At 38.6% G+C, this 269,918-nt stretch overlaps 11 protein-coding genes, 2 long non-coding RNA genes and 1 other non-coding gene across 16 annotated transcripts; 8 read left to right on the top strand and 6 right to left on the bottom strand.

Annotated features, from left to right (window-relative positions):
- Positions 1-319: 319 nt before the first annotated feature.
- Positions 320-23,544, top strand: LOC134674905 (uncharacterized). Its single transcript, XM_063533062.1, has 13 exons — positions 320-602; positions 2,536-2,672; positions 3,643-3,733; positions 4,267-4,424; positions 5,832-6,222; positions 6,752-6,909; positions 7,961-8,184; positions 8,249-8,415; positions 9,768-9,903; positions 10,437-10,486; positions 12,673-12,793; positions 20,757-20,927; positions 21,470-23,544. Exons 1-13 carry the CDS (start codon positions 568-570, stop codon positions 21,509-21,511), a joined length of 1,881 nt encoding a protein of 626 aa, XP_063389132.1. The 5' UTR covers positions 320-567; the 3' UTR covers positions 21,512-23,544.
- LOC134674482 (uncharacterized) lies at positions 23,539-41,611 on the bottom strand. The gene is made up of 4 exons (XM_063532581.1): positions 41,452-41,611; positions 28,357-28,542; positions 27,719-27,890; positions 23,539-26,518 (listed from the first exon to the last, which is right to left on the bottom strand). The coding sequence occupies exons 1-4, from the start codon at positions 41,457-41,459 to the stop codon at positions 26,312-26,314; spliced, it is 573 nt and encodes a 190-aa protein (XP_063388651.1). The 5' UTR covers positions 41,460-41,611; the 3' UTR covers positions 23,539-26,311.
- A 20,816-nt stretch (positions 41,612-62,427) lies between these two features.
- Positions 62,428-87,762, bottom strand: LOC134674493 (TBC1 domain family member 22B). Its single transcript, XM_063532593.1, has 5 exons — positions 87,095-87,762; positions 75,678-75,890; positions 73,908-74,174; positions 71,972-72,182; positions 62,428-71,105 (listed from the first exon to the last, which is right to left on the bottom strand). The coding sequence occupies exons 1-5, from the start codon at positions 87,638-87,640 to the stop codon at positions 70,912-70,914; spliced, it is 1,431 nt and encodes a 476-aa protein (XP_063388663.1). The 5' UTR covers positions 87,641-87,762; the 3' UTR covers positions 62,428-70,911.
- Positions 75,473-75,891, top strand: LOC134674505 (uncharacterized). The gene is made up of 2 exons (XR_010099622.1): positions 75,473-75,558; positions 75,823-75,891. It is a non-coding gene; the product is annotated as an uncharacterized LOC134674505 (long non-coding RNA).
- Positions 87,763-87,909: 147 nt separating the features above from the next.
- On the top strand, positions 87,910-101,957 carry LOC134674904 (SANT and BTB domain regulator of class switch recombination). The gene is made up of 17 exons (XM_063533061.1): positions 87,910-88,591; positions 88,671-88,765; positions 88,839-88,986; positions 89,062-89,152; positions 89,592-89,751; positions 90,493-90,606; positions 91,184-91,290; positions 92,003-92,167; positions 92,769-92,870; positions 94,110-94,251; positions 94,853-94,984; positions 95,652-95,799; positions 96,174-96,305; positions 98,905-99,017; positions 100,696-100,835; positions 101,297-101,457; positions 101,860-101,957. Exons 1-17 carry the CDS (start codon positions 88,186-88,188, stop codon positions 101,955-101,957), a joined length of 2,454 nt encoding a protein of 817 aa, XP_063389131.1. The 5' UTR covers positions 87,910-88,185.
- Positions 89,493-89,564, top strand: Trnae-cuc (transfer RNA glutamic acid (anticodon CUC)). The gene has a single exon. It is a non-coding gene; the product is annotated as a tRNA-Glu (tRNA).
- Positions 101,958-104,755: 2,798 nt separating the features above from the next.
- Positions 104,756-109,924, bottom strand: LOC134674480 (large ribosomal subunit protein eL6). The gene is made up of 6 exons (XM_063532578.1): positions 109,856-109,924; positions 109,333-109,486; positions 108,783-108,934; positions 107,761-107,932; positions 107,121-107,306; positions 104,756-104,939 (listed from the first exon to the last, which is right to left on the bottom strand). The coding sequence occupies exons 2-6, from the start codon at positions 109,477-109,479 to the stop codon at positions 104,778-104,780; spliced, it is 819 nt and encodes a 272-aa protein (XP_063388648.1). The 5' UTR covers positions 109,480-109,486; positions 109,856-109,924; the 3' UTR covers positions 104,756-104,777.
- Positions 109,925-110,120: 196 nt separating this feature from the next.
- LOC134674489 (two pore channel protein 1-like) lies at positions 110,121-138,529 on the top strand. Its single transcript, XM_063532589.1, has 18 exons — positions 110,121-110,284; positions 116,013-116,152; positions 116,427-116,591; positions 116,996-117,121; positions 117,560-117,740; positions 124,654-124,786; positions 125,407-125,506; positions 125,683-125,863; positions 126,296-126,384; positions 126,973-127,096; positions 127,527-127,667; positions 129,032-129,200; positions 130,058-130,228; positions 131,218-131,413; positions 132,314-132,419; positions 132,519-132,625; positions 133,721-133,829; positions 135,064-138,529. Exons 1-18 carry the CDS (start codon positions 110,182-110,184, stop codon positions 135,168-135,170), a joined length of 2,448 nt encoding a protein of 815 aa, XP_063388659.1. The 5' UTR covers positions 110,121-110,181; the 3' UTR covers positions 135,171-138,529.
- Positions 138,530-140,625: 2,096 nt separating this feature from the next.
- Positions 140,626-172,457, bottom strand: LOC134674472 (mevalonate kinase). Its single transcript, XM_063532559.1, has 9 exons — positions 172,356-172,457; positions 162,758-162,852; positions 158,912-159,195; positions 154,016-154,318; positions 153,052-153,274; positions 150,443-150,672; positions 149,029-149,094; positions 148,730-148,857; positions 140,626-148,177 (listed from the first exon to the last, which is right to left on the bottom strand). The coding sequence occupies exons 3-9, from the start codon at positions 159,047-159,049 to the stop codon at positions 148,045-148,047; spliced, it is 1,221 nt and encodes a 406-aa protein (XP_063388629.1). The 5' UTR covers positions 159,050-159,195; positions 162,758-162,852; positions 172,356-172,457; the 3' UTR covers positions 140,626-148,044.
- An 8,040-nt stretch (positions 172,458-180,497) lies between these two features.
- LOC134674615 (uncharacterized) lies at positions 180,498-188,317 on the top strand. 3 transcript variants are annotated; one of them, XR_010099640.1, is made up of 3 exons: positions 180,498-180,660; positions 182,688-182,878; positions 185,974-188,317. It is a non-coding gene; the product is annotated as an uncharacterized LOC134674615 (long non-coding RNA). The 3 variants fall into 3 exon arrangements; XR_010099641.1 differs by having other exon boundaries at positions 185,349-188,317; XR_010099642.1 differs by having other exon boundaries at positions 180,498-180,895.
- A 40,246-nt stretch (positions 188,318-228,563) lies between these two features.
- LOC134674468 (dolichyl pyrophosphate Man9GlcNAc2 alpha-1,3-glucosyltransferase) lies at positions 228,564-230,329 on the bottom strand. The gene has a single exon (XM_063532553.1). The coding sequence runs from the start codon at positions 230,229-230,231 to the stop codon at positions 228,630-228,632; it is 1,602 nt and encodes a 533-aa protein (XP_063388623.1). The 5' UTR covers positions 230,232-230,329; the 3' UTR covers positions 228,564-228,629.
- A 587-nt stretch (positions 230,330-230,916) lies between these two features.
- On the top strand, positions 230,917-237,798 carry LOC134674309 (protein adenylyltransferase SelO-like). The gene is made up of 12 exons (XM_063532335.1): positions 230,917-231,153; positions 231,489-231,652; positions 232,664-232,744; positions 233,050-233,213; positions 233,838-234,010; positions 235,411-235,510; positions 236,066-236,226; positions 236,306-236,427; positions 236,507-236,636; positions 236,889-237,015; positions 237,199-237,332; positions 237,653-237,798. Exons 1-12 carry the CDS (start codon positions 231,010-231,012, stop codon positions 237,773-237,775), a joined length of 1,623 nt encoding a protein of 540 aa, XP_063388405.1. The 5' UTR covers positions 230,917-231,009; the 3' UTR covers positions 237,776-237,798.
- Positions 237,799-238,107: 309 nt separating this feature from the next.
- On the top strand, positions 238,108-265,629 carry LOC134674491 (protein adenylyltransferase SelO-like). The gene is made up of 12 exons (XM_063532591.1): positions 238,108-238,479; positions 239,192-239,355; positions 240,941-241,021; positions 241,396-241,559; positions 245,015-245,190; positions 245,564-245,663; positions 246,958-247,118; positions 248,849-248,970; positions 249,133-249,262; positions 263,617-263,743; positions 264,505-264,617; positions 264,791-265,629. Exons 1-12 carry the CDS (start codon positions 238,288-238,290, stop codon positions 264,911-264,913), a joined length of 1,653 nt encoding a protein of 550 aa, XP_063388661.1. The 5' UTR covers positions 238,108-238,287; the 3' UTR covers positions 264,914-265,629.
- LOC134674466 (cytochrome P450 6B2-like) lies at positions 257,495-262,531 on the bottom strand. The gene is made up of 2 exons (XM_063532546.1): positions 260,452-262,531; positions 257,495-258,955 (listed from the first exon to the last, which is right to left on the bottom strand). Exons 1-2 carry the CDS (start codon positions 261,950-261,952, stop codon positions 258,771-258,773), a joined length of 1,686 nt encoding a protein of 561 aa, XP_063388616.1. The 5' UTR covers positions 261,953-262,531; the 3' UTR covers positions 257,495-258,770.
- Positions 265,630-269,918: the final 4,289 nt, after the last annotated feature.

The raw sequence follows: 269,918 nt of genomic DNA, 5'->3' as shown, positions 1-269,918 counted from the left end.
GCCTCCGTGAGGGATAAAACATACGCAATGCGCCACTATGATTGGTCGACTTTATTTATTGCCCACCATAATCCATACTAAATTTACTGTGGGGAGCAAAAAATATGCGAGACTGTGACAAGGACAAACAATAATAGCGCTTTCGCTGCTACTCCTACTGAAAAATACATAAGACTATCCCGTTCTGTCAGGTATCCCCCACCACTCGTGCCCAATCCAGTTTAATTTCTATTGTTTATGGACAATAACGAGTTCCTGGCTGTCAGTGTCAGTTGCCAAGTAACCGTTATAACGTCGTTACTTTCGTCACATCACTACTTTGACAACAACCATTTTCGTGGGATTCACCGAGAAACAAAATTTATAAAATAATTTCTATCGCTTTTTGTGATAAGAGGGTACATAAACTACTGTGAGAATATTTGCCGACCTCATGTGGATTATTCGCGTTGCGAGAAGCGGCAGGAACCGTGTGATTTCTTATTTTTTTTGCTGATTTAAGAAACTTGAGCAGTTTAAGTTTTAAGTTCGTTAGTTTAATAGTAATTAAAAAGTTAAAACTATAGGATGGATGAAGAGGATACGAAACAATGTCCCAATTGGTAAGTACAACGCCATTAGAGCGTGTTGTGTAAATTGTCCTATTTATACTACCATGCGCTCTCACCGTTTATTTTTAGCCGATGTAGAGCATTACAGCTGTTGTAACTGCTCGGGTTGTTTATCTTACGGAAAGAATAACCGGAAAGAAATTTAACACATTCTTTATCTAACACGCAATATACAGGATTCTTTATTACTTATTTGAATAATATTTTCAACTTCACAACAAAACTTTGATTTTAAGTATTCATTATAAAAAATCCTATATAAACTACTAAATGGTCGAATATCGTAAGGTTTTATTAATTTTCTCCTAAAGTATTATTTTGTCTTAATGATACTTAGTACACAAAAACCATGCCACTTTTGCAAAGGGTAGACAGAGAAACTAGGATTTCTTAATATGATCCTCACAAACTCACAATCTCGCCAGTCTTCGCATCCCGCTTGATACTTTGTCAGATGATAGTTTAGATGCTATCATGAATTAACCCTTTAGTCCGTAGCGGCAACATTAAGCATCTCTACTATGAGAATTACGGTTCGAAATTGAATGACTAGAAATAATGTCAAATGGTTAAAGGGTTACAAAAATTCATTGGATACTGAATTGCAATTATAAAGCTTTTAATCAGGAATAGGTAAAGCAAATTGTATTGCCACTTATATACCTTATCTTTGACCTTGTATGAGCTCATTGAATAATCTATGCAAAGATACTTTGTTTCAAACAGGAAGTTATTGAATAAAGAATGAAGTTATTGTTGGTATTGTTTATTGAGAAAGAGGCCTGTGTCAAACAATGAGGCACATATAGTCTGGTAATGATCAAGTTTGAGAACAGAAATAGGTACTTTTATTTGTTTTTTTTTACCATTTTGAGCATCCATTCAGAACATATCTACATTCACTAAGAAATCGTAAATGTCCTATTCTGTTAAAAAGAAAAGCAAACATATGCACACAAATCATTACACCAGGGTGACAGGTGCGACAATTGTAAAACATCCCTGTTGCTGACGTCACAGGCATCCGTGGGCTACGGTTACCGCTTGCCATCGGGCGGGCCGTATTCCTGTTTGCCACCATCATTGAATTATTAAAAAAAACTTTATTATATCGGAAAAAAAAACAGATATTTCCCTTGCTAAGTTTATGACAATTGTCACAAGAAACACTACAATTGTAACGAAATTCCGACATATAACTCATTTCCTGTCAAGATTACCGACAATTCTACAAATATGTCGACTAGAAAAAATTATTCTTGTTTCACAACATAATTGTAATACATACAATTGTAGCAAACTGCCTGTCATGTTTGTAAGTTTTTCTATAGAAAATATTTTATAATATTGTAATATGTCACCTGTCGCTTGACAATTGTCGCTCGACATATGTCACTGACAATTGTAGCCGTGGTGAAATTGGAGCCTGGAGGCCCGCCGAACGCGCCGCCGGACGCTCGCCACTGCGGCCGTACGGCAAGCTGAAAAAGTGCCACTTTTCCAGCTGATTGTACACTAAGAACTGACTCTAATCAGTTGTGACTCACTCCGCGATTTCGTCGCGTCGCTACAAGTACATGCGGCCCACACCAATTTTGGTGTCTAGCAGTAGTAGTTGCCGCTCGCCACTATGGAACGGCGCGAGCTCCGCCACCTTGCGGTCATATCTGTCGTAATAGACGCGTTTTATTAGAACTGTCAAAACGTTTTGTTTATATGGAATTTATATGAAACATTACATCGTGACGTCACGGTCAACTCACCTTCTTTTTATATTTCTATCCGATTTATTAAATAGAACTTATGTTTGAAAATAACTCCTACCTGTGTTTTTCTAATAATTATCCGGTGCTTTATTTCATGCATGGTATAAAATAATTTATTTTAAATACAGTATAATACCCAATTGCATGGCATGTTACAGCAAGCGCGAGATCCCCTCGATCAACTTCACGACGCACTCTGTGCACTGCGCGCGCAACCTCCGCAACTGCCCCGTCTGCAAGGAGCCGGTGCCCGTGGCACAACTGCAGGAGCACCACGACGCGCTGCACAAAGAAGGTAGGAAGAGGTGTACTGTACCTCTCTGACCTTCACGACGCACTCTGTGCACTGCAGGAGCACCATGACGCGCTGCACAAAAAAGGTAGGAAGAGGTGTACTGTACCTCTCTGACCTTCACGACGCACTCTGTGCACTGCAACCTCCGCAACTGCCCCGTCTGCAAGGAGCCGGTGCTCGGTGCCGGTGACGCGTAGAGGTACCTATCATCTCAGCCATAAGACGTCCACTGCTGAACATAGGCCTCCCCCTTGGACATCCATACGTACCGGTTGGAAGCGACCCGCATGCAGCGTCTTCTGGCGACCTTAATAATAAGGTCGTCTGTCCATCTTGTGGGTGGACGTCCTACGCTGCGCTTGCTAGTCCGTGGTCTCCACTCGAGCACTTTTCGACCCCATCGGCCATCTTCTCTGCGTGCAATGTGGCCTGCCCATTGCCACTTCAGCTTGCTAATCCGGTGGGCTATGTCGATTACTTTAGTTCCCCTACCTATAGGTGACCAGGTCGTAACTAAATAAAGGCCATAGTCAAGACTTAAGCTAAAGGTTAAGACGGAAACCCGAGGGTTACAGAATGCGCTGAGCATGCACGCTCGACGCTATCACCGACGGCCATACATTTGGTTCACTATTCTGTGATTTGGTTAAAACAAATATGCAAAATGTAGGTGTATGTATATAGGTGGTCGGCGTTAGAAGCGTGGATATGGTGGATATGGTATGGTGGTGGATATGGTGGAAGCGTTCGTTTCCTGGCCGAGGCGTAAGGTATTTGAAAACTTGAAATTTGCACCATCAAGCTTTCTGTAAGGGCTTTTTTGATTTTCTGGTGAACTTTAACTCGACTATGCTTCCTTTCCCCTAAATGGCCTAAATGCCTGACTCATATTTGGTGCTTTCAGTAATTATAAGTTTGCTAGTTAATAAAACGACGAGGTGTTAAATATAAATGTTTTGTTTCTGAACAGTGCCGTGTAAGAAGTGTGGCGAGAGCGTCTGCGGGACGGACCTCGAGGACCACATCAGGGATTCCTGTGCACAGACCATCAAGCCATGCAGGTTAGTCTTTTACGCGTTCTTTCTCATTCTCAAGTCTTCTAATATGGGCCGTGCATCTTTGTTTTGCTCGACTTGGCGGGGGCACTGCCGTGCCTCCAGATAGACAGATTGGGTTAAAACGTATGCCAAATAGGAAAACTGCATGTCCCCGCCGCTAACACTGCGTTCTTAGAGGGCCTTACCATCAGGAACACATTATATACCTATAGGATAAGTAGCAGTGTTATATTGACTGTGGGCTTCTGTGACTCCCACATTTTAAGCTGCTTTTGTCCCCATTCCGCATTGGGCTAGCGTGGGGACTGGGGACTATAGCCGAAGCCCTCTTGCGCATGAGAGGAGGCCTGTGCCCAGCAGTGAGACGTACATAGGCTATTATTTATTTTATTTTTTAGATTTGAGCGAGATGACATTTCCCTCCCTTACCTATTTATAAATCCAATACAGTCTAGCTTGTATAATCAATTAATCATATCATCATATTTAATCATAATCATATTACAACGTCGTCCCTGCGTGTTCTGTTTCCCCAGATATTGCGAGTTAGAGCTCCCACGCCACGCTCTACCGCCACACGAGACGTACTGCGGGGCGCGCAGCGAGCAATGCCCCGAGTGCAAGGAGTACGTCATGATCAAGTACCGGCAGCTGCATTTGGACTCCAACCACGGCTTTATCCGGCTCTCTGACGGTAACTATAACAAGGGTTTCCAGATATTGCGAGTTAGAACTCCCACTATAGATTAGTATAGTAGGGTAGTCCTACCTCTGATGTTGAGACCTCGGGGAGATCTGTCGAAGGTTCGAGAAGTTTTGCCCTCTACAGAGCAATTCCGTTGCATTCCAGCACCATATTATGGCTCCTCTACATGATGGGCCAGCGCCGGCCACTCCAAGGGACGCAGCCATGCGGTAGAATGACATATCGTAGAAATAGCAATATCACTTGCTCCCTCTAACGCATAAATGCGCCCCTTGGAGTGGCCGGCGCTGGCCCATCGTGTAGAGGAGCCATTAGAGGCTGTTGCAAACTCGGCACGGTAGGACCATTAACCATTTAGTATCCTCATACTTCAAGAAAAGGGCCGCGGAGCCGAAGCCAACACGTACTGATGTAGTGCATAATTATTTTCCATCGTATTTTCACGGAAACGTACTAACTTGTCTTGCTATTCCAGTCATACTCGGTACAAAAGTACTGAGGTGGACTGAAGTAGCATAACAAATATAGTATGAATAATCTCAGGTGATTTTTTTCGGGCTCGGACCCTAATCTGTTAAACAAAAGATATTGTTTCCTTTATGCAGTGGTTACAATGCTTACTGCTAATAGCCCCGACGTAAGTAACGGGAACAAACCCATTTAAAAAGCAAATTTACTATTCTAATTATATGGTTCAAATTCTTGAATCAGCCCATTCGGAGATAACACGTTTTTGTTATCTCAAAAAACAAGACCACCCTAATTGTTCTCTGAACAAGCTGTCATATGAATTTGAACCTTAATACTATCACGATAGTCGCTTTTTAAACGACATGGTTGCTTTGGCACGAGCTGTAGACCGCTCTTAAAAGAAACAAAAGTTTAACGGATTAGCACCTAGCAGCAAATAATTCATACTATACGAACGTTTCCGAGAAAATACGATGGAAAACAATTATGTACTACATCTGTAACTAGAGCCGCTTCCAATTTTTAGAATTGTTTTTCAAGTGTCAGGGATACCTTTACATTTATATTAATTTACGTGTCAAGGGGCTTATCGACCAGATTTTTATAAACCACAGTAGGTATTTATTTCTCAATACAGGGTGGCTAAAAAATAACTCCATTTCCGATGGCAGGGAGGTTTTGGGATTATACTGAGCAACTTTTACTATGGGACCAACCTCGAAATAGCGAAAAAAATTTACCCTCCCAGAGAAAATGGACTAGCCTAAAAGTATGAAACAGCCAAATTTTTTTTCGTGATTTCGGGGTTGGTCCCATAGTAAAAGTTGCTCAGTATAATCCCAAAACCTCCCTGGCAACGGGAATGCACTTATTTTTTAGCCATACTGTAAATCCTTCATTTAATTTATACATTGTTCATTTCAGATCCTGTGCCAATAGAAATCAAAGCAAAACCAAAACCTATCACCAACGGCTTTGCCAACCCGTCCACCAGCCGCCAAAACGAACCCAACAGAGCCAGACCTCAAACTGAGATACCTCAGACCACTAGATCCGACCTTAAAAATAAACCTCAGACTGAGATACGATTTAAAAGCCAAGATAATAGTAGTGTTATGAATGGGGTTAATGGCGGTAGGAATATAGAACAGAGAGCTAGCGATAATTCTAGAAATGAAAGAGCTGTAGATAGGGTATGTAATGTGGGGACAAGTGGGGACAGGAGTGGGAGTGGGAGGGTCACGGTGAAGAGGACCAACGATCAGCCGCAGATCAACACGAGTGTGGAACCCAGAGAAAAGGTGCATAAGCAGTTGTGAGTAATAATTACTTTTTAACTATTTCTATATTTAATTTACACAATTATAAAATAATGAATATTATACGATTTATACCGGGTGTGGCCTATGAGCAAATAATTAAAACATAGATTGTAACACCCCCTCCTCAAACGGTGACACTTTTGTTCAACAACTTTTAAAAATTATGAAGTATTTAGACTCCCTATTTTTCATACAAAATAAATATTACCTTCAATGGACGCCATCGCCACGCCATATCATTGTGATTGACGTCGCTTGTCACGCCTTAAACTTAACAAAATTCGCAATACATTGCGTCTTAGAATAAACTTTAATGTGTATTAAAAATCAAACCACATGTTATTTTTAAAAGTTGCTGAACAAATGTCGGTCAGTATGAGGAGTACAGCCTACGGTTAAATTTTTTGCTCGTATTACAGGCCACACCCGGTATAATACCTTTAAATGAGCATTTCTAGTATATTTATATATATATTTCGAGGAGTTACAGGCGAATTACCCTATCACATTTTCCGCGCACAGAGCAACTCGCGGCGCCGTCAAGAAGCGGCCCGCGCCGCCGCCGCCGCCGCCGCCCCCGGCGGGCCCCAGGCGCGACCTCCCGTTTTGGAGCGCTCAAAAGCGAGCACAGGACGAAGAGCGAAAGCGACAGGAACAAAATGCTTACAACCTTTCTGTCGGTAAGTCTAAAACTCTTGGTAAACACGCAGCAGAAGCTGCTAAGCGGGACAGGCGTCTGGCTTCGTGGCCTCACTTATTGGAGCGCTCTAAAGGCCCGTGCACACCGGCTGCGTGTGCGTGACGTGCACGTGTGCGTGCGGTGTTGTAGTGTACAGGTCCTTATGAGAGACGGCACGCCGCTTGCGTGACGTGTGCGTGTGCGGCTCCAACATTTTAGCGCACGCGCACGTGCACGTCACGCACACGCAAGCCGGTGTGGCTCGGCCTTTAAACGAATTGAAATTATCTTCATTATATTATTGTTGCCCTGGTAGCCTAGCGGTAAAAGCGTGTGACTTCCAATCTGGAGGTCGCGGGTTCGAACCCCGGCTCGTACCAATGAGTTTTCGGAACTTATATACGAAATATTTGATATTTACCAGTCGCTTTTCGGTGAAGGAAAACATCGTGAGGAAACCGGACTAATCCCAATAATAGTTTACCCTCTGGGTTGGAAGGTCACATGGCAGTCGCTTAAAAACGTAGTGCAGTAAAAAACGAGTGCCTACGCCAATTCTTGGGATTAGTTGTCAAGTGCACCTCAGGCTCCCAAGAGCCGTGGCAAAATGCCGGTGCGAGGAAGAAGAAGATATTATTGTGTTGCCCTGATTTAATGAACCATCCAACTTTTTTTTGTAATTACGTTCTGCTTTATTAACCATAAATTACAATAAAACCGGCCAAGTGCGAGTCAGACTCGCGCACGAAGGGTTCCGTACCATTACACAAAACGCTACGTATGGGAGCCCCACTTAAGTAATAACTTTATCTTATTTTTAGTATTTGTTGTTATAGCGGCAACAGAAATACATCATTTATGAAAATTTCAACTGCCTAGCTATCACGGTTCATGAGATACGGCCTGGTGACAGACAGACGGACTGCGGAGTCTTAGTAATAGGATCCCGTTTTTACCCTTTGGGTACGGATCCCTAAAAAAGCTCAACATTTTGGTTCATAACTTTTTAGTATTTAATTATAGAACTAAAACATTTTTTGTTTATCTTCTAGGCCTCCCACCCGTCCTCTCACCAGCAGCCAAACTCGACAAGCTCCGCAAAATGGACGCCCTCCACAACCGAGAGTTAGAAGAGGACTACAGTAACAAGCTGCGAGGCCGAGTATGGCAACCCACGGAGCCTGACGGACATAGACTGGGCGGAGAGACAGACGAACAGATCGACGATCTAAGCCACCTGCGGCCTATGACTGCGCAGCAGTTCATGGACAGGTTAGTACACAAACTATCAAGTATGGCGACCTATATCCGTATAGTGGTAAGAATTTGAGCTTCGCAAGATGGACGCCCTCCACAACCGAGAGTTAGAAGACTACAGTCACAAGCTGCAAGGCCGAGTATGGCAACCCACGGAGCCTGACGGACATAGACTGGGCGGAGAGACAGACGGGCAGATCGACGATCTAAGCCACCTGCGGCCTATGACTGCGCAGCAATTCATGGACAGGTTAGTACACAAATTATGAAGTATGGCACCTATATCTCTATAGTGTTAAGAATTTGAGCTTCGCAAAATGGACGCCCTCCACAACCGAGAGCTAGAAGAGGACTACAGTCACAAGCTGCGAGGCCGAGTATGGCAACCCACACGGCCTGAAGGAAATACGGCTCGACCACGATATTACGCGACTGGCGACGGCGGCAGCGACAACCATAGGTGGGAACGAAGGGTCAGATCTCTGTGTTTCTGTTCAACCTATTCCTATCGCTGCCGCCGTCGCAAGTGGCTCAATGTCGTGGCCGAGCCGATTGACTAGGCGAACGTGACAGAGTAGGCCAAGATGGACAGATCGACGATCTAAGCCACCTGCGACCCAGCTATGACTGCGCAACAATTCATGGAAAGGTTAGTAAGAATGAAACTACCTATTATCAGAGCTCGGAAACCGTTCTCATTTGTCAAACCGGTTTCGTTCATTCGCCCGGGAACAAAAAGGATTTCGTTTCCGTTTGCGGTTACCGGTTAAAGAACTGTTCTTTTAAGATAACGGTTTATGCCATTTACGTTCTCATTTTGTTCTCGAAGAACGAAATTAACTGGTTAAATTGAAAATATCGAAGCGAGATAGAACGAGTAAGTATTGCTATCTCTTTCACGTATGACACCGAGTTTAACCGAGAGTCTCCGAATGCCAAGAGTAACCGGTATTATATCTTTCCCTGCGAACCATAAAGTTCCGTTCCCTCTTCTTACCGGTTAGGAGAGAGAACGTAATTTGTTAGTTCGCGTTCCATCAATAAACCGGTTTTTTAATGAACGAAATAATATAACGGTTTTGGAACGATATTAACAGGTATTTCAATACCGGTTCCGAGCCCTGCCTATTATTAAGAACTCTACAAGCTTTGCTAAATGAACGCGCTCCACAACCGAGAGCTAGAAGGCGACTGCGGTCACAAGTTGCGAGGCCGAGTATGGCAGTCTACCGAGGCCGGTGGTATAAATTATATCTGGAAGTAACACGCATTTTGCGTGGTATAAAGGTTAACATTCTTTATCTACAAAGGGTCTCCCCAAATATATCGACGCGGTATCGGCAAAAGCCGATAGAAAAAACCTTTATATCTGAGCAATAAGAGCGAAAAAGGCGTCGGCGCGTCGGCAGGCGTCGGTGGATGCGAGCCGACCCGAAAGACGACTTTTTCGCTCTTATTGCGCAGATATAAAGGTTTTTTCTATAGCCTTTTGCCGATTCCGCGTTGATATATTTGAGGAGACCCTTATTGTTAAATTTCTCTCTACTTGTCGGATTAGATTTGTGTAATGTATCATATTTACTGTTGTTTTTTTACATTTAGGTTCCAAGAGCTCCAACTAGGCCCAGAGCGGCGCCGAGCCACTCGCGGGGCGCCGGGGGGCTCCGGCGCGGCGTGCGGGGACCGCTTCAGCGAGATCAAGTCCTCGTTGAGGGAGCTGCGACGAGGGCTCAACGAGGTATTACGATTCATTGAGGCGCCGTAGGATCAGTAATGTTTTAGAAAAATCGTACCGCTTTTTAGATGACAGCGGTACGATTTTTCAAAAACTTTGATAACAGAACCCAGGTATGCCTTAACTAGCCTCCGCACAGTAACAAAAACAGCTTTAAGTAACAGAAATATTTTATTTATTACCTACATATACATATTCAATTTACCTAGTCTAGTAATTATTTAGTGAAATACATATTACCATTCACTTATGCAGCACACAAATGAACATTGTGTATATTATAATACCATTAAATAGCTACAGATGTGCATAAATTTTCCATCGTTTTTTTCACGGAAACGTCCGAACGTGTTATGCTATTTCAGTCAGTCTCGGTACAAGAAGTACCGGGAATACCGGGATTGACTAAAGTAGCATGACAAATACGAATGTTTCCGAGAAAAAACGATGGAAATCAATTATGCACTACATCTGTACAACTGACCACCGAGGTCAAGATCAGTATAAAACATGTTTATAATTGTTTTTTTCTTCAGGTAACAGCACCATACAACTCTGCACCGAATGCTACCAACAATACTAACATGTAAGTACAATAGTATGATATGCTACCTTTGAGCCAGGGCTCGGAAACCGTTCTCATTTGTCAAACTGGTTTCGTTCATTCGCCCGGGAACGAAATGGATTTCATTTTCGTTTGCGGTTACCGGTTACAAAACCGTTCTTTTGAGATAACGGTTTATGCCATATACGTTCTCATTTCGTTCTCGAGGAACGAAATTAACCGGTTAAATTGAAAATATCGAAGCGAGATAGAACGAGTAAGTATTGCTATCTCTTTCACGTATGACAACGAGTTTAACCGAGAGTCTCCGAAAGCCAAGAGTAACCGGTATTATATCGTTCCCTGCGATCCCTAAACTTCCGTTCCCTCTTCTTAACGGTTAGGAGAGAGGACGTAATTTGTTAGTTCGCGTTCCATCAATTAACCGGTTTTTTAATGAACGAAATAATATAACGGCTTTGGACCGATATTAACAGGTATTTCAATACCGGTTCCGAGCCCTGCTTCGAGCAACACCGGCTTCCGACATGTCGGAAGGGAGGGGCCCAAGCGATATCTTACCGTACAAATCTGTCTGCCATTTTTTACGGGGGGAAAGGTGCATACAGTCGTCACAGTCGCACTTCTCACACACTTACATACAAAATCCATACAACAAAAAACCGAGCAATTAATTAGGCATTTTTTCTGCTGTGTAAACTCGTGCGACTAGATTTGGTCTAGTTTAAAATCCGAGCGCAACTAGTTTTATTACCCGCGCTAGATCAGTTGATCTTGTACCTAGGCAGAGGGGAAATAGTGCGAATGCCGCCTCCCTTCCGTGTTGCGCGAAGTATGTTACAGTTACATACATATCAAGGGTTCTTGAAATTCGAAAGTAGAAGTTACAAGTCATGGCATTGTGTAATGTAGATTAAGAAATTGATATGACGAAACTGTCCTGTAACATAGGGTTTCCTAGCTCACGGTCGGGCACAGGGTCGTGATTCACTGTATTGTAAAATTTATTTTAAACAATAAACTTGACGGCCTCCTAACCTGGTCGGTAGTGACCCTGCCTATGAAGCAAGAGGTCCCGGGTTCGAATCCTGGTAAGGGCATTTATTTGTGTGTTTATCACAAATATTTGTTCCTGAGTTATGGATATGTATATATGTAAGTACTTATAGGAGTATACAGGATTTTAAAAGGTCGGCAACGCGCATGTAACACCTCTGGAGTTGCAGGCGTCCATAGGCTACAGTGACTGTTTACCATCAGGCGGGCCGTATGCTTGTTTGCCACCAATGTGGTATAAAAAAAGTGTTTATACATAATTATAGACTTGTAGGAGGTGATTAGGTAGGCCATACTGGACAACTTTTTCAATGGGACCAACTCCGAAATCACAAACATTTTTTGGCCGTTTCGTAGACTTTGGTCGAGTGGATGTCGACGTTTTCTATGGGAAGGCCAAATTTTTTTTGGGAATTCGCGGTTGGTCCCATAGTAAAAGTTGTTCAGTACGACCTACCTAATCACCTCGCACAATATGGCTAAAGATCGGTTTTCCTAGGATAGCGGTGCCGTCATATAGCGGCCGTCTCCATACTAAATAATACGGCTAAATATGGATGTCGTCGTATTTGTATGGAGACGGCCGCTATATGACGGCACCGCTATCCTAGGAAACTAGAGCATAACGGTCCAAAAATGACCCTGTATATGTATATCGTCGTCTATTACCCACAACACAAGCCTTATTGAGCTTACAGTGGGACTAGATTGATTCGTGTAAAATAGTTTTATAATAATAAAAAAAAAACAGTTTTTTCATGGTGTAACCACAGAATAAAATAATACTAGGTAAGAAGGTTCACTCTCTAACAAAACGCTTCCATTGCGAGAGATATAAGCACAATCGCTTGCATGCAGGAGTCCGTTCCGTAGCGATGCGCGGCAACTACTACTGCTAGACACCGAATTTGGTGTGGGCCGCATGTACTTTATAGCGACGCGACGAAATCGCGGAGTGAGCCACGCCTTAACAAAAACACAAAAACACTGTAAAGTAGTAAGCTGCACTAACATGCTTTACATCTGGTGGTCCATTACGATACCCTGTGCTATAGCACATTACGTAACTACGTCGAAATTTTAAACGGCCATATGTACCTATTGTAAAACGTTGTACCACATACATGCGAAATATAACTATTATCTATCAGAGACAGCAACCGCCTGTGCCCGCCGAGCCCGCCAGCCGGCGCCGGCGACGCCGGTGAGCTGCGGCTGCCGTGCGAGTTCTGCGGCCTCCCTATACTAGCCGACGACTTAGTATTACACCAGGTAACCATTTTAAAATTCTATACAGAACAATTTACTATCAAAACGTACTTTTTACAGTACATATGGTCCAATTTTTCCGTTCCAGTGCGTAAAATAGCACTTTTCGTGACCATATGTACTGTAAAACGTTGTACGATACACGTGCGAATAGGTTATTCGACACGAGTTGCTCTTTTCCGCACTTGTATCGTATAAAATCGACACGAGTTCTTCTTTTCCGCACTTGTATCGTAAATAACTATTTTTAGATAGTTAAGCTGTTTGTACTTCCTCTTTTTAGGGTTCCGTACCCAAAGGGTAAAACGGGACCCTATTACTAAGACTTCGCTGTCCGTCCGTCTGTCCGTCTGTCACCAGGCTGTATCTAGACCGTGATAGCTAGACAGTTGAAATTTTCACAGATGATGTATTTCTGTTGCCGCTATAACAACAAATACTAAAAACAGAATAAAATAAAGATTTAAATGGGGCTCCCATACAACAAACGTGATTTTTGACCAAAGTTAAGCAACGTCGGGAGTGGTCAGTACTTGGATGGGTGACCGTTTTTTTTTGCTTTTTTTGTTTTTTTTTTTGCATTATGGTATGGAACCCTTCGTGCGCGAGTCCGACTCGCACTTGCCCGGTTTTTTTGCATGTCTATCATACTTTAATATCTATAATAATCTATAAATTGAAAAACAAATGTCAATTAGTTGAGTTTGTTAGTAAGTAAAAGCGTATAAAATCAGTACGGATATGATGGTCGTATTTGTCTACGTGACAGCGTGATAAAACGGTGTCGGTCCCTTTCTATCCCACAGAGTTAAAAAGTGACAGTTGTTTTATCACGTGGATAAATGTGGATAAAGCGATCCATAATAGGCTTGCTGATCATCAGATTTTATAAAATATTATATTCTGTATTCCAAAAGTTATACTTACTGCCATATTTAAAACAATCTCCAAACCGTAGGGCCAAGATGGTCGGCTCTTTATCATTTATCACCATGCCTGTCACGTTCTAACAAATATGTAAGTGCGAAAGTGACGCATGACATGACAGGTGATAAATGCGACCATAATACCGCTGCGCTGCTGATTTAAATGGTCGTCAAAAAAAAACCTCATTTAAATTAAATATCAAACGCAATTCAACCGTTAATGTTATCAGACACGTCTGGTGTTTATATTATCATTTAATTCATTCATTCATTCATTTATCTGAAGGCTAGTGTTACCGAATAGGTATAATGGGACGTTTCAAAGGAAATATTTATGTAAACACGTGTAAAGTAAACAACTAAATTTACATAATCGGAACAGTATAAATAATAGATCGGATTGTTTAAGGGCACTATTTACGGCCGAGGCGACAGCGAGACGGTTGTCTTTTTTTCAAAGATTGTGAAGTGAAAATATAAAAAGTTTTGTGTTCCAAGAAGTCCATAGTAGCAAAACACCTAGAGACTCTTATGGACTAGAAAAACCAAATAAGAATACTTATCTCGTCATTTTGTTCGTAAAATAAAAATTGTTTGAGGCTTGTTGGTCGAAAAAAAAAGCCAGTAGCACCAACCACAAGTGACGGACTGATCGGCAAGCAGTAAACTATGAAGATTGCTATAAAAAACATAAGTGGCTAAACAAATCAACTAGGACTTAGAATCGTCCCAGCTGTGAGATACAAGAATAAGTACTGGCCGTATGTGATGTACTAGCGCGATATAAAATATTAGCCAGAAAATAAACCAGTGCTGAAGACCCTGTGGTGTTTCTTCTGCCAGAAGTCCGGAATTGTGCCGATCGCATCGGCCTTCATAGCCATCAGGGGGCCAACCGCGAAAATCGACGCATCGCACGTAAAAATACCTCGTTTCGGCTCAGGATCGCTGTAACATTGCGATAATCGTCTGCTATAGACGAAAAGGTCGACGATGACCATCAGTAATTAAGTGTGTATACTAAGTGAATATCTGTGAAACCATGAAAGGCATCACGATCTGCGTTTTGTATTTGACGTTCCTTGGTCTATTGAAAGCACAAGACGTCGAGGAGTATATGAAAATACGAGCAAAATTAGTCGACATGGACTCCCAACTGACGGTCGGAATGAAACTGCGTCTCTCAGACAAGGAGGACCTCGTCAACGAACAACTAATGTTCTTAAAAAATGTAGATATAGACAGTGTACCGTTTTATAAACACTATTTCCAGTACCGAAATACTATGAGGGACTCGAGATTGTATCAAATTATCCGACTTATGCCGAAGGGAGCCGCGTTGCACTTACATGGCTCGCTAATGCTAGATCCTGACGACTTGATAAAGTTAACTTACGAGGAACACTTGTACATGTGTTCAAGTTGCAACCATTTGCGATTTCAATTCTCCCCAACCACCCCCAAGCAACCCTGCCCGGTCGCATGGAAACTCGTCGAAGAATTGAGAATGAAAAATACAAAAGTTTCAGAATTTGATAGAATATTAAAAGAGCGGTTAACTTTAGGACCGGAGGATGGTTTGAATCTCGAATCTAACGAAAATGAAGCGTGGAAGCAATTCGGAAATACTATGGCTGCGATCCATTCTTTAATAGAGTACCGGCCTGTGCGCGAGAAATACATTTATAAGTCATTGCAGAACCTATTTGATGACAACGTCATGTATGCAGAACTTAGATTAAATCTGCATTCTTTGTATGAATTAAACGGTACATTTCACGACAGAATGTACATGGCGTCGCTGCATGATAACGTAGTGAAGAAATTCAAGGAGGAATACCCTAACTTTGCCGGTTTGAAGATTATACTATCTCCTAGTAGAAAACTTAGTTCCGAAGGTATACAATACGAATTAGACGAAGCTCGCGCAGTGAAACTGAAGCTGCCTAATCTTATTGCGGGTTTTGATCTCGTCGGCCACGAAGACAAAGGTCGAACTTTAAAGGAGTTTGCGCCAGCTCTGTTACAAGAGGATAAAGGGATAGATTACTATTTTCACGCCGGCGAGACTAACCAGCACGGTACGCCGACGGATGAGAATTTATTCGACGCCATATTGTTGGGAACGAAAAGGATTGGCCACGCGAATTCTCTGATCAAGCATCCCGTGCTTATTAAGACCGTCCATCGTAAAGACATAGCTGTAGAGGTCAACGTGATATCGAACTCGGTGTTATCGCTGGTCAAGGATATCCGCAGTCACCCGCTAGTGACATATTTGTCGCTGGGACTCCCCGTCGTGTTATCGAGTGACGACCCCGGCGTGTGGGGCGCGCGGCCTCTGACCGACGACTTCTACGTTGCGTTCGCGGCCATCACCAGCAGAAACCACGACCTGCGGGTGCTGAAGCAACTAGCTATCAACTCTATAAGATACAGCGCCTTAGATGATAAGGGAAAGACGAATTTGTTTAGAACTTTCGAGAAGAGGTGGTTAGAGTTTTTAACCGCTGTTATCCAGGAATATGACATGGCGTGAATTTGGTTGAATGTGTTGTTGTATTTTAGTTTACCTGATAATGTGTAAATAAGTTTGCCCGTATTGTATTTACACATTGTATAACATTCTTTCGTAATAATAATAAGTATTATAATAAAAGTTTTTTTAGGCCAATAAGTATTTTTCGATCAGGACAAGCTATGAATATGTAAGTAATTTGAACCATTTACAGTGTAATGCGTTTGTGTACATTATAAATTGATCGCACCTACAATACATACACTCAAGCGAGGCATACACCATCAAGAACTTGCATGCAATTTACGTTACATTGCCGACTACTGAGGGAAACTGAATTCAAAAGTTTGATCAGATGCCGCAATGTAATTAAAATTGCATGCAAGTTCTTGCCAGTCTAAAGGAGTAATCCATGAAATTGTCTACCATTGACCCGTACAGACGCGAATGTTCTAAAGATTTGCAGGTATAAGAGTTTCCTTTTCTTTGACAAATCAGCAAAAATATGCAAAAATAATCGACTGCTTTAAATGCCGAAAAAAAAGTTGCAACACAGGAAATAGTAGGTCTGTACGGGACAGTCCATGGAATGCTCCTAAATGTCGCTTTGCTTAGATCAATTGAACAGTCAACTGTAAAAATATGGGTGTAGCCAACTTTAAAAAAATATGTCCCGTAGCTCTTAATTTACTGACATAAGAGCTATGGGACATATTTTTAAGATGATTTGTGCACCCATTATCACAATAGGTAAACTTCCATTTATATATAGATATGGTACAGATTCAAATTGTAGAATAAAGTTAAATAAAAATAAAATAATAATAATATGACCTCGGTCTTTTTAAAGCTAGAGTGAATAGGCTATTACTGAACCGGTGAGCTCCATCTTAGGCTCTGTCTTCACTTTCCATCAGGTGTGACTAGAGCCAATCGCCGATCAGTTTAAATTAAAAAAAAAAAAATAGATTAGCTCATCAAGTTGACATCATAAAGGTTGTTATTGACTGGTGAAGTAAACATGGTGAAGAAATGATGTTTGGCGTAAACAGATCACGGCGATGAATAGAAACGCGTAAACCTGATGTTTTATAAACAGTGACCCATTCTTACGTAACGAATTAAATACAGTCGCCAGCAGATATATAGGAGCGGCCGAAATGCTCACAGATATCTGATCACGCTTCTTTTGTCAATGTGTGTGATGTTATGCATAGTGTTGCCAAATGTCTACAAAGCATTAGACAGCTCACAGATTAAAAAAAAAAGGCTTACGTTCTTGAACGCACCTTTATACCAAACGTCAAGTAGTAAGGTAATGATTTAAGGGTTAAATTAACGCAATTTTTTTAATTTATAAATATTTGTTTTAAGGCGAAAAGTCGGAAAGCTTGGAAAAATCCAGAAGTTGATAATTTTAGTATGTGATTTTGAACGGTGTTTTCGGGGTTTGTAATTATTTTATATTTAACAACTAGGTATATCACAAGTAGTATACCTTTCTAATGGTAGTAAAAAATGTCATATTAGCTATTCCTGAAAATTACATATTTACATACTTAAATATGATTTAGCCAATTCAACTTCTAACACTGATTTCGCAGTGAAAATCGAAGTTAGGTATATTATTTTTTTACTATTTTTCCTAGAACCTGCAAACAATTATGTGATACACATATTAATTTCGGGCAAAAGGAAAAAATCATGCATTTAAGGGTTAGAGTACGCGTTCAGATATTATTTAGCACCTTGCCGCTCCGTTATATCTGATGGCGACCGTACCTTATCTATTAATAGATTCTTTTCATGTACAGTCAGCAATACTATTCGATTAGCACCGCATACTAATTTCTATGCAGGGGATCACTTTTCTCTGCGGCTGACTGTACTCAGCAATTAAATACTGAGTCATTTAGTAAAAACAAAATATGCAATTATAAACATACATGGGTTTTAGGAGGCAAAATCAAATGAGATGCTAGACATGGATTTTAGGAGGCAAAATCAAATGAGATGCTAGACATGGATTTTAGGGAGCAAAATCGAATGAGAAGCTAGGGAGTTCCTATAGTGTAGTAAATAAAGGTAGTGGACCCCGCAGTAATTCCACAGCCAGAAAAAGCTTTACAGTATGATAAAGTATCAATAAATAAAAACCGGGCAAGTGCGAGTCGGACTCGCGCACGAAGGGTTCCGTACCATAATGCAAAAAAAAAACAAAAAAAAGCAAATAAAAAACGGTCACCCATCCAAGTACTGACCTCTCCCGACGTTGCTTAGCTTTGGTCAAAAATGACGTTTGTTGTATGGGAGCCCCATTTAAATCTTTATTTTATTCTGTTTTTAGTATTTGTTGTTATAGCGGCAACAGAAATACATCATCTGTGAAAATTTCAACTGTCTAGCTATCACGGTTCGTGAGATACAGCCTGGTGACAGACGGACGGACGGACGGACAGCGAAGTCTTAGTAATAGGGTCCCGTTTTACCCTTTGGGTACGGAACCCTAAAAAGTATTGTATAAATTTCCAAAGAATAATAATAATAGTATTTAAGTAAATACCTAAAGTCTTAAATCGTTAATATCTTTTTACGGAAAATTGCTCCGTTTAAACTTTCTTCTCCGGACATGTTCGTGTAACGTATTGCAACAATATATGAAATATCAAAAAAAAAATCCCCGCAGAAATACCAATATTAACAAAATATAATTTTTTGGCGTGGCTTGGACCGGAAAATTGCTCAGTCTAATTTTTTCACTGGAATGCCATTTTATTGCCGATTTATACATACAAATAGAAAATCTAAAAAATTTGCCATGTAACTATACTTTTTTTCAGAAATTGCCTTTTTACTCGCTGTGGAAAATTTCTCTATCCATTTTATTTATTGAATTAAGTTCACAGTTTTCTTTCCATTCAACTATAAAAACATCCAAAAAAATAACGAGCGCATTCAAAAGTAAACATATCGGGAGCAGTGTATAGAGAGCGGGGTGTACAAGGGATGACAGTTCTTTTGGATATTTTGGATTTAAGTATATACGTGACTACTTAGTATATATTTAAAAAGAAATCAGGCTAAGAAATTTTCCACTCAGTTTTTTATAGTTCTAAAATACATAAACTTGGGTATGAATTTTTTTTGGTTTTTCTTACCCACTACGCCAAATTATATTCTAAGATCATATAAGAAGGAAAAAATGGCAGAGCAATTTTCCGATGAAAATGAGCGCCAAAAAAGGAATTATCGTAAAAAAAATATTCTCATGTTTGACAAAACTTTTAGATTTTTTTCTAATATCACATACAAATAACTTATTTGGTAAAATAATTTTGGACGGAGGAATTACTCGGTTCAATATATAAACAGATTTGTATTTTTACGTATAAATACCTAACTTAGGAGTGGTTTTTTTTTGGATATTTATATGTTAGTTTCGGCTCATACTATACAATAATCAAGCAAAATTTCATCGACTGAGAAATTAATGCATGGGTGTCCATACAACAACTTGCTTCGTTTACTACACTACTATACCTATCGATAAACTCAATAATCGATAGTTTCGATGCTTGGAGCACCATTTTTATAAAAGCACTGTGATATTCAAGGAGTCATTTCATAGCCTCCTAAGGTGCAGCCATGCAAGATAAATCCAAAATTTGCCAGTGAAATTTGAAACTATGGCGTAGGAAATAAACGTGATTATTTGTTTGAAAATTTGACTAAACAAAATAAATGCAGCTCGGTGCTTCAAACTTAATAAGTTCTACATTTTACTTTCATCCCACATCCGATATCGAATTGGGCAATGTAAAAAGGCTCTTAGGAAGATAATAGGATATTATACTGTATTTAAAATAAATTATCTTACACCATGCATGATGCATGAAATAAAGCACCAGATAATTATTAGAAAAACACAGCAAGGAGTCAGTTTTAAACACAAGTTCTATTTTAATAAATCGAATAGAAATATCGACAGGTGACAAGCAAAAATCAGTAATTACTAAAAAAAATTAAACAAAAATCGACCTTCTTTTAATACTAATATGGTTGACTATGGCTGTGAACTTGTGGTGGTACTTAGTGACTTTTGCTTGTCACCCAACGATATAAAAAGTCACTCCGTAATGTTTCATATAAATTCCATATTTACAAATCGTTTTGTCAGTTCTATAAAAGTAACTGATTTGACTAGTTAGTAGACAGAATAATTAATAGTACTACCGTACAGAAAGGAAACTACCTACAAAAACGAAGTTTGACAGCTGTTCAGGGTCGAATCATGCTGTTCCTTTCTAATATATGGCACTATCCCTTTCGGCTATTTAGGGTTGTCAAAAATCAAGTGATTATCTTATCTGTGGTCGTGCACGAAAAGGGAAGTCAGGTGGTGCCAACCCTAATAATTGCTCGGAGCAATGCTGTGCCGAGCGAAGCCGAGTTTGACCGAAGTCGGGAGTTTCGCACCCCTGCTAGTAGGAAAATACCCTATTATAGTGGTACATGTTTGCAGACTGGGTGCCGGCCCGACTTGACCCGGTACCGGCCGAGGAAGTCCTCCCGCCCCCGCTCCCCGCGCGCGCCGCCGCCGCGCCCGCGCCCCGCGGACGAGGCGGACGACCCCGTCATACCGTGCCAGTTCTGCACCCAGTCGCTGCCTGTGTACCTTATTAGTGAACATCAGGTAAGATGTGTACCAACCTTGGCAACCTTATTAGTGAACATCAGGTAAGATGTATACCGGGTGTGGCCTGTAATAAGAGCAAAAAATTTACCTGTAGGCTGTATTCCTCATATTGATCAACATTTGTTCAGCGAATTTTAAAAATAACTTGTAGTTTGATTTTTAATACACTTTAAAAGTTATTCAAAGACGCAATATATTGCGAATTTTGTTATGTTTAAGGCTTGACAAGCAACGTCAATCACAATGATATGGAGTGGCGATGGCGTCCATTGCAGATAATATTTATATTGTATGAAAAATAGGGAGTCTAAATACTTAACAATTTTTAAAAGTTGTTGAACAAAAGTGTCACCGTTTGAGGAATACAACTATGTTTTAATTATTTGCTCGTGTTACAGGCCACACCCGGTATATATTGTCGACCTTATTCGTGAACATCAGGTAAGATGTCTGCCTTATTTAGAGAGCATCAGGTAACCTGTCTACTTGTAATACTTGTCCTGAAATATATGTATTTAGTCGCTTTATATCTTTTACAGGAGCGGTGTCGTCGAGATGCGAACGTGTTATACCCGGACTGAGACAAATATTGACATTTAATTAACTATACTATATTGTGGCTTTCCATCAAAGAAGCACATGGTCCAATGTCTGTGCGTTTCACTCTTTCACTAAGCAAAATGTGAGACGTAAGACATATTGGACGAAGAAATTGGACAGTTGGAATACCGCCCTAAGGAACGTTTCCAATGGAAAAGGGTCCTTATGCAAATGGAGCATATAGCGGATGGTGCTGGGCCTAACATACGGCGTTGCATGAATAAGAGATGGATTCATGCAACGCCGTGGTTGACCTTTTTATGCTCTGAGCACACTCAACTAAAAGAAATCCTTCTCTAATGGAAAGCCACTAATGACTATTGCATGACAATTATTTTTAAACTCTTCCACGACAGTGTTCTAGCTTCAATTATTAACCGAGTGCTGAGATGCATAAAATAGTCGCTGACGTAGATGGCGCTGTAAATTATACGTAAAAAGGTTGTCTACAAGGTCAACGTTTATCAATGGATTTATCAGAATGTGTATAATGTGGTGGTACTGGTGCTCGACGCGGTCCCAGTACATGTCATCTTGAAACTTAAGTCATTGTCAATAGAGGTGACAACAGGGTGTCATATATTGGGCATTAGCATGTCGACCACTACCTTATAGTCCTCCTTAGGTAACTTTGCACCGAATTAAACAGAACATAGTGAGGGAGTGTCAATTTTTCATAATGTCATTGTCATTAACGATGACATTGGCACACTTTGTCAGTGCAAATGCCATACAGAGTTAGGGCTGATTTAGACGATGCGAGAACTCGCATACGAGTTTCATACCATTGCGGGTTTTTATCGGCCGGTTGAATTAGACGTAACCAACAGTCTGCAATGTAACTAAAATCGCATGCGAGTTCGCGCGCCGTCTAAATCAACTAATATTTTGGTCCTACTATTCAGTGCGATCTTCTTCTGACATATTTGCAGCTAGGTACAATGTTTTGGCACTATTATATGCGTCTTAGTATTATTTATATTTTTAGACATAATTATTTCTATTTTGTTTACTTATAAAACCAACAAGTTAATTCAAATCTTTATAATACATAATGCTTATGAATTGTACGACGTCAAAATTGGCGAATCCTTCAAAATATTTATATTTCATTGTTATACTCTATAAATACGATCAAATACAATAAAACCGTTCATGAGACTTAGTAATTGCAAAATTAACTTAAATCTATTAAATTCGCTCTAAAATACGCCAGTAAAGTAATTAAAAAATATATCTTAAATCTTTGGTATCGTCTTGGGTCGTCCCATTCGTTTTTCGTCAAGTTCTTAAATTAGTCCTATTCTGCTTTCGTCACTCATTCTACATTGAAAGCCTCCGACGATGGTGACGAATGTAGAATGGGTGACGAAAGCAGAATAGGACTAACTTAGGAACTTGGCGAAAAACGAATGGAACGACCCAAGACGATACCAAATCTTTGTCTCAAATATCAATCCTTGCCATTTATACGTTAAACTTTTTAGTTGTTACTGATATCTTTGTTATTTCAAACTGTGTCCTCATTTGAGCAGCCACTGTAAATGCGTCGTCTGCATTTATTCGCGTAGCTGACGAGGCAAACTCATTCTCGAAATGCCTCGATTCTTTACGAGTATAAAGCATTTCTCAGTGAGGCATTTGCGACGCAAGTAACTGTTTACTGCTCAAATACAGACATAGTTTTAGTATAATTAAAAAAAAAAACAATCACAGACACGGTCATTGTGATTGGTCAAATGACCATTTATTTTTCGTAGGCTATGAATATTTAGTATTTAGTAAACAAAGTGCCAAGCGTAAAACGCATTTTAGAATATATATTATGATAACTATAGGCTATTGGAAAATATATTTAGATAAGTATGTATAACAACTATTTTACGATAGATAATATATGAATTGACTGTTTTCTGTTAGATCTTTGTAATAAATATAATCTGTGTTGCTATTATTCTAATTGATCATTTCTAGTGTTGCTATTATATTCCAAAATAAAAAAATCTAATTGTTTTTCCATGTTTTATTTTTTATAAATTAACAATATTTTAAAGCATGTACACATTTTGTTGCTAATTGCTATCAATGTTTTTTTAATTACAACACCAGTTGTGGTTTAACGCTTTGCCTGCCACACCTTAATTATAGTGGCGGTCAAAAGGTTAAAATTATACATATTAATAAAATGGACGAAATTGACCATTTTGCACGGTATAGCTTAGATAATAAGGTTGATATTTCAATAATATTTGTTTCATGTAGTTTTTTAGTTGTGGTTATAACTGTAACCAAAGAGAATTTAGTATAGAGATTGTCAAAGTCTGTCATCTTTTCATACCTTAGGCCTATACTCGAGTAGATCGCGACACTTTTTGACATTTAACAAGTTTAACACATATCAGTGAAAGAACAAGGATCAAAGTCAAATGGCGTTCTAAAAGTTTTGGCAGGCGGGCGAAAGATGGCAGTAAAGTTACTGAGCTGTGGCTATAAAAACCGGGCAAGTGCGAGTCGGACTCGCGCACGAAGGGTTCCGTACCATAATGCAAAAAAAAAACAAAAAAAAGCAAAAAGAAAACGGTCACCCATCCAAGTACTGACCCCTCCCGACGTTGCTTAACTTTGGTCAAAAATCACGTTTGCTGTATGGGAGCCCCATTTAAATCTTTATTTTATTCTGTTTTCAGTATTTGTTGTTATAGCGGCAACAGAAATACATCATGTGTGAAAATTTCAACTGTCTAGCTATCACGGTTCGTGAGATACAGCCTGGTGACAGACAGACGGACAGACGGACGGACGGACGGACGGACAGCGAAGTCTTAGTAATAGGGTCCCGTTTTACCCTTTGGGTACGGAACCCTAAAAATGACTTTGACAATCCGCTTCTATATCAAATTCTCTTTGCTATAACATTCTGAAACTGTATTCGGTGGGGTTTAAAAGAACACATGTTATAGTCTTACCACATGATTCATAAAACTTTACGGGCCTGATTTGGTTAAATTATGTTTTATCACTTTCTTACAAATACATAAGTCAATGTGACAGATAAAGAACGATTATTAGCTAATTGAGGTTTGTAGCGCGTTTATGAATAAGGGGCTTGGTTGCTCATGTACAGCCATCTAAGCAATCAGAGATATCGGAGCGGTTATCTTGGGGGTCATTCTTAAAAAATAAGTCTGTGGTGTAATTGCCTCGACCCATACAAAATGTATGAAAAGAATCGTCGCAATTAGACGCAACCGCAGACATACTCTAAGAGAATGACCCTTGGCCGCTCTGATGTATCTGATGGCGACTGTCCCTGTTGTGCCCTATTTTATAAAGCTACAATTTAGACTCTGACCACGTTAACTTTACACAAACTTGGCAGTAAAATATGTATTCGTTACTACAGGTACCTAGCACTTACAAGTGTTTACACTTGTTAAATGGTACCATTGATGCATGTTTCAAGAGCTTGACCAAGTAAAAGAGGCCTTTTGTATAAATACAATTGGCTTATACAGGGTGTTTAGTACATCGTTTGCCAAATTAAAACGGCAAATAGGTTGAGTCATTTGCTATCTTCCCAGGCCTAGTTATTTTTAATTTTGCGCACATTTATTTTTCAGTTCTATGGCAGTTTTTCGTAAATTTCAAATTTTTACTTGAGCAGTAGTAAAAAATACATGGCCAGTTTTTCTTTTTCAAGACATGAGAAGATAGCAAATGACTCAACCTATCTGCCGTTTTAATTTGGCAAACGATGTACCAAACACCCTGTATATCGGCTATTTATCGCTACTAATAGTCGTATCCATATGACATTATTATTTGTCGTTCAACTTTTTAATTTGGTATCGATTACAAATTTCGTTCGGCTTAGTACTGATACAATTATTTTCATACAGAAGATAATTCAGGAAAAAACAAATCCTTCCCTAAGCCTTAGTTTTCGGTTGAATATTAAAACTAAAATACTTAAAATTAATTTTTTATACAATAAAACAAGTCTTTGATAACTGACACCCAACACAAAACAAGATTCTTCAGCAGCGACGCGAGATTAGTCGCGAGAAAATTCATATAGTCAACGAGATACAGATGTAGTGCATAATTATTTTCCATCGTATTTTTACGGAAACGTACGAACGTGTCTTGCCATTTCAATCAGTCTCGGCACAAAAAGTACTGAGTCAGGCGTGGCTCACTCCGCGATTTCGTCGCTTTGCTACAGGTAGCTAAATCTCCATCCGTTCGCCCCAATTTTGGGGGTTTGCCATAAGCCGCGCGTGGCGCTGTCGCCACCTAGCGGCCATATCTGTGCTGATCGTGACAGACGCATTTTGTTAGAGAGTGAGTCTTCTGTACCTTAGTACTATTATTTATTCTGTGACTGGGTTGACTGAAGTAGGTACTTACGTATTATGACAAATACGAACCGTTCCGAGAAAATACGATGGAGAACAATTATGCACTATCTGTACGCACTCTTATCGTCGATTATATGATGTTTGGGCATTTTAACTTGCACTTTAAAGCGCGACTTAAGTCATGTTTCAGTAACGTCTAACCGTTACATTCCTGACAAAATGTATGGGATTTGACATTAACCGTCAGTTTTGTAACGATTGCTAAAGGTCCTTAAAGGTGCACAATTAAGTGAAAATGCCCGTTTCCGTCCTCTACAATTCCTAGATGGTTAACCCGTTAACCAATATTTTTTTCAAAGCAATAATTTAAAAATTAAATTCATTTTGAACAAACTATAAGTACCTAGACAGTATGACATTTTAAAAGCAGCACAAGAAATATTCCTCCGGACACCGTGGCACTGTGATCTGCAGCTTGGGACAGTTGGAGATCTTCTCGCAGCGGCAGTTCGATCGGAACTTGCGTTTGGCGGAGCGGTCCACCAAGTTGGTGGGCGCGGAGTAGCTTGGCTTCTCGAAGTAGCTCAGTTTTGAGTAGAACTTTGGTGGGGATTTTTTTAGCTGAAACTGAAAATATAATTGGTCAAACCAATTTGCCAGTCAGTAAGAACCAGGAAAACTATGCTCATCCTTTTCTTTTGGGTGCTAGTATTGTACTCTAATAAGACAAAGATATATGATTGTCTCTGTCTAAATGAGACAGTAGTTTGACAAACTATAATTATAATGAAATCGTTTAGATCCCGACATCCGCCATAAATCCGCATCCGCGGATGTGAGGCTTTAAATATCCGCATCCGCATTCGCGAATGTCAAACAATCTGCATCCGCAACATCGCTGATTTCCACCATATGTGCCTTAGGGAGGCGCCCCTAGCGATATCTACTGTAAGAGTGTTACACTTCTTAAACGGGTACCGGAATTCCAAGTCATATTGGCCAATTTATAGCAAATTGAAGCTTGTAACTAGTTTAAATAACGCCAAAAGAGTATACAATCATATTAAGGTTACATAATTAAATACCTGCGAAGTTACGAATACTAAATAGCATATTATAATTGGTTACTAATAAGTGATTAGTTGGTTACTAATAACAGTAATAACCTCATCAATCATGTATGTAGTGGTGCGTTACTTTTACATGTTTACGCCTCATCTTTTTGTTATACTGCCGGACATAATAGTCGTAACGCAGCAATTGGAAAACAGAAAACGGCTTTTAACCTTAAGTAGACACTGGGGCAGTGTGGAAATATACATCGCCATTAGGTAGATCAGTCAATATAAAGCGCAGCGAATGTTTTTTGAACTTAAATGGTTGGTTTTATAGTAAAACTTGCTTAGTGAGGCACTTACATATTCACCTCGCAAAATATGGCTAAGGATTGAAAAAAGTTTAGTCGTTAATTGACATATATGTACCTATAGATATTAATAGTTGACCGAGCGAAAGTGTAGGTCTTCGTTTCAGCTTAGGCGAATCGCCTACAGGTCGCATTACTCAACCGATTCTCGTGAAATTTGCTGAGCAGGCCGCGTAGCCAAGATGCCGATCGCTTACGCTCCGTAGCGATCGAAACGCAACTGTCGCTGTCGCACTAATATGGAAGAGTGATAGAGAGACATAATGGTTTTCGTTGTCGAAGCGATAGCGATTGTAACCTTGGCTAGGCCGGCAGGTTCGATTATTAGGTACATAGCTTTTTTTTGTCGATTAAATTTTTTTTTCTAAATGACGTAGCCATGGGGGTTTGCCACTAGTTACCTTAGGTGTACTCGTAGTTTTAGGCAGGTATCTCTCCGTAACCGTAGTGGCCTCGTTGGTTTCCGTGGACTCTTCCAACGTGGACTCTTCCGTGGAATCCGTGGCCTGCTCATCTTGACTCGTGTCAGCCGACGTGTCCAGGTACTCCTGCTTGCTGCTGTCTTCTTCTGTCCTGTCAAAATTAAAGTATACATCAGAAATCTGTAGGTTCTTTATAATTCGAGTAAATATCTTCTTTTTCTTTCATACTCTGATGCGAATTCCGGTTCTTTTTCTTTACCAATAAGTTTCTTAGAACTTTGTACAAAATATCATTTTAACTGGACTAATTTCGATGAGGCCTAGTTTCTCCTCTAAATTATCTATATTAGGATCAGGTAGCGGCTCTTCTGGCTGCGGCAGGCTCTTTATGCAGGTTATTGCTGTTGTTACTAAGATAAAAACAATTAGACTAGCTCTAACCTATAATCCGAGGTTTCTTGGCTGCTCAAAGGCAGGTTCTCTATATGTGAAGAGGCATAGGAGGGCGCTGGGACCAGCTCTTCGGGCGGAGGCAGCGGCTCTTCGGTCCGTGGCAGGTTCTTTATGAAGGTTATGCTGTTTGTTACTAAAATAAAAACAACGAGACTAGCTCTAACCTGTAATCCGAGGTTTCTTGGCTGCTCAAAGGCAGGTTCTCTATATGTGAAGAGGCATAGGAGGGCGCTGGGACCAGCTCTTCGGGCGGAGGCAGCGGCTCTTCGGTCCGTGGCAGGCTCTTTATGAAGGTTATGCTGTTGTCCTGCGGCGCGGCTGCCGCGGCGGCGATCAACAGGATTACTAGTCTGAAATATAAATGTAGATACAATTACAATATAGGTAGGTAGTAGGTACATAGGTTGTAGGTATTAAAACTGGAACTTAAAGTTGATATGGGGTTGGTTCTTTGCTCCGAAATCATGATTTTTTCCCCCGAAATCGTGACTTGATATGCCGCATTGTACGAAATATAAATTTTTTCGCGATCTCAGATTTTGATATGGCTGTTCAGTATATAATGTAAATATTTTTCAGTATGGCCTATCTAATCACCTTGCAAAATGATGGCTATTGTATTGGGACCTAGGCTGATTTTGATTTAGGTACATTAGTTGTATTGTTTACCTTTCTCGTCAAATTTAGAGTCAGGAAATAAAGAAAACACAACAAGTAAAGTTAAATTTAGGAATCCTATGGGATTTTTATTTGAGATACCTACCGCTAATTGGCTTAGCAGGGCAGTATAAACTATTGTTTACTCGTCTTCCACCAATCAATTCTAAAATAGCAGTTACAATTACAAATGATCGGTTACAAATTCATCGAATCTATTTTCGGTGTCTTAATAGTGCTGCCGTAAATTCCTAGTAACAATTTAAGGCAGACTAATCTTATAGCTATTAAGTTTTTACAAGAATGTTGCTAATAATAAATTGTTATTAACTCAAATGACTTTCCGTTACCCATATTGTAAACAACCGGTAATATTAATTAATGTTATGGTTAATTAAAGTTGAACTGGGCTGTGATAAAATGCGGTTTGGTGTTTCACTGCGACATTAGACGCACGTTTACCTTATACATATGTGCTGTTGTTATTTAATTTAAATAATAGCTAATATTAAATATATTACTTATATAAACTGAACAGGCACCTGCCGCGATAGCAGCTAGAGGACGCTGGTTCGATTCCAGCCTGGGACACTGTAGGCCTTGGTCACTACTTACTTAGTAATGTACTCTTTGAAATAAAAAGAAAAAAAAAATTCTGAAAATAATTTAATTTGTTCTAATACTTCTAATGTAATACTATCCATAATGTAATATTTCCGATGTAATACTATCTACTTGTTTGTTACTTATGCCTTTTTTTGACATTTAGATTTTATTCTAGAAATTCTAGACTAGTATTTTTTTATACAATTTTTTTTTAATGTTTGACGATCCTTTTGTGAAATTCTTAGTGTTAAATTTGACATGTATAATAATCCAATTTTATTATGGAATAATATTAACATCAATAAATTGCTCTGATAATTAGATTAAGATTAATTACGATTCATAAGAGCTTGTTGCTAGGCCTACATGAATAAAGTATATTTTGATTTGATTTGATTTAATAGTAAGTTATATAATATTGTTTAGAATATTTTTAGAGTATGCCAGTTGTAGAATCGCAAACTTCATAGGTATAGGGTGTCGTGTTTGGAGGAGGAGAGCAGAAAGGATTCCACGTTTCCATGCCGTTTTGTTGTCTACATAAATAGTGTTTAGTTTTTTTTTGTATATGGTACCTAAAGTCTATTTTTTTATTCGGTAGACTAAAATGACATTTCATAATATGAACATAAAATGTCATTTCATACTAACTTTTTGTAATATCGATCTTGTCTCCTTAATCAAATTGTAAGAAAATATAACGTGTAACAATAACCTAATGATTGATGATTGCTAATGGTCATGCATGACCTTCTTACATTTAATCATATCGTACGCCCAACACCCTCACGGCCAGCTTACGTAGGCAGCGCACTCGCACACTCCCATTTTCTGAAACCCTATAAGGTAAACGTACTAGTGCTCGACATGCTAATGCCCAATAGATGACACCTTGCTGTCACCTCTATTGACAATGACTTAAGTTTCCAGATGTACTGGGACCGCGTCGAGTACCAGTACGTTTACCTTATATATAGTTAGGTATACCGTTCAAGGGTGGAATCACATCTATCAGTATGAAGCCTCTCGCTCGTTAGTATGAAGATGAGTACGCATTTGAAAGCTGAAAGCATGCTGAAATGCGGCTCGAGCTAATAAATATGATTCTACCTTAACTGAGGGAGGCGGTTGGTAAGGATGGTATTACGGACAGCTACGGTCTGGTTGAAGGCTTGGCTGCTTTCTATTATGATAAGTAAAATTGTAATAAGTATATAAACTAGATTTAGTCCCACAGTTACCGTTAGTTATACTATTTATTTGCCAACCGCCTGAGAAAAGTGGCAGACCTAGAAGTTCACGCGTGGCACAGTGGCTTTTACTACTTACTTGATTTAATTATGCAAAAATGTTAATATAATTTGGAGCGAAATTCCTAAGTGAGATCATAAAGCTATAAACTACTCCAATATAAGGTAAATGCCACTAAAACGGTACCAGGAAAACAGCAGCACGTGCGTGTTGGAATAATATTACTTATCTACCTATAGAGAATATTTCATTGGCTAATATAACACAGTAGACACTTATTTATACCTAACTGCAACAATATAATATGGTCAAAATTAATACCAGGGGGAGCACAGCCAAGATCACAATCATTCCATTCATTCAATCCGATGTACCTGGTAATGTTTATTGCAAATAAAAGATTCTTATTCTTATTAATAAAAAAACCTCAATCGAAACTTCAATAATGTAGTATGGAAATAGTTACGTAAAATTATACATATTTTCTTTTCGTTTGGCGTTTGTAGGATTGTCATCTTGGCTTGGCCCCCAGTTCTGTCGTAAAATCGATCATCAACGTTAAACGTAAGAAGTGCGACTTTGTACTTCTAATTACAAACTTTGTAATTAGAAGTACAAAGTCGCACTTCTTTATTAACAATAGGTAGTCTCAGATTCCCCATCATGCTATGCTTAGGGAGCAGAGTGAAACTATCAATCTGCGTGTTGTTCTTGACGCATCTACAAAAAGTCAAAAACTATGTCGAAAAGTCTTTAACTGACATTCACAATGTTGGACCTGAAGTATAAGATGATTTGCTGTCAGTTTTATGTAGATTGAGGCAACATAAATATGTATACTCTGGCATTTGCCTGTAGAAAAACGCGCGAATTTGTTTTGGAGATCGAGGTTCGTGTATGCATTTTTCAATTATGCCTCTTTTTTCTACTGTCAAAGCTTGCCAGAGTATTGTTACAACGGAAATGTATTGGCAGATTCAAGTACAGAAAAGGTAGATGAATAATATTAATATCTCTTTCGTCGTTTAGTGTTTAAGAAATAGTCTTGGCTGCATATCATACATACCTACTTAAATGATATAGCTCGCATGGCTGATATATTACCAGTTCCTTTATTTACTTTGGTTTGGTCGGGAATCAAATTTCCATAAGATCCCATATCTCAATAAAAACCATATATTTATATGTATAATAGACGACGAAATATGCAAAATTATTATTTTTAATTTAAATAAATTAACGAATATTATAGTACAATGACCGGTCGTCTGTTGGTTTATCGAGCTTCATGGCTGACAGTATAGATTGATAAACGGTGACATTTATTACATAACCTGCGATTTTGAGGTTATTAGCATTGCCTGTGAAAAACCAGCTCTATTAAAAATAATAAATATAGGTAATTAGTTACCTATCCACCAAACTTTTGCCGCTTGATACCTGTATGGCATGGTTAAAACTATACCAATAAATAAGTCTATCAAGTTTTATATGGAATATATATCCTCAGCAGCTCGAACAAGGGTACTTTGCTTCTTAAAAACAGTGAGCAAAATCACAGTTATTTGTATAACAAGAGATCAAAGTTTGATATTTCTTCGAGTGCTTATTTTGAGTCCCGTGCAAGCGAAAGATTCTATAATAGATTCACGAGCGTGAAGCGAGTGAATCTAATTTAGAATCTTGAGCGTAGTAAGGGATTCAAAAGCGCACGAGATGTAAATAACTTTGATCTCGTGTAGTACACAAAAATTTTCACCCTAAGCAGTGAGAACATACCTAGAGGGACAGAGATAATAGAACCCAAGTATATCAAACTTGTATTATATGTACTCCGCATGTTGAAATGACATTTGACTATAAAGGTCACTTGAATGACATTTTGTCTCACTCAGTGAGCAAAATGCAATTTTGCTCACTCATTTGGTCTCGCTCAGTGAGCAAAATGCGATTTTGCTCACTGAGTGAGACAAAATGACTCAGTGAGCAAAATCGCATTCTGCTCACTGTTTTTAAGAAGCAAAGTACCCTTGTTCGAGCTGCTGAGGAGAAAATGTAATTAATTTAAAAGCTACCTTTTCAAAATAAATGTTTTCTATTATAGGTAGGTAGTATCGCTTGAGTCTGTGGGTTCAAATAATTGCACAGTGTGGTAAAAATGTCGGCAAACATAGCAGACCCTGACCGTCTTCCAGTGTCCACACGTTTGTTTAAGTTATACAACACACACGAAATCGTACAAAGGATTCATAGCAATTACATAACACAGCTAGTACGTACATATTGTAAATATGAGATCACGACAGTTATGATAAATCCTGTCTTTCTTTACGTCTATAATTCGTTTTTTTAGCATTAGAAATTAGGTAAACAATCTTGATTTGTGTTTTAATTGAAAAATTCATTTTAAAAATAAGTTACGGCAAATATGTAACAATTATGAATCTAATACGATCATTTATATTCTTCTGCTTTCATAAGTAATAAATTTTGAATTTTAAAAAGCATTTTTCAATTAAAAGACATGTCAAGATCGCTTACCTTCTTGTAAGTTCTTTCTAATGCTAAAAAAACGAACTATAGCTCTGAACTGGGGACCTATTTGACTCGAGCAAATGACACAAAATATAAGTACCTAAGTCTATTTATATGATTAATATTAGCTCAAGTTCTAACAAGACTAGTTTAAAAACGAGTTGAATTTGTCTGTAGGCAGGAACAGTCGACGTCAAAGATATGTTTACATTTTTCGCCTTATTACAAACGAATAAGGTGCAAAAGTGTAAATATGTCTTTGACGTCGACTGTACAGCCAGCTAAACTATTTGCTTAGCATTCTTGCGTACAAATACATACCGGGTGTGGCCTGTAATATGAGCAAAAAATTTAACTGTAGGCTGTACTCTTCATACTGACCAACATTTGTTCAGCGACTTTTAAAAATAAATTGTGGTTTAATTTTTAATACACTTTAAAGTTTATTCTAAGACGCAATGTATTGCAAATTTTGTTATGTTTAAGGCGTGACAAGCAACGTCAATCAATCACAATGATATGGCGTGGCGATGGCGTCCATTGAAGATAATATTTATTTTGTATGAAAAATAAGGGGTCTAAATACTTCATAATTTTTAAAAGTTGTTGAAATACAAATTACCTAGTGAAGTTTCAGTATAATATTTATCCATCATTCTCCGAAAGCCTGAAGGTCTAAACAATTGTCACAACTCTAAAAAATATTAACATGGTTGAGGCAATCAGAAGTACCTATAGTCCGTTTTTTTTAGCATTAGAAAGAACTTCGCAGAAGTTCGCTTGTGTTTCTAAATCTGGCACTTTTAGCGGTAACAATTTGAAGTAAATTATATGTATTGACCATGCTACATTAGATAATTCAATAATTATTAACAATTAACGAGCCTGATAGAAACTGCACGCTTGCTTCTGCGGAGTTCTTTCTAATGCTAAAAAAAATAACCGTAAACATATTTCCTGAGAACATCCGTTAGACGCACAGTAACACCGATAAGCTAGCTCATTAAAACTAACAAATCTTAAACATTAGTATTGTTTGATAGTCGGAGGGTCACACTAATGTTTACATGCAGGCATGCAGCAGCCTTGTAAAGTCGAGTTCACAAATATATTTACAAGCCAACGTTCCAAAAATATTTACACAACCTTATTGTCAGCGTCTCAGAGGCGTCAGTTGAGTATAATGTCAACAATTGTCCAAAGTAGGTAATTGAGACAAGTTAACTTTAGAACAATGGAAACGCATTTGCCGACAATTTACGTTATTAACGTAAAGTGAATGACCTTTTTCATTAAGCAGCTTAAAAATGATAAAGTCCTGGCCACTGTGAAGCCGAAACAAGAAACAGTGCTTTAATAGAGCACGATTTCAGTGAGACATGAAACAGTGCTTCAATCGAGCACGATCTCAGTGCTTCTCTACCTGTAGGCTGTAGGTCCGGTACCTTGAGATGTGTTGGAGTGAGGCCCATAATATATGGGCAACGTGGAGGCTCACAATTCACAATAAATAAATTAATTTTATAGGACATTCTTACACAGATTGACTAAGTCCCACAGTAAGCTCAAGAAGGCTTGTGTTGTGAGTACTCAGACAACGATATATATAATATACAAATACTTAAATACATAGAAAACACCCATGACTCAGGAACAAATATCTGTATCATCATACAAATAAATGCCCTTACTGGGATTCGAACCCAGGACCATCGGCTTCGCAGGCAGGATCACTACCCACTAGGCCAGACCGATCGTCAAATAAAACAAAATACAATGCATAAATAAAACAAAATACAGGTTACAGCAAGGGACTTTTTCTTCCAAGATGCTATCCTATGATATCCAATATTGCGCTACAATAATATGTCGACTCTATAATTCAGTTTATAGTTACTCAGATTTAATTTTGGAGGCTAAAAGTTACCACTACCTTTGATGTTATTAAATTTCTAATTTGAAAAAAAAACGTGGTGTAGAGCAGGAACGTATTACTTTCTGCATACTTCACCTACCTACAGACTACCTAAATGACCTAAATATTTAAATTTTAGTTTTGTTAAGCCCCTAGACACAGGCTCACTAGGCTCAGCCTAGTTTGGGGCTAACCAGACACCTCCTCTTCCTATTCTTACTTTTAAAGCATGATAAATGAAAATGTTATTAAAATCTACAACCACATAGTGGAAAACATGTCGAAAAGACCTAAGCGGTTTATATGCTCAGATATGGAGTCGACTGGCGAGTTTGTTACGAATTTATATTACATATTTACGAAGAACTCGTAATTCGTAAATAAATTATTCTTGCACAGATATGGGCATGGCTATTTCCGCTCTCCACTCTTTGTGACACAAACATTTTGCAATTCATCGTTAATATTATATATGCGAAAGTAAGGACCGATTTTATTAATATTTTACAAAGTATTAGACCCTTAAGACCAACAGACTGAATTCAATACTAAGAATTTCTCAAAAAGATCGTCAAAAAAAAAAAAATTTGTAAATTGATCGTCAAAAACAGAATGTTTGAAGAATAAAATCTGAATGCCAAAAAACATAACAAAAGAAGTTACATGACCTACATTGAAATTAAATCCCATGCAGGCAAGGTCGCGGTTTTTATCAAGTCTAACCATAACTTTCTTCGGAACCTGATCTGCAAATACCGTAATCCAGTATCAATTGCGTGTGATGGCCAAAAATGCAAGTATAATAATTACTTAAGCGCATATATATAATGCGTTACACAAGCATTGCATGTGCATTACACACGCACTTCCTCTCTGTTACTTATGCACGAATCATTCATCATCATCATCATTTCAGCCTATATACGTCCCACTGCTGAGCACAGGCCTCCTCTCATGCGCGAGAGGGCTTGGGCTTTAGTCCCCACGCCAGCCCAATGCGGATTGGGGACTTCACATACCCCTTTGAATTTCTTCGCAGATGTATGCAGGTTTCCTCACGATGTTTTCCTTCACCGAAAAGCTAGTGGTAAAAATATCAAATGATATTTCGTACATAAGTTCCGAAAAAGTCATCACGAGCCAGGATTTGAACCCGCGACCTCCGGATTGAAAGTCAGACGTCATATCCACTCGGCCACCACTGCTTTTATGCACGAATATCAATGAATATTTTATTACAGTACATATGGTGTTACTTTGTCGCCCTAGTGCAGTAACTAGCACTATACCCATGTACTGTAAAATGTGAAACGTTGTACAATACTCATGCGAAAAGGTAACTCGCAACTCGTGTCGATTTAAAGCACTCCCTTCGGTCGTGTTTCAATTTATAGCCACTCTTTGCGAATTTCCTACCTTTCGCACGTGTATCATAATGTACTATTATTACACAAATAATTAACTGAAGAAATATTATATCGACCCAATCGACCCAACAAAAAAACCGGGCAAGTGCGAGTCGGACTCGCGCACGAAGGGTTCCGTACCATAATGCAAAAAAAAAAACGGAAAAATATGCAAAAAAAACGGTCACCCATCCAAGTACTGACCACGCCCGACGTTGCTTAACTTTGGTCAAAAATCACGTTTGTTGTATGGGAGCCCCATTTAGGTAATCTTTATTTTATTTTGTTTTTAGTATTTGTCGTTATAGCGGCAACAGAAATACATCTGTGAAAATTTCAACTGTCACTACTATCACGGTTCGTGAGATACAGCCTGTTGACAGACGGACGGACGGACGGACAGACGGACGGACGGACAGCGAAGTCTTAGTAATAGGGTCCCGTTTTACCCTTTGGGTACAAAACTCTAAAAAACATTATCCGCGTGTGTGGGTGGGCCATAAGGGGTCTAGTCAAGTTGACAATCGTTTGCAGAAAACGAAACGAAACGCTATCATTTACATACATTATTTTTGTTTATCCTATGTATCACAACAATGCTTAATGTACCTATCCACAAATGTAATGTCGGTACAAACCCGATACGGTTTCACGGCGTTTGTTATTAAGATACAATAAATAAAATATGTTTATCAAGCGTTTTATTTCTCTACGAACGACGTTATTTTGGCTAGGCCCCCAGGTCCTGGGCCGGCAGAAAAGTGATACCGGAATTTAAATATATTATTAGAATTAAATGGCTGAGATGATGATGATGATTAGAATTAAAAAGATATAGCACCAGATTTAAGAAGCCTGCACAATACGAGGACGGGACGGTAGGACATTACGATGTCACGGTGATGATGTTGGGTGATAATTTTAATTGTATGTGTATTGTATTGCACATTGTGGACAAGTCGTTGAACTCGAGTTCTACACAACTGGGTCATAAGTTGTAAACGGAAGTATTTGTTTTCCTGTTGGAATGAAGCTATACAAACTAGCTGTTAAAGTGTTGTGGATTATTAAGTAGGATTCAATGTCTAGACCTCTGAGGGGCTACCGCGAAAACCGAAATTCGCAAATTGCGGGGATTTTTCTCTGTCACTCTAATTACGCCGTCATTGGAGTAAAAGAGAAAGATCCCCGCAATTTGCGAACATCGATTTTCGCGGTTATAGCCAGTACCATGAGTCACTGACAGTCTCAAAACTGACATATACTCGTACGCGTTACGTAGACGTTAGTCTACGTAATTTACTTTACTGATCTTGCTCGCACTTAATATGTGAGTACGAGCGAGTTGCATAAAAAAATAAGTTACGTCAGGGGTGCGAAACTCCTCGCTTCGGGCGAACTCGTCTCCGTCCGTTCAGCCATAGGCATACATTTGACGTGACCCGCCCCCGCAAAAATCGGCAGACTTTTTGGTACAGAAAATGACAAGGCGTCTCCAGTTACTAAATACTCAAAGCCCTGAACTTTATGAAGGCAGTTGCTTTATTAAAAAACTAGTGCATATGTTCGATCTAATAAAATAACATATACCTAGATATAATTATATGTATATATTGTATATTCGTCTTATATAAATTAACTGGGTGCATGATCAAGGTTAGTGGGCGTTTAAGTGCAATTATCATATTATGTAAAGTAGGTAACACATTTGTTGCCCGAGGCGCATCGTACATGAGCTGATATTTTTCAGAGAGACAAAGCTCATAAATCCCTTAACCCTTTTGTTTTGTCGTATCCCTCTATGGCCATTTTATAAATTCAGATTTACAATAATTTCAACCATAATATTACCATCCCTCCTAATTTATTTAATTTTTTATGAATGCTAAGTTTGATTTCAACTTAAGCACAACCTAAAATTAAATCTACCTACACAACAAGAACTATAATTATACTTAAAACAAGTAAAACAAAATAAAACTTGGGTGACCTAGCCTCTCTTTCATGGGTATTTTCTTTAAAAACGTAGTTATTTAATTCTCTTTAACAAATTAAATATATTGTAATGAAAGTTGGAGAATTTATAAATTAACTATATATTAGGTAGGCGCCTAACTAATTAATTAATGTAATGAGTCACTGTCACTACCGTGTGAACGTGACTTGTGTACAGTCGCCATCAGATATATCGGAGCGGCCAAGGTGTTCACAATATCTGAACACGCATTCTAACGCTTTGACAATAGAGGCGTGTTCAGATATTTGTGAACCTCGACCGCTCCGATATATCTGATGGCAAGTATATCTGGTGAGTTAGTCAAACAGGTACAACACAGTGAACTAACTGTGTTGTACCTATCAGAGACGCAATCGACACGGTTTTTTGACTGGTCATGACTTCGCTAACATGGTGTGACATGTGACAGCAATTGTCATGTTGGTTAGGTCCGCTGCGTTAGACTACGATAGGCGTTTGTCAAAAACCGATTGTCATCTTGACCGCGGCCCCTGCAGTGTCAAGGAAATTACTTGAAATTGTATGCCAAATGTAATTAACGGCACATTATTAATTAACTTCGTCGCTAATGAACAAGCGGATGTGAAAAACTTTAAGATAAACTAACGACTTTCCGTTCATGCGAAACTGTGCGATGGTTAGTATTTTTTTATAGGAAATTTTGACATAGCGGTGTTTTAGACAAGTATAATTAATTAAAAATAAAATACAGAACTAAAGAACTTTGTCATTGTAAAATTTAAACAAGTAGGTACACAATATATTTATGTTTTAGTTTCTCTTGCATGTAATTTTAGTTTTAAGTTTATCATGAATAAAATACTTGGTTCTGATTCTGATGTTAAAAGTAAATAGGTAAATTAAACCGTTTTAAATTTCGAGAGTAGGAGGTCCCCCTGGCTCGAATCCCGATAAGGACATTTATTTATGTGTTTATTATGAATATTTGTTTCTAAGTATGTATGTATTTATCTATGTAAGTATATCATCATCATCGGCTGGTATCCAGCATAGTGAGTAAATACAACCTTTGCTTATGTAATTTGCGCCTAGGTCGATCTGTGAAAAAATTGCCCCCAAAATATTTATTTTAATTAATTAATTTAAGAATAGGGCCTAAACTCAAACTTGTGTATGTAGGTTAAATTTACTCCGATGTTTTGTCATATTTGTAGACAATCGTAAGTGTAGAAAAACCGTGCATTGTATGTACACAATAGCAGTTACATGCAGGAAATATTGTTCTTAACTTTGCTAAGTGGATAGTTAACATTGAATCGCGAGCTGTCACGATATATTTTTGACTAAATTACTCATAAAGGCTCTTTTTTAGGGTTCCGTACCCAAAGGGTAAAACGGGACCCTATTACTAAGACTCCGCTATCCGTCAGTCCGTCCGTCTGTCTACGCAACGTTCAAGATTCCACTTTTCAAATGGAATAAAATCAAGTATGAAGTGTTTTGCTTGCTCGATTGAATAGCAATATTGGCATAAAGGGTTGAATAGCAACTTTTCCCCCATGTAAAACAAATAACTACCTATTCAAAACTCAACGAAGAAAATTCTACGAAAAATCTCTCGTCTAAGTCTAAGATGCAGGTAATTGAGGTAAGTATAATATAGGTATGGTAGATCTAGGGAATGCAAATCGGTTATTTTCGGTTATTTTTTGTATGGAAATAATCGGTTATTAACCGAAACCGCCGTTATTTCCATACAAAAAATAACCGATTTGCATTCCCTAGGTAGATCCCTGATGCATTGCATACTCATACCCACATAGAAAATACCGTAATAAGTAAGCTTTAAATTATATATAAATCATTGCATTTATTCGTAAAGCTAAGTTAACAAATCTTATCATGTCAAACATCGGCTGCTGAGACACATATCATACTCGTAAACATTAAAAAAATAAAGTCAAGCAATCCACATTTTCGGTGTCATACCTCCTACAGGGGGCCGATTTTTGAATTTCGATCGTTCGATTTCGTCACTCGAAAATCGATGGAAAACGGCGAAATGCTAATTTTTGAGATACGAGCGATAAAAATTTGGAATCTAGTGGTATTGAACACTCGATTTCAATTCTATTCGTAGAATTTAAATGCCTAGTAGTGGAGATATTAATTAACGAAATACACGAAATCGAATGGTCGAATTTCAAAAATCGGCCCCCAGTATGTATTTGTGTTAAATAAAGCTCTTAAGATTCTATTAACAAAGTATACATATTTATTTAAACTTTATCCTCACAGGTAGGTAATTACTGCGAGAAAAGTTATTTTTTTGAAGATTGTGGATGAACACAGATAACAAGAATTTCCGCCTCGGACTATTATGGTTTGTTATTGTTGGTAGGTATTTGATTATAGCATTCGTGTGAACTAAAGATTAAAATGTAAAATATAATTTTAAGTAGTGTTATTTCTTTTGCTGCAGTCTCCAATTTTTATTAAAAAAAATCCTTCTTTTAACGTTTTGATAAAACCCCCCTAAGAGGTCGCTATTTGGTCCCTTCTGCGCTACGGTACAAAGTAAATACACTAGGCCCAGTATTAAGGGAACAAGTAGGATCAGGGGGCCTAGCTTAACCATCAACGAATCAAAGGGTCGATACAGACGGACTGCAACCCGACTGCAATTTGTATGGGAAAAAAATTGAAAATTAGAAACGTTTCTATGGACTATAACGAAAACAAAAAACATAATGTCACACAACATCCACATTAAAAAAGAATTTAAAGGTCCATCGTTCCATCACTATTAAAATTAAAAAAAAAAAAACTTATACTATAGGTTTTTTTTTCCCGCCAAACAACCATGAAGTTGCCTCCGTAAACAATAAACAATAAAAAGAAATGCACTAACCGGTACATGTCTCTGCGTCGTGTCTCGCACAGCGGCTCACGCGGGGAGCATCCACTATTTATAATCTACGCAATTTAAAAATAAAACGAAACTTTTTAAATCGACGGACGCGTTTTTTCGCGGGCAACGGTAAAGGTACTGTGGCTGAATGGCGCGAGTGCGAGTGGGGAGTCTCCGGAGTCTCCCGCAAGGCGATTAGTTTTCATTATCTGCGATAATCGAAGTTTAGAAAAACATCGGCCGGTGGTGTGTTGCGTAATAGGTGTCCGTGTTTGGATGTAAACGAAACGAAAAAAACCTGGCTAAGTGCGAGTCTTAACTTAGTCGCGCAAGAAGGTTTCCGTACCATTATATTTTTTAAGAGGATTGGTAACGTATTTATTGTGATATTATTATAAGTATTTACCTATTATGTATAATGTCTATTTTTTTTATGAAATAGTAGGCAAACGAGCCGACGGATCACCTGATGGTAAGCGATTACCGCCGCCCATGGACACCCGCAACACCAGAAGGGTTGAAAGCGCGTTGCCGGCCTTTAAAACAAAAACAAAAAAAAATACAAATAATATCCGTTCTCTATGCTCTTGATCTTGACTCCTTTGAATGTCATACAGTCTGGTCTAGTTTGTCTAGTTTTTATACCAAAACAAAATATTTTTCCAGTAATGACTCATTCGGAACTACGTTGTTTATAATAGTTCCTTATTAGGTTAGGTTATAGAAATTAAGAGCCATAAATAAAATAAGATATAAATTATATTAAAATTATTTTAAAAGGGGTACCTCACGTATTATTAAGTAACAATAACTCTACTAGCGGAAGCAGTTATAAAGTTGACCCATAATTTTTTTATTAAGCTATGAGCTTCATCACATATGTTCCTTGAGTAATTCTAAGCATTTCAAGCCTGGGAGGCAATAACAAATGTGCGTCAACTCGGATTTGTAATGGATTCAAACTTTCAACCCCTTTTTAACCCTGTTAGGGGATAAATTTTACAAAACGCTGAAATTACTTTTCCTGTCTTTTAATAATATCCCCAAATACATAGATTCAAGTCCCGCGTTCGAAATTTTTTTTGATATTCATACAAACTTTCGACCTCTTTTTCACCACCTTAGGGGATGAATTTTCAAAAACACTGAAATTCGTTTTCTTGTATTTTAATAATATATCTTTTTACTAAGTTTCAAATTCCTATCTTAAAATAAAACTTGAACCCCATACAAACTTTCATCTCCTTTTTAATCCCCTTAGGGGTTGAATTTCTCAAAATTGCTTCTTATCTCTTGTACAATTTATAAATTTAATCTAGAGTGCAAATTTCAACTTTCTATCTTTTGTAGTTTCGGCTCTGCGTTGATGAATCAGTCAGTCAGTCAGGACACTTGCATTGTACCCCACCCTCCCCGACTAGACGCACGCTTCTTTTTGCCTCCCAGGCTAGAAATGCTTAGAATTACTCAAATATCAGATGTGATGAAGCTCATAGCTTAATAAAAAAATTTTGGGTCATGTATGGCAGCGATACATAACTGATTCCAGTATACCTTTTTCGATCCAATTTACGTGGATCCTCTTCACGGAGCCGTTTATTCGTTTGAATCTCACGGGAGTTTTATAATTAAGATAAAAATAACAAACAAGATAATAAAATATACAAAACAAACCGCTCCCTGTGCTGATTGCAGCTGGATTACTATGTTTTTGATATAGGAGTCCAACGAGAGACGAATCATGGTAAGCGATTTCAACTTGAACTTCAACTACAACATTTATTCAACAAATAGGCCACAAGCGCACATTTACACGTCAATAATTACCTATATTTAATTTACATAGAAGCTAAAATAATAAAAATACATCAATAATTTTAATAAAATACTGCAACTACCAATTCAAACTGACGTAACTTTTTACCGTCGCCCATAGACACCCGCAACACCAGTGGGGTTGTAAGTGCGTTGCTGTTATTTAAGATGGGAGTACGCTCTTGTAAAGGTAAAGACATATCCTTATGTCTATCCTTTGCACCGGGTAGTCCGGGTACGACGTGACGCGAAGCGGGATTCTTCCCCTCTGCGAATGAAATAACGAACACTTTTCTGAAAACCGCATCAAAATCGGTTCAGCCAAACGCGAGATAATCGCGGATAAACACACGCAAACATACGGGTTAAACTGAGAACCTCCTTATTTTTTGATGGCGGTCAAAAATATCGTTGCCCATATGAACGACGTTTTATTTTTATACACCGGGTACATTTATTATCCGACGTTTTAGCGTTATCACTTTCCTCTAGGAAAACCATTAAAGGGACGGGTTCTTGATAAACGCCTCGTTAAATGAACATGTTCTAGTTGCTCTTTTTTATATCCGTAACTTTGTTTTGCTATTTAACAATATTTAACACTAGCGACCCGCCCCGGCTTCGCACGGGTTAACAAATTATACACCTAAACCTTCCTCAAGAATCACTCTGTTGATTAGTGAAAACCGCATGAAAATTCGTCCAGTAGTTTTTGAGTTTATCGCGAACATACAAACAAACATACAAACAGACAGACGCGGCGGGGGACTTTGTTTTATAAGGTGTAGTCACAGAATAAATAATAGTACTAGGTACAGAAGACCCACTCTCTAACAAAACGCGTCTGTCACGATCAGCACAGATGTGGTCGCTAGGTGGCGACAGCGCCACGCGCGGCTTATGGCAAACCCCAAAATTGGGGTCAAACGGATGGACTTTTAGCTACCTGTAGCAAAGCGACGAAATCGCGGAGTGAGTCACGCCTGGTGTAGTGATATTAACATTAAGGTAATGGTAATTTAAAAAAAATGTGCTATTGAAACTACAGTTTTATTTAGGGTTTTAACGACTCCGTCCGGTGTTTTTACAATATAACGTCAAACTCAACGTTTCATTAATAAAATCTTGCCCTTACATTCATTGGTGGCTGTGAGAAATGAAATGATATAAGAAGTAAATGAATGGGCGACCTTGCGTATGTCAATGCATGCGTCGGCGCAAGTATGGTGGATATGTGGTTTTAATTGTTCCCAGGCTCATTGTGATTAGTTAGGAGCAAATATTATCATCATAAATACCTGGGCTAGTCTCTTACAGTTACTGTAGCACAGCCATTCTCAAAGTGGGCTCTGCGGGCCCCTGCGGCCCCGCAAAGGCTCTGTTGGGGCTCCGCGAGAATACTTGTAATAATAAGAAATAATCGGCCAAGAGCATGTCGGGCCATAGTCAGTGTAGGGTTTCGTAGTTGCCATTCTGTCAAAATAGGCCAAACGGGGGCTATTAGTTAGTATCATAACTATCATAAGGGAGTACCTTTGCAGTGCTTTGCACTTACGTCTTTTTACAAACGTAAGCAAATGAATTTTAAACATCATGGGGGCCTTTTTTGGCGGGTAGGTAAATGAGAAAGTAGAAAAATAAAGTTTTTCAAACTATATATCGTGTTATATATCAAATGAAAGGGCTCATTTTGAGAATTTCTAATGTTTTTTAAATAATTTTATACCAAATAAATATCCCTCCATTCCTCCATTTTATTATAATTTTAAAATAAATATCCCCCCATTCCCTCCCCTTTATCCCTGAAACTACTGGGTTTGAAAAAAATACACAAAATAGTTCTTTACCTATAGATGACAGGAAAACCTATAAGAAATGTTCAGTCAAGCGTGAGTCGGACTTAATGTACGGAACTCTTGGAACCCGAGTCCGACTCGCACTTGGCCGGTTTTTTTTCTTTCAGAGCGCATATTTCCGAAAATATTAACTACTTATATCAAATCTTGTTTTAGGAGACCCTAATTAGGTGACTAAGTACGAAACCCTAAAAAACCAGCTCTTCTATAGGTATATCTGGTCCACAGAGACGAAAGATTTTTTTTTTATTTGGGGCGTTTGCCGAATGCACCCGGAGCGCTTTTTCTCACTGTATTAATTACAGAGGGCCCGGAGTCTATCTTGCGGGCAAGATACTGTCGCGCCACTCTTGTGCTAGGCCTACTGGGCCAAGTTAACCACAGATTGGACCCCAAAGAATGGATCTCGGGGCAGGGGCGGACCAAAACGGAGATGGCGATGGCGGGATGACCCAGACACATTTGTGAAAAGTGTGCGGAGTGTGTTGTGTTGTATACGACTTATTTTCAATTTCTTTTGTACATTTACCAGATTAAAAAAAAATGACACAAGAAAAACCCTACATCGATCTTAATTGCGACATCGTCATCTCATCCAATAATGTCCGGCATCTTAGAATGAAGCTCTTATATTTTATTATTGCATGTTTCTTAGGTATTCTTCTATCTTCTAGAATTTCAATACCTACTACCATTAATGAATGTTACAAATTACAGTTACTTTTCATAACATTTGTCGTATTAATGGAGGTAGGTAACTGTATTTAACGTACAATAAATAAATAAAAAAACCCTTAAAGAAATGCTAGTTAATAAATTATGTATTTATATTTCACTTAAAGTAACATAAAATACAGATTGGCATGTAGCTCAGGCTTATGGCTTATAGCCAGGAACGGACCAGCATAGTCGAACGGACACTTACCTACAGTTTTTGGCTTTTATCTCGTATATCTAGGAATGAGTAGAATTCTAATTGATAGTGTATAAATAACAGAACATCTTGTGTAAATTTTAAATTCGATTTTGAACAGCGCGCCAAGGGGAGGTTTTGGAAACCGAAATTCCTATACAAAATAAGGCTTAGTAACGCAAACGCGAACGTTACGTCACGCTATGGAATGAAATTTAACTAGGGGTACTAAGCTGTAGGTAACTTTAATTAATGAAAATAGTATTAAGGATGCCTGCTGCGACCGGTTCATGGGTGTCTATTGTTGCGCCTGTGAACGGGTTCCAGCAGGCGTTCTACATGACATTAAAGCTCTCCAAGGGGCCTCTACGTGTTGGATCTATATCCCCACGCAAGCCTATCAAAAGACCGGGATTTATAGGCCCGTGAAATCCAAAAGGAGACACATAATATAAGTATTCCGACTGTATTGCAAGGAGCAAAATGCATCATGGGAGGAGTGTCATGCATCATATCATACCGTGAAAATTATCATTTTTGCTACGTAGTTGCGTTGTCGCATTCGTATTTCCGTTTTGTATTATACTTACAGAAGTAATTAGCGCTTACTATGTAAAATACTAAAAAGGTATCTAGATTACCAGCCAGATAATTAGATGCCCAGTAAAAATAATCTTGTAAAACCAAATTAGTACAAGGTACTTCTCACATAAACGTCTGAAATGTGACTCATTTTAATAAGTATGTAGGTACCATAACGAAACTGGGAACGTATGCGAGAATAAAATACGAGTGCGATCGGATCTTCTACGAGCGTACTCATACGCATACTCGTAAACGTTGCGAAAACTTTATTTAATATTGAACCTTATCATATGTAAATAAGAGTGTTTTTGCTATGTTGTTGTTAACATTATTCAGATAGTCCAAGATTAAAACGTCGTAAAAACTGAGGACAATAATACGCTGTCGCTAACGTTGGTTTCTAGGGTTCCGAAGCCGACGCCAAAATCTACCAATATTTATTTTTATTTATTTAAACCTTATTGCACCATAACAAAATGTACAAATGGCGGACTTAATGCCTTGAGGCATTCTCTACCAGTCAACCATTGGATTTATCAGAAAACTTGTACTTAGTGCAGGATTGTAGACAACGAGAAGAATTATGAATCACAAATCAAGTTATTCTAATTATAAATTTTTAATTTAGTATTGCGTTTATTTTGTTAGTAGTAGTAGCAGCCCACAATCTCTCTGGCAGTTAATGCTTTTTGCCATTAAGTCCGCCTTTTGTGCCTATTAATTTTGGGTCTCAATGGTTTTAAAGTATCTTAATTACTTAGAGGATCTAGAATTATTCGACTTTCTGAACCAAATTATTAGTTCTAAGCAAAAGTAATTTAATTTACCTTGAAATTACTGTGACACGCGAAAGAAAGGATATTTTAAGAATAAGAAGGAACTACAATAAGCTTATGTGACTAGCTTCTGCCTGCGACTTTTTCTGCGTGAAATGATGCTGATGATTAATTGAAACTGTCCTTCCCCGCGCCTCAAACTATCTTCATACCTATATAATTTCATCTAAAATCGGTTCAGTGGTTTATGAGTGAATAAATAACAGACAGACAAAGTCACTCGATTTTGAATGATTTTAAGTGTTTCTTCGGGATGCCACGAGACTCTCCGTACCCGAGATCGATTCGCACTTGACGGACTTATTTTTAGTTTTCATAGTAGAATAATGGTTCTGATACGTCGCTTGGTAAAATTAAAAACAGCACAATTACCTTGTAATTAAAATGGTATTGGGTCGTTTTTAGGGTTCCGTACCCAAAGGGTAAAACGGGACCCTATTACTAAGACTTCGCTGTCCGTCCGTCAGTCCGTCTGTCTGTCACCAGGCTGTATCTCACGAACCGTGATAGCTAGACAGTTGAAATTTTCACAGATGATGTATTTCTGTTGCCGCTATAACAACAAATACTAAAAACAGAATAAAATAAAGATTTAAGTGGGGCTCCCATACAGCAAACATGATTTTTGACCAAAGTTAAGCAACGTCGGGCGTGGTCAGTACTTGGATGGGTGATTGGGTGACCGTTTTCTTTTTGCATCTTTTTCCGTTTTTTTTTGCTTTATGGTACGGAACCCTTCATGCGCGAGTCCGACTCGCACTTGCCCGGTTTTTCTGTGTAGCATCTCTGTTATTTTTCGTTTAATTTTCGTTGACTGGCCGAAGGCAGTGCCTGCGGCCATAAAAAGGGCCGCTTGGAAGGGATAATTATTTGAGTTATAGCCTTTTGTGGCGGTTTTAGTTTTACGATCCGCAATGCGCTTGGCCTTTAGGTTTACTGCACTAGTTATTTTGCTGTTTTCCATGTGTGTCGACATGGCTGGAGTTGGTGTTAAACATTTACCTACATGTGAATTGGAGAGCGGGAAAAACGATGAAAGTCCATATTATGACATTAAGGGCCGATACAAACGGACTGTAACCCGACTGCAATTTGTATGGGAACTGCACGCCGACTGCACGCCAACTGCAACGTTGGTCCGTAAAAGTTGCAGTCAGGTTGTATGTTTTTTTCCTACAAGCCACCAGAAGCCACCACCACAAGGTCCACAAGTTAAATTTGTATACGTCTTTTAACTTTTACCCCCCCATTTTAATTTACCGTTACCAAAAAAGAAATGATTCGACACAGTAACTCAGTGGAGAGCCGCGACCCGTCCTTGTGAGTTCACGGCGCTCGGCAACCAGTCCTACAGCACAGTTAAAACATTTTTATAAGTCTTTTAACTTTTACCCCCCTATTTAATTATTACCATACCAAAAAGAAATGATTCGACACAGTAACTCAGCGGAGAGCCACGAGCCATCTTTGTGAGGTCATGGGGCTCGGCAACCAGTCCTACAGCACAGTTTAAAAACATTTTTATACGTCTTTTAACTTTTACCCCCCTATTTTAATTCTTACCCTACCAAAAAAGAAATGATTCTACACAGTATCTTAGTGGCCGTTCTTGCGACCAGGTCAGTACATCAACCAGTTCTACGAGATAATTTAAAGGTTTATAAGTCTTATAACTTTTAGCCTAGGGGGAAAAAATTTAATATTTTTATGATACTGCTACATAATAGTGATATATTTTCATAATAATTGCGAAAACGTCACTAGTGCTTAACATATTTTTATTTTTGATTTTGATTATAATATGTAGGTATACTCGTAAGTACCTATAGATAGATACATACTTACAGTAGTATTTAACTGTAAAATTATTCTCTAATTGGATAAGTCAGTCCATTAGAGAATAACTTTACGGTTCGCGTTCGTAACAAATAAGACGTAGGTTAATTCTTAAAAACAAAGTAAAGATACTTAAACAACTGCGCATATCCTTTAACTGTTACGAATTCGTTATAAAGATCGATAAAATTGAGATGCACATCCACATGCACTTCCGATGATTGCTCACGCGCAGATTATTTAAGCAGGCTAGACATAAAAGAAGTCCGTAAATAGTTAAGGACGCAGCTATAAGTTAGAGCGAGAAAGAGATATTTTGAAGTATGTTCGGTCGGGCCAAAAAAACATTTATCACAAACTCCGGAACTTCGCCGATAAAAACCCTAATTATGCTGGTGTAATGATCTGATAAAACATAACCAGCTGATAGGTCACACGTGCTGTGTAGGTTGTTTTATACCGGGTGTGGCCTGTAACACGAGCAAATAATTAAAAAATAGATTGTACTCCTCAAACGGTGACACTTTTGTTCAACAACTTTTAAATATTATGAAGTATTTAGACTTCCTATTTTTCATACAAAATAAATATCATCTTCAATGGACGCCATCTCCACGCCATATCATTGTGATTGACGTTGCTTGTCACGCCTTAAACATAACAAAATTCGCAATACATTGCGTCTTAGAACAAACTTTAAAGTTTATTAAAAATCAAACCACAAGTTATTTTTAAAAGCCGCTGATCAAATGTTGGTCGGTATGAGGAGTACAGCCTACAGTTTAATTTTTTGCTCATGTTACAGGCCACACCCGGTATACATATATGTAATAAACTGAATATAAGCGGTATTAGGTACCTAATCAATATACCTAATCAAACTGTTTTAGTTCTGTTTTTAAGCAACATAAGCCTTGATAAGTTTGAAGGGGGCTTTAATTTAAACCCAATAGCCATGACTGTTAGAGGCACACTCAGAATACTATGGAGCAATCCAGAAATCGGCAAAAAGGTCGGAAAAGAATACCTATATCTCCTAAATACGCACCAACGTATACTCGTGTTATCATCAAAAAAAAGTACTCTCGTAGGTTTTTCAAAAAAAAAAAGTAAAATATATAGTAGTGTACCTAAGGATGGTATTCCACTAGTCCAATTTCATTGTCCAATGCGTATTTGCGTCTCACATTTTGATTAGGGAGCTAGTCAGACACAATGCACATCACATTGGACCAAGAAAATGGACAGGACATATCTATATTCGTGATATCAAGTAATATAATATGTACAGTGGCGGGTTTCCCATAAGGCACAGTAGGCCCGGGCCTAGGGCGGCAAAATATTAGGGGCGGCAAATTGTGACAAAAAAATTCGCTGATGATAACAAAAAATAACTCAAAATTAGGCCAGGCAACGAATTCTCAAAAAAAGGTACCTATAGAGGGAAATGCATGAAACACAATTTTAATTTGACTTCGTACCTAACTTTATTTGGACTATCTAGGAGGTGAACATATCAAAAGTCCCCTGCCGTAGTCCTTGAGCCGGGGGAAGAAAGGGGTTTGAAGGTCACATTTTTCGGTTTTTCGCTTATACATATCTCGAAAACTATGCGTTCTAACGACATGCTCATTATACAAATGAAAGCGGGTAAAATTTGCTACAAGCTACAAGTTTTTTGATATCTTGAGGGCCCCCTCGAGGGTTTTTAGGGTTCCGTACCTCAAAAGGAAAAAAACAGAACCATTATAGGATCACTCGTGCGTCTGGCTGTCCGTCTGCCACAGCCTATTTTCTCCGAAACTACTGGACCAATTAAGTTGAAATTTGGCACACATATGTATGTTTGTGACCCAAAGATGGACGTGTAACGTAAATAAATGAATTTTAAATATGGAGGCCATTTTTGGGGGGTAAATGAGAAAATTAAAAATGAAAGTTTTTCAAACTATATCGTGTTACATATCAAATCAAGGAGCTCATTGTAAGAATCTCAAATATATATTTTTTTCATAATTTTAGGATAAATAGTTAAGCAGTTATTCAAGAAAATAGGCAAAAAATGACCATTCCCCTCCTAATTTGTCTTTTAAACTTCTCTGGAATTCGCTGGAGGCCAAAAGAAGGGAAAAAAAATATATGAGTGTTTATAGGTATAGCAAAATAATGTTTTTCTTGTTTCTTTTTTAGATTTTTTGAATGTTTTTGTAGGTACATTAAAAGTCAATGCTATTGGTAAAACTGTCACTTAACCTATGTTCCCATGATCATATCACAAGGACGTATAGTTTCTGAGATATACCTAATAAGCGGAAAACCGAAAAATGTGACCTTCAAACCAAACTCCCCTACCCCCGCTCAAGGGGAATTTTGATATGTTCACCTCCTAAAGAGTCCAAATAAAGTTACTAAGTTAAAAATGTGTCCCAAGCATTTCCCTCTATACTTTTTCGTTGCCTGACCTAAATGTAGTCAATATGATGGGTGATGCTGAGAAAGGGGCGGCTACAAGGCCTGGGGCCTAGGGCGGCAAAGACTGCAAATCCGCCACTGAATATGTACCTACCCCTAACACCCTAACAGTCACAGATATTAAAAAATCTGAAAAATAAAATGTTAAACATCAGATTTAGGCACTTTCTAAAATATCTGCAATAAAACATCTTCTCTTCTCTTCTTTCCGTAGATCCGCTCTGTCTTTTGTTGCCCTTCGCTAGGCAGCTGGCAAAACCACAAAAGCAAACTGCCATACGATGAGCCGCAACTGACTACGAGCTTTCTTCTCTTCTCTTCTCTCTTGAGTATATCTTCTTTTTCAGAAATTCGTTCAATGATGAATCAACGAGAGTATAAAATATATTATAATAAATAAAGATTATGGGAAAATCTACCAAATTATAAACTAATTACCAAGAAGCAGATAATGTAATATTTTACGTATTTACAGTGGACTGAAAATTCAAAAAAAAAATTAAACCCTGGAAATACCTCTTATATATTAATTAAATGTAATAAAATGGATGCCTAATAATTAACCCCGACTTTTCCTTACCCTATTCCTTTCCAAAAGTTGATTAATACATATTTAATTAGAAATGAAATAAAAATATTTTGAATCACAATTTAGCACACACCCAGTCATATTTAGGGTCGGTTGCACCAAACTGTTCGTATCGTTAAAGAGTTCGCTAAATTTTTATGTATGGAAAATTTCATAGGAAAGCGCCGGGGCGCGCCGGCTGACGTTGATCAGTCTGTCAAATGTGGTTGGTACAACTGGCCCTTAAAAGTTAATAATATACCCAAAATAAATTCACCCATTAGAGTTAGACCAAGCGAGCCTGTTAGCGATTTTGATTGCCCAGAATGTGCAAGTGTTATTTTTAACGTCTAACTTCTATGAAATTATGACGTTTAAATAACACGCGCACAAGGGTTATCAAAATCGCTGCCATCTTAGCTTGGCCTTACTCTAACCCCATTTGGGTGAATTAAATTAAATAGAAGTAAATAACTTACCCTATTCCTTTTTCCTTGATCCTCCATTGTTGGCAGCGGCGGGAATGGTGTCCGGTGCCGCAGCCCGACGGATTATATAGAGGGTTATCTATAAGGAAAGCCGCGTTATTATAATGGCTAAATAATACCCTAATTAGGTGCGCTGCCAATGTCATTTGCCACTGAAATGAAGTTATACTGTTAAATGTAAGGGGCAGCGGGCACTGGCGGGCAACCCTTGGCACTGGCAACTGTGAAAGGATCAGCCGGCCTAGCCAAGGTGTCGATTCTACAACAAAACGCTTTTTGGCTCTCTATCACTCTTCCATATTAGTGCGACAGTGACAGGTTGCGTTACGATCGCTACGGAGCGTAAGTGATAGGCGTGTTTGCTACGCGGCCAGAGGCCTTAATTTCGTTATCTGAGTCTCTAACGCTCGAATATGCAAGTATGATAGAGAGGCAGATATCGAAATTTCGTTTTTCTAGTTAGGCCACCAGACCGGTTACCAGTAACATCCCTCTGTATTATGCACAATGCACGGCAAGTAGGTATTATATATCAAGTGACTCTGTGGGCCGTAGACTTCAGAAATCGCGTTAGCTAAAGTTCGTTTTTTTTTTGCATTGGAATGAACTTTGCAGAAGTAAGCTTGTGGTTCCAAATCCGGCACTTTTAGCGGTAATAATTTGAAGTAAATTATATGTATTGACCATGGTACATTAGATAATTCAATAATTATTAACAATTAAAGAGCTTGATAAAAACTGCACGCTTGCTTCTGTGGAGTTCTTTCTAATGCTAAAAAAACGAACGATAGCACTAGCACATTTTAAAATTATTCCCAAGAATGTAACTCTCAGTGTGCGCCGCTCTTAAAAACTAGCTTAATCACCCTGCCAATCAAAAATGATTTTTATTGTTTAAGTTTAAAGTCCTTATCATAAAAAAACAATAAGTTTTACGTCAGGTTAGGGATGTGACTCAATGTTGACCACATCGCCCGTTTACTTTCCAGAAAATGAACAACCATTTTGCTAAAGAAATAGGTACCTACTTAAATTACGAATTGTGGAAAGATACTATACTTGCTCAAGCAGATCTAACAAGTAGAGAAAGGCGGCAAATAGAAAATCTCATAGAAAATTTGAATTTCGTGCCTTTTTCTACTGACAAGATTTCCTTGATCATCTATGTGTCGGCGGCCGATCGTAAGATCATCAGGCAGATCGTAATGCTCCTGTGTAATGTTTTAACGATTGTCACATTAATCCAATATATAGGTAGGATAGGTTTGTTAGGTTTTGCTTCAGATGCCCAAAGGGCAAACTGCCCAGAAATAGGAGCCCCGCGTAGCCTGGGAATTTCACTATATGCTTGATCTTACGATCGGCCACCGACATATATATGACAATGCTTACTAGACGGTATCGGGTTTGAACTCTGGCACTTTAAGTAAGGTAAAGGTAACCGTACTAGTGCTCGACATGCTAAATATTGACTTAACTTTCAAGATGACATGTACTGGGACCGCGTCGAGCACCACTACCACCACCTTATCGGGTTCGAACTGAGGCACTAAAAGTAGTAGGTACAGTCGCCATCAGATATATCGGAGCGGTCAAGGTGCTCACAAATATCTGAACACGCCTCTATTGTTAAGGCGTTAGAGTGCGTGTTCAGATATTCTGAACACCTTGGCCGCTCCGATATATTTGAAGGCGACTGTACCTATTTGGCAGGTAATCCAACCTAACCACAGAATAAGTAATAGTATTATCATACAGAACGGACACGCACCGCCCCGCCCCGACTCGGATTACCTCGCCCCGCGACTGAGTTCTGACGGACTCCTGACGTACGCTCAGTTCGGCTAGCGACGCCGCGACACGATGACGCAACGTTCAAAATGCCGGTGTATTGTGCGATGTACGGGTAGTACGGATACCTACTTATTGTAGAAATGAATAATAATATACCTAGTTTTCCAAAGAGACGAAATATGTATCAGTAAATAAGGCTATACTTTTGCGTAAAAATAATAATATCATATGAATTAAAACCCGTTTGTGAATGTTAAGCCAACATTTAATATTTAAAGTACCTAAGGTAACTAGACCTTCTACACAGATATTCCTCGTAAATGTTTTATTTTTAGTTTAACACTCTTTTCACAAAAAAGAACTTGTTGGTCGCGGGACATTCGCGTTTGATTTTTAATTTAATTTTAAGAATTTAAGAAATAATTATGTATGTTATATAAAATAATCAATAGGCATCAACAATAAGGTACATTTAATAATGGCGTGTTGAAAGTCCAAGTACGTGCAGGACTATAAACTGACAAAGCCAATTCAACAATTGGAGCGAAATAAAACATAAACCTATATTTTGTTTTTTTACGTATTTCGGTCGAATTATGCAACGCAGCGGGCCGCTCGTCGTGTCCTTCGGCCGGCCTCGGCAAACGTCGGCTTCGCCTTCCCCGCGCGCCGCACGAGTCAGCCCTAAGCCACTTACTCACACAATGACGCGTGTACAGACGTGCCGTGCACACATATAAACGCAAATGATTTTCGATGTATGGCGTGTCCGCCCTGTGACCTAACCTATTTGTGTAGTGCCCATTGAATCAACGTAAGTAGGTAGTATTCGACCCTGAATCGCTGTCAAACTTCGGTTTTAGGTAGTAGGTACTATTATTTATTTTGTGTCATGGGTACCTACAATTGTTCGTTAACCCGCTCGCCCGCTCCGTGCAACCGCGCCAGTTAGCGAATGATTATAAAAATAAAATTAATACAAAGTCGCAAACCAAAATAAAAAGCTTTGTTCATCACTATTGGCCGTTATCGGCGGAAGCCACGCAGGAAGGCCCGGCTGCCGCAGCCCTGATAACTGCAACACTACACTACTACACCAAAACAACGAGGCTATCCCGAGCCCTGGGTGCCTAGCCAACGTGCCAATCGTTCGCGCCATAGTGAAGGATACGGTCATCTCTCTCTATCACTTTTCCATATTAGTGCGACAGTGACAGTTGCGTTTCGTTCGTTATGAAGCGTAAACGATTGGCATCATGGCTAAGCACCCTGATCGCGTAGCCAACATGCCAATCGCTAATAGGTAGCGATCGAACGCAACTGTCTGCACTGTCCCACTAATCCGCAGGAGTAATAGAGAGACAAAGCGTTTCGTTGTCGTAGCGATAGCGATTGTCACCTTGGCTAAGCCGGCTGGTATGGCAAAAAACTTATGGTGATCGGATCACAATCTGGATATGCTCATGCTTGCGGCAGATTACATTGCTCCTGTCCTTTCCCAAATTATAAATTACTCATTTTCATCCGGTACCTTCCCGTCTATATGGAAACACGCCCATGTAGTCCCACTTCCCAAAACTTCTAATCCAATCTCTTATTCCCACTATCGGCCCATTTCCATCCTTCCAGTTTTATCCAAAATAAGTGAACACATCGTAAATCGTCGCCTTTCATCACATCTCAACAGACATAGTATGGTCAATCCTCTCCAATCTGGTTTCCGCCCCGGGCATAGCACTGTCACGGCATTGGTTAAGGTAACCGATGACGTCCGTCTTAATATCGAGGGTGGGAAGCTCACTCTCCTTGTGCTCCTGGACTTTAGTAGTGCCTTCAATAATGTAGATTTTGATATTCTCCTAGGCATACTTAATACGCTTAACCTTTCTCAATCTGCTCTCGATTGGTTTCGAAGCTACCTCTTTGGTAGGCGCCAGCGAGTAAGGGTCGACGACAAGGTCTCCGGGTGGTGTGACCTTACCGCTGGTGTCCCCCAGGGTGGTGTGCTCTCTCCTTTGCTTTTTTCCATCTTTATTGACGGCATTACTAAATCTTTAAGGTCTAATTACCATCTGTACGCAGACGATCTGCAGATTTACGCGGCGGCTAACATTGACGAACTTCCTTCTCTTTTCAATAAGATTAATTGCGACCTAAGAGCTATTTGCAACTGGGCTTTGAATTTCGGGTTACAAGTGAACGCTAAAAAATCACAAGCAATTGTAATTGGCAGTCCTCATTTTATCTCCAAACTAGCGGATATGGTGTTACCCGATGTTATCTATGACGGGACTTTGATTCCACTTTCCTCTACTGTCAAGAACTTGGGTGTCATCCTAGACCAGACACTCTCATGGACGCCGCATATATCGGAGGTCAGTAGGAAGCTATTTGCTTCGCTGCACTCTCTAAGGCGACTGCAAAACTTTCTTCCTCTTACTACTAAAATCTGTCTTGCTCGCTCTCTCTTACTGCCACTCCTTGATTATGGGGACATTGCTTTTGTGGACCTAAGGGAGGAACTGCTTGACAAGCTAGAGCGCTTGCAAAATGTCTGTATTAGATATATATTTGGGTTGCGTAAGTACGATCGCGTGTCTGCCTTCCGCTCGCAGCTTGGCTGGCTTCCGATACGACGTCGTAGGGATGTGCATGTTCTGTCATTACTCTTTAACGTGTTATTTAATCCCGCATCCCCTACGTATCTATCAGAAAGATTTAGTTTTTTGGCTACTGTTAGCGATCACCGTCTGCGATCTAGTGCCAATCTGACTCTAGCCATTCCACCGAAAAAGTCGCGTGCGTACTGTAGGTCTTTCACTGCCTACTCAGTTAAGCTGTGGAACGATCTACCAGTGGACGTAAGGAAATCGCAATCTGTTGCCTCACTCAAGGAGAAGTTGAAAAAGTTGTGGTTATTAGACTCCTGATGTAGTTAGAACTGAATACTTTATATGTATATATGTATATATATTTATATATAGTTTATATGTTTATGTATACATATATGTATATGTGTATTTTATGTAAGTATATGTCTAAGTATATATATGTATAGGTATGTTATAGTTTATGCGTATTTATACTATATTTATTAATATGTACCTAGTACTGGTTTTTTTTTTCTTTTTCTTTAAGTACTTATTCGCTCTCGTCGTCCTTTATGTGTATCCAAAATTCTCATAGTGCTATTTGTCCATATTAAATTGTCTTTCACCTGTTAGTATCTGATCCTTTCGCATTTTCTCAAAGGTTAGCTGGAAGAGATCCCTTTTAGGGATAAGTTCGCCTTTGTACATAACATTTTTATTTTTGTTTTGTTTTTGTCCATTTTATGTAAACCTGTTTATGTGCAATAAAGTGACATACATACATACATACAATCTTTTTGGTGAAGGAAAACATCGTGAGGAAACCGGACTAATCCAAATAACACCTAGTTTCCCCTCTGGGTTGGAAGGTCAGATGGCAGCCGCTCTCGTAAAAATAGGCCAAATATCATCACATGATTTCTGGACGACCCCAATGATAAATGGCCTATGATATATGTTTTATATTATTTTATTGTACAACAAAATCTTATGAGTTTATTTTAAATTAACATCGAATAAGGAAGGGGTAAACAAAATACCAATACAGTGAATATTGTCGGTCCAGCATGAATTTAACGAAGGTCTGCGGTTTTCCGTCCCGATAGTGGACACCCATTGTCCCGGTTTAGCAAAAAACAGGAAAACCGGGGGTTGTGTTGTTTTAATTCCGTTGCGCAATAATCCATTAATAGAACAAATTATTTTTTTTCATGATCATACATTAATTATTTTAATTATAATTACAATTTTAGTTGGATATCTAATTTTATGCGGACACTGTTTAATGAGCAATATGAGCCAAGCCCGATTTAAACGATGCGAGAACTCGCATGCGAGTTTCATTACATTGCGGGTTTTGATCGGTCGGTTGAATTCGACCTAACCAACAGTCCGCAATGTAACTAAAATAACATGCGATTTCGCGCGCCGTCTAAATCAGCCCTATTCTTATTACCAAACTAATGGCTAGTTAAGGGATAGTGGACGATTCGCTTCCCCATAAACATTACACAATGTAGTGTAGGCCCCATTTTTGCGTCTTTGGATATTATTGATATTAAGATTATAGGAAATATTTATACACAATTTTCGGAGTCGGAAAGGGGCTACTTTCGTACCCCACTTGGTATGTTTGAAAGAAAAAATATTAAAATCTTTGTACTGCCGACTTTATGAGGTCATAAAAACTCATTCCACTACTTTAAGAAGCGACTACATGCATTTTGATAATCAGTAGACCAATGCTGATTCCTACGAAAGTTGCTAAAGTCAGACCGTAAAAAGTCTGCAGCGATTTTGATAGCCCACGCAGTGCAAGTGTAATTATTAAACGTCTAACTTCTATGAAATTATGACGTATACAATAAGACTTACACTGCGTGGGACGTGGGCTATCAAATCCGCTGCAGACTTTATTTGGTGCGACTATATTCATCAACTTGGTCACTATCTATCTATCTATACATATAATAAAGCTGTAGAGGGTCGAAAGTCTGTACATGGAAGATATTTGAAAAAAAGTTGGCTGGGGATACTTAAAATCGATAACAGAACACGTTCCAACAGTTTTTAGAATTTTTGTCTGTTTGTCTGTTTGTCTGTTTATCTGTTTGTCTGTTTATTTGAACGCGCATCACGTGAAAACGGCTGAACGGATTTTGATGCAAACTTTACTAATCTGTCTAGAAAATCTCCGGCCAGGTTACAGGCTATAAAAATTCAACCCTTAAAAGGGGGGGTAGCCACAACACTCGCTTGATTTAAGTTTGCCCCTGAATCTTATGGCGCTACTTAGGAAGGAGGGGCAAACTTTTTTCAAATATGTGCTACCACTATTGAGTACCCTGGTAAACTAACAGGTGGCGCTGAATTTAATACTTAATGACATGAATAGCCACCGAGGAAGGTTTTTGCCAAATTAACTCTAAATTTAGATGAGGGGGTACGGACATCAACAAATTTAATTGAATAATTATGTCGATTTAATAATATACAACAAAATTAAACGACAGTAAATTAATTACCCCTCATTGCACAGTGCCATCTTTTTCACGACTACCCGAAAAAAAGAGAGAGAGAGTGAATTGTGTTTTCAGCGTTCGTGTTTGTATATAGGTATATATTTATTTATCTGAGTTTCTTTATTATACCTTAACTTCTGAATGCCTTAACCTTAGCCCGACGTACGTGACACTCTGTACGCTTACCAAAGCCGTAGCCATAGTCAAACCTTCGGACCAGTGCCGGATTAACCAATAAGCAAAAAAAGCACGTGCTTAGGGCATAGGCGTACCCAGCATTTTTTAAAGGGTGGGGCGGAAGTAGGGTTAAGTAGGGGGGAAAATTTTCGCGCTCGCTTCGCTCGCGTTTTTAATAACTTTCTAGGGTATGATAAAGGTGACATTCGGGTGGCGACTGCAGCAGCATTACTCTGTTGCAACGTTACTGCTGCGGTACTGTCAATTTTCGTCATAAAATGATGTGACTGATTTCCATATTAAAAGTAAAAATGTACAATTAATTGTCTATCATATTGTGTTTTTATATCGAAAAATTTTCGCGCTCGCTTCGCTCGCGTTTTCAGTCACTTTCTAAGATATGCTAAAGGTGACATTCGGGTGGCGATTACAGCAGCATTACTCTGTTACAACGTTACTCTGCTGCAGCACTGTTAATTTTCGTGATAAAATGATGTGACTGATTTCCATACTAAAAGTAAAAATGTACAATTGTCTATCAAATTGCGTTTTTATATCGAAAAATATTCCCGCTCGCTTCGCTCGCGTTTTCAGTTACATTCTCACATAAGATATAATAAAGGTGACATTCGGGTGGCAAATGCCCAATGCATTAGGTACTCTGTTGCAACATTACTGCTGCGGCACTGTCAATTTTCGTGATAAAATGATGTGACTGATTTCCATTCACAGCTGTAATGTTGCAATGAACTTCACTCAATTTACCAAAAAAATATGTAATCTTAATGACCCTAGGGAGAGGAGGCACCATGGTCTAGAAATGCTTAGGGCATCAAAATATCTTAATCCGGCACTGCTTCGGACTTAACCCGACGTACGTGTCACGCTGTACGCGTTCCAAAGCGTCGGGAGTAGCCCGACGTAAGTGGCGCGCTGTACGCGTTCCAAAGCCGGGCGCCTACGGCACCCTCATACTAAAAGTGTCGAGCGTAGACCGACGTACGTGACACGCTGTACGCATTCCAAAGCCGGGCGCCTCCGGCGCCCTCATACTCAGAGCGTCCGGCGTAACGTACGCGTTTCAAAGCTGGGCGTCTTTGGCGCCCTCATACTAAAAGAGTCGGGCGTAAACCGACGTACGTGACACGCTGTACGTTCGCCAAAGTTGGACGCCGAAGGCACGCTCATACTCAAAGCGTCGGGCGTAACCCGATGTACGTGACACGCTGTACGCTTGCTAAAGTTGGGAGCCGAAGGCACCCTCATACTCAAAGCGTCGGGCTAAGCCCGACGCACGTGGCGCGCTGAATGCGTTCCAAAGCCGGGGTCCTTAGGCGCCCTCATACTAAAAGAGTCGGGAATTGCCCGACGTATGTGGCGCACTGCACGCGGTCCAAAGCTAGGCGACTTCGACTTTCTCATACTAAAAGAGCCGGGCGTAGTTGGACTACTACAAATCGCGCTCTAAAAAGTATGAAACAATAAGATTCATTAAAATTATTTTAAGAAATTATCATGCAGGAAATTATAAAAAATGTTATAATTTTATGAATAAAAAAATACAGCGTAATGTAATTTACAATTTTTTATATATTTAGCAGCTCAGTGTCAGTAACACAAACCGAATTCCACGCGGGCGGAGCCTCGGGCACAGCTAGTGATAAATAAAGTAGACACCTATTTATAAATAAATAAGAGATAATTGCAATTACCATGAATACATTTCGTCGTAGCTCTCTTTGAAAAATTGCTTTAGCTTTGTGTACGTTTGTTTACCTATGTGTATTTAGTATTGACCTTTTTTTACTCCCCAAAAACAGACTGCGAACTAATTACTCGTCAGCTAATAAACCATCTCACAGAATAATAGTGACCTACTTTGATTCCCAGACCCAGGACAGACACGAAGGTCCCATGTTGACCTCAATCTCTTTTCACCACTTAAAAACTTCTACCAACATTTCTCGATCGATCAATCACAAAGAGAACTCAAAAAGCAGCACTTTATACTTTCACATTGGTTTAAAAACCCGATTTGTTCATAATAAAGCTAATACCGGGATTCGCGAGATCGAGGTCACTTCCGACTGTCAATGTCAAGTTCTGGGTCAAGGTCGGGTACCGCGCAAGTCAGGATCGAGGGTTGCCACTGTTGTCAGTGCTATCACGAAAAAAAAGACGCCTGTAGAGATTTAATAGCAGAATTTTGCTATTTTTTTTTGTAGGCGCTGTGAAATTGAGAGTAATTTTGTGGTTTGTCGCCAAGGCTCGAAACTGGTTTTTTCTCCATACAAAAAATACCGGTATTATTACGTTCTTTGGTTTATTATTTCATTTTTGATGTGTCAATCTAAGAATACGAAGTCGTTAACTAAATACATGATTCAGTCCTACGGAAAGAGCATAACATTATTTAAAATATTAGGCTATTTTGGGATAAAAAACCGGTTTCGAGCCCTGTTGGTCTGTTGCTAAGTGACACGGGCATGGCGAACCTTAAAAAGGAAAACAATGAAAGACTCATGATACAGTAACGCTATAATTATCATTTAAAGTAACATTGTTAAAATAAAATAATACATAAACCGTCACAAAAAATATAAACAAAACGCTTAACGCGCCGATCAAAATATTTTGTCTTTTACTAGTAGGTTACCCCACTGGGACCAGTAGGGTCATTGTGCTAGTTTTCGTCCGGTGTCAGTTTCCGTCCACTTGACGAAATTTGAGTATAAACCTTCATTGCTGCACAAATTTGGACTTATTGCATCCTTAATATCTAAACAATTTACCTATCCACATAAAAAATATATTTCGCAAGTGGCAAATTATAAATCAAATGTGTTATTTACCAATCCGTCAAGTGGACGGAAACTGACACCGGACGGAAAACTGACGCAATTACCCTATATAAACCTGTCATCTTCAATGTGTGCTTAATAGGTGGTTTATATATTTGATGGCCTACCTTGAGTACCTTGTTATACATATTATTATAATAATAATTTGTGTTCATAATGAACCTCTTGGTCCTGATCGAACTTTATTCATCTTGCATTTTTTTTGAGAAATATTTTTTTCTGCTCTATCATGCACATTGCACAATCGGGGTTTCTGGCCACCAGAAATATGTGAAAGGTTAAGCACAAACCAAACTAAAATACAAACCAAAGATAATACATAGCATTGTAGATATATTTATAGCCTGTCAAACAACCTTGTCAGTAGAAAAAGGCGCGAAATTCAAATTATCCATGGGACTATAACCCTCGCGCCTCCATTTTTTTCTACTGACGGTAATGGCTTGACAGAATATATTTAGATTAGAGGCAACCACAAACAAAAATAGTTGTCTGTGATTCCTGATATGACAACAAAGTAAAAACGCTCGTTCATTTTCCTGTTATAGTTTTTTTTTAGCATTAGAAATAAGGTAAACAATCTTGATGTGTCTTTTAATTCAAAAACACATTTTAAAAATAAGTTACGGCAAATATGTAACAATTATTAATCTAATGCGATCATTTATATTCTTCTGCTTTCATAAGTATAGTAACTGATTTTTAAAAAGCGTTTTTCAATTAAAAGACATGTCAAGATCGCTTACAACGCTTACCTTCTTCAAGTTCTTTCTAATGCTAAAAAACGAACTATAGTCGCTAAAATAAAACATCGATATGAAATATAGTGAAATATTATATTTTACAACCACATCTCTAACTATTCCTTACAAAACGTCGATTATAAAATGCATTTCCAACCGAGATCATGGCGCATTTACAAGGATACAGAAAGCTTAACACGAACATCGAAATTTATCTAACTACAGGGTGGCTAAAAATAACTACGTTTCCGTTGCCAGGGTAGTTTTGGGATTATACTGAACGATTTTTACTATGGGACCAACTCCGTAATCGCGAAAAAAAAGTTTGGCTGTTTCATACATTTTGACTGCTCCATTTTCTATGGGAGGGTATTTTTTTTTCGCGATTTCGGGTATGGTTGCATAGTAAAAGTTGGTTAGTATAATCCCAAAACCTCCCTGGCAACGGGAATGCATGGTTATTTTTTAGCCACCGTGTATATCGCCCCAATAAGAGCGATTTAGAGGCAGATACTGAAATTTCGATTTTCAATGTTCGCGGTAGGCTCTCCAAACTGGGCCATTTAATTTACATTATACTACATATGTGTAAATGCGCCATTTGCACACACCAAGGAGCAGAGTTTTCGCGTGATTTTGATAATTTTACAATTGAGCAAAAACCACATGGACACAGCTTTTTGCAGCAAGAGTCGAAATTCGAAAGCTTTTGTCCAACCATTGACGTATATCTCAGGACGGGCCTTACGGGCACTAAAAATGGTACTAGTTCAGCGGTATCACTCACGAAATCGAGCCAATCGTGCAGTCTAACGCAACTAGTTGCGACCAATCGCGTGCGTGATGCGAACTCATCAACCAATCGCGTTGTAGCGGTGTCACACTGTACTGGCCCCATTCGAGCCTCATTCTTATAGCCCGTAAGGCCAGTCCTGAGATATACGTCAATGTGTCCAACTCTATAACAATATTCGAGAGACATGGACGCAAACACGTTACGAATTTCGTGTACTGTAGCCCTCTGACTATTGTGGACGAAAATCGTCCTAGCGCGGCCATAATTCAACTAATTAGAATTAGCTATAGAAACACACACAAATGGCCGTTTTCCGTTTTGGTCTCGTTTATACTAAAAAAAATGGCTTTTCATATTTCGTGCCAAGACAAAAATAAACGGTAATTTGTGCTAGTATTTCTTAAAGTTGAAGTCTCTATTTGAGTTGGCAGTAAGTTTAAGCCTCAACATTGACTCAATTTTGTGACGATCCATACAATTCTATGTAAAAAAAAACGTTTAAAAACTGGCGATAAATGACATACTGAATTGAAATAGAGTGAGACCAAGAAAAGTCTGCAGAGATTTTGATAGCCCACTGAGCCCAGGTCCACGCAGTGCAAGTGTTATTTTAAACGTCAAACTTCTATGAAATAATGACGTGGGCTATCAAAATCGCTGCAAACTTTTTTTGGTTTAACTCTAATACAAATTTATATCATTTTTCAGTATGCAATTCATTTTCTTCAGATGAAGTTAAAAAAGTATCCATTTAATAATTTGTCCCGCGTTGCAGGCACTACCCTTCATCACTAGGTACTATATACGGCGGTGTTCGGTCTGTGTAGACCTTAGAGCATTTAATAACCGGAGGCGCCTTTAAAAGCTTACCACTCTGCCGAAAACCTTGCACAATTGTACAAACTTTTGTATGGACTGACATGACTGACATAAATCATGTAGCAATACAATACATTTAACGTCCCCTCCCCCGCAAAAATCGGCAGACTTTCGTACAAAAAATGACAGCCAAGGCGTCTCCAGCCTAAATGCTCTAAGGTGTAGACCTGCACGCCGCATTGCCTCCGGCGTGGCACGGTTCCACCTAATGAGTTGATTCGCGCGGAAATCCTATTGATGTTCAAATATGGCGAAGAATCTCCCATACAAGCTACAAAATAATTAGCCAGCTCAAATAGAGACGCACACTAATGGGTCCTCGGTTACCATCCTACAAGCTGCCTCCTTTACTATCTAAATCGATATAATCACTTATGTTAGGCCATCCACATACATACATTTTTTGTCACGTCTGTTTTCCTACCGCCATAAAAATGTTATGAAAATTGGTAACAGAAGAGGAGAAAAACACATTTTTTTTATTCCCAGCTGTGACCACCAAGTTGTTCCCACTAGTGAATTCTTTTCTTACTTTTATTTTGGGAATAATTCAATTGGCGACAACTGGGAATAAGACCATATTTCTCTGATATTGATAACCGAAATATCGTAATTCTGAAGACATACATTTTTTTTATAAAAAGAAAAGACGTGGAGATATTTTTTAAATATTTTTCATTATCATTATAAAGTATACTCTAGATTTTTACTCTCGCCGTCCTTTTCTAAACTTATTGGATCGAAGAGGACGACGAGAGTCCAACAGATTCCTCGCTATATAAAAGTATTACATTGCCATTGGAATTTAGTCTTTATGACAACGGTATATGATATACAGTACAAGTACACCAAGAGCGCCAGGTGGTAAAATACTGCTTCAAGTTTAAATAAAATATGATTTAACTTTGAACTAGAACAAAATTAACGATTAGAAACTAGAAATGGGTCTGTAAAAATGTACAATCAGCATCAGATATATCAGAGCGGCCGAGGGTATCTGAACACGCACTCTAACCACTCAACCGTCCGGCCCGCGAGACTGTATTCTTGTCAACCGTTTTTTAGCAACGCACGCCCCGCGCAGCGCATTCACATTTTTCTACAAAAATTATAACTACACTGCCATCTAAATTTTTTTAGAGCTAACTATTTAGTTAGGCTACGTTGTCGCATCAAGAGAATTAGTAAATAATGCCGAAATATTCCGTTAGATGTCTCTGAAATCAATTCTTTCTTCCACCCCTTTGGATAGTAAGGTTCCCGCGGACGGTTAAGAGCATATTTTTTTCGGATACTATGCTATCGTCGGACGGTCAAGTGGATAACGCCCCGACAATAGAATAGAATAGAAAAATATTTATTCAGGCAACACATCATTCCATTACAAAATGCATAACAAAAAATAACATAAAATGTGAAAAAACAGTATACAAAACACAAAGAGACATATTAAAGATAAAGATGTGAGGCTGAAATGGTCTCCACTCAGTAATGCAGTAAATAGAGGCGTGTTCAGATATTTTTAAGCACCTTGGCCGCTCCGATTTACCTGATGGCGACTGTACAATCGATTTACGAAACCGGTTACCAGTTTACCAGTTAAGGTGCAGTGCGTTCAGCCAGCAATTTTTGAAATTCATAGCTCTTTTTAGGGTTCCGTACCCAAAGGGTCCCTATAACTAAGATTCAACTGTCCGTCTGTCTGTCTGTCACGAGGCTGTATCTCATGAACCGTGATAGCTAGCTACAGTTGATATTTTCACAGATTTCGACAAATACTAAAAACGGAACCGAGGGTTCCGTACTTTTTAGTACTTGTTTGGTTTTTTAGATCGTACTAGTAATAGGGTTGCCAAAACATATGAATATTGGCAATCTTGAGGCCTTACTCTAGTAACTTCATCGATTCGAAACCGGAATATACAACTATCGCTAGAAAAAAAAGTCACGTACATTTATATGAATCATATTCTTCGTATTAATTAATTAAATTTTAAAACTAACATTTTAATAAATTTTATTTAACCGGTTTTTGATATACCTACAAGAACCGGTTATCCAGTATATTAATATAATGATCAATTTATCAAAAAACTCTTCATCAGTATTTTAACACCTTAACGCTTACCCTGCAATCCAGTTGATTCGTTTATCATTCCATACTGGACCTTATCACAATACAACAAGGTATCTTTTCATATGTGACAGTGTAAACTAGGGCTCCTGATATCCGTGATACACGCCGATCCGTAGCTACGGGTTCTTAAGCCCGGCGGTACTAAGATCACGAATTTCACGAACACGGCAAGGTACGTACCTCGTACCTGCGTTCGCGTCCGGATTCACGTGACACGCCGTGACACGCCATGATACGTAGCCCGTACCTGCGTGAGCTTCGGGCTCGGTTCCGTTGAATACTTATCGCACGTCTCGTAGGTTCGACACGCCCGGGAGAAAAATAAATAAGGACTAAGTATGTATTATTGAATTGAGTTACCACTTAGTATATAATATATCTATTTTAAAGTTGAGCAAATTATTTTAATAAACCTTTTGTACCCCATACAGTGTTGTTGTATTATTTTAGCAACCCTTTTATTAAAGTAGCTATTCATTGTAATTAATGCTTGGTTCTTTTAATTTATTACTGATTAATATTTAAAAGGCCGTACTATTGGAAATAAATTTTATTTCAAAAGTAATGAAACGGAATTAGAGCTATGAATAAAAAACTCACGATACATTTTTATTCGTAGCTCTTAGAGACCGCATCGTATCTATCTTCACTCAACGTCGCGGGCGGACCGAACCGGCGTGTTCTTATGATACGTGAAGCCGTGATCACGCCTACACGGATCTACACGGATTCACGTACCCTAATTTCACGTAACCGAATGTCACGTGCGGAACGGACCAGAAAACCGTTGCCGTGATTCACGAAACCGGGCGCACGGCTACGGGTTCACGAATCACGGACACGACCGCGAGCCCTAGTGTAAACCTATCTAACCACATTATGTATAGGTATGTGCAATGTTAATATTAACAATATCGGTGTATTTATGTACAGTCAGAAACAAAAGTACATACGCAGACAAAATTTTAGTACTTCCTTGAAAAGATAACATGATTTTGTACCGATTATAAGCCCTTTGCCTGTGTAGTTATTTTTGCTGCTTGTGTGTGGGTATTTCTATTTGGTTATGATTTACAAACATTTGAAAAGTCTTTTATTTGACAACATGCAACTTTATAAATATTTACATACTTTAAAGCTATATTATTTTAACTGGTTTCTATGACATATATAATCGTTCTTGGCGTTCGCGATAACTAAAGTTTGAGAGTAGATATAGCCGGTCAGACAAGTTTGTCAGTAGAAAAAGGCTCGAAATTCAAATTTTCTATGGGACGATAACTCTTCGCGCCTACATTTTTTTAATTTTCCGCTCTTTCCTACTGACGGAAATGGCTTGACAGAGTATACATATTAATGATCTATGAATATTTTATAGGGTCCATTGCTCTGTTCTAAATATTTAGGTGCAGTGATGAGCTCAGGGCCAGCAGAGTATCTGAAAATTCTTAGTGCTTTTAGATTATGTTATGGTTGCCAAAAAATATGGATAGCAACCTTGAGGCGTAACCTAACACTTTTATCGATTTAGAACTTACTGCACCTTAAGGTAAGGAGCAGGGGGCCTACCGCGGACCACGTTCGATGTGTTGCGTCCCTGTCACACTTACGTACGAATTTACAAGTGCGACAGAGAGGCAACATGTCGAACATGGCTCGCGGCAGGCCCTGAGCCCGCAAGAAAATTGTTGTATGAAGCAGTTCATTCTGTGTGGTCCTATCACAATCCAAAATTTATAGTATGATAAAATGAGTCGCTTAACTTCTAACTCGGATAACTCCATCTATCAGATTGCTATTTAGGTATTAACCCGTGGAGCGCTCTAGTATCACACGTGTGATACTAACTACTGACTCAATTTTGGTCGTAGCGATTACTAAGTCATACTGATCAGCCGTGTGTTACTACAGAATACAGATCAATATGAGTCAAATTGCTTTGCATCAATATGTTGTATGATGGGCGAACGACGGGTTAAGAAAAGGTAATAGGGTATAGTTCGTTTTTTTTAGCATTAGAAAGAACTTGCAAGAAGGTAAGCGATTTTGACAAGTCTTTTAATTGAAAAACGCTTTTTAAAATTCAAAAACTATTACTGATGAAAGCAGAAGAATATAAATGATCGTATTAGATTCATAATTGTTACATATTTGCCGTAACTTATTTTTAAAATGTGTTTTTCAATTAAAAGACACATCAAGATTGTTTACCTAATTTCTAATGCTAAAAAAAACGAACTATAGATATTTGCTGATAGCGTCGAGTGGAGTGGAGAAGCGCTGGTGGCCTAGCGGTAACAGCGTGCGACTTTCAATCCGGAGGTCGCGGGTTCAAACCCCGGCTCGTCCCAATGAATTTTTCGGAACTTATGTAAGAAATATCATTTGATATTTACCAGTCGCTTTCCGGTGAAGGAAAACATCGTGAGGAAACCGGACTAATCCCAATGCCTAGTTTCCCCTCTGGGTTGGAAGGTCAGATGGCAGTCGCTTTCGTAAAAACTAGTGCCTACGTCAATTCTTGGGATTAGTTGTCAAGGGGACACCAGGCTCCCATGAGCCGTGACAAAATGCCGGGATAACGCAAGGAAGAAAAGAGTGTCGAGTGGATTTATCAGAGTTTGGAGTTAAGCGACACAAATGTCGCAACGCAAACTGAGCTCAACCGACAACGACGCCCCGTCACCTGTCCGACTTGCCCGCGTTGAGGTGGTTCGGGGCGTCGGCGAAGGCGAACTTGAGCCTGTACGAGACAGATCAATATGAGTCAAATTGCTTTGCATCAATTTGTTGTATGATGATGGTTCCGGTTATTTCTTCATACAATAAATACCGGTATTATTACGTTCTATTTCGTTATTTGGTTTATTATTTCATTTTTAATGGGGCAATCTAATGATACGAAGCTGATTTACATGATTCAGTCCCACGCAAAGACAAAGGCCGTAAAATAAATAAAAGTATTGGACTATTTTGGGATTTAAAAAAACCGGTTCCGAGCCTTGATTAAGAAAAGGTAATAGGGTAGATATTTGCTGATAGCGTCGAGTGGATTTATCAGAGTTTGAAGTGACACAAATATTGCAACGCAAACTGAGCTCAACCGACAACGACGCCCCGTCACCTGTCCGACTTGCCCGCGTTGAGGTGGTTCGGGGCGTCGGCGAAGGCGAACTTGAGCCTGTACGACACAGATCAATATGGGTCAAAATGCTTTGCATCAATTTGTTGTATGATGGTGGTTCGGCGGATTAAAAACAAGGCTCGGAACCGGTTATTTCTTCATACAATAAATACCGGTATTATTACGTTCTATTTCGTTATTTGGTTTATTATTTCATTTTTAATGGGGCAATCTAATGATACGAAGCTGGCACCTAAATACATGATTCAGTCCCACGTAAAGACAAAGGCCGTAAAATAAATAAAAGTATTTGGGATTGGGATTGGGATTTAAAAAAACCGGTTCCGAGCCTTGGTTAAGAAAAGTTAATAGGGTAGATATTTGCTGATAGCGTCGAGTGGATTTATCAGTTTGAAGTGACACAAATATTGCAACGCAAACTGAGCTCAACCGACAACGACGCCCCGTCACCTGTCCGACTTGCCCGCGTTGAGGTGGTTCGGGGCGTCGGCGAAGGCGAACTTGAGCCGGTAGGCCTCCGCCACCAGCACGCTGATGTTGGAGTCCGTCCAGTTCTGCGTGGGCACGTTCTGCAGAAGGATCATGAGCCCCTGGAAGTCCCGCTCGAGCATCAGCCGCTCGCGCCAGTGGAGGAGGAAGGCTGGAAGAGGAAAGTGAATGTTTACCCCCTTATTTATTAAACTTTACGGGCCTGATTTAGTTAAATTATATTTTATCCCTTTCTTACAAATATATAAGTCAAAATAATACAAGGACAAACGATTATTAGGTAAAATATTTATACGACAACAGTTTCACTCACTTGAATTTTTAGTCGCTATTGGCGACATGTTTCGGGCCCTTCGGGGGTCCTTCCTCAGGCTCGAGTGCTCGCAGCGACTGCAACTCGTGCACTCAACATGTCGCCAATCGTCATCATCATCATAATCTCAGCCATAAGACGTCCACTGCTGAACATAGGCCTCCCCCTTATGGGGGGTGAATGCCATAATCGCCACGCTTGGCAGGCGGGTTGGCGATCGCAGTCGAGTACACCGAATTTGAGGGACGCTGCTGCCCGTCCACCGGTGGTCTTGGACGTGGTTTAAGGACATACCCGGGTCCTGTCTGTATGTCGCCAATAGCGACTAAAAATTCAAGTGAGTGAAACCGTTGTCGTATAAACATTTTAAAATATGTCTCACGAAAGTTTAATATCGATTATTAGGTAATTGAGGAGGTAGTCTGAAGTGAACCTACCTGCGCACACGTACAGCTGGAAGGTAGCAAGTAGCAAAGCCGTCTGACTCAGCTAAGTACGTGTCCCACAGCCGAATGGTGCAGGGGAGAGGTATCTCCCTGGTGAGGAGGTTAGAGGTAGTCTGATGTGAACCTACCTGCACAGACATACAGCTGGAAGGTAGCAAAGCCGTCTGACTCGGCTAAGTACGTGTCCCACAGCCGAATGGTGCAGGGGTGCGGTATCTCCCTGGTGAAGAGGTTAGAGGTAGTCTGAAGTGAACCTACCTGCACAGACATACAGCTGGAAGGTAGCAAAGCCGTCTGACTCAGCTAAGTACGTATCCCACAGCCGAATGGTGCAGGGGAGAGGTATCTCCCTGGTGAGGAGGTTGTTCATCCAGCGGAAGGAGAACTGCAGGTAGTCGACGCCGTGGTTCTGGAGGTGCGTGTGGAGGGGGAGGTCGATGCGGCGGATCAGGTCTTTCAGCTGGTTCACCTGGAAACAAAGAATTAATTGTTTTTAGGGTTCCGTACCACAAAAGGAAAAAACGGAACCCTTATAGGATCACTCGTGCGTCTGTCTGTCCGTCTGTCACAGCCTATTTTCTCGGAAACTACTGGACCAATTAAGTTGAAATTTGGTACACGTATGTAAATTAGTCCCAAAGATGGACATATTTTTTTATAATTTTAAAATACATAGGTACGAAGTTATTTTAGAAAATAGCCAAAAAATTACCATTCCCAGCCTTTATCTCCGAAACTACTGGGTCTAAAATTTTGAAAAAAATACTCAAAATAGTTCTTCACCTATAGATGACAGGAAAATCTATTAGCAATGTGCAGTCAAGCGTGAGTCGGACTTATGTACGGAACCCTAGAAACGCGAGTCCTACTCGCACTTGGCCGGTTTTTATTAGACTTAAGGGCCTATCCATAAACATCTAAGACAAACTACTTTCATCTCTTTTCTGCCCTACCTATGTATTGTCTACCCCTTTGCCTATGTATTACGATTGTTATGATTTTTATAACTACATTAAATGGTTTGTAGATCTAAGGGGTCATCCATTAATTACATCACACGTTTAGGGGGAGGGAGGGGGTCAAGAAAATGTGACATATTGTGACATGGGGGAGGAGGGAGACACAAAGTTTGTGACGTCACTTTAACTTCATCAGTAACCGAAAATTTATTTAATTTATTTTATGCGCTGTACATTTAAATAACAAGTTTTTAAAACGATAATCGTTATTATTCGTTTACTTTTCTTTCCTAAGCAGTTTTGGGTTATAAAATTACTAATATTTATATTGTCAAAAATATTTTGATAAAATATTAATAATACTTAGGTACTTACTTAATTCGATTTGGCGATTTCGTAGAAAAAATGTGACGTCACACTAGGGGGGAGGGGTTTGCCAAATGTGACCAAGTGTGACAAGGAGGGGGGGGAGGGGTCAAGAAACCTAGAAATTCGTGTGACGTAATTAATGGATGACCCCTAAGTAATCTTAAGTTTAACAACCCGATGATTTTGGGTTTTCTCTGTCATTTATGTATGTTTGGTAGAAAGTAATTTTTAGTGGTTTGCTAATGGCTCCTCTACACGATGGGCCAGCGCCGGCCACTCCAAGGGACGCTGCCATGCGGTAGAATGAGATAGCAATATCACTTGCTCCCTCTAACGCATAAATGCGTCCCTTGGATTGGCCGGCGCTGGCCCTTCGTGTAGAGGAGCAATAAGATTTTAGAGTTAAGTAACCGTAAGTTAAATACCCGTATTTATTTCACCATGGTTGAAAAAAATACGGTCTAATGTTGGCTTCGATTCCGCTTGGTCATTTCAAAATGTCCGGGACACATCGTTCCGTGTACGGAAAAGATATTTAAAATACTATTATTTATAAACTTGGATCTTTTTCGTTGAAATTATGTTTTCCTGTTCGTTATGTTCATTTGAACATATTTAATGAGGTCATCTAAAGATTTATTTAATTTTTCCTCCTGTATATCATTCCCTGTCGTTAGGCAGCTGCAATATTAAGAATAAGAGAACATTTTCATGTGTAGTATATAGATGGTCAAGCAAATCCTGTCAGTAGAAAAAGGCGCGAAATTCAAATTTTCTATGAGACGATATCCCTTCGCACCTACATTTTTCAAATTTTCCGTCTTTGTCTACTGACAAGATTTGCTTGACCAACTTTAACTACTAACCTTATATTGGATCCCAAGCTGCGCGAATATATAATTATCCTGTATACTGTCCAGAAACTTCGACAGGCACCAAAACGAATCAGCTTCAATGACATCCCGCTGCGCTTCCTCCAGCTTATCCAGAGGATAGTTATCCAGCTCCTCGCCAGGTATGGCCTCCTGGAGGAACACCATGAAGAAAGGCGTCACCAGGTCGTTGATGCCCTGCACGTAACCCGAGGCGGGGTGCCGGATCGCCCAGATGTAGAGGATGCGTTCGAACATCACCTGGAAATAGAGTTATGTCACAGAATAAGTAATAGTATTATCATTCTGAACGGCCACGCACCGCTCTGGCGACTGGCCGCGACATGAATCTGGCGGACTTCTGGCGTCTTCTCAGTAAAGCGACTTGCCCACGCTTACACAATGACGCGTGTAAGTGTCGCACACACATATAAACGCAAATAATTTATTATGTATGGCGTGTCCGCCCTGCCTGTGGTTATGTTTTACACATTTACCTAGAACAAAATTAAACCAAGAAAAGTCTGCAGAGAATTTGACACCACACGCAGTGCAGGTGTTATGTAAACGTCAAACTTCTGTGAAATTATGACGTATACTGCGCGCGCTGGTAAAATCTCTGCAGACTTTTCTTGGTCTATTATTATAAAAATAAAAAACCCGACTGCTTAAAAAATACCTACGTATAGCCATAAATATTGTAACATTGTTTCTAGACCAATTAAGACCAATTAGTATTACATACTTAGTATCACTTAACACTTTACATGGCGGTCCTGCCAATGTGACTTTTGTAGAAAACTTACGGATATAATTAGCCTTACCTGAACTGGTGCTGTTGGAAGAGTGCGACCGACCAATGGACTCCGTGGTATATCAATGTGTATCTGCCCGTAAGTATTGTCGTCTTACATGGCGACCCTGCCAATGCAACTATTTTAGAACACTTTAGAAATGAACTTACCTGTAACTGTATGTTGTTGAAAGAGTGCGACCAATGGACTCATCCGCGGTATATCGATGTAAGTATATCTGCCTATAAGTATTGTCGTCTCTCTCTGCATCGTAGTTCTGTCACTCCTGTCTCACGAGATGCTTGTAATCAGCTAAGCAAAGTCTCGGTCTGACGCTTGGTGTTGGCGGTATTATTCTTACACTTTAATGCAATAAATAGTCCAGCATCACATGGCAACCCTGCCAATGTTTTTAAGACAATTTAGAGTAGAAAGTAACTTACTTGTACAGTATGTTGTTGAAAGAGTGCAACCAGCGGGCTCATCCGCGGTACATCGATGTGTATCTGCCTGTAAGTATCGTCGTCTCTCTCTGCATCGTAGTACTGTCTCACTAGATGTTTGTAGTCCGCTCGCTTGCGCTCTAAAGTGTCGGTCCGACGCTCGGTCTTGGCATTATTATCTTACACTTTAACGCAATCGTCCAGCATCACATGGCGACCCTGCCAATGTTTTTAAAACAATTTAGAGTAGAAATGTAACTTACTTGTACAGTATGTTGTTGAAAGAGTGCAACCAGCGGGCTCATCCGCGGTATATCGATGTGTATCTGCCTGTAAGTATCGTCGTCTCTCTCTGCATCGTAGTACTGTCTCACTAGGTGCTTGTAGTCCGCCCGCTTGCGCTCTAAAGTCTCGGTGCGACGCTCGGTGTAGGCGGTATTATTCTTACACTTTAACGCAATAGTCCAGCATCACATGGCGACCCTGCCAATGTTTTTAAGACAATTTAGAGTAGAAATGTAACTTACTTGTACAGTATGTTGTTGAAAGAGTGCAACCAGCGGGCTCATCCGCGGTATATCGATGTGTATCTGCCTGTAAGTATCGTCGTCTCTCTCTGCATCGTAGTACTGTCTCACTAGGTGCTTGTAGTCTGCTCGCTTGCGCTCTAAGGTCTCGGTGCGACGCTCGGTGTTGGCGGGAAGGTAGCCGGCTAGCAGGCGCCATGTGTTTGCACGAGCCTGCAGCAATGAAACTATTTTTACACACTGTTATTTATCTTCACTGCGTATATATAGGTCGTAGCTTTGTAACAGAACCCGGCGGCTAATCCTATTGTCTATTGTTAAGTAAAACCGCACGTGCTACTTACCTGCAAAAAAGGGTCATACTTATTCTATTTTGGCACTTGAGCGCGGGCTTGTTCAACGGTCAAAAAACCAGTGTAGGTGCGCTCTCCGATAACGCGCCTTTGTTACGCATCTCGATGACACATTTTCAATAGACTGGTTCTGTAGAGTTCGACTCGCCGGCACTCAGTAACCGAAGTACGCAGGTTTTTATACAGGTGGTTGTGGCACGTGGCACGAGCGGTTTTACTTAACAATAGACAATAGGATTAGGCGCCGGGTTCTGTTACAAAGCTACGAACTATACCTATATCTCTTTGTATCTATGGTCCTTCAAATCTTGTAACTTAAATTTGAATCACTTCCCGGTGTCTGATTGAGCTGAAATTTCGCATACTTCCATATTTCTGATGACAATGCAATAATATGCTAACATGGAGCTGATCTGATGATGCAGGCGGAAGGTACCCAAAGGAACTCTTTTTACTCAAAGGAAGTTTAGGCTCATTTGAAAGGTCTCGAGAAGCACTTGATAGACATGCAAAGGAGAGATACGTCGGCAATAAAAGTGTGTATCAAAAAATATTTTTGACGGTTACTTGTTACAATTTAACTTATAACTACAAGCATGGATTCGGCAATAATAGGTTCACACATTATTAATGGAATTCATTCATAAAGTAGCCATGGACTTTTACAGCTGATTAAACATACTTACATACATACAAAAACAAACTTAGCACATTCACCGCTAAGCTACATTCGTATGTAGCGAACATGCGTCATAGAGGCAAAACGACGTGTTGTGATTAGCGATGAATGGGTTAAATAGACACATAGAAAACATCGAACATTTAGAAACACAAACGAACATAGGAAGAGGCGAGATTAACTCTAATTTTGTACTAACATCTGACTATGTTAACTGCAAATTCGTAAGCCTTACTACCAAGACATAAGTTCAGCTAAGAGTTAAAGTAACTAAAACTAAAAACATTAAGTAACATTAGTTTTAGGCGTGAAACCTCCGTGAAACTAATAAACAACATTATAAATATGAATATGGAACTGATTTCACACTCGGACCGCTAATTTCACGCCGATTTAGGATTCAATAGTATTTTTACGACGGCGAACTATGCCGTGGAAATTTAATAAAAAATAAAATAAAAATAAAAAAGCCCTTTATTCATTGTAAAAAGTTTACATAGAAAAAAATTAAAATAAAACTAAGACTTATATAATATGTGTTTTACTAATGAATCCCTAGTGGGTAAAGGCCTCCTCCAATGCTGCCCATTTGTCCCTGTCTTGTGCTGTCGCCATCCAGTCTGTGCCGGCTGTTCTTTTTAGGTCTTCATCCCAACGCATTTGTGGTCTGCCCCGGCCTCTTTTGCCAAGTGGACCTCTCCATTTGGTGACTATTAATGTCCATCTCTTATCTGTAAGTCTTGCTGTATGGCCTGCCCACTTCCACTTTAGTCTTTTTGCATAGCTCAAGGCATCTGTTGCTCCTGTTTTTTCTCTTATTTTTGAGTGTCTTATTTTTTCTATTTTTCTTATATTGAGCATGCTTCTTTCTAGCGCCCGTTGACATGTAATGATTTTTCTTTGAGCTTTTGCCGTGAATTTCCAAGTTTGGCCTCCGTATGTCATACATGGCAAGACACTTGAATTTAGGACTTTAGTTTTAATGGCTACTGGCATGTTACTTTTAAATATACCTTTTAGGCTCCAGTACTTGTTCCATGTTTGTTGTATTCGCCTTTCTATTTCCGTTTCATTATTGTCTTTATTGAAGCTAATGTTCTTTCCTAGGTAGGTATATTTTTCTACATATTCCAGGGTGTTTCCATTTATACTTAGTGGTCTTTTCCAGCTATTTGTCCTTGCCTTTGTCTTACTTAGGTTCATTTCTAGTCCTACCTTGATACTCTCAATGTGTAGGGATTCCGTTATGTGATGTAGTTGCGTACATGACTCCGCTATCAACACTAGGTCATCTGCAAATCTTAAATGATTTAAGTAAGTACCTTGTACGTATATTCCTAATTTACTCCATTTTAGCTTACTGAAGATGGTTTCTAGAATGGCGATGAATATCTTAGGAGACAGTGGGTCTCCTTGCCTTACTCCCCTTTCTATGGGAAATTTACGATAAGATAATTTTTAAGAAAAAAAAACCGACTTCTATGGGGGCCGGTGAAAGATTATTGTAGATGGTACACTATGTAGAAAAGGAGGTAAAACCACCCACTTTTCTACTAGCATTTCGCTTCTGTAAGGGTCATAGTTCTAGCCTAACCTAACCCACTTCTCTGATAGCAGTTCGGTTATGTGAGGATCGCAGTTGGAACCTAATCAAACCCACTTTTCAAGTAGCATTTCGTTTCTGCAAAGGCTCGCAGTTCTAACCTAACCTAACCCTTGTTCGGTTCTGTGAGGATCGCAGTTCAAACCTAACCTAACCCACTTAACGGCGCATGCGGTGCGGTGTACGGGGGTTTAAGCGGGAGGGGCTAGTAAGATTGGCATCATCATACTTTATACCTACGTTTTGTGGTAGGTAATCATAGTGGTTTATTTAGTTAAGGTATGATAGTGGTTTTCCGGGTCCGAGTCCGGGATGGTCCGGGTCAAGATCCGGGTCAAGCTCCGGGTCCGAGTCCGGGTCCGAGACCGGATCCGAGTCTGGGTCCGAGTCCGGGTCCGAATCCGGGTTCGGGTCCAAAAAGGATCCGGATATGAGTCCGGTTCTGGTTCCGAGTCCGGGTCCCAGTCCAAGTCAAAATCGAAATTCGTAATCACCAAACGTGTCACTATGCGTCGTTGAAGAGTTCTGTTCTGGTCATCATTAGCAGTTCCACTTCATCAAATGCGACAGTTTTAGATAAGATAAGATAAGATAAGATGTTTATTTGTATAGTCATGTACATGGGATGTTATTACAGTTATACAGGAAGCTTCCATGACACCCTGTCAGGGCACACAAATTTTCTTATATCTAGCTTAATACTAAAGTACATTACAGGCCATGCATGCTATTATTATGTCTAATATTTTGAATTAATGTATAATTAATAATTAGTCAGGGCGAATTTCGTATTAAGTTGAATGTCAATGTTAGTTTGATTACAATTTTTGGTATAAGTAGTGCGGCTAGCTTTCATCATTTAAAAAGTTATCCACTGAGTAATAGCATTTTTGTATTAGGAAGGTTTTTAGTTTTTTGTGAAACAGTTTGTCATTTGGTTCCAATTTGATCTCATCGGGTATTTTGTTTACTACTTGGATACATACGAAATGGGGCCCGTTTCTATAGATGGCTAATTTAGAGCTTGGTGTTTTTAATTTGTTTCTATACTGGCTTCTAGTTTTGTATGTATCCAATTTAGCTTCAAATAGATCGGGGTTTTTCCTAGCAAAGATAGCGGCCTCCATTATGTATATTCCCGGAAGTGTAAGTAGCTCATATTGTTTGAAAAAAGGACGGCAACTGTTTGGGATCCGTATATTTGCCAGGATTCGTACACATTTTTTCTGTAGGACAAAGAGTTCGTGAGCGTCAGTGCTGGCTCCCCATAAGACCACACCATATCGGAGACTAGAATATATGTACGCGTAGTAGACGGATAGTGCAGACTCAAAATCTGCATTTAACTTTATCACGTTAAGCGCGTAGATAAACTTTGTTAGTTTTGTCTTCGCGCCTTGTACGTGGGCCTTCCAGTCTACTCCGGAATCAATGAAAACTCCTAGTAGTTTAAATTCTGTGACTTCCTCTATCTGGGCGCTATTTATGTGTAGGTTCATCTCTAAAGGTTTTTTCTGCTTGGGTTTAAATTGTATAATTTTCGTTTTCTTTATGTTTACTTCAAGGTTGTGGCATTCTAACCATGTTCTAACTGTGTTGAAGATAGAAATAAGTTGGGAGTTACATTCTGTGGTATTTGTAGCGCTGAATAAAAGGGAGACGTCGTCGGCAAACATTACACAGGTCACATTGGGATCTAGGATTTTCGGCAGATCATTTATATATGTCAGAAATAGGGTACATGCTAAAATACTTCCCTGTGGCAAAGAACAAGTGGTACGGCGTCTTTGTGAGGCAACTTCAGTCACTTCTCGGGCTTCGTGATTATAGTAGTCTATGTGTACATATTGTTCACGATTTGTAAGGTAGGATTTGAACCACCTGTGTGTCGTACCGCGTATTCCCATTTCGTATAACTTTGAGAGGAGTATTTCGTGGGACACTTTGTCGTATGCTTTGGTCATATCGAGAAGTAACCCAATGCTGTATTTCTTATCATCGATATGCTCTAAAATTTTTCTAATGTATTTGAATATTGCTAACGTTGTTGAGTGATGTTTTCTGAATCCGTGCTGATTTTTGTCAAATATTTTATATTTTTCGAGGAAGCTATACACACGATTGGCCATTGCTTTTTCGAAGATTTTTGAAATAGCCGGGAGTAATGCGATAGGACGGTATTGATTCGGATTTGTTGCCTTGCCACATGGTTTTAAAATTGGTTTAATTTTAGAAATTTTCAGCTGGTCTGGGAATATGCCGTTATCGAACGATTGATTTATTAGTTGTGTTAAGGGTGAAGCTAGTTCATTTGCGCACAGTTTTAATAACGCCGGCGGTAATTCGTCTGTCCCGAAGCTCTTTTTGTTCTTAAGCTGTTTAATTAATTTCAGTGTTTCGCATTCGGTAATTGGACTTAAAAATATGGAGTTAGTGACAAAGGTGAGGGCAGGACGGCCGACTAGCGGCTGCGCGGGCGCATCTATGCAACCCGCGCTTGCGTTGTCAAGCGGCGGTGATGACTCACCTACCGATGCAAAGTGCTCGTTAAAAGCATCGGCTACTAGTTGGGGCGATTCTAAGATTTTATCGTCAATTTTTAAAGACATGTTTTTGTATCGTCGTTCGTTGTTCTTTCGCGTGATGTTATTTATTATGCTCCACATGGTTTTGGTTTTGTTATTCGTTTTTCTAATTTGTTTTGCGTAATTTATTTTATTGGATTTTCTTATACATCTTTTCAGCATTTTTTCATATTTTTTATAGAAATCGTGGATAATCTCGTTTCTTGTCATGTTAACGAAGATTTTAAGCTGTCTTTTATGTTTGCAAGATATTTTTAACCCTTTGGTTAGCCAAGTTTTAGTTTTTGACGATGTGTATAGTCTGATTCTTTTTTTAGGTATATGTGAGTTTAAGATATTCTGCAGTTTATCACTAAATGACTGATAATTTTCATTAATGTTGTTTTTATCTAATATTATGGTACCCCAATCGATGTCTGACAATGCTTGCCTAAAAGAAAACATATTTTTGTCACTAAATATCCTACCTTCCTTATGCCAGGGTTTTTGTATGGTCTGCAAGGTGTGGCTTTGGACTATGAATGTAACGCCTTTGTGATCCGATATGCCATGGTCCTTTATTTCTAGAACATATTCTTTCTGGTTTGTGTATACGAGATCGATACATGAGTTGGAACCGTTAACCTGCCTAGTTGAGTTTTTAACGATTTGAACTAGATTGTGACATAACATAGTATCATTGAGTTTCCTAGAGGTGCCAGAGAGTCTTAACATATTGATATTAAAATCACCTACGATAACAATTCGTTTTTTTTGCTCTTTGAGTTGTAATTTACATAGTAATTTATTCAAGCCATCAAAGAAACTGTCTATATCGCGATCGGGTCGGTAGATATTTATCAGTATCATATTTTCACTTGGTATTTCTACCCCACAACACTCAAAAACACATTCAATTGACAGTTCCGCAATGTCCTTTTTTTCTACAAAATGTATACCTTTTTGTAGCAGAATGGCCACACCGCCTCCTTGATGTTGTTTACGGTAGTATGCCGCTGCGAACTCGTAGCCGTCGATTTTTACTAGGTTAATCTGATTTTCGGATATCCATGTTTCTGAGATGCATAGTGCTGGGAATTTGGTATTTAATAAAAATGTTTCAAAAGTTGGTATTTTATTTTTGAGACTTTGTACATTCTGCACGAAGATTTTAAAATCATTCCCGAAAGGGCTGGTTTGAACATGCATTGTCATGATCTGGCATTTGTTGTTTGTTTATGTTTATTATATCTTTTTGAACTTCTTGTATCGGAACTATTTCGGTGTGAGCTGTAGCGGTCTCTGACATCTCCGTGTATCGTTTCCCGTTGATTATTAATATATTGTTTTTGATTACGGCATGGTGCCCTTCTCGCCGAGCGTTATGGAGCTTTTCTTGAAGTTTTTTCCTAGTTTGTAACGCTTCTTGTTCCAGGAACTCTGTTATGGATAAGCCGGTTGCCCTAAACAAGTGTTTATTCTCGAGTAGAAATTTCGTCACTTTTTTGCTTAGGAGTTCTATAACTATTGGTCTTTTATTACCTTTCCTGCCTATTCTAGTAAGATCTTCGACATAATTGATAAGGTTCACGTCCATTATTTCCTGGAAAACGTTAATTACACGGTCATAAAGTTCGTTTTCTGTTTCCCAGTAGTTGTAGGTGAGCCCATGTAGCACAATTTTTTTGCAGTTGTTGCCTGATCCGTTGATATTGACAGGGTGTGACTTTACAGGTTGCTTCGATTGAGTCATGGCTTCTTTTAAGTCGTGGATTTCCTTCTGTAGTTTTCTATTTTCGGTTTCAAGTATTGATATAGTATGATTAATTTTTTCTAAGTTGGTTTTTTGGTTGTTTTGTTCCGATTGTAATAGATTTATTTTAAGTAGAGTGTCGTTTTTTAGATTAGTTATTGCCCCATTTACTTGTAAGGTGATAAACGACTTTAAGTCTGTGGTTATTGACTGTTTGCTTTCATGAAGCTTTTCGTGGAGCTTTCTGTCTAAGAGTTCCTCGAATTGCTGCAAAATATTGTTTGGTAGCATGGGTGTTGTTTGTTGTTGAGGTCCGCTAGGTGTAAATAGGGTGTTGTTTTGAGTGATATTCAGAGTGTCACCGGGTACGCTTAAGTTTTCATCCATTAGGCTATCTATATTTAAGTTATCGATAGACATGTTAGTGTCGTTTATTTCGGCGTGATCTGTTTTTCGCACGGGTGTGTTGTCGTTTCGCCGACGGCGGGTTATGTTCGAGCAATCTGGACAGTGCCATATCCGATTAATTTCATAATTCCTTGTCATAAATTGTGCTGTTGTAAGGTTTAAACACTGGTAATGGTACTCCGCTTTGCATGCCACGCATCTTAGAATCTCATTCGGGACGAGAGCGCGATCACATGCTTTGCAATTCATTTTTATATTGGTCAGTATTGTACCTAGCTTAGGCAAGCGCAGTGAATGACTCACTCGGTAACAGCTGGTGCGGCGCACAGTAGGTAGTGGCGATGCAGTAGCGATCTGACCCGAGGATGCACGAAGAGATAGGGTCACTGAACTTCTATCACTAACCGACCGCAAGATCGAGCCGTTAGGCTCGTTTTTTAATAGAAGCTATAAACTTAACACTGTCATATCTTTGTAAGTTCGCACACTATTTTAAAGCGGTTTTCACTATTGTATAGCTGGTTCTTCCTTGATCACTTTGGTGTATAGCACTACTACATTTGCGCACTTTAACTATTTTTTTTTATTATTATATCGCGGTGACGATTTGTATACGTGTAAATGTAAATGCTTGATTTTATGATGAAAATACAAAAAACATTATACATATACCTTTAATATTTGAAGAGTTCCCTCGATTCCTTATGGATCCCATCATCAGAACTCGAGCTTGACAAAAATGTGGCTTATAAACTTAACTTGCTTAACAAACATAACGAAGAGGAAAAATCGTCAAACGAGAACTATGCGTCGTTGAAGAGTTCTGTTCTGATCATCATCAGCAGTTCCACATCATCAAATGCGACAGTTTTTAAAGAAAATGCTTGATTTTCTGATGTAAGTACACAAATCTCTATGCGCATGCCTTTCAGATTTGAGGAGTTCCCTCGATTCCTCATGGATCCCATCATCAGAACTCGAGCTTGACAAAAATGTGGCTTAAAAACTTAACTTGCTTAACAAACATAACGAAGAGGACAAAACGCCAAACGTGTACTATTCGTCGTTGAAGAGTTCCGTTCTGATCATCATCAGCAGTTCCACTTCATCAAATGTCACTTTTTTGGATGTATATGCTTGATTTGTTGATAAAAACCCAAAAATCACTATATGTATGCCTTTAAAATTTGAGGAGTTCCCTCGATTCCTCATGGATCCCATCATCAGAACTGGGTTTTGACAAAAACGGGACCAATCTGTATGCATATACATACAACCAAAAAAAATTTTTCTAAATCGGTCCAGTAATGACGGAGATATGGAGTAACAAACATAAAAAAAAAAACATACAACCGAATTGATAACCTCCTCCTTTGAGATTTGGAAGTCGGTTAAAAACAGGACATTTCAAAGATGTATAGCACCATCTAATTTTGTAATGTATCATTTTATAAATTTTGTAATATATAATTTTATAAATTTTGTAGTATAATTTTATAAAAACGTTTTTAATTCTAGGTTATTTCAAATATGACAGCATTATATCACTCTGGTAGGAATAGGTAATGTGATAAAAACCATGAGTTTATTATTACTTATTGGTCTCATCAAATGAATTCTTGAAATTTGTAGGTACCTATTGTATTTTGTGTTTTTGAGTGACAGTATACATACAAATAATATATAATTTTTTTTTTTTATTCATTAAATATATACAGCAAACTTTTCACTATATCTAATTATACATTTTAATAGAAACCAGCGTTTAAAGACATAGTGTGCAGTAACAGCCCAAAAAGACCGGGGCCTGTGCTAGGGCTAGTTACAATATATGTGACACAAGTTTAGAGAGCGATCGGATTTATAATAATAACCGATTGTCAACGTTAAATAATGCATACTCTAGGTATTATTATGGCAAATACATTTTTTTTAAAAACATGCTCATAAAATTTATCTTTTATACAGCTGTGTACTTCGCAAACAAACATCTTCATTTATGTAAACTGAAGTGACAACAAGTGTTTTATCGTATCAATTAACTGGTTTGATTAAGCAACCACTCCCCCCACTCATTAATAATTAATTGATTAATTATGTAGCAATGACTGGACAAATGGTAAGGTTGTATTGGTTTACTTTAGAATACACAACATTCTAAAGTATGCGGGGTTTACCTAAATAAACCTTCGTTTAATTTAAAATACCAATAAATATTATTACGTGTATTAGCTGTACAGTAAGCAGCAGAAGTTGCTAGGCGGGCGAGGTGTTCAAATTCATCTTGACATGACTTTATTTTTAAGAGAATAAGAGTTTGTTAGCAATTTCTGCTGCTGACTGTACATACCAAAACATTCATGAACGCTTATCATAATAATGTTAGATGATTATCTTGGAAGGCAGTTTTTAAGCAATTATAATACTGATAACAATTTAGCCAAAATGAGTTTGAAAATAATACAGTATAGAGTTATCTGGCGTGGCAGCTTCTGATATTCTGATAGTATTTCTTTTTATTTTCACTGTTATAATAAAATAAATATTATTTAACAATCTTACACAAAACAGGCTAGTCCCATAGTAAACACACAAGCTTATGCTGTGAGTAAATAAGTAGATAGATATGCAACAACATAATAGAGGATAGCCCAGACCAGGCGTGGCTCACTCCGCAATTTCATCGCCTTGCTACAGGTAGCTAAAAGTATATCTGTTCCACCCCAATTTTGGAGAAAGCTATAAGCCGCGCGTGGCTCCGTCGCCACCTAGCGGCCATATCTGTGCTGATCGTAACAGACGCGTTTTGTTAGAGAGTGTGTCTTCTGTACCTAGTACTATTATTTATTCTGTGCCCAGACACCAAAATTTGCCAAGAGAAATGCAATTTAAAATAGAATGGAATGGGACCCTTTTATAAGGCATCTGGGTGCTTAGCCAACATGCAATTGTTATCGCTCCATCCATAGGGAACGAAACGCAACTGTCACTGTCACACTAGTGGGGCAGAGTGATAGAGAGTGATGACAATGATACACTGCGGAGCGTTAACAATTGACACATTGGCTACACGCCTTGGGCAGCTAGAGCTAAACACTACACAACATAGAAATCTAACACTTAAACCTATTTAATTCTGAAAGGACCATGTCGAAAACGAATCACATGTAGGAAAGTCTATTAACCATAAAAAAAGCATAAAAAAAAGTTACAGGGACCGGTCCACTGTAAAATGGTGTACTACGCAGGAAAGGATATTAATCTTTTAACCGCCAGCAATTTTTGATCGAGCATGCTCGTGTCGCCACTGACAGTAGTTGTACCACGCAGAGTAAGGTTGGCATAGTTACGGGAGTTATAAATGTGCTGTAAAAACCAAATCAGATCTTTGTCTTATTTATCAGACTGTGGCGAAATGAGCTGGATATGTAATGTCTTATATATCAGACTCTGGCCGTTAAAGGGTTAAGCAGGTTCCACCATATATTATTTAAAGAAATTTTTACATATAATTCTTGTTGATACAGGCCAGAATTAATTTCTTCAAACAGTGACTTGATTCTTAGAAAACCAACTGGATATTTTAATTCAAAAATTTTTTGTCTGACAGAAATGGTCATATTGGAATGACTAAGACATTTTGTGTTCTAGAATAGAACAATGGGAATTATTCAAAAACTATTTTTAGTTACAACTGTGTTACCTTTTTGTTGAGACTTAAGCAGGTATGTGTATTCTGAATGAAGGAATCTACTTTGTTTTGACTTGAACCATGTTGTGAAATACCGACTCAATATTAGCCATCAACAACACAATTAATTTTGTTTAAAAAACCACGGCTCTTGCACCAAGCCTTTAAATATCATACATACATATAATCACGCCTATTTCTCAGAAGGGTAGGGAGAGACCACAGATTTTGGCTTACTACGATCCTGACGTACCACTTTCGCTTTCTTCACTTTCATAACATTCCTCATACACGCTCGCCGGTATAGGGTGCTCTTGACCTGGCCTTTCTATAAATAAGTTGTCTATTATTATGTATCACACTTACCTTTACTGGAATCCCAGACCAGCTAAGCTGCTTCAGCTCATCCAAGTTAATAACAGCACTATCATGCAGCTGCTGGAATCGCTCCAGCTTAGATTCACTGCTCTCTTCTCTTGACGTGAGCGCCGAGAGCCGCACCGCCCGCGGCCGGCCAGGATAGTGCCTGAGCGGCCCCGCGCTGCCCCCGGGCCCGCTCCTCCGCCCCTCACTCCTCCTCACTGGCACCGCATCCTCCTTCTTCTCGTCTTTTTCACTTTCCACTTCAGTCTTCACTGTCTTTACATTCTTAGTACTATTCCTATGCGAATTTATAACGTTCAAAGCGGCGGTTTGTGATATGGCTTTCGATATCTTCGTCTCCGCGATCCCTGATATGATCTCGTCGTCCCCCAGGTCCCAGGCGTCGTTCACCGACGCCTGGAACTGCTGGTAAGAGGACCCAGACATAACCTCCACTCCCCGCTGGGGCCTGCCCGGTACGCGCTGTGGGGTCTTCCAAAACGTGTCAGGTAACCCGTTTTTGTCATGTTCGGGTTGGTGACTTTCCATAATAATATACAGCAAGGAACATTCTAAATAACTTTGTTGAACAACAAAATAGTAGAAGGAAAATGTTTTTGATATGACATGACACTTGGCATAGACAAAATAACTCTTGGTTACGTACCCCATGGGTGTGTTTTCTTTGCGCAGTTTTTGCTTGATGATTACTTAAACCAAGAAAAGTTTGTATATAGAAAGGAAATATTTTTAAAAAGTCGCGTAGTTATTGGATCCTTTTTGAGTTAGATTAGACAGACGTTATATTTGTCAAATATTTCAGTCTTGGACTTGGTATTCCGGTTGTTTTTGTAAATATTGTAAAAAATGTTTATTTATTAATGGTTATTTAAATGTTGAGACGACATTTAGCAATTAAACTACAAAATTTATAAATATAATTATCTCAAAATCACATGATTAGTAGTCATCAAATTTCTTCAGAAAAAGTTTTTCGTTCAAAGATCAAAAGATCATTGTTTCTAGGTGGCTTGTTAGATCAATATCAAAAACTGGAATCTCTCAAGGAAATTAATTTCTTAAATTAAGGAAAAATGGCTAGCCCGAGCCCAGAAGGCGATGCCACATCAATGTTTATGGCCCGAAGAGAAAAGCAGGGTAGTCCTGTACTGTCAGATGAAAATACGAAGAGAAAAACTAAAGAACAACCTCCTGCAGAATTTATAACAGTGAAAGACTTCTTCGACTTTATGAAGACAGCGTATCAAGTTTACGAGCATTTAGAAGGTGATGTCGATGAAGGAGCGAAGATTGACTGGGAGGAATTAACAAAATTAACGGTTATTAACCACGTTATCGAACAGGAGGAACGAGATTTGCTGTACCAAACTGCTTATGCGGAACCCAAGCCCGTCACTAGCAAGAGCGACACTACGTTGGAAAAGAAGAAAACTGAAAATAAAAGTATTGAAAAACGAATGAGTTGTAGTGAAATTGAGCGTAAGTTTAATTGTGAGTAGGTATCTACTGTAACTCCCTCTTTACAATGTAAAATTTATTCATGTGAATGAAATTTCAGAAGGTGGTTCGAGAAGAAAGTCTTTAATGTCTGTAGCCAAGGTAGAGATGCTCGGAGTTTGGACTGAGGCAAATCTCAACTGTAAATTAAACGATGTAAGCATCATAAAAATATATATATATCTAAATCATTGCCGACAGATGGCGCCTAATTCAATACTGTTTTCAGGTTATAAATGAAGGCATTTTGGATTCAATTTTGCCTTACTTAGTCGGATATAAGAAACCCACGAGAACTACTAGTGAATTCACGCCGATTATAAAGAAGCCCTTGACAAATACTAGTTATGAAGTGAAAAAGCCGGCAAGTTTTGGAAGTTAGTCTATTTCTTTGCTTTTAATATGTAAAACAAATAATACTTCAAAGTGATGCAAATAACGTATATTTTTAGATTTTCTATGCGAAAAGGAATCAAGAGACCGATTGGGAAGACGCAAATCATCGATAATAGCATTACAAGAAAAGTTAAACCAGAAGCAAGAGTGAGTTTTTACAAAGTATTACTAGATGGCGTTTTTGTCAAAGAGATTTTGTTTCTATTTTGTCACGACCCGGTTTCTATTGTTTGTTGTTTTTTATTGATGTATCAATTATTTACTGCATAAAAATAAAAACCATGATGAATAAAAAAAAGTGTAAAACAAAATAATTATTTTACCTGCATTTAGTTACGTTTCGTAAATTGCTTTGATCATTTTACACTTTTTGTTTTATGTAATAGCTTATTCTTTATCTTAATTCTTGCACTTACCAATTTCTATTAATAATTTTATCAACTGAATACAAAACAGCTGTATTGTAAATTCGACACTTACATCAACATCCGATATGGTCTAGTGGCTAGGATACCTGGCTCTCACCCAGGAGGCTCGGGTTCGATTCCCGGTATCGGAATAACTTTTTGCTTTTTTCTTTTTTTAGGGGTGACGTAGAAATTCACGTATGCGACGAAGTGAAAGGCCTGAAGAAGGACTTCAGGTGTCCGCAGAAGTTGCTGGTGTCTAAAATGGGGTACTTTGCTGACGTTACTGCGGGGCAGCGGTTGGAGGACATGGATATATCAGTGCACTGTGATATACAGGTTTATCTTGATGCATTTTCATAAACTTGTTTAACGGTATGGTATACATTGGTTAAATATTTGTAGATATTTTGAAGGCCATTTGTAAGTTGCAAATAGGCTACAGATGCGTACAATCGAGGCCAAAAGTACTCGGAAAATTATTTAAATTGTAACGTAAATGTTTATTTATTTATTTAAACTTTATTGCACAAAATACAAATAAAATGTACAAATGGCGAACTTAATGCCTAAAGGCATTCTCTACCAGTCAACCTAGGTTAGTAAGCAAGTAAGCATTCTAGTTACCAAGCTGTTTTAGACGTTATAGTACAGTTTTTAAGTATAAGAATAATTCGTGCTTACTATTTGTTAGCCGAAATGGATGGTGCCGTCCCGTACAGGCTGGAGAGAGGAGAGGATAATTTTCTTCTTCGTTACACTCTTGTGACAAAGTGGTCGTGGCCATTATGTAGACTTTTTGAGCGACTCGTTTCACGACACGTCGCCATTCCTCCCGTAGAGCTGCTTTCCGTGAGCATAGGCAACCATACCATACTAGTTTGGTGTAAATATGTTTGGGCATTATCTATGAAAAGGGACATAATTGTCGATGGCGCTTACGCCGCAGCGCCGCACAGCGTCGCGCGACATTGTATTTCTATCGGAGTATCGTTAATAATGGCGTAAGCGCCATCGACAATAAGGTCCCTTTTTATAGATAACGTCACATATATGTACTTACATAATAAAATGTTCCAGATTTTCGATTGGTTAATGCGCTGGGTGAAGCGGGACTCCATACTGGTGGCGGACTGGCCGCTCCTGAACCCTAACAACGTGGTGCCCATCCTAGTCTCTGCATCTTTTCTGCAGGTCAGCCAGGGCCGGCGCATTTACCCTAGAGCCATCCGGACCATGGTCCGGGGCGCTATCCGCCAAGGGCAGTATCCGTCTTTACCATAAGGGCACACCGGGCCCCTGCCCAGGGCCCCCATACTCAGGGGGGCCCGAAGGACAGACAGTAACAGTAGGATCTTTGATGATTACCCATAATAAATGCGCCCAGGGGCCCCAGCATAGTTTAAGACCGCCCTGCTCAAGGGCGGCGTAATTATGCCGCCCTTGGCGGATTGCATTTTGTTTTTCTACCTTGACTTTTGGGGCAGCGAAACTTATATGTTGGCCCGGGGCGCCAAATTTCAAAATACCCCCCGGAGGTCAGCCAATAAAATATATAAAACGTGTCGGCAACACACCCATATCAAAAGTTATACATCCCATAGCAAACGCCCATAAACATATTGAAATGCTAAAAACATAAATTCAACATTTATCACAAAAAAATACTTTTAGAAAGACTTTTGGTACTTACATTTTATCGCGTTGCAATACTCGCAATAAAGTTAATAGTCCTTTCAGTCTATCTTTGTTAACTGTTGTGCTTGCTTAGATGGAGCCACTGTTGCATGACTGCCTCATCTACTGCCACGCACACATGAGCGAAATTGTGAAGACCTCCACCAACTTAGCCTGCCTCAGCGATGCTCTGCTTAACAGGTATCAACCACCCCATTATGTAAGACTGTAAGCGCCACTTCCACCATCCCACTAACCCGGGGTTAAGCGGTTAAACCCTTAACCCAGTGACAAATTGTCAGTGGCGGATTTGCAGTCTTTGCCGCCCTAGGCCCCAGGCCCTGTAGTAAGTACTAGCCGCCCCTTTCTCAGGACCCACCATATCTGGGAGTCCGCCACTGCAAATTGTATTGGTAACTCCAGGTTTAACCGGTTAACCCCGGATTAGTGAAAAGTGAATTGGTGTAAAGTAGTGGCCCCAAGTGTCCCAATTGTACGCAGTTGTTGTATCTAGGTACTACTATTGATTTGGTGGTACTTAACTGGATATCGTATACAGACGACGTCAAAGATATATTTACACTTTGGCACCTTACTCCTTGGACCCGGGTATGTCCTTAAACTACGTCCAGGACCCGGGTATGTCCTTAAACCACGTCGAAGACCACCGCGGTGGACGGGCAGCAGCGTCCCTCAAATTCGGTGTACTCGACTGCGATCGCCAACCCGCCTGCCAAGCGTGGCGATTATGGCATTCACCCCCCAAAAAAGGGGGAAGCCTATGTTCAGCAGTGGACGTCATATGGCTGAGATGATGATGATGACCTTACTCCTTTGTAATAAGGCGAAAAACGTAAACATATATATCTTTGACGTGCACTGTACTTTTATAAATGCATATGTTCTCTATCAGATTAGCAGCAATGTATACGAACGCAGAGCTAGAAGCCATACGGGACCGCAAGGACAAGATACAGTCTCGCCTTTACTGCAAGATGATCCTGTCGCTAGCGGAGCCTGTGCCTGAGACACTACGTGGACATTATGCCACTCTCGCCACGCTGTTTAAGTGTAGCAAGTAAGTTAATTACTTTAAGTAATGAATTTAGGTAAGTACGTAATTTACTTACCTAAATTCATAAGAGATTCGTTAGATCTGAACGAACTTCAAGAGTGCCAAAAACGCTCAACATAGGTACGATTCTCTGCCCATATTACAAAAAATTTAGGTACTTACAGGTAGCTTTCGTCTATTACCTACGCTACCCTTTAGAAAGGCAGTAAAGGGGTGCAATGAGATTACTGCGTAGGTACTGTATCAAACCGAGTTTTTCTATCCCTAATGGACCAGATGAATGATAAGTTCCGTATTTTAAGTTATCCTATTGTACGAGTGTCTTCTGAACACTTCTTCGCCTAGCTTGGTACGGGCATGTGATGCGGAGGGATGAAAGTCATGTGACGAGAAAGGTATTACGAATGAATGTGGAGGGATGAACGAGAAAAGGAAAACCGAGGAAAAGGTGGATGGACTGTGAGAGAGATGATAGGAAACGAACGCAAGTGAATGATGAGATGACGGGCGACAGAGATGTATTATGGAAGAACAAGACATGCTGCGCTGACCCCAAGTGAATGCGACAAGGTCAAGCGAATGACGAGTGTTTTTTGAACACCAGATGCTGCAAGTTGCTGGGACGCCAGATCGCCGAGCAGGTGCCATGTCAACCGGCCAGCATGCACATAGATCGACGGGGCAACGTCGTCTCTTCACACGCCAAGTGAGTGCCTTTAACCATCATGCGACCTGATACTTGTGGTATAACACGATCCCACACGATACCTAAATCATTAGTTTTTCTTTCATCTCGTTATCGCCTTTACCATCATCTTAATAAGCCTTAACTTGTTGACACTTAGACGCTTCGTAAATACAGCTAATAAGCGGGTGAATAAAGCGGCAGTGGTATTAGGTATAGGCACAGACCTATATCGATTATTGTTCTGTGGGTATAGGGCTCCACATTTGAGGAATGTGTTTCTAATTTCATGGTCCTATATACAGGGCGTCCCACGGCTATGCCACATGGAGGGAAAGTCCCCTGAATATTAGAGATGGAACATTTTACTGAAAGAAGACATTACTTTAATTTAAAAAACATTTTAAACTGCATTCATAGATTTCTAAATAATTACATTGTTGAACCGGGAATCGAACCCGCAAAACGAGAAAAAAACCACCCTGTAGCTTTATCATACCGATCGAAAGGCTTCATCATAAGGATTATTTTTTGCTAAATAACATTGTGTCAGAAACAAAAGGAAGACCATGAATTTTAACATTTGATGCATTTGAGCCAAATAAACAAAAGAGTTCTGATTTGTATTCAACAGAATGAGACTCATTTTGAGCATTTGCTAAATTAAATTGATTAATTTTGAGTTAAAAATGTTAAAATTCATGGGCTTCCTTTTATTTCTGACACTATGTTATTTAGCAAAAAATAATCACTATGATGAAGCCTTTCGATCGGTATGATAAAGCTACAGGGTTTTTTTTTTTCTCGTGTAGCGGGTTCGATTCCCGGTTCAATCATGTAATTATTTAAAAATCTATAAATGCAGTTTAAATTGCTTTTTAAATTAAAATAATGTCTTCTTTCAGTAAAATGTTCCATCTACAATATTCAGGGTACTTTCCCTCCATGTGGCATAGCCGTGGGACGCCCTGTATATCTCCAACAATTTAGGCTGTTCATTGTCTATCATGTCATGTAAGAAATAGATTACAATCAAATGTATTTCTTGACAGAGACAGGCGTGGCTAACTCCGCGATTTCGTCGCTTTGCTACAGGTAGCTAAAAGTACATCCGTTCCACCCCAGTTTTGGGGAAAGCCATAAGCCGCGCGTATCGCTGTCGCCACCTAGGGGCCATATTTGTGCTGATCGTAACAGACGCGTTTTGTTAGAGAGTGAGTCTTCCTGTACCTAGTACTAATATTATTTATTCTGTGACAGAGATCCCTCATGGAGCCTAAACGAATACATCACATGGTTGTACGGCGAGCTACGTTCCTGGCGCCGCGTGTACTGGCGCCTGTGGGCAGACTGCCACTTCCTGCACTGCCAGCTGTGTGACAGCTATTTTCCCAACTACCAGGTATGTGCGTTTTCGTTACCGAACTACCCGCTAAATGTCGCTACACCGTGCGTGACAAATCCTAGTTTCGCGATGTTGATTTTTTCCGAGAAACACGACCTCTGGCCGGTAGTAATTATTAAATTTCATATAGGTACTGTCCCGTTTCAGAAGTGAGTTCCTTAGGTTTTGTAATGTAACTAACAAATCTTGAAATGAATGAATGAAGTTGGACTGCATCTGCGGAAACCAGACAGAATTCGCTTTTTTACTTATACTTTCCAAAAGGGCCCCAAATTCTTATGAGCCTAAGGGGCCCAGAATAGTTTAAGACGGCCCAGGCCGCGTAGCCAACATGCCAATCGCTTACGCTCCGTAGCGATCGAAACGCAACTGTCACTGTCGGACTAATATGGAAGAGTGATAGAGAGACACAAAGCGTGTCGTTGTCGAAGCGATAGCTATTGTAACCTTCGCTACGCCGGCTGTATCCGGGTCATTCTCAAAAAATATGTCTGCGGTCTAATTGTCACGACCCATACAAAAGAGTCGTGGCAATTAGACGCAACCGCAGATATATTCTCTGAGAATGGCCCATCCATAAAGTAGACTTTGTTTGCAGATGGAATGGTGTTCCCACCACGAGCAAGGTCCGCATATGTTCTCGGTGGACAATCGGCCAGCGTTGCCCGCCGGCCGCTACCCGTGCTGTGGCGAACGGGCTTACCGCTTCGAAACACTCACACGCAACACGGTAACATATGCAACCTGCAATAAACAGATTAAATTTTAAAATTTAAAAAAAGTTTTTTTGCTTTCTTCTGTTCTTCTCAACGCTCCGAGTCATATATTTTTTATTATTCAGAGCCCACTGTGTCCCACTGCTAGGCAAAGGCCTCCTCCCGCTTCTGTCACTCGTCTCTCTTTAGTGCTATATCTGGCCAGCCTCTCAAGAAGGAGTCCAAGTTATCCCGCCATCGCCGACGAGACCTGCGTTAGACTCGTGGGGCTCCCACTCTGTGGTTAACTTGGTCCACAAGTCGTCCGGCATTCGGCAGACATGACCAGCCCAGTCCCATTTTAACTCATATAGTGACGCTAATCCCCAATGGCGGTGAGGCTAACTGAATGTACTGCATAATATATTGACACTTGCCTACTGAGTTGGCCATATGTCTATAAAACAATGCCGGAGAAATAAGCAAATTAAGCTCTTGACTAGAACTAGAACACCATGCCGAAAGCACCATAGTCTAAGGGCGAACCCGAAAAAAGGTGTCACCGGCATTTAAATGTACAATAATCTGACACTATATGTACCGGGCACCAGATAATTAACAAACGCTTACATCATGCCGTGTATGTCCCCTATCCCTAGGGTTGACAATTACGTAAGTTCTGCCGTGTGTCTCCCCATGCAGGGTTGTCAATTCCGCGAGCACGTGCCAGACGAGCGTCTGCCCACGGACGCGGCCGTGATGGAGATCTACACCCAATTCCGCGAGATGATCGCCATGAGGCCGCCGCAACTAATGTTCCCGGAGCGCCTCACCAGGCTTGTGCCCAGAGGTCAGTTCTTATTTCTCTTTTATACCTACTGTCATCTTTGATTTTTAATTTTTAAGTACGAGGAAGGGAAATTAGCCGCTGCTTGTCCCCCACGCCCACACATACCCAAACTGTAATTATTTTAGTTTCTTCGGACATCTGAATAGATCTGGACCGACGGGGAGCCTAGAAAAACTTATGATAACGCATGACAAAGTTAAACGTATTAGGGATATGGACATATTTGGCGCGTTTGGCGGACAGAATACCAACAGAAACTTACAACTTAAGTTTTTGATGTTTAAAGTGTGACGGAGGTTTAAGGGTGACGATAGGAAGTCTAAATACAGATTTATCACACATTTTCCATCATAAAAACATGCTCTTCTTAACAGAGACAACCGAGGACAGCGCCGGTCGTCTGCAATGCAAGGAGGTGTTCTGGTGGGAGGGCATCCAGTTGGCGCCGCCGAGGCCGACGTTAGGCCTCCTAGGGAAACTGTACACGAGCGACACCAAGTTCAACCGTGAGACTTTGCTCCGGCTTACCTTTTCCACACACGCTGAGTTGGGCCATTCTCTCAATTCTCTGAGAATATGTCTGCAGTTGCGTCTAATTGCCATGACTCTTTTTGTACATTGTGTATGGGACGCGGCAATTAGACCACAGAAATAGTTTTTGAGAATGACCCAGTTGAAGTGTTGCAATGCGGTCGGCATGGATTTAATAAGGGAAATCATCAGTTACGGTTTTCAGGCCTATTGGGAAAATGTCCATCTCATTGCAAAAGCTACGGTCTTTAAAAGCATCTTTCGCAGATTATTCTGTTATTTTCGCAAAACATAATACAAAAGAGAATTAAAAAAAACTAGGTACTTGTTTCCAACATACTTAATTTTAAGATTTTATGATCCAAAATTACTTCTAGGAGTATTACCGCTGGACATTTGCTATGCCCCATCGATATTTTAGTGTATAGTTAACGACAAAAGTAAGTAGTTCGAATAAAATTCACAGCGACTTTTGACGCTGACTGTACATACACGTAAACGAAACATAAGAGTAGTATATGTTCATATATTGTTCGGTCATGGAGAAATGTTCGGATTAAGTACCTAGAAGCAGTGGCGTAGCTAGGGGGGGGGGGGGCGTTGGGGGCGTTGGGGGCGGTGCGCCCCGGGTGTCACCTATTTAGGGGTGACACCCGACCGTGAACATCAGTAGTGCCACCTATAAAAATTTCGTAAAATCATTCAAAATGAAAGCGATGGAGTACTTAAATCCTGAGCTATTTAACATAAGTTACAATTTTGATTGAATTTTGGGGTGACACCCACAATTTCCGCACCGGGTGTCACCCATGCTAGCTACGCCACTGCCTAGAAGCGTCACTTTTGTGATCGTCACTGGTTCGAACGGACGGTTAGAATAAAGAATAAAGACTATATTTTTTCCTCCTTCAATACGGTTTTATTACTCTTATGTTACTTCATTTAATTGGCAATAGGCATTAATGTACATACATAAAATAGAGTGAAGATACCGAGTTGTAATAATGTACAGTCAAAGAATTTAATTTCCGACCCATTTCGTACTTTGTCACAGTGACAATCAATATGAAAAGCCGCTAGAGACCTCATACGGTTGTCACTGTGACAAAGTACAAAATGGGTAGTAAATTAAATTCTTTGACTGTACCTATCTGATTATTATGTCTAAAGTTCCGCGCGCAAAACGAGTAAGCAAAATTATTGTTTTGTATACCTGGGTTCTCAAAAAATACGTCTGCGATCTAATTGCCACGACCCATACAAAATGTACGAAAAGAGTCGTGGCAATTAGACGCACCCACAGACATATTCTCGGAGAATGGCCCACCTATAAAACCTAAGCAAGCGAAAGATTACAATATGATAAGCGCGCGAGCGCGAAAATGTGGAATCTTGAGCGTTGCGAGGGTTTCAAGATTTTCAAGGCTCACTAAAATCGCTCGTTACCACTCGGTGTCAACCCTCTAATAAATCTAAAATAACCAAAACCCACTGTACATGTACAAACACCTTTAACTGAGCATTCGTAGCACTTAGGGTCGGTTACACCAAACAGTCTGTCATTGTTAAATATTATGTTCGTTATAAATTCAGGTTAAATCCGTCAATGGAGTTGGCCGGTCGAAGAATACAGATGGCGCTGACGCGGCGCTGGCACATGTTTCACTCGACAATCCTACGAATAGTGTCAAATTAGTTTTTTTTGGCTTAATTCTATTGCTGAGATGCTAGCCCTTTTTAAAATCAAATAAAAACATATACTTAACAAAACTGTAGCGACATATAAAACATATGCTGGCGCCATCTATACAAACCTTTGACTATAGCCAAACTCAATGTGGTTGCCTACCTGGAGCAACTGGCCCTTAGTGTACGGCTTCAGTACTTTCAGTAGCGAGCATTCAGCGGAGCGTTTAGCAGGGCGTCGAGCGTCATGGCTAATCTACACGATTGGCCAACGCCGGCCACTCCAAGGGACGCAGCCATGCGGTAGAATGATATAGCAATATCACTTGCTCCCTCTCACGCATAAATGCGTCCCTTGGAGTGGCCGGCGTTGGCCCATCGTGTAGAGGAGCCATCAGAGATTTTCGCAGCGTGCACTGACAGTGGCGTAGCTAGACGTGAGGGGATGGGGCCTTCACCCACGGCCTCGCACTTGAGGGGGGGGGGGCTCGCAAACCCAACCATTTTATTATCTTGGAAAAACACATTTTTAAAGGGCCTTGCAAATGTGGTTTTCGCCCACGGCTATTAGCTCAATGGTTCACGCTACGGCCTACGCCACTACATGTGCACTCTGAGGCCACTCGCCTACGTTTGTTGATATGGATACCGCGACGACGCTCCGCTGATCGCGCCGCTCGAGCGTCCACTCAGTTGCACATTTGTACTCGTACAATAAGGTTACCACACTAGCGTCAGCGTCAAGCCAACTTTGTGGCCGCTGCTCCACGCAACGTTGGCGTAACTGCGCAGCGACGCCATTTTAAAAGACGCTAGACTAGAGGCGCAAAAGACGCTAGTGTGGGGTCTTTCTAAGTACGAATGGTCAGTTATTCGTGTGCACGTTAGCGTCAGCCCGGCCGGGCTCGCCGGCGCTGGCGGCGCGCGGGTCGACGTCGTCGGTGGCTGCACCCGCCGCCGTCACGGACAAGAAGAGGCCGAAGGACGACTCGCCGAGGAAGGTAAGATTGGGGTGCTGTGATAGTACCCTACTGGGGCCGCAGACATGATGACAATAGCACAGAATAACTAATAGTACCTACTACCGTAACAATAGGGAGTATTACTGCAATGTTCTGCCGCCAGAGTGCAGCACTAGTTTGTTTAGTAAACCATAGAGTAACTTATACATATCTAGGCCTTAAACAGTTTTTTGACAAGTTACTATGACATTGATGCATAGCGCACCTGTAAACAAACCGCCTGTTTGTTTACAGGTGGCCTACCGCGAAACGCGAAATTTCGTTAGGGGTCATCCATTAATTACATCACACGTTTAGGGCGAGGGAGGGGGTCAAGAAAATGTGACATATTGTGACATGGGGGAGGGGGGAGACACAAACTTTGTGACGTCACTTTAACTTCATCAGTAACAGAAAATTTATTTAAATTTTGTTAGTGTTAAGAATCCATGAAGAAAGCGCTGAAATTCTATTTTATGATAATGATTTCTTCCTGTGTTGATTTTTGGCTATTGAGTTACTTTTTGCATAGGTACCTAATACTTGCATTTAAATTATTTTATTCGCTGTACATTTAAATAACAAGTTTTTAAAACGATAATCGTTTTTATCGTTTTAAAAACTTGTTATTAATGGATGACCCCTTATATAGCGAGGCAGAAAGCGAACTGTCGATTTTCGTGACGCTTCGCTTGTGACGCCCTCTACGCAGAGTATTGCGTTATATTCCCTATTCGAAAAGTACCACGTATTTAGTATTATTGATAATGTATTTAGCAGGTTGAATAACACGTTTTTGCCTAATTCGTTTCTGTATATTGATAATACTTAGCTTAGCTATGTGCCTACTTACTTATAGTACGTAGGTACTTTAATTTGTACTTCATATTCCTAGTACCATCGTCCACACTGGTTAACTGTCCATCGGTGGACCTTATTGCATAAGGTCCACCGATGGACGGTTATATAGGAGTGTTGCTGCTTGTACTTTGTAGCTAGTAGCGCACTCTAGTGAGTGAATGAGTTGAACTTCACTAAATCACTACAAAGTACATACTTACAAAATCACAGTAGGTATGGATAAATAAACAGAGAAAGTTAACTCGAACCCTACACCCCTACAGTCCTACAGTCCTACCTAATCATAATCAACCACACTAGAATTAATAGGCTTTAGGTAGTACATTTCTCATCTATCACATTTAAAACCAAAAGCATTATAGGTTTAATTTAGTAATGTAGGTACTAGGTAAAGTAAGTACTAGGTTCCTATTTACCTACTTTGTTATAATTAATTTAAATATGCTACCTACTGCAATTCATGCAAAAACTAGTTAAATTGAATTAGCATTAGAAAATATACAGGCGGTCTAGCAAAAAGATGCGTTCTCGCGTGCGAGTACCGTCTATGCTTAAAGGTCGCGCTTGATGTATGGAGTCGCGTGCGAGAACCTAACTCATACTAAACCATTAGGATCAGAAAATGACGGGTTTCAAATTCAAACATCTTTTTTGCTAATATCGTATATTACAAGTAAGTAATACAGATTACAGACCTTCGGATTTTACTTTCTATCAAAACATATATAGACTATTTCAGGATTTTGTTTAATTTAAGGTATATACTTAAAATATCACCCATTCAACCAATAATAACTAACAAATGCTTTACACAAAGAAAGGCGCCCCCGGCAGCGGCGACTCCCCGGGCTGCGAGGGGAGCTCCTCCTCCGAGGACGAGAGCGAGCAGAGCTCCGGCCAGAGTGATGAAGACGCGCCCAGGAGCCCGAGGAAGCACCAGCCCCCGCCCAGAGTCAGGTGACTCGTGGCATCATTTTTACCTCATCAGCATGACATCTACCTACCTATTAGAATATGGAATAACATACCACCCTTCAACTGATAGATAGCGCGCCGCACGTCAAATACAATATTTGACATGCGCGTGGTACAATCGCCATCGATATATCGGAGCGGCCAAGGTGGTCACAAATATCTGAACACGCACGACTTGGCAATAGAGGCGTGTACAAATATTTGTTAAGCTCAGTTGATTCGCTCGCGCCACTATTCCCGTGGGGTCATTTTTGAGTCCTTCAAACTTCTATAGATTATCCTATATTTTGTTGCATATAACCACTTGTAAGATCTAGTGCAAGAAACAACACAGACAGCAAGTGAACCAAACGTTTCTATTAAAATAATTAATCATCTTTCCAGCACAAACAGTTCAGACACAGTGAACCAAACCTATCTTAAAATATTTCATCTTCTCGCAGCCGCCGCACCCGGGTGATAGGACGGCAGTGGGTGACGTCACTGTCAGCGCGGAGCAACCAAGACGGGCAGCGGCGGTTTGAAGAGCGCGCGGGACGGCAGATGCGGACGGCGCTCGCGCGGCGGGGGAACACCACGCCAGGGAAGCCGAAGGCTCCACAAGGTACCTAGGAGTCACAGGAAGGACAGCCATGGGTGTCGCCAGCTTTGAGGGCACGGGTAGGAAACTAGAGCGTTCGCTGCTGCCTTAACTATTATTATGGTGTCAGATGGGTTAAATCAGGCCCCCTTTTTCGCACCGGAAATGGCTTTTTTCCGTACTTTCGGCCAGTTCCGCCGTGGCAGACTATCGAATTCGGACTTAGCATCACTTTTATGGGAAACCATTGTGCATTTCATCGTGATGTCACGTCGGTACGAAATATTGCGGCCGGCTCTTCTACTATAGTTTTCTACCCCTGCTACTACAAAGACACCGAGGCGCCGCCAAGTGGACGTTTACAAGTCTACGAAAGGGTAATATTAGGTAAATTAATCAGATTTGTTAACATAGTTGGTGTTTCAGGCGGCGTGTACGCGCGGCTGGAGGCGGAGTGGCGCGAGCGGCACGGCGCGCGCGCCCGGGCCGCGGCGCGCGCGCGCCCGGCGCCGCGCTACAAGTGAACCATACACCTACTGCGCTACAAGTGAACCATACACCTACTGCGCTACAAGTGAACCATACACCTACTGCGCTACAAGTGAACCATACACCTACTGCGCTACAAGTGAACCATACACCTACTGCGCTACAAGTGAACCATACACCTACTGCGCTACAAGTGAACCATACACCTACTGCGCTACAAGTGAACCATACACCTACTGCGCTACAAGTGAACCATACACCTACTGCGCTACAAGTGAACCATACACCTACTGCGCTACAAGTGAACCATACACCTACTGCGCTACAAGTGAACCATACACCTACTGCGCTACAAGTGAACCATACACCTACTGCGCTACAAGTGAACCATACACCTACTGCGCTACAAGTGAACCATACACCTACTGCGCTACAAGTGAACCATACACCTACTGCGCTACAAGTGAACCATACACCTACTGCGCTACAAGTGAACCATACACCTACTGCGCTACAAGTGAACCATACACCTACTGCGCTACAAGTGAACCATACACCTACTGCGCTACAAGTGAACCATACACCTACTGCGCTACAAGTGAACCATACACCTACTGCGCTACAAGTGAACCATACACCTACTGCGCTACAAGTGAACCATACACCTACTGCGCTACAAGTGAACCATACACCTACTGTTCCAAGTTTCCTACAAAACGCGTTTCATTTCTATTTGCCATGCAAAATGCACAAGTTACTATATTGACACTATGTCTATCGTAGAAGCGAAGTGGCGCGTGGCGCGACGCGGTACAAGTGAACAAATATACTGGGACTTCAAAACAGACGCGCGTTTTATTTGTGTATAAAACCCTGGGGACTTAAAAATGACAATTGTTTGCAAAAAACCAAACGCTCTTTGTCTCCTTATCACTCTTCCATATTAGTGTCATAAGCCCCCTCCAGACTATGCGCGTGAATCGCGGGCGAAGCCGCGAACGCGAGTGTGGAGTCGATTTTGCAGGTCTGCGTTCAGAGGGCCCAGTTTTATAAAGTTACAAGTTACAGGTTACAAGAGTACAGGCTACAGGCACCTGTAATGCACTGTGAACGGCTACAGGTGTTTTATAAATACACATAAATAATTACAGTTGTAAAGAACCACGGTCAATCTCGATTACATGTGAAATCTACAGGTGTGAACACATCACTATTTAAAAAAAAACGTGTGTCATAGATACTCGGTTCTCTACTAAATTATGTGTTTTTGTTTGCTGTAAAATATTGATTACTGGAAAAATGGCCAGAAATGAAGGAAAAATCGAGTGGTTGAGAGCGGCGTTCCATGCCAAGGATATACTTTTTGGGCCGTTTTCAGATTCAGATTAAGTTAGATTTAATGAAATATTTACGTAATAAGTAAATAACATGTAAATAAGTACTCTTTCACATTCTTACATTAAAATGTATCGTTTCGGTAGCGGCTCAAAGATAAATACGGTGAATGCACTATACTTAAATAAAGAGACGAATGCTAATAAATCAACGACAAATATCGGCAATAATCCCTTTCCATTTTCTAGTAGATAAAATAAAACGAATCGTCAATAAAATCAATATCAAACATATTGTCACTTTATTTCCTATTTACTATATATTTCAGATACATTAACAAAAACTGATAAGGTGCATGGAAAAGTATGCATGCCCTGGCACAATCGTTGGCGTTGGTGCTTAACAATAAAGAGTAAAGTTTAAAATCTCTCAGAAAACGAGTCTACAAGTAACTGCTGTTGTGCTGTTACAGGACTCAAGACGTATGTAAGTTTTTGTTACAAGTGTACCAATCTACACTTGTAATTTACAATATTTTTATAAAACGCTTGTTCGATTATGAGTTTAAAACTATAAAACTCCCGTATTTTCGTCTATGGTTGAGCTACAGGCACTTGTACCTGTAACCTGTAAAATTGTAACACAGTACTTTTATAAAACGCAAATTGTAAAAAACGGAGCAAGTGTTGCCAGTAAACGCCTGTAAACTTGTAACTTGTAACTTTATAAAACTGGGCCCAGGACTCCACACTCGCGTTCGCGGCTTCGCCCGCGATTCACGCGCATAGTCTGGAGGGGGCTATAGAGACCGCCATTGTTTCGTTTCTCTGCGAAGGAATGGCATCTTGGCTAGGCTCCCAGACCCAAACTAAACCGCTATTGTCTCTTTATGATTCTTTCAAATAGGTACATACGTACGTCTTAGAATCGGTTGCACCAAACTGTTCGTATAGGAGTTCGCAAAATTTTATGTGTATGGAAAGTTTCATTGATAGTGGCGAGCGCGCCGGCTGACGTTGATCAGTCTGTCAAATGTGGTTGGTGCAACTGGCCCTTAGTGATGCCAAAGACATAAAAGAGTCATACGATATATACTTCGTATACTTAAGTTGAATAAAGTGTAACGAAAAAAACGTGCCTCGGAAATCAAGAAAAAGCCAATCTCTGATAGATGCCGCACACACCTTTGGCCTATGCTCGGCTAGATGGCGTGACGACACCGATTCATATTTAACAGTTTTAACACATAGATATCAGTGAATGAACATGAATCAAAATGATATAAAAATTATAAAATCATTTATCCATATACATATATACATTTTCTTGATAATTTAATAAGTTTTCATTTTAAGTTTTAGTCGTGTGTCGATAGATGGCAGTTTTACTGTGACTACAAAATTTACTATGACAGGACCCCTCTATACTATCTATCATTTTTGGTGGTGCTAATCTAACAGGTGCTTTGGTGTCATCCTAAGAAATGAAAGGCCACATGTTGTCAACGACTTTTATTTAGCCTAGAAGTTCATCCTGTGCGGGAACTGCGAGGAGCGCAGCCCGAAGGCCGACTTGAGGTACCCGCGCAGCGCCTTGCGGTCTGCGCGCGCGCTGATGGCCTTCACGACGGCGTCGTCCACCAGCTTCTGGTCCTTCTTGCGCTGCTCTGATGGAACGTATTTCTGGAACAGATAAAAAATGTTAGTTATCATGGGCCTCCAAATGGCAAAAAAATTGGTTTAGCAGGTGACCATTTCGCAGCGATAAATTAATAAACCCGTTTGGCCCTATAGTTCGTTTTTTTAGCATTAGAAATAAGGTAAACAATCTTGATGTGTCTTTTAATTGAATAACACATTTTAAAAATAAGTTACGGCAAATATGTAACAATTATGAATCTAATACGATCATTTATATTCTTCTGCTTTCATAAGTAATAGTTACTGATTTTTAAAAAGCGTTTTTCAATTAAAAGACTTGTCAAGATAGCTTAAGTTCTTTCTAATGCTAAAAAAACGAACTATAGAGTCAATAAACCCCTGGGGGTCGTACGTAAAAAATAATTAAGGCTAACTTCGTCGCCCCTGGTCGAACGAATACATACAATCAATATCAATGTTATGAAAACATTTTTGCACCTTACTCCTTTGCAATAAGACGGAAAATGTGAACACATCCTTGTTCGTCGATGTACCTGACATTCAAAACGAACTGTGAAAAAAATTAACAATGTTTTACTTCAAATTATGTACCTTCAAACTTCAGCTTCACTTAAATAAATTAATATTAAAATTAGCATCAAACAAACAGTATCACCAGTGTCAAATATTGTTATTTTTTTCCAAATACATATTGAAAATATCAGCTACAATACATGTATAGATAATTTTACAAATCAGCATTAAAGTTAGTATTGAACATAGAAAATTATAAAGATACACAAACACATTACATACAGGGTATTTAGACTTAAGAAAATATACTTTCCACAGTGTGGAAGCGGATCTGCGTCAGCTTCAAGCCGACAATTGGCAGGAAACGGCGCAGGGTCGGGAAAAGTGGCGTGCTCTCGTTTAGGAGGCCAAGACCCTCTTTGGATCGCTGAGCCGTATTAGTTAGTTAATAGATATAGCAACAGGCGGGTCAGTGTACGAAAATCCTTGTGGAAAGCGTCTTTTCTTTATCAAAACTTAAACAAAATGAAACAATATGTCGAATTTCGAGACAAAATACTCCATTATTCCTAGGCAAATCTTCATAATCTTCTAAACATCCTGTAATCGTTTACACGCATTACAAATCTTGTTAGTCGATGTAATGCCGCCGTCGCTCCAACTCTCCTGTAGTGTAGCAGCTAGTTTTTCCAGGCAATATGGCTCGGTAGAGGGCACGAAGCCAACCCATCTCTCCACCGAGCCATACTGCCAGAAACGGATAGCACAAGGAGTCCATGCTGGTTAGATGAAGCTGGTTTCCGTTAATGTGATGAACTAAATGTTAGTAAATGGAAATAGTTATTTGTTTTACGAGGGGGCAAAGTTGTTGTTTAACCTCTCATGCTAATATTGATATCCTAGTAAGCGAGACTCCAAAATTGAACATCGAGTGACGCAAGTGGTTTGAAAAGTAGAATCTTGAGCGTTGCAAGTGTTTCAAGGCTTGGGTTAAAAATTTTTTCACCACATTATAGCAAGAAAAATACCAACTGTAAAATGTCAAACAAAATCAAACCAAATCAATTCAAAATGAATGTTATTAAATATCAAAATCATCTTTTAAAACTCGATTCTACCAGTCAAGAAAACAACTCAAAATTTGCATTTTATTAATTTGACACACATGTGGATGAAATGCAACTTTCTCATTAGTTTTTGAACAATCAAGAGAGCCTTAATCAGAGTGGTGCTGAAAAAGAACAGAAACTGACCATAGTTCTGCAGAAAGTGAAGCAAACACTAACTTGGTGAAATTGGTTCATAAAAAATTATGTTCTGAATAACTAAGGTCAACTAGTTCTGTATTGGTCACAACCACAAAAAGGAATTACAAATGTTAAAATAACAGACATAAATACAGTGAGATTAATTTTAAATTTATGGACAAAGTTTAGCTTACTGCACTAAGTGTTAAATATTTAAAGACCCACACCCACTTCCAAAGAGCTGAGGTCTGTGCCCTGTTTATGAAAAGCTTGTAACTTGTAATACAAGTGGAAGTCCCTTTTTGACAGCTTTTGTTAGAAAGGGACTTCCACTTGTAAGTTACACGCTTTTGATAAACAGGGCACTACCAGGGTTAGTAAAGTAAGCAATTTTAGCACACAGTTTTAGTAGTATGAATACAAAGAATCAAACAGAACCAACCTCTTTCTTGGTGGCAAAGATGTCCTCTCCCTGCTTACGCTTGACGCTGCGCTTGGCGGACTTCTTGTTCTTCTTGAAGTAGGCGTCGTCCAGGTGCTCCGGGAGCTTGAAGGAGCTCAGGTCCAGCTTGGTGGAGGTCCCGATCACGTAGCGCTGCGGGATGCGCCGCAGCGGGCACGAGTTCAGCTGGAAATATACAAATAAAAACGTAAGTAAAGTCTGTCAAGCCATTTCCGTCAGTAGAAAAATGCGGCAAATTTATGATTTAGGCGCGTAGGGTTTTTTCTACAGACAAAATTGTTTGACCGGCTATAACTACTGCACAGAAAGGACACTTCCTACAAAACCAAAGATAGACAGAGAGAACAGAGAGAGATGTCAAGTTGTCAACCCTAAGAATGCCCGAAAGGAGGTCGTCCCACTGACTGCGCGTGTATTTGCCTCTTATGACTCTTCGAAACACGTCTACATAAACTGAGCTGCTACGCTCGGCAATCCAGTAAATTGCCATCGCCGGTTAACTGATAGTTTGTAAACCTTATTACAAAAGGCATAAGGTCCAAAAGAGAGCCAAACTGTTTGGACGCCATTTTTGGCGAATAAATTCGCCATTCTGGAGTTAATAAGTCATATAACTTACTGCGAAGGGTCCAGTGAGCAGCAGCAGGCCGCTGGGCAGGACTCCAACGAGCACGACCCTCTTGCCGGCGTGGCGGCCGGCCAGCAGGATGCACACGGTGCCGGGGGTGAGGTTGGGCCTCACCCGCCGCACATGCTTGCTGAACGACTTGTGGTGGGGGCGGGTACGGATCCTGGAACAATTATTTTATATTTTATTTTTTTTATTTTATTTATTTCCACACTTACAACTATCTTTACAGGTGCTAAACCTAAGACAATAGTGCAACTATTAACATATATAATTATATATATATCTATCTAACATCATATCTCTAATTGATGTTATGTCGCATATAACATAATATGAACAATGTGGACTTAGTGAATTCAGTCAGAGAACACCAAAACAAATCAATGTTCTCGGCGACTAGGTTAAGGGTCTCACATTTAACATGGCCTCACGTTAAAAAACTTGGACATGTCAAAAAGGACCTTAAACACACGTTTTTAAGTGATTTCTCTTTAAGAATTTATCAATGGGAGCCTTACTTTAAGCATGAATGAAGAACCATAATAGGTCTATCACATTGTTAACTGAAAACCACACTCAAATTTAATAGGTTCCTATGATGAAAGTATGATGCCATGGAATTATAGCACAAATAATAGAAGCAATATAAACTTAACTTACTCATTCAAGGACCATCATGTGTGTTTTATAAAATGTAGATAATTTTATATTTAGTAATTAAAAAAATTAAAACACCAAAACACAGTTGTATGCAAAATTAAATAAAAATTTGTATAGATGTTAAAACTTTTAATTCAATATTTTCTAATCAATAAACTAAAAAACTTTTTTCATTTATTTGTTAGGAATATCATCCAAACTATGACAGACTTACTCACTTGTCTGGAGAAGAGTGGCCCACAACAAACCTCAATGGAAAGAGGTAGAGGAGGCCTTTGCTAAGCGGCACACTGAGCTTAGAGACATACTCGAACTCAGAACAAAAGGGCTTAATAGAATAGAATACTCACTTGTCCTGTGTGGGGTAGAAAGACCTCCTGCGCTTGAGCAGCACAGTACGGGAGCCTCCGTTCTTGTCACCACCGACCTGCTTCACCACCACCGAGGGCTTCTTGGGCTTCTCGGCTTTAGGGTTCTTCTTGCCAACAAACTTGTAAAGGGCCTGGAAGACGATGTTTAAAGTTTAAACAGAAGAATACAAATAAGAGACTTTCCACAGACTAAAATACAAAACAGTCTATGGTCTTCACTTTTAACCTGAAAAGTTACAGTAGTTGATGAATTTCTTCTCTTTCTCTATAATAATAATGGCCCCTCTTCCCTAACCAAGCTTTTTGCTGTTTAGGATATGGGCCATCGTAGTAATCTCAGAGACAATATTTGTTTTTTTTTTGCACTTGCACAGTTGCACTAGTCTTCCCTTTGAGAAACTTTGAGGTTATAAAAACAGCAGTGCATTTTTAGTTGATTATAGATCATAACAATGTCACAAAACAAAAATATTGGATTGTGAATAGAGTTATCAATTTTAAGTACTTACAAGAAATTGAAAGTACGAACCTTCTTGTGGTACATCTTGGACTTGGAGAATCTGACGACTCCATTGCCCAAATCGTAATTCCTGGGCTTGCCAACCTTGGCCTTCTTCACGCCGCCCGCGGGCGCCGCGGCGGGCTTGGCCGCCGCCTTGGGCTGTGGTGGAGCCATGACTTAACTGCACAAACAGAAACCAACCTTAATAACAACACACCACCTCAAATCAATTTTAGGTTACAATTGTTTTGACACGACACAACATGAATTGAGACTTTAAAGCAATTAAGTTTGATGCTTATTATGATCTGAATTAAGTGTTTAAACACTAGAAAGAAGGTTTATTCACAGTGGAAGCACTTTTTGGTCGTGAACGTCAAAGTTTTAACTTAACATTTTTGGCGAAAAACTTAAGGTTTGAATCAAAATACGGCACAATATCACTTATACCTAGCCTTAAGATTTATAATCATACACGGTGTTCGATAATTAACACAAATTCGATCGTATTCAAATGGATTTCTTTTCATAAAATATTATTTCAACTCACATTACAACCGGGCTCAAGCAAAAGAATTTGACAGAAGGAAAAATGCTTGTCTATGGCATGATAGTGATGCTACTTTATGACAGTTATCGGTTTTTATGATTCGTATCATTCGTATTTCATGGCTATAGATAACTTTTAAAATAAAGTAAAGTAAAGTAGTGTATTTTATAAAAGCAATGAAGTAAAAACCACGTCTATTTTTATATAATTTTCTAAACATTGGGTTGATCGAGCATTGCAATATTTTTTTATTGTACTGAATTTGCTAGCAACCCTAATTAAAACGTCAAATTATTTCAAATAAAAAAAAATATTAGTGATGAAAAATGGCTTCTATGCGGAGCCCGTCTTCGCCGTCCGACGGCTATAAAAGGTTCAGTGACGATTTCGCAAACACCAGCATCAACAATTACGGCTCGAACGTCACAAGTAAACCAGAAGCTAAGATTTTACTATGCACTGTAGCCGCATAACCCGTGTACGCTTTCCTTGTACTTACAATACATTTTGTTATGCATATTAACATTTGTTTTAATTTTCTACGCTAATTCTATGCCTTAATTCATCGCGATCCTATAGTACCGCTACCCTTTCCGATCAATCGAGTGTTCCTGTAATACTTTAAATGGATAATGACGCAAATCTATGACTCATAGCCTTCTAAACACTAACTTATGTATATTATAAACAATGCACAATAGTTGACCCAAATTCATTTTTGCGGCGTTTAGTTTCTTGAAGAATCCTTCGCTAAGCTCTCGCATGGCTGTAGTCGCTTTTTGCATGCTCACAAACGTAATAATTGTAGTAAATATAATATAAATTACAGTATTAATTCATAAGTAAGTGTATAACCTTGTAAGTATTACAATAGGGGCAGCTAACGGTAGCTAATGCTCCGATTACGCGTGTGTCTGACTGTCTGTTGACCTCTAATATTATATCCAGTTAGATCTGACCTAGACTGCTTAGAATCCCTTTTATCCAAACCAAATCAAAGAACCTAAGTAGCTTGTAGACTGATACACTTTTTAGTACATGATCCATGACTATGGTTCAAAACAATTGGTCTCACCATCCCTGGTGACTGTCAATAAAATTAGATTCACAATTACATTGTGGGAACAGGCTTTAACATTATGATAAAATATAGTAATATATATATATATATAACATATGTGTAATATCAATATGTAGCTAGGACCATATGAACATATGATAATTAGCTCATAGGGGCCTTCTCAGATAAAAGTAAATCATCTAAAATCTCCAAAATGGACTTAATTAGAATACTGGTTTCTTTAAATAAGTTACTTAATTCAAGCTCAAGAATGCACCCTTGAAATTAACCAACTTTAAAAAAAACATCGTGTACTACCATTCTACTCCTTTATCTCAGTTGTACTACATTCACATTTCCACACTCTTATCAACCTTATCAGCGGCAGCTGACATCTATTATCAGACAGGTGTACAGCACTTTTGGTTTTATTTGGAATATCATTGTCCAAACTTGAGTAACAAAATGTTTGATTTTTAAGTTTTATGTAAATATTTGTGCACATCACTCGAAATTTTTAGAGGAAAAAGATTTATCAAGAGTGGATATTTTAAAATTATTACAATATGGGCCTATGGTACATCTCATCTCATTAGTTTACATGTTAAACATTATTGGTGGGTAACATTCCAAGTCAATCTTAAAATCTACTTAATAATCTACATATATCCTAAAATAAATGTCCTAACTTAAAATCTAAACACATTACTAATATACCATACCTAATTAAGTAAAGTATTTAATAATGTGTTGTAGTAGCTAAAATTTGATAACATATAATTACATTGTAATAAAAATATATCCTAGAAACTTAATGAGGTCACCTAATAGTCGATTCTAGTCAGTAAACATCGTAAAATGCGTCAACTCAAGTTTATATTAACGCTACGCCTTACGGCGTCCGTCTGATTTCTATAACGACGTATTTTTTACTCGACTACGTGCACTATGGTAAAGCCAAGAAAGGGTTGTGGTTTTAGGAGTCTAATTTATGTAAAATAATAGATTTGAGGCAGCATACCTATTTTCCATAGTAGCATCTAAACTAAAGGTATACTGGGCCGATTTTTATGAATAGGTAAGTTATTAATCACTTAATTTAGTCGCCTGGACTATCAACTAAACTTACGAAAAATACAAAAAAGAAAAACAGATACGGATAATTTTGTTTCTTAAATCGATTACTTGGTGCAGGAATATTGAATCCAATTTTGTGAGTAAATAAAATGGAACCTAAGGTTGTCGACCCCTGCGTTTCCTCGAGGTACAATTTCCCTCTTATGATTCAGAGTTTGCCGTAGACATTAACTTTAAAATGTGACGATATTAGTGAGTCAAGGTATTTCTAAATAACACAATGGCTAAAGTGAATTTGTCAGACCAAGTGTATTATTACTTTAGGGACAAGTGGTATCGGTTGAAATCATGTGAGTAACCTTGTAATAATATATATCTTGATGCTTCAGACTAAAGAGAATTTGAAATAGAGGCGGATTGTTAAAGTAAATTATGCAGCCACAGTAGATTTACTGCCATATTTCCACAGAAGATTAAAACATTTAGAACGCCTTTTCACATCCTTATTCTTTCACTGATATGTGTTAAATTTGTTGAATATCATAAAAGTATCGCCGTCTGCAGCGTCTAGTCGAGACTAGGCCAAAGGTATAGCGCCATTTCTATATTAATATCATTGCCTTTAGATAAATAAATAAACATTAAAGCTCATTTGGTTCTCTCTAATCGAGTTAGCACAAACAACCAGAGATTCGCGGCATTGTGCGACCTCGCACAGTCACGGCTATTGTTAAAAGCGATTCGTTCAACTGTCGATGTCGCTAGCTATTGTAATGTAAAGCTATATTAATGGGGTAAAAACACTAAAAACACGAAGTTGATAAATAACGACGTTGCAGAAGGTTCAGAAAACGGAGTTTTTTTAAAAGTCGTAGCCAGGACTATAACCTTGAGAAACCAGTGACGGATTTGCAGTCTTCTCCACCCAAAGGGGACAGATATTGCCTGCCTCGATCACTAAACCACCTCTCTTTCGCTCGTCCGCCAATCTCTTGTTTACTAAAAGAACGCCTATCCTATAGATATTATTATGTTCGTAAAACTCGTTTCCGTTTGTTTAAGTACCTAAATGTTTGTAAAATGCGTATAAGGTAAAGCGTGATTATGATGATGAGTACCTCTAATAAATATAACGTGATTGCAGATTGTTGATATTATTTATAAGTAAACATTTGCCGATGTCAAGATCATTAGATAGTGAAGGAAGCTACTTGTTATCTTATTATGAGATCAGCAATGGAAAAGTGAACAGTGTTTAATTCAATTGAATATAAAAAATATTTATAGATTTCATTGAAAATAATGACGAGGTTCGATAAAATCTTGTATTCGTCAAACAGTGCAGTTCCTGACACAGTGTATTCGACATTCTCTTACTTCTTAAGTAAGTCGTCTATCTATTTCCATTTTAACTTTCATTTGAGTGAATTGCAAGAAAATTTAACATAGTTAAGCACCTGTAATTAGTCTAAAGTTAACTGATTCCATTGTGTTACCACAGTTAAGCCATTTCTATTTAAGTTAGATGCATGAACGGCGCGCTCGATCATTCTTTCTTCCGTGCATGGAAGTGTGTTAGCGTATGCTATAAACTTATACAGGGTGTCCAGTAATTAATGGACAACCTTCTAACCATCGACAGGGCTCCTTAGGCTGGTCCAGAAAATGCACTTATAGGTCTAGTAAAAGTTTCGTGGTAAGATAATCAATTTACATAGTTAATTTTCGTAACACAAATGAATCAATTAAAACTAATCACAGCTTCATAACTGCGCTTAATTACGTACAACTTTTTTGCAACACACTCAAAGTTCTTCTAAATAAATACTTGCTCTATATAATTATAGAATAACCCTGACATTAGTCAGAGAGCAATACCTACAATTTGAGGGCATATCATGGGTTATCTCAAAGACTGGCACTAAAATCACGGGCCTCACTCAGCAAGGGACTTAACCCTTCGTATGTCTAAGCACTGATCAGTGCGAACGAATTTAAACATATATATATATATATATAGATATTAAACAAAGGATTTTAATTCGTGCGCACTGATCAGTGCTTAGACAGATGAAAGGTTAAAGCAAGATCTGCTAACCGGAGCCTCGTGAAAGCTAACCCGCCCGTGGACCCTACAGCCAGGTCCCTTTTTTAGGGTTCCGTACCCAAAGGGTAAAACGGGACCCTATTACTAAGACTCTGCTGTCCGTCCGTCCGTCCGTCCGTCTGTCACCAGGCTGTAGGTATCTCACGAACCGTGATAGCTAGATAGTTTTCACAGATGATGTATTTCTGTTGCCGCTATAATAACAAATACTAAAAACAGAATAAAATAAACATTTAAGTGGGGCTCCCATACAACAAACGTGATTTTTAACCGAAGTTAAGCAACGTCGGGCGGGGTCAGTACTTGGATGGGTGACCGTTTTTTTTTGCCTTTTTTTTGGATTATGGTACGGAACCCTTCGTGCGCGAGTCCAACTCGCACTTGCCCGGTTTTTTAGTTCTTGTTGTTATAGCGGCAACAGAAATACGTTATCTGTGAAAATTTCAACTGTCTAGCTATCACGGTTCGTGAGTTACAGCCTGGTAACAGACGGACAGTGGAGTCTTAGGATCCCGTTTTTACCCTTTGGGCACGGAACCCTAAAAATTAGGCCGCCTAACTTATGTGTTTTGTATTTTTTAAATAACAGATTTCACTATAACTCGAGGTTACCGATTCGCGTGTGCTAGAGCAAAGTTTAAACATATTTAGCAGTTTTAGAACCGTCAAAAAACGATCGGAACGGGAAAAAAGCAAGTAAATAGGGGAAACTAATGGCATCATTAATAAACGCGCTACAAGCGCTTAGCTAATAATCATTTGTCTTAATTTATTAATGACTTACTCGTAAGTATTATTAATAAATATACAGGGTCATTTTTGGACCGTTAGCCATATTGTGCGAGGTGATTAGGTAGGTCATCATACTGAACAACTTTTTCTATGGGACCGACTCCGAATTCACAAAATAAAATGTGGCCGTTTCATACATTTTGGTCGAGTGGATGTCGACGTTTTCTATGGGAAGGCCAAATTTTTTTTGGGATTTCGGGGTTGGTCCCATAGAAAAAGTTGTTCAGTATGACCTACCTAATCACCTCTCACAATATGGCTAACGGTCCAAATATGACCCTGTATATTTATTAATAACAAATATTGGCGACAGAAATTCGTCTATCAGATATACACGAATTTTGATTTGAGTCATTTGTCTGAGTAATTGGTGTACTGTGGTCGCCACGCGCTGGAGCGTACCAATCGGATGCGCGTACACACTTCACGGTTAGCACTCCGGTAGATCGCTGCGATATGGATAAAGAGAATCATATTCAATTACAAGGTAGGCTACATTTATTAATATAGGTACTAATACTACTAATAGGCGCTAATCCAGCGGAGGATTTGCAGTGTTGGCCACTCCAGGCCCTGTACTTAGTAACTACTAACCGCCGCTTTCTCAGCACCCATCTATAGACTGCTACCGCCCCTAATATCTTGCCGCTCTAAGCCCGGGCCTAGGGCAAATCCAAATGTGTAAAGGTTACTGTTGTTGTATTGTGACTTAAACCAGAACGCGATTTAGGCTACTGTCATTCCGCCGACGATAGGTAAGGCATAGTGTTGAGCGAGAGGTTTTTATTGCATTTTATAACATTCATCATCATCAGCAGCCTATACTCTCGTCCACTGCTGGACATAGGCCTCTCCTCTCCTATTGCACGCCATTGAGCACGATTTTCACGTTTACTATTTTACAAACAAATTATTGCAGTGGCAACGTTATGATTATGATTATTTGAATTTGGTATGAGAGGCTGCTTCGTGTGTTTGGATCTATATAGATATTATAGCTATAGTCGAATATTCCCAATTACGTATCTCCAAAACGAATCGAATGATTCAGTTCAATTTTCTGTAAACTCAACAGATGGCGCCATCTGTTGATTTTAAGCGAGAAATAATGATGTTTCCAGACACACGGACCGGCGATGGCGGCGGCGGCGGCGACGGCACACTGGATATGGGCAGTCGCTCTTCTCTACACACCGGGCTTCATATGTCCGAGGACGAGCATTGGGAGATGAATTATCATGAGGCCGCCATCTATTTGGAGGTAGGTACGAGTATATAGTTCGTTTTTTAGCATTAGAAATAAGGTAAACAATCTTGATGTGTCTTTCAATTGAAAGACACGTGTTAAACATAAGTCACGGCAAATATGTAACAATTATGAATCTAATACGATCATTTACCTATATTCTTCTGCTTCCATAAGTACCTAATCAGTACTGATTTTTAAAAAGCGTTTTTCAATCAAAATACATGTCAAAATCGCTTACCTTCATTCTAATGCTAAAAAAAACGAACTATAACATGTCTCGTTCCAGGAAGGCCTTAACAATGAGAAGTTCGACTCCCACCCGTCCAGCCCTGAGGAGCTACCTGCTTACCTTCGAGTCCACAACCCTTGGTACCACGGACTTGACTTGCTGGCTTCCCTGGTTCTAATACTGCTTGCGTTCACGGAGGATCCTGCGGTACCAGCTTTCGAGGTAAATTACCATTCAATCAACAACCCTTAAAAGAACAGAATAATATGCGCCGGCGAGTCCACAACCCCTGAACCATGAACTGGACCTGTTATGGGATTCCTTGGTACTAATTCTGCTCGCATGTACTGGAGACTGCGCTACTAAATATTGCCCACACTGTTAACTGACAGTTCGTAAACCTTATTACAAAAGGCATAGGGTCCACCGGTGTCGCTGTTTGTACCAGATTTCAAGGTAAATTATTATATAAACAACCATCAAGTTGATTCCTTATTACTATGCCTATAATCCGTCCAGTTGATATTGGGCTGTAGTCGCGCGCGTCAGTTAGGAGGTCAAATAGGTCCTTCTTTGGAGGTCAATGAGGTCAAAATCTCTTTATAAAACCTTCAATTTTTTTGCAGTTGCCAGTATGGGCCCACGGCACGATAGAACTGTTGGCGCTGATGGTGATCGGCGTGGAACTTCATCTGAAGCTGAAATGGATAGGGTGGAGCACTATCCTCAAACACAAGAGGACCATGATCAAGGTAGTCTGTCATGTCCGCCATTACCTAACCTGGAACCGCTTACGCTTGCGTTTCTAGGGGGTATTACTGCAATGTTCTGCCGCCAGAGTGCAGCACTAGCACCTATCGTAAACCATAGAGTAACTCGATATACTGTGCCATGATGCATCAAGGCGGTTTGTTTACAGAACCGGGAGACGCGAAAAGTGAAATTTAGTTATCTGCACTCGAATATGCAAGAGTGATAGAGTTAGAGAGGTTGGATAACTAAATTTCGATTCTTGTTTCGCGGTAGACCCTCAGTTTGTGATGGATTGTGGCAGTGGCGCCCCCTATGCAGAGTTTCGCGTAATATTCCCTATTTTGCGCTTCCTTCCTTTATGATGATCCTAAAGTAGGTATCCTTTACTTTCAGGTACTTGTGTTTTTCTGCGTTCTTATATATTTTTTGTCTTCCAGGGCGTAACCCTACTAATAATGGTCCTGGAAGCAGTAGTAGTGCTGTGCAGACAGTCATCTCACTTCCGAGTGACCAGAGCGCTGCGGCCGATCTTCTTGGTTGACACTCGGCACTGTGGCGGCGTCAGGCGGTTTATAAGACAGATACTGCAGAGTTTGCCGCCTATTTTAGACATGTTAGGTAAGTTTACTTATGTACCTAAAGACATCGATCCGTGAACCGTGAACATTTCTTGTAAAGGGCTAGTACTAGTAGTACATGTATATTTGCTGGCTCAGATCCGCCATTTTTAATAGTATCACTACTTTACTGTAACTACTTAAATCAATATTTGTGTCGTTTTCAAGCAAAATGTACCATATTGTCGCTAGCCATAAGGACGCTCTGACAGATTATTCGTATAAATATACAAGCAAATTTCGTCCTTACGGTAAGCGACAAAGTAGTATTACCTTTTTAGAGTTCCGTACTCAAAGGGTAAAAACGGAGCCCTTGTAAGGATGGGACCCAGGACAGTAGTAAAACACACGCTTGCCGAGTAAATACTGAAATTTATTGATTAAAACCTAGAATATATAAACTTGGGAATTTAGGTCACACGTGTTTAGGTGGGGAGGTTTACACGTGGAAGGTATCCAGTTCAGGTGTCCAGTAGCTTGACCTAAATTCCACTCCTTATATAGAGGAGAGTCATCTTACATGACTCTCCGTATATGGAACATTCCTAACCTAATATGGAGGAGAGTGATATTACATGCCTCTCCTTATATGTACCGACTACAATAATAGATTATGTTACTTATACCTACATTCCATCTCCCTCCTTTTGGAAAAGGAAAAATATATTATTTAATATATTTTTTCTTTTGTATATATATGTATACATTTCTACACTTAATCATTATATTTCTTAGTTCTATTTTTATGAATAAGTTTTATTTTACCATTATCTAAAATTTCTACATTTGGGCTTACATCTCTTATAACTAAATATGGTCCCGAAAATACACTGGACAATTTACTTCTATTTTCATTTCTAATTAATACTTTGTCATTGGGTTTATATACCACTGGGTTTATATTCATGTCATATTTGATTTTTCTTATCATTTTGGTTTTCAAAAGTTCTCTTTCGCTTCTTTTTGTGAAGTTTGCAGTCTATATTTTAGTTCTAATGGATAATTGTCAGCATTATACAAGGGATCGACATGAGAAGTTAAATTACTGGGGAGGATGCATATTTTTCCGAACACTAACTCAAACGGTGTAAATTTTGTTTCTGTATGGACAGATGTATTGTACGCAAAGCACCAATATGGTATCCACTTACTCCAATGTTCGGCGTGGTTATCTGTCTGAATACGTAGAAACGCGCCCAGACTCTTATGTGTATTCTCCAATGCGCCAATACTCTGGTGATGGTATGCTGTTGATGTGAGTTTTTCTATATGAAGTAATTTACATACCTGTTGAAAAAGTTCTGAGGTGAATTCCGTTCCCTTGTCTGTTGCGATGATGCTCGGAATACCATAACGTAAAATGAAATTACTTACAAAGACCTCTGCAACTTCCTTAGCTGATTTTGTAACTAACGGGTAAGCTTCAATGTATTTTGTCAATTCACATTGTATAGTTAATATATAAGAGTAATTGTCATCATCCCTAGTTAAGGGTCCTACAATGTCCATAAATATTTTTTGTAATGCAGTTTGAGATGTTGTTGTTATTGTCATTGGTTCTTTTGTGTGAACCGAATATTTTTCCTTTTGACATTTATCGCATCTTTTAACGTAGTTTTTAATATCTTTCTCTAAACCTACCCAAAAATAACGTCTCTTTATATTATTATACATTTTTCTTACACCTGCATGACCACTTGTTGGCAGTATATGAAAATCATTTAATATTACTTTTTTCTCATGTTTGTCATCTATTCTAATTAAATCTTTTAATATACATAAACGTGGACCGGTCCAATCCTTCGTATTCTTTATTTCATATGCTAGCTTTTCAACAAATATATCATTATTTTTATTCTTTATAATTAACACTTCATTTATATTCCATTCTTTACATTTTACACCAAGTTCCTCGACAAAGGCGGCTCGCGTCATTTGCCCTGGGAAGTATGGTTTTATGTATATTATTTTGTTATTTTTCACATATATCATTGATTTAGATTCATTCATTTCATTAATTGACATTTTATTTATTTTACTGAGCTCAGTTGTTTCCATAAATTTTAATTCTACACTGTCTTTTACTTTCGTATCAACTTCTACTACTCTCGGTTGATCAGACCGAATTGTAGTTGAGTCTGTTTGAATACTTCCTAACTCTTTCCTCCTCTTCGACCTAGTCATGACGTACATACAGCTTGTCATTTCCTTTAACTCGTCTGATGTCACCTTAATCCTCGATAACGCGTCCGCTACCGAGTTGTCTTTTCCTTTTAAATATTCTACTGTAAAGTCATATTCCTCTAGTGCAAGTCTAAATTTAGTTAATCGACTTGATGGATCTTTCATGTTAAAAAGGTATATTAATGGCTTATGATCGGTTCGTATAATAAAATGTCGTCCATATAAATATGGTCTGAAATACTTAGTTGCCCAGACAATTGCTAAAAGTTCCTTCTCTATTACTGCGTAGTTCTTTTCAGCTTTGTTTAAACTCCTACTTGCAAATGCTACGGGTTTGCCATTACTATTTGAAAGTACTGCCCCTAACGCATAGTTAGATGCATCTGTGTTTAAGATAAACTCATTGCTTGTATTGAAATCTGGGTATTGTAATATTGGTGGTGTGGTCATTGCTTCTTTTAACTGTATAAACGATTTTTGGCAGTTTTCATCCCACACGAATTTTACATTCTTTTTGCTTAAATTGTTTAAATAATATGCCTTATCTGCGAAATGAGGAATGAATTTTCTATAATAGTTGGCTAAAGCTACGAAGCTTTTGGTTTCTGCTCCATTTGTAGGTGTTGGATAATTTTTTATTGCTTTTATTTTGTCTGGATCTGGTAAAATACCTCCTGCTGATACCACATGACCGAGATATAATACTTCTTTTTTTAAGAAATCACACTTTAAGGGATTTAATTTAAGGTTTACACTTCTTAATCTTTCAAATACATTTACTAGGTTTTTGTTGTGCATGTCCAGATTTCTACCGAAAACTACGATATCATCCAAGTAAACAAAACATTTCTCATACGTGAGTCCTGACATTGCTAACGTAATCATTCTGCTAAATGCGCTAGGGCTTATTTTGAGTCCCATCGGCAAGCGAGTCATTTGAAACTGTCCTGAATTGAAAGCTGTGTACTTCCTAGCCTCCGGTTCTAATTCTTGTTGATAATAACCCGAAAATAAATCTAGATGACTGAAATAAATAGATCCTGATAATGAGTCTAAAATCTCGGTTATATTTGGTAATGGAAACTTGTCGTCTTGTATCCTTTCATTTAATTTCCTATAATCAATAACAAGTCGCCATTTCTTTTTTCCTGTTGCATCTACTTTCTTCGGAACTAATAGCAATGGGCTAGACCATTCACTTTTTGCTGGCTCTATTACTCCACTATCTAACATTTCGTTAATTTGCTTGTCTATTTCTTTCTTTTGTGAATGCGGCAATCTGTAATTTTTCACAAAACATGGGTCAACATTAGGCTTTAACTTAATATTTTGTTTGTAAAGGTTTGTAACCGTTAACTTGTCTCCTGGCAATTGAAAAATATCAGCGTACTTGGCACATAACTTTTCTATTTCTGTTTGCTCTTCTATATTTAAATGTTTTAGTTGTAATTGTGAAAATAATGTTGCTACTCTATTTGAATCTACTTTTTTACGTCCAAAGTCACAACTATAATAATCGTTCAATTTACATACATCTGGGCTTATGTCGTTTAATTCAATTTCGTTCTCTGTAGTGTTTAATATTTGTACTGGTATCTTGCCATCTATAGGTGTTACAATAGCACTCGCTATAAACACTCCTTCGCTTATTTCTTTTGCACAAACTACAATATCTTCTGTCATGAATGTACTTACATAATGAATTGCCTCTGATCAGGGTGATAAGATATAACTAGTCTGGCTGCTTCCTTTATTTTCGAAGTTTAATTTTAACCGATTTCCATTTATTGAAAGTGAAAAAGTGTTGGTTTCATAATCTAAATTTGCTTTATATTTTCTAAAGAAATCATCTCCTATTATTCCCGTTGTAATGCACGGTAACGATTTAAAAACATGGATTTTATGCTGTATTATTTCACATCCGATTTGAAAATTTAGCTGTACGTAACCAATGGAGTGAACAACTCCTCCAACGCCTGTTATGCTTGTTCTTTCATATATTATTTGTATGTTCCGTTGTTTTACATAACTATATTTAACTGCAGACAACGACGCGCCCGAATCAAGTAACCATGAACATAATTTACCATTTGTTTTCAATTGCGCTGTTATGGAACGACCACCGGAAAATATGTGATGATTAATCACGAAAAAACTGATTATTATTATTACTTTGATGATTCTCCACAGTTTCCGCTTCTTCTCTAATAATGTTTAGACCTTGTCGGTTGCGGTCTCCACGCGAATGGTTGTTGTAACCATTACGACCTGTGCCTCTCCGTTGGTTGAAACCACTGTTACCTCGAAATCCTCTGCTCGCACCTCGCTGAGGACGATATACATTATTATGTGATTGGTGATTGTAATTACCATACCTGTTAGTATTGCCGCGGTAGTTCTGGCTCGACCATGTTCTTGGATAATTTCCCCTGTAACTTCGTCTTATTTGACTACCTCCTCTTGTATGATTGTATGCAGTGTTGTAATGTGACCTGTGATACGTACCGACAACGCTTGTTCCTGGGGTTGTTGCAACTTCTTCATCCAGGGCGGCTTGTACCGCGTCTTTCAATGATGTGAAGTCCCTGGCGGCTATAATAGTGCTTATACGACGATTCCGCAGCCCATCAGCGAATCTTTTTATGGCTATCTTTTCATTGAGCGGTTTCAAAACGTCATAACTCTTACTATTGCCATTGGCCTGCGTAATCGTTAGGTCTACGAATAATTGCGTAAATTCCTGTCCATAATCAGAAATGGTTAAGTTATCTTGTCGCAGCTGCTGTAATTTTGTTTGTATTGTCGTTGCAGCTTTTTGCGGCAGTAATTTACACCTCATATCACTTATTAATCCCTCAACATCTGAATATTTTTCATATAATTTTAGTTTAGCCAGTTGCGAGAGCCTACTTTTGAGTACAAAATTAATCAAGCTCTTTTTACAATCTGCTGACGAGAGAGTCGATTCGTAATATTCTATGTTGTCTATCAACTGTCTGGTCATCTTTTCATCTCCATCCATAACTGGTAACAGGCTTAACGCTGTTTTTAAATTAAAAGTCGCCATGATTTCTTTTTCTGTAGGTTGTTCCGCACACAACTCTTTTATCTCTTTATATAGTTTAAGAAAATCTACGCTTAATTGGCTAATTAATTCTACGTTTACATCAAAAGTACCTAATTTTACTTGCTCACTTAATTTTTCCTTAAAATTGACAAACTGTGAATACAATTCTTCAGCTTCTGCTTGTTTTTTATTTAATATTTGACCTTTACGTCTACTAGAGCCTAACTTTATCAAATAAACTCTAACTTCCGTTATTTGCTTAATTAATTGCTCTATTACATTAGCCATTACCCTGCTAAAATACGAACATACTTGCGCTACACAATGCAATGAGTTATGAATCTACTTACAGTTTGTTTTAGAACTTACGGGAACCACTATTTACCACTATTTTCACTTTCCACTGAGTCTTAAGTCAATGTTTTTGTTTCACCACTTCGCGAACACACAGTCACGTTCCCACTCGATCTCGTAGATCCAAAGTTCCTTCCGTGCGTAAACCAGCTTGATCACAGCCACCGCTTTCGTTCCATCCGTAAAGTCCACGTCCAATTCATTGGAGGCACGCACAAATGTTTCCCTTGACAGCTTGTGGGGACAGAGCAGATAATGCCCTATTCTCCCTTCGACTGATGCTTTCACGACTTCTCTATCTCCTTGTACCTCCACCCGGGGTTTCACGTACTGCACCTCCCTCGCTTGACAGTAGAGTATTAAATGGCTAGATATCTCCCGAATGTACCTTTCCATATTTAAACTTGTGGAATCCTGCCCCTGACCAGCTCGCCTTGGGCCCGTCGCTCGATCCTCTTGTTTAAACACCCGTTGATATATCTTAAGCAGACCACGAGAACGATTAACAGAGCTGCTACAGTGACAACACAAAGGTAGACTCCAATCCGTGAAACTTCTATGGTGACATTGGTGTCGAGGTCTATCTGGTTGGTTTTCCCGACTTGTGTATAAACACGTTCAATCGCTGGATGATTGGATGCAGCACTGCCTTGATTCCCCATGTTGATTCCGCTGGACACTTTACACCATCTTGACGTATTTGGCTGGGCCGGCCCGCCGTCGGTCACCCGAGATGAAAGAATGCGTTCCTAATACGGCACTGGCAGGGTCGCCATGTAAGGATGGGACCCAGGACAGTAGTAAAACACACGCTTGCCGAGTAAATACTGAAATTTATTGATTAAAACCTAGAATATATAAACTTGGGAATTTAGGTCACACGTGTTTAGGTGGGGAGGTTTACACGTGGAAGGTATCCAGTTCAGGTGTCCAGTAGCTTGACCTAAATTCCACTCCTTATATAGAGGAGAGTCATCTTACATGACTCTCCGTATATGGAACATTCCTAACCTAATATGGAGGAGAGTGATATTACATGCCTCTCCTTATATGTACCGACTACAATAATAGATTATGTTACTTATACCTACATTCCACCCTATTTGTAAGACTTCACTGTCCGTCTGTCTGTGAACAGGCTGTATCTCATGAACCGTGATAGTAAAATTTTCATATATTAAAATTCATAAATTTTCATGTCCCGCTATAACAACAAACACTAAAAAGTACGGAACCCTCGGTGGGCGAGTTCGACTCGCACTGTCCGGTTTTTTCTTGTAAACGGTACATTTATCCCAATTGTTTACAGGGCTCCTAATGTTTTTCGTGGCCACGTACTCTCTGCTGGGTTACTACCTGTTCTCGGAACACCTCGACAATGGTCACTTTTCTACCATCAGTGATTCATTCGTCAGCATGTTCGTGCTGCTCACCACCGCCAAGTGAGTAGTTATTATTGGTGACTATGCCTGAGCTTCCTAAAATTAGTAATAAAGAGAGAGAGAGATAAAGGGATTATACACAAATCATGTCTATAACATGCCTATCTAAGGATTGAAAATAACACTCTTACTTAACTGACTGTCTGTGTAGACATAAAGTTAAATCAATATCCAGGTACCTATCTAGGTTTCCTTTTTTTTTTTTTTTTATTATGAATGGGCTTACTCATGGCCACAGACTAGCCGAGGCGTAGACGTGGCCTACGATGGAGCGAGCTCGCCCAGAAGGTGCCTGTTCACTCTTGATTTGAAGGTTGCCGGGTTATAAGAACACGGAAATATAGACGCCGGCAAGGAATTCCATTCCTTGGCAGTGCGCATAAGGAAAGTAGAAGCAAAGCGCTTCGTGCGAATTGGTGTAATATCTACCAAGTAAGGATGGAAACCGGCCGTGCGTCTAAAAGTCCGTTTCCTGGCTAAATTAGTATTCAGCATCAAACAATATTATTTTCTCTAAATTTATTGGCAAATATTTATTAAATGTTGTTCAGCACAAGGTCGTACTGTGGCCTTCAAACGTGCGTCGAACACTACCCTAACTTTTGTTGTCTTGTGTTCAGCTTCCCGGACGTGATGATGCCGTCATACGCCAAGTCCAAGTGGTACGCCGTGTTTTTCATCCTGTATATCATCACTGTGCTCTACGTGCTTATGAATTTGGTGAGTATGGATTACATTATATTTATTATACACCTGTCAACAACAACTAATGTACCGAACCGTCTGATTTTCTCAATTGACCGAAAATAAAATCGTTCTGTAATTTATATTAAGTACTTATTGAAGATCTACACAAGAGTGACGATAAAATAATGAGTATAGTGGCAATATTTCAGATGCTAGCCGTAGTGTACGAGACGTTCACCCGCATAGAGCGCGAGAAGTGTCGCGCGCTGCTACTGCACCGGCGCCGCGCCGCGCGCCACGCGTTCCGGCTGCTGGTGTCGCGCCGCGCGCCCGACGCGGTGCGGCTGCGGCACTTCGCGGGGCTCATGCGGCACTACGCACCGCACTACAGTAAGTTACACTCTAATCAAACCGTACAACCATGAAAGCCAAAATCTATCAAGAGCAAATAGTACTGTGCAAACCTTTAGGTAATATTACTCGACCCACGAATTAATCGTAAGAGCGTTTTTTGTGCGTTAGGTAAACGGTGACATATCGACACTACTTTGAAAAAATCTCATATCTCACACTGCTACTCAAGGTTTAAAGACAATGACATGACTCTGTATGCAACTATGAATTCCATACATATATACCACTTTTTTCTTTTGATTAACAGAACAAAATATCTACGAGTTTCTTTTTCAAACTAGTGCCGATATGTTTTTTTGTAACTGGATTGCCAATCCTAGATACCGCATAATATACAGGATCGTAGAGCACCATCTAGATGAGGTGTAAAATTTTCCTTTATTTATGGTTTTGTGTTTTTTTTTGCAGGCGGGCTGGACGTGTACCTAATGTTTAAGCAGCTAAATCAGTCCGGGACCGGAGGTCTCTCCCGTTCTGAGTTCGCAAATCTATATGAGGTTAGTAAAAAAGTATTTCTAAAGAAGAACTAGTTTATTTTCTTGGACCTGCGCGGAAATGTCACGTTCGTATCGTAATAATCTGTCTGCTAAATATCTTTTTCTGTGCGCGTGAATTTTCGTACAACATTATGTAGATCGCGAAACACGCACCGTATACAACGTGTTCCAAAATTCAACGATAAGCTGGCCCCAGAAGATGGACCTGCTCATGACAACTCGAGGAAACATAATAAAAAAAATTGAAAAAATAAATTTTAAAATTGTAGACATAGGGAATTGGAAGGAATTGTAGGGCTGTCGATTTTTATTTTTTCTTGTAATTGTATAATAAATTGAGATATTTTTTTTTATTTTTTTTCCTCGAGTAGTCATGAGCAGGTCCATCTTCTGATGCCAGCTTATCGTTGAATTTTGGGACACGTGGTATGTGACTTTTGGATTATTATTCACTTTTTGGTTATATTTATATGCATTTTTAGAGAATTTGAGAATGCATACTCGACTGGGAATCACTTTATCTTAATAAAATGCTGGCAATTTCCTATTACCCTGGCTTCGTAGTAGTAATGTGGTGTCGTGGTGCAGGTGTTCGCGCTGCGCTGGGCGCCGCAGACGGCGCGCGCGCCGTGGTACGCGGAGTCGTGGCTGGAGCCCGGCGCGCGCGCCGCCAGCCAGCTCGTCCACAAACCCTACTTCGAGTATGTCATCTGTGAGTACCTAAATGTTTTTCTTGCAAAAAAGTTTGCTCGACATAATTGGTGGTTTAGAGGAACCGGGTTGGGTGAGTAAAAGACTCCGTTGACTGGTAATCTTAGACTGATTTATTCAATATATGTATACATCCTGTTATCTTTACATCATATCTCTAACCTGCGGCGACACATACAATATCTCGACTGAATCGGCGCGTGCTCCAACCTATACTAAGTTATCGACACGCGCTGATTATATTTTGCTGACCGCCATAGTTGGCAAGGAAAAATATACGAGGGACCGATTCCTCAAACAAAATTTGAAACGCCAGATTGGTTGTTTACCAGATTAATATATTTGACAACACAATATAGTGGTAGTATACCACTATGTGACTATATTTGTCAATATTTGATGATTTTATGTTGCTTTTTATATTTTTACAGACGCTCTAATAGTAGGCAACGGTTTGGCTATGGTGCTACGGGTACTAGAAGCCGGGGCGGGCACGGACCCAAACCTGCCGGGGCTGCAACACAGCGCGCGGCTACTCTGTGCCTCCTGGGACACCTGGCTATTCCTTTCGCGTAAGTGCTTGTGAAATATTATATACCGGGTGTGGCCTGTAACACGAGCAAATAATTAAAACATAGTTTGTACTCCCCAAACGGTGACACTTTTGTTCAACAACTTTTAAAAATTATGAAGTATTTAGACTCCCTATTTTTCATACAAAATAAATATTATCTTCAATGGACGCCATCGCCACGCCATATCATTGTGATTGACGTTGCTTGTCACGCCTTAAAAATAACAAAATTCGCAATACATTGCGTCTTAGAATAAACTTTAAATTGTATTAAAAATCAAACCACAAGTTATTTTAAAAGTCGCTGAACAAATATTGGTCAGTATGAGAAGTACAGCCTACAGTTTAATTTTTTGCTCATATTACAGGCCACACCCGGTGTAAACTAAAATCGTACAACAATAGTCCAGAAAATATTAATATGCTTTAAAAGTTGTAATAATAGACAAAAATAAATTAATACTAGTACTCTTTTTGTGTTGTCCTTTTTATTAAAAAGGTTATTCTAATATTTACGAGGTAATTTTGAGTGAGACCTGGTTTTTGCAAATGAAAATTAATGTATTTTGAAACAACACAACGAAATCTCTTAAAATCAAAAACTTCTCAAACGAAAAGAAAACATTCAACATGTGATACAGTTTTAAAGGGATGCAACTTTATGTGACTTTATTCAAATAATAGTCACACGAAAAACAAGATTCGAAAAGTAATGTTGGACCACAGTTGATATCTCATGGACTATATTTGGGGGTATTGGTGCATTCCATGAAATTGTCTACCGTTTGTCCCGTACAAACGCGAATTTTCTGAAGATTTGCAGGTATAAGCGTTTCTTATTCTATGACAAATGGTCAAAATAATGCACAGGAAAATAATCGCCAGCTTTAAATGCCAAAAAATAGTCGCAACACAGGAAATAGAATGCGTTTGTACGGGACAGCCCGTGGAATGCTCCTATTAAATATATTAAAAACGGGTCACTCACGTATTATAAGTCGAAAAACGTTCGACATGTTTCACTCCGTACCGTACGTGAGTGACCCGTTTTTAATATATTTAATATGTCTGTGTCTCACGGAAGTTTTGTATATTTGGGAGTATTTAAAATACTCTATATAACTACCCTAAATATGTAATTGTTATACATATATGATTCAGTATTTATTAAGTAGATAAATTTTGTACTGGCGCAGTTGGTAGGATCAGAATTTCACTCTGTATTATTTACTTAATGGCTGGCGTCTTATTTCAGTAAATAATACTTGACCAGCCCTCTTACTAAAATTCGTAGAATCCAAGCGATAAATCTGAAGAAGAAGACGCATCATCCTATTTTATAAAAATATTATTTTTCCACAGTATTCTTGATAGAAGCAGCCCTCCGCATGATGGCGTCCGGTGTCGCGGCGTACCTCGAGAGCGGATGGAACGTGTTCGACCTCAGCGTGACCCTACTAGCTCTTATGGGGGCCGTCATGCTCACTATAGCGCCCAAATTGTATATCGTCGTCATCTTCCGACCTTTGAGGTAAGATTGTTACTGAAAGAATATAATATAAGTCTACCGCATGAAAGAATATAATATAAGTCTATAGTTCGTTTTTTTCATTATTATATTATTATATATCATTCGTTTTAGCATTAGAGAGAACTTGAAAGAAGGTAAGCGATCTTAACATGTCTTTTAATTGAAAAACGCTTTTTAAAATTCAGTAACTATTACTTATGTTATGAAAGCAGAAGAACATAAATGATCGTATTAGATTCATAATTGTTGCATATTTGCCACAACTTATTTTTAAAATGTGTTTTTCAATTAAAAGACACATCAAGAATGTTTACCTTATTTCTAATGCTAAAAAAACGAAGTATAGTACAGTCTACTGTAAAAATATGGCCCATATTTTTACAGTAGACTGTACCAGTGGCCCAGAGTGTTAACTGTACATTGGTGGACCTTATGCCTTTTGTAATAAGGTCCACCGGTGTTCAGTTAGGAGTGTTGCTGCTTGTACCACAGAAACCTGTAAATCGTCTATCTGGTAGACATGACAGTTGTCATGAAGTTATGAAGTCGCGAGAAATATATATTGTTAATACGTTTCATGTGCTGTTGGTTTTCCAATAAATAAATAAATATAAACTGCATCTTAGCATCCAAAACATTCATTTTTGAAATCCACACACACAAAAACCCAGAAAACGGCTACCAAGTACGATTTTCAAGTAAAAGTATGTTCGCTATGTTATGGTTGATTTCCGACGTTTCCTGATTCTAATTGCTTCACGCACTTTTTTAAATCCTAACTATATTTAAATCCTTACATGTGTAGAATTTAGTATGCCAAATAATTGTTGTATTTTAAAACTCAATTCTACTTTCAGGCTAATGCGTCTCTACAAGCTGAAGAAGCGTTACCGCGACGTGTTCGGCACACTCGTACTACTGTCCCCTCTCATGTCGTCAGCTGGCTGTGTGATGCTCGTCATGTACTACTTCTTCGCTATAGTGGGCATGGAACTGTTCGCAGGATTGGATCTTAGGAACTGCTGCGTGTAAGTGGTTATAGTTTCGCTACTAGACGCTAGATGGCATTAGCATGTACCGCTTAGAAGTATACGATTTGATAAAGAGATGGCACCTCTTTAGCGCTTCCAGTGTGTTTTCTAGAAGCCTGGGGCTTTGGCAAGGATTGCCGCAGATACCAGGTGTTACCAAAGCGACTGCTATTAGTTACATTTTGATATGGAAAGCCACAAATGGTATTTCGAACTTAACCGAGATTTTCATTTGTACGAAACGAGATTCGAACCCACGGCAGGTTTGGAAGTGGCACATCGTACACTAGTGCTACTATCACCAGTATCACCACTCATGTCGTCTGCTGGCTGTGTGATGCTCGTCATGTACTACTTCTTCGCTATCGTGGGCATGGAACTGTTCGCCGGCCTAGATTTGAGGAACTGCTGCGTGTAAGTTCTGCCATTTGACACTAGATGGCGTTAAAGTAATGCGTCTGTACAAACTAAAGAAGCGTTACCGCGACGTGTTCGGCACACTCGTACTACTGTCCCCTCTCATGTCGTCAGCTGGCTGTGTGATGCTCGTCATGTACTACCTTTTCGCTATCGTGGGCATGGAACTGTTCGCCGGCCTAGATTTGAGGAACTGCTGCGTGTAAGTTCTGCCATTTGACACTAGATGGCGTTAGCGTAATTACGTAGAAATTGATAAACTATTAAAATAGATGGCGCCATTAAATTACATTCGGTTATCTCTCAAACTAGGTTTGATTTTGATACGTTGTTGGCGTATTTTCGTAGAAAACTTGAGGCTTATGGTGTTTTTTTATTTTGTAAGTTAAAAGGTTCTACCATTGCGTTGCCCGTTGGTCTTTCTCGTAAACTATCAAGAGATTTTGTAAAAGAGACTTCACCCTTTTTTCTCCAGTTATTATTCTCCAGTGTTGATTTATTAATTAAATATTTTTGCTTTATTCAAAGAATAACTACAGTAAATACTTTACTGGAGTTTTGCATTACAGAAACACAACAGTAGAGGACTTCTACAAATACTCTGAGAACAGTTCAACAGCTCTCGGCTACTACTATCTGAACAACTTCGAGAACCTCGTCACGAGCGGCGTGTCTCTCTTCGAGCTGACAGTTGTCAACAACTGGTTCATACTTATGAACGCGTACGCGACCGTTGCGGGGCAGTTTAGCAGGATTTACTTTATGGTAAGTATGTTTTGTTAGTTCAGCCGCTGAGCGATAGATGGCGCTTTCGTTTCCGAACGCTACTGTTTTGATTTTTCTGAGTGATAGGAAGATTAGTTTTAGATTTACACTGCTTTATATCTCTAGTATCTATGACTAAAATGGGTTTCATTAAACTAAAATGCTCCCGTAACTAAAATCATAAATTTCCTTCATCTCGTATCAGCCGATTTATTAATCTGTAGGTTTTTAAGCTCTTTAACTTCCTACAAATAAACTGATCCAGATGTCCTATACTTTAGAAAAAAACCGGGCAAGTGCGCGTCGGACTCGCGCACGAAGGGTTCCGTACCATAATGAAAAAAAAACAAAAACAAAAAAAAAAGCAAAAAAAAAACGGTCACCCATCCAAGTACTGACCCCTCCCGACGTTGCTTAACTTTGGTCAAAAATCACGTTTGTTGTATGGGAGCCCCATTTAAATCTTTATTTTATTCTGTTTTTAGTATTTGTTGTTATAGCGGCAACAGAAATACATCATCTGTGAAAATTTCAACTGTCTATATATAGCTATGACGGTTCGTGAGATACAGCCTGGTGACAGACGGACGGACGGACGGACGGACGGACGGACGGACAGCGAAGTCTTAGTAATAGGATCCCGTTTTACCCTTTGGGTACGGAACCCTAAAAATTGACCAAGTGCTTCAGTGCCGAAGCCCGGATTTGAACGGGCGTCATCAGCTTACATGGCTAACGCCATATTTTTATTTAATAAAATATTAACTGGATTTGTTCTCAAAGCCCCTGTAACTTTTTGTCTGTGCTGAAATTGACGTGATCTATTGTTACTCAACAGACAGATAGTAACCAATAGATGGCGCTTAAAACAGCACAAGTTTACGCTGAATTATGTTCTAGGTGTTCTACCTGTTCACGATGGTGGTGCTGACCATCGTGGTGGCCAGCGTGCTGGAAGCCTTCCGGTTCCGCATACAGTACAAGCGCTCCACTACCAAGAGGGACGGTAAGTTTTAAGAGCCAATCAACGTGCACACTAGCGCCACTGCTAAATAATCGTGATTATTTAAATGATTTGTAAGTATGCTTTATTTTCTGTGTGCAGAGGAAAAGCTACTCCACGAAGAAGTCCACACGAGCTGGGAGGAAGCGACAAGACTCGGCGCCGGCGGAGAGTTAGCGGACGAACTGCGGCCTTTCCTGCCTGCCGGGGTAACTACTCGTTTTTCATATTAAAATTTACAGTTTCTATTTTGAAAAAGTTCAAATAAACCTTATATATGTATGTAGTTAAGATTACCTTGTGCCTTATGGAAGCGTAAGTGAAACGAAATATATCCATTATCCGAAATATATTATATATATCGTAATCCGTACCTATCTATAGGTAGTTAGTAGTGATGTACCGACTATTGATTTGGCCGACTAGCCGACTAGCCGACTAATCGGCGCTCGAATGGCCGATTAGTCGGCCGACTAGTCGGCTAGTCGGCCAGATCATTAGTTTCGTATAAGTTCAGGTGAAAAACAATAGTTTTGCTCCTTTGGCTGCGCTATTCATCATAATTTAGATTGGCTAACAGGCGTTCTCTACAGGTTCAAAGACCTATCACAAGAATCCTTGTTCAATTTCTGTTCTTAGTTCTTTTATTTTGCAATCCTGAGCAGACCGTCAGTACAATTTGTACTTTCCAAGGCTCTATTTCCCGTACGTAGCAGCCAGTTAAGAACCTATCCCCCGTGCTCAGCATCTTTACGAGCAACATGCCCTGACTAAAGACTCTAAATTTTGCAATAACATTAATAGTTCCTCATGGCTCCACCATTAAAAAAAAACAAAAATTGAATAATAAAAGAATAATAACTGTCGAACTTGCACATGAAATTACACGAGAATCAGTTGAGATCGACCTGTAGAGGAAAACACCAGCTCACCAACATACGATAACGATCAAACTGTCAATTATATGAACAAAACTTTTCGTATGCACCCTGAATAGGTATTTTTGTAAAATAAACAAAAAAATATGGTAAATATTGACTGTTGATTTCCTTTTTTTCTGTTTTTTATTTCACTAATAAAGTGCCGACTAATCGGCCATTTTTGCCGACTAGTCGCCGACTAATCGCCGACTACAAATGTGGCCGGATAGTCGGCTTTCCCGACTAGTCGGCGACTAGTCGGTACATCCCTAGTAGTTAGTATTATTTAACCTAGGGAACCTATAAAGTAAGTGTTAGTCTGATGATATTATATAATGTCTCCACAACTTAAAGCACTTATTTTTTTGTTTATTTTTCGTGCAGACGGAGGTGACATTCATCGGGTCGCGGCCTCGCACGAAAGAGGTGCTGCAACGGCGCATGTACCACCAGGACATACAGAAGTGGCTCGCCGACGAGGATGACAACGAAGGTAATGTGTGACATAAAAGGCAGGCGTTTGCCTTACCCCACAAAACATCCTCCAGACTTAGCATAGTCGCACTACCCCCTCTGCGACGCATACGGTAATTTTACTCCATGTTCGAGTCGAAAGTGTCTTTGTGTGATGTCCGTGTCTTTCACGGACCAATCACGGCACGGGAATTCGCTCACCTCGTCCCGCGCACCCGCATTTTTGGCGTCATCGGTTGCATGAAATAATTGCTCTGTTGCTCTGTCTATACTTCGTTTTTTTTAGCATTAGAAATTAGGTAAACAATCTAGATGTGTCTTTTAATTGAAAAACACATTTGAAAAATAAGTTACGGCAAAAATGTATTCTTCTGCTTTCATAAGTAATAGTTTTTGATTTATAAAAAGCGTTTTTCAATTAAAAGACATGTCAAGATCGCTTACCTTCTTGCAAGTTCTTTCTAATGCTAAAAAAACGAACTATAGAGGATTCCTAGTCTAGTTATTGCACGAATCGCAACAAACGAGTACAGTGACCGTATTGTTTGTTATTGATGGATAAAAATGTCAAAAAAGTACTTTTTTTTTACCAAAATACTGCTGATCTTTAATGACATATGTATTCAAATATGGCTAACGGTCCAAAAATGGCTCTGTACGTATTCGATGTAGTGCATAATTGTTTTCCGTCGTATTTTCTCGGAAACGTTCGTATTTGTCTACTTAATTCAGTCAACCTCAGTACTTTTACCGTTACTGACTGACTAGTACCGATACTGACTGAAAAAGCAAGACACGTTCGTATGTTTGCGTGTAAATACGATGGAAAATAATTATGATGCACATTAAGATACAACTGTACACGTCTTAAAATTTACTAGATACTTATAGGATTAACTAATTCGGTTAGAGTAACATCGCCTTTATCTATTTAATTTTGAAATGTATTCATTTACTCTGCTTTGTGTATTATTAAGAAATTATAGCAGGATATATACTGGGTCAAGCAGATCGTGTCAGTAGAAAACGGCGGCAAATTTGAAAAATGTAGGCGCGAAAGGATATCATCCCATAGAAAATTTGAATTTCGCGCCTTTTTCTACTGACAAGATTTGCTTGACCATCTATATTATGTGTATTTTTATTACAGCTATATATTCAATGACACAGCTTTCAATTTATTAGGCACGAACTGTACTTTAATAGCTACAATTATGCAAGTTACTGCTTTTAACAAATGTTTACTTTTTCAGTCCCACCTTCAACAACTCTAACCTCAAACGACCCCCTGGCCCCGCCGCTCATCCAGCAACCGGAAGCGGAAACCAACCACCAGCTCCGACCAGGCTACCAGTTGTAGAACCTACTCATCTACGTCCTGTACTATAGGCTAGAGGCGCTGTGGGGTGTGGTGCGCGCCTTATGATCCGGCGTGGCGCGCTGGCTGAATGCTACGTTCCGGTGCCATTTGTAAAAAAAAACAAGGTTTGTCTATGATTTTAAGGGCAGCCGCAGATATTTTTAGATTACCGATATATGGTAACGGAAATCTGTTAGATATACTCTGGCACAGCGAACTCGTAGGTAAAAAAGGCGACACGTTTAAAAAATGTATGCGTGATAAGTTAACTTCCCACAGAAAATAGACGTATTGTCCTATACCTAGTGTGTTATCACCAGACATCGTAACTATTACACTTTTTTTGGTGCAGCGGAGTGGTGTTAACGGAATTGGTATAGATAATTCCAACTGAAATGATAAATTAAGGTTAATATTAACGTAATTAGCGCTAATTAATCATTAGGGTTGAATTGTTTATACCGATTCCGTTAACACCACTCCGCTGCACCAAAAATGCTGTAAAAGTTACGATGTCCGGTTATCACTAGCTCAGGTTGAGTTTTATACATTGCAAAAATACTTAAACATTTGTATGCTATCCCTGTCAAATACTGTTTGAAAATCGACTTAAAATGTGTGGACTTGATAACAAGTGACTTTTGCTGTAAAATAATCAATATAATTAATTTATTTTAACATAAAGGATGAATGAATAGATAATAATGAAATAATAATAACAAAATATGTGTAACACCTGTGATAGAAAGGATTCAAAGCGAGATTTTTTATTTTTCGTTGTATTTTGAAGTTGTTTATTTTATTATAATTTTAATTAAATTAGACTTGAGCCAGTAAGAACAAAATGAGATTTTTATAATGGATTGTGTCAAACCGTGGTGTGCTTACATGTACCAAACGTTTTTAGGGTTCCGTAGTCAACTAGGAACCCTTATTTATGCGTCAGATAATCCCATTATTAATTTATATGTAGTCACCGTCAGAAAAGTAGACAATTTTGACACCAAACAAATATTTTAAATGTCTAACCTATAAAATACGTAACTTTTAGGTTATAAATTAATTTCCTATGCAGAGTTCTGTATTTGACACAACCCACACTATTTGGTTGTTAATTTACCAAAGCTTGATTTTATTAAGTTATAAGAGTATTTTGAAAGGCAGCTGATTCTAATAAAGAATTATTATAATTATATGATAGTGATTATTAGAGATTGCCTTCATAGAGATAGTATTAAAAGTGAATTAAAGTAACATTGACTGTAGGTAGACTAATCATGTTCATATTACCTAACGCGCGCTAAAATTATTAGCTATAATTATATTATTAATTTCTTATGAATTTACAATAAAAAATACGTTTTTTAAATAGATGTTTACTAAATGCATAGAATGAATGTAGTAACAGTTTTGGCAGCAAAAAGAATTCGTACCATTCTCATTTGGTTTGTCTATGGCAGAATATAAACTGCATTTTTTTTTTAATTATTTCATTAATTTTAAGATATCTTCACGATGACATTATTATTGTAAATATCAGCCTTATCCAATGACCATCCTAAATGAGAATAATTTAATTTTAATTTGATAGATGGTAGTGCATAGTCATTCTTGTGATAAGTGTGGACCATATAGAGTGTTATAAATATTTTATTATCATTTAAGTTTTATTTGTTTGACCGAACGATATTTTTAATATTATTTATTGTGCTAAAACATAGTTATCTTCAGTATTATGTAAATAAATAGATATGTCTGAATCAAGTAACTTTGTTTAACCATATTATTTGTATTAAATATTTCCTATTATTTTCTTAACACGTTCCCTGTCTGGGTGCACCCAATGTGGGGTCATGAAGCTTTATTTCAGGAGTCCGTGCTTCCGTGCTTCCACTATGGGTTCGAAACTTTAAAATAAAAGTACACTTGGACGTGTGACTTTGCCATATGATATTTTATGGGGACAATGAACGTGTTAAATCAATGTTATGCAATAGCCAAGGGCGTGTCACCGCGGATTATTAGGAATTCCAGTCATTTCTAAATTAAGTCAGCAGGGTAATGTAGCGAACTCGTGAATGTATAGCTATGTTCACATATAATTTTATGATAAATTCGTCAAAAACACGTCATGTACAAACATGAAACATCTCGGTAAAAGTAAGTACAAGTAGTAGTCATTCAGTTAAAATAATAGGAACAAAAACCTTCATTTCTTACTTATATATTACAGAGCAGCAGCTAACGAATATCATTCCTCCATTTAATTTACTAAAAGTCAAGGGGAAAGAAGTTCTAAATAACGTAGGACTTTCAAATAAGTATACAGGGTTATTTTGAAACTATATTCAACACTACACTCCGGAAAATCTTTTTATTTTCCAGAAATGTCCATTTTGTACACTTTATAAGCTATCCTGTACCAAAGTCATTACTTATACTAACTCACTCATTACAGTACAGTCATAACTAGTTTAATAATTTAATATAATATTATTTGTAAAGTAATCGTAAGCGGAAAGCCTGACTCTCAAGCCCGTAAGAGATTCGTTCATTTACTTTTTATACCAGTTAGGTGACAAACAAGCATAAGGCACGCCTGATACCATAGCCGAACTACAAGGGTTTACATTCGCGTTGATCCATTAAAAACCTGAGGGCCTACCGCGAACCACGTTCGACTTGTTGCCTCCCTGTCACATTTACGTACAAATTTACAGGTGCGACAGAGAGGCAATACTTCGAACGTGTTTCGCGGTAGACCCTCTGTACACTACTTTTTTAAGAAGTCCATCCACAGGTACCTATATTATTGCAGTCTATTTTGTAGTCCCTCGAGAACAGTATAGTATATTTTGTAGTAACTTAGGCTGGGAGCTCATTCTACAGACAGAGACAGTCGTACATGCTAGAAAGAGATGAATGGTTTACGTCGACTGTAAAATATGCCTTGAAGAGTCTGGTATAAATATTATAGAAACGGTGCTTTCGCTTGAACGATAACAATAATACAATATAATTTAAGTAAAGCGCTAACGGTAGGCGAATGTGTAGTAATCAAAATGATGATCAATTAAGTATGACCTTGTAATTTTTGATCACAGTTGTAGATGTCACTCTGTATGTTTTTTTTATTAGGTAGTGCCACTTTGAAAAAGAAATAGGTGTCGAAACAGATTTGCATATGATTGTAATAAAATTAGCATTCTTCAATTATTTTCATATGTATATGTAGTTACAAAAGCATTAAATCTCTCCTCTCATTCCCAAGAAAAGATTCTTGTGATAATTTGTAAAAAATATTTCTTAATCATTTGTAGATTATTTATTTTTACTACTTACTCTTTTATATGTTTTTTGAAAAGTCAGTCAGCAAGAAACATGATAAATTGAAATAATATTATCGATATTGTCTATTGAATAAATTATATGCCTTATGCTTATAAAAATAAGGTATAATTTGATGATCAAGTATTATTAACATTTTAGTTCTTGCCGACTGTGTTATGGTTTGTATGTGATGTCTTCCACTTATTCCCTTATTTGTGGTTTGGTTTACTCAAATATGCACACTTTTGTGAGATTAAGTAAGTCCATTTGACCCGTCAGAACCCTAAGATCATTATTTTGACTGATTTAAATGAAAAATAATTACTTCGAATTTTACAGCTAAAGTAGATGGCTCGGTACAGCCCTACAAGTACAGCTCTCAAACTCGGGGCACGATATTATGGACTTAACACAAAGAATTTTTGGTCCCCTGAATTGTTCGCTGCCGCCAATAACAGACCTTACGGATCCGGAAACTTTAAATGCATAAAAAAACAAAAACTATTTGGGTTTCTTCTGCGTTTCCCGTTTCCATAAAAATGTATATTACATCGGTGGAAAACAAGCATATTGTCCAGCTGATGATGAAAGGTTACCATAGCCCATGGATTAATATGATGCTTCTCCAATTTTGCGTTAATTTTATGACATTTAGAACCTTAAATATATCTAACATTGTTTATCTAGCAGGCTTATCATTAGGACTTGTTTCAATCATACAAAAGTGTGCTCTCATTCCTACACAGTAGGGTCGAATATCTGTATACGCGAGAATTACTTTACGCATTGAATGTCAGTATTAGAATGAATTTCATCGATTAATTTATTAAATGTCACGTTGTTGAGTCGCAAGATAATTGTACATGAAGTGTTGATATTTATGAATAAAATGCACTTTTAGATAATATGGTATTTTATTTGATTATTACAACAAGGCAGAAAATGAAATGTAAAAATATAATAACCTTCTGGGCGAGCTCGCTCCATCGTAGGCCACGTCTACGCCTCGGCTAGTCTGTGGCCATGAGTAAGCCCATTCATAATAATAATAAAAAAAAATATATATTATAGGACATTTTTACACAAATTGACTAAGCCCCACGGTAAGCTCAAGAAGGCTTGTGTTGTGGGTACCCAGACAACGATATACGTAATATATAAATACTTAAATACATAGAAAACAACCATGACTCAGGAACAAATATCTGTATCATCATACAAATAAATGCCCTTACCAGGATTCGAACCCGGGACCATACTGGGGACCATCGGCTTCATAGGCAGGGTCACTACCCACTAGGCCAGACCGGTCGTCAAATCGAATGCTTTCGAAAAATATAACCTGTAATTCACAAACTATACTCTGTATCTTTAGGTATTTAAATAAAAGTAAACAAAATCTACCCTCAAGCCAGTTTAGAGTAGAGTAGATGAAAACATTACATGATCAAATAATGTAGGTTAAACTCAGGTCGTTCAGTGACTGGACCAGGCGGTTTTGTATTTGGTCGGTTAACCAATAAATGTTACCTATAACTACCCGAAAATGTAAAAATTGTTTGTTTACTTTTATTTAACTACCCAAAGATACAGGCTATAGAAGTAGTAACCGATAAGATCCGCTAATTGTGATGCAGCATCAAAAACAGCGGATTAGACTGCGTCAAAAGTTTCTACGTTTCTGTAATTACGGTCGTTCCTGTCGGTACGTGGCTTATACTTAGTCAAGCAGATCTTGTCAGTAGAAAAAGGCGGCAAATTTGAAAAATGTAGGCGCGAAGGTATGTATATCGTCCCATAGAAAATTTGAATTTCGCGCCTTTCTTTACTGACAAGATTTGCTTGCCCAGCTATACTTATCGTAGGTTTATGTCTGTAATTCGGGTAGGTACTAACGGCCAGTCCAGACGGGATGATTAAATCGACCGAGTTGATCAGAAAAGAATTTGTCCAATTTTAGATTTAGACATGGTGAGCAGTCATAATTTTAAAAAAATCCTCCTTTTATCGGTTATCGGCGAGACAAACTGGCATTCCACACCACCTAATTTGATCAGACAATTGAACAGAAAAATTGTTCCGTCTGTACTGGCCTTAAGAATGTTCATGTAAATAAAAGTCAATATAAATACTTGGAACAATTTACTAATACAACTAAGTTCATAGTTTAACATTACTCTAGTTATTCCACGTAGCACCAAATACCCTACCATTGAGCGCACACAAACAATAAATACTGTCATGAAAAAAAAATAACTTACGTGCTTGCACACTATACTGCAAAACGTAATTCAAGACTAAAAAAAGTAAGACAATGTTGCCACTGCAATAATTTGTTTGTAAAATAGTAAATTCCTTTTGATAAATAATCACGTTAAGATAATTTATTTATTAGTAATTTTACTCCTACGATTTTAAAAAGTACTTTTATTTACTTATTTTTACATAATATACAAGACGCGCTAGAAAAAAAATGGCAACATTCCTTACTTTTTTTGGTCTTAAATTACGTTTTGCAGTTAATGCACACGTTGCAAGTAAAAGGCGCAAGTGACTTGCGCGAGCAGTATGCGCAAGTTACTTGCGCTGTCCCGCATTTTTACTAAGACAATTCAAGTCACGTGTCACAACATGCGCAAGTTACATGCTCAGTGTGCAAGCTGCATTAACATATTGGAAGTTTTAATTAACCTAAAGGTTGTACACACTGGGCCAGTCTGAGGGACGCATTTACGCGTTAGAGGGAGCAAGTGATATTGCTATCTCATTCTACCGCATGGCTGCGTCCCTTGGGCTGGCCGGCGCTGGCCTTAACAACAAAAAGAAGGTTAGTACAAGTACTCAGGTCAGTACAGGTCAGGTCAGGTCAGGTCATGTCAGGTCGGGTCGGGTCAGGTCAGAGTCGAAAAGTGGTAGACCACTTTCTTGGCTGACCGTACTAACATTCTTTTTACAACAAGAGCTCGTTTATTTCAGCTTGTAATTAGTTGTAAGCGCGACATTGGGGTCCGCCGGTTATGGAACCGATTCGTTATTTGACAGTTGACATTATGTCAAGTCCCACGAATGTTCCGCACTTTGCACATAGCTAGTCTTAGAGGATATAACCAATGGAGACGCCATGTCTAAAATTTTCGGTACAAAATAGTCTGCCGTTTTTTGCGGGGGAGGGGCACATCAAATGTATAGGTACGTCATGTCAGATAAACGTCAGTCCATACATATGGTTGACATGTGGTTAATCATTGGCCGCCTATTTTCGACAGAGGGGAACGCCTGTTAATGGCGGCTCCATTGTTAATTACTCCGAGTAGCCAGTACAAGCGAGTCTCTTTCTTATAAAAGTTAAAATCGTGCTCAATGAGGTAATATAACTTATAACACTTGAGAATTACCCGTTATTGTGGCTACAAATAAGTAGTTTTGTAAACTTACAGCTGAATTGCGGGATCTAAAGAAGTGACGTCATAAGTTTATTTTATAAGTACCTATTACAGCAAAAATTAGGTACAAAGTGTTTACACCCAAGGAATTTGATATGACTATAATTGAAGGGATTTTTACAATAACAACATAACTGCTTAGAGCGGTTGACATTTTTTTAAGAACATTGTTAATCGTTTCAGGTGTCAACCAGTGTAGTCAGTTATGTTGTTTTTGTAAACATCCCTTCAATTCTGACGATACCAATTATTGTACTGTTATTTAACCTCCTAACGCCCACACAATGTTTTGGTTTTAAATCGAACGTAACAAAAGATAACACAAAAAAAGAAAAAGATAAGATTCAAAATGCTTTTCTTTTCAAAATTAATTCCACTTATAAGGAATTCGCCCTTGAGGAATGTTTAATAGTGGAAATTAAAGGCTAATCAAGTTATTTGTAAACAAAATGACGTCACTCTTTACATTTTAGAAATTATGAAACACAAACATTATACATAAGCTCAGGAACTTAAAATGACAATAATAAATACATTTCGACAATCGTACAGTCAGCAGCAGTTAAACGTTTTTTAGTGTTCCATTTTTTTAGGGTGTTACAAAATAACCCCTTAATAAACCCTCTAAAAATGTAGCATCCTGTATCCCTTAACTATATTTTATTTTTAAATTTGGAACTTTACTGTAGGTACTTTACCAAAATACAAACCATTTTTCTATTTTGTTCTTTATAACGGACGCTGGGACACACGAGGCTCGATAATACTTTTGTGATTGAATTAATCTGCAGCCTCCTAAGGCCCAGCCATACAAATGAAAAATCCAAAATTTGCCACTGAAATTAGGAACCTATAAAGTAGGACATAAGAGTTGAATTTGCGTTACCTATTTGGAAATTGAACGAAACAAAGAAAAAGCGACTCTGTTCCAATTGAATATGATTTAGATTTCATCGAACTGAAGAATAGGCATGTTGACATGAATCGCGAATATATAACATGTTATGTTTTTACCATAGCAGGGAATATCAGAATGCTGAAAATCATATTTTGCAAGTGTAAATATGCGTAATAAATTAATTAAAAATAATCAAAAGTATTTAAAATAATGCCCAGTATCACGTGAATGCAAACGCCAATCGGAGCGCGTGACGTCATGACATGAGAATCACCACAGACTAGTCGTCAAATCTGACCGTAATCCATACGACACCGCCAAAGAGTTTGGATGTTCAAAACCTGTATGTATTTTTTATTTCGACAATAGGCATTTATTACGTACAAAAAATATTACTACATGATATAAAAATATATATTCATTTGTTATTAAATAAATAAAATGGTATATAATATTATATTTCACCAAAATCTTTTTAATAATTTGGCTGAATGGAACTATCATCGCCTTGTTGGCTGTCGGAAACAAAAAAAAAAAATTTTAAAAGTTATATCTGCGGCTACTATATTTGCACTCACAATTTTAGTTGTATCATAACAATTCATCTTAAATTGTAACTGTAAGTGTTTTTGTGCGAAATCAGTTATTGTGATTCATTTTTGAAATGGTTTTATCATCGCTGAACGTAATATGTAGACATATGGTTCGCAAGTAACAATATCATTCAAGTCAAAATTCGTAACTGCAACGTAAGTATCATGTAACAAATATTTGTTTTATACTCTAGGGTCTTGATTGTTGTTCTTTTACACATAGGCACTGCATAAGACATGTAAAACTTGTTATTCATTATTTTAGCTTATATATTTACGTTATACTGATCTTTGAAAGAGAGATAAATTAAATACTACAGCTTTTGTTCTACGCTAGGACTGACATTTTGGCAGCAGTTTGTTTATTTATCTATTCGTGACGTCACGTGACAGCTTGGAGCGTTTAGGCTCAAACTTTAAACACTAAACTAATTGAGCTCTATTTAGTATTTAAAATTAATGAATAAAAATTTTCAAAATTTTTTTTGTAATAATTACGTGTATATCTATAAAATGAATACAGTTCCAAAAACTTGTCAACATGCTTATTACTATAATAGATAGGACCTTGGGCCTTAGAAGGCTAAGGTTATCATTTTGCTGCTAACTGTACAAAGGTTTTTTGGAAGACTTTGCGTGACATGATTTAAACATATTTGCACATGATTCTTATAATTTAAACAGGGCTCATACCACGAACTTCGATATTTATGCAACTGTCTCGCTTTTGCGATATTCGATATGCAATATTCGAGCGAAAGAGACGAAGACATCTTAGATGTTCGCGATAAGTCCCAGCGATAGTATTATACCAAAACGCGAATATAACATTCATAACAGTTATACAGTGAAAACAGGCCTTCTGACATTCACATAAGGTTTAATTCACCTGGCCCGTGGAAAGAGATTTATTTTCATAAGTAGCTGTATAAGATAATATAAATAACGTATGCCATTTGGACACGGTGAACAATTTTAAAAGAACTTACATGCAAAGCTAAAAATTCAATGCCATCTCTTTCTTTTAAAATTATGAAAAACATTTTAATATTTTCCAAAAATAAATTATAATATTATTAATTTATTTTCAGAATAAAGTAATTCATCGATTTGTAAATATTAACCGAAAATTAATTTTATTTACAATATTTTATATCAAAGTATAAAATGTAATTTATAATTTGCCAATATAGGTAACTAATTTTAATACATATCTTCAGCTAAGCACATGGCGCATGGATTAACCGAGAAAAACAATTGTTTAGTCTAAAATGGCGTGAAGTATGCATAGATATTTATGAACGAATGGTTATTACAATAACTGTATAAGTAGTAGCTGCCTAGCAGTATCGCTCTGTTCAACCCGTAGTTGAAACTTAGGTGGGTAATAAATTAACTAAAAATCATTAATACTAAGTGATGCCAAATTTTATCTAACGGCTCGATTCGGAAAATGAATTAGATTTCTACTAGACTTCAACAAGTTACGATATAGAAAATTAAAAGATATTTGTAAGATAGATATGTCAAATTTGACGTTTCCGCGATTCTAGAGGTTCTCTTGAACGATTTCGACAAGTTATGACATAGATATCCAAGTCACATCTAGTCAATATCTACATCTAGTTGATCTCTATATCGTCTCTAGATCTTGTGATTATCTCGAAATCCGAATAGGCCTGTAATACCTTTAAGACCCATTTGCACCATTCCACTAACCCGGGGTTAACCGGTTAAACCAGGAGTTGCCATGGTTAGCAATACAATTTGACACTAGGTTAATAGTTTAACCGCTTAACCCCGGGTTAGTGGAATGGTGCAAGTGAGCCTAAACGAGCAATTCTTGTTTATTTATATATATATTTCGGGCATCTCGGAAACGGTCGTAACGATTTCGATGAAATTTGCTATATGGGGATTTTCGCGCGTTTTAGTTTTTTTATATGTCTTTCGAGCAAAGCCCGGCCTCCTTGTTCGCGGTAGACCCCCCCCCCCCAGATAATGGTGGATTGCGGTAGTAGCGCCCCCTACAAGAGTTTCGCGTAATAGGGAAAATTTGAGTAATTTTAAAACATCAAGTGTAAAATTTGGCATCCCTTACAATCAGAGCTGACGTAAAAACATACATAATTATAATAAATAACTAATTATAAACGTAATAATTAAAATAAACAATAAATAATGCTAAAGCATTGGTTCATGAATTTCATGATTCACATATTTAATCGAGGATTTATTTGATTTTTACTCATTATTCAAAATTTCTAATTTTATAGTTCCATTTTTTTTTTGTTTATGAACTCTTTAGTTCCATGGAACAAATAGAATACTCCCAACATTAGTATTTAAATATACACTTGCGTATAAGAGCATAACGGGTCACTATGTATGAAGATTTCCATGCAATGTATCCTGCTTTAATTGCTCTTGTGTGTACGAATAATTGCGTACTATGACAAAAATGAATTGATTTAAGTGATATTATATTCGATTCATTCTTAGGAATGTTTTCAAAAAGACGCTTATAATTTTTTGAGCAAAACAGGCATACTGAATAAGTCCATAACTAAGGGTCCAATCCAATTTCTTTTTCCAAGGTGTATTTGCATCTCACATTTTGTTTAGTGAGAGAGCGAGACGCAACACACATTAAACCAAGTTATTGGACAGTTGTAATACCAACCTCACACGTGATATACTCCAATATTATAAGCATCTTTGTATAATCACATTATAACAGAGTTCAATATATGTACAATAATTTTCAATTATTGCCAGATCTATTCATTCAAAATACTGTATGGAATCGAGGTATTTTGTATGGAGAATCTCTTGCACTGTAATACAGTGATGATAGTCTGATTAACGAAAATTAAACCAACTATATTTAATAATATAGGTTTGATTTAATTTAAACAGAGATGGCGTATAATAGAAATTAACTATAATTATAATATCGTAATATTGTCTTTTATCATTATGATTATAGACCACAACACATTCTGGACTCTATCTTTTTATCCTTTACGTGTTGTGCATTTATTCAGTATTTCTTGTCTTGCCTTTTCCAACTTGTCATCTGACAATGACAATTTTCATACACTTCAGGCGGCTATTTCACCAACTTAACAATTGTCACCTGAGACTGACAATTTCCTGTACAATTCTGGGTGACATTCCTGTAAAGAAATGACATATGAACAGCGATGTACTGTGAATTGTCAGTATCCGCATAGAGAAGAAAATACAAAGATTGCTCACTCCATCAGTTTTGGTACCAAAAGACTATTATTTTCATAGTCGACATCTAGCATCGAGTAGCGGAATTAACAGTACTTTAAGTAGCAGAGTAGCAGTAGTAGTACTGTCAAGTGAATAGATGCTCAACAACATTAGACTTTCCGGTCGGTGTTACTACTGCTACTTAAAGTACTGATAATTCCGCTACTCGATGCTAGATGTCGATGTCGACTATGAAAATAATAGTCTTTTTGGTACCAAAACTGATGTATGGAGTGAGCTCTTCTTCTAGAGTGAACTCTTGTCTTATTATATTTCTCTATGGTATCAGGCGGCAATTTTATTGTCACCGTTGTGAAGCGGGGCCTGATACAAAGGGTTGGCCACTAATATGGCCGTCAAATGACAACGAATTGTCAATGGTAGATGACAATTGTCAAGGCCAGTTTTCTCATACAATTAGTCTTGCGTTTAACGCCATACATAAGCATCATACATTTAATGGTGTTTTTAAAGCCACGTATGTGATTCACAAACAAATCGACCATACAAGTATATTAAGTAGACCACTACTTATTAAAACATATTCATCTGTCCATCACCATCACACAATATAAAACACACACTTTATTAAGCTATAGTCCATATTTCTCTAAATTGTCTTTTATGGTACAACCGTCCAGTCCTTGATAAAACAATGAACTGCAACTTTTTGCATTTCTTTAATAATTTGTAAAATTTTCATTCTTTTGGTATCGAATACCAACTAATATATATGACATGCCATATCCAAACATATTCGTAATATGTTAGATTGCACTAGCATGAGTAAAATAACCGATGCGGAGGCTCGGGTTTCCGTTTACATATACTTTGTTACTTCTCGAGACGGACGCCGTTGTAATGACGTTAGGAGCTGTATTATTCCAAAGATTGACATGCCATCGAACTCTTTTATTGGTCTTGTAGTTGGACGCTGCTGCAATTAATTTAATAGCAATATTGTACCAGACAACATTAATCCAGGAAACGACAGGGCATAAACAGTTTCCCTTGTCTTTTAGTCGGACGCTGCTGAAATCGGTTTAAGAGCAGTCTTGAAGCAATTGACAGCAGTCCAGGGTATGGTACCCCTGGTAGCATTGACAGTTTCCCCATGTCTTTTAGTTAAGGCTATTCCCTGCTGGAATCGGTCTAACTGCAGTGTTGTACCAGCGTATCACGATTTTATATACGATACGGTTACGGTGGATACGATTTTAGTCCAAGGAAAACAGCTCTTGGTCAACATTTCCTGTGCTTGTTTTCGGACGCTGCTGAAATATGTGTAGGAGTAGTATTGTACCAGGGCTTTAGCCTTGTTCTCTGTGTCACATCTCGAGCTGGACGCCGGGGCCGCCGAGGCAGGTCTCCGTGACGCGGAAGCCGTTCTCGAGGAGCTGCCCCGTGAGGGAGTCCACAGTGGTGCGTGGAGTTGAGGGCGGGATAAGGATCATCGCATACCTGTATGATAAATAAAAAAAAATTAAAACAAGTGCGAGTCGGAATCGCCCTCCGAGGGTTCCGTACTTTTTAGTATTAGTTATTATAGCGGCAACAGGAATACATTTCATTTGTGAAAATTTCAACTGTCTAGCTATCACGGTTCATGAGATACAGCCCGGTGACAGACAGACAGACGGACAGTGGAGTCTTAGTAATAGGGTCCCGTTTTTATCTTTTGGATACTAAACCCTAAAAATGATAAGTAGGGTGACGAATTGCACAATGCTGTTTTTGATTAAAAAGGCCTATCTTAATAGCAAGTCCATCTTTAGCGAATAACTTTTGCGAAAAGGAGGCAAAATTATACAAATCTTTTTTTTTTCAACTGCAAGGATCCTGGTCATGGCACCAAAGTGTAAAAAGTATAAAATGTAATATTTTCAGGTTTTCGTAGAATATTTTTTATACTTGAGATGATAATATAAATAACTACATTTGAGGGCAATTACCGCGACCCTGATCAATATAAAGACTAATGAAAAATCACGAATACAGAAAAATTATGCGTACCCTCCACCGCCAGCACCCGTGAGCTTGCAGGCAAGGTTCCGGGCCCGCGCCAGGCTTCTGATGGCTTCTAGGGCTGGGTGCGACACGCCCAACGCCGCCAAAAGACAGTGGTTCATATCCCACAGTTCCTGAAACATTTATAGTATACTTTAGCATAATATTAGGTAATGTAGGTAAATATTTACTAAAAATATTTCTTTCAGGAGTTCCAGGTAACACAGGCCAACAAATAAATTTGATTATGATTAGGTAAGGGAAAACTTCCTTTTGAAAAGTGCAAGATAAATAGTAATACTTACTCCTAAGTGTTGATAGTCTGCGTCCGTGTCAGCTGGACACTTGCCACCAGCGAGTTTTTCCAAAACCTGAAAAAAAAATGTTCTTGAAAATTCATTCTCGGCGTCGAAAACCTACAATAAATCCAAGTTTCAGACCCTTATCTTACTATACCAAATTATGGTTTATATAAATGAACCAATTCCATGTGACTTTAGCGGAAGCAGTTATAAAGTTGACCCAAAAATTTTTTATTAAGCTATGAGCTTCATCACATATGTTCCTTGAGTAATTCTAAGCATTTCAAGCCTGGGAGGCAATAAGAAATGTGTGTCTACTCGGATTTATAATGGATTCAAACTTTCAACCCCTTTTTAACCCTGTTAGGGGATGAATTTTACAAAACGCTGAAATTACTTTTCCTGTCTTTTAATAATATCCCCAAATACAAAGATTCAAGTCCCGCGTTCGAAAATTTTTTTGATATCCATACAAACTTTCAACTCCTTTTTCACCACCTTAGGGGATGAATTTTCAAAAACACTGAAATTAGTTTTCTTGTATTTTAATAATATATCGTTTTACGAAGTTTCAAATTCCTAGCTTAAAATAAAACTTGAACCCCATACAAACTTTCATCCCCTTTTTAACCCCCTTAGGGGTTGAATTTCTCAAAATCGCTTCTTATCTCTTGTACACTTTATAAATGTAATCTAGTGTGCAAATTTCAACTTTCTATCTTTTGTAGTTTCGGCTCCGCGTAGCAAAAATCTCCAACCAAATTTTTCACCTTTTTACGTTTTTCTTGTAAAATTACTATGAAATTGAAAAAACAAATATCAGCAATGAATTCTACGTCTTTGGTTTATACGAAAATGATACCAAACTTGCCCTAGTACCCACCAGGATCAGAGTAGATTTTTTTTAAAGATGACGGATGGCGGCCGTCTTTGTACCCCACCCTCCCCCCCACTTCAGGCTAGAAATGCTTAGAATTACTCAAATATCAGATGTGATGAAGCTCATAGCTTAATAAAAATTTTTTGGGTCATGTATGGCAGCGTTACATAACTGACTCCAGTACTTGCAAGTGGGACACTAGAAAGCTTCTGTCTGAGAAACGTTCTAAGAAATAATACTTGCCCCCTTAGATCTTACCTAAGGGCTACGGATACAGAAACGCAAGACTCTTATATAAATAAATAAAAATAGTTCCAAATCCCTCCAGAGTAGCGCTAGAATAGCTAAGAACGTAGGCGTTATTGACGGATCGAAGTGCGCTGTCAATGATTTGAATTTGTCTACCAAATATTTTAGTATTGTAGGTGGCCCTATTTAAGTTTTTTTGACGGACACTTTTTGATACATGGATATTTTCCTTCCTCTACCTTCCATAGTTTCGTGGTCTAGCCATTTGACTTATGTATTAATACTAACCTGCGTGGCAGTGTGAGCGATATCGTCCAGCGCGTTCATCACATGGTCCACGGCCGCTGTGTTCCTCTGCCGAATGCCCGCGACTTTCACAAGCAGGGCGTGCGTTTCGCGGTTCACGCGGGAATCTACGAGGAGTACCCGCAGGTTCAGCCGGATGTCGAGGTGGCGCGGCTTCGTACCCTTCTTGAAGGAGACGATCGAGCCGAATGTGCAGGTCTCGTTGTCTATGCCTGGAAAAAAGGGTGAATACAACATTATGCTGAGGCAAGCTCCTATTTAACTCTCATGAATAATATATTTCTCTAGTAAGACACAACTTTTTATTGAAACTAGGCATTGAATTGAGCATAGAAACAGAGCACACAATTGAGCATAGAAAGACATTTGAATAAAAATTTGCATAATGTAACTATGCATAAACAGTTTTTTAAGATCAAAATGTCTTTTTACATATTTTTCGCATACCTATTCGATACAGACGTTGTGACGTCACAATAGAATTAATTGTGCAAGGCGTTCCTTTCCTGCATTCGGAAGAAACGGTCGATTTTGACATTGACAATGCCATCACGTGCATGCTTGGATTTGTCTGTCTACTAGGTAGTTGACTAGGTAGGGTAGACTGGGGACAATTTAAACAATTTACTTTTGATGGCATGTAACTTGTATAGTTAGAAAGGTCTCTTCCTTCTTCGTCGCGTTATCCCGGCATTTCGCCACGGCTCATGAGAGCCTGGGATCCGCTTGACAACTAATCTCATGTTTTGACGTAGGCACTAGTTTTTACGAAAGAGACTGCCATCTGACCTTCCAACCTAGAGGGTAAACTAGGCCTTATTGGGATTAGTCCGGTTTCCTCACGATGTTTTCCTTCACCGAAAAGCGACTGATAAATATCAAATGATGAATGAACGAGCCGGGGTTTGAACCCGCGACCTCCGGATTGCAAGTCGCACGCTCTCACCGCTAGGCCACCAGCGCTTAGATACTTATAAAGTTATATAATTATATTCCTAAACCTTATTTATTTAGTTCCGATTTTGACATTGACAATCCCACCACGCGCGTGCATGCTCATTTGGATTGTCTAGCCAGGGTAGACTGGGGACAATTGAAACTATTTATGTTTGATGGTCTGTAACTATTTTATTTTTATTTTTACCGTTAGAAATGTATGCGCCTATATTACTAAACATTATTTATTTAGTTCTTCAAGATTGTTTAAAGCTCTATCACCCATGTTATGTCATATAAAAACTAATATAAAATAAGCACTCATAAATGACTATCGGTAAATTAAAATAGCATTAACACAAGGTTAATGCTTTTAAAATCAATCTTAAGTGACCTTAGGTAGATCTTAATAAGTATATCTTTAACTGTATGGATGGTACAGTCGCCATCAGATATATCGGAGCGGCCAAGGTGCTCACAAATATCTGTACACGCCTTTATTGTCAAGGCGTTAGAATGCGTGTTCATTTATTGTGAACACCTTGGCTGCTCCGATATATTTGATGACAATTGCATATTCAGAGAAATACATTGACATATATTTTAGGATTGGCCTTACGAGCAATAAGAATGGGGCCAGTACAGCGGTGTGACACCGCTACAACGCGATTGGTTGATGAGTTCGCATCACGCGCGCGATTGGTCGCAACTAGTTGCGTTGGGCTGCACGATTGGCTCACGTGAGTGACACCGCTGAACTAGTACCATTTTTAGTGCCCGTAAAGCCCGTCCTGAGATATATGTCAATGGAGAAATAAGTTCGGAAGTTTAAGTAGCCAATTCGTCGAATAATTCACGTTAAGTGATTCGCGTTTGACAGTGCAAGGCCACAGTGTACAGAGGTTCAAGGTTCGAATCCGCGAAGTGTGCCAAGGGCATTAGCCAATTGCTTCGATGATTCTGGATGCGTATTGCAAATTTGCAAACCAGTGGACAAAATAAAGGTTGTTTACGTCTGCATTCTAATAATTATTTGAACATATGTTACTTATTCAAAAGCAAACAATAATACTTATTGAACTTTAATTAATTATTAACTGATAATAAACAGCTATCTATATACGTCATTTAGTTTAATAAAAACAATTGTGCTACCTACGCAAAGATTTGCAATTAAAAAATGTTAATATAGTTTGGAAAGCCATTTCCATCAGTAGAAGTCGGCGAAAATTGTAGGCGCGAAGGGTCGGTCTCGCGTACAAAATTTGAATTTCGCGCCTTTTTTTATTGACAAACTAGGATTGCCAGAGTATAGCTTGCTATTTTTACCCGTTCCGATGCCTATAGAGTCGGACAACGCTAAGTTTTCATGCCAACCGCTATGTTAACCATGGAGTTTATTAGGTTTCTAAGACTCCACTCTGTATGTCACCAGGCTGGTATCTCATGAACCGTGATAGACAGTTGAAATTTTCACAGATGAAGTATTTCTGTTGCCGCTATGAAATACTAAAAAATACGACTCGCACTTGCCCGGTTTTATAGGGATATGTATGCATTCTTACTGGCAAGTTTGTGCAAAGCGTGGCCAGAGTCCTGAGCCCACCCCACAGTCCGAACAAAAATCGAAAATATTAAATATAAGCAAGACTCACCCGAAGGCGTCCCATGCATGATCCGCTCGCAATTATAAGCCCAAGCTGAAATCGCCTCCGCCTCGCGCGGCTCGAAATCACCGGGAGGCTCAAAGCTGCCTCGCGCCCGCAGCGCCATCAGCCGTAAGAGTGCGCCCGCGAGGCAGACTGCGAATGAGGCGGAGCTACCGGTCCCAGCGCCAATGGTCAGCTCTGAACCCATGGATATGTCCATGGATTTCACCTGGCAAGATTGGAATTTTAAATAAATTGACAATTTACATAAATGTAGGTACCTCGGCTAAGAAATATACTACTCAGGTTGCTCTGGTTCCTACACTAGGCTCAGCCTGTCTCGTAGGTAACCCAGACCAGAACAAATGTTGTCTTATTGCTTAAAAACCTAACCTACATTCTGGAAAGGGGGAAATAGATTTTAAATTACTTCTGCCTATTAGCTCTATCTTTTAGCTAGGCAGTTTGCTTACATCATTGCCTCGCTTATGGTCTCACTTTAAAGTACTACCTCATTTTATTCTGTTCTAGAATGCCTCGCTTCATTTGGAATTTATTGTCCGCACTCGACAGTTTATTGGATTTTTAAGCCAGAATGCAAATATTTAATGCTTGTCGTGAAACTAAAATACTTATAGTTAAATTAAATTACAATACAAATGAAGTTTTACAACGGAATACGGAAACTATGTAATTTCAATGTGGGGAAGACGCAGAAGGAGCGAAGCTCTTCCTTTATCACTGTGTCTGAACACTCTGAACGACGTACGTATATACAAAAAATAGGAGTATTCCCTTATCAAGGTATTCCCTGCAAAACAATTTTTATGCCAGCCTTCCCCACATACACCTTAGTAGACTAGTTATACGAAAAAGCACCTACTTTGCTAAATCAATTCACGTATCGTTTGCAGAAGTACGTTCAATTACTTAATAGTTTAAAATTAGGATACAACACAATAAAATTTACCTGCAGATTCGTACTCCCAAAAATCCCCGAATACATATAAAGGAAGCTCCTCAAAGAATTCTTCTGGTTGTTCGGCAGCTCATCGAAATTCGGCTTGATCTGATGCAGGAACTCATTGACCTTCCTGAGATGGTTGTCATGGTCCAGATGCCCTGGTATCTTCCACGAGAACTTGCCGGTGACGCCGTGGCAGAGCTGCGGGTTGAAGAGTGCCTTCACAGTTGGGTTGAGGGGTATGGTCTCCTGGAGACCGACGCAGGGTAGGTGGATGTAGACCGCTGGTTCTCCGACGGTTTTGACTTCCTGTAAAGATGGGAGGTGTGAGGGTTTGGTCCAGTGTGGTGTGGGAGCCCGGATGGAGCAGGCATGCGATGGAAAAAGTCGTGAAGCGTAATAGCAAATCCAATTTTTAAGCCATGGTTCCCACTATGATTTTGTATTTATTTATTAATTTTATCATATTATTTAGACTAGTTATAGTACTACCAAGGCACTGCGAAACTGCAAGAAAAAAATACAAATATATATTTTTTAAATAATAATACACATAAAAACAAATACGATGCCTTAGTTTAGCGCGTTATTGTTTAGCTAAATAATGTATTCGTAATTAACAAAATAGTTTCATAAAAATGTTAAAAATTTAACTAAAATAGCTGATAAATAAATAATAAACAGTAATTTGTAAGTGTACAAAAGTAAGTACATTAGAAGTATATTTTTTTTGTAAATTAAGATTTATGTCAGTGTAAAAAGCAGTAACCACGTTACAAAAAATTAAGTATTATGTGTCAGACCCCCGACTTAACTGTATCTAAAAGCTATTGTTTTCTTTTTTATACATGTAAATAATGTCGTTTTTATTATGTGTTTTAGTCTAAGACAAAAAACCTGCATTTGAATCGCATCACAACCTCAGACAAATGTATTCCTCAAGCCGTATTGCACATCATGAATAAAAAACTCATTGTTAATTATTTCAGTGATCACACACAATATAGCAAAAAGCTCTTTCATATCATGCGGGAAACATACAAACATACAATTAACAGCAAGAACATGCCTGCTAATATCATAAATGTGTAAGTAACTCTGTCTGTCTGTCCGTTGCCTCTTCACGCTTAAGCCGCTAAACCGATTTAGATGAAAATTGGTACCTGTGACGTGGAGGTAGATTATATAGTCCGAGGAAGGACAGGATAGTTTTTATCAACCATCATCATCCCACGCGAAAATAACTAATATTTTAATTTAAAAAAAAAAACAAGCGATGCGGAAGGGTGTTCTGCCTTTTCGCAGAACTATTTTTGGCGGAATTTCATTTGCCAACCAACATTTCGCCGACGTTTCACTTTGACAACTAACGATTAGCAAATTTTTGTATGACAACGTTTCAATTGGTAGAATTATTGTAAAGCAGATTATTATAACGCCTCTAAACTTTTGGGAGACTTATCATTTCTCAAATCTTTCACTTGGTCGAACAACTCTTGGACGAATAACGTTTCGTTGAAGCTACAGTTCGCTTTTCATACATTAGGCAAGTTACAAATTAGAAAAAGATACATACCAAAAAATCAAAAATGGCCGTTGTTCGACTTTTTATAATGTATATTTTAATATTTGAAGCCAGTGGCAGCGAGCGAGCGAAGCGAGCGAGCAAGACCTTCCTGGGCAGAGCCGACTTGGATATGGTTAGGTTAGAAGACTAAGGCGGGAGCTTTGCTCCCGCCTTAGTCTTCGAGGTTATTTTTTTTTTCAACAACCTAAAAATTTTAGATTTTAGAGAAAAGTTATTCCTACAAAACGTCCCCCCTTTGGCACAGTCTGACCAAATGAAACAATTTGTAGACAATAAACAACTAAGTGTATATTATGCCAACTAAAACATTCTACGACATGAAAGTTGGCATTTTGAAAATTGGCATTATAAAACACAGACCAAACGTTTAGTTGGTAACTGTACGGTTGGCAAATAAAAAAAAACCATTTGATAAATTGGGAAATGAAAATTCGGCGAAATAAAATTCCGCCAAACGTGAGTTGGGAAGTGATAATCGGCCATACAATTTTCGGCGATAAATAAGAGAACCATGCGGAAGACATATCGTCAGGTGACAAGCAAAACTCACTAATAATTAAAAAAATATTAAACAAAAATCAACTTTATTACATATCGTCAGGTGACAAGCAAAACTCACTAATAATTAAAAAAATATTAAACAAAAATCAACTTTATTAAGTTATCAATATGGTTCATTATGGCTTTTACCTTCGGGTAGTAATTAGTGAGCTTTGGTTGTCACCTGGCGATATCCTAAACTATTTTTTTTCTATTTCAGTCAGAACCATTATTTTATTAACCACATTAATTCCTGTTTTATAAAAAGACAAATATTTCAGTAGATTTATAAAACATAAAATACCTATCATATATTATACTTAAATCTAAGGTGTTATTGACTCGTATAATAAATTAATAATTATTAACTATTTAAATAAGTATTATAAATACAGACAGACTTTACTACCTTGGCGTTATTGTTTAGGTACCTATATATTTATAATGGAATAAGTGACGTATTTGAGTACTTATTCGAACATGTGGTACTTATTCAAAAGTAAACAATAATAATAATAATTAAATTAATCAATAACAGTCTCCTATAGACGTCATGTTAAACTAACAGAGTATAAAACAATTTACCCACATTTACCTACGTAAGGTAACAATAGTCGAAGTTATTTATTTATTTCTTTTAGTACAAACTATAAAGAAACCTTTTTTTTTCAACGTTTTTAAAACTTAATACCTGCATTAGACTTCCAGATTGAGACTAATCAATGCTAAAATTTTCTTTTAGATTCTAAAGTAATTATGCGATCAAGAATATAACTGTCAAAATGTTGCAATGATTTTCGATTTTGCTCAAATTTTATATGCTATTTTACTAAAACTGTCTGAAATTACATTGGGTACTATGTATTTCATGGAAGGTTAGTCAACACATTTAAAACCAGCCTTAAGGGTGCTCTTCGCTACAAAGCGGAAAACACCAATTATCAGCTACTAGCAGCTACTTTTGACTGCATTAAATTAGTCGACTTCAAAGACAATAATTAAAATCTAACTGGGTGCCAAGTTCTGCAGATTAGCATATAACTTGCAGTCCTTGCAGATAAAAATAAATGACTTTCTCAGATTTTTTAGAAATTAATTACGTGTAAAATGAAAACGTCGGGAATGTTTTATTTAAATTGCTAATTGCAATACAGTAGCCATTTGTACGATAATGTGATATGTTTGCAAGTCGATGGATGGTTGTATGTCAGATGTGTCTGCGGTACTGTGAGATGATGGACGAAAATTGATTGTGATCTGATTCCTAAATTGTGTAAATACATTAGGGATCATCCATTAATTACGTCACACGAATTTCTAGGTTTTTTGACCGCTCCCCCCCTCCTTGTCACACTTGGCCACATTTTGCAAATCCCTCCCCACCTGGTGTGACGTCACATTTTAGGCAATTTTGTTTCCAACGAAATCGGCAATACTAACTATGCATTATTTTTTTAATAAAAAAAAATTTGGTAAAAGAAATATTAGTAATTTTATAACACAAAACCAATTAGGAACGAAAATTACCTACATCCAAAACCTCATTATTTAAATGTACAGCGAATAAAAATATATATATATAAATTTTCGGTTACTGATGAATAGTGATGAAGTTAATATGACGTCACAATGTTTGTGACTCCCCCCTCCCCCATGTCACAACATGTCACATTTTCTTGACCCCCTCCCACCCCCTAACCGTGTGACGTAATTTATGGATGACCCATAATTTGTATTCTGTAATCTGATGTGTACAGTGATTTGGTTTCGACTGTAATGAATGCTGTATATTATGTTTTTCAAATAAAATAAAATAAATGAGGATGGCCGGTAATAAGGTGAAGATAATTTATTTTTGGGTCATACACAGTTTTTAGCAAACTCGTTCGCGTCTTTCCAGAAGACATCGCAAATTTAAGGGAACCTAAGCAAATTTTAATACGCGGCACCTTTACAGGCATTTTTACAGGCGGATAATTTTTTTTAAGAAAAACGGAATATCTATGTACCAGAGTCGTTAACTTTGATTGTAACTAAAACTTGTTTGACCCTTTTGAATCACCCTAGTCAAAGAAATAAATAAATAAATAAGTTTTTGGCAAAAATTTCATTTTTGTTACAACCTTTTGTCGTTGACTCTACTTTTCTTTCCACAGGCAACTAATACTCATCGAGACAATTCTAAAAACCCCTAAGGTTGCGTTGTTTTATCACAGAGTTCCTATGTCCACCGCCTGTCTCCTTCATCAGATGCATTCTGGCCCGACTTACACATGTATGCAAATCTTCATCTTCATCGAAAACCGGAATGTGGGTGAAATTTAACTTGCAAGATTTGACCCGTATAAATATAGTTCGTGTTTTTAGCATTAGAAATAAGGTAAACAAAAACAATCTTGATGTGTCTTTTAATTGAAAAACACATTTTAAAAATAAGTTACGGCAAATATGTAACAATTATGTATCTAATACGATCATTTATATTCTTCTGCTTTCATAATAGTAACTGATTTTTAAAAAGCGTTTTTCAACTAAAATACATGTCAAGATCGCTTACCTTCTTTCAAGTTCTTTCTAATGCTAAAAAAAACTAAATATAGGTAAACACCAGCGTCTACTGTAGGTAATGTAGGTACTGTGCTACGAGGGGAGAATTTCTGCCCGATCCGAACTTTAATATACGTCTAATTAATAGATATAGAAACGATATGGATTAGATGTGTCAGTGTCAAAAGTGACGTTGCGAGTTAAGAAAAAGCTTGTAAAAAACATACCTTTATAACGATGGAACTCCTCAGCCCCAGGCTGACAGCGATAGCCGTTTTCCCATAAACCACCGCATGTTCCCCATGCAATATCACCTTCCCCGGCGCCGATACGCTCACGGTATACAAATTCTCTCCGCTCAACATTTTCAATTAAAAAAAAGACTACTTTTTTAAATTCTCATTTTATTCTAGTACATTATTGTTGAGCCTTCCACTGGTCGGGCGTGAGAGTTTTCTGCGTGAATGCGTGTATCTCCTTCAGCTCGTCCTGGAGAACTGAGTTGACGAGTCTGTTGGCAAAGAATATATACATTAGCGAGCTTCAATTGTTTTTTTTAATGGGGTTCAGATATACACAACCGGACTCCATATGAATCATATCATACAGGATATACACGGTGTTTATTTAGTCATCTGCAATAATTTTCGGGCTGAATATATTATATAATTTATATAGGTTATACTGAGTAACTTTTACTATGGGACCAACATCACGCGTAAACAATTTTATTCTCCCATAGAAAATGTCAAGGTCAGACAGCCAGAATGTATGGAACAGAGGGGGAGGTCACAATAATAATGTCTTCCGAATTGTGTTTGTATCAGTGGCTGCAGAACCCTGACTGAACTGAGCATAATAATCAGATATGCTCCATTTTTTTATCATTCGAAAAAGTTTGAAAATGACCTTTCAACTTCGCGATATAATCAAGGAAAACAGTTTATAAAGAAAAGTATGATCATATCATTTTACTGTTCAAAGTATTGACGCAGTTCGAAACTATACAATGTAATCCTTTTGTCATGAAAAAAATTATAATAACAAAACGTGTTTACGATGAAAAAATAAGTCTGATTATTAGTTCAGTTCGTTTTGTATAGTCAGCACCAGTGTAGTATCTATGTTTAATTTATAAAATAATGGAGAAACCAAAAATTCATGACCTTATAGTTCGCTTTTTTTTAGGATTAGAAAGAACTTGCAAGAAGGTAAGCGATCTTGACATGTCTTTTAATTGAAAAACGCTTTTTAAAAATCAACAACTATTACTTATGAAAGCAGAAGAATATTAATGATCGTATTAGATTCATAATTGTTACATATTTGCCGTAACTTAATTTTTAAAATGTGTTTTTCAATTAAAAAGACACATCAAAATTGTTTACCTTATTACTAATGCTAAAAAAAACGAACTATAGGCAGGATTAACTCAGGGTCCTAGGACATCGATCGGCTCACGGCTATACCGGGGGCCCAGTGATTACCAGTCTGCCGGACGATATCGGCCTGTCTGTTGAACGCAAAATGTGACAGCTCCGAACAACTGACAGGTTGATATCGTCCGGCGAACTGGTAATCTGTGGGCCCCTAAATCTTTGGTACGATTTCCACCGCGCTGAATATCGTGACTATCCACTTTGAATTAATCTATAATAAGAAATATTCTATATTTCCGTGTTCTTATAACCCGGCAACCTTCAAATCAAGAGTGAACAGGCACATTCTGGGCGAGCGAGCTCCATCGTAGGCCACGTCTACGCCTCGGCTAGTCTGTCTGTCTAGCTAGTCTGAGTAAGCCCATTCATAATAAAAAAAAAACTCGTATCTTGTTCTGTCAATCAAAAGAAAAATGTGGTAACTATGTATGGGATGCATACAGAGTTACTGCGTTTTAACTTTGAGTATAGCAGTGCGAAATACTAGATTTATTCAAAGTAATGACGGTATTAATATGCAATATACATATTAAAAAAACCGGTCAAGTGCGAGTAGGACTCGCGTTTCTAGGGTTCCGTACATCGCGCTCCGACTCACGCTTGACTGCACATTTCTACCAAATTTCAACTAAATTGGTCCAGTAGTTTCCGAGAAAATAGGCTGTGACAGACGGACAGACAGACAGACGCACGAGTGATCCTATAAGTCCGTTTTTTCCTTTTGAGGTACGGAACCCTAAAAAGTAGCTGCCAGCGAAGCTAGTTCACCGAAAACACATCAGGAACAAATCCCCAAGTTCATCACACAAATAAATGCCTTTAAAATAGCGGTTTTCACTCACGTCCGCGTAAATTACTTTTCACCACACCAGCTCGGAAAGGCTTTGCACTTCAAAAACTGATAGCAAAGTTGCGTTTTATTCACATGTGAGGCAAAGTAATCAAATGCAAATTTTGAGTTGTTTTCTTATGTTTGCTGGTAGAATTGACTTTTAAATGATGATTTTGAATGATAAATACTTAATAACATTCATTTGGATTTGATTTGGTTTGATTTTGTCTGATATTTTACATTTAATATTTGCTTAGGGTTGGTGTGGTGAAAAATTTTGTGTTTCACTCGGGGGCAAATTTTGTTTAACCCTCGTGCTTTGAAACCCTCGCAACGCTCAAGATTCCATTTTTCGAACCACTCGCTACGCTCGTGGTTCAATTTTGGAATCTTTCGCTTGCTCGGGTATCAATATTAGCACGAGCGGTTAAACAACAACTTTGCCCCCTTGTAAAACAAATAACTATTCTATACATCTCGCTTGCACGAATATGCAAGTACGAGCGAGATGCATAGAAAGTAAGTTACGTAGAGTGCGTAGACGTAAGCGAATATGTCAAAACTAGTGGTAGCGGTACAGATCGCCAAAGAAAACATTCTATAATAATCTTATAATGAACACTATCCAATACAAGACGTTTTATTTCATTATCCACATTAAATTGAGCCTCAGAAAACAAAGATACTTAATCAACCAATAATAAGCCTTATCTAATTGCGTTACGGTATAAATTCTCAGTTAAATAATGCTTCTTGTGATCTAAATTGTTTGGTCTGTGAATGGTGTATGTGAGAACAAACACGTATAAGCTTAATTCATTTCAATAAGATAACTAATTACATATAGGGTTTTTAGGGTTCCGTACCCAAAAGGTAAAACGGGACCCTATTACTAAGACTCTACTGTCCGTCCGTCCGTCCGTCTGTCCGTCCGTCCGTCCGTCTGTCACCAGGCTGTATCTCACGAACCGTGATAGCTAGACAGTTGAAATTTTCACAGATGATGTATTTCTGTTGCCGCTATAACAACAAATACTAAAAACAGAATAAAATAAAGATTTAAGTAGGGCTCCCATACAACAAACGAGATTTTTGACCAAAGTTAAGCAACGTCGGGCGGGGTCAGTACTGGGATGGGTGACCGTTTTTTTTGCCTTTTTTTTGCATTATGGTACGGAACCCTTCGTGCGCGAGTCCGACTCGCACTTGCCCGGTTTTTTTATATATAAAAGGTAGCATGAAGGTATATTGTCCCTACTTAAAAAAAACCTCGTATCTCACACCTGCTAATCAAAGTCAGGCGTGGCTCACTCCGCGATTTCGTCGCTTTGCTACAGGTAGCTAAAAGTACATCCGTTCCACCCCTGTTTTGGGGAAAGCCATAAGCCGCGCGTGGCGCTGTCGCCACCTAGCGGCCATATCTGTGCTGATCGTAACAGACGCGTTTTGTTAGAGAGTGAGTCTTCTATTATTTATTCTATGTCAAAGTTGAAACACTAGAAACGCATTAACTCTACATGCATCACATACATAGTTACTACATTTTTCCTTTCATTGATAGAAGAAGGTACAAGTAGTGATGAGATGTTTATAGGATAGTACCTACACCTACTACTCTATATATACGTTCGATTTCGAATATTTCGATGCTTATTTGTGGATTTTCATCAGAGAAGGGTCCTGCTATGCTTCATTGGCAATAAGGACCTTTCTATCAGAATTTCTGTTGGAATCTCAGATAAAAAGGACTTTATTGTACATGAAGCATAAGGACCTTTCCGTGATGGAAAGCCACATTTTACCTGTGGCGCGCCAGCAAAGGCTTCCCCTGGAACTTGTCGGAGACGATCAGAGCTGAGAACTTGGCGCCACAGCCGTCACTCTCGTCCGTCACTACCTGGAACAATATATTATATTAGGGCTTTGCCTGTTATGAAGGATGTTCAATAGATGGCGCTGTCGTATTGCTAAAACGCGCTGCTAAAGAATGTATGTCTACATTAATAAATAAGTCGCAATTAAAAAACTTGTCAATGTACTCGTAATGTAGGCCTATTACCGAAGTAAGTTTTGACAAAATATATAGACAAGTTCCGAATTTAAAGGGAAGATTGCCAAGTCTCGTAGTACCTATAGATATAATATAAGTAATAAAATTCATTAATATTTTAAAAGGATAATTACACAGAAAAAGTATTACAATCAGGGACCAAAACCAAAATGTTTCTGTTTAGCCCAATGTTTGACTGGTAGAGACTACAGGCAACCATTGCTACTATCTTGTACCTATTTTTATACAGCTGAAGAAGATGGCGCTGTTACCCCATAGTGAACGTGGACATACAGTACCATCTTTTGCCACGGATAAATATTTCACAACACTTGTAGTTGTTGTGTTATGTGTTGTAGTCTGCGCGAGCTCCGAATTGAGAACTGGCGAGACACGGCACAGGACCGGGATCAGTGGTAAGCAGTCGTGTTGGAAGCCAAGACACACTTTGGGTCGCTGTGCCAGAGGAGTAAGTAGTAAGTAAGTACTTGTAGTCTCATATATAATGTTTTCTAATCTCATACTTGGGTCGACGCCGTCCTGTAGGTCGTCCTAAGTATCGGGGGGCGGATCGAGTGGAGGCAGATCTCCGGAAGCTCGGCGTCCGTCAGTGAAAACTAGCGTGAATCCGAGCACCGAGTAAAATGGCGTGATCTTGTGTTGGAGGCCATGACTCGTTTTGGGTCATCACGCCAAACTAGTAAGTAGTAGTTTCTAGTCTCAAAATCCTGTCTACGACAATAGCCACAATAGGTATCGTCTATAGAATATGTAATCGACCGTTCACGTGCCGTTCCGTTCCGCGAATCGCGAATGTTCAATTCGATCAATTGGCGGACAATCAGACGACCCAAATTCGGGGGCAGTGTGCCACGGGGCTCTGGATGTGACCCATAAATTATTATGTTTGTTTGGGTTGTTGACTAATTACGTTCTGACTAAATAAGTTCTTATGATTTTCATAGTGCGAGTTTAGTCGCAGAACGAAGGAAATATTGAAATTCGATAAAAAATTTAAATATGTAATTTTTCTCTTCTTAATTAGTTGGATGGAAATAAACAGTAAATGCATACAGTATGTGTCTGACCATGGGGCTTTAACTCCAGGGCTTGATTTTACTCGCTAAACTAAGCTACTTTTACTATGGGACCAACCCTAAAATCGGGGATTTTTTTTTGGCTTTTCCATAGAAAACGTCGACGTCTAATCAGCCAAAATGTATGAAAAAGTAAAAAAAAAATTCGGGATTTCGGGGTTAGTGCCATAATAAAAGTAGCTCAGTTTAGTGAGTAGAATTGAGCCCTGGATTTAAAGCCCCATGGTCAGTATAAAACAACCCTGGCCCTGTATAAAACAACGTAAATACTTTCGTGAATAGCACGCAATGTCCAAAATGGTTAAGGATGACTCGAGTATATCGTCGAACAAACAATGTATTTCATTGATTTCATTCCTTTTGCGAAGAAACAAATAAAGAAACAAATTTTACGTAGGTACCTAGGTGGGTACGGTAAAATTAACAGTTCAATTATTCTAATTATATCGCTTTACACAATCCTGTGTAAGTTTTACACCACAATGTGAATACGACATTATCACACGTCAGTCTACACTATTCCTGGATACCACGTTACACAAACACTTCGCTATGAGGAAAATTCTCTAATAGGTAGCTTATATAAACTATATAAACATGTGTTAAAAAAGGTAATAAAGCGAGTCGGTCGGCATTGACTTTGACCAATCTCAAGGCCGGCGTTAAGGTGATATCGGAATGTGTACATTGTATACTGTACGCTGTATACAGTGTGGAAAGAGAAGTCGGGCCCTGGAGGGAAACTACCTGTCGAGGACTGATATAAGGTTTTATATGTTATTTACTTTTTATATATTTTGTCTATGTTTTATGGTATTTTGTTTTACCTTTTGTTTTTTGTTTTTTGTTGTCATTAAATGCTGTTTGAAAGCCCAGCTTTTTCGTTTGCTCCCAAAATTTTAGCTATCGAAGTGGAAATTGTCCTGGATTCCGGGACACTACCTTAAATCCTTAAGCTGGCTCATTTTACTTAAAGGAGACTTGACATGTCTACATATATGTCTTCGGCCGGCAACCCCTTTCGTCCCGGCCTCTGTAGTAATGTACTATTGTATCTCCCACTACAACTATATATGTAGGTATGACAAGTGAGAAAAAGCGTTTTGGAATTAAGAATGATTTATATTTCATTGTGTAACCATACTGACATTTCATAATCTGTGATACACAAAAAAACGTTATATATATCATGCCATTAATTCCCATTGTTCTCATCTTTAGGAAAATTCTTGATCCAATAGATTTCCCAGTGATTTACCCACTATTTACCATTCAGCACACATGTAGACTCCGCATCTGATTGGTCGGGTGACCCATAAGGAAACAATTGAATTGAACTATCAATGACGATGCAGCTGCAGAGTACTATTCAAGTGCATACCTACGCTACATAAAATCACGGCTGATACGATGCATTGTTATTGATAAGAATAAAAACCTGCCAAGCCGACGAATTTATTCATACAATGTAGCCTAATTTTCTAGGAACTTTTCAAATATTGTCAGTACCAAGCAATTGACTGGGCTTTTACGATTTGAAAATACGTCAGGAAAAGACCTGTTGATTTAAAATATATGATAACTTTTTTCTCTCTTCTCTATCTCTACTCTCTTCTCTATGTTGTCTCTTGTCTATGGGTTCGAATCCCAGTAAGGGCATTTATTTGTGTGATGAACACTAATATTTGTTCCTGAGTCATGGGTGTTTTCTATGTATATAAGTATGTATTTATCTATATAAGTATGTATATCGTCGCCTAGTACCCATAGTACAAGCTTTGCTTAGTTTGGGGCTAGGTTGATCTGTGTAAAAATGTCCCCGATATTTATTTATTTTATTTTATTTATGTAAGCAATACAAAAGTGTTACTAAGGATACCTAATTACACAATAATTTTGACAAACAACATGCAACTTAAACCATTGAAGATAAGTACATACATCGTCATAAAATTTGTAAAACTGCGCTATAATAATAATAAACGATTTTCGAAAATTCAACCCCTATGCGAGCGAACTTGAGATTGATATTTTGAATTTTAATAAGTTGCGAACGTAGGCTGACAATGACAATCATCATTATCATCATCTCAGCCACGAGACGTCCACTGCTGAACATAGGCCTCCCCCTTATAAGTAATGCCATAATCGCCACGCTTGGCAGGCGGGTTGGCGATCGCAGTCGAGTACACCGAATTTGAGGGACGCTGCTGCCCGTCCACCGGTGGTCTTGGACGTAGTTTAAGGACATACCCGGGTCCTATATGACAATGACAATATACATGTATAAAGCGCCGTATTAAGTACCCTATACCTATCAAGGAACAGGAAGGTAGAACTCTTCACAGTTTTATTTCACAACAGGCCTGTAGCCTAAACCCGTCTCTGCGGACTGCAAGCTATTTATGCTCCACAAAATCCCCTGTCATGCGACCTTGGCCTTCAAGTCCCGCATTCCAAGTTCATGCACACAAAACAAAAAACTAAATATGAATGTGCAATGTTGAAAAACCCGGGCAAGTGCGAGTCGGACTCGCGCACTAAGGGTTCCCGTACCATAATGCAAAAAAGGCAAAAAAAAACGGTCACCCATCCATCCACTGACCCCGCCCGACGTTGCTTAACTTCGGTCAAAAATCACGTTTGTTGTATGGGAGCCCCACTTAAATCTTTATTTTATTCTGTTTTTAGTATTTGTTGTTATAGCGGCAACAGAAATACATCATCTGTGAAAATTTCAACTGTCTAGCTATCACGGTTCGTGAGATACAGCCTGGTGACAGACGGACGGACGAACGGACAGCAGTCTTAGTAATAGGGTCCCGTTTTACCCTTTGGGTACGGAACCCTAAAAACTTGTAAGCAACGGCGTAATCATGAGGACACTGCCGGTTGTACTATTAGTTATTCTGTGACACTGCCTCGATTCTATTTAAAGATTTGGACAGTAAGCGCAAAACACTTCGTTCGTTCGTCTATTTTGGCTTTTACCATTTGTCCTGTAAAGGGGCCCACTGATTACCAGTTCGCCGGACGATATCAGCCTGTCAGTTAAAAATTTGACAGCTCGGAACAACTGACAGGCTGATATCGTCCGGCGAATTGGTAATATGTGGGCCCCTTTAACTTATAAAATAAGCTAACTTTGTAAGGTACACCGGTTCTAATTTAAACCATTTTTAAATGGTATAAACTTGCATTTCTTTTTTTTTCTGTCTTGACACGACAAATACAAGATAATGTGTAGATCTTTATGAGCATTTCGCTCGCTTAGTTACTTCTGCTGTAAGCATAAATGTCGTAATGTTCGACTACAAGGTGTCTGAGTTTAAACGGTGACTCACTAAAGGAAATAATGTGAAAGTGTGTCCGAATCTCAATTATAGAGAAACTGAGAACATGACATTGATGCCCGCTAGTCCTTGAGGCGTTAACTTGACACTTCAAAAGTTTGATAACGCCGCTCTACAATTTCTACTAGTACAATACAATACATACATACATACATCACTGGCTCAGTGACCCAAAGAGGATCTTGGCCTCTGACACAAGAGAGCGCCATTCTGCCCTATTCTGCGCCACTTCACGCCAGTTGGGTATTCCGAGGGCGGACAGGTCTTTTTGGGCTTCGTCACTCCAGCGGTATCTGGGACGCCCAGACGGACGTTTTCCCCCCGGATGCCCCACATACGCTCTTCTCACAGCACGATCCTCCCCCATCCTCTCCAGGTGACCAAGCCAGCGGAGTCGTGTGGCTTTGATCTCGCCAATTGTATTAGGCATCGCAACCAGCTCCTCTAGCTTCCTATTTTTTCTTCGCCTCCAAGTTCCATCCTCCTCTCTGATAGGCCCCAGAATCTTCCGCCAGATTTTCCTCTCCGCCTCAGCTAGTACAATACAATACAATACTCTTTATTGCACACCTCACATACTCGATAGTTTACAATAAATGTACAGTAACAAACAAAGATAATAGAAGTAGTGTCCGACCGAAGGTTCGGTTTCGGTTTCGGTTTCGGCCAGTTTCGGCCAAAAAATCATGTTTCGGCCGTAGTTTCGGTTTCGGCCAAAATACGGCCGAACCTTTCGGCCGGGCCGAAACTTACGAAATGGTACTTCGGACAAAGACCAAAAGTTGGGGAATAAGTAGGACAACAATATTAATATCTAGGTACATATACTGATTCATGTATAGGTGGTATGGGTACCTACATAATTTAATTGGTTTATTATAAAACACAATTCCACTAGTGAGGGCGCCACTGGACGGTCGACTCAGTCTTAAGAGGCTGTCAATACCTATAACGCGCACACTGTCTAATTGTATCGGAGTGAATGAGATAGCACTGTCGCACGTAGCCGTTGGCCGAGTATCCGCTCGGCCCGAGTCGAACGATGTCTTTTTCGCTCTTATTCAATCACTTATTCAGTCATTTTCCTATCTACCTCTAATGACAAATTTTAAGCGAGGCTAAAGGTTACGCTCAACTAGTGCTGCAAAGTTGATTTTCTCAATAGTTAATATTTTGCGAGGCTGAACAGCTGACTATTGATTAAAACGAAGAAAAAACCCTTAAAAGTGCCCCCAGTGCAGTTTTTCATACGAATGCTTAGCCTCACTTTTTACCTCAATTTACCATTGGTTTGCGTTCCACATGTCCTCTACTTCAGCTTAGCCTTTGGCCTCGCTGCGCCATGCTCAGCCTGCGGTCTCGCTTTTTAATACAATGGACATTGGTTGGAGTCTGTGCTCAACTACTTATTTTGAAGCCTGAAGCACGGCTTTGACTTCGCATGAAAGTTCGCCTCACTGGGGCACTTCGGACTTTTAGGCCCAGGTGAAGATCGGTACCCGGCCTTGCGATATTATTAACAAAAAATTTCGCGCTCGCTGCGCTCGCGTTTTTGGTTGACACTGTAATCACTGTATCTACATGTTAGCTTGACTGGTGAATGAATAGAGTTACACCAAGAAAATTCTGCAATGTTTTTGATAGCATACGCAGTGCAACTAGTGCAAATGTTATTTATACGTCTTATTTCATAGAAGTTTTGACGTTTAAAATAACACTTGCATTGCGTGTGTTATCAAAATCGTTGCAGAATTATCTTGGTCTAACTGTAGTAATTTTCTTAAAAAACTGCTTAAGTAACATAAATTTCAAGGACATTGGGTGTTGACAGTCCCATAATATGTGTGTAAAAGCGGTTTTATGACATTTTTTCAACGATTCTAACAAGTCTACAAAAGTTTCGGTTTCGGTTTCGGTTTCGGCCGAAACTAGAGCCAAAGCCGAACATTCGGTTTCGGTTTCGGTTTCGGCAAAAAAACATGTTTCGGTCGGACACTAAATAGAAGTAACAACAGGCTGATACTAGCCTACATTGTCAAAATTCAAGTTTTTGTGTGGTCGTGCACGCGAAAGGACGTCAAGTGCTGCCAACCCTAATAATCGCTCGGAGCAATGCTGAGCCGAATGGAGCCGAATTTGCCCGAAAGGAGGAGTGTCTCCCCACTGATAAAACCAAAAACCGGGCAAGTGCGAGTCAGACTCGCGCACGAAGGGTTCCGTACCATAATGCAAAAAACAAAACAAAAAAAAAAGCAAAAAAGAATCGGTCACCCATCCAAGTACTGACCCCGCCCGACGTTGCTTAACTTTGGTCAAAAATCACGTTTGTTGTATGGGAGCCCCATTTAAATCTTTATTTTATTCTGTTTTTAGTATTTGTTGTTATAGCGGCAACAGAAATACATCATCTGTGAAAATTTCACCTGTCTAGCTATCACGGTTCGTGAGATACAGCCTGGTGACAGACGGACGGACGGACGGACGGACGGACGGACAGCGAAGTCTTAGTAATAGGGTCCCGTTTTACCCTTTGGGTACGGAACCCTAAAAATAAGGTTTTAGGTTAAGTGTGACCCAGGAGGCGCTACCATGATCTTCAAAGTTGATCAACCCATTTTTACTATGCAGGCATGTAACTCACCTTCGTATTTAAACTGATGAGGTAAATAATTCATCATAAATCACCATAATCCGATTCTAAGGCCAAAAACTATCAAAATCATCGTAATATTGTGACATATTTTTTTATTTTTTCACCAAAGAAGCTTGCCTTAGTATTGCTTCTTTATAAGTAGCGTATCTCTATGGACATTCAGTCGCACTTATGCCCTTTTTTGTAAAAAAAAATTGGGTTAACTTTCTTCTTTACCTTGTAGTTACAAAGTAAAGTTTACTTGTGGACAGTTGCTATCGAGTTAGCCCCTCAACCATACATTTACTGGTTCAATAATACACCTTAACTTGAATGGTTTAAAGTTGAATTTCGTACGCACGCGTTTAACGCAGTAGTAGTCGCGTATTATGTGCATTTTGATTAATAATTTAGGCCAAATTGATCTTGGCCGAGTTTAAGTATTAAATTCAAGTATAAATAACACGCTATATTACAAATCTAGAACTAACCGGTTTTTAAGAGGCGTGTTTAATTTGATATAAAGTTTACTAATTGTTTATTATGCAAATAAGTAACAATTGTTAAGGTCAAATATTAGCAGCCTGCATGTAAGAGAGTTCTGCAACTTCTTCAGGTTATGCACCTTGGAGGATATAACCAACGGAGACGCCATGTCTAAAATTTTCGGTACAAAATAGTCTGCCGTTTTTTGCGGGGGAGGGGCACATCAAATGTATAGGTACGTCATGTCAGATAAACGTCAGTCCATACATATGGTTGACATGAGGTTGACCATTGGCCGCCTATTTTCGACAGAGGGGAACTGTTAGTGGCGGCTCCATTGTTTATTACTCCGAGTTATGCACCCATACAATTTTCTTTGTAAATAAAGACAGCGATTAAAGGGGCCCACTGATTACCAGTTCGTCAGACGATATCGGCCTGTCAGTTAAACGCAAAATTTGACAGCTCCGAACAACTGACAGGCTGATATTGTCCGGCGAACTGGTGATCTGTGGGCCTAAAGAATGACATTGACATTTGATTATTGTATACAAACAGATGCAGCGTGCTGCAATTTATTGTGTTGGGATTGGAGATACAATTTTTAAATATTGGATAATGTTGCTTTGCTCCAAGTTAAGGAATTTATTAATCATTTTTAAACATTAATGAACAAATTATTTAGACGAACTGATAAGAAGATCTTATGTTATGAAATATTTAGAGTACTATTACTAAGACTCCACTGTCTGTCTGTCTGTCACCAGGATGTGTCTCATTTTATTGGCTTCGCCGTAGCCGGGTAAAGTTGTTAAAACAACTTGAAGTGGAGAAACTCATGTCTCTAGACTTATATTTCGCAGTTCATAGATTACCATATGCGGAATCTTAGCCGTTTTCTATTCTACGCTTTCTACCTAGTTAATTAGATTTCTCTTCCTCGTTCATCCAACACTTAGATTCTAATTTATATTATTATATATGTAAACTGCGTTGTTTACTAGACTCGCTCTCAGATAAATGCGAGCGGCCAATGTGTTTACAAATACCTGAACAAAGCCTCTATTATCAAGACGGTAAAGCGCACGTTCCGATATTTTTGAGCACCCTGGCAGCTCCTATATCTTTGATGGCGATCCGACAGTACCTATCGGATGTCATCAAAACTGTTTGTTAGTATATATTTATGGTTAGGTTTTTTTTATGTCAACATTTGCGAAACTTTACACATTTTTTGAATTATTTACAATTATATAGGCAAGTTACAATTTACAATGCGATATGTTACTGGTCTTATGATCAGATATGACCTTATGCCAGTGGTTTTTGGAACACCGTGTATAAATTGTACAAGTATTAAAAAATAAGAAGTATTCCAAAAAGTTCTGTATTCCAATCGAAAATGATATCTACCTACATGATTAACGCGTGACCCATTATATCACTCCAAAAATGAATACGTAAGATTCAAATGTAATATCAATAATATCAATCGTTAAAATACAGCCACACTTGACTTTATTTGTGTAATAGTTTAGTCACGGTCAAGACTTATATTCATATTTACGTATTGAAGAGGTCGGCCTTTTTGTATAAGGCTGCATTAAACCTATTAACTTTGGCCTTATGCACGTTTGCTAGAACTAAAGAAGTTGACTTAGTCAAGGTAAGCGATAAGAAATAAACAAAACAAAGAACAATCACAAAACACTTCACATAAGCATAAACATAAAATGCAAACAAGACTCAAGCACGTTCCAAAATTTAAAAAAAAGCAAGTACCGATTTTTCGAATTTCACCGCACTATTCCATAGACAATATATTTTTTTTAATTCGCGCGTTGTAAGCGGCCAGTGCGGACCGGCGCGAGCCCGCGAACTGACTTCCCGCGCCGCGGAGGTTACGCGACTCGGTTCAAAAATGGAGGAACGCGGTTCGAAGAACTGATGGGTTTATCCGTGGCCGAATACATACAGGCGTGCCGTTGCTGTGCATCTGTTTTTTAGGGTTTCGTAAAAGGGTAAAAACGGGACCCTATTACAAAGACTCCACTGTCCGTCTGTCTGACACCAGGCTGTCTCATGAACCGTGATCATGACCGTAGACAGTTGAAATTTTCACAGATGATGTATTTCTGTTGCCGCTATAACAATACTAAAAATAAAATAAATATTAAAGTGGGGCTCCCATACAACAAACGTGTTTTTTTTTTGCCGTTTTTTGCGTAATGGTACGGAACCCTTCGTACGCGAGTCAGACTCGCACTTGGCCTGTTTATTTCTCTATTTAACATGGGAAATAAAAGACTTACCCAGTCGTAGCTTGCGTCAAATGTCGTATATGCCATAAATATTTACTAATACGTGACTAGGAAGTGAAAGTAGTATTTAAATCACCACTCGAAACTTAATTAAAGCCTATTGCTGTCTTTGTTATTATTAATTAGTTTTTAATAATTGTATGGACTTATGCAGCAGCAGTTACCTTTAGAATTTAGCCTTTAGAATTTAGCCTAAAATCGGCAGCGATATAAAAATATAATAAGCTTACCAATAAATTATATTTTTATAATCGATCTTCATGATGAAGCTATTATAGAGTAACCGTGATGCAACGCGGCCCGTTAGGGACTATTTTTATTTTACTATTAACCATAATTTATATAACGTTTCAGATGCGCTTGGAATAGACTTTTACGACCATTGCACAGTTAGGCGAATCACAGACAATATCTTCTTTTTAGTTTAAGAGCTCTAGTCTCTACAAAAATTGGCTCGTATAGGTACATGTTTCTTACTGAAAAGCATTAAGCCATCTCCACACTCGTGCGCGAATCGCGGCGCGAAGCCGCGAACGCGAGTGTGGCGTCGATTTTCGCAGTCTGGAGGGGGCTTTAGAGGTCGTCGTTTTGTTAACAGTTTAGCAATCACGTCATTTTACGTGAAATATGCATCGTTGACACAAATTGCACGGATTATGGAGTTTACGTGTAACCTCAATAGCTTGAGCGCAAGACAATTGTTGTATACGTATAATTATCTTAAAGATGTGACGATGGTTGCAATAAAAAAACCTTTATACACGCTTCAAGAAGCCCACTGATTGCCAGTTCGCCGGATGTCAGTCTGTAAGTTAAACGCAAAATTTGAAAGCTCCGAACAACTGATAGGCTGATATCGTCCGGCGAACTGGTAATCCGTGGGCCCCTTTAGATAGTGTTGATGTTAAAAATCTTCAATCTAATTGACTTGTTTGCGGCATGAAGTGATTGACAGCTAAGCTGTTTATATCCCAGATACTAAAATGACAGGTCAATAATCCTGCTTCTGTACCAATTTAGGTCCTCTACAAACGTCACTGATAATCGCATGCGATTTGCGATACATTCATCATCATCATAATTTAAGAGCATGGCTCTTGTCGGTGGAGTATGCGCCAGTTTTCGCGGTCCTCGGCCATGTTCTTTAGGTCCCTGTAAGACACGACATTTGCGATACATTGCGGCATTTGATAAATTGATTGAATCCGTTGCTCCTATTTAGCCGGCAATTATCTAAAGCAGGCTACTGACGAGCCTTCCAAACGGATGCCGTTACAATAGATTCATCCAAATGGACGACATCCTAATATTAAACATTGTACGTTTTTGACATTCACGCACCGATTTTGGATTGCAGCCACGCTATTTGGAGTGTTGGAAGGCTCGTCAGTGGCCACCTTAAAATAGAATTTGTTGCAACGTTTGTAGAAGTCTTTATGACAGGTCGGTTGGACAAATTAAAAGATTTCAAACTCTCCTTTTAGAACTGTTTCGGAACCTAGGATTAAGAACAAAGTTTCTACAGATGTAGTGCATAATTGTTTTCCATCGTATTTTCTCGGTAACGTTCGTATTTGTCATGCTAGTTCAGCCAGGTACTGACTTTTTGTACAGAGACTGACTGAAACAACAAGACACGTTCGTAAGTTTCCGTGAAAATACGATGGCAAATAGTTAAGCACTACATCTGTATTCTGCTAGAATTGTTAGTAATCATAAAGCCTACACAAAATACAACGCCTTTCGATTAGCGGAGATAAAAAAAGACATTAGTAAAATGTACCAATGTCTATTTTATAATTTGTCTATGGTCTACCTTCAAAATACTTCAAATGTACGCTCACCCTGTCATTAGGTTTAGTTTTAGTAGACGACTCGTGCTACACGCTAGTTAACGTTTTGGATTAGAGTTGTGACAGAGCAGACCAAGGATGTGTTGTGTAATGCCAGACTGATTATAATGAAACCTTGGCAGACGGTTCGAAATTTCTATTTAACTGAGATAATTTTAATCGTAATGTTGGCAATAACTAGTGATGTGGCCAACGTGACTACTGAACAATACAGATAACACATAATTTGAGAACTGAGCAGCATTGTCCAAAGAGTAGTATAAATGTTTGATCCTTTCGCATTTTCTCAAAGGTTACGTGGAAAATATCCCTTTTGGGGATAAGTTCACCTTTGTACTATACAAACAACAGGTTCGATAAGTATATATAATTTTTAGTCGATTAAGTTTTTACAAATTTTCAAAATGGCCGCGCCATGGATACCCGATGCGTACAGCTCATATAGCCAGTATCTAGTATAGTACCGCTAATGGCTTGGCTTGATAGCTTTGGTATATAAAACACAGCGTAGCGTTTATATACGCCTATTTAATGAATTAGTTCACGTTGCGAACCGCGTAACCCTCAACTGTTGCGCGGAAACAATCAGACCATCCTCACCGGAAAGGAAAACGTTTCGATAGCCTTTCATTGAACCGGTTTTGGACGGGGTTATTACTACAATGTGCTCGCAATGCAACGATAAATGCATTAGAGCTCACGTGAGACACTGCCATTGGCTTCTTTATGGTCTGTTTTTGGGGTTCTCGTATATAGTCGTACGGTTTTAAAATGTCAGAATCCACTTGAGAGATTACCTGTCGATGAATTAAAATTTAACTCTAATCCTTCACGCGGTAAAGATGTTATCTGTTTAGAATCTTTTGTTATTGCACAAGCACATTTTGCACAGGTAATTATAATTAGCGGTTTGGTTTAACAAAAGACAACAATGCCTTTCATCGTCAGGTAGTCTTTCAAGTGGATACCGACATTTTAAAACCATCCAACTATAGCTATATACTTTAATTGCCGTGCTTAAAGACAAAATCTTAATCACAATCATTGCGCAAAAGTACGGTAAACATTGTGGGACATACGGCAATAGAAATTAAATTGCTGTTGCTGTGTACCGTGTTTTTGATCATCATTTTGATTATAACTACAATGTGCTTAGTACTCACGTGAGAAACTTCCATTTGATTCTCGATTATTTGTGCTGTAATTATAATTATCGTGTAATCACCCACAAATAAAATTTGCCCAGAAAAATGCAATTTAAAACATAAAATGATAAAATGTAACCCTTGAAATGTGTATGAATTTTGTAATTATTTGTAAAATAGTTTGCGATTGTCATGTGAACCGTGCGAAGGATGATATTGTACGAATAAATGCCAAGTGAAGTTATCTTTAATGAAATCCACGTGTCTCTTTGAGAATTGTATCGTAAAGAATGCTATTAATATCAATTTCGTATATGTGAAAGTGTTGCTAACTTGCTATGCCATAAAAGTTGCAAGTCATTGCGTACAGGTCTATTAGCCCTAAACACTCTAATTGAATTGCCCAAAACGTATTTTAGCGACCGCAAAGGTCAAATTGCACAACCATTCAATTGGTGCCATGACCAATATGCGAAATACCAAGGAATTTACTCGTAAATACTGAAATCTACTTAAAGAAGTTAAAGAAGTTCTTGCATGTGACGTCTTTAACACAAAAAACCGGGCAAGTGCGAGTCGGACTCGCGCACGAAGGGTTCCGTACCATAATGCAAAAAAAAAACGAAAAAAAAAGCAAAAAGAAACGGTCACCCATCCAAGTACTGACCACTCCCGACGTTGCTTAACTTTGGTCAAAAATCACGTTTGTTGTATGGGAGCCCCATTTAAATCTTTATTTTATTCTGTTTTTAGTATTTGTTGTTATAGCGGCAACAGAAATACATCATCTGTGAAAATTTCAACTGTCTAGCTATCACGGTTCGTGACATACAGCCTGGTGACAGACAGACCGACGGACGGACGGACGGACAGCGAAGTCTTAGTAATAGGGTCCCGTTTTACCCTTTGGGTACGGAACCCTAAAAACGAAGCAAATGCCAACATCATTGTTACAAGATATTCGGCAAACTTTAGAAGAGCAGAGTCAACCCCAGTAGAAATCATCTGTCTTAGCTTAGTAACCTCAAAGGGACACAAAAATTCATTAGCGTATTCTTTTATGAGTTAGCTCTTTGGGTCCCTTAAAGAAGCATTACAGGTTACAAAGAAGATTTACAGGTCCGAAGAGAGATATAAATCTGATTTGAAAGCATGAATATTATACATAAAAGCGTTCTTGGCGCTATGGGTGTACAAGTGGCTCCAAAAGTGTAGAGGCTTGACCGTTGTCTTTGAAGAAAAGGTTAAGAGCTTGGCTCTTATACTCAAAGTAGGTGTAAATCATTATGCCCTCAACAACATTTAGACTGTCAAGGTCTCGGTTATATCACTACAATATATAAAAGAAAATATACATATTTGACCAGTATAAAAGGTCAAATTGCGCAACATGCGAAATACTTTGCAGTCCATAGTCCGTCCATCCGGTTTACTAAGAAAGTGGAGGCGGATTTAAATGGCTTCTTATTTCTTATACAGTTGTAATTGTAATACTTTACGAGTTTACGTAGATCGAGACCTACTTACGCCATACAGGATTAACATGTTAGTCCAGCTCGGAACATATATGGGGGCAAATGACTATGTGTTATAAACGACGACGATTCAACGGAGCCACGCCATTCTATCGTCAAAATAGTGTTTAGTTTTAAGTTTACAAAATTTATACTTTACAAGAGTTTCACATTTCAAAACGAGAGTCACACGAGAGTTTAAGAACATCCTCCTTTCGTGAACTCTGTTAAAAAGAGAAAGCGACAGAACAGTGGAAGAACCCAAACCACCTGTGTCATAAAGAAACAAAAATCTGGAACAGCCGATGGTCACTGGCAAGGTCGGCGGACGACCAAGAGGTTGATTCGGTTGTTTCTTTTAATGGCTGGCTGGCATGCGCTTTCACTTTCTTTTAAGGACAAACATATTTGTTTCGCCAATGTTTTGGTTTGACAGATTAGTATGCAAACATAAATTTAGAGCTGTAGATTTTTTTGATACTGAACAGGAAAAAAATTTGGCGTTAAGGGCTCAAGGGGGCGTCAATGTAAAAAGATTGGGAAGTTCCTGGAAGGAGGAGAAGAAGCGATGGCTGGAAAGATAATTTTTTGTCGGCAGGACAGAAAATAAGAAACACAAAATCTTTGAAACAATATTGTTGACCCCGTTGATAGGGTCAAGGGTTTTGGGATTTCAAAATCACTCTAGTATTCGTATCTTGATTCTTGAAGAAATGCATTTTATTATGTCCTATACAGTTGATTCAAAATTCGAAAATAGCCCGCACCACCCGCGTTTCACTGGTCAAAGTAAAAGATTCAAAAACTCATACAAAACCTTTTAACGTCACTTAATCCGTAATTACCCATCACTTAACCCAAGCTCAGAGCAAACAGGCAAACATTCCATATACATAATAGTGTTCAAACAGTACGTGCTAAAATAACGAGTTATCTCTTGCGTAACCGTATCCGCTGCAAGGTTGAGCAGGACATGTGGTTATGGTTATCGGTTATGTGATTTAGGAGGGAGAGGGGTGGGGAGGTCTACCGGTTTAACAACCTTGAGAGTTCCCTCATATTTGGTTGTGGATTTCCAGGATTCTATGATGATCCCATGATGTCAGCTTTGTTTTATGTCAAAATTCGTGTCTGAGTGACACAGGTCTAGGACGTTTACGATGTTACGATAATTGAAGTGTGCAAAAGGGACGTCATCACGTACCTATATGAATATTTCATGAGTGCAAAAGAGGCAGACTTAAAATGAAAAAACGTGACTACTTTTAACCCTCATATGCCACTTCTATGTATGAAAACGTAGGGTTTGCGAACTGGAAGATAGAAAAATCCGAATTCAGGAGATGCGGTGGGCGATTATATCTTGAAATATACTGTTACAGCAGTAAATAATTAACGCAATCACATAATATTTTTGAATTCAATACTTCCAATAGTTCCAATGTCACTTGACGCCATTCCGGTTTTGGTGGATTGACATTTGTCCGGCAATCTTGTGCATTGTAGATCTGTGTTCTAAGTGTCCACAATTCGATTGAAACGAAAGGTAGCTACAAAGATAAGTAGGCTAAAACTCGTAAAGAGAAACAGGTAACAATCCGACCTAACCTGTACAGCCAAGTTAGTTAAAACGACGCAATGGAGAAATTACGAAATCAACTAATTATGACATGCCTCACAGTACTCGGAAGACTGGATTACAATGTCTAGGATTTCTAAAGTATGTTTGACATGCATAGTTGATGTGACTGGGGCAATTTTGAACTGAAGTTAAATAGTGCGATGGCAAATGCAAGTTGCTTTTTAAGTTGGGATCGGTTTGACATATCATAACCAAATGGTGCTAGTTCAGCGACTTCAGCGGTGTCACTCAACCAATCGCGTTGTGGCGTTCGACTGTACGATTGGCTCGAATTCGTGTGCGTGACACAACTGTACTGGCACATTGGCACCATTCTTACTGCCCGTAAGCACCCGTAAGTCCCGTCTTTAGATATACTATATCAATGAGTGGGCTGAATACAGACTGAAAGTTGGCTGGTCTGGAAAATCACTATAGAAATTGCGGCAGAAAATAGACGCGAAGAGTCGGTTGCAAATTTACTCCTTTTTCCGCTGACAAATTTGTCTGCCTGATTTTAGATATACCTAAAATACAATGAAGCAAATGCAACGCAATGGCGTAGTTAGGAAATCCACTAATCATGTGTAATGCGTCAGCGACCCCGTTGGAGTCGGACGCGGAAGACCCGATTACAATTCTGCACACATCTGTTTTGTTTAGCTGTCATTGAAGCGGTTGTCTTGTTTATCCATGAATCGCAGTCGTAATGGCTCCTCTACAAGATGGGCCATCATACTAGCCCACTGCAGGGCCAGCCTGGGCAGCGTGTAGAGAGGGCGGTGGTGTCCGATAGCTTATGGCTCGGCGGGATGGCGACGGGATGACCACAGTGTCGGGTTTTTGTTCGCACATCAAAGGTAAGGTCAGCGATGATGCGTACGCATCTACACGGGGGCCATTAAATAGTGCGTGCTCTCAACCAGCACTGGGCCATCGTATAGAGGAGCCATAACCATACATGGTCATCTCGTTGGTCCAGCGCTGGGTCATTTTGTAGAGGAGCCATAAAGTGATGAGTCGCGCTAAAGTACGCACAAGAGTGTATGTACAAGAGTAAAAAGCGATGAAAGAGCTTATTTATTGGGGAGCCACTAATGTACGACCAAATAATGCTCAACCCAAGAATGTACAGCCCAATAATAGGCGTCCATGGTGGACGCGTATTATTGGGCTGTACATTCCTGGGTTGAGCATTCTCGGGCCGCGCAATACTGGTCCGGGGCGATAATACGAAGCCACTCTTTTCACAGGGCAATAATGTACGACCCCATAATTCGCGTCCAATAATTTGAGTCCCTTGGCTTTCAATTATTGGGCTGCGCATTATTGGTACAGGTCGAGAAAGCCCGACCCAATAATGTACGACCCAATAATAGGAAGCCAAAAACCAGAGAGATTTTTTTTTTTAAGGGAGCTGTCAAAATTAGTAGGGACGTTCTGACATTAGCTCTTGACAATTTAAAATAATCGGTTTTTTCTAGTGCCATCTTTCAGTGACATTGACAGTATTGTATTGACACTTGTTGGTTTACAAATACAATAAAATGAATTCTAATAAAAGAAACAGTAGACTCAGTAGAGGTACGAGGTACTGAAAAAATATTAATTAATGGAGAAGCCGAAGTTGGAGGTAAGTGCCGCAATTCAACAACTTAAGCTAAAAAAATCTTCGTGTCCGCATGGTATTCCCTCGTGCGTATGGACTGTACAGCATGGTGCTGGCGGAGCCGCTATGGCACATATTTAACCTCTGTCTCGAGCTAGAAGTATTCCCAGAAATTTGGAAAATTACTTGAGTGATGACCAGTATTGAAAGGTGGATCAGGAGATAAGGCAAGAGGGTTTCGACTTTCGACCGACACAAAGTTTGTACCCCACACTTAATTTTTTTAGACTGCATGAGAGACAGACAGCAGTAAGTATGTAGATTATGAAGGGCACAGATTGAAACCAGCAGTGACATGGCAGTTTGTTCAAAAGAATATCTTGGTTATATTTGACAACCAGTCTGGCCTAGTGGGTGCCTAGCCTAGTGACCCTGCCGGTGAAGCTGATGGTTCTGGGTTCAAATCCTGGTTAGGGAATTTATTTGTTTGATGAGACAGATATTTGTATATTGAATAATTATATTGTTGTCTGGGTGCCCACAACACAAGCCTTCTTGAGCTTACTGTGGGACTTGGTCAATTTGTGTAAAAATGTCCCAATATATTTATTTATATTGAGATTGACTGAGAAAACAAGGTGTATGCTACAAGGTGGAGGTTTCTGCAAAACATATTGGTGAGTCCATTAAGACAGCTGTTTATCAGAAAAACTGAGACTGGGTCACTGATCAATGGGTCAAACACCATCAAAAACTACTACTTAAGAGCAAAAAAATTGTGTTTATGGGGTGGCCCCAGCTCCTCCATGACACCTAGCAGTGTCTTCAGGTCGCTAACTGCCTCCTTCAATGTGCACGGAGTCCCTAGGTATTGGTTCCTGTATACTTCTACCTTCTACCTACAGTGTAGGAGAATATGCTTTACTGTTTCTTCTTCTTCCATGCACATTCTGCACATGGGGCTGTCTGTTTTACCCATATTATGTAGGTGTTTGATTAGTGCAGCGGTCGGCAACAAGCGGCCCGCGAACCTCTCACTTGCACCCCGCGTGCCTCCTAGGCTATTTTGTATGTAATATTGACAAACAACAATGTCTGATAAAGTCATAAATATTAACAAAGTGCGGCCCGCATCAACTTCGGTAACTACTATTTGGTCCTTGGCTGCTAAAAGGTTGCCGACCGCTGGATTAGTCTGTTATGACCTGTGATTAATCCTACTATTTTGCGTAGTTGGTGTGAAATGAAATGAAATGAAATGAAAAATTTATTGATAACAATTTGTTACATGTCTTTTTTTCCATATAAGTACTAGTATTGGTCTAGTATTCTATGTGCATATACCTGTAAACATAATCCAAATTATATAAATAAAATTAATCGTTAAAATTTGCAATATATCGAAATTATTATTAACAATGAGAATGTAATTTATATCGGTACTATACAAATGTCACGCCTGTATTAATTATTAAATTACTAGTGGAATTTTAAAATACTCACTGTAATCGTAAAACGTGTCTGGGTGTTTTTAGTAATATTTTGGTGTAAGCTTGTAGTTTTGTTCTTTGGTCTGCCTACAGGTGTTCATTTTAGTCCAGTACTTATTGTGACACTCTTGGCAGCAGTCGGGTTGAGCTGGAGCGAGGCCAGAGTGGTCGCTGAAGATAGGAAGGCGTGGCGCGAGCTTTTCTTGTTTTACTTCTCGTCTTTTTATCGCTTTGCAAGCTTCCATTATTCCTACACATTCAGCTTGGAATCCCGTATTGTGTTCCCAGTGTAACCCAGGGGTTTTGAGATGTATATGTTCAGGTCCTCCGAGAAGACACCACATCCGGTCCCTTCATTTGTTTTTGAGCCATCCGTGGATATTCTTAAATTTGTTTGGTATAGTCCTTGTACAAAAAGAAACATAAAACATGAAAGAACACACATCATTAGTACAAAGGCGAACTTATCATGTGATTCATGTATGCGGCACCGCGATATAATACATTCGGTAAAGACACACTGAAAGAAAACGAACTTAAAGATGTTCTTCTGTTCTGCAGGAAAACAAGAAGATTCGAGGAGAATGGTGTGGCACTTAATGCCGCCCCGGGACAGTAACCTAGCTGCAGCTCCAACTCTAGGGAATTGGGCTGAATGAACGCAACACGTGATCGACAGCCCACCTGCTTCCTGCCGAGCGTCCCTACACTACATCTACATGGATTCGCTTATTCTGCTCTACAAAACTTCTGTAAGTAGAGAATGCACAAGTGCAAGAGTTGAAGGATTGAAAGAGCTTGTCGTCTTACCTGACAGTCTTCCACACATTTACCTTAATTAATTTAAATGATTTTAATAATTATAGTCCTTTTTAGGGTTCCGTACCTCAAAAGGAAAAAACGGAACCCTTATAGGATCACTCGTGCGTCTGTCTGTCAGTCTGTCTGTCTGTCTGTCTGTCCGTCTGTCACAGCCGATTTTCTCCGGAACTACTGGACCAATCAAGTTGAAATTTGGTACACATATGTAAGTTTGTGACCCAAATATGGACATGTAACGTAAACAAATTAATTTTAAACATGGGGGCCACTTTTGGGGGGTAAATGAAAAAATTAAAAAAAAAAATTTCAAATTATATCATGTTACATATCAAATTAAAGAGCTTATTGTAAGGATCTCAAATATATTTTTTTTATAATTTTCGAATAAACAGTTTAGAAGTTATTCAAGAAAATAGGCAAAAAATGACCATTCCGCCCCCCCCCCCCCCTTTATCTCCGAAACTACTAAGTCTAAAATTTTGAAAAAAATTCATAAAATAGGTCTATACCTATAGATGACAGGAAAACCTATTATAAACGTACAGTCAAGCGTGAGTCGGACTTAATTACAGTTTTAGATCCGACCCCTACGGATTTTTTAAAGAGATTTCAATCACATATTTAATTACACAAACGGGTCTACCGCGATATAATTTCATTGTTTTTACCTTTAATTCCGACGTTTCAGCTGAGTTGCACTAGCTGTGGTCACGGAAAGACTGACGTCCCAACAAACCCACAAACGCCAACCAAACGCGCGTCCAAACGCGGTAGACCCGTTTGTGTAATTAAATATATAGTACAAAACGCGAGAGTTTAAAGTGTTAGATTTCACTCACGTTTCACATAAAAAATACATTGTTAACAGTGCCGGATTAACCAATAAGCAAAACAAGCACGTGCTTATACTTCGTTTTTTTTAGCATTAGAAATTAGGTAAACAATCTTGATGTGTCTTTTAATTGAAAAACACATTTTAAAAATAAGTTACAGCAAATATGTAACAATTATGAATCTAATACGATCTTTTATATTCTTCTGCTTTCAGAAGTGATAGTTAATGATTTTTAAAAAGCGTTTTTCAATTAAAAGACATGCCAAGATCGCTTACCTTCTCTCAAGTTCTTTCTAATGCTAAAAAAAACGAACTTATATAGGGCACCACGTTCAGGGGGGAGCACCAAAATGCCAGGATTCGGGCCTGGTTCGGCCTAAAAGTAAAATTGCGTTTTTTATATCGAAACATTTTCGCGCTCGCTTCGCTCGCCTTTTCAATAACTTTCTAAGGTATGACAAAGGTGACATTCGGGTGACGACTGCAGCAACATTACTCTGTTGCAAAGTACTGTCAACTTAGTTAAGTTAAATATAGACCTGTTTAAAACAGCCAACGAAGTATTCCTAAGAAATACTAGGAACACTAACAGGCTGGTCATAAATAAAATGCAAAGAACTGCCACTTTTAAGAAAAATTGTTATGCTATGTGTGTCAATATATTTAATAAGTTACCCAACAACATAAGAGAATTGCCCAATAGTAAATTTAAAAGAGCACTTTTTCAATGGCTGCTGTCTTCGACATTTTATTCTATTAATGAATACCTTGTAAGTCAACAATCTAGTTTTTAAATTATGTTAATTGAAGTGGTTTTGTTTGAGATAGATACATGATATATTATTATTTCATAATTGACAGTGTATTTTTATTTCTATTGTTGTTGATAATTAATTTGTATTAAACTAGTTTAAGTAGGTTAAGTTAGTATTACACTAAAATTTGCATGCTGCATAGTCAGTTAAGAAAGATGGGACTTAAAAATGTATAATTTTACAGAAACAACTTGTATATAACCTTTTTTATCGCAAATAAAATGATAAAAAATGATTAAAACTTCCGTGATAAAATGATGTGACTGATTTCCATACTAAAAGTAAAAATGTACAACTGTCTATCATATTGCGTTTTTATATCGAAAAAATTTCGCGCTCGCTTCGCTCGCGTTTCAGTCACTTTCTTAGATATGATAAAGGTGACATTCGGGTGGCGACTGCAGCAGTATTAGGTACTCTGTTGCAACATTACTGGCACTGTCAATTTTCGTGATAAAATGATGTGACTGATTTCCATTCTCAGCTGTAATGCGGCATTGAACTTCTCTCAATTTACCAAAAAAAATCAATGTAATCTTGATGACCCTAGGGAGAGGGGGCACCATGGTCTAGAAATGCTTAAAGCATCAAAATATCTTAATCCGGCACTGATTGTTAAAAATTGTGTAATATACGGAACCCTTGGAACGCGAGCCCGACTCGCACTTGGCCGGTTTTTTTTTCAGATTACCTCAATTACAGTATACTACAATACAATTCAAATACTCTTTATTGCACACCTCATTACAGAAAACAATACAAATAATACAGGAAGAAGAGATTAAACAACAGGCGGTCTTATCGCTAAAAAGCGATCTCTTCCAGACAACCTTACTACTTTTGAGGTTAGAACAACCCACGAAAACATTTAATGTAAAGTGTTGCCAAGACTAGTTGCATAAAGCTTTTACACTAAAAAAGTTATCAGATCCCGTAGTAGGTACCAAGACTTTTACTCTGTCATTCCTGACTTTATAAGCTCTAACAGTATAAAGCCAACATCTTGGTCAAACAGTACGGCTTGGCCGTTTCGTTGGTGTCATACTCATATGGACAATCCCGTAATGACACTTTCAGAATTTGAAAGACCTTTGTTGCTACTTTGTACAACAAGTCCACTGAGGGAGTGTTTGTAAAAACGACATATCAGTTTATATAAACTACGATAATACAAGGTCATATAAGCAGGCATAATTTTAAAACATTTAACATTTAGGTTTTCAGAAAAGTTACGTACCTATTTCTAGCGACATCTATGTATGTAGGGCCTATATAAAATAAGCCAGGAAAGTTATGAAAGTGAATTAAAGTTCATGTTGCACTGATAAAATCATTTTAAACAAATATTCTAAATATAATTATTCTCAAATTTCAGGAGCTGATACAAGCAGCCAGAATGAGTCTCTGCTGAGTCGCCGGCGCCGGACGTGCGTCGCGCGCCTCGGGCGACTGACGTCTTCGTGTGAGTCGCCAATTGCAGGGGAAGATACGAATAGTTAGGTATAAAAGCTACTTTAGTCAACCTCGCCTCAGTACTGTTTGTATTGACTGAAATACAAGTAGCATATATGAGACGTTCGGACGTATCCGTGAAAATACGAAGGTAAAGGAAATTGCACTACATTTTTAGAACCTATTCACCTGTCAGTAAAATATTGAAAAGGAAAGTTCATGAGTTTTATTATTTTCTTTCCTCCAACAGCTTCACATGGAGCAAATGTAAACCTTTTATGTTAATAATATCAGTAATGTCAAGGTACAACGCTCTTTAGAGCATATTGCCATTCCTTTTACTCGAGTGGCCTGTGGGTTAACTATACGAAGCGAGCCTACGATGCATTAAAAGTGCAGTATAACAATGCATTCAGAATGCTGTTGGGCTTACCTCGTAGATGTAGTGCATCTGGCATGTTTTGCGAAGCTAGAAGTTTTCTGGCAATCATGCGCAAGAAAATAGTATCTCTGCTAGGTCGAGTTAGAAGCAGTCCCAAACATACATGTTCGAAAAGTAGAACTCCCTTAGTAGGCCAAGCAATAAGAAGTTATAGAGGGAAATGCTAGGAACACAATTTTTGACTACGTAACTTTGTTTGGACTAGTTAGGAGGTGAACATATCAAAAGTCCCCGGCTGTAGCCCCGGTGCTGGGGGGTAGACTAGTTATAGTCCAAACAAAGTTACGAAGTCAAAAACTGTGTTCCTAGCATTTCCCTCTACAACGTTTTTTGAGCATTCATTTCCTGACCTATAGATCGTGTTTCAATTTATCGCCTCTCGTTGGCAATTAAGGTGGTTCGCTTTCCATACAAAAAAAACAATTACATAAGTACCTAATAGTGTGTAATTACTTAATATAACGCAATTGTTTTTTGTATGGAAAGCGAACCACCTTAACTATTCGCACAACGTTTTGTAGTTGCAGTAAGTACTTACATATGGCCGGTTAAATTTTCGAAATAGGTATGTATTTACGTACAGTGCTAATTGCCGCACATAGAATAATTAAAGTTTGATCAATCGGAATATGTTCCTAAGTCACTTATTACATTTCGTATTATAAGTCTGTATTTTACAGCTTTAGATGTGCATGACTGCATATGCACATCTAAAGCTGAAAAATGCTTTCATGAAATTATGGCTAAATTATGTTAATAGGGACAAATGTATCATTTTCAACCAAATGGGTTCTTATTATCTGTTGTCAATAAGGCGCTATTTCCATAAAGCTTCAATTTGAAATCAGCCTCGTCGACAACCGACAATGTTAACCTTTTGGTTGAAAACGTCACAAATTATGGCGATAGAGAATACAATGTTCTGTTGCCAGAGTGCAGCACTAGTAAAACCCGTAAACGAGTGAATTGCAAAAAAGTGTAGGTAACACAATGGAATATTCACAAAAATATGAAAGAATGTAACACAAAATGAAGAAAATGTATGTGTTTTTTTTTGTGTTACGTCACACAAAGGACGCCAAAATCGACGCCGCAATATTTTTCACGACGTGTAGAATAAAAGTGGCGTCGAATTCAGGAATCCGCAAATACTATGATAGCCGATAGCCAAGTAATTTATCAATAGAACAATGTTAAAACAGTAGTAGAAACGGTGAGCTTTGCAAACTTTTAGTAGATTGGTTTGGTTTTGGTAGATTTCTCGGTTTGGCATGCTTGATGCTCTTCACATCACCACAGACGGAGGTCGACAGTTCGAATCTGTCTTGTTCAACCAATTGATGGAGGCACATGCACGCATACGAAGTATACGAACCACATATTACACTACCATCTGGAGCTAATTGGATTATTTGCATCTACTATTATAGTATATACCTATGCCTTATTTTTACGCCTAAGACCCTAAGCTTTTAACAAAAACCATTATTTCTTTTATACCTACGGGCGGTTTAGCTCCCGTACCTACCTCTATTATACCTAGCCACGTGCTAAAGCAACAATGTCCTTTAAATCCGTATCCCGTATCGTGATAGTATTAAGATTCAACTCGTCTACATCGAGGTGGTCAATCGTCCTAAATACATTACCAAAACATGTTAACTCGTATGAGCCGTTACATAGATTTGAACCTTAATACTATCATGATAATTATTGATTAATATTTTTAAATAATTTGTTAAGCATATTTACACTTGCAAATATACACTTGCAGCATTCTAATATTATGGTATGGTAAACATATAACATGTTATATATTCGCGATTCATGTCTACAGCCCTAGTGTCAGGCCCCCGCCACCCGCGCCCGCCCCCGCCCCCGCCCCGCAGTAATAGTTATCTGTTTCCCTCGGGGGCAAAGTTGTTGTTCAATCGCTCGTGCTAATATTGATACCCGAGCAAGCGAAAGATTCCAAAATTGAACCGATAGCGTAGCGAGTGGTTAAAAAAATGGAATCTTGAGCGTTGCGAGGGTTTCAAAGCGCGAGGGTTAAACAAAATTTGCTCCCGAGTGAAACACAAAATGTTTCACCACACCGACCCGAAGCAAATATTAAATGTAAAACATCAAACAAAATCAAATCCAAATTAATGTTACCTATTAAATATTTATCATCCAAAATCATCATAAAAGTCAGTTCTACCAGCAAACATAAGAAAACAACTCAAAATTTGCATTTGATTACTTTGCCTCACATGTGAATAAAATGCAACTTTGCTATCAGTTTTTGAAGTGCTAAGAAAGCCTTTCCGAGTAGGTGTGGTGAAAAATATAATGTTCTAATGCTGAAACGTATCACTATCACTGTTTAGTTAGAACAACATGAACCTCATATAACCCTCTTTCAAGTGCTATTGAAAGAGGCGGCTATACAGGGCCTGGGGCCTAGGGCGGCGAATAGTTATTTACGATACAAGTGCGGAAAAGAGGAAATTCGAACGAGTGGCGATAAATTAAAACACGACCGAAGGGAGTGTTTTAAATCCACACGATTTGCAAATTACCTATTCGCACGTGTATCGTACAACGTTTTACAGTACATGGCCCTTTAAGCTTTTGACATACGCACGAAAAGTGCTATTTTACGCACTAGTGCGGGAAAATAGGACCATAATTATATACTTTAAATGATATTTTTATTATTAATTTGTATAAATGAATGTCATTAGTCATTGCCTACATTAAATGTACTTAATCTATGCTTCCATAAATATATTTACTATCATTATCAATATATTACAAGACGTTGCACATATGTCGTTGTTTCACTTATATGCACACCAATATAGCCTAATATAACTGGAAAGCCTGGCAGGCTAATCTTTTAACACGTTGGCTGCCATGAACATTGAACATCACCGTTGGGATCACGTAATCTTCTCTGTGTGCCCATGAGCATCACCAGTGGAATCGAAAGCTCGTTACCTCTTTATTGACCTCAGTAATAAATGTATAGTCAGATGCTGGGATCACTAAATTTGTAAGGGGCGTGGGAGATACACTTTAGGTGAAGGATGGTGGGCAGCCAATGTGTTTAATACTTCGTTTATTTTTGGTAGGCTTAATTTTGCTGCCCTTTTTAGGGTACTTACCGTAGGGAACTACTACGTTAAAAAAAACCTATGCTAAAATAAAAGGTAAAAAAACCTATTTCTATCTAAAGAGTTTGTATAGGTGTAACTGGGTCACAGCTGAATTCTTATAATGCAAACCGAAGGGCTATATGCAAGAGTACTCGTATGGAATAACAAACACCTTAACGACAAAGACCATAATAACTGTCTACCAAACTTGTGTCTTTAGAGAATACTCTTGTAGGGGGCCGAAACCTGGACGTCGTAAGCTAATCAGGAACGAAGACTTAATTAACACCTTCCACGTGCGCTGCCTTCGGAGTAGGTAGGTATGGTATACTAAACATAACATGGAAAGACAGGGTTACTGGTTACCAACGAAAGTGCGCTGGAGTTTGCTAAGCTTCCTAGTATCACCGCGCTTATAATCTGAGACCGCGCTACTCAAACAGAGACGTTTGCGGCGGCTAGGGCATGTTTAACGAATGGACAGTGCTATTAGGCAAGTGCAACGTAAGACGTCATTACTCCGCTTTAAAGACTGCGTAAAGCGTAATATGATTGCGTTTAACAATAAAGCACTGCAACTCATGGAAAGACCTAGCAACACACCGCGTTGAGTGGAAGAACACCTTTTAAGAGGTCGCGTAACCAATGTTAGGTCCTGGTTTCAAGACTTGGCCCGAAAACGAGCAATAAGACATATATGTGCGATGAGGGTCGCCTTAATGCGAACCAGGTATGTTGCGGATGCAGATTTTTTATGACATCCGCGGATGCGGATATTTAAAGCCTCACATCCGCGGATGCGGATGCGGATGTCAAGATTTGGTACTCAAAAAACGTCAAATGTTACATATTTAGTATTTTTTATTTAAAAAAAACGAACCGTTTAGTATTTGAACAAGAATATAGGTGACGTTCCACGGCAAAAGGTACCTTATGGCGGCTGGCGCTTACGTCGCATGGCGCCGCAATAATATTGGAGCGGCGTTAATAATAGCGTAAGCGCCAACCGCCATAAGGTACCTTTACCTGTGGGACGTCACATAGGTGTGTTTTATTTAATAAACAATAACTTGGCCGGTTTTTCGGGATCTAGACGATTTCGTTATATATAATGACGAAATTACCTAAAGGCCCCAGTACACAGTGAAGGATGGGCCATGCCACACCCTGGCCATTGTGTACAGGGGGCTATGCTATGGTATGCAATGGCGGACGACTGCCGTCAGTTGTATCAGCCGTGGTGAGCAATCGGGGAGTTGTCGGTTTTTTGGCACACTTCAAAGGAATCGTGGCGTACCGTGGCCTGTGGTGTTCACACAGTCGCCATTGTTTGTTTAGTTTCTTGAATTTTTGACCGCTTGATTCAATGTTAATAGCACAAAATGTCATCATTGTGGAGCAATGAAGAGACTTATCAGTTTATTATAGATTTATATGAATCAGAGCCTGCAATTTTTTTTTTTTTTGATGCACCATGGTGTGAACACCTACGTGATATAGGCCTACTGTTGCGCATTGCAAAGCATGGCTTGGCATGGACCATCCTTGACCACTGTGTACTGGAGCCTTTACACTTACGCCAGCGGTGCCGTCTCTAATACGTTCCTGTTACCTACTTGGTCGACATCCGCATCATGCGGATGCTCCGCATCGATTTTATGCGAATGCGGATGTTGAAAATAATGCGGATGTTCCGCGGATGCGGATGCGAATATTCGCAACATCCCTGGTGCGGACCCTCGTATTACTTGACAGAAATGTAGACGATTATGCCGTTCAAAAATTGTGTCATATATATATATAGCCACGAGCGGTCCTGTCGCTAGATCACAGATGCTGCTTAATTATTTTAATCATCTGTAAATATATAAAAGGCCTGATGATGATGCTTTACGCGGCCATTGCCAAGATGAGGGGGGCGAAGTGCACCTGCCGTGTTAATGCGTCGTTTAATTGTACATAAGCCCGAAGTACGGTAAAACCTAGGATTTACCGGAAAACCCCAAGTTTTACCGATGCTGATCGGTAAAAGCCCGAAATGTCAATCAATAATACCGGTAAATCAAAGAAAAATCCGGTAAATTGAGGGCCGCAAGAACCGTTACGGGTTTGTATTTGTAACGTCATAGAAGCGTCGGTTCCGCCAGCATCGTTGTTTAATCTCTCTCCTCACACAAAACTAGTGTCCGACCGAAGGTTGGAGTCTGTGCTCAACTACTTATCCTGAAGCCTGAAGCACGGCTTTGACTCCACATGAAAGTTCCCCTCACGGGGGCACTTCAGACTTTTAGGCCCAGGTGAAGATCGATACCCAGCCTTGCGATATTGTCAACAAAAAATTTGGGGCTCGCTGCGCTCGCGTTTTTGGCTGTTTTGGTTGACCCTGTATCTACATGTTAGCTTGACTGGTGAATGAATAGAGTTAGACCAAGAAAATTCTGCAATGATTTTGATAGCATTATAAGCAGTGCAGTGCAACTAGTGCAAATGTTATTTATACGTCATAATTTCATAGAAGTTTTGACGTTTAATAATAGTCCGGTGGCCGGCTGCATGAAACAAACCTCATCAAAAAATAGAATATACCTACCCTGTAGAGGTACCTGACATTTAGTAGCTTCCAACGCACTTGGTCGGCCTAGGCTTAACCTGGCAGATTTTGTACAGGTCGGCCTAGGCTTAACCTGGCAGATTTTGTACAAATGGCAAAAACGTTGGACAAAAATTCATCAAAAAAAACCTCATCGAAAAATAGAATGAAACTTGTATGGTAGGATACCTGACCTTGAGGACAGTAAAAAAAAAGTGGTCGGCCTCACCTTAGCCTGGCAGTTTTTGCAGTCCGACCAGATTTATTGGGTCACGTGAGAGCTACAATTTACCTCATCGAAAAATAGAATGAAACAAACTGATTATAATAGCTAAAATAAGCCTGTTGACGTACGTCTTGGTCGGCCTCACCTTAACTTGGCAGTTTTTGCAGTCCGACCAAATTTATTAAAAAATCATCAAAAATTTTTTATCGAAAAATCGTATGAAACTTGTATGGTACGATAGCTGCCTTTGAGGACAGTAAAAAAAAAGTGGTCGGCCAAATCCTGTGTTGGCAGGTTCCTGTGTCCGACCAATTTTGTGGTACCACGTGAGAGCTACAATTTACCTCATCGAAAAATAGAATGAAACAAACGGATTATAATAGCTAAAATAAGCCTGTTAACGTATGGCTTGGTCGGCCTCACCTTAACCTGGCAGTTTTTGCAGTCCGACCAAATTTATTAAAAAATCATCAAAATTTTTTATCGAAAAATCGTATGAAACTTGTATGGTACGATAGCTGCCTCAAAAGGACAGTAAAAAAAAAGTGGTCGGCCAAATCCTGTGTTGGCAGGTTCCTGTGTCCGACCAATTTTGTGGTACCACGTGAGAGCTACAATTTACCTCATCGAAAAATAGAATGAAACAAACGGATTATAATAGCTAAAATAAGCCTGTTAACGTATGTCTTGGTTGGCCTCACCTTAACCTGGCAGTTTTTGCAGTCCGACCAAAATTATAAAAAAATCATCAAAAATTTTTTATCGAAAAATCGTATGAAACTTGTATGGTACTATAGCTGCCTTTGAGGACAGTAAAAAAAAAGTGGTCGGCCAAATCCTGTGTTGGCAGGTTCCTGTGTCCGACCAATTTTGTGGTACCACGTGAGAGCTACAATTTACCTCATCGAAAAATAGAATGAAACAAACGGATTATAATAGCTAAAATAAACCTGTTGACGTATGGCTTGTTACGGATGGCTTTCACAAATTCAATGTGGCGGTGTGCGGCAGAATCCACTTGCATCAAATTTGATGCCACACATTGTGACTGGACATTAAGAGATGAAATGTATAAGATAAAATGGTTTGAAGGGCACATAACGCCTTTGCGAGTCGAAGAAATAGCAAGATGATTATGATTAACAGTAATTATTAACAATAAAAGGGTTATTTCCACTAGTTCCCACCTTTTACCACTGGTAACTACTGAGAAAAAAAAATCCTAGTAGTTACCACCAACTCGGTTTGGTGGTACCTACTGGGAATTTTTATTCCCAGTAGTTACCACTGGTAAAAGGTGGGAATTTTTTTTCTACTAACCGAGCTTCGAAGGAGAAATGCTACAGTTGATGGAAAAAAGGCTGATTTGATACAAAGATAATCACTTAATATATGTGAGGTTATCTTGTGTAATTTACCATTTATTAAAATTTTGGAAGGCTCACGTGCAGTTTTTCCTGTTATATTACAAGTGTTCGATTGAAAACTAAGCTTTGGTGTATACCTAGATCACCTGCATGTACAAGAAGGCGTTTCATATACGCCCGCCCATCAGATAGGTACACAAAGTCATGATGCGTATGGAATACAGCATGTGTAGCCAAGCCATTATGCCCTAAATTATGTACTACTTCGTTAAAACTTAGCTTACCTGTGTATTTACTCTTTCCAAAATATTTATCTTCCTTAAATTGCAGCCTACACAAACGGTCTTTGTCATTTGCCTTAGTTTTTGGTACTCAAAGCTTCTTCTCACCGATTTATGCATATCGGGTCCTTGGGAAAAAAGGGAGATCCTATAGGTATATTTCCACAATTTGTCGCACACTATTGCAGTATTGTGGAGAAAAAAAAAACATACAACCGCATTGATAACCTCTTCCTTTGGGATTTGGAAGTCGGTTAAAAAAGGAGAATGTTTACAATTTATTGGAAACAATGTATGTGATTTGACAGTGACAGCAACTCCACTATGGAGGCGCCACCTGGCGTGATAAAATGTCAGTTATGCCTCCTCATTACATCTGTAGTGGAAAAGTAGGATATACGATTCAAAACTTGTCAAAAATCTCGGAGTAATTAACAACGGAGACGCCATGTCTAAAATTTTCGGTACAAAATAGTCTGCCGTTTTTTGCGGGGGAGGGGCACATCAAATGTATAGGTACGTCATGTCAGATAAACGTCAGTCCATACATATGGTTGACCATTGGCCGCCTATTTTCGACAGAGGGGAATGCCTGTTAATGGCGGCTCCATTGTTAATTACTCCGAGTCAAAAATCGATGAAAACCTTTTTATTTTTGACATCTGTGAGACATCATCTCAACGTAAGTGTTACTCTGAAACCACGTCGGTAGTTAGAAAACGTTATTTAGATATTAAGTAGATAGATTTATGAATAAAATTTGAACTGAATGTTTTCTTTTTTTTAAAGCCCTCTAAGACCTCCATGGACTCATTTACTTATGACTTTTTCCAGTTAGCATTATTAAGTTAAGTTCAAGCTGCGAAGAAACCATATTTTCAATAAAGAAATTATTATTCTTTATAAATGTGGTCGGACTGCAAAAACTGCCCGGCTAAGGTGAGGCCGACTAAGCCATAAGTCAACAGGCTTATTTTAGCTATTATAATCCGTTTGTTTCATTCTATTTTTCGATGAGGTAAATTGTAGCTCTTACGTGGTACCACAAAATTGGTCGGACACATTAACCTGCCAACACAGGATTTGGCCGACCACTTTTTTTTTTACTGTCCTAAAAGGCAGCTATCGTACTATACAAGTCTGCAGCGGATTTGATAGCCCACGCAGTGAAAGTGTTATTTTAAACGTCAAACTTCTATGAAATTATGACGTTTAAATGACACTTGCACTGCGTGGGCTATCAAATCCGCTGCAGACTTTTTTTGGTCCGACTCTATGAATTTTACACGCTTTGGAATGAAAATTGTCGAGTTACGAATTTTTTTCAAAAAAATGTATGGTGCAGAAACAAGAAATCATTATTAAGTACCTACTCAAGAACCGCAAAACAAACCGTAATATTCTCGCAGATGGTTATACTACGAATTATTTGTGATTTTTTGGCATATTACATATATCCGTCACGGGTGCAGCTTTTTAAAAAAAAACATTAATTGTTTCTATGGAAAAAGCACGAAAACCAAAGTCAACTGTTGTGAGATATTTTGATTTTTTGTACCGGCTAAATACATTTTGTTTGAAAAAAAATCATAACTAGTATTTTCGACTCAAATCGTCTGAAACTTACAACTTAGCATAAACATACTGGGCAAGACCCATTTCAGTCAAAAAAATCTTAATATATATTATGTTGACTTTGGTTTTTGTGCTTTTCCCATAGAAACAATTAATGATTTTAAAAAAAGCCGCACCCGTGACGGATATAATAATATGTAGTATGCCAAAAAATCACAAATAATTCGTAGTATAACCACCTGCGAAGATATTACGGTTTGTTTTGTTTCTTGAGTCTTGACTAAGTAATAATGATTTTTTGTTCCTGCTCCATACATTTTTTTGAAGTGAAAGCTTCTTTAGCGGCGCTGAGCACTTTTTGAGGTGGGGAAAAAATGATAAACTCGATACAGCGTAACACATAACGCGTAACGACGACGACGACGGCTGACGTCATGTGTCACGCACAATGTTATTCACCAAAGAACTTTAGTCATAACCAGGTCATAACGTATCATAATCAGGTGAATTATTTAAAACTGGAACTTTTATATTATTTAAGCAATAAAGCTCAATGTTCTAATCTTGTACGGGCTGAAATACGAGAATCTCAGTTACATTCTAACTTTATTCAAATATAATTCAATAAAGCTGCATCTTGATAAAATCGCTAATAAAAGTGAAAACTCAGAATATCATGACCAAATATATTTAGATGCGAGGTCTGCAAGGTAACTTTACAATTTCTATTCGAATTTTAAACAATTAACGCTACAAATTTAAGCTCACTAGCAAAGAATATAATACTCACTAGGAGAAGAACGGTAACTCCATACAAAAAAATGTCCCCAACCGTTTATACGTTTATACTAGTGGCGCCGTCTTTGTGTACCAATGGAACTAAAGTTGACAACCGGTTTAGCCTGGCGGGTATTGTTAGGTAGTAATTCTGTTGATAAACATATTTGTTATCTTCATATCACGAAATATATGCAAGATGCAAATATTACCCCTTGTTTGTGGTATTATCAATTGATTTAAATAAAAGGCATGTTTATGTTTATAACATTATATATATTATTTAATAAAAAATGTTTTACATATAAAAATATACACTGAAAACTGGCAACTGGCAACTTAATAAAAAAATAGACATTAATAAAGCGCATTCACAAAGTTTTCAGTACCTTTTATACAAATAACATTAGGCGTGCCTACCTATTACACTTTACACACAGATACACTACACTTTACACACGGCATTTTACACAGATTTCCAACTTGTATTCATACATTTCTTCACGGTTAATTAATACGCTTTCGAGATGCGTTATGACTCGGTTCCTTCTGAACCCACTAAAGTTGTAAATTTCACTCTGGCTGCTTCAACAGCCGTTGCTCCGCATTTAGCACATTTTCTATGAGCATTGCTGTAATCCATGTAGGTACAGACTTACAGTCTTAAGTGGTACGTAGCGGTACACGTTGTATGTATTATTTAAAGAGTTAATAAATAAAATTTTCGTTATGAACTTTAACCACAGCAGTTGGACAGAGTCATTGACAAATATATTTTTTATTATGGTGGGTAGACGTACCTACCCTCCATATATTTTATGAACATTGATAAAGACAGTTGGAAGCAAGGCCTGTTCACTTCCTAAGAAAGTTATGTCCCCAAATAATTGCGCATGTGTGCGCCTTAAGCTTCTATGTGTGCGTTGGCCTCCGGGAAAAAGTTGCGAGTAATAAAAATAAAAACATTTTTCTACAGCAACATTGCTCCCAACTCTGATTTAAATTATCACGAATTTTATACAATATTAATCATAAAACGGGACTAAAACGCTTAAAACTTAATTACATGCGATTAAGTTTTATAATGAATATTTGCTTCCAACTGTCTTTATCAATGTTCATAAAATATATGGAGGGTAGGTACGTCTACCCACCATAATAAAAAATATATTTGTCAATGACTCTGTCCAACTGCTGTGGTTAAAGTTCATAACGAAAATTTTATTTATTAACTCTTTAAATAATACATACAACGTGTACCGCTACGTACCACTTAAGACTGTAAGTCTGTACCTACATGGATTACAGCAATGCTCATAGAAAATGTGCTAAATGCGGAGCAACGGCTGTTGAAGCAGCCAGAGTGAAATTTACAACTTTAGTGGGTTCAGAAGGAACCGAGTCATAACGCATCTCGAAAGCGTATTAATTAACCGTGAAGAAATGTATGAATACAAGTTGGAAATCTGTGTAAAATGCCGTGTGTAAAGTGTAGTGTATCTGTGTGTAAAGTGTAATAGGTAGGCACGCCTAATGTTATTTGTATAAAAGGTACTGAAAACTTTGTGAATGCGCTTTATTAATGTCTATTTTTTTATTAAGTTGCCAGTTGCCAGTTTTCAGTGTATATTTTTATATGTAAAACATTTTTTATTAAATAATATATATAATGTTATAAACATAAACATGCCTTTTATTTAAATCAGGGACCGTTACCGGTATTCTGACTACAGGTTATTATTGAGGTTACCGGTGTAATTTGAATTTGGGTATTTATATCACTTAAGCTCCGAATAGAGGTATTCGAATACCGGTATTCAATAGTGTTATCGGTTTAGCCAATTGACAACAAATACCACTATTTGATAGTTTACTCCTAAAGCTATTACCGGTAATAAGTAAGTGCCAATACCGGTTGTAGTAGTACCACGATTCGTTCCTTCGCTACTCGTCAAGGACGTTGTCCGGCCCGCTTGTAAAGTTGTAAATACTTAAGATTCGGATCTTAGAATGCCCGTTTTCATGTTGCTGGTGAAATTAGCTGTTAGGTGATGATTTTGACGAATACATTTTTAATAGCGTTCATTTGATTCTTTTAATTGTTGATTTAATTGTATTTTATTATGTATGTAGTTTATAATCTCAAAGATATGAGCGCCGATTAGACGTGCGCGCCGCCGCCATAAGGAGTACGCGCGCCGCCGCCGCCGCCGGTAGTTTAAAATTCGCGCCGAATATTTTTTTATAAGACAGTATTATGCAGCGTTAAAATATGTAATAGGTTATAGTCCGATAAGAAATAGTTGAAAATTACTGCGGGCGCCACTTCCTACGTAACTCTCACATTTTTGACGTAAAATACTTACTTAAAAATGTCAATAATTACGTACTTACGGAATTTTTCTGGTTATATAATTGAATTTCTACTATTTTATGTCGCACCAACACCATACTAAGTCATTATTTGTCTTATTACAACGTAATGAACCAAATAGATAAAAAAATATTATTACGGATTTTTTTTCCTGTGCGTTCATCAAGACATCAAGAGACAGACCCGATTTCATTTAAGAAAGTTCTTACGAAAATATTGATAAAATTACATGCATTATTGTATACCATTGTTCAGATGTTGCTGCATCCTACGATACCCCGCTAAGTTTGATTTAATGTTAATAAAATGACGCCAATGACTGGTAAAATTTTACCACCTACGAGCTATAAACTTTTTGGAAAAATATAAAAATAGTAGGTTTTACTTTAGTTCATAACATAAGTTGACATTATCAGTAAGTGTATTTGTAATTAAAAGCAATTATTCTATATTAATTTAAAAAAAAACATGATATTGACAAACAAAAAACCTTATGCATATAAAGTACTGTATATTCGGCAACGTCCAAAATACTAGACGTCTTTTCATTATGCAGCGTATCTTTTTATTTACACCGAACCTGGCAACATCCAACATATTTGTCATACCTATGTTTTTTTCGAAACTATTATAAATAGATTTTTTTCATGATTTTTCTACAATAAACAACCACATACCTAATAACATAATAACACCGAAAAAATGATACTAACACAGTTTTTTAAGATTTTTTTCCCTTGTCGATTTAAGGGTTAAGCATGACTTTTCATTATACGTCTTAATATTGAAAAGTTGAAAAATTCCACGCCGCCGCCGTGGATTTTTTGGTGGCGCGCCGTTGCCCAATTATTTTCGACCGGCGCGCACGTCTAGCGCCGCCCGATAGGCATTTAGCCGCCGACGGTTCGCCGGTCAAAATTGGTTGGCGGTGGCGGCGAATCGGCGGCGTAGCCTTGAAAACTTGGTTTATGCGAAGAGAATTCAAACCTTTTAATTTCAAGGATTATTTATTGAATTATGGTAGGAAAAAAGTTTTTCATGCCATGAACTGTAGATAAGCAGCACAATGAACATCTTTATATTGTGAGGTTACTGTTAATTGAATTTATCACTAATTCACTACACCTTATAAAACAAAGTCTCCCGCCGCGTCTGTCTGTAACTATATGAATGTATGTTCACGATGAACTCAAAACCTACTCAACTGATTTTCATGCGGATTTCAGCTATCAATAGAAAGATTTTTGAGGAAGCTTTAGTTTAGGTGTACAATTTGTTAAGGTTTTGTGTTATCCGTGCGAAGTCAGTGCGGGTAGCTATAGTCAAATATAATAGTTATTATATGTACGTATCGCATCGCCAGGAGAGGTGAATGATTACACACACTGCTCGCACAGAGTACCTACTAATCGCAAAAATAGTATGAATGAATCATGAGTGAATGCGACTTAAACGTACGATATTAAAAGCCTATAAAAAAAACCTTCAAGAAACTTTTTTACAGTTGATATCAACTTGATATTGGTACGAAATACGGAAGCCTAAAAAGAATATTAATTTCAAAATCTCACTGTCATTTCATTACATGATTTTGTTGTTGTGTGCGTGACTTCAACTATCGTGCTCATACCTTTACATTCAATTGTTGAGGATATGTTCTGGAATAGACGTATTAGGTTAGACTCCATATCACCTATTTCTTATTCATTGACATTGCCTGGCCACCGAATCGCTAACTACTGCCACATGTTTAGCTTAAGCATAGACAAGAGAAAGCATGCAGTCTAATATATATTAGCCAAAAAAGTTATATATCCGAACTTAATATAAGGTGCTAACAAATTGGCTACCAATATTTTTACAGCTGATAATACTCGACTCCTGGAGTATATTTAAGTATGAAACATTTAGGTTTTATGATGTTCTTTGAGAAAATTGGAAAACAAATTTGCTACGTAAAAACACCCTGTTAATGAGATAATTAAATGAGACCTCTTTTTAACTGGCCACTTCACGTTGATAAATGAAATGACACGTTGATGATAATGACATTTAACACAAACAATTGTTGGCAAAACAGAAAGTGTTAAACATCTTGTCAGTTAAATCATAGACAAATATAGTAAGCATAGAGTGCTCACTCCATACATCAGTTTTGGTACCAAAAAGACTATTATTTTCGTAATTGACATTTAGCATCGAGTAGCGGAATTATCAGTACCGCTACTTGATACTAGATGTCTCAAATGTCGCGACTCACGAAAATTGTATTGAACAACTATTTACAACTAATATTAAAGCAGAAGGAGTTGAAAATAAGTTCCAGTTAATCCTTGTTTAATATTCGCTGAAAGTTGTTGAGCATTAGACTTTTCGGTCGGTGCAACATCTATTGTCAAGTAGCAGTACTGATAATTCCGTTACTCGATACTAATGTTGACTACGAAAAGAATAGTATTTTTGGTACCAAAACTGATGTATGGAGTGAGCATGAGCACTCTATGTATTTTTTCTTTATGTGGTTAAATGCACGTAATGATTATTTTTAATTAATTTTATTAATATAATTTTAATTTATTTTTTTGTTCGGTAAATAAAACAAAAATATGATATGAAAAGTTTTCTTGATTTCTATTTAAAGTTAACTGTTTTTATATAAAGTACCATCTCTTAAAATATCGATACCTACAGCTTGGCAAAAAAGAGTAGAAATTAAAAAGTGCCAACATTGTAGTGTCGTCCCTTTCAAACCAATTTATATAAGAAAACGGGACGACACTACAGTGTTGCCACTTTTTAATTTCTACTCTTTTTTGCCAAGCTATAATTTGTTAGCACCTTATATAAAAGCAATAAATTCCCGATCAAACTAATCTGCATAGCATTTGCAACGACAACGTGTGTAAATATCATCGTTAATGTCAAATTTCTATGAAAATATGACGTTTATATTATAATAACACTCCCTCACTTTGTTCTGTTCAAATCGGTGCAAAGTTAGCTTAGACAGACTCTAGTATCTAACAAGGTCACGCCGATGCCACGGCGATAGCGCAGTGTCGGCAGCGGCGACGCGAAAATTTTGGCGGCGGCGGCGGCGCGAAAATTTTGATAGCGGCGGCGGCGCGCCGGCGCGGCGCTCATATTTCATATGGAAATGTTTTCTGGGGTTAATTCTTTTCATTAATTCATTCATTAACCTCGTGCTTTGAAACGGTCGCAATTTCGAACCACTTGCTACGCTCGTGGTTAAATTATGAAATATTTCGCTTATACTGCGATCAATATTAGCATGAGGACTTAACAACAACTTTAACCTCTTGTCGCAAAGTTTTTGGTTACTCTTTGATCAAGTGCAATGAATACCGGTATTAAATACGATAACCATTACCGGTATACTGAATACCTGTTATTATTGAGGTATTAATGAATACCGGTATTTCATTATGTCAATTAGTGTAGTTTAGCGATAAAGACAAAAACGGAATGACAGCAATACCTCTAATTCGAATATAGGTATAACATTTTAACCGGTATTCGTTTGACAGTTTATATACAGGTATTTAATAAAACCGGTTATACGGTCCCTGATTTAAATCAATTGATAATACCACAAACAAGGGGTAATATTTGCATCTTGCATATATTTCGTGATATGAAGATAACAAATATGTTTATCAACAGAATTACTACCTAACAATACCCGCCAGGCTAAACCGGTTGTCAACTTTAGTTCCATTGGTACACAAAGACGGCGCCACTAGTATAAACGTATAAACGGTTGGGGACATTTTTTTGTATGGAGTTACCGTTCTTCTCCTAGTGAGTATTATATTCTTTGGTTGGAAGCAAATATTCATTATAAAACTTAATCGCATGTAATTAAGTTTTAAGCGTTTTAAGTCCCGTTTTATGATTAATATTGTATAAAATTCGTGATAATTTAAATCAGAGTTGGGAGCAATGTTGCTGTAGAAAAATGTTTTTATTTTTATTACTCGCAACTTTTTCCCGGAGGCCAACGCACACATAGAAGCTTAAGGCGCACACATGCGCAATTATTTGGGGACATAACTTTCTTAGGAAGTGAACAGGCCTTGCTCACTAGCCAGCAATTTCGGAACTAAAGTTTTTCAATAGTAAGGAGGATGGGTCAATTATCAGTGAACGCATATATTTAGTATGGAAACCGCCTTTAGGAACATTACCGTTCAAATTCTCGGGCCAAATTAGCACACATACAAAATTACGCCTACATTTAAGTTGCTAACACACTATCGCACCGCACCAAGGTCATTGTGGGACGCACCCATAAGTAAGAGGGAGAAAGAGATATCGCTTTCTCCCTTTTACTTATGGGTGCGTCCCACAATGACCTTGGTGCGGTGCGATAGTGTGTTAGCAACTTTAAGTAAGACGACGCGTTTACAGAGCCTGTAATCAAAGCTGGTAAACAAAATGATAGTCATCTTTATTACACTAATGGTACATAGCTAAGTGTAGATGAAATGCATATAGATATGAGCGCCGATAGGCATTTAGCCGGCGGCGGCGCGCCGGTCAAAATCGGTCGGCGGCGGCGGCGAATCGGCGGCGTGGCCTTGAAACACCTTTGATTAATGAAAAAATAATTCAAACCGAAATTTTACCGAAAAAACATGTTTTTGCTGTAGGAAAGTTATAAAATAAGTGCATTTTTCAATTTCAAGGATAATTTATTGAATAAACGTACGAAAATAGTTTTATATAATATAAACACTCGCATAAACGGTATCGCGCTTCATCAGAGCCAGTCTTAATCTTGGTGAGGCCGTGGCCGGAAGATCTTTGCGAGGCCCTTATCTTTTGTGCTAACTAAACAGTAGCAGATTGACTGTATCATCAGGAAAACGTCTAGTCGATATTCTAAAGAGCCGAAGTGAGGAAAATCAAGCTTTTTCGTTAACCAAATCAACCCAACAAAACCGATTTATGTCTAAAGGTGAGGCTCGAGGCCGAGCTCCACTTAACACCGAAGACCTGATTCCGACGCCTTCCCATGTGGCTTACAGCTTAGAATCGAACGCCAATTTTGAGCTTGGCTGACGGCCGAATGCCTGGAGCGCCGATTACGGTGCGCTTCTGTGCAAGGCCGAAGATCAAGCTGCAAGAGAGCAGAGCTTAGAACTAGTGGTCCAGTGTAAGCCAGTCCGAAGGCCGATAAAGACCGAGGCCATAATGTTAAAAACTACGAAAGCGCCTGTATCTCCTTACAGGCGCTTTCGTGCGAGGCCAAAGCCCGTGCTGCAGTGGAGCTAAGATCGGACAAAAATCAATGACCAAACATTTTAAAAGCGAGGCCGAAAGTTGAGCTCCAAACAGAGCCGAAAACTTGGCGATTCAGATAGCGGCATACTTCCATGCGAGCGATGCGAGGCCAAAGATTGAGCTTCGAGAGAAGAAAGTTTGAAATTTGAACAATGGCCAAGTTTAAATGAGAGCCGTTTCCGACGCCCTTCCTTTGGACGTGAAAACGCTTAATATCTGAAATTAACCCCTTTTTATTAGGGTTCCGTAGCCAAATGCCAAAAAACGGAACCCTTATAGATTCATCATGTCTGTCTGTCTGTCTGTCTGTCCGTCCGTATGTCACAGCCACTTTTTTCCGAAAATATAAGCAATATACTGTTGAAACTTGGTAAGTAGATGTATTCTGTGAACCGCATTAAGATTTTCATACAAAAATAGAAAAAAAAACAATAAATTTTTAGAGTTCCCCATACATAGAACTGAAACTCAATTTTTTTTTCATCAAACCCATACTTGTGGGGTATCTATGGATAGGTCTTCAAAAATGATATTGAGGTTTCTAATATCATTTTCTTCTAAACTGAATAGTTCGCGCGGGAGACACTTCCAAAGTGGTAAATTGTGTCCCCCCCCCCCTGTAACTTCTAAAATAAGAGAATGATAAAACTAAAAAAAAATATATGATGTACATTACCATGCAAACTTCCACCGAAAATTGGTTTGAACAAGATTTGGTAAGTAGTTTTTTTTAATACGTCATAAACCGTAAACCGCATTTTTATTATGTTACTTGCTGTTACGGAACCCTTCATGGGCGAGTCCGACTCGCACTTGGCCGCTTTTATACATTTTAAAAACATTCAGCCATGCTTGCAATGGTTAATTTCGCGGAATGAATGACGGATTACCTAACCAGCTGGCAAAATTTGTAATTTCGTTGTCCTAAGACTAGCAGCGCGGTTACCAGACAGAAAAGTTTGAATTTACCTTCGATATTTTTGAATTATATGGATCTCCACCCACAAGATGGACGGACGACCTTGTTAAGGCCATCGGAAGACGCTGGATGCGGGTTGCTTCCAACCGGTACGAATGGAGGTCCAAGGGGGAGGCCTTTGTTCAGCAGTGGACGTCTTATGGCTGAGATGATGATGATATGGACCTAAACTACCTTTTGAATGTCTATAAGCTATTCAGAGTGGCGCTGTTAAAGATCTAAACTAGATAAAATCTGATTTTGAAAGTAGTTAGTATCTGACAAGGTCACGCCGATGCCACGCCGATAGCGCAGCGTCGGCGGCGGCGGCGCGAAAATTTCGTCGGCGGCGGCGGCGCGCCGGCGCGGCGCTCATATCTAAATGCATATAATGTCAATAACTACCAATCAGCGACATTAATCCGCTAATAACCTTCTTGCTGTACGTACTGGCCGCTGAGAGTTTGCGGTTCATATTTGATTAGAATATGACTTGGACAGGGATAGGTTTATGCCATACATTGAAGAACCAGTCAAATAATTCACGTATAATAATTTAATGCAGATTAAAAGATAACTAGTTAAAATGTTGTTATGAAATGACAGACTAACTCAACATAAGTAAATACATTTATATATATTGTTGTATAAATGTATTCCGCTATAATAAGTATTTTGTATATTTTATTATCAATTTGTATGGCAGTGCGAAGTCACGTTCAGGTATAGTCTGTCCGTTTTTCTAAGATCAAGTACGCCATTGTAAATGTATGGTAAACTTGATCTTAGAATTCGGACTGGCTAAACAGCCTGCAAAATTTACATGGGTACACGAATCGGGTCAAAAATATTTGAATAGGCGGAGTCACAATAAATCCCCACTTTCAGTTCCAATGGAAATATTTTATATGTATATAGCAGGTCAAGCAAGTTTGTCAGTAGAAAAAGGTGCAAAATTAAAATTTTGTATCGGACCACACCCGTTCGCGCGCTTACATTTTCTAAATTTGCCGCTCTTTTCTACTGACGGAAATGGCTTGAGAGAGAACCTACATATATGTGACGGTAGAGGGTGGATTCGAATGACCAACATTTTCAGATAATGTGTGTATTTGTTAAATTAATTCAGTGGAAGTGTATCTACATATAGGAAACCGGGTATGATTATCTCACGAGTTATACCTCATGAATAGAACATATTCTAGATATCTTTCCAGGTATCCACTTAATTTCATGTCTCTCTAGTTGGACAGCTTTTTTCCATAGTTCTCTGCGAATATCATCTTGTGGGAATCTGAATGGAAAGTAATGTAAAATGATAATATCAAATTTGATTATTAATTTGAAATAATTAGGTAGTTTTTTTACAGCTCCATCTCATGAAATAAAAAAAGGAAAATACAAATCTGTAAGAAAGAATTCATTACTACACTTATAATTATATAGAAAATACCTAAACCAAGCACAAGTTAATAAAATAGTCTACTTCATTTGGCATAACACCATCCCTATTATCCTCGCAATTTAAAAAGTCGTATGTTGTTATGAAAGTCGTATGCAGTTGTTACGTTTTAGCTTAGCACGGTAGTATTGAAAACAAATCGTCATGTTTATTCCAAATTTTACTGAAGTTATCTGTTTACTACAAGTGAAAAGTGATTCCAGTATCCTTGGTATGAACTAAAATACCTTCTGCACCACTTCACGACACATGAAGACATTTTTAATTACAAAAAAACGTTGTTTTTATAAATCAATTTAGCCATCCGTCACTGACTGTCATCTCGGACGAACTGAAGTTGCGAATCGAATAGTTTGTAAGCACCGCCTACAATCGAATAGTTTACGTTGGGTCATAACTGAGCGGACAGAATACTTCCATGTATATCAGTTCGCTGGTCAATTATACATAGGTAGTGCTGCTGCAGACATTTTGGACTAGTCATTGAGTTTTCACTTCTGTCGGCACTCCAGGGGGCCGATTTTTGAAATTCGATCGTTCGATCGTTCGGAAATCGGTGGAAAACGGCGAAATGCTAATTTTTGAAATACTAGCGATAGAAATTGGGAATCGAGTGGTATTGACCACTCGTTTTCAATTCTATTAGTAGAATTTAAATGCCTAGTAGTAGAGATATTATTGAACGAAATTTAATACACGAAATCGAGTAGTCGAATTTAAAAAATCGGCCCCCAGGAGTGCACCCCGATTTTTTTTTTAATTCGTAACTCTCATTCCACAACTTTCATACCTAATCGTCTAAAATTCATAGGTTACTATAACAATGCCTAGCAAAACCGATTTCAATCAAGAAAACATAAAAATAACTTCGGTTTCTATGTCAATGACAGCCTAATTTCAGCCCACAGTGTGGCGTCAGTCCTCACAAATTGGTATTCAACCGTCCGCACCTCATTTTATCGGTAATATCGGTCAATATCGGCGGTTGAATTCGGCGAACCAAGTTGGTGTTTGCATCCGCACCTCCTGATTCGATTGGGCAATTTAATCAGATTGGCGAAAAATGTACTAGTCAGGATCTGGTCAGGATACGCCTTTAGCCCCCATTCCCACGGGCGCTTTTACAACGCGCGTTAAAAAAGCGTTTGAATGACACCAATAGATACATGTGTATTTATTCACACGACAGCGGTGGCGCTAAATAATTTTATCACGCGTTGTTAGATTTTCGACTTACCTAAGCCTTGGTCATTAAATCGAATTTAGAGTGCGGACAGATTCAAGCGCTTTTTAACGCGCGTTGAAAAAGCTCTCGTGCGAATGGGGGCTTAGAGTCCGTCGTTGCGACCGGCTGTAACGACCGATTTGTAAAAATGCATCGTTAAGCCCGCTCCACACTCGTGCGCGAATCGCGGCGCGAAGCCGAGTCTGGAGTCGATTTCGCATATCAGCGAACTAGACTCCACACTCGCGTTCGCGGCTTCGCCCGCGATTCACGCGCATAGTCTGGAGGGCGCTTTACATTAGGTTCGTGTTCTATGTATAAGCCCCTTTAGCAATCACCGCTACCTGATTGGCTACTAGGCTAATCAAATTCAAATTTTTCAGTTATGACATTTATAATGGGACCAACTTCGTAATCACTTAAGCTTTTTTGGCCGTTTCATACATTTTGATCGAGTGGATGTCGACGTTTTCTATGGGAAGGCCAATATTTTTTTTGGGATTTCGGGGTTGGTCCGATAGAAAAAGTTGTTCAGTATGACCCAGTATGACGGGCGTAAGCCATAATGCTATGTTGGGGGCTGCAATAGTGTCCTGGTTGCTCCTTCGTCGGATGCTATTGCAGCTTGTACGAAAGGCTTTAGTATATAAAATAAGTTAGTTGTAAGAATGTATAAATTTGTAGTTTTTTATGGAGCGACATGTTCACCTCAGTGACAAGCTCTAAAAATAAATAGAAAAAAAAGTATGACGGGCGGCTATACTAATCTGTAGACACATATTATTAATCTGTGAGCTAGTTCAGCTAATATTTCACGTGCATCTGTTATTTGTGCACGCTTTTTGGAAATAATTATATCTGGCGTCAACAATCGGAATCTTTTTTTTGAGTTGAGGGATTGCGATGTTGAGGCTTGATTTTTGATCTGAAACAAATTCAATCAAGATTTATTTTATCATGAGCAATCCAAGCTATAGTCCGTTTTTTTTAGCATTAGAAAGAACTTCGCAGAAGTAAGCTTCTGGTTCCAAATCCGGCACTTTCAGCGGTAATAATTTGAAGTAAATTATATGTATTGACCATGCTACATTAGATAATTCAATAATTATTAACAATTAAAGAGCCCGATAAAGACTGCACGCTTGCTTCTGTGGAGTTCTTTCTAATGCTAAAAAAAACGAACTATATTCAATAGCAATACACAACAGTATAAGCAAGTTACCTTTTATTTTAATTCCGTCGTATTTGTATGATATCCTTTAAACTCTTGTCAATTAAAGGCATATCCAGATTAGTCAATTTTTCGCCAATCTGATTCAATTGCCCGATCGAATCAGGAGGTGCGGACGCAAATACCAATTTGGCTCACCGAATTCAACCACCGATAATGACCGATAATGACCGATATTACCGATAAAATGAGGTGCGGACGCAAGAATACCAATTTGTGAGGTTAGTATTTTCGTTCTGGGGCATTTATTCAATTTCATCATCATCATCGTCATCTCAGCCATAAGACGTCCACTGCTGAACATAGGCCTCCCCCTTTTTTGGGGGGTGAATGCCATAATCGCCACGCTTGGCAGGCGGGTTGGCGATCGCAGTCGAGTACACCGAATTTGAGGGACGCTGCTGCCTGTCCACCGGTGGTCTTGGACGTGGTTTAAGGACATACCCGTTTATTCAATTAAGAGGGCTCTAATATCACCATAAATCTAAAATTGGAGATTGACGCCAATTTCATTACTGATCAAATCGACCGATTCGATCAGTCCCGAAGGAATAAGGAAGTCTTCGTTAAATAATACAAAAAGAGAGTGTGTAACTCAGAAACTTAGGTCAGATCCAACGGTCTACTTCTGTTAAAAACTATTAATAAGAATTCTCTGTAAAGGCTTCGTCACACAGGCGCGTTTTCCGGGCGGCGCGTGAGCGGGGCGCGCCGCGTAACTAAAGCCCCTCATTCACACTCCTACCTTGTCGTCCGCCTCGCAGAACTACGGTGTAAGATATAGCTCACACACCATCCTACTTTGTAGTCCGCCTCACAGGACTACGGAGCAAGAAATAGCTTACACACGGTACTAAGGGCCTACCGCGAACCACGTTGGACGTGCTAGGCAGCACCCCTGCCCTGTCACACTTACGTACGAATTTACACGCGCGACGGAGGGGCAACACGTCGAACGTGGTTCGCGGTAGGCCCTCTGTTTTGCCGTCCATCACCAGTACTATGGCATCCTACTTGAGTTTGTAGGACGGCTCGTAGTCCGCAACCCCCATACACGATCCTACCCAACGAGGCGGATTACGAGGCGAACTACAAGGTAGAGTGTGAATGGGGGGCTTAACAGACTATCGCACCGCACCGTGACCTTGGAGTGTCGCACCCATAAGTGAGAGCGAGAAACGTATATCTCTTTTCTTTGTTAGTAGAAAAAGGCGGCAAATTGGAAAAATGTAGGCGCGAAGGGATATCGTCCCATAGAAAATTTTAATTTCACGCCTTTTTTTACTGACAAGATTTGCTTGACCACCTATAGCTACTTTACATATAAAACGCTCACGCCCCGCTCGCGCGCCACCCGTAAAACGCGCCTGTGTGACGAAGACTTAATTATAGTTCGTCAAACATATGTATCTCTGGTCAAACCAATTTGACAGTCAGTAAGCCCCCATTCGCACGACAGCTTTTTCAACGCGCGTTAAAAAAGCGCTTGAATCTGGTCGCACTCTAAATTCGACTTAACGACCAAAGCTTAAAGTCTAAAATCCAACAACACTGAATAAAAGCGTCACCGTTGTCGTGTGAATACATAAATGGTTATCCATTTGTGTCATTCAAACGCTTTTTTTAACGCGCGTTGAAAAAGCTGTCGTGCGAACGGGGCCTAAGAACCAGGAAAACTATACTCATTTAAAGTAGCTAACACACTATCGCACCGCACCGCGACCCTGGTGCGTCGCACTCATGAATGAGAGCGAGAAACAGATATCTTTTTCTCGCCCTCACTTACCGGTGCGAAGGGTCGCGGTGCGTGCAAATTGCAGGCACCTTTCTCTGTCATTCTATTCTAATTATAGCTGGTTTTGCAAATCTTATCAATAAAAAAAGGCGCGAAATTAAAATTTTCTATGGGAAGAGATCCCTACGCGCCTAAATTTTTCAAATTTGCCGCCTTTTTCTACTGACCAGATCTGCTTGACCAAGTATACATTTCATGGATCGAACAATTGTTTCCGTCTGGAAAGCCCCCTCCACACTCGTGCGCGAATTGCGGCGCGAAGCCGCGAACGCAAGTGTGGCGTCGATGTTCGCAGACAGCGAAATCGACTCCACACTCGCGTTCGCGGCTTCGCCCGCGATTCACGCGCATAGTCTGGAGCGGGCTGAAGAAAAATATATCTCTTTCTCGCTCTTACTTAAGTTGCTAACACACTATCGCACCGCACCAAGGTCATTGTGGGACGCACCCATAAGTAAAAGGGAGAAAGCGATATCTCTTTCTCCCTCTTACTTATGGGTGCGTCCCACAATGACCTTGGTGCGGTGCGATAGTGTGTTAGCAACTTTATGGGCGCGACGCACCAAGATCGCGGTGCGGTGCGATAATATGTTAGCTACTTAACCTTACCATTATCTGCTTATTTTTTGCGCATGGCAACATTACTGAATCGTAAACTTAAAAATCGTCGCCCCATCCCTAGAATATCACTCTATGTGTCAAATATTTATAGTCTGTGGTGTGGAGCGAAAAGTGGACGCCAATTATTGGGCTGTACATTCTTGGGTTGAGCAATCCCGGGTCGAACATTATCGGTACGGGCCAATAATATGCGACCAATATTCGGCGTCCACTAAATGGATTCGTATTATTGGGTCGTGTATTATTGGGTTGAGCGTTATCAGGGTGTACAAGCTCGGTCCGTGCCAATAATACGAAGCCACTCTTTGAACAGGGCAGTAGTGTACAACCCAATAATACGCATCCAAAAAAGTGGACGCCTATTATTGGGCTGTACATTATTTGGTCGTGTATTAACCGGACTCATTTATTGTAGACGGTCTTCCCCTATAGACGGAGGATAATAATACCTACAATCTTATTCAGAGTGCAGGCCGACGCCCTTAGCATAAGTGGTCCTTGACTGCGCCTTTAGTCAAAATCTATATTTAGCCCAAATACATACACAATTACGCATCTAGGCAGTTTAATTATACGAATATAGATGACCTCGGCTATTAGCTTTAATTAAAGATTAGCATAATTGCGTGCATTTATGTACTGTGGGTACTTAAAATACTTATACCCAATTTGCGTTGGCTAGTATAACTATACAGTGGCGTCTTTAGTTTGTACAATTCAAATGAAAGGGCTTTCACCCCTCATTTCACCCCCATATATGTTCAGCAAAAGTAAAGATTTCAGAGAAATTATCGGTTACAACTTAAACTTAAATATAAAAACTATTTAATTAAATGTTTTAAGCGCGTAAGCTGATGGCGTCGGTTCGAATCAGGCCTCAGCCAATGGAGGGCTTGGTCAGTTTTTCTTTAATAAGTACCTAATAACATCTATATCCTCGTAAGGCCCAAGGTCCTACCTATAGTACTTATTCAGTTCGATTAAATTTAAATCATATCAAATTGAAACAGAGTTGCATTTGTGTCGCGTCGTTAATTTTTTATACAAAGCAAAATCAACTCAATTTCTTACAGTATATGTTCAAATTGCAATGGCAAATTTTGGATTATTTATTTGTATGGCTGGGCCTTAGGAGGATATCAGTTTATATTAGGTCAAAATCAACTTCACCTACCTGTACTGTACTTGATATTATAGTCGTTCTTGTTAGCGTGACAGCGTGATAAAATTGTGTCCGTCACTAATCCCGCGGTGTTAAAAAGTGACGATTATTTTATCACGTGGATTTAACCATCCATAATACGCCTACTGATCTCCGTTCGATTGTCTTTAGTTTAGTTCCGTGAGAACCTCCTTAATGTTATTTTGAACCGACTTGCGAAACTACTGAACGTATCTTAGTGCTCTTGGCATTGAAAAGGTGACGTAAGCGATAATGTTATCGTAACTCGTAAATCATACTACTAATTTCTAAACGTAACTACTTTTAATACTTATAGAATATTATGAGCAATAAAATTTATCATACCAATACCGTTTTAAATTACTCCTTAAACTATTTTTAGGGTTCCGTACCCAAAGGGTAAAACGGGACCCTATTACTAAGGCTTCGCTGTCCGTCCGTCCGTCCGTCCGTCCGTCTGTCACCAGGCTGTATCTCACGAACCGTGATAGCTAGAAGAAAATAAAGATTTAAGTGAGGCTCCCATACAGCAAACGTGATTTTTGACCAAAGTTAAGCAACATCGGGCGTGGTCAGTACTTGGATGGGTGACCTTTTTCTTTTTGCATTTTTTCCGTTTTTTTTTTTGCTTTATGGTACGGAACCCTTCGTGCGCGAATCCGACTCGCACTTGCCCGGTTTTTTTAACAATATTAATTATATCCGATAATCGCAAGAACTAATCTTTTCGAGCGTGACTAGCACAGATTTCTAGATATGTTTATCCAACAAACTAGAATAACTATAGAATTTTGCCAACATACCAATCGTTACCGTGGGGTCACTGGGGACAGGAGAGATAACATTTACTTAGACAAAGAAAATATTCCCCAATTTTATGAACGTTGCTGACAGAAACAATTTAGTTAGTTCATAGATGAAACGATTGTCCAAAATTACCCCACCTGTGCAGTTACCCCACTTAACGGAATAATACAGGGAGCGTGTGGTGGTGGTGTGTGGGAGGGGGGGTGTGGTGGTGTGTGCGTGTGGGAGACTAGGAATCGTCTAGACGGAGTTTAGAGCAATTATTTCATGAAACCGATGCTGCCAAAAATACTGGGGTGCGGGGGACGAGGTGAGCGAGGTCCAGTGCCATGATTGGTCCGTTCAAAGATACGGACGTTACACAAAGACACTTTCGATTAGAAAATGGAGTCAAACTAGAACTACCGTATATTGTGGCAGAGGGGGTAGAGCTACTATGCTCAGTCTGGAGGATGTCTTGTCTGTGGCGTGTGGCAACCCGCGAATCATAGGATCTGTCTTCGCGTCGGACAATGGCCTCCGAGCTGTATGATTGCGCGAACGCAGCCATTTGCTACCGTGCCGCGGACTGTGCCGTACCTCAAGCGATTTTTATAGGTTTACCACTTATTGTATATGCCTAAGGCCCACTTGCACCGCACTAACACAGGGTTAAACCGTTAACCCAGTGTCAAATTGTACTGGTAACCATGGTAACTCGTGGTTTAACCGGTTATCCTCGGGTTAGTGAATGGTGCAAGAAGTGGCCCTAAGCGCCACTTGCACCATCCCACTAACCCGGGTTTAAGCGGTTAAACCGTTAACCCAGTGTCAAATTGTACTGTTAACCATGATAACTCCAGGCTTAAGTTAACCCGGGGTTGGTAGGATAGTGCAAGTGGCGCTAAGTCTCTTGTTGTTGGATAAAATTATACTTGGAAAAAAAAAGGGTAAACGGGCTTAAAAAGGATAAAATAAAATATTCTTCTCCGTCGAATTACTCTTGGCAGAGCAGTCGTGGTCACGTTGAACGACGAACGGGTTTACGCCAGTTCTCCCTGGCAGATGCTTCACTGGCACATGTGTTAAGTGGGGTAAAATAAAATATAACCCTTTTATATATGAGAGCAACAAATATATTTGAAGTCGGTATCAAGCTTAGGGTCGGTTGCACCAAACTGTTCGTATCGTTAAAGAGTTCGCTAAATTATTATGTATGGAAAGTTTCATAGTAAAGCGCCGGGGCGCGCCGGCTGACGTTCATCAGTCTGTCAAATTTGGTTGGTGCAACTGGTCCATCTTAAAAGCGTCAACAGACTGTCGAACCAAATGATAACCCTGGTGCGGATCGATAAAAATGAAAGTTGTTCATTAGTAGCTAGTTAATATTTTATTTATCCTGTGTATCGACATTTGTTAAATTAAACATAACCATAATAGTTACATGTTACATAGCTCCAAGTGGATTGCAGCCCTAACTTTATTCACTGAGCACTGACGAAATTTAGATTCTAAAATCTAAATCACTCCTACTTTAGGTAAATTGCAGTACCGAGGTCAATACGATATACATGCAATGTCTGCTTTTCACATTGAGCCTTATTGGTATCAGAATTAAATCTAAAATCGTTTGACAAACATTTAAGAAATATACGAGTATGTGGTTTTACGGTAAAGGATTTTTTTTTATTAGTCTCATACTCATATCACTATCATTCATTATTCATTATCATCACTACAAGCATCAGCATAAGTTTGTCTCATAGTTCAGTCTCCGACCGAAATCGGATTTTTAGCCAAAACCGAAACCGAAGATTAGGATCTGCTCTAATTTCAGTCAAAACTGAATTTACGTCCGAAACATGATTTTTGTGCCGAAACCAGGGGGGTGTCACTACGCAGTTTAGGTACACTTGGCCGGCGTTTCAACCCTGGGCCCTGTGCCGACACTCACAGTCACTCACTCATGTCACTCGGTCATAAAGCTGCACGGCGCAAGGAAGATTCACGGTTCGTGCGCGGTTACGTAGGTATATAAGTTTCAATTTTGCGTGCAGGCGGCGAGTATAGGTATAATTTTATACCTAAATGTGACTTTTGTGAACGAGTGAATTTTCTGTACGGTAGTACTATTAGTTATTCTGTGCCGAAACCGTAACTTCGGTCAGACAATCCCGTAAGTACCTACAGTTATGGCTTTATGGCGCGGCCGAAAATATCGGCAATTTTTTGGCCAAATCTTCGGTCGAAAATTTATTTAACTATATGCCAAAACCTAATTTTCCATATAGGTCAAGAAATGAATGCTCAAAAAACGTTGTAGAGGGAAATGCTAGGAACACAATTTTTGACTCCGTAACTTTGTTTGGACTAGTTAGGAGGTGAACATATCAAAAGTCCCCGGCTGTAACCCCGCTGCTGGGGGGTAGAGGGGGGTAAGAAGGTCGAATTTTTCGGTTTTTCATTGATGTCTTGGAAACTTTGCGTCTTAGCGACATGACTACTAAGACAAACCGAAAGCTGATAAAATTAGTAACAAGTTTTATTCTGTCAAGTTTTTCGATATCATGAATAGTTTTTGAGATACCCGCTCTTGAAAGTTTATTTAGGGATTTTAATTTTATCTTGATATCTACGTCAGTGAAGCTGTTAGGCCATGTTTGGTATCATTTTCGTATAAATCGGGGGTGCTGAATTCATTTATGGTATCACATTGACACCATTCCGAAGTAAAACCAAAATTTAAAAATAAATATTTTTTAAAATCCCTCTTCAGGCTTAAACCGCTGAACCAATTTCGTTGAAATTTGGTATAGAAATAGTTTAAATCTCGACACACGACATAGGATAGTTTTTATAACCAAAAGCATCTTTTGAGGGTGTGAAAAGTGGGGTGGAAGTTTGTATGGGGAGTCAATAACCGCTGAACCGGTTTAGATGAAAATTAGGACGGAATACATCTGTGATTTAGATGAAAGTGATACCAAACATGACTTCAAACCTTACCTTGAGCAGTTTTAACCTCAGGAATTCAGTTTCCTCGACGAAGTTGAATTCCCCCCATACTCCATTTCACAACTTTAAAGGATGATTATTGAGATAAAAAGTATCTTATGTCCTGTCTTGGGACTCGAAATATCTGTATACCAAATTTCAATTAAATCGGTTGAGCGGTTTAAGCGTGAAGAGAAATTTAAAAAAAAAGGTATTTGTTTAAAGTTTATATGTTTTTTCTTAGGAATGGTGTCAATGTGATACCAAAACTGAATTCAGCACCCTCGATTTATACGAAAATGATACCAAACACGGTCTAGCAGCGTCACTAATGTAGATATCAAGATAAAATTGAAAGCCCTAAATAAACTTTCAAGAGCGGATATCTCAAAAACTATTCAAGATATCGAAAAACTTGACTGAATAAAACTTGTAACAAATTTTATCAGCTTTTGGTTTGTCTTAGTAGTCATGTCGCTAAGACGCAAAATTTCCAAGATATAAGTGAAAAACCGAAAAATTTGACCTTCTTTCCCCCCTCTACCCCCCAGCACCGGGGCTACGGCCGGGGACTTTTGATATGTTCACCTCCTAACTAGTCCAAACAAAGTTACGTAGTCAAAAATTGTGTTCCTAGCATTTCCCTCTATAACTTCTTATTGCTTGGCCTAATACCTTCCGTCGCAAATTTTGCGCGGCGCGCTATATATTTGTCCCCTTCTAATTTCCTGGCTCTACGCCCCTTTTTACTAATTTAGGTACCTACATATATAGATTCAAAACTATAAACGAGATAAATCGTGATTCGTGATCGAAACATAGCAACAAAAATATCCTCTTTACCATTTCCATCAAGCTTTTAACGTCCATTAAGCACCCATTAAAAACCATGCCCTCCCAATTTGGTCACGCGACTGATGACATATATTACGTAACATACCGACGAGCCCAAAACAGGTAGATTACGTAGTTAATGCACAATATATGCACACGCATGTTGGCTATTTTAGGTGCGTTCGGACCACAGACTTAGTACACAGACGCCGCATGTTCGATGCTCGTTCTCAGCTCGTCTGGTGCACTTATAAATTCGTACGTAATGGCTCCTCTACACGATGGGCCAATGCCGGCCACTCCAAGGGACGCATTTATGCGTTAGAGGGAGCAAGTGATATTGCTATCTCATTCTACCGCATGGCTGCGTCCCTTGGAGTGGCCGGCGTTGGCCCAGCGTGTAGAGGAGCTATAAAATACGACAGAGACAAAACTTCGTTCGTGGTTCGCGTTAGGCCCTCATGGTTGGCATTCGGTTCGGCAGAATATTGACGGTTTTAAGATTTGGCTTTTCTTCAGGCCTCTACTCGCCTTGTAACAAATCGCTTTTTGATACAACACGGCTTTTGATCGATTAATTGAATTAGTTAGACCTACTTAGCCGGTGTATGTAAAATCATATGCGATATGTTGCAAGGTGAGTACAGATGTAGTGCATGATTGTTTTCCATCCTATTTTCTCGAAAATGTTCGTATTTGACATATATGCTACTTCAGTCAACCTCAGTACTTTTTGTAACGACACTGACTGAAATAGCAAGACACGTTCGTACGTTTCCGTGAAAATACGAATGAAAATAATTATGCCCTACATCTGTAGAGGTTGTTGTTGTGAGGTGTACATGTTTTATCTTGTATACTCTGTATCCTTAGGTATTTAAATAAAAGTAAATAAAATCTACACTCCTTAAGCCAGTTGAGGGTAGATGGAAGGATGGAACACATTACATCGTCGGGTGACAAGCAAAAGTCACTAACTAACATCATTGAAATTATTGGACAATAAACCGTGTTACAAGTGTAATAAAGTGCATTGTTACTTGAATTTTTGGATAGTACTTAGTGAGTTTTGCTTGTCACCCGACGACATAATCAATATTATTTGATAAGCAATCTGTGGTAAGTGATCTGTGGTTCGAATGCCTGACGGGCTATGCGTGCTTTACTACAGGTAGTATATGTGTGTTCCACATTTGGGACGTGTGATAAAATTTAGGGCAGCACTAATGGTTTTCAAGTTGAACGGCATTTCTGCAATTTAATCTTTTGGCCCTTTTACGATCCGACGTTTCTATCAAGCGGAAGTATGTCTTTGGCACAGTCGACGTCAAAGATATGTTTACATTTTTCGCCTTATTACAAAGGCATAAAGTGCAAAAGTGTAAGCATATCTTTGACGTAGACTGTACAGAATAGAGATGCATTTTTGTTTTGTACATAGCTGTCCAGCCATTATACCAGGCTGTCTGGAACCGAAGGAGTTAAAAGAGTTCAAAGCGCTAATGCCCTTGAGGGCCTACCGCGAACAACGTTCGACGTGTTGCCTCCCTGTCACACTTACGTACGAATTTACAAGTGCGACAGAGAGGCAACACGTCGAACGTAGTTCGCGGTAGGCCCCCTGAGCTCCATCATATCCTGTGGGATGTGTCTATGCCCATGTGTGGATTTAGATGAATTGATGGAGACACATGGTGGATATAGCTCTTGAGTCGGCAATAGGTTACTCTTGCGGGGTGCAGGGTCATTGCTCAAAAGATCCTGATGGGTTGACGTGTACAGTCAGCAGAAGTTGCTAAGCGGGCCAGGTGTTCAAAATGACCTTAACGCGACTTTATTGTTAAGAGAATAAGAGCGTGTCAAGGTAATTTTGAACACCTCGTCAGCAGAAGTTGCTAAGCGGGCCAGGTGTTCAAAATGACCTTAACGCGACTTTATTGTTAAGAGAATAAGAGCGTGTCAAGGTAATTTTGAACACCTCGTCCGCTTAGCAACTTCTGCTGCTGATTGTACTCCACAGGGGCCCCGGAAACGATAAGATAAGATTACTCTAGGTTTTTATCTTATTGGTGTCGTAGTATCCCACATGAAAAAGTATATTTTAAAATGTTTATACGACAACGGTTTCGCTCACTTGAATTTTTAGTCGCTATTGGCGACATGTTTCGGGCCCGTCGGGGGTCCTTCCTCAGGCTCGAGTGCTCGCGGCGACTGCAACTCGTGCTGCAAGTCGCCAATAGCGACTAAAAATTCAAGTGAGTGAAACCGTTGTCGTATAAACATTTTAAAATATGTCTCACGAAAGTACATACAATACAGTATGTGTCTGACCATGGGGCTTTAATTCCAGGGCTTGATTTTACTCGCTAAACTGAGCTACTTTTACTATGGGACCAACCCTAAAATCGGGGAAAATTTTTGGCTTTTCCATAGAAAACGTCGACATCTGATCAGCCAAAATGTATGAAAAAGTTAAATTTTTTTTCGGGATTTCGGGGTTGGTGCCAAGTAGCTCAGTTTAGCGAGTAGAATCGAGCCCTGGATTTAAAGCCCCATGGTCAGTAACACCCTGTATTTTCTTGCAAGGCCCAAAGTTCACCAGCATTTAATCTCTTCAAATACTGATAATCCGGCTTCAAACACTTAGAGATAAGAACAGTACGGTAGCTCTGAAAGTAATCCTATGTCTATGTGTTTTCACATGCAAAGAGTAGAGTTTGCTCTTTAAAACCACGTTTGTTTAAGGAGAGATATGTCCAAAGTCCAAGTCGAATTGTGAAATTTCTTTCAGGTGGTAGGTACAAATATTTATGGGATTTCCAGATTACAACCCATAGGGTCAAAATATCGTTATCTGCCTATCTATCATCATCAGTATCATCATATTAGCCAGAGGACGACCACTGTTGGACATAGGCCTCCCCCAAAGAGTGCCACAATGACCGGTCTTGCGCCACCCGCATCCAGCGGACTTCCGCGACCTGACATAATATATTCGACTATGGCATATATCCGAGCGATACAGATGTAAATAACGAAATTTCGATGTGCATGGTGCGGGGTATGCCCGCAGGACCAACGTAATTTCCGGACCGAAACAACCTTCAAACCTTCAGGAAAAGAGCGTAGTCCATCTTACAGGCCGGCAACGCACATACAAGCCCTATAATGTTGCAGGTGTCCATGGACGACGGTAATTGCTTGCCATCAACTGAATCGTCTGCATGTTTGCTTAATTTAATTCGTAGGCAGAGTCACTACCACAAACTAGGCTAAGCGGTTATTAGTAAACATTTGTTATTTTTTGGCACACTCCAGACTGACGTCAGTTTAGTGTCTGTGTGGCAATAGGTGGGCTGACAAAAATCATTTAACATGGTTTTCGACTAATGCAACAGTTTTATCACTTATTCTTTGAAAGAAGCGGTGATAGCCAATGGATCTGACGTCCGATTTTGAATACGGAGGTCGCGGGTCCTGGCTCATACCAATCAGTTTTCCGGAACTTATGTGAGAAATATCATTTGATAATTACCTAAGTAGCTACCACTAGTTTTTCGGTGAGGAAAACATCGTGAGGAAACCTGCATATATGTGCGAAGAAATCCAAAATTGTAACTGTGCAATTTGTGCAATCCCAACCCGCATTGAAACAGCATGGGAACTAAAGCACATAATATAGTAATAGTACTACCGTACAGAAAGGACACCTACAAAACCGAAGTTCGAGAGCGATTCAGTGTCGAATCATGATATCCCTTTCTAACTTATGCCACTATCCGTTTCGACTATTTAGGGTTGTCGAAATTCAAGTCATTATCTTATTTGTAGTCGTGCACGCAAAGGAATGTCAAGTTGTGTCAACCCTAGATAATTGCTCGGAGCAATGCTGAACCGAAAGCAGCCGAGTTTGCCCGAAGTCAGGAGTGTCTCCCCTCTGACTTAAGCCCAAACCCGCTCACATATAGGCTGAATAGCCCAAACCCTCTCACATATAGGCTGAATAGCCCAAACCCTCACACATATAGGCTGAATTCTTATCCAGAAATTTGTTACAGCCTATTTATTAAAAAAAAGTTAGCAAAGTAACTCCTCATGCGTCAGTGCGTCACCAAACAGCAACAAAGATTGTTTTACTTCACAATGGCGCCAGTTTTGTACCATCATCTATCTAACCAATCATATACCTTATTATAACGCAATAGAGTCTACAATTGTAACTTGTTGTTGTTAATATTCTCGCCGCGTTGCGGTTGCCTCGTGTTATCCAAAGGTACACTTATTTAAAACGTATTTGAAATAAATACGGAGTAAATGTGGTTACTAAATAACAGGATTTATATAGAAATGTGTCATACATAAGACAATTCAAGAATTGACAGAAGGAAGACAGATGTCAAGGTGACCACATACCTAAAGGTACTACTAGGATGACTAACAAAGTATTACTTTTAAAAAATCGACCCCACAAAACGGTACTGTAAATTCTGTAAAACCACCCAAGTACAGTCGCTATCAGATATATCGGAGTGGCCAAGGCGCTCACAAATATCTGAACACGCCTCTATTGTCAAGGCGTTAAGCAGACCACTGACGAGCCTTCCAAATGGATGCCGTTACAATGGATTCATCCAAATGGACGGCATCCAAATATTAAACATTGTACGTTTTTGACATTCACGGACCGATTTTGGATTGCAGCCACGCTATTTGGACTGTTGGAAGGCTCGTCAGTGGCCATCTTTAGAGTGATGTTCATATATTTATCTCGTTTGACTCCTGTATCATAAAAAAACATTGGTTTTGATTCGCTGGCAGAAACTAGAATTGATATAGCATGTAAATATGTAGTGTTGATAGGTGAATCGCAAAAAACGCAGTTAAACTACTAGTAAATAATTGTTAGTATTGGAAGTAACTCATTACGCTTATCGTTCGTATTCAGATACACTGTCTGTTCCTGTATCCGCCTTTACAATGCTATTTGTATGCAATTAATATAACTTCATAATTATACGAACGCATTCGAAACGCTAACATTACGCTCCAAAACACGCATATTAGCTAACGTGGAGGACCAAATCCAACGAGATGCTGTGACCAAATATCCGCCCAGGTGGACATCACACTAAGCAACGCTTTCCACAAAGCAACCGACAGGGAGAAGTGGAGAGCTGTCATAGGAAAAATTAGCAAGCGGAATCACGATCCTCAGCAGTGAGGGACCGACTTCGAAGAAGAAGACGTGGGGGAGAAGACCACCAGGCTGAAGTGGGACTGGGCGGGTCACGTCTGCCGCATGCATCCGGATAGGTGGGCTAGTATAGGCAAAAGATACCGCAAAAGAAGCGCGGACGTGGCAGGCCCAGACGGAGATGGCGGGACGCCTTAGACGCCTTCATCCTTCATCAGTAACTGGCCGGAAAAATCACAGCAACGGGAGTCGTGGAAATCAGGGGGAGAGGCCTTTGCTACAACAAATATACCTACTAAAAACTGAAAAAAAAAATGTTCAAGTGGGGCTCCCATACAACAAACGTTATTTTTTGCCGTTTTTTGCGTAATGGTACGGAAGCCATCGTGCGCGAGTCCGATTCACACTTGCCAGTTTAATCTTATTCTTAAGCTGACAGAGATACTTTTTGCGCATAGTCTGATACGCTACGTTTGATTATCTAGATCTACTTTAAAGAAGTTGTTATAACTTGAACACGGCACACATACGAGTAGGCTTCAAGGAATGGCACACATGACATCATATGCAAATCTCGCTGCGTTCGCGCATTGAATACTTAGTACTCTGTACACTTAGTATTGGAATCAGAGCATGACTAGTCGTTCTTGGAATCCCAAAATTCCCTCTGTGAGTCTTTGGTACTAACAGGTTGTTCAAAGTTGTCTATAATATTGACTAGATTATCTTACAGGTAAGATCAGTTTATTAGTGTCGATGAATTTGTCGGGGTTGGTCGGTCGAAGTATTTTCAGCTGAGGTTCTACTTGTCAATCCAATTTTTTTTTATTAATGACCCGAATTGCCAGCCCTTAAAGCAAATCCCATGGAACAAAAAAGTTACCACCTATACTGGCGCCACCTATACAAATCTTTGACAGTTGCCAACCCCATTGTATGAAAATAGTCCTATGAAAGTTGTGATTTCTTTAAATAGATACAGCCAGCATATAGATACTCAGTATTTCTAAGTAAATATCTCAGACAGTATGGTTAGATCTCACTGGCCGCTTTAAAAATCGTCAGACATGTCTAACAACATCGAGATAATTAAGTGCCCATTCTAGAACCTTAATCCAATAGCATAAGGTCTATTATTGGTCAGTTGCGGTTTGAGACATCGCACGCGGCATCCAGATTTAGTAATATGACTCACGTCACATTCCTGGGAAGCCCACCATTGTTCTAATTCCCAGTTCTAAATGGGTATAACAGGAACTGTCAGATGTGGGACGTAATTTCTAGATAAATGAGGCATAACCCATGTTAAGGATAGACATCAATGGGATAGCGGACCCGCTAAAAGTATCTACTACCACAGTATAAATAATAGTACTATACTCTATCCACGTTAACGAGCTAGTATAGCGTTCTCTCTTTTGCATTTTTGTATGCAGATGAAAGGGACAAAAAAGGGCAGTGGGCGTAAACAATGGCACCTCGCTGCCCGGCACGGCTTACATGCCGTCGCTTCGATTATTTATTTTTATACATTTCTTATGGTTATAATATTTATTTTATACTCTATTTAGTTAAGTTTTAATAACCCACTGCATGTTTATGATCAATACTGAAATGACATATTGGTGGACTAACTACTTTAAACAACTGTTCATTTATTATAAATATGTAGTTCAAAATAGCTAAGGGATAGTCAAAATATTGATTTAGGTCACTAAATAGGTGTTTGGATATATATAACAATTAAAAGAAACAAGGTGTTTGTTAATATAAAAATATTTAGAGCAATTATACGTGTCCGCACCGTACAATAGAGAGAGTTGACTATCATGTAAACTCACCCGTTGCACATGTATCGCCCTTGTCGCTGACCAATCACGTGCAGGCTGCATTTTCTGGTACTAGCTCGTTAACGTGGATAGAGTATAGGTACAGAAGACTCACTCTCTAACAAAACGCGTCTGTCACGATCAGCACAGATATGACCAAAGATGACTAAGACTACCAACGAATGTTACGAATGAAGAATGGGTGACGAAAGCAGAACAGAAGCAGAGAGTCGAATTTAAAAACGAATGGGATGCCCGAAGACGATACCTTAAAGATGACGTCGTTTTAAGTAAGTAGGTATTAAGAACCAACAGGAGTGGTCATTTCTCCATACAAACGTACTCCTCGTTTTCCTCCGTGATTTTTGAAGCTAGAGCAATGATTTTTTCAACACAGATTAATATTGTCAATATCTGTGTCGGACCGTTTTTCTTTTTTTGATATTTTTGTTTTTTAAGGCGCTAGAGCCCTTCAAAAATGGCCAAAATGGCCTAATTGACTATGCCGCAATGAGAGGCGTGGCATTCAAAACTGATATCAATTAGCCAAAAAAGCAAAACGGTCCGACACAGATAATTTCATAATCATTTAGATTTCCAAATTTGGTTACGATTGGTTAAGTTTTGGAGGAGGAAACAGAGGAGTACGAAACCTCGATTTTTGAGATTTTTACGCAGGATTTTTCGCCTTTTCCTTATCGCACTACTTTTAGGTGCCGCTTCCGTTAGCGAGACGGGTATATTTACCTAAAATATTTAAAACTCAGCTCCTGTTTCGTCTTAATAAGTGTTTAAAGAGTAATAATGAGTTGCTAATGAAGTAACGAGAAATGACATCACCCAAACGGTAATGTTATTTTAGTCGTTTTATGGGTTTTACTTTTAACTACCGGACCTATTAAGCTATTTAATTTTAGATTACGCGTTGTTTGGTTTTCACACGCTTCAAGTAGGAAATTCAAACCATTATTAATTTTACACGTCGGATGTTGTAAAAGTATGATTAATCGAATCTAAAATTAGTCATTCAGGTAAAGCATTTTGTATCCAGAGAAAGCGAGAGATGTGTTGTGCGCCGCGGTTGCGTATTTAGCGCTGATCCATGAGGGTCATGGGGTCAAGCGTGGTTTCATTTAGCTTCGGACCTCATCTCCGAACTGAAGATTAGTTTTGAAACAGAATCTTCTTCCTAGCGTTGTTCCGGCATTTTGCCACGGCTCATGAACAGGGTCCGCTTGACAACTAGTCCTAATAGGAGCTGTACCCCTCCCCATTACTCCCCTGTGGCGACGCCATTGTTAAGGTGCCCTATTTTTACAGGGATTGGGCTGAATGAACGCCACAGGAATTCCGGGTGTCCCAATCCCTACACAGCTTCACCATCGAATAATTTCACGGTGAGCAACAACAACACAAGTGAGTCTGAATCGTAAAATTATTCAATGTTAGTATGTCTCATAATAGCTTCATCATCATCATCATCATTTGGAGCATTCCCCGAAATTGTCTACCGTTTGTCCCGTACATACGCGAATTTTCTGAAGTTTTGCAGGTATAAGAGTTTCCTTTTCTATGACAAATGGTCAAAAATATGCACAGAAAAATAATCGCCTGCTTTAAATGCCAAAACAAAAGTCAACACTGGAAATAAAATACGTTTGTACGGAACAGCCCGTGGAATGCTCCATTTATTGATCTCGACGACGTACGCGAAAATGCAACAACGCCTAGAAGATACTCTGAATCCCATCTTTGGAAATGTCGTCACTAAAACTTAACCGGATTCCATTTAACACCTGTCATTAGATCAGAAATCGACCCAGAAATCCTTATGTGAGCATTCTTGTCGGGTCACAGAACCGGTCAGTTGGGAAAGTGCGGATGTGCCCTAAGTACGTTGAGCAAGTCGAGTGGAGTCAAATATAGACCCGTCTGGCGAGGCGGTTCATTCATAAAACGGCGCGTTGCTTGTCTACAAGTTGAGTGGAATGGTGAACTTTATTCTGTTAAGCTTCTAAGTCCTGCACCATTCTACTAACCCGGGGTTAGGCGGTAAAACCTGGAGTTACCATTGTTACCAGTGCAATTTGACACTGAGTTAATGGTTTAACCGGTTAACCCCGGGTTATTGGGATGGTGCAAGTGGCGCTAAACAGTCATTATTGCAGTTTTTAATTTGGAACCTTTTATTCCATTTTCCTTCAAAATTCGATTTGTTTTTGTCTTTTTAATGGGAACTCGGGACTCAGGAGGTTAAAGCTCAGTTTTAGAGTTTTTAGACACTTTGAGCTGTTAAAAAAAAAGAGTAAATTCCTGCAATCCTCATGTTCTTCGTTTTAAACTCTGGCCGACTGACCAAGTTGTTAAATATCAACGCCTTCTAGCCGAGTATAGGCCAAAGGTGTGGCGCCATCTATCCAACAATGACTTTTTCTTAATTTCCGAGGCACGTTTTTTCCTCAGACTTTATTCATCTTCAGTGTTCGGCGAACTTGTTGCCGCACGGGGTTAATGACCTCAATCATTAATTCATCTTATACGGAGTTACATATATCTTTGAGGGTGAGTTTGACGGTAGTCAGATTTGCCAACCTAATTTTCTATAAATTGCATCATTAACGGGATTCGGTCGCAGGTCCCTGTGTGACAACACTGTACTACATATGTACAGCAATAAATCAAGTTTCGGGCAGATGGTTGCGCGCGCGTTTTCTCCGTTGCATAATTTTACGCATGATTTCGCGGCGCGCATGTGAGCTGTGCGCGTGCGCCTGCATTGGGGGTTCTACAGGGTGTCCCAGAATTCAACGTCAAGCCGTAAACGGATGATAGACCAAGTCAGAACAGTTATCATAAAAATACAAAAAAAATCCAACTCATGTTTTTTAAAAATTATGGTCACTTTAAAAAATCACTAAAAAATCCACACCCTGTAATGGTTCTTTAACTCTTGTTACTACAAATTCCATAATTTATTCTAATTTTTTTATTATTGTGTAATCTTGAATAATTACAGGTGTGGATTTTTTAGTGAATTTTTAAAGTGACCATAATTTTTAAAGAACATGAGTTGGATTTTTTTTTGTATTTTTATGATAACTGTTATGACTTGGTCTATCATCCGTTTACGGCTTGACGTCGAATTCTGGGACACCCTGTATATGCATGGCCTTTATTCATGCCTTACTTCCATAAAGTAAAGAAAAGACAGAGTGGTAACTCCATACATCAGTTTTCTTACCGAAACGCACGTTATTTCGCAGTCGACATCTAGCGTCCAGTAGCGGAATATATCAGTACTGCTAGTCGACAATAGATGTCGCGGCGATCAAAACCTCTAATGCTTAACAATTTTCAGCTGATATTATAACCAGATTACTCAAAACTCTATTTTCAACTCCTGCTTCTGATATTAGTTGTAAATTGTTTTAGCATTTCTCGTCAGTAGCGACACTTGTGCCATCTGGTGTCAAGTAGCGGTACTGATAGTTCCACTACTTGACGTTAGATGTAGACTACGAAATAACGCGCGTTTTGGTAAGAAATCTGATGTATACCACTCTTTCTTTATTTATATTACTCTATGCTACTACGTACAGTGAGCGTAAGCTCAAGTGGCAATGGGCAGGCCACATTGCGCGCAGAGAAGATGGCCGATGGGGTCGAAAAGTGCTCGAGTGGAGACCACGGACTAGCAAGCGCAACGTAGGACGTCCACCCACAAGATAGAAAGACGACCATGTAAAGCCGCCGGAAGACGCTGGATGCGGGTCGCTTCCAAGCGGTACGAATGGAGGTCCAAGGGGGAGGCCAATGTTCAGCAGTGGACGTCTTATGGCTGAGATGATGATGATGATGACTACGTACAGTCGCCATCAGATATATGGCCTTTGGCCTCCTAGTCTAGTTAGTAATGAGTAATGACCCTATTTACAAAGCAGGAGGTACCGGGTTCGAATCCCGGTAAGTATAGAAGTATTTGTGAGTTTATCAATCATCACAAATATTTCCCGACTTATGGATGTTATATATTTATATGTATGTATATGTATAAGTATTTTCCATACCTAGTAAAAGGAGGGAAACTTTATTGCCTACATACAAGTTAATTAATTGACCTATAGGAATGTAATAGCTAATTATAATAAAAACTTTGGTTGTAATTGGCAGGCAGTTTTTGTGAGTTACACATTAATAATGATTAATTAAAATTAACTTCTCAAATGATGCTGTACCTATTAACAATATCATCTGTTCAAGCATTTTATCCCCAAAACTACCAAAATTACAGTAACTGGTACTGGTAATAAAACACTATATAAAACTGGACAAAGCATTTACTCTACAGTTAAAATGGAATGTTAAAAATTAAGTACTACATTACATTATTTCTTAACTTTAACAGTTGTCGGCAAAGATGTTGGCAAATTGAACTGCGTGTAATAGAAGTAGAAAAAGAATAACAGGAAATGAGAACAGGAATATACAGAAATAAGCAACGGGAATAAGTCCGGAAACTGAGGCGGCGGAGCCACATAAACTGAGGCAGCGGTTAAAACTATCATTCCTAGAACGGAAAACAAGAAATTGATGCTTAGAAGTTTAAGTAGGACTGAGTTTTCAATTTTTTCAGGCTGTACCGCTTTATAAACCTTTTTAGCGTTAAAGAAAGTAAAAAAACCAGCATTAGGCATAGCTAGCTTCAGTGTTATACTATAGAAGCTAACATAAATTATGTTTGTAGCAATGAACGGCAGAAGCAAACCATCTTTTAGAAGTAGAGGAAGCATGCTGAATGTAGACACAAGTAGGAACCAGAAACACATGAACGGGTCTTCAGGGAAATGTATGGCAACGGGAATGGCCACTAGTAATATGGTTTTCTCGTGAACTTGGAATGAAAATAGAAAGAAGGCTAATGATACATTGATTAGGCTAAGGACAAACTTCTTTCTGTTAATTCGGAAGAATAAATCTATGCAAGATGGAAGTGCTGCTGACGCTGTAGTTATAAGGCATGTCTTTGCCATTTCTTCATTTGAATAGTAACTCTTTAGTTTAATAAACACATTGACAACACACCATACATTTGACACTTTATCTTCAAAAACTCCTCGGCTAAGGGGAAACAGTCTTCGTAATAGTTGGAAAATATTCTCCCATGACCCAAAAAACGGATACCAGATAATAATAAAATGAGCAATCACTGAGATAGCTAGCTTGTTGAAACGGTGCACAAGATTAGCTGTTCTACTCCTGTGTGGCAGCTCTATAAATATCTTACGTAACAAGTAAAAGAAAAACGGCAACGCATGATACAATTCCATTTGCTTATAGTTTAAAGCTAGGACAAAGAATATAGTTGCTAGAACATCATTCTCTATGGCTATTATGTAAAATGTGGCCCATAAAAATAAACCTAAAGATACACAATTGTATTGGAAATGGCCGTGGTCTATAAGAATCAAACCCGGATACAATAAGAATAATATAGCAGATAGGTCAGTCCGTTTGAACACGTTAACAACCTCTTTAGGCTTCACGCGTTCAGCGTCTATACAGATCACTAACACAGCAGACACGTAGAAGTAAACATCACTTAAGAAAACAGTCCATCTCATGAATGTTTTATGCGATTCATTCTCATAACCTCTTGACGCGAATAGCCGCACAGATTCCGGGTCAATCCAGTCAGCTACCTTCCCCATTAAAAAGCTGTGGTAGGCAGTCAGTGGCGGGTAGTCCAACCCCCAGTATTGAAGGTCATTCTGCGTCGTGTTAAAATACCATGTGGCTACCGGCGTGTGCACGGTTATCTCCTGCCAGTGTCTCTGAGCTTCATAATCGCCGTACATCGGCGGCTTCTTGTATCCAGAGTAAGGGTAGGCAGCCACACACCACCGAACAAGTAGAGCGAAAAACACGCCCGGCAATAGCGCATCTTTCGTCACGGTAAACCTATCGGGATCCGCTCTTACTCTACCCATCGCGGCTACCACTAATTATCTAACGTTTCATTTACTAAGAATAATATTATAATAGTTAAAAACCTTAATTTTAATGATTTTCGTGACAACACGACAGCTAGAAAATTTGACAGTACTTACGACGTGAACGGCGTCCAATTCCTTGGTCAGCTTTTCCTTCAAATATCCTTCCGTATACACCATATTCGTCAATGAAAGTCCATAGAACGCAAAAATGATTACTTAAAACTCATCCACTGATCACAATAATAATATTACACCGCGCGCCTGAATATACAACGCGGACACCAAACTCGAACTGATACAGTATTTAGTGTTTTTTTCGAAAGTGAAATGAGAAAGTGGCACGAGAAAGTGAACTTGAATTGCGGACGATTCACTGGATCGGACGAATTTCACACCGGACAACTTCCGTAGGCTAAAATCCGACTAATTTCCAATTGCCTTTGTTGTCGGTCAAAGATCACATTACGTAGGATAATCGCAATTCTGTTGCGTAGCCATGACCATGACCCTGAAGAATAAATCGTGATTTAATCTATTTATTAAATAAACTGATGTTATTTATTTTAGAATATTAACAAATTAGAAAATATTTAATAAAATAATTTTAGACTTAATCGAAGGAGGTGACTACACATGGCAACATCATTGACCTACCATAGACTATGACAAAGATGCATGGCGGACAAATTTAAAATAAAATAAGTCTATCGATACAATTTTTTCTGGCTCATATCACTGTTTCCCATCTCTGAAAATCTAAAATTGTTTTACAATGAAGATGGAAGGAGAATTAACAGTGTTAAAGAAAAATTTAACTGAATGGAGATTCAACCAATATCCAAAATACATATTATTGCCGATTGACGAAAACAATGATCAAATTTGTTCTAATATAAAGAATGTTGTCTTTTCTGAGGTTAGTAAGAATTATATAGTGTTATAATTAAGTTTTTATTGCAAACGAACTGTTTTTATTACAAGCTTTTATTTACTTTTACCTGACCGTTGTCTGTCTGTCTGTAATCAAATCTTGCAAGTTAAATTTGATCAATCCACTTCCCGGTTTCTGAGCTGAAATTTTGCATGCATGTGTGAGCTGAAATTTTGCATGCATGTATAAATCGGATGACAATGCAATATTATGGTTCCATCGAGCTGATCTGATGATGGAGACAGAAGGTGGCCATAGGAACTCTGTGATGAAATTGTGTTAGGGGTTTTTAGAATTGTTGCTAAAAACTTTTTTTGTAGGTTACACCGTGTCCGCTAGAGCGCAACATACAACTAGTGTGCGTCTCAGAGGATGCGCTAATCAGTATTCTAGATATGGATCCGGATATAGCTAATCGGGAGGAGTTTGCTGAATTTATTGCTGGTCGGAAGTTGCCGTACGGCGCCTTGCCCGTCGCTCATCGGTAAATATTTAATTTATCCAATCCACAGCGTAGCGCTATTGTGTTTCTCGAATATAACTTTTAGGTACTGCACTGCATTACTTTAAACGAAATTTACGTTACTAGCTATCTCTTGATTGAGTAGATCTGTTGATAAATGAGTTTCCACAATCAGTAGGTATCCTCAATTCACACTTTCCTTCCTAAGGGGTCATCCATTAATTACATCACACGTTTAGGGGGAGGGAGGGGGTCAAGAAAATGTGACATATTGTGACATGGGGGAGGGGGGAGACACAAACTTTGTGACGTCACTTTAACTTCATCAGTAACCGATTTTTTTTTAATTATTTTATCCGCTGTACATTTAAATAACAAGTTCTTAAAAGGATAATCGTTTTTATTCGTTTAATTTTCTTTTCTATTTTATTTTATATTTATATCGTCAAAAATATTTTGATAAAATATTAATAATACTTAGGTACTTACTTAAATCGATTTGGCGATTTCGTAGAAAAAATGTGACGTCACACTAGGGGGGAGGGGTTTGCCAAATGTGACCAAGTGTGACAAGGAGGGGGGAGGGGTCAAAAAACCTAGAAATTCGTTTGACGTAATTAATGGATGACCCCTAATAAGTTAAGACGTTGATAATGTTCACTAAGAAAGGCCTGTAGAAAACATTACTATGTATGTATACCTAGTCCTACGTGTAGCATTTTGCTAAAAAATTTCGGATTCCACCTGAGAACATATAACAAACGAATACTTTATTAAGTTTGGATGCGAAAATGGAACAAAAATTACTTGCATTTTATAAAAGTTCAACATTATGTACAAATAGCCCCTCGCCTATTCGAAGTGCCCCTCCCTCGCAAAAATCGGCAGATTGTTTTGTACAGAAAATGACAGCCAAGGCGTCTCCAGTTACTAAATGCTCTAAGCTCTACTGGCGTTAATGTGGATGCGGAAATGGAACAAAAGTTATGTGAATTTAAAAATTGTATTGTATAAGAGAGCTTTTGTTTTTAGATATGGAGGCCACCAGTATGGAATGTGGGTTGGCCAGTTAGGGGATGGAAGAGCGCATATTCTTGGAGAATACATAAATAGGTATTTCAGCTACATTCTTCTGTCTCTTCTAGTGAAAATTTGCTGCCTGTCCTCCGTATCATCCTTTTTTCTTATTGTGTGTATGATATTGCAGTTCATATAGTTTAGCAACCACTTCGATCAATTTATATGGCAGAACATGTTGGTTTTGAGCCCACATTTTTATCCGACCTGGCTGGAATCCGTGCATTGCATGTATAGGAATTTGACGCTTATGGTGACATCCACACTTGCCTAGCCAGTGCAGGGTTAGCTCGGAGACCAAACGTTAGACGGACTCCAGTGATCATAGTTTATGTTTATAGACTCGGTGAACGTTGGCAGCTACAGTTGAAGGGATCTGGGCTAACGCCGTATTCACGAGCGCACGATGGCCGAGCAGTTCTCCGGGCCGCTTTGAGGGAGATGATTGCTTGTGAAGCTTGCCATTTCTTAGGCATACCCACAGTGAGAGCGGCGGGGCTTGTCGGTAAAGTATTGTTTAACGATAACATTTTTGTTTGGCTTTTTGTAACGGAACATTTTGTAGGAGTACTAGCCATCTTGCCCATCCTAATATTAGCCGTATGGACAATTTTTGTTGTAATTAAGTTGTTGTCAAGTTGTCAAAACTTAGACAAGAAAACTTCTTAAAAAGTTGAACCTTAACGCTAAGGCTGTCTGGAAGAGATCGCTTACAGCGATAAGACCGCCCTTCATTTACATTAAAAATCTGTCGATGAATTTTTCTTTTGGTTTTTGTGTCTTTATTCATTAATCATGCAAACACTAAGTATAAGTTTACAGCTGCAGCCAAGGCACTTATACTGTTAATACATACATCCTGCTAAGGCCCAGCCATACAAATGAAAAATCTAAAATTTGCCACTGAAATTTGAAGCTATAGTGTAAGGAATAGAGTTGTTTTTGCGTTGATTAGAAAATTGAACCAAACAAAGGAAAAGCGACTCTGTTCCAATTGAATAGGATTTAAATTTCATCGAACTGAAGACGTACTATAGGTAGGACCTTGGGCCTTAGGAGGATACATATATGTAGTCAGCATCATAAAATTAGTACACGTGTATTACATACATTATACACTTACTTGTAGTAAGCGACGAAGCAGTGATCCGAGACGTCTATTTCACTGGCAATCCGAATCGCGAGCGAGCGGCCATTCTGCTCCGGCTCGCCGAGTGCTGGTTCCGCTTTGGCTCGCTGGAAATACTGGCGAGGAATGGGGAACTCGCTGTACTGAGACAGCTCGGCGACTTTATTATAAAGGTTATTTATATAAAAAATACTTATTTATTCCATATATCTAATTTCGACAAAAAATGTATTGTATTGATTGTATTAAATATTAAGCTCATGTCTTGAGTTTTCTATCATTGTCCCAGTCTTCTAATCTCATAATTTAAGGCAGCATGGGGTCTGCTCGTCAACGTAATCACAAGAATTTTCTCAGGCTCTAGTTTTAGTCGATAGCGATTATCATCTGGGCCCAGTTTTATAAAGTTACAAGTTACAGGTTACAAGAGTACAGGCTACAGGCACCTGTAATGCACTGTGTACGGCTACAGGTGTTTTATAAATACACATAGATAATTACAGTTGTAAAGCACCACGGTCAATCTCGATTACATGTGAAATTTACAGGTGCGAAGGACATCACTATTTAAAAAAAATGTCTGTCATAGAATTCATAGATACTCTGTGCTCTACTAAATGCTGTGTTATTGTTTGCTGTTAAGTATTGGAAAAATGGCCAGAAATGAAGGAGTAATCGAGTGGTTGAGAGCGGTGTTTGATGCCAAGGATATACTTTTCGGGCCGTTTTCAGATTCAGATTAAGTTAGATTTAATGAAATATTTACCTAAGAAGGAAATAAGTACTGTTTCACATTACAATGTATCGTTTCGGTAGTGGCTCAAAGATAAGTACGCTGTGTATCGAAAATTATGACTAGTACACTTTACCATAATGTGAATGCACTATACTTAAATAAAGAGACGAATGCTAATAAATCAACGACAAATATCGGCACCAATCCCTTTCCGTTCCCTAGTAGATAAAATAAAACGAATCATCAATAAAATCAATATCAAACATATTGTCACTTCATTTCCTATTTACTATATATTTCAGATACATTAACAAAAACTGATAAGGTCAGTGCATGGAAAAGTATGCATGCCCTGGCGCAATCTTTGGCGTTAGTGCCTAACAATAAAGAGTACAGTTTAAAATCTCTCAGAAAACGAATAACTTTAATTAAACTTAAGAATTACGAGCAAAAGAGCGAATCAGACACACTACAAGTAGCTGCTGTTGTGCTGTTACAGGACTCAAGACGTATGTCAGTTTTTGTTACAAGTTTACCAAACTGCACTTGTAATTTACAATATTTTTATAAAACGCTTGTTCGATTATAAGTTTAAAACTATTAATCTCCCATATTTTCGTCTATGGTTGAGCTACAGGCACTTGTACCTGTAACCTGTAAAATTGTAACACGGTACTTTTATAAAACGCAAATTGTAAAAAACGGAGGAAGTGTTGCCAGTAAACGCCTGTAAACTTGTAACTTGTAACTTTATAAAACTGGGCCCAGGTCTTCTAACCCGGAGGGGACACTAGAATATTTTTTTAAATACTTAATTAAGTACTTTATTTTTTTCAGGAGCATTTTCCGGATATTCAACTCTCGGACGAAAATCGTTTCATAAGGCTGTTCTCCGAAGTCGCACATCGGACGTTGGATCTTGTGGCCAAATGGCAAGGTGACCTTAATTTATTAACATCTTAGTTTGCTCATGTATATTATTCCCTGTCACTTCAACCACAGAATTCAATATTTTATTTTTATTTCGAGAAACATTGTAATAACAATCTTAGTATTTATGTGATCAGTTTGAGTGCCAGAATTAAATCTAACATCTGTGCTATGTAAACACTTTATTGTACGGAAGAGAAGAATAGAGGTACATCAGATAGAACATAAAGTAGTACAAAGGTGAACTTATCCCTAAGAAGGATCTCTTTCAGTTAACATATAGGCACCTAAGGAGTTATTAAAGCTATACCTAGAGTAGCATATAGATGTGCGAAACAAAGATATGGAAATAGGAAAGTCGTGAAGTTTTGAGATGTCATTATGCTAGAACACCTCTGTAATTAATAATTTCAGGTTTGGTGAGCTACACAACCTGCAAAATGCGTTTTGCAGTAAAAAGGCAAAAAATTTAATCTCACTTTTTTAAATCACTATTCGAGTATTAGATTGACAAAGAATTTGAATTAGGAAGATCGTCCTCAAATATTTATTTATTTTCTAGGCTTTGGATTCACCCACGGCCTACTAAACACGGATAATATGAGTATTCTGGGAATCACATTGGACTACGGTCCATTTGGCTTCGTCGACTCGTACGACGGTGGCTTTGTAGCCAACTGCTCCGATGGCGAGGGGAGATATTCACTGGCTAAACAACCTGACGTATGGATTCCTACTTCTATTTTTGTTTACATTATAAATGTGAAAGTGCTTATTGAAATAATGTTTGTTATGCTCTTAGGTAGTTGTGTGGAATGTTGGACAGCTGGCGAATGCACTGAAGCCACTGTTAACTTCTTCTCAGCAAGTTCACATGGCGCATATATTGAAGACATTGGATACATACTGCAAGAATAAAATACTGTAAGAACCTAACCTCAACATATTCAGAAGAAAACAAGTTAATTAACCCATATATTAGTATTGTTTTGTTTATTTTTAGGGAAACGTTCCTTTTGAAAATTGGCTTGAAAGAAGAAAAATGGGGAGATGAGCAACTGATCGAAAAATTACTAGATATGATGCAGAAAACTGGAGCTGACTTCACGGCTACATTCAGGCAACTTACAGAGGTCAGATCAACCAAAATATAGTATTCTATCTCCCTCTAATTGAGAATTATATTTCCTATGAGTTGGTGGGTTCTGCCTTTTTTTTTCTTTTTGCCCTGGGCGTATCTCAATAATTTGAGAACTCTCGGTCTTTTATAGTTTAGGTACTAGATATAATTGCGCCTGTTTTAGGTTACCCTCCCGATTCCAGATATTTTGAATTTGTATTGTTGTTTGAATTTTGAACTTAACATGTATTATTTTATTTTGCAGTTGGAACCTTGCGAAATGGTTAACGAAACTAAACTGAATGAGAAATGGTCACTGAAGCGCTTGTCCTCGCATGCTTCGTGGGGCTGCTGGTTAGACCAATACCGTGAAAGACTGGATAAAGAAGCAGGTTAGAGTTAGACCAAGCTGTCTGTCTTACAGTTTACATAACCAGTTGATGCTTGTTGAAAGGAAATATTAGTCACAATCGAGTAAAATCGTCAGCAGTTTAGTTGGTAAACCGATACGCCTCTAAAGAATAAGTTCAAAACTTCAACGTGGTATAATTTTATATTATGTTTTTAACCCTCAGTTGACGCGAGCTCTGCTGGAGTATTCGAAGACGAGCGCCGCAGACGCATGCTCGGTGTGAATCCAGCGTATGTGCCGCGGAACTGGTTGCTGCAGGAAGCAGTAAACGACGCTGAAAAGAATGACTTTCGAAAGGTATTCTCATCATGGAGTCAGTGGTGTAGTTACCCATAGGCGAAGCGTACCCTCGCCCATAGCCTTGCGGGAGCTAACTTTTTTTATTACCTTGGGCAATACACATTGAATAAACCGGGCAAGTGCGAGTCGGACTCGCGCACGAAGGGTTCCGTACCATAATGCAAAAAAAGGCAAAAAAAAACGGTCACCCATCCAAGTACTGACCCCGCCCGACGTTGCTTAACTTCCGTCAAAAATCACGTTTGTTGTATGGGAGCCCCACTTAAATCTTTATTCTGTTACTACAGAGTCAACTTTAGGTTTTTGGTTTGTTTCAGGCGCGTTTTCTATTGGATGTCATGCGTCGTCCTTATGATGTACAGCCAGAAGCCGAGGCTCGGGGGTTTGCATCGCAACCGCCACAGTGGGCATACGCCCTTAAAATAAGCTGTTCTACTTAAGAAAAACAATATATTGTTGCTGTGTTGCTGTAATAGCAAAGAATGGCATATATTTCATTATAATGGCATTTGATATTAGATACATGTATTGTTGTTTTAGTAGGTATTACTAATAGTTGAAACTCCATCTGTTGTATTAATTAAATGCTAGATTAAGACTAATGTTACAGCAATGACAAAGTGGGGCAAAGTCATGATCATGTTCAATTCGGTGCAAAAATTGTTTGACCGGCTATATTTACCATACCTGTTCCAGTTTGACATCCATTGGATGCATATTCTATTCGTTGAGGACATCACTATGTTGGTATGTTGACATCACTAAACATCCATTAGTGTCACTGTCACTGTCAAATTTTGACAACCAAATCCATTGCACATTGCACAACATTTCAACAAAAAACTTGTTTACAAAATCGTACCAATTTCTGTCATATCAAAATATCGTCGCATGATGATATGCAAGATATAATCGCTATTGCAAAAGCTCTCAATTATAACCGGATATTTCCATGAAGCGGGCGTTTTGCGTGTTCGCCGCTCTCCTTAACGATAGCAGTGTGCGAGCGGTTTCTAAGATGAAATTGATGAGTAACTTTAAGGAGTGGAAGTTTAAATATCCACCGAATTATGCGGAGCTTCCTATTGATGAAAACCCGGCGTACAACGAGCCCGTAGCTGTTAAGAATGCTGTGTTTTCTAAGGTAGGCATTGTCAAGTTATTTTTTTTTACATAGCATTAACTTGCGAATAAAACATTATAATTATTTTTTGTATACTGCACCATAAGTAATAGATATTGTACTTATGCACGTGAGCACAGAATAAATAACAGTACTACTGTACAGAAAGGAAACTTCCTTCAAAACCATCATGGATCATGCTATCCCTTTCTAATATATGGCACTATCCCTTTCGGCTATTTAGGGTTGTCAAAATTCAAGTAATTATCTTATCAGTGGTTGTGCAGGCACAAGGAAGTTAAGTGGTGCCAACCCTAATAATTGCTCGGAGCAATGCTGAGCCAAGCGGAGCCGAGTTTGGCCGAAGTCAGGAGTTTCGCACCCCTGACGTGAGCCAGCCAGATTTTTGGTATTTTTGGTTGTTTTCGAGCGATCTTGCCATAATTCAATAACCACTTAGTTATTTTTCTAGTTAAAGTTCTAAACTGGTGATTAACTAAATGAATTTATGGGTGGATACCATAAATCTGCCTGGAGCTTTAGTATGCAAACTAAAAAATAAACACTAGTGTAACACCCTTGAATGCAGGTTAGCTAGAAATGTCTCTGAAGTAGTTAATGATAATATTTTCCATCCATAAAATATTAAGAAATAAAATGTAAGTACAAAAATTAATCGTGGTTCATGTTTTCTTCTTTAAGTTCACAATAAATTCCTTTTTTATAATTCCAGGTACCAACTGAGCCGTTAACAGGCAACATCCGCCTAGTCTGCGCATCGGAGGATGCCCTGAAAGACCTGTTTGATCTGGATCCCAGTGTGGCGGAGTCCGAGGACTTTATCAACTTTGTCGCTGGGAAGTACCAGCCGCCGGGAGGACTGAGTGTTAGCCATAGGTAAAAGAAGGTTCTCATCAAAATTAAGAAACAAAATAATTAAACCTTGCTTTCACAAAGTAGTGGCTGTTTATTTTTATTACACTCACTGCAGCACTGCTCTGGGCTGAAAGATCTTAATACAAAGTATGGTTAATTATAAGTTACACTAATATACACACACACACACACACACACACACACACATTAATAATATACACTAATATTGTGGGTTCTGTATTCGCTGTTGTGTCAATAAACACATCTTTTCTTTCACTAATTGCCACAACAAACATGTAAACTGTTTGTAACTTCAATATATCTATTTGATTAGCTACCTGTAGCACGATAGAATTCATTTCCCATTGGCTGAATTGTTTAAACCTCAAATCAATAGGATCATCATTTTCAAACATCTATCATTTAAATTAATGATTTTATTTATTTATTTATTTATATAGCCCTTTATTCTGAACATGATTGTTGGTTTTTAGTTTTGAATGTTTATATGAAGTCTCTTGGTTCAGTGTGCCTGTCGGCAAAGGCCTCCTCCAACTCCTTCCAGTATTTCCTCTCTCTTGCCACCCTTGTCCAGAGTGGTCCCACTGTGAGTATAATTTCGTCTTCCCATCGTGTTAATTGAGGGCCTTGCGATCTTGATCCATCTGTAGGGTGCCACATGAGAATTCTTTGGCTCCACTTCTCTGTTTTGCATCTTATAGTGTGGCCTGCCCACCTCCATTTTTGCCTGTCTATGTGGGTGAGGATGTCTGTCACTTTTGTTCTGGTTCTTATGTCAGAGCTGCGGTTTCTATCCTGTAATTTTACACCGAGCATGCTCCTCTCCATAGCTCTCTGGCACTTTGCAAGTTTATCTCGTTGTTTTTTAGTAAGAGACCAAGTTTCGCAGCCATAGGTTAGACATGGAAGCACACATGTGTTAAAAGTTTTGCTTTTTATCCGTATACCAAGGTTGCTTTTCATGATTTCTTTGAGTGACCAATATTTGCTCCAGCCGGATGCATGAATTAATGATTTTACTGTTAGACAAAACTACATATTATTTAGACACATTTTTGTGGGTTGTATCTTTTTAATAATGTTGAATTAAGGACTAAGCACATTCTACATATCTTCTGTTCTGGGTTTCCATGGATATGTGGATATATGTAAATACTTATGTCTGGAATCTAGTCAGCTATAAAAGTTTAGGCATTAAGTTTACTCTACCTACTATTGAAAATGTAATCATACTTATATACATACATACATCACTGGCACAGTGACCCAAAAAGGATCTTGGCCTCTGACACAAGAGAGCGCCATTCTGCCCTATTCTGCGCCACTTCACGCCAGTTGGGTATTCCAAGCGCGGACAGGTCTTTTTGGGCTTCGTCACTCCAGCGGTATCTGGGACGCCAAGACGCACGTTTTCCCCCCGGATGCCCCACATACGCTCTTCTCACAGCACGATCCTCCCCCATCCTCTCCAGGTGACCAAGCCAGCGGAGTCGTGTGGCTTTGATCTCGCCATCGTAAATAACAATTGAACAAAAACAAATACTGGTTTATTGATATTTATAAATTTTATAATGTTGTATTTCAGGTATGGGGGTTACCAATTTGGCTTCTGGGCCGATCAATTGGGTGACGGCAGAGCCCACGTTCTTGGTGAATATGTTAACAGGTAATAATATCAAGATTGTTTGTAATTTGTTAATTGTTAAATATAAAACAATATCTGGGAGACTGAGCTTTGCTCGGAAAACATATAATAACTTAAAAATGCGCGTTTTCCCAGAGATAAGACCTAGCTAGATCGATTTATCGTCCCCGAAAACCCTCATATAACAAATTTCATCGAAATCCCTGAAGATCCCCGAAGAAAAAAATCACCGAGATCCCAGAAATATATATATAAACAAGAATTATAATGTAGATATGTTTAAAACAGGACACTTCTTTCTTAAAGTTGAAAATAGCTTGAAATATGTTTTCACAGAAGTTTTTGTATAAAAAATATATTTTTACAAATTTTTCTACCAAACTTTTTTTTTTCAGCAAGGGTGAAAGCTGGCAACCCCAGCTAAAGGGATCCGGTGAGACCCCGTACTCGCGCTTCGGCGACGGCCGCGCTGTGCTTCGCTCGAGTGTCCGCGAGATGCTAGCCTCAGAGGCTATGTACGGTCTTGGCGTGCCCACTACCCGAGCCGCCGCTTTGGTGGGTAAGACTTCTTTTACTCTGTGCTCCGCCATTTTGAAAAAGTTCCAAAAATTGAATCAATAACAGGGGTGCGTAACTCCCGACTTCGGCCAAACTCGGCTCCGCTCGGCTCAGCATTGCTCCGAGCAATTATTAGGGTTGGCACAGCATGACGTCCCTTTGCGTGCACGACCACAGATAAGATAATAGCTTGAATTTTGACAACCCTAAATAGCCGAAAGGGATAGTGCCATATATTAGAAAGGGACAGCATGATTCCACCCTGAACCGCTGTCAAACTTCGGTTTTGTAGGAAGTTTCCTTTCTGTACGATAGTACTATTATTTATTCTGTGTCAATATATTATAATCATAATCATAATCATAATCTTTATTGTTTGTGAGAAATGGGTTATTACGCAAAACTCTGCATAGAGGGCGTCACAAGCACAATCAAAGGGCCTACCGCGAAATACGAAAATCGAAAGTTCGGTTTCTGTGTCTCCATCACTCTGGCCTATTCAATCGATAGAGAGGCAGATAACGAAATTTCGATTTTCACGTTTCCCCGTAGGCCACCTGTAGACAAACCGCCTTTATGTCATAGTGAAAACTTGTCAAAAAACTGTTTAAGGCCGAGTATGTATAAGTTACTCTTCTTCTTCTTCGTTACACTCTTGACAGAGTGGTCGTGGCCATTATGTAGACCAGCGGTTCTCAAACCTTTTTGGTGACGGAACCCTTTTGGAAAGCGAAATATTTGACGGAACCCCAAATTAAAAATTTTCGTTCGTCACTGTGGACCAGATGTACCTATAGAAGTGCTGGTTATTTTCTTATAATTACAAGTATTTTCGCGGAACCCCAACGGAGGCTTTGCGGAACCCTAGGGTTCCGCGGAACACACTTTGAGAATGGCTGATGTAGACTTTTGAGCGACTTGTTTAACGACGCGTCGCCATTCCTCCCGTAGAGCTGCTTTCCATGAGCATTCGCTTACTGTGGCCGACACACTGGCTTTGATTTGGTCGGTCCATATAAGTTACTCTATGGCACACCCCGGACACTGGCGATCAAATGTATGAAACAAACGCGTTCCTAATACGAACACGTCTAAGCTCGTGTAGGTGAACGCGTACTATGCTTGTGTGAGTGAGATAAGACGTGCGAGGGTTCTCGCCATTTTGTTGTCAAGTTCGATGACCTCAATGACTCAAAACTCATTGCGCGAATTAGGAAGAAATAAGAATCGTATTATGCTAAGGTGGGTATCTAAGCTCGATTTATACCAGGGACCGTTACCGGTATAACTAAAAATCAAAATATCTCATAAAATTCACAATATTTTTTTGTTATTATAGAATAGTATTTAGGTAACGATAATGATTTATCAGATCAGCTAAATTTAGTGCAAAAATAAACATAAACAACCGTGATACCGAAATTGAATACCGGTTAATTTATATGAAAAATATACCGGTATTCGGTCCCTGATTTATACAATAGTTTCCTATTTTGAATCAGTATAAACGAAGTAACAAAATTTTTGTAAGGAAATCAGGCCACCAAAATATTACGTAAGTTGAAAACATGATTTTTTGTTCATATAGATATTGTGTTGTTTTCAGTGTGATCTGATAGGTTTTGTAAATATTTATTTAATATGTGAATATTTTACGTGGCCTCCGCTCTGCGCACCGCGTCGTCGCGTCCTTGCCAGCCGGTAACTGTGAGGTAACCGAGAGCGGGTGGGCGGCACTTTCAACGGGAGGCAGGGAGTGTCCATACTGTACGTTAGTACTCTTTATTATACTGTGTCTATTATGGTTTACTAAACAACATAGTGCTGCACTCTGGCGGCAGTACATTGAACTAATACTCCCTATTGAGAAATATGAGCGTCCATAATATAATTTGGCTACAAATATAATGACCACCAAAAAATACTTTGGTACCCTAAATAAAAAAATCATGCTTACCAAAAAAAATTACTGAACACCAAAAAAATAAGGCCTAAAATTACAAATGTACCACCATTTTAATTACGACTGCACTTCAAATTGTATTCGAATACCAAATATATTGAATGATTACCAAAAATCATTAATGATCACCAAATCTTGAAGACCAAATAAATGCGATATTTTCACCTAAATAAACCACTATGATACCAAAAAATTTATACATATTACCAAATAAAGTAAAATGATGCCAAAATTACTAGCCCCTCCCGCTCAACCCCCGTACCCCGCACCGCATAACTTAGGTAGGCATACTGAAATGCTACTAGAAAAGTATGTTAGGTTAGGTTTGTACTGCTATCAGTTAAGTGGGCTAGGTTAACACTGCGACCCTTACAGAAACGAATTGCTACTAGAAAAGTGGGTTAGGTTAGGTTTAAACTGCGACCCTTACAGAAAAGAAATGCTACTAGAAAAGTGGGTTAGGTTAGGTTTGAACTGCGAACCTTACAGAAACGAAATGCTACTAGAAAAGTGGGTTAGGTTAGGTTTGAACTGCGAACCTTACAGAAACGAAATGCTACTAGAAAAGTGGGTTAGGTTAGGTTTGAATTGTGACCCTTACAGAAACGAAATTCTACTAGAAAAGTGGGTTAGGTTAGGTTTGAACTGCGACCCTTCCAGATAAGAAATGCTACTAGAAAAGTGGGTTAGGTTAGGTTTGAACTGCGAACCATACAGTAAACGAAATGTTACTAGAAAAGTGGGTTAGGTTAGGTTTGAACTGCAACCCATACAGAAACGAAATGCTACTAGAAAATTTTGCTTTGCTTTAATAGGATAGCAAGATTTAAAAATTTGGTTATAATTTTACATTAAAATGGAGTTCTAATTTTGGTGGTCATTTACTATTTTTGGGTTTACAATGATTATTTTGGTGTCATTTTATTTAATAGGATAGCACGATGTAAAAATTTGGTTCTCAATTGACATTAAATTGGGGTTTGAAATTTGGTAATTATTTACAATTTTTGGGTTAATAATGATTAATTTGGTGTCATTTCCTTTAATAGGATAGTAAAATGTAATAAAATTGGTAATCATTTCACATTAAAATGGTGTTACAATTTTGGTGATCATTCATTATTTTAGGGTGGTAAAGTAGATTTTTTTGGTATTAAATTTTATTAAATCTGGTGATCAGTTAAATAGCAGCCATATAATTTTAATATAAAAGCTAGTGATATAGCTGATGGATCTGATTAGAAAAATTAGAAGTATACATATTTCCAGAGTAATTGATATAAAATGCAAAACTCATGCCATATCTTCCGTCGCAAGTTTCGCGCCTTGCGCCATGGATTCTGTTTTCTTTTAAATTTCTGGCTTTAGTCCTCTTAATCCGTGGAGCGCCCCAGTTTTACCGTAGTATGGAACTCCTATACTAGTTACCAGCACGCGTGTGACAGTAGGGCGCTCCACGGGTTAATGAATAATATTTATATATTTTATATCAGTGAGTGACGACCACATGGTATGGCGCGACAAGACGTACTCCGGACGAGCGAAGCAAGAGCGAGCGGCTATAGTGATGCGAGTGTGCCCTGCCTGGTACAGACTTGGCTCTTTTGAGATACTCGATAAGAGGAAGGAGCCTGACACTATGAAGACACTTTTCGAGTTCATTATAAAGGTAAATTAGTTATATACTTGGACCGTTTTGGCTCTAAAGTAAGGACGCTAAGCACGAAGAATTTTTGATGCTAAGCTGACGCTAAGGGGCTGTCCATAGATTACGTCATCGATTTTTGACCCCCCCTCCCCCTAAAATCATCCATAAATCATGCTTCGAATGGTCATTTGTTTCTTTTTAAAAATAAAAGAATGTCTCCTTTAAGTAAAATGAGCCAGCTTAAGGATTTAAGGTAGTTTCCCTCCAGGGCCCGACTTATCTTTCCACACTGTATTTCTGCACTTTTAAATTGATTTTAAGCATCATAGTTGTGCTTCATAGCATTGTTCGCAGACGTTTCTGCTTGACACGAAACTAATTGTGCTTGTTGCAGCACCATTTCCCCTCAATAGATAGTGAGGATGAAGACAGATTCGTCAAGTTCTACACAGAGGTCGCTCACAAGAATTTAGACATGGTGGCGGCTTGGCAAGGTATATAAATCAATCAATATCATAGTCTAATAAAACATAGTCTTCTCTTCCCAGAGTGACACAAGCCCACGTCACAATAACATGGCCGCTATATATAGCGCTATCGCATATTATCATATAGCGCTGTCGCATGATGACGTAGGCTTGTGTCAGTCAGGTGACCTAGAAAAGACGGGAAGAGAGTACCAGGCGGAGTATATTATTATACCATGATTAATATCTGAACTAATATCATATAAATAATTGCTTGGTTGCTTAAAACATTGTAGTCTCAAGTTTTCACAGATTTTGTAATAAACAGAGTGTTTCTCGCTAAGTGAGATACTGAAGGGAAATCAGATTCTCTAAAACATACTACATATAAAGATACAAGGAAACATTTTTCTTCTTCATGATAACATGATAACCTTTATTTCTTACAAAAAATTGGTATGCCTAGTAAAAAATTTAGTCAGGTGTGAGAAGATATACTTTTAAGGAAAAAAATAAATAAATAAAATACTTTAGGTACGATTCTAGCATTTGGCACTGGAGGCTGGCCACTTTTTATCTCTGTTTATACACCGTGTTTTTTTTTATTTCTGTTAATTTCAGGGGTGCATTCCTGAGCTTAAATCAACTAACTTTCTCAAAGACACCGATATTCTAATTAACTCCATTTCGGAGATAATCAATAATTTATTTTTATCCTATAAGGCCTCTACAAGCGTGTACGCTTGCCTTAGGGCCGGTTTACATATTGATTAGTGTTTAGAATGAGTTCATGCATTTGCTACTAAACTTAAGTACAATCTCGGTCGATCGATGTTCGAAATGTCACAGATTTCAATTGTTTGGTTGAGTTAATATGCTACATTTAATTACTTTTTAAACAATTTTTTTTTCAATAATAGCAAAAAGAAAAAAAATTTTTTTTTTTGAAAATTAACTATTCCATTTAGTTCTCTTAAACGTACTTAATCATACCCCGAAGTTAACGGAATTCAATAAAAACACGGTGTATAAAATCTCTTTTCATTACAAAAAACGTCAATTTTCGCGCGCGGCCACAGCCCAATAACACCTTCGTGCATTCAGAGCGGTTACCGCGGAAACCGAAATTCGCAAATTGCGGGGATCTTTCTCTTTTACTCCAATGAAGGCGTAATTAGAGTGGCAGAGAAAAATCCCCGCAATTTGTGAACTTCGATTTTCGCGGTTATAGCTGACGAGGTTCACAATTACGGACACCATAGGCGTAGCGTTTAAAGGGTTAATTACGGTAACATTATGTAGTTTATTTTTCACTCCCCAGGTGTGGGCTTTACACACGGCGTCCTAAACACAGACAATGTGAGCATCTTAGGCGTGACCATAGACTACGGTCCGTATGGGTTCATAGACCACTACTACGGGAGCTACGTGCCTAACACATCTGACGACCTCGGCCGCTATGCTTTTGACAGACAACCTCAGGTTAGTATAGTATTTAGTTTATGGTGTAGGCTTCACTCACTTTCTAAGCACAGACAAAGTGAGCCTAGGTGTGACCATAGACTACGGTCCGTATGGGTTCATAGACCACTACTACGGGAGCTACGTGCCTAACACATCTGACGACCTCGGCCGCTATGCTTTTGACAGACAACCTCAGGTTAGTATAGTATTTAGTTTATGGTGTAGGCTTCACTCACTTTCTAAGCACAGACAAAGTGAGCCTAGGTGTGACCATAGACTACGGGCCGTATGGGTTCATAGACCACTACTACGGGAGCTACGTGCCTAACACATCTGACGACCTCGGCCGCTACGCTTTTGACAGACAACCTCAGGTTAGTATAGTATTTAGTTTATGGTGTAGGCTTCACTCACTTTCTAAGCACAGACAATGTGAGCATCTTAGGCGTGACCATAGACTACGGTCCGTATGGGTTCATAGACCACTACTACGGGAGCTACGTGCCTAACACATCTGACGACCTCGGCCGCTATGCTTTTGACAGACAACCTCAGGTTAGTATAGTATTTAGTTTATGGTGTAGGCTTCACTCACTTTCTAAGCACAGACAAAGTGAGCCTAGGTGTGACCATAGACTACGGGCCGTATGGGTTCATAGACCACTACTACGGGAGCTACGTGCCTAACACATCTGACGACCTCGGCCGCTACGCTTTTGACAGACAACCTCAGGTTAGTATAGTATTTAGTTTATGGTGTAGGCTTCACTCACTTTCTAAGCACAGACAACGTGAGCATCTTAGGTGTGACCATAGACTACGGCCCGTATGGGTTCATAGACCACTACTACGGCAGCTACGTGCCAAACACATCTGACGACCTCGGCCGCTATGCTTTTGACAGACAACCTCAGGTTAGTATAGTATTTAGTTTATGGTGTAGGCTTCACTCACTTTCTAAGCACAGACAAAGTGAGCCTAGGTGTGACCATAGACTACGGGCCGTATGGGTTCATAGACCACTACTACGGGAGCTACGTGCCTAACACATCTGACGACCTCGGCCGCTACGCTTTTGACAGACAACCTCAGGTTAGTATAGTATTTAGTTTATGGTGTAGGCTTCACTCACTTTCTAAGCACAGACAACGTGAGCATCTTAGGTGTGACCATAGACTACGGCCCGTATGGGTTCATAGACCACTACTACGGCAGCTACGTGCCAAACACATCTGACGACCTCGGCCGCTATGCTTTTGACAGACAACCTCAGGTAATCATAATCATTTATTCATTGCATCCATGGTATTTAAATAACTTATTATATGCTTTATACACGGTTGCTAAAAATAAGTGCAATTCCGTTTCCAGGGAGGTTTTGGAATTATACTGAGCAACTTTTACTATGGGATTGACCCCGAAATCGCGAAAAAAAAATGAATCATATACGATTATTTACATTCTTTTGCTTTCATAAGTAACAGTTACTGTTGGCAACTGTCAAAGGTTTGCATAGATGGCGCCATCATAGCTTGTCCCTTTTTCTATGAGATTTGGCTTGAAGGGCTGGCATCCAGGGTATTAAAAAAACAAAAATCTGACACAATTCTAGGGATTGACAGGGCAAGCTATGATGGCGCCATCTGCTAAAAACTTCCACCGGCCAACCCCATTAAAAGACACGTGATCGCGTAGTTTTTTCTGATGCTAAAAAAATTAACTATAACAATTCTCATTTTTCTCAATAGATCCTGTTGTGGAACTTGGAAAAATTCGCTCTCGCGTTGGAACCCATCCTTCCAGAGGATCAGAAGCAGAAGATTAAAGAATTTGAAGCCACATTAGAAGACTATGTCAAGAGGAAAGTGCTGTAAGGTTTTTTTTTAATTTATTTATTACATAAAAAATTTTACAATAAAAACATGCGAAACATTATTAAATTAAAAATAATTATGTTGGCGCGATCTAGTAGTCCTTAAAATTGACTATAGCGCCATCTGTTTGTACATCCTTAACAACAATGTTTCCCCAGGTCCACATACCTTCTGAAACTGGGTCTGAAAGAAATTCAAGATGGCGACGGAGCTCTGATAGAGGACTTCCTCAATCTGATGCAGGATACCATGGCGGATTTCACCTGCACATTTCGACAGTTAGCTGAGGTAAGTTCATATTATAATTCAAGATGGCAACGGAGCTCTGATAGAAGACCTCAGTTTGATGCAGGATACCATGGCGGACTTCACCAGCACATTTCGACAGTTAGCTGAGGTAAGTTAGTATTATAATTCAAGATGGTAACGGAGCTCTGATAGAAGACCTCAGTTTGAAGCAGGATACCATGGCGGACTTCACCTGCACATTTCGACAGTTAGCTGAGGTAAGTTAGTATTATAATTCAAGATGGCAACGGAGCTCTGATAGAAGACCTCCATTTGATGCAGGATTCCATGGCTGACTTCAACGGCACCTTCCGACAGTTAGCTGAGGTAAGTTCATATTCGTCATAGACAAAATAGACTCTGACTACGTTAACTTTGCACAAACTTGGCAGTATAAGCACATATAAGCTCCGTACTTGACGTATAGTGCGTAGTTTTGTAACAGAGCCCGGCGGCTAATCCTATTGTCTATTGTTAAGTAGAATTTGGCACCTGAGCGCGGGCTAGTCCAACGCTCAAAAAACCAGTGTAGGTGCGCTCTCCGATAACGCGCCTTTGTTACGCATCTCGATGACACATTTTAGACTGGTTCTGTAGTGTTCGACTCGCCGGCACTCAGTAACCGAATTACGCAGGTTTTTATGCAGGTGGTTGTGGCACGTGGCACGAGCGGTTTTACTTAACAATAGACAATAGGATTAGCTCGGGCTCAGTTACAAAACTACGAACTATACCACTTTACGTGAATCGTGGTCCGACTCTAATACTATTAAGATGCTTGGGCGAATCAACTCTCGTTGTTATGATTACGGTTAGTTAATCCAGGAGACAAAAAACTCTTAAAAGCCTGATTTTATGATAGGTACATTATATTTACTAAATAAACAGGCGTTTTTGTGGTAGTTATATAATATAAGCCCATCATGGCGGAACTTCAAACTTCAACATTTATTCAGTAAATAGGCCACAGGGACACTTTTATACGTCAACATTGAATTTACATACAAGCAACAATCATATAGCTCAATAGTGGGACCGGATTTTTGCACTATAAGTTTTGATAATTCTAAAGTTGAAAAAGTGATACTTATCTGATATGGGACATATTTTTAAGCATATTTGCAATATATGATGAAAAGTTAGAACGAGCGTTAAATATAAATTAGGTATTTATATATTTTTAGTAATGATTTTTTAATATTGAATTAAAGTGCAATGTTTAAGTTCCATTGTTTATAATATGTATGACGCTTTATAATGTAAAATTATTAGAATTTTTTTTAACGTGCTTCTTTATCAAACTACAATTAGCTTATTATTTTGTCGATATTGAATTAAAGTTTAATAAATCCACAACAACATATCTCATTTTTTAAGTTAATAGGCAAGCTAAAAAGCTAGAAGAATAAGATATATGCTCTAGAATTAATATGCGTTTTTTGTCCTATAAGATCTAATATTGAATTAGAGTCTGTAAAAATAAGTCTATTACTATAAAATAATATACGCAGCCATATTATGGAAAGTAAGAAATTTCTGCGTGTAGCTTGCATTGTAATAGTAAAATCTAGTTAAAAAGGCGCGAAATTCATACATACGCCGCGCTGGTCCGTCAGTCGCCGGCGCGGCGCTCGAGAGCCTATCATAGCCTACCTATACTTCGCCCCTCGCCCCACCTCCCGCTCAGTAACACTGTCTGTCTTTTCTTATCATTCATTTGTTTGTTTACCGTGCACATGTATAAATTAGATGCGGACATTACGTGAAATTAAAATATCTTATTACGTAAAAATACCTACAGCTGGTCAATCAGATCTTGGCAGTAGAAAGAGGCGGCAAATTTGAAAAATGTAGGCGCGAAGGGATATCGTCCCATAGAAAATTTGTGTTTCGCGCCTTTTTTTAGTGACAAGATTTGCTTGACCAGCTATATTTCATTATCTTGACTAATATTGTAATAAAAATGTACAAGATATTCACAACTATTTTTTACTATACATAGTTTGTAAAAAGAACGTCTCATTTCAAACATAGACAGAGAGAATCATCATACTATCTTTGACTTACACTAGTACTAGCACCCAAAAGAAAAGGATGAATATAGTTTTTTGTTTTTATTTACTGACAAATGGTTTGACCAACTATACCTATTTCTGGTTCCTATTGTCATGTCCTGTCCTATTCAAGGTCAATATCATAATATGTATATTATAAACCAACTGCTCAATATTACACGGTATACATCCTGAATATACAATAAGGTAAGTGAGGCCACTTACCTTATTGTATATTCCGTGTGGGCCGTATATGCCTATATACAGCCCACCTTAAATTAAAATGGTTTTTTTTAATAAACAGGATATGAAGTATGAAAAACTCACTCAAATAGGTTTCTCATTTATTTAAGTTTCTTCATTATACCAAAATAGTTATAAAAATATTACGATACTCTTGGAAAATATACCTTAAAAGTCCTATTATGGGCCTTATTGAACACTAGCAGTGTATTACTTAATCCCGCAAAAAATAATCATTTTGACAGTAGGTAATAACAGATTTTATTGTTTTTAACTTAAGAGTTATACATATACAAATAACAATATTTGATACTTCATAACAGGAGGATTTATTTATAATAAGTGAAAATAATTATTTTGGGCCTTAATAACTAAAGATATAAAAATTGTCTAGTTTACGCGAAAATAGTAGGTAACTAAACATAAATCTTTATTAGTTATAGTAGTATCATCTTTTAACATCTGGGGGCACGGCAGTGCCCCTGCCAAGACGAGCAAAGCGCAAGGGCACTATCTACCTTTTCTCGAAGCGCTTCGTCGTTTTTTAGAACCCTCATAACTTGGGGTTGGATTATACCAGATAAACAAAGTTCTCGGACTTATTAAGCATATCAATTGCATAGCTCTTATACTTTAGATTTTATTCATATCTAAAAACTTCGATTTCGTCACTGACTCACTCACTTGATGATCATCAATACCGGGTACTTCCTGAAGTCCTCTAAGAAGCTGAAATTTGGTATGTAAGATAGTTTTAGTACACAAACAACAAATAAATTCAAAAAAAATTTATCCCTAAGGGGATGAAGATGGGGTTTAATTTTGTATGGGGAATCAATAATCGCTGAACCGATTTAGTTGAAATTTGGTATGTAGATAGGTATTGTTATGGGGAAGGATATAGAATAGATTTCAACCTCAAAGTTTACCCTTACGGGGTGAAGGCAGATTTTAACTCCAAAGTTTACCCTTACGGGGTGAAGGGTTTATATGGGGAATCAGTAAGAAGTACATTGTGTAACAGATGCCCCCAGATACTTATTTCAGGATTTTTAATAGTAAATCACCCCCAACCCTTTAAATTAGGGCATGGAAGATTGTCATAAGCAACTTACAAAAAGAAGTGAAATCCCACCAAAAACATTTTGATGTAAAATGTTGCCCAAACGAAACCATAAGGCTCGCACTGTCAAAAAGTTATCAGATCTCTTGCCAAGCTTCTAACTCTACAAGCCCTCTAACTTTACTAGCCCTACACCAAAAGTATGTGGCTTGGCCGTTTCATTTCTACAAGAACTACTGTAAGTATAATACAAAAACCGCCCAAATGCGAATCGGACTCGCGTTCCAAGGGTTCCGTACATTACACAATTTTAACAATATATATTTTTTTTAGAGAAAAGTGAGTAAAATGTCTTTAAAAAACCCGTAGGGATCGGAAAACTAGGTACTTAAGTCCGACTCACGCTTGACTGCACATTTCTAATAGGTTTTTCTGGCATCTATAGGAAAAGAGCTAATATGTGTATTTTTTTCATAATTTTAGACCCAGTAGTTTCGGAGATAAGGGGGGGGGGGGGAATGGTCATTTTTTGCGTATTTTCTTAAATAACTTCTAAACTATTTATTTTAAAATTATGAAAAAATATATCTGAGGTTCTCACAATGAGCCCCTTAATTTGATATATAACAAGATATAGTGTTTTTTTCTTCTATTTATCATTTATCTCAAAAGTGACCCCTTTATTTGTGACGTCCCACGGTCAAAGGTACCTTATGGCGGGTATGGAGTTATGCATACCCCAGTAATCTACAATAAATAAGCTATCGATAATACAAAAGAAGAGATATGATTTTTTGAAAATAATGTTGTGAAATGAGCAACTTTACGATACAGAAGTTTTAAGTTTAGCCGCTTAAAAACTAAGTTCCTAAAGTAAGTTACATAGTTGACTACAAATAATAATACCTTATATATCTGAGATTTAAAAAATGTTGCGACTTGTTCTGTAATGCAAATAGAAACCTTTGATATCGACTGATTTATGTGTATACTAACCAGTCTCTTGAAAATAAAGTTTTATTTCATTTTCACGATTTATTGCAATGAGCTCTCTAGATTTAAATTTTATCTATTAGAAAACGACACTGAGAGACAGTTTAAGCAAAAAACAATACCGATTTAGAGGTGAAAATGTATTTTCTGACTTTTTCATATAAAATCAGATAATTGAATATTTTTACTTTTAATGTAACACACAATCAATTTTTCTGAGCACATAATATGAAAGAAATTCTGTCATTCAAATGAAATAAATCCTAAAACCCCAACTAAATACTATATTTAACCCCTTATGCCACTTTAAACTTACATAACAATAACAGTATTTGCTCCATACATTTACGAAAAGGTACCTTATGGAAATAAATCTAATAATACATCACTACAAAACATCAATCACATTGAAGCTTTTATCTTTTATGAATAGAAAATATTAATTTACATTAAACTGCCACAAATTTAATTGGTTCTTCGTCATAATAATCTTAAAAAAGACCAATAATTTGTATGTAATGAAAAGGTACCTTGTGGTTAAGTTACATGATGAGGCATGATGATGATGGAACAGTTAGGATAAACTAATAATATTTTGGGGTAAAGATATTATAAATCGTCTATTTCTTATCAATAATATATTTTGGTTGCCATTGAAGACAAGCGGCATTGAGGTTCAATGACCTTAGATATTCCATAAGGTAATGCGTCGGGTATTGGCATTTTTCAGCAAACCAATGGCTGATTTATTGCATGCGACCAAACCAAATGAAGATTATTCTAGTTAAGAAAGACTTGACGAGAGTAACTTTAGTATAATAGCAGGCTACTTGGATTTATAATGTCGGTCGATGTACGGTTATAATATTTGCTAGGCGCCCCAACCAGAACTGAAATTATCAAATTAGTTTTGCAGAATGCTAATACAGTTCTCTACCAAACTTCTTTTCCCGTATTGACTAGTTTTTTTGGAAATTTTCAACCTTTTTTCCATAAGGTACCTTTTTACTAAACTCTGAGACGACGTTACTAGGCTTATAACTAACTTATAACAAAAATAAAAACAGGTAAACAAACGTTACGCATTAAGGTTTGAGATCACACAATAAAAAAAAATTGAGCATTTTTTCACCTCTTTACAAAACATTTCATAACTCCGAAACTAGAAACCCTCATAAGGTACCTTTTCCCGTGGAACGTCACATTTGAATTTCTATTATTTACTTTACATGTATGTTCTTGGGTTATAGACTTACATGTGTATACCAAATTTCAACTTATTGGTGCAGTAGTTACGGAGCAAATAGGCTGTGACAGACAGACAGCCAGACACACGGGTGATCCTATAAGGGTTCAGTATTTTTCCTTTTGAGGTACGGAACCCTAAAAATAATGAATTTAATAAATTTTTCACCTTATGCCCATGTGGCGGTAGCGAAACAGCCAAGCCACATATTTTGACTAAGGTGTAGAGTTAGTGAAGTTAGGGCTTGTAGAGTTTGAAGCTTGGCTCGACAAGAGATCTGACAACTTTTTGACAGTGCGAGTCTTATGGTTTCGTCTTAGCAACAATTTACATGAAAATGTGTTTGGTGGGATAATTTTTTACAGTATAAATATTTATTCTTCTTCTTTCCCCTGCCCTTATCCCACGTCATGTGGGGTCGGCACAACATGTTTTTCTCTTCCATTCTCCTCTGTCTTTAGTATAAATATTTATTCGTAACAAATAAGTATTATATTAACATAATTTTGACAGTACATCTGGTGCTACATTACGACACCGGTGCTATAATAAGCACATTAAAACACTCCCTTTGGCCGTGTGTTAAAATTTGTCACTCGTTGCAAAATATCTATTTTTCGCACTTCTATCGTAAATACCTACCTATGTATTAACAAAAAAAGTCACTTGTAAATAGTTACTGCCTTTAAAAAGTATAAGTGCCGCAATGTTATTAGACGTTTTGATCTATAAACGTCTTTAGGTCAATAAAGCAAGTGATAAATTATTAGTGTTAGACCAAGAAAAGTCTGCAGCAATTTTGACAGCCCACGCAGTGCAAGTGTTATTTATAAGTCATAATTTTAAAGAAGTTTCTTCAAATCGATCTTATTAATAAGAGATTAAAAATATTCAAAATTATCTTAAAATATTTTAATCTAATATTTCATCTCATATGTTCAATAAGGCCCGGGACTGGACCTTTTTACCTGCACTGACAGTGGGCCTTCTTAGCAACAAGTACAAATTCAGAATAATTGGGAATAATAGGGAGCAACTGTTATTTTTGAATGCTGGGCCTTGTTACCCGCCGGGCCTGATATGCCTGCACTTCACCTACCTTATTTGTTTTACAAGGGGAAAAGTTGTTGATTAACCGCTCGTGCTAATATTGATACCCAAACAAGCGAAACATTTTTTTATTAAATAGGAGGCAAACGAGCAGACGGATCACCTGGTGGTTAGCGATTACCGCCGCCCATGGACACCCGCAACACCAGAAGGGTTGCAAGCGCGTTGCCGACCTTTAAGATGGGGGTCTTTTAAGGTTTGAAGGTCGTATCGGACAGTTAATTCCACAGTTTGGCTGTGCGAGGCAGGAAGTACATTCACAAATTCAAACATTCTAAAATTGAAGCACGAGCGTAGCGAGTGGTTCGTAAAATTGAACCTTGAGCGTAGTGAAGGTTTCGAGGGACGAAGGTTAAATAAAATTTTCATCACATCAGCTCGTAAAGGCCCTCTTGATTTTTCGAAACGGATAAGAAAAGTGGCATTTAATTTGATGCAAATTTTGAGTTGTTTCCGTAGGTAAATTGGATCAGTTGGTTGGTAATATTGACTTTAAAATGATAAATATTGAATAACGTTAGTTTGAAATTGATTTTATGATAAAGTAAATATTATCGGAGATGATCGCTCTTAAAAAATATATGTCGCTAGTCATTTATAACCTAAAAGCGCCAAATTACGCAAAATTATATTGAAATGACACCTGTGTATTGAATTTGAAGAATACTTTAACAAGGGTAGTTATCTGTATGACAATGCACCTAAAATAATTTTCAAATGTATCTATTATTTCTATACTTAACACGATAACGAATTCTACGTAAACGAAACCGCGGGCAATCCCTAGTACATATAGAAATAAATAAGGGAAGGTAAGTTTCCATTAGTGTACTGTGTAAAATAACTATTTACCATTGATAATAATTTTATAAACGCTTTGCGTATTTTAAGGTCACCGCGCTAACCGCTAGCCCGCGACCGTCGATCGCTGCCTCCTGCCCCGGCGCACAGCGCGGCGCGCGAAAACGCCGCGCGTTTGAAATATAAGCTCGGAATGCATACTTACGTATCAGTATTTAGTGTCGCCGTGATTTTATATTTCTAATCTTTTGTGTGAGAAGTAAGATCTTTATTATGACCGTGTAATATTAACTCTACAGACTTTAATTCAATATTAGCTATACTGCTTAACCAGAAATCAATATCTAGACAAGCACATTGTCTACATTTCTAACTTTTTACATGTATACTAAGTTGATAGGTAATATCGTAATTTTGCAATATCAGCTACTCTAATTCTGTATTTACATAATAATTCGTGTTTTTACGTTCACCAGAAAGCAGCTGTTCCAGATTTCTAAAAACCGAATATTGTGAATAAATTAAAGTGTTATTGAATATGTTAAAGTTTTTTGTAACTTTAATTTTATATTTACATAGTTATTTAGCAAAAATTTAAATATTTAAATATGGCCGAACGCTCCACCTAAAATTTTCTAACTTTTTACATGAACGTTATTTAACATGCTTACAATAACATATCAAAAAAGAAAAAACTTTAATGTTATCAAAACCCATTTTTGTTCCACCGCTGGTCTAATATATGTATCAACAAGAATGTTAGCGAATGTTAATAAGAGCATTCCATGAAATTGTCTACCGTTGTCCCATACAAACGCGAAGTTTCTGAAGATTTAAAGGTACATAAGAGTTTCCTTTTCTATGACAAATGGTCAAAAATATGCACAGAAAAATAATCGCCTGCTTTAAATGCCGAGAAAAAAGCCGCAACACAGGAAATACAATGCGTTTGTACGGGACAGCCCGTGGAATGCTCCAATAATGTAAAACATGGAAGATATTTCGATTAGTTGAAATTACCCTGCAGTTGAAATTTCCCTGCTGCACCTTATATGGAAAGGACACGCTAAGATTAAATCAACTTATTTTCATAATCGTTAATAAACAATAATATACGTGATAGGCATTTAACTCATCTCAGGTTCTCAACTTAATAGTTGTAAGCAAAATTATTTCTATTTCTATGTTGTCCAAATAAGCAGCAAATTATATAACATATATAATAATAGCTTCGATGCAATTTACATAAAATTACGTCTGATGCAATTTTAATAAAATTGTCGTCATAGGTTGTTGCAGTATAGCTGTCGAACGAGTCACCGGTACAAGATTATATAAAATCGAATCATTCTGGTTTGTTAACACGTCAAATGCGCAGGTATCTTCAGTGGGTAGCTTTAATATGGTATTGATTCAGAGTTAATTATTAGTTCTCTCTCTTAGTAAATCGTAGTTTTTGACATCTCCATTAAGCTGTGTAACGGTTGCCTTCGGTTCCAATTCTAATTTGAGCGGCGTCCTGTCTACGTCTGCGAGTAACACGCGGTACTTGCGCAGGTATCTTATATGGTGCGTAGCTGTAATATGGTACTGCTTCAGAGCTAATTATTAGTTCTCCCTCTTAGTAAATCGTAGTTTGAAACCCCCAATAGGCTGTGACGGTTGCCTTTGGTTTCATTTTTAATTTGAGCGGCGTCCCGTCTGCGAGCGACACACGTTACTTGCGCACCGTTATCTATGTGGTGCGTAATTTCATAGCTTTAATATGGTATGGTACCTACTGCTTCAGAGCTAATTACGTTTTACTGCTCCTTCTTAGTAAATCGTATCTTCACACCTTCTATAGACTGTGTAACGGTTGCCTTCGGTTCCATTTTTAATTTAAGCGGCGTTCCGTCTGCGAGCGACACGCGATACTTGCGCAGGTATCTTACGTGGTGCGTAGCTTTAATATGGTACTACTGCATACATCTTGTTTTGATACGAGACAAATACTCACTACATAGCTAATTCTAACTTCTCTCGTTTAGTAAATCGTAGTTTGACGCCTCCTGTCGGCTGTGTAACGGTTGCTTTCGGTTCCATTTTTAATTTGAGCGGCGTCCCGTCTGCGAGTGATACGCGGTACTTGCGGAGAACCGAGATTAAACCGGAGATCACTTGCATCTTGGCTAGGAGGTATCCTGGAAACAATATTATTAAATGTATAATGTAGGTTAAAGTCAGTTCGTTTAGTGACAGATCCAGGCGGTTTTGTATTTGGTTGGTTAACCAATAAATGTTATATATTCCTCGTAAGGCCCAAGGTCCTACCTGTAGTACTTATTCAGTTCGATGAAATTTGAATCATATTGAATTGGGACAGAGTCGCATTTGTTTTGCTTCGTTAAATTTTCAAACAAAACCAAAATCTACTCTATTTCCTACACTAAAGGTTTAAATTTCAGTGGCAAATTCTAGATTTTTCATAAGTATGGCTGGGCCTTAGGAGGATATAACTATCCGAAAATGTACAAATTATTTGTTTACTTTTATTTAAATACCAGGGTACCGACGTACAGAGTATAGGCATTATAACACTCTTTTGGTGTTTTTATGAAACTCGATCGATTTTAACTCGTTTCAGAAACAGTATGGGTTTTCATTATGTAGCAGTCTTTTAAACTACTATTTAGTACTTAGAGTATTTTTTGCAATTTATTTCTTGACCGCTGTAAAACATACCTAGCTAGGTATAGTAATCTGGCGGTCTAGCATAAGTTGCGTTCTCGCGCGCGAGTCCGTACTTGAAGTTGCGCTTGATGTACGGAGTCGCGCGCGAGAACGTAACTCGTGCTAGACCGCCTGATATGTAAGTATTTAGGTTTCTCGATATTCTTGTTATTCATTAATTAGGCAGACGGTCAGATAGAACGGACGGACGGAATAAAGATATTGAGTATTGAGTATATGTAGGTAGGACTTAGGTACCTAACACAAGATAACCTTGTACAAGGCCAACTGCGTGCATGTTATTTAATATACGCAGTTAAAAAGTTTATTTACCCGACTATGGCCAAAAGGAAGGGTTATGATTTGAACAGTACAAATATGTAAATATGTATGTATACGTATGCAAATGTTTGTTGTGTGCCACCAGAACGCCAAACTTTTGAACCGATTTTGATAAATGAAGTGTCAATCTTATTTAAGGCCGAGTGTTAAAATAAATACTCGCTCTAAACGCTCTTAAGGGGTCGTCCAGAAATTATATAAAATAGAGCGGATTATTTGATCTAATTATTTTTTTATGTAATATTGTTGTTATTCTCTTTCCCGCTTTGAAAATAAAATTACACGTGATATCATCTCTGACCCCCCTTCCCCCATCGTGATCGTTCGTAATATTTTTCTTAACTTCACCTATACTCCCTAAACAAACAATTTATTGCGAAATTTAATACGAAATCAAATCCGTGTATTAACAAGTATGTCAGAACAAAATTACAACTTAACCTAGTAAGGCCCAATGGGCATTACAATGTACACTTCTTTACAGTCTAATTAGATCCTTTTATAAAGCAAATAAAATAATACAGCATTTCTTTTGTTTGTTTTTCAATGATACGAAATTAATCCCAACTTATTATACAAACAAGGTTCAAATTAAAAAATAGAAAAAATATTCATGGTGACTTACCGATACAAATCCTCTGCCCCTCTCCAAAAGGCATAAACGTGTACGGTCTCACTTTCCCCTGCAGCCTCTCCGGACGGAAACTCTCCGGATCCTCGAACCATTCCGGATTCCGGTTCAGATGGTATATCGGCAGGTGCACCCTGCAACCTTTCTCCAACACCACCCCTGTAGGCATCGTATAGTCTGCCATCACTTCCCTTGTTATCACCCCTAGGACTGGATAAAGACGAATGGTCTCTTCCATACAAGCCATTAGATATGGCATCTCAGTTATGCTTTCATAAGTGATTTTACCATCAGTTTTCTTCAAATATTCATCGATTTCTTCATGCGCTTTCGCTTGAGCTTCTTCATTCTTCGCTAACTCGTATAAACACATGCTTAAAGAAGTACTTGACGTTTCGAATCCAGCAGCAAAGAAACCAACTACCAAAGCTACTACCAGATCGTCATCAACTTCAAGCTCAATTTTCTTATCACCCCAAATATTATCACCAGCAAACGTAAGTTTACCATCTGTCTTCATAGCTAGTATTAGATCAATAAAATCGTTTCTGGATGTCGGTTTGTGTTGTCTTTCCTCGCAGATTCCGTTTACTAGCTTACTAAAGAAACTCTTTATTTCCGATGGAAAATTCTCGAAGCCTAAGCCATAGAAAACTCCAGGCCATATCGCGCGAGCGGTTGCTTTTAAAGCTCTGTATGTAGATATCTCGAAGATCATATCACCCATGATCCTAAAAGGATTGTTTTTGTTAGTACAGTCTTTCTCCATGAGGTTTGTGTCAACGCCAAAAGATACAGAACATATGGCATCCAAAGTATATCTTGTCATTAAAGAACGTACTTCTGCCACCTCTGTCTCTGCTAATTCGTAATCCATCATGTCTTCCAGCATTTTAGAACATTTCTCTATCAGATGGAACATGTTCCTCATTTTCTTTATGGAGAATAACGGAGAGAGATTCTGCTTTAAAACTTTCCATCTGTCCCCGCCTGAGAAGAAAAGATTCTCCGTAATAGTTTCACTGTGGTAATAGTCTGTGATTTCTCTGCCACTAAAATAAGCGTAGTCTTTCGTCAAAATCAGCTTGATAATTTCAGGGTCCTGTGGTATCAAAACTGGTTCCGTTCCATAAAATGCTCCAAAATAAGGTTCATTTGGGAATTTCTCGCATAATTTCTGTACCTCCGAGCCTATGTATTCCTTGGTCAATATATAACCTGCATAATTCCCGAGTAAAGGAACAGGCTTTGCGTATGGAACTCCCCTTTTCTTCCAATAGTTAAATTTCTTAGTTGTCACATAGTATAAATAGGAAACTAGTAAAATGAGAGACGCGAGTAGTATCGTAGTGATCATTTTGTGTGCGTTCGAGCGACTGAGCGGTATCGTTTTAAGTGTTATGTGTGTTATTATGATGTCGGTGGCCATGATTCTAAAAGTTGTATAGACTGGTGTTTGAAATAGCCTGTATTTGGTTAAATGTCGTTGACCCATTGACACTGACCCCCTCAACGAATAGACGAAACACACTTGGGCACCAACTCACCACACAAGCGCTCCCACACATTTTGGAACGCGAGCGCTATTTTCAGTTGCGCCCACAATTTCGATAACCGTGTAAATTAAAAAATAACCGTACGATAGCGAGTCGGCCTCGCTCACTGAGGGTTCCGTACACGTTTTTTTTTTTACTTTTTACAAATTAAGTTTTCAGATTTTTCCCTGTACCTACTTGTAGTGTAAGACGATATTACTTGCCAAATTTCATAGTTCTAGGTCAACGGGAAGTAACAGATACATTTTGATTCCTTTGAGTGTCGAAATATATTACGTTTTTTTGCTGCATAAAATCAATAGGTACTTATTTAAATAATTGCCGCCGCCGCCGACTCTTTTTTTTTTTCGTTAACTTAGAAGTTTGATTTTTTCACAGCTTCTAGAGACTGTAGAGAGAAGTATACGGTTTTTAATTTCAACATTTTCAACTCGATACCTCGACGCGCATAATGCTGTGTCTGGTTAGTCTGTGCCAATACTGTCAATTGATTTCGTTATAATATTGTCAAGCATGGGATATATTTGCGCTAGTATGAGGTACAAATTAAAACCTTATTAAGTACCTATTCTAACATAGCATTACTACAAAATACTGATTTTAAGCTAGACTTAGATATATATTCGTTTTTTTAGCATTAGAAATAAGGTAAACAATCTTGATGTGTCTTTTAATTGAAAAACACATGTTAAAAATAAGTTTCAGCAAATATGTTACAGTTATGAATGTAATACGATAATTTATATTCTTCTGCTTTCATAAGTAATAGTTACTGATTTTTAAAAAGCCTTTTTCAATTAAAAGACCTGTCAAGATCGCTTACCTTCTTGCAAGTTCTTTCTAATGCTAAAAAAACGAACTATAGGGCCACGTAAGCCCTTGTTTCTTGGTCACAGTACTGTTTATGAACTTTGATAGGGTTCAATTAAGAGTAATTGCTGTCTACGTCTCCCTTATCTAAGACTACAATATTGTACGCGCATAAATAGGTCACCTATTTATCTATGTATTTATTTATATCAAGTATTGAACCTATGTAGGAATGATCATGCTCGCAATAAATATAATCGTGGTTTATGTGACTGCTACATAATGAAAGGCATTAAAATACGATTGAGGGTTTATGAAACGAACAGAGTGAGTTTCATGAAAGGATCACACAAGTTTTAATGCCATCATTTGTTTATTTTTCCTTCTATGCAGAGTTAAATACAGTGTTGTATCTCTATCTACAGACATAGTATACGCTCTCTTATGATATGATTGATATCTATGTGTGTAGATAAAACACTGTATTATGTACGATGAGTATATGAATAGGTTTTTAGTATATGTTTTATAATTTTTCGTTAGTATATATTTTTGTAATTTTTTTGTATTTACCTACTTAATTAGTGGCTTTTGGTTGTCACTTTACCAAGCTTGATATATTGAAACCCACCAAACCAACCAACTTGTCAGTAGAAGAACGCGCGAAATTCAAATATTCTACGGGAGATCAACCCTTAATCGCGCCTACATTTTTTTAATTTGCCGCCGTTTTCTACTGACAAAGTATATGTGCCAGAGTATATTTGAAGGTAACATCGGTGTTTGTTCACAGGTCGACCTGGGGGATTTAGAGGACGTGTCTAAGCTGGAAACCAAGTGGTCCCTCAAAAAGATTAGAGAAGCCAAAGGGTGGGGCAAGTGGGTGGAGAGGTACAGGCAGAGGGTCGAGAAAGAAAATGGTTAGTTTTCTAATTGTTAATGTTGTTATCGGTTGTAACTTTATCCGTTTTCATTTTTAAAAAAACTAAACCTTGCGGAGCCTGTAACAGGAGCAATAAACTAAACTGTACTCCTCAAACTGAACAACATTTGTTCAGCTACTTTTAAAAATATAATATCTTGTTTTTAAGTAATCTTTAAAGTTTATTCCAAGACGCATTCTATTGTAAATTTTGTTACGTTTATAGCGTGACAAACAACGTCAATTACACTGATGATGATTGACGATGATAGCGTACATTCAAAATAGTACCTATTTAATTTGTATGAAAAAGTTTAAAGACTTCATAATTACTTTTTTTATATATATTTATCTATTTAATTTTTAGAAGTTTTTGTACTTGTACTTGTTGCTCGTTTTATAGGAGACACCGTATAACTTTGGGAAGAGAGGAAATACTACTGGATTACTTGTAGGTACACAGTTCCATTTATTTCGTACACGCATACCGAGTTTTACACGTTCTGCTGGATAGGATTCCCATATTCCTCGCGTTATCCCGACATTTTGCAACGGCTCATGGGAGCCTGCGGTATCGTCTTGGGTCGTCCCATTCGTTTTTCGTCAAGTTCTTAAATTAGTCCTATTCTGCTTTCGTCACTCATGCTACATTCGTCACAATCGTCGGCGGCTTTCAACTAATCCCGATAATTGGCGTAGGCACTAGTTTGTAGACTTTGTAGTTCTGCTGGATAGGATCATTTATGATGTTTTTTTCAGTTTCAGAGGAGGAACGCCGCTCGCGCATGTCAGCCGTCAACCCGGCGTACGTGCCGCGCAACTGGATGATGCAGGAAGCCATCGCAGACGCAGAAAACAACGACTTCACGAAGGTAACATAAACTAACAAAATGTGACGTTCCACGGATAAAGGTACCTTATGGCGGTCGGCGCTTACACTGTTACTAATGACGCTCCGATACTGCCACAAGTTACTACACTTTAATATTTTAAATGCGAAAGTGTGTTAAAGCTAACTATTAATTGTCGTTTTTCCTTTTTCCAGGTGCGATTTCTGCTGGAGCTGTTCAGAAGACCATTCGAGGTGAACGCGGAGGCCGAGAAGCTGGGATACTCTTCCCAACCTCCCAGCTGGTCCTACGGACTCAAGCTGAGCTGCTCTAGCTAAACCATGTCTTTACATTCCCATACTAAATTTACATGACGATCCAGGCGGCCTAGCCAAGGTGACAATGGCTTGCCATTCGCCATCGAATCGCTTTGTGTCTCTATCGCTCTTCCATATTAGTGTGACAGTGACAGTTGCGTTTCGTTCGCTACAGAGCGATAATGATTGGCATGTTGTCTACGGGGCCTAACCTGAAGAGTATGGACAAGATTGACGAGGAGAGCCAACGAGAGTTTTATAAGTAAGATGATTGGGTCGTCAATTAGGCAATTGAAATGTAATTTTAGTATCAGCTATATAGAAACATAAAAACAATGGAACAAGTATAATTTTCATATAAAATATTTTTTAGGGAAACTTAGGGACGGATAGAGAAGTTAGGATATTTTAAAAGTAAAGTTACGAACAAGAACAGAATCGTTAAATAAGTATATATAAATAGTGTTTACCCTGTATAGTTATTTTGTAATATTTTATATTTGTAATAACTTTTGTTGATATATTTTGGGAAAGGATCGCTCATTGTAAAAATGCTTTATCTATATTTATATTGTTGAAGTAAAATTACTTCATAATAATTTTCTCTTAAATGTATTTTTTTTAATAAACAATTTTTTTTTATATTAATAAATTAAATATACTTTTTTCCATTCTTATATTATTTGGAATTATTCATGAGCTTGATTGTACTCAGTCGTGTTGTTAAATATATATTTATTTTAAGTATGAAGTTTATTTTCATAAAATATACGTACTTTTTGTTTAACTACATATGTTTTATTATTCATTGCAAAAGTCTGTCCTGTATCCATTTGGAATTTAGAATAGAAAAAAATATTGATAATTCAACATATTTATTACATAAGTACAAACAATATATTAGGTACTAAGTATCACAATAACAATGTTCAATCTAAAATTAACAACCTATAAATAAATTCATTGAATCAAATAACACTAGCATTTTACATTCTCTTAAAATACATGTAAAGTACCACAAAATAAATAGGTACCGAAGGGGCAATTTTACTTTTCTGTGTAACTCTAACTTTATTATACGGGGCATTATCTATAAAAAGGGATCTTATTGTCGATGGCGCTTACGCCGCACAGCGTCGCGTGTCATTGTATTGATATCGGAACTTCGTTAATAATGGCGTAAGCGCCATCGACAATAAGGTCCCTTTTCATAGATAACGTCACATATTTTATTCTAATCCCCTAGTTTACATTTCATTCGATAGCGTGACGTGACGTACGCGTTTGCATTAATTTAAGTGTAATTTTGTATGGGATTATGTGTTTCCAAAGCGTCCCGCTTGGCGCGTTGTTCAATATCCCATACAAATATAGACAACTCGAACGCTCGTCATGTTATCGAATGAAATTTACACAAGGGGTTCTGTAAAATCAGTCAAAATTGCCCCAATATCGATACCAGTAAGTACACTCGAGTATGAAACTAGCTACAATCTGTAGGAAAAACCGTACTTTACTAAAAATACTAATAACAGTTCTAACTGGACTTCAGTCACCCCATTTGACAGGCAAAACTTCTTCTAAACAATGAACAAATACAAACATAATATTCTTAAGAGTAAAAACGTCAATATTTATAGGGATTTGATATAGATTTTTGCCACACTTTGTAACTGCAAAGTCAGCTCAGAGTTAGATTGGTTTGTTTTAGATATCCTGGTCACGGCACCAAATTGTAACTGCCCTCTAGTAATACATTAGTCGACAGCTGAAGCATATGGCTCTGTGTAGATCAGAGCATTAACGCCATTTAGTTCAACTGACGAAAATGCGGCTACAATACCGCAATGTACCGCTTTACACGTTAGTATTCTCTTGGCCAGTATTAAATATAGTTGTTCTGAATAACAGCCAGTTTAATAAACTTTTAAAAGACCAAGGCGCAAATCGCCATGACACAGGTTTTGATTGCGTAGCGGTATGGGATGACTGAAACACAGTTATAGTATATTTTTATAAACATTAGTATTGAAAAAGCACCATTTGAATTTTTGACCGTCGGAACTTATCACTAGCACAGCCGGGAGACGCTTGTAGAACAGATACGAGAACGGTCAAAATTTAAGGCAAAAGGGACATTCGTTTTATCTTTTAGCCATACGGTCGAAAATGAGGTTTTACCCAACATTCAAGTGAGAAGAAATAAAAAAAAACTACAATTTCAAAGGAATTGTAATTTTCTGTGTCTGTGTTTTTTAATACATAATTTCTACTGTATTTATTGTCTATGCCATAGACTCTATGGCACAGGCTTTACCTCGATGTATGAAATATGTCCAAAAGTGTCCCTTCTGCTCTAACTAATAAAAAATAAGTGTAGAATAGGAATCTCATTTCTAAATTTCGAATTTCAGATAGGGTGACTGCTATAATTATTGACCACTACATGGAAGTGGCCACTCTTTAACAATAAGGCTTTCTGATTTGTTAGGAGTGGCTAATTACCAGAGCTCGGCGGGGGTGAGCTGTTTTCAGAGTTTGCACAACATGGACATGCCTTGTCATTCGATGGTATATGTGGTGTAATTTAATAACTAAAGAAATAATTTTATTTAGGCTGCCTTTCCGCTACGATCTTTACGTCGCCATTAAAACAAATAAATTTTATAGCAAGCTTTTTTAGTAAACCTCTTCAAATAATATCTATATCCATCCATATGCTACTATCAAAGTTTATTTGTACATAAGGCATTGTCATTTTAGTTTAAGGTGGTTCGCCTAGGTTACTCAAAACTTAACTCTCGCTAGATGGCACCACTTTTGCAAAATTTCAGGTTTTATTTTTTTGTAAAATGGTCATGGTATTTGTATACTTAAAAGTATGTTTCGCGCACTCTTTAAATAAATATTGAACTATTAAAATAAACATTGAATACTTCATTGTGCAAAAACCACCTTTTTAATTCGACGGAGTGTTGCTGTCACGCTTTTTCCTACTATTACTCACACATGCAAACAGTGTTTCCGTGATCCTTGTAGTAGACAATTTCACACAACGTAGGTAAGTATGTTGCATTAGCGTAACGGTATGTTCGTGGAAATACGTGCAAGAGTATTGGGGTTCAAGACTGGTGCGAGTAGGTAATTTCTTTTTGTTTCTCCTTTGTGTTATCTTACCTTTAAACGAGCAATTATTATATATATGTTACTGTAAAAGCCCGAAGTACGGCAAAACCTAGGATTTACCGGTAAAACCTAGGTTTTACCGATGCCGATCGGTAAAAGCCCGAAATGTTAAATCTTACTAGTTTACTTTGGGCTTTTACCAACACCGATATGGTAAATCCTAGGTCTTACCACGGCGACCGGTAAAGTTTGCATCATGCACTGATTCTTTAGATTATTAGATGAAAAGTAGGTAGGTTTGGATCTCCCGGTTCTGCTGAAGGTGAAAGAGAACTCTACTAGCCTGCCTCGTGGCTAGGCACCCAGGTTTAGGTATAGTTAACTTTAAAACCGAATCTGCAGCTGGCTACTGTATTGGGTAATAGAAACGCGTTCCGTATGTGTTTCGCTTTCCAGATGACCAGGGTGCCTAGCCAAGATGCCAATGGTTTACGCTCCGTAGCGACCGAAGCGCAGCCGTGTCTGTCGCATTAATATGGCAGAGTGATAGAGAGAGGTATTACCCTAACGTTCGCTACGGAGCGAACGACTGGCATCTTGGCTAGGCACACAGATTTAAACGCTTTTTAAAAATCAAAAACTATTACTTATGAAAGCAGAAGAATATAAATGATCGTATTTGATTTATAATTGTTACATATTTGCCGTAACTTATTTTTAAAATGTGTTTTTCAATTAAAAGACACGTCAAGATTGTTTACCTTATTTCTAATGCTAAAAAAAAAAAACTATAGTAATAATTGTGTTTTTCATTCATAGACAAAATCCATTATTTTTAACCACAGGAAATTTTATACATTTCTTTTTTATTGCAGTGAAGATGTCCTGATTGTAAAAATAAGAGAGATTAGGTAGAGTATAATTTCTAATTTTCTTTGTCAAAAATAAACGAATACGTGTAGCCCATACTTAATCAATCGATTTATGATAATAAGAAAAATTAAATAAAAATAAAAAAACAATACGAAATTTAGATGTAACAAAAATACAAAAAGTTATGTTCCAGCATACAATGACTGGGGATCGAACCGGGAATCTTCCGTTTGTAAGCAAAAAAGCGACTGTTTGCATAACACGCCATGATAGTTCTTAGCTAAGTTGACGAACTTCGGGTACTTATTCTCGCTTAGGTCAATTAAGTACCTGTCAAACGTCAGTGTCAACAAAATTGCACTAAACATGACGGCACTCCAAATACGCGCCGTGGTCAGCCCGGCAACGTCGGAAATGGTATGGCAACGTCGCAAATGTATCTGTACACGACATTTGTGACACACACATACGTAAAATTGATGAAAATTTAACTATGATTTTTGCATGATTTCTGTATGAAACATTGTTTTCCTGTTAATTTCGCGCAAACGAATATTCGAAGGAAGATAAATGCGGAAATATTTATGTACTAATAGTGTGTAGTTACTTAATGAGCTTTGATTGAATTTTGTATGAAAAGCGAACCACCTTAATTATAATTACAGTGCCAGCCACTTGAATAGCCTCACTCACCAAAATTAATATTTCTCATAGTAATATAAAAAGGAGATATACATTAAACATTAAATATGAAATAAAACAAGAAGCCTTGTAATAGTAAATAAAATATTTATTGTTATCTAATCAAAGTTTTAAGAAATAACGTCAAACAAATAATTGGCCCTTCCACTTGAATAGCCTCACATGCTAAAGGATACTTTTTAGTTATTAAAACTCTTTCGTTTAATATTTTGTATACCTTCCATTAGACCCTATTAATTCAAAAATATGATTAGGTAGTGATTCATATAAAGAATCTGTGTAATTAACGTCCACAGAATCCCAAAAAGTGTAAATAGCTTGAATC

This window comes from Cydia fagiglandana, chromosome 20 (genome assembly GCF_963556715.1).
Source record: "Cydia fagiglandana chromosome 20, ilCydFagi1.1, whole genome shotgun sequence".
Classification (NCBI taxonomy): domain Eukaryota; kingdom Metazoa; phylum Arthropoda; class Insecta; order Lepidoptera; family Tortricidae; genus Cydia; species Cydia fagiglandana.
Note: the sequence above shows the minus strand (reverse complement) of the source record. Positions and strands in the feature narration are given on the sequence as shown.

Bases quoted from the DNA above. Each gene is read 5' to 3' on its own strand.
- LOC134674493 (XM_063532593.1), bottom strand. From the start codon at position 87,640: ATGGAAAGTCACCAACCCGAACATGACAAAAACGGGTTACCTGACACG. The intron at 75,891-87,094 runs GTAAGTGTGATA...TCATTGCTGCAG, and splicing joins GGTCTGGGATTCCAGTAAAG to GCTCGTGCAAACACATGGCG. The intron at 74,175-75,677 runs GTAAGTTACATT...CTCTATTTCCAG, and splicing joins TTCAACAACATACTGTACAA to GTGATGTTCGAACGCATCCT.
- LOC134674904 (XM_063533061.1), top strand. From the start codon at position 88,186: ATGGCTAGCCCGAGCCCAGAAGGCGATGCCACATCAATGTTTATGGCC. The intron at 88,987-89,061 runs GTTAGTCTATTT...GTATATTTTTAG, and splicing joins AAAGCCGGCAAGTTTTGGAA to ATTTTCTATGCGAAAAGGAA. The intron at 96,306-98,904 runs GTGAGACTTTGC...TGTGCACGTTAG, and splicing joins GAGCGACACCAAGTTCAACC to CGTCAGCCCGGCCGGGCTCG.
- LOC134674466 (XM_063532546.1), bottom strand. From the start codon at position 261,952: ATGGGTCAACGACATTTAACCAAATACAGGCTATTTCAAACACCAGTC. The intron at 258,956-260,451 runs GTAAGTCACCAT...TATTGTTTCCAG, and splicing joins GGGGCAGAGGATTTGTATCG to GATACCTCCTAGCCAAGATG.
- LOC134674489 (XM_063532589.1), top strand. From the start codon at position 110,182: ATGGCTTCTATGCGGAGCCCGTCTTCGCCGTCCGACGGCTATAAAAGG. The intron at 110,285-116,012 runs GTAAACCAGAAG...TGATGTTTCCAG, and splicing joins TTACGGCTCGAACGTCACAA to ACACACGGACCGGCGATGGC. The intron at 129,201-130,057 runs GTAAGATTGTTA...TTCTACTTTCAG, and splicing joins GTCATCTTCCGACCTTTGAG to GCTAATGCGTCTCTACAAGC.
- LOC134674468 (XM_063532553.1), bottom strand. From the start codon at position 230,231: ATGGGTAGAGTAAGAGCGGATCCCGATAGGTTTACCGTGACGAAAGAT.
- LOC134674480 (XM_063532578.1), bottom strand. From the start codon at position 109,479: ATGGCTCCACCACAGCCCAAGGCGGCGGCCAAGCCCGCCGCGGCGCCC. The intron at 108,935-109,332 runs GTTCGTACTTTC...ATCGTCTTCCAG, and splicing joins CCAAGATGTACCACAAGAAG to GCCCTTTACAAGTTTGTTGG. The intron at 107,933-108,782 runs GTGAGTATTCTA...TAATTGTTCCAG, and splicing joins TTCTACCCCACACAGGACAA to GATCCGTACCCGCCCCCACC.
- LOC134674491 (XM_063532591.1), top strand. From the start codon at position 238,288: ATGAAGCGGGCGTTTTGCGTGTTCGCCGCTCTCCTTAACGATAGCAGT. The intron at 238,480-239,191 runs GTAGGCATTGTC...TTATAATTCCAG, and splicing joins AGAATGCTGTGTTTTCTAAG to GTACCAACTGAGCCGTTAAC. The intron at 247,119-248,848 runs GTTAGTATAGTA...TTTTCTCAATAG, and splicing joins CTTTTGACAGACAACCTCAG to ATCCTGTTGTGGAACTTGGA.
- LOC134674905 (XM_063533062.1), top strand. From the start codon at position 568: ATGGATGAAGAGGATACGAAACAATGTCCCAATTG. The intron at 9,904-10,436 runs GTATTACGATTC...TTTTTTCTTCAG, and splicing joins TGCGACGAGGGCTCAACGAG to GTAACAGCACCATACAACTC. The intron at 20,928-21,469 runs GTAAGATGTGTA...TATCTTTTACAG, and splicing joins ACCTTATTAGTGAACATCAG to GAGCGGTGTCGTCGAGATGC.
- LOC134674472 (XM_063532559.1), bottom strand. From the start codon at position 159,049: ATGTTGAGCGGAGAGAATTTGTATACCGTGAGCGTATCGGCGCCGGGG. The intron at 149,095-150,442 runs GTTAGTATTAAT...TTTTTTTTTCAG, and splicing joins TCGCTCACACTGCCACGCAG to GTTTTGGAAAAACTCGCTGG. The intron at 148,178-148,729 runs GTACGCATAATT...TTTATCATACAG, and splicing joins ACGGGTGCTGGCGGTGGAGG to GTATGCGATGATCCTTATCC.
- LOC134674309 (XM_063532335.1), top strand. From the start codon at position 231,010: ATGAAGATGGAAGGAGAATTAACAGTGTTAAAGAAAAATTTAACTGAA. The intron at 231,154-231,488 runs GTTAGTAAGAAT...CTTTTTTTGTAG, and splicing joins AGAATGTTGTCTTTTCTGAG to GTTACACCGTGTCCGCTAGA. The intron at 237,333-237,652 runs GTATTCTCATCA...GGTTTGTTTCAG, and splicing joins AAAAGAATGACTTTCGAAAG to GCGCGTTTTCTATTGGATGT.
- LOC134674482 (XM_063532581.1), bottom strand. The intron at 27,891-28,356 runs GTTAGAGCTAGT...TAATTTTGACAG, and splicing joins CAAGAAACCTCGGATTACAG to GACAGAAGAAGACAGCAGCA. The intron at 26,519-27,718 runs GTAACTAGTGGC...TTATATTTTCAG, and splicing joins AAACTACGAGTACACCTAAG to TTTCAGCTAAAAAAATCCCC.